The following is a 288,358-nucleotide window of genomic DNA, read 5'->3' as shown; positions in this document are numbered from 1 at the left end:
CAGTACTTAATTATTCTTCCTATATTTGCAAATGTTAGGTTGCTGTTTTCCAATTAGAGCATATAATCTCTGAAGAAGAGAATATGGTATATATTTAATCCAGGGTTCTCAATCTTAGCACTATTAACCTTTTGGGCCAGATAATTCTCTGTTGTGAGGGCAGTCCTGGACATCGTAGAGAGTCTAGCAGCATTCCTGACCTCTACCCACGAAATTCCCAAAGCACACTTCAAGTTGTGACAACTAAAAATGTCTCTAGACATTTCCAAATATCCCTTGAGAGAGAAAATTTCCCCTGGTTAAAAATCACTGCCTTAGCTCCTGTTTATAAGTCGAAATCTACTAGACGGCACCGGGTTCCCCCCTCCCGTCCCCAACAATCCTAGGAGTGTAGGATAGGTACAGTAATTTCCTGGTGAGTAATTGAAAGCTAATGTGAATTCTGGAGGCTTTTTAATAGAAATTGGTCAAAACATGAAGTTAAGTTGTAGGGAAAGGTCAAGGACTTTGACTTTTCAGCATTTTGAATAGTGCCTAACGATCTGGCGAAGACTGTGATAGTGACAATCCTTGGGCTGATTCGTAGAATAGTTTTATATCTACTTGGGAAGAGAAAGGCATAGTTTCCTTCAGTAATAGAGTTTTGCATTATTTTGCATCTATGTGCATGACAAAATAGTGGGTCTTGAATAGAACGCACACTCAGGTATATTTCATTTGTGTAGAAATCCCAGACACCAGGGAAGAGCTCATTAAACCAATGTGCAGAGAAGGAGCCCAGGACTGAGCACCTTGGGACTAGAGGCTATTTCTATTTCTGCTACTAACCGAGTAGTGAGGTCTTTGGCAGGTCACTGCACCCTCTGGACTCAAAGTCTTCATTCACAAAATGAGGAGGTTGGAATGTATTACCTCTTAGGTGCCTTCCAATTCAAAAATCTACTAATGATTTCGTGATACAGGCCTTCAATCCTTGGGATGGCTTGTATTACCAAATTCAAACTTTTCAGATTCTATTAAAGGTGGTAAAGTTGCACATGCTATTTTTTATATAACACTTCCAATGAGAGCTGGGTCAAACTTAAACACAATGATATTGTAATGTTTCTGGAGTAAAATATATAGCTGCTCACACTCGGTAAGATAAATAAAGATTGTTTACAGCCCTCCATCTGTTCAGGTCAGAATTTGCTGCCAAATGAGTTTGTCACATAAACAGAAAAATCAGCAAAAACTCTTACAGTTTTCACATCACTGAATTTCAAAATTGTGGATATACAATTGTGTATGTGTACTCAGTTTTGATTACCGATAACTGATTAATAAATCCGTTAAAATACGTAAAGTTGCTAAATAAGCCAAGGGTATATATATTTTTAACCCTTTGGGAAGGAGAGTTTCATTAAAAAATAAAAGATATTTTCTTATTTTTTGTTCTCTCAGTTCTTAAATTTTAAACTTGCCACAATAGGCATTCCTTTAGACTTTGATTTTCATTTTATTATGTCATGATTATGCAAAAAATTATCCCAGTTAATACATATGTATGGGAAAATGTAAGTGAAAATCACATTTTAGAAAATAATGAAAATTAAACTGCCTTTATCTTAATGTAAAAGTGTATGCTAAATTTCATGAAAATAGTACCAAAATGAAAATTTATCAAAATAAATCTAATGCAAAGCAATTTAGCAAACTTCACTTAGGGTCATATTAACCAGAAATTTGGTCAAAGGAAAAGGAAGAAAATCAGTAGGCATTGTTTGCAAATAACGCTACCAGAAAGCTTATCATTCCTGGTTATCACAGACACCAAGTTCTCAGGTTGGGCTTGAGTCTTATTACTATGGGTCTCGGTTCCCCAAATATCTATTAATAGTGCTGCCAACCATGGCACTTTTCTTCACTCACTCAGCTTTCTGTAGCACACTAATAATACTACACAGCAGGAAAACACCATTGAGCTGAATATGTTAAAGCACCAGCCCCTCCTTGGAAAACTTTTAGGGCAATTCTACTCTGTCCGGTAGGGTCCCTATAAACTCGAAGGCCGTTAACAACAACAACAACATGCTGAAAGGGAAATTGAGGGAGCCAGTGATCCAGCAGCTAGTCCAGGTCACAAAGTCTCTCAGTCAAGAAGTAAGAGCAGAATTCAAGCCTCATGTCTCACATCTCTGGGCGCACCAAAGTGTAAAGCTGAAGCTTTAGATTTTCAAGCCAAAGGGAAGTGGAGAGAGAAGAGCAGCTAGGGAAGGGAGAGGGAAAGAAGGAGAAAAGGGATGGAAGTGTTTGCAAAATGGCGTTGGTTAAGGCAATTTGCCATGAAATATCCAGTACTTAAGTTGCCTATTTTGTCTCATTCATTTATTACTCTAATAATAATAAAAATAATAATATATTGGTACCGGGCTAGCCAAGTAGGGGAAATACAATGAACAACCAAGGGCTAGTAATGAGAGGATGGGATATTAGCTATTAGTATCATCTTCCTCAAAGCCTGTGAGTTTTATAAGCTTTGCATACCTCTGTTTATATTTTCAACCTGCAACTTCTGTTTAGTTAAAAAATGTCATATGTTTTATTTCCTGGTGTGGATACTTTATTTATAATCTAGATAAAGACAAGATACCACATCAGGTAGAGACACAGGCATTCATACTTAAATCAGATGAACTATCTCTCTTTAAAGGCTTGTCCATACCCTGCAGAATTTTAAAGACTTAAATTGTGCTTCCTTTCAACTTTTATCTTCCTAGGTCAAAAAGTCTTAGTACCTGTAGTCAGTCCTCATATAGATGCCCCTTTTTTATTGTATTTATATATTGTATTTTTATATCCCCCTACCACTCTTTTTCCCTAGGTTGACTAGTGATTTCTTGAGATGTAGAATTAAAACAATATATGATAAACCAAGTAAGGACAATATTTGGACATAAATTCATTTTCTTTGAGGGAGGATTTTTTTGGTTTTTTTTTTAACAAAGATAGTATAATTGCAATTATATTGTACACTAGGGAATTTTCTTTTCAGTCAAATTATACCTTGTTTTATCCTGTGTACTATACGTAAATGGGTCAGCAATTTATTTCAGCAACAAACGATGGGAGGGCTAAGGGAACATCTTTTGTTTTTGTTTTTTGAACAAAACTGGTTTTAATTACCATATTGTTAAGTTCTTAATCAGGTTTTTATAAGCCTATGTCAATATTTGTCTGTTAAGAGTCTGTTTTCATGGCTGGCTGAGTGGTCTTAATGGTCTCATTAGTGAAAAAGAGCCAGGTACAGGATAGAATTAACTATCTATTGCTGCATAACAAATTTCCAAACTTAGCAACTTAGAATAATACCAAAAAACCAAACCCATTGCGATCAAGTGAATTCCAACTCATAGCGACCCTATAGGGCAGAGTAGAACCACCCATAGGGTTTTCAAGGCTGTAAATCTTTACAGAAGCAGACTGCCACATCTTTCTCCCGTGAAGCAGCTGGTGGGTTTGAATCGCCAACATTTCGCTTAGTGGCCCAGCACTTTAACCACTGCCCCAGACACCAGGGCTCCTCAAAACAACAACAGACACATAGTATTTCAGGAATTCAGGAGCAGCTTAGCTGACGGATTCTGGCTCAGGGTTTATCATGAAGTTGCAGTCAAGATGTCTGCCCTCAAGACTGGGGCTGAAAGATTTGCTTCCAAGGTAGTTCATTCATATGCCTGGCAAATTGATGCTGGTTCTTGCCTGGAAGCCTCGCCTCCTTCACAGGGCTGCTTGAGTATCCTTATGACATAGCAGCTAGCTTTCCCTAGAGTGAGGAATCCATGAGAGAGCGAGGATGTCTTGTCTAAAGCTGGACCATAAATAAAGCATCCACATCAGGAAATAAACTTTTTTTTTTTAACTAAACAGAAATTGCACGTTGAAAATATATCCTTGGTCACAATATCTTTTGTGACCCAGCCTCAGAAGTCATACTGTGTATATATTGGTCAGTTCTAATCGTTGTGGGAGAGGACTACACAAAACATGAATATCAGGAGGTGAGAATTATTGGGCACCATCTTGGAGGCTGCCTACCACACAATGTAAACGTGAATAGGAAGGGCAAATTGGGAAGGAGACAAACTGTTGCTCCTTCGGGGCCATCCCACCAACCAGATGTAGTATTTGGAGGGTGCAGCAACCAATGCCACAGCCAGAATGTAGAAAGCCAAGCACAGTGTTACAAGAATGTAGGCCAGTGGAATAAACATGGCATCAATTCTTGTCAGAACAGGATTCAGATGTTTCAGATAAGCACTTAGCCAACATCTGGGAAAACATAATCCATTTATTCATTCACTTATTGAGTAAATATTTACTGAACAGTACTCTCCCTGGCACTGAGGATACGATGGGAATATGAACGCCCTGCCATTGTGAAATGTAAAATCCAGGAGGGCCTCTGTGTAAGTAATGGAGCCCTGGTAGAACAGTGGTTAAAGTGCTCAGCTGCTACCTGAAAGGTTGGTGGATTGAAACCACCAGCCACTCCACAGGAGAAAGATGTGGCAATCTGCTTCTGTAAAGATTACAGTCTTGGAGACCCTGTGGTGGGAGTTCTGCTCTGCCCTAAAGGCTCCCTATGAGTTGAAATCGATTTGGTGACACACAACAACAACATGTAAGTAAAAAGGTAATTATACCATAATGTGATGAGGTCTATGGTAAGAGAAGTACAGGTTGGTGGGGATTTCACAGGAGGAACATTTGATCAACTGAGAGATCAAGGAGGTCTTAAGGAGGAAGAGACATTGGCATTATTATTTTAATGTTCAGTATTCAGAGATTAAGAAGGTGTCAGCCAAGTGAAAGACAGGAAAGATGGGAGTGCCCTAGACCAAGGGAATAGCACTCAGGAGCAAGAAAGAACAAGTCCCCCACAGAAACTAAAAGTATGTCTTGAATCAAGCATGTAACTTTAAGGATAGCAACAGTTGAGAATGATAAGGTAATTAAGTGCCAGAATTTCAGATGGGGTTAAGAGGCAAAACTACAATCCAGAAATGGAAGGAAAGCTCAGTGGGAAGAAAAGCAAGTCCTGCTCCTGGTTGCACAGGGATTCTGGGAGGTTGTCCAGACAGGAGCTGTGAGACTGGGACACAGGCTGGTGGCATACTGTGCCTGCTCAGACAATACCTAACACAGGATGTCTCCTGTGAGCGTTCATTTTGGAAATGGTCACTCTTAGAAAGCGTTGGGACAGGGAAGACATGGAGTGTACCAGGGAGGGAAACTGAAGTCAAAGAGGTGCAGGATGTCATCTGAGCCAAAAGGATGAGCCAGTGGAGGCCTCAGACAAGTGCAGCGAGAGAATAATGTAGAAATAGAAATGTGGGGCAGATAAGGAGAAGAGCCTGCAAACTCTGGACAGTCTTCTTGCCAGGACAAGAACAACTCCTTAGAAAGCTCCCTTAGTCCAGATAAAAGGAGTAAGAGGAATCAGTGTGCTGGGAATTAATGTCTCAGAAACAAAGCAGGAATCTACTTTTGAACCCTTAGCCCAAAGTGAGAGCAGGCCTACAGGAGTCACACTGGCGGCTGTTGCCTCAATTAATCAGAGATCTTCAGAACTGGCTCTGGAGACTGAATGGGCTGAGATTTTAGAAGCTGGGTGTTGAACTTCCAGGAGATGCTCACCAGTGGTCCTAGTTTTGGGAGGAAATAAGTAAGAGCTGGCATCCAACAATTCTTGACCAGTGACTAATTTGAGATTGGTTATTAGCACAATTCTTGAAGTTAGTACTTGAAGCACAGTCTTTGACGAAGATCAAAGACTACAACCTTCAGGACGGATTACACCTCAACATAAAGAAAACAAAAATCCTCACAGCTGGGCCAATAACCAACATCATGATAAGCAAAGAAAAGATTGAAGTTGTCTAGGATTTCATTTTACTTGAATTCATGAATAACATCCATGGAAGCAGTAGTCAAGAAATCAAATGATGTATTGCATTGGGCAAATCTGCTGCAAAAGACTTCTTTAAAGTATTAAAAAGTGTAAATATCACCTTGAGGACTAAGGTGCACCTGACACAAGCCATGGTATTTTCAATTGCCTCATATGCACGAGAAAGCTGGACAATGAATAAGGAAGACCAAAGAAGAACTGATGCTTTGGAATTATGGTGTTGGTGAGGAAATATTGAATATTCCATGGGCTGCTAAAAGAAAGAACAAATCCATCTCGGAAGAAGTACAGCCAGAATACTCCTTAGAAGCAAGGATGACGAGACTTCATCTCATGTACTTTGGTCATGTTATCAGGAGGGACCAGTCCCTGGAGAAGGACATCATCCTTGGTAAAGTAGAGGGTCAGAAAAAAAGAGGAAGACTCTCGGTGAGCTGCAATGATGGGCTCAAGCATAACAACGATTGTGCCAATGGTGCAGGACTAGGCAGTGTTTTGTTCTGTTGTACATGGTTCACTATGAGTCAAAACTGACTCATGGGCACCTAACAACAACAACATTAGTACAGTGGTTCTTAAACTTTAGTATGCAGGGACCCACATCTAGGTACTCTGATTTAGTAAGTAGGAGTGGAGCTCAGGAGTCTGCATTTTAAGAAGACTTTCAGGTGATTCCGAGGTCAAGAAGTTGGCAGAGCAAGCTTTGGAAAACACTTGAAACTTAAAAGTTAGCATAGTGATTAGGAGTGTGGGCTGTGCAGCCATGATGCATAGATATCAATGCCCAGCTCTGTCACTTCTCACAACCACCAATACTACAAGTCCGTGCTCAATTTTTCAGCTGTAAAAGGGGGTAATAGTACCCACCTCACTGGGTCACTGTAGACATTAGAGAAGTTAATAAATGCAAAGTGCATGTGATGGTTAAGATTGTGTGTCAACTTGACTGGGCCATGATTCTTAGTGTTTTGGCAGTTGTGTAATGTTGTGATCACTTCCCTGTTGAAATTTGATATGGAATCTGCTGAGTGGTACTGGCAGGGACAGGGCCTGTGGTGGCTCACCACCCCTCAGCCTTCATCTCTTCACCCTCCACCCACCTACTTCCTTCCTGCTCACCTTGCCAAGGTTTTGGCTTTTTCTGGTTCCAGCAGCTGCCCCTTGTCTGACCTCCAGTTCTTGGGCCTTGAGCTAATAGCAAACATGTTGATATTGGGATTTGTCGATCTTTATAGCCTGCAAGCAAGAGTCCTGCCCCCCAACCTACCGATCTTGGATTCTCCAGCCCCTGCAGCTGCATGAATCAGGAGAAACCTTGCGGCCTTGCCTGCTGACCTTGGGATTCCTCCACTTTCACAGCCTGTGAGAGGGAGCCCTGCTCTCCCACTTGTATATCTTGGGTTCACCAGCTTCTGTGGCTCCATGAATTGGGAGAGGCCTCTATCCTGATTCAAGGACTTGGGATGTTTCAACCCCTACAATTGCATGAGCTGTTTCCTTGATATAAATCCCTATATATATTTATACACTGCACTGGTTTTGCTTCTCTAGAGAAGCTAGCCTAAGACAGTACATTGCCTGGTATAATTTGAGTGCTCAACAAATATTAGCAATTATTATTAACTGAAAATAAATTCCAGTATTGCTGGAAAAAAGGTTAAAATTTGAGATTTCAATCCTTGTGGATTTTTATAGTGCCTAGTCCTATGTTATCCTCACAATCACCAGCATGTGTGAATTCATTGTTGCCATTCCATCCCAAGGAGGGCCTTCTCCCTTGTCTTTCCTGGCCCTCTACTTCACTAAACACAATGTCCTTCTTCAGCAATTGATCCCTCCTGATGAGGTGTCCAAAGCAAGTAAGTCAGGCATTGTTCTGTCGTAATCTATAGGTTTTCACTGGCTGTTTTTCAGAGGAGGATCACCAGGTCTTTCTTCCTAGTCTGATTTAGTCTGGAAGCTCCCTTGAAACTTGTCCATCATGGGTGATCCTGCTGGTATTTGAAATACTGGTGGCATAGATTCCAGCATCACAGCAATACGAAAGCCATCACAGTACAACAAACTGACAAACGAGTTAGTAAATCTGACAGGCAGATTTATAGTACAGTAAAAAGAAGAAAAAATACATCAATGTGTATTTCTGTCTTACTCTTTCAAATACTTTTCAAAGTATTTGCTTTTTGCTCTTTCTCTGTCTTTTAAAATCAACACAATTGTCTAAAAATGTTAAAATGGGAGGGAATTAGAAACAATATTTGAAAAGTTGACCAGATAATGATAAGGACCATTATCACTCATGTTACATGCCTCTTACCTGTCAGTACTCAAAGGACTATGTACATGAAGTCCACTGCTTGGACTCCAGCCAACCACCTGTCATGGGGTCAGTGGGCAACAACCGCAGTACACGCTCTGTACTGGGCACTTAGGCAGGGGGACACAATGATGAGGCCCTGGACCTTTGAGTTGCTGCTGAGAAGACAAGGACGATAGCAACTTACACCTCTATATGTTTGGCTGTTCTCCCCTTTGTGAGGGAGATAAGGCAGGTAACACTGTTCCCATTTATACGAACAAGAACAAAACCCATTGCCATCGAGTTGATTCTGACTCATAACAACCCTATAGGACAGAGTAAAACTGCCCTCATAGAGTTTTCAAGGCTGTAAATCTTTATAGAAGCAGATCGCCACATCTTTCTCATGGAGCAGCTGGTGGGTTCGAACTGCTGACCTTTTGGTTAGCAGCCGAGTGCTTAACCATTGTGCCACCAGGGCTCCTATATGAAAAAGAAAGAGCTCACAAAGTCTTTTTTAAAAAATTTTACCATACTTCGATTTTATATAATAAAAGGAGCCACTATTGAAAATAAAATTGTACTAGGATTAGATGAGGACTCCAAAACAAAACTAGAGAAGTGGTTCATTAGTTATGAGAAATAGCAAGATAGTGATATTCCAAGTCTAAATGTTTAGCTACCTTCACTTGGGGGATATTTACTTTATACAGTTAAAACATTAACCTGGCATATAGAATGATTTTAGGCCATGCAGGTATGCAGAAAATTTTATGGCAGTTGTGAAGTAAACAGAGTAACATGATACAAGAGGGGTTATTCAATGATTGTAAGGAGACAAAGACAGAAAGGATTTTCATGCCTGCTTTTGAGAATACGTTAGAGAACCATGCAAAGTACGATTTACTGAGCACCTACTGTGTACTAGGAATTTTAAATAGGTCATTTCATGTAACCCTCAGGACAAGCAGAAGAGATAGGAATTGACTTCTACATTTAGCAAAAGAATAACTGAGACTCAGAGCGGTTTGTCCAGTGCGACAGGACTTGTAAGTGATCCAGAGTTGCTGTTTGAACTCAGATCTGTCTGAATCCAGTTTTTATGCTCCACCTTCTTCGTTTTCACACCCTTCCCCTCATCTTCATGCACATAGGAAACACCTACTGCAATACATCATTACTTCTAGCTTGCTTGGTTGAAATAGCCCCCAAGATGGCCCCAGGAATCCTCACCTGTTGGTATTTACACCTTTGTATAATCCTCTCCAGGAGTGCAGAGTGTGCCTGGCAACTCGCTTCTAACAAATAACTTCCCAGATTAGGATACAAAAAGACTCTGTGTTCTGTCTCGCTTGCCTTTTCTTTTATTTATGTTTTTCTTTGTCTCCTTCCTTCCTTCCTTCCCCCCTTCCTCCCTTCCTCCCTTCCTTGTTTCTTCTCTTTCTTTCTTTCTTTCCTTCTTTCTTTCCTTCTTTCTTTCCTTCTTTCTTTCCTTCCTTCTTTTTTTCCTTCCTTCCTTCCTTCCTCCCTCCCTCCCTCCCTCCCTCCCTCCTTTCTTTCTTTCTTTCTTTCTTTCTTTCTTTCTTTCTTTCTTTCTTTCTTTCTTTCTTTCTTTCTTTCTTTCTTTCTTTCTTTCTTTCTTTCTTTTTCTCTTTCTCTCTTTCTCTCTGTCTCTCTTTCTCTCTCTCTTTCTCTTCTTTTTTTCTTTCTCTCTCTCTTTCCTTCCTTCCTTTCTTTCTTCCTTCCTTCCTTCTTTCTCTCTTTCTCTTTCTTTCTCTCTCTCTTTCCTTCCTTCCTCCCTCCCTTCCTCTCTCTCTCTTTCTTTCTTTCTCTCTCTCTTTCTTCCTTCCTTCCTTCCTTCCTTTCTGTCTTTCTCCTTCTCCCTCCCTCCCTCCCTCCCTCCCTCCCTCCCTCCCTTCCTTCCTTCCTTCCTTTCTCTCTCTCTCTTTCTTTCTTTTCTTTTCTTTTTTTTGTTTTAAAAAAGACCTTATCAGCAAGTTTATTTTTAGTAACTTTTATCTGTAGTTTTTAAACTACCCATCTGGAATGTAAATCCTTGAGGGTGGAAATTTTTGTCTCTTTTGTGCATAAATATTTACTGAATACATAAATGAAGAAATTAGACTCAGATACTGATGTTGAGGGATAACTGTTGACTATTTTTAGGTATTAAGGATGGAGTCTACACGCTTAAGAGTCTCTAGGTATTAGAAAATAACCTGGACACAGTGATTAACTTTTCATAATACATTGAATTTTGGGGAGACAGCATAGCTTAACACTTAAAAACATGTGGTCAGAGAATGAAATCGAATTTCAGCTCTGCCACTTATTAGCTATGTGATTTTGATCCAGTTATTTAGTCTCTCCCTATATCAGTATCCTCATGAGTAAAATGAAAATAAGGATGCTAACTACTCCATGGAGTTAAGGGGAAGTAAACAAAAGTATCTATGTAAAGCACTTTGCTTACTACCTGGTATGTATTGAAAGTGCTCCAAAATGTTCTTTATTATTGCCTCAGGCAATAATTTATTTATGATTTCAGTACTGTGATGACATTTTTTAGTTTACCTTCTGTTAATTTCAATTGCATTTTTATATGTAATTTGAGACATTTAAAACCCTCAATTCTACTGATTATTTTTATTCTGCTCCTTAAACAGCTGTGGGACCTTGGACTGGCCTTGTAAATCTCATTTTCCTCAGACATCAAATGAGGAGACTGAAATAAACAATCCTGGATTGAAGGTTCTGATAATGCTTACATTCTGTTTATCTGTGTATTGGTTTCTACACCCTCTCAACTGCCTCGCATCACCCCCCCACCCCTTCATCCCCTTCACACACAACATACTAATTCAAAAGAACAGCTCGCAGTTCTAAGAACATGTTTTCCATTCTGACCCATTCTCTCCCACCTGTGTGCCTTTGCTTTTGTATCCTATTATATTTCTAATAGAAACGCCTCTTCCTTAAGCAAGCTATCCTTGATTCCACTCTCCTGGATGCCATTTGTCTTTCCTCTGAAATTCATAACTCTGCACAGCGGTTAAGACCTGGGCTACTAAGGTCATCAGTTGGAATCCACCAGGTGCTCCTTGGAAACCTTATGGGACTGCTCTACTCTATCCTATAGGGTTGCTATGAGTCAGAATCAACTGGACAGCAACAGGTTTGGGTTTAATCTATACAGCTCTATGACAACTATCACTCTTCATTGTTTTTAGTTGTCATTGTTGCTACTTAGTTGCTGGGACTTACAGTGACCTTATGAATAAAAGAAGGAAACATTACCTGGTCCTGTGCCATCTCCATGATTGTTGGTATGTTTGAGTCCATTGTTTCGACCACTGTCTGTTTTAGAGTGCTTTCCAACCAAGAGGGCTCATCTTCCAGCACCATATCAGACAATATTCTGTTGTTTTCCATTGGTTACTTTTTGGAAGTAGATCTCCAAGCCTTTCCTCCTGGTATGTCTTAGTCTAGAGGCTCTGCAGAAACTGTCCATCATGGGTAACCCTGTTGGTATTTGAAATACTGGTGGCATAACTTCCAGCATCATAGCAACATGCAAGCCACCACCGTACAACAAACCTATTATTCTCTACCTTGTATTTTAGTTACTTGTTTACATTTTGTCTCTTATTCCAACCCTGAGCTGTTTGAGAGAAAGGTACTTGTGTTGCCTAAAGGCACTTTGCCCATCATGGACTCCTATCGAGAATTTGTGCAATTACAACTTGTTCGAGGCAAGATCATGGAAACTCCATAGACACATCCAAACTCCCTGAGGGACCGAATTGCTGGGCTGAAGGCTGTGGGACCAGGCTTTCAGGGAAAATCTAGCTCAACTGGCATAATATAGTTTATGAAGAATATGTTCTACATTCTTCTTTGGTGAGTAGCATCTGGGGTCTTAAAAGCCTGTGAGTGGCCATCTAGGATACTCCACTGGTCTCACCCCTTTGGGAGCAAGGAAGAATGAAGAAAACTGAAGGTACAAGGGAAAGATTAGTACAAAGGACTAATGGACCACATTACCACAGCCTCTACCAAACCGAGTCTGGAACAGTAAGATGGTGCCCGGCTACCACCACCAACTGCTCTGACAGGGATCACAATAGAGGGTCCCTGACAGAGCTGGAAAAAAATGTAGAACAAAATTTTAACTCATAAAGAAAGATCAGACTTGCTGGGCTGACAGAGACTGGAGAAACCCTGACAGTATGGTCCCCGGACACCTTTCAGCTCAGTAATGAGGTCATTCCTGAGGTTCACCCTGCAGCCAAGTATTGGACAGACCCTTAAAACCAAACGAGACTGAAGGGGTACACCAGCCCAGGGGCAGGTACTAGGAGGCAGAGGGGAACACGAAAGCTGGTAATAGGGAAGCTAAGGTAGAAAGGGAGAGTGTTGACATGCCTTGGGGTTGTCAACCAATGTCATAGAATGATGTGTGTACCTACTGTTTAACGAGAAACTAGTTTGTTCTGCAAATCTTCATCTAAAGTACAATAAAAAATAAAAAAAGAATTTGTGCAAATAATTTATTTAAGAATGTTAACGCTTTCTAGTCACCCTCTACAGTACAATGGAAATCTGATATAGGGATTTCTTTAAAACATCTGAAAGAAATGATCAAGACACCATCATTGTTTTATAACTCAATACGTTCCTGTGTCAAGGCTAGATATGGGACAACTAAAACAATTGAGTCTGGCAATTGCTATACTATGAGGCTGTAATGTACAGAGAACGACCATAAACATAAAACATGTGTTAGTGTCTGAGACTGAATTTAACTCCCTTCCTAAGTAGGGCAGCTGAGATACGGCAGAATAGCTGGCTCTATTTGCCTCATGTTGGTTTTCTTTCCTGCTCCGGCCTCCTGGGTGTAACAGATGCAAAAGAAAGGCTTTGCACAGTTATAGCTAAGCCAGGAGATCCATCCCCAGGGAGGGCTCAGTTAACCTTCGCTGGTTGCTAACTATCTTTCGCAGGTTGTTTCTAAATTAAGTTCAGTAGCTTAGTGGCTGTCAATCTTTCCATGCACGAAGCAGACTGTTCTTGCTCCTGTGAGTAATCCTAAGGAAGTGATAGCCGCGGTGACCCACGCGGGGGTGGGAGCTAATCCCAAGACCGGGGCGGGGGGGCTTCAGGGTAATGGGTTTTTTTGTTGTTGTTTTGTTACTGTGCCATTTTCAGTTAGGGATGCCACCTAATGACATAGAATGCTGGCCAACTGAAATGTAGGTGTCTTTCAAACTGGAGCCTTTGCAAATTGCTTTACAAAAAGACAGGCGTAACTGTTGCTTCAGTAATGAAATTGTGACAGGTGGCAATCGGTCATAAAGATGAGGGGGGTGCTGAGAATCTTCTTCCCCGCTTCTCTCAAATTTCACTGTGTCTGGAAAGGCAAATGTCAGACCTCTTGTCCCAGGTAAGTCTTCTTTGATTCATAGCAACTTTATCTTGTTGTGTTAAATTGTCAAGGATGATGAGGGATATGCAGTCAGACTCGTTTTGCTGAATTTGTTAAAAGGCACCTCAATTTTGAGTTGAGCCTTACTGGAGAGCGATCTGAAAATACGTGTTCAAAGTTCTAAAATACCTGTCCTTTGACCAAGAAATTTACTTCTGTAAACTTAACCTCATGAAACCATTAAGTATTTGTTTCAAATATTTGCATATAAGAATATGTATATCAGAACTCCTTATAACAATGAAAAATCAGGAATAACCTAAATGCCCAACAATAGAGGATTGGTTAAATCAATTATGGCGCTGTCATATGCTTGAATATTATTTGCCTCTTTAATAGAAAATCTATCTATTAAAATAAAAAGATTCCATAGGAATTCACGATATATACTTACCTAAAAAAAAAGGTATAAAATAATATATAAGTTATATCTCACTTAAAAAAAAGAAACCTAAACACCTGATAGGTGTTGAATGTTTGCTTTGTGCCATGTATACTACTAAGAATTTATACATATCTTTTTTTTTTGTATTCATCTTCTTATTTAATTCTTAAACAGTCCTATGAAGAGGTATAACTATTATGCTCATTTTACAAATGATTAATGTGTTTAAGGTCACATAAGTAATAAGTGGTAGAGCCACAGAAGGGAAAGAGGGAAAAGAAAAGAAGAGGATGATATCAACAAGGATCTGGAAACATATGTCGTAAGATGTTAAAAGCTGTCATCTCTAATTATATGATTAAGAGTATTATTGTTTTCTTCTTTTTTGTGAACACTGTTTCTTCTAAACTGAGCTGGAGTTGCTTTCATAATTATAATGACTTAGTCTGTCAAATGTACTTTCTTCTTGATCGTTTCCAAGATGGTCCTATATACAGAGGGATATTCTCACTCATATGGTGGGGAAGACATGAATCAATGCAGTGTCCTCTAGATCTTGCCAGTCCGTGCTGCAGCGTGACTGGTTTCAGCTGCTCCTTGGACTGGTGATTACTAAGCTGCAATGAATCCTATCTGACTTTTTTGAAAAACAGTATTCTATTGATATTGACTGCATCATATCTGGTCATTGAGCTCCCCAATCTGAGAGGGCTCTTCTTCTCAACACCAGCCTCTACAAGACCAATTAGTCTCTAAGAAGCTCTATGCTCCACTAAAGCAGCACTGGACATGTCTTCATCACATGAATGACATGCGTAAGCTGTGGTATTTCCTCTTTGGCTTGCTCCTGCTGGTATGTCTACATCATCCCTCTGAGTTTTGTTAGAAGTAGTCACATGTCTGGAGTCTCTTGGAGCCTCGCAGCCTTCCTCCAGCACAATGAGGCAAAAAGCTACAAAAAAAAAAAAAAAAAAAGCAGGAGTGACAACATTAATCTCAGAAAAAGTAGACTTTAAAAAATAAAATCCACCATAAAAAACAAAGAAGGGCATTATATAATGATTAAAGGGTTAGACCATCATGAAGGCATAACCATCATAAATATCTACACACCTAATGACAGGGCTCCAAAATACACAAATCAAACTCTAACAGCACTGAAAAGAAAAACTGACAGTTCCACAATAATAGTAGGGGACTTCAACACACCACTCTAAGTAAAGGACAGAACATCTAGAATAAAACTCAACAAAGATACAGAAGATCTAAAGGCCACAATCAGCCAACTTCAACCAATAGGCATACCTCAAATTCTCCACCCCACAGCTGCAAAGTACATGTTCTTTTCCAATGCACATGGAACATTCTCCAGAATAGATCACATCTTAGGCCAAAAAGCAACCCTCAACAAAATCCAAAACATTGAGATAATACAAAGTATCTTCTCTGACCACAACACTATCAAACTAGAAATTAACAATAGGAAGAGCAAGGAAAAAATATCAAATACATGGAAACTGAATAACATCCTGCTTAAAAACCACTGGGTAATAGAAGAAATCAAAAATGGAATAAAAAAAATTCCTAGAATCAAACAAGAATGAAAACATGTCATACCAGAAACCTTTGGGGCACAGCAAAGGCAGTCTTCAGAGGTCAATTTAAATCAATAGATACTCACATCAAAAAAGAAGAAAGGGAAAAAATCAAAACATTAGCTACACAAGTCAAAGAAATAGAAAGAGAACAGCAAAAGGAGTCCACAGCCACCAGAAGAAAGGAAATAACAAAAATCAGAGCAGAAATAAATGAAATAGAGAATAGAAAAACAACAGAAGGAATCAACAAAAGCAAAAGTAGGTTCTTTGAAAAGATTGACAAAATCAACAAACTATTAGGCAATTGGAAAAAGAAAAACAGGAGAGGACGCAAATAACCCAAATAAGAAATAAGATGAGGGACATTACAACAGACCCAGCTGAAATACAAAGGATCATAACAGAGTACTATGAAAAACTATGCTCCAACAGATTTGAAAACCTAGAGGAAATGGTCAAATTTCTAGAAACACACTATCTACACAAACTAACACAAACTGAAGTTGAAAATCTGAAGAGACCCATAACAAAAGATGAGATTGAAAAGGTGATTTAAAAAAAAAAACTCCCCTCCCCCACCCCCCAAAAAATCCCTGGCCCAGATGGCTTCACTGGAGAATTCTACCAAACATTCAGAAAAGAGCTAATACCATTACTACTCAAACTATTTCAGAACATAGAAAATGAAGGGATACTTCTGAATTCATTATATGAACCCATCATAACCCTGATAACAAAAGCAAAAACGCAAAAAATAAGAAAATTACAGACAAATATCGCTCACGAATATAGATGCAAAAATTCTCAACAAAATTCTAGCCAATAGAATTCAGCATCATATCAAAAAAGTAATATACCACAACCAAGTGGGATTCATTCCAGGTATAGGGTCGCTATGGGTCGGAATCGACTCGACGGCAATGGGCTTTATGCAAGGATGGCTCAACATTAGAAAATCAATCAATGTAATCCACCACATAAATAAATGAAAAGAATCACATGATCATTTTGATTGACACAGAAAAGGCGTTTGACAGAGTCCAACACCATTCCTGATAAAAACTCTAAATAAGATAGGAATACAAGGGAAATTCCTCAACATAATAAAGGACATCTATACAAAGCTCAGAAGCTATGGTAGCTTAGTGGTTAAGAGTTTGACTGCTAATCAAAAGGTTGGCAGTTTGAATCCACCAGGCACTCCTTGGAAACCCTATGGGCAGTTCTACTCTGTCAGGTAGGATCACTATGAGTTGGAATCTGCTTAAGGGCAATGGGCTTTTGGTTTTACGCAAAACCTACAGCCAATATCATTCTTAATGGAGAGAGGCTGAAAACATTCCCCTTGAGAACAGGAAAAAGGCAAGAATGCCATTTATCACCACTCGCATTTAACATTGTGCTAGAAAGCCTAATTAGTGCAATAAGGCAAGAAAAAGAAATAAAGGGCATCCAAATTGGTAATGAAGATGTAAACTGTCCCTATTTGTAGATGATATGATACTATACATAGAAAACCCAAAAGACTCCACAAGAAAACTACTGGAACTAATAGATCCAGCAGAATATCTGGGTATAAGATAAAAAAAAAAAAAAAAAAATCATTTGGATTCCTACACACCAATAAACAGAATGACAAAAAGAAAATCAGGAAAACAATAACATTTACAATAGCCCCTAAAAAAATAAATATTTAGGAATAAATCTAACCAAGGGTGTAAAATACCCATACAAAGAAAACTACAAAACACTACTGCAAGAACCCAAAAGATCTACATAAATGGAAAAACATGCTATCTTACTCATCTAGTGCTGCTATGACAGAAATACCGCAAGTGGATGGCTTTAGCAAAGAGAAATTTATTTTCTCACAATGTAGTAGGCTACAATTCCAAATGCAGGTTGTCAGCTCTCTCTGTTGGCTCTGGAGGAAGGTTCTTGTCATCAGTCTTCCCCTGGACTAAAAGTTTCTCCATGCAGGAACCCCAGGTCCAAAGGATGAGCTCTGCTCCCGGCACTGCTTTCTTAGTGGCATGAGGTACACCTCCCTCTGCTTGCTTCTCTTTCCTTCTATCTCTTGTAAGATAAAAGGTGGTGCAGGCCACACCCCAGGGAAACTCCCTTTATACTGATTGGATCAGGGATACGACCTGAGCAAGGGTGTTACAGCCCACCCTAATCCTCTTTAACCACAGGCAGAGATTATGATTTATAACACATATGAAAATCACAAAATTGAGAACAACCACACAATACTGGGATTCATGGCCTAAGCAAGTTGACACAAATTTTGCAGGGACACAATTCAATTCATGACACAAACCCTGCTTATGGATAGGTTGTCTCAACATTTTGAAAATGTAAATTCTACCCAAAGCAATCTACAAATACAATGCAATCTTGATCCAACACCAACAGCATTTTTCAAAGAGATGGAAAAACTAATCATTAACTTTATATGGAAAGGGAAGAGGTCCCAGGTAAGTAAAGCATTCCTGAAGAAGAGGAATAAAGTAGGAAGACTTGCACTACCTGACCTCAGAACCTACTATACAGCTATGGTAGTCAAAAGAGCCTGCTACTGGTACACCTACAGATACGTTGACCAGTGGAACAGAATTGAGAACCCAGATGTAAATCCATCCACCTACAGTCACCTGATCTTTGACAAAGGCCCAAGTTTCAGCAAATGGGGAAAAGACAGGTTTTTTTAAAGAAATGGTGCTGGCAAAAAAAAAAAGAAACAGGACCCATACCTCACACCATATACAAAAAGTAAGTCAAAATGGATCAAGACCAAAGTATAAAACCAAAAACTATAAAGATCATAGCAGAAGAAATAGGATCAACAGTAGAGACCCTAATACATGGCATTAAAAGAATGTAAACGATAACCAACAACACACAAACTTCAGAAGATAAGCTAGATAACTGGGATCTTCTAAAAATTAAACACTTAAGCCAATCAGAAGACTTCACCAAAAGAGAACCTACAGACTGGGAAAAAAATTTATGGCAATGACAAATCCGACAAAGGTCTAATCTCTAAAATCTACAGGAAAATCTAACACCTCTACAACAGAAAGGCAAATAATACAATTAAAAAATGGGCAAAGGAAATGAACAGACACTTCACCAAAGAAAACATTCAAGAAGCTTACAGACACATGTAGCCATTACAGAAATGCAAATCATAATCACAATGAAAAACCATCTAGCCCTGCACTACTGGCAAGAATCAAAAAAGCAGGAAATAAAAATATTGGAAAGGCTGCAGGGAGATTGGAACACTTATGCTTTGCTGGTGGGAATGCAAAACAGTACAGCCATTTTGGAAAATGATATGGCGCTTCCTTAGAAAGCTAGAAATAGAAATACCAAATTATCCAGCCATTCTACTCCTAGGAATATATACTAGAGAAATAAGAGCTGTCACACAAATAAGCACATGCACACCCAAATTCATTGCAGTATTGTTCACAATAGCAAAAAAAGGAAACAACCTAGATGCCCATCAATAGATGAACAGATAAACAAACTATGATACATACACATAATGGAGTACTGCACAATGATAAAGAACAATGGTGATTCTATAAAGCATCTCACAAAATGGATGAATCTGGAGGGCATTGTACTGAGTGAATAAGTTAGTCACAAAAGGACAAATATTGTATGAGACTACTACTGTAAAAACTCATGAAAAGATTTACACACAAAAAGAAATAACTTTTTAAAATTAATTTTTACTGTACTTTAAGTGAAAGTTTACCAATCAGGTCAATCTCTCATACAAAAATTTACATACACCTTGCCATATACTCCTAATTGCTCTCCCTCCAATGACACAGCACAGTTCTTCCCCCCACTCTCTCTCCTTGTGTCAATTTGGGTAAGCTTCTGGTCCCCTCTGGCCTCTCAACCCCTCTCCAGACAGGAAATGCCAAAATAGACTCAAGTGTCCACTTGATCCAAGAAGTTCCTTCTTCACCAGTATCATTTTCCATCCAATATTCCAGTCCAATCCCTGTCTGAAGAGTTAGCTTTGGGAATGGTTCCTATCTTGGGCTAACAGAAGGTCTGGGGACCATAGCCTCCAAGGTCCCTTCAGTCCCAGTCTGACCATTAAATCTGGTCTTTTTATGAGAATTTGGGGTCTGCATTTTTTTTTCCCCACTGCTCTCCTGCACCTCAGGGGTTCTCTGTTAAGTTCCCTATCAGGGCAGTCATCTGTTTGGGTGGGCACCATCTAGCTCTTCTGGTCCCAGGATGATGTAGTCTCTGGCTTATGTGGTCCTTTCTGCCTCTTAGGCTCATAATTCCCTTGTGTCTTTGGTGTTCTTCATTGTTCCTTGCTCCAGGTAGGTTGAGACAAATTGATGCATATTAGATGGCCGCTTTCTAGCGTTTAATACCCCATACACCACTCTCCAAGGTGGGATACAGAATGTTTTTTTAATAGATTTTATTACGTCAGTTGACTTAGATGTCCCCTGAAACCATGGTCCTCAAACCCCTGCCCCTGCTACACTGGCCTTTGAAGCATTCAGTTTATTCAGGAAACTTCTTTGCTTTTGGTTTGGTCCATTTGTGTTGACCTCTCCTGTATTGTGTATTGTCTTTCCCTTCGCCTAAAATAAACTTATTTTTTTTTTTTTTTTACTATCTAAATCGTGAATACTCCTCTCCCTCCCTCCCTCCCTCCCTCCACCCTCTTGTAACCATCAAAGAATATTTTCTTCTCTGTTTAAACTGTTTCTCCAGTTCTTATAATACTGGTTTTACATAATATCTGTTCTATTTTTTTGGAATTGACTAATTTCACTCAGCATAATGTCTTCCAGATTTCTCTATGTTATGAAATGTTTCATGTATTCAACATTGTTCTTTATCAATGCCTAGAATTCTTTTGTGTGAATATACCGTAATTTATTTATCCATTCATCTGTTGATGGGCACCTTGGTTGCTTCCAACTTTTTGCTATTGTAAACAGCGTTGCAATGAACATGGGTGTGCATATATCTGTTCATGTAAAGGCTCTTATTTCTCTAGGATATATCCCAAGGAGTGGGATTGCTGGATCATATGGTACTTCTCTTTCTAGTTTTTTAAGGAAGCACCAAATCTATTTCCAAAGTGCTTGTACCATTTTACATTCCCACCAGCAGTGTATAAGTGTTCCAATCTCTCTACAACCTCTCCAACATTTATTATTATGTGTTTTTTGGATTAATGCCAGCCTTGTTGGAGTGCAATGGAATCTCATTGTAGTTTAGATTTGCATTTCTCTAATGGCTGATGATCGTGAACATTTCCTCATATATCTGTTAGCAGCCTGAATGTCTTCTTTAGTGAAGTTCTTGTTCATATCCTTTGCCCATTTTTTAATTGGGTTATTCATCTTTTTGTGGTTAAGGTTTTGCAGTATCATGTAGATTTTAGAGATCAGAAGCTGATCGGAAATCTCACAGCTAAAACATTTTTCCCAGTCTGTAGGTAGTCTTTTTACTCTTTTGGTGAAGTCTTGGGATGAGCATAGAAGTCTGGTTTTTAGGAGCTCCCAGTTATCTAGTTTTTCTTCTGTATTCGTAATAATGTTTTATATGTTGTTTATGCCATGTATTAGGGCTCCTAACATTGTCCCTATTTTTTCTTCCATGATCTTTATCATTTTAGGTTTTATATTCAGGTCTTTGATCCATTTTGAGCTCGTTTTTGTGCATGGAGTGAGGTATGGGTCTTGTTTCATTTTTTTGCAGATGGATATCCAGTTATGCCAGCACCATTTGTTAAAAAGACTATCTTTTCCCTCATTTAACTGTTTTGGGGTCTTTGTCAAATATCAGCTGCTCATATGTGGATGGATTTATATCTGGATTCTCAATTCTGTTCCATTGGTCCATGTATCTGTTGTTGTACCAGTACCAGGCTGTTTTGACTACTGTGGCAGTATAATAGGTTCTAAAATCAGGTAAAGTAAGGCCTCCCACTTTGTTCTTCTTTTTCAGTAATGCTGTGCTTGTCCAGGGCCTCTTTCCCTTCCGTATGAAGTTGGTGATTTGTTTCTCCATCTCATTAAAGAATGTCATTGGAATTTGGATTGGAATTGCATTGAATCTATAAATCACTTTTTGTAGAATAGACATTTTTACAATGTTAAGTCTTCCTATCCATGAGCAAGGTATGTTTTTCCACTTAGGTAGGTCTCTTTTGGTTTCTTGCAGGAGTGTTCTGTAGTTCTCTTTGTATAAGTCTTTTAAATCTCTGGTAAGATTTATTCCTAAGTATTTTATCTTCTTGGGGACTACTGTAAATGGCATTGATTTGGTGATTTCCTCTTTGATGTTCTTTTTGTTGGTGTAGAGGAATCCAACTGATTTTGTACGTTTATCTTGTATCCCGATACTCTGCTGAACTCTTCTATTAGTTTCAGCAGTTTTTTTGAGGATTCTTTAGGGTTTTCTGTGTATAAGACCATGTCATCTGTAAATAGAGATATTTTTTACTTCTTTCTTACCAATCTGGATGCCCTTTATTTCTTTATCAAGCCTAATTGCTCTTGCTAGGACCTCCAGCACTATGTTGAATGAAAGTGGTGATAAAGGGCATCATTGTCTGGTTCCCATTCTCAAGGGGAAAGCTTTCAGGATCTCTCCATTTAGGGTGATGTTGGCTGTTGAATTTGCACAAATGCCCTTTATCAGGTTGAGGAATTTTCCTTTTTTATTCCTGTTTTGCTGAGAGTTTTTATCATGAATGGGTGTTGAACTTTGTCAAATGACTTTTCTGCATCAGTTGATAAAATCATGTGGTTCTTGTCTTTTGTTTTACTTATATGGTGGTCTTCGTCAACACCACAATTCAAAGGCTTCAACTCGTGTTTGGTTTTCCTTATTCATTGTCCAGCTTTTGCATGCACATGAGGCCACTGCAAACACCATGGCTTGGGTCAGGCGCACCTTAGTCCTCAAGGTGACACCTTTGCTTTTTAACACTTTAGAGAGATCTCTTGCAGCCGATTTCCCCAGTGCTATGCGTCTTTTAATTTCTTGACTATTGCTTCCATGGTTATTGATTGTGGATCCAAGTAAAATGACATCCTTGACAACCTCAATCTTTTCTCCGTTTATCATGATGTGGTCTTTGATTTCATTAGTAAGTGCTTCAAGTCCTCTTCACTTTCAGCAAGCAAGGTTGTGTCATCTGCATAACGCAGGTTGTTAATGAGTCTTCCTCCAATCCTGATGCCCCATTCTTCTTCATATAGTCTGGCTTCTCGGGTTTTTTGCTCAGCATACATATTGAATTTGTATGGTGAAAGGATACAACCCTGACACACACCATTCCTGACTTTAAGCCAATCGGCATCCCCTTGTTCTGCCCAAACAACTGCCACTTGGTCTCTGTAAAGATTCCTCATGAGCACGATGAAGTGTTCTGGGGATTCCCATTCTTCACAACGTTATCCATAATTTATCATGATCCACACAGTCGAATGCCTTTGCATAGTCAATAAAACACAAGTAAATATTCTTCTGGTATTCTCTGCTTTCAGCCGGGATCTAACTGACATCAGCAATGATATCCCTTGTTCCACGTCCTCTTCTGAAACCAGCCTGAATTTCTGGCAGTTCCCTGTCAATATACTGCTGCAGCCGTTTTTGAATGATCTTCAGCAAAATTTTGCTTGCCTATTTTTTTTTTTTATGGTATTAATGATATTGTCCTATAATTTCCACATTGGGTTGGATCACCTTTCTTGGGAATAGGCATAAATATGGATCATTTCCAGTCAGTTGGACAGAAAGCTGTCTTCCATATTTCTTGGCATAGACAAGTGAGCACCTCCAGCGCCACATCAGTTTGTTGAAACATCTCAGTTGATATTCCATCAATTCTTGGAGCCTTGTTTTTCGCCAGTGCCTTCGGAGCAGCTTCGACTTCTTCCTTCAATACCATCAGTTCCTGATCATATGCTACCTCTTGAAATGGTTGAACATCGACTAATTCTTTTTGGTATAATGACTCTGTATTCCTTCCATCTTATTTTGATGCTTCCTGCGTCGTTTAACATTTTCCCCATAGAATTCTTCACCATTGCAATTCGAAGCTTGAATTTTTTCTTCAGTTCTTTCAGCTTGAGAAACACTGAGCATGCTCTTCCCTTTTGGTTTTCTATCTCTAGCTCTTTGCACATGTCATAATACTTTACTTTGTCTTCTCAAGCCACCCTTTGAAATCTTCTGTTCGCTTCTTTTACTTCATCAATTCTTCCTTTTGCTTTAGCTGCTCGATGTTCATGAGCAAGTTTCAGAGTCTCCTCTGGCATCCATCTTGGTCTTTTCTTTCTTTCCCATCTTTTCAATGACCTCTTGCTTTCTTTATGTATGACGTCCTTGATGTCATTCCACAACTCATCTGGTCTTTGGTCACTAGTGTTCAATGTGTCAAATCTATTCTTCAGATGGTCTCTAAATTCAGGTGGGATATACTCAAGGTCATATTTTGGCTTTTGTGGACTTGCTTTGATTTTCTTCATTGTCAGCTTGAACTTGCATAAGAGCAACTGATGGTCTGTTTCATAGTCAGCCCCTGGTCTTGCTCTGAATGATGATACTGAGCTTTTCCATCATTTTTTTGCACAGATGTAGTCGATTTGATTCCTGTGTGGTCCATCTGGTGAGGTCCGTGTGTATAGTCGCCATTTATGTTGGTGAAAGAAGGTATTTAAAATGAAGAAGTCGTTGGTCTTGCAAAATTCTTTCATTTGATCTCTGGCATTGTTTCTATCACCAAGGCCATATTTTCCAACTACTGATCCTTCTTTGTTTCCAATTTTCACATTCCAGTCACCAGTAATTATCAATGCATCCTGATTGCGTGTTTGAGCAATTTCAGCCTTCAGCAGCTGATAAAAATCTTCTGTTTCTTCATCTTTGGCCTTAGTGGTTGGTGCGTAAATTTGAATAATAGTCATATTAACTGGTCTTACTTGTAGGCGTACAGACATTATCCTATCACTGACAGTGTTGTACTTCAGGGTAGACCTTGATATGTTCTTTTTGACGATGAATGCAACACTATTCCTCTTCAAGCTGTCATTCCCAGGATAGTAGCCTATATGATTGTCTGATTCATAATGGCCAATACCAGTCCTTTTCAGCTCACTATTTTTTTTTTTTTAATGCCTAGGATATCGATGTTTATGCATTCCATTTCATTTTTGACAATTTCCAACTTTCCCAGATTCATATTTTGTACATTCTAGGTTCTGATTATTAATAGGTGTTTGGAACTGTTTCTTCTCATTTTGAGTCTGCTGTGTGTCTGTCAGTTTGTTGTACTTGCCTGTTGCTGTGATACTGGAAGCTATGCCACCAGTATTCAGATACCAGCAGGGTCACCCATGAAGGACAGGTTTCAGCTGAGCTTCCAGACTAAGACAGACTAGCAGCCAGTCTACTTCTGAAAAGCATTAGCCAGTGAAAACCTTATGAATAGCAGTAGAACATTTTCACAGTACTATGGCACATAATGAGTGCTCAGTAAATGGTGGTTAAATGAGATATCATCATCATATCGCCACCACCATCATCATCATCAATATAAGAAGCAGAAAGCATATGAAAAGTAACTAGAAAAAGAAGAAAAACTTATGGTCAAAGCCTAGAAGGAGCCATTAGAAATCATTACTAAGAGTGATGGGTAAGAACTAAAAAGAAAATTGGGAATAAACTAGTCATTCAAGTGAAGATAAAAGGAAAATGAGGGTATAGATGGATTTCACATGAATATGGATCCAGGTAGGGTATTAAAATAAAACCAACTCAACTAAGTTTAGAAAGGTCACCTTGATTTCTTTGGATGGACCACACAACTCTGAAACAAGAGGAAGGAAGAAGAGGAGAAAAGCAGCATTCGCTATATTTCAATTTTACAAAGTTGATAGTAACAGCCATGAAATCCTATATACATCCTCCACATACATAGCTTCAATATCCAGGACATAAAACCCTTGCTGAGCACAGGAAATGTTTCAACCTTATATGATCAAGTAGCTTCTGCATAGGGTCTCGTTTTCCCATTCTTTATCTTCATTTCTCCCCTCTCCCTGTGCAAGAGCTTTTTAACCACAGAAAAGCCTTTACTGTGTAATTGTAATGTACCTAGCGTTGTGCTGGGACAAGGCTCCTGACACATATTGGTGAGCAATGTGGCTTAACAGTGATGATTGCCATTTAAAAGAAAGGGGACGATGCCACAATAAGACCTTCATCCTGAGAGTCCCCCATTTGACATGGCATCTAGGTGTTCAATATTTGCCTTATGTTTAAGCCTGCTGGTTTTTATTGTTTCTCCTCAGTTCACAGTTTGTGGAGTCGTCACCTGTTTCCACCCTACAATGTGGCTGTCCCTGGCCCCTGAGATGAATGTGCTGATGAGTTATAGCTGTTCTCGAAGAGCCGCACACAACTCTATGACCTGTTGGTAGACGTGATTGCAGGCTGGTTTGTTGTCCACATCTCAGCCAGGCAGGAGAGCTTTATTTGGCAACATTCTATCCTTGCATGCATAAAAGTTTGTTCATCTCCTCCAACAGTTGAATATATGTCTGTTTCTCACCACATATAGTTATGCAGCTGGGTAGCTATTATTATAACTATGACTGAGAATTATTTTTGGTCTAAAGTAATACTACTCTTTACCTACAATCTTCTCAGTATACTCACACACACACACATTTTGCTTAGCTAAAATATCTTATTTTCATCTGTACAGATCTTTGTACGAAGAAGAGTTTCAGGAAAAAGCATTTTACCACATTCAGAGATAAATGTTCACATTATTTACACTATAAAAATGCTTTTCTCTCACAATATGACTCCAAAAATCCTTTGCTCAAAACATTTAACCATGATATAAATATTGTGGCTAAAAGTATAAGCCATCAGTTCTCAAAGCTAACTGTCCATTTTATTAAGGCCTCATACCTCAAATCATGTTTATTAGTATATGAAAACACTGGCCAGGTTCAAATCTCTCAAAGGCTCCTGAAACTCAGACAAAGCTATGAAATCCAAAGCCAGCTTAATTTATTAGCGATCACTGTATGCCAAGAACCAGGGCACAACCTGGTAGTTTTGTCCATTTCATTTAGTTCATCTCAGCAAACTGAATCAAGACAAGCTAGGCAAAGGATGTCTTCAAACACCTAGGTCTCCTGGAGACAAGTGGAACGCAAGGAGATAATCCAATCATTTCAACCTGATGCCTAAAAACTATGCTTGTATTTTGCAGTGGCTGCTTTGGGAACACAGAGATGGAACATTTTACCCAGTCTGCAGGTTAGAGAAGATCTGGAGGAAATGTGCATCGTAAAACGTTGCTGACATTCCATGAGTTTTGACCTGCAAAACAGCAATTTCCGGTGGTTCTTCCTACTAAGTGGGGGTTAGTTATGGACAGCTTTGTATTTATTCCAGGTTTAGGAACTGGAGCTTTACCTTGAGTGTAATGGAAAAGTAATGAAGGATTTTAATCAGTTGTGTGTTTTGGATAGATCATTCTCACAGGCTAGTAGGGTGGCAGAGACCAGTTTATCCCTCCTCTCATCCCCAATTTCTCTCGCATTGTCTCTCCCTGGTAATAGTTCAGATGAGAGACAGTGGAGGCCTAACCTAGGATCGAGGTGCCAGGAATGCAGAGGAGGGAATGGCCTAGAACATGTCATCACAAAATAGAATCTGTCAAACCTGGTGACTGATTTTCAGGGGAGAAGAGAGGAGGCAGAGTAAGCCTCAGGCTTCTGGTTTGTGCAAGGAGATGGAAGCTGGAGCCATTTAGTCGGATGGTAACTAGAAAGGCAGCAGGTTTGGGGGTGAAAATAAAAATTTATATTTTGGACGGATTATGAGATCCCTTTTTTTTTTTTTTCTTTTATGGAATACTCAAAGACAGATATTCAGCCATAAGGAAAGGGAATATGGAACTCTAATCCAGAGAAAATTCTGAACTGGAAGTTGAGATATGGCAGTCATCCGATCATCACAGTGTGGGGGGAGTAGAGCGAGGGGAAGGTGGTCAAAGGCGTGAATGGTCGACACTACTAAGAAGCTTAAAAATTTTCAAGGAGACTTTAGAGAAACAATGTTTTTTTTAATGCTTTCAACAGAAGAACTTTAAGAAGTAATCTTACCCACAAGTACAAAATGTTAAAAATTGTCACTCTGGTTAAAATGGGGGTGAGAGCCATAGAACCTCCACCTCTTCGGCATCCCCCTACTCTCTTTTCTCTCCTTAAGGCAGCCCCAGAAATCTCTAAGGAACAGGTGGAAAAATGAATGCTGTAGACCAGGGATCAGCAAACTACATTCCATGGGCCAAATCTGGCTCACTGCTTGTTTTGTAAATAGTTTTATTGGAATACAGTTGTAAGCATTTGTTTTTGTATTCTCTATGTTTGCTTTAGGAGCCCTGGTGGTACAGTGGTTAAGCACTTGGCTGCTAACCAAAAGGTCAGCAGTTCGAACATACCAGCTGCTCCATGGGAGAAAGATGTTGTAGTCTACTTCTACAAAGATGACAGCCTTGGAAACCCTTATATAGCAAGCTCCTTAACAATGGGGAAGTTCTACTCTGTCCTACAGGGTCGCTATGAGTTGAAATTGACTCAACAGCAAGGTTTTTTTTTTTTTTTTTCATGTTTGCTTTTGAGCACTGGTGTCACAGTAGTTAACAGCAGAGATAAGTTAGACCACAGTCTAAAATGTTTACTATCTGGCTCTTTACAGAAAGAGTTTGCCAACCCCTGATCTATACAAAACCCTTTTCAGGGCAATGAGTTTCTTGTATATATGGCCTTTCTGGCCTTAGGTTTATAATTCTGCCAAAAATAATTGTTTAGGCTGAAGCCTTCCCTGTGATTGGTCTATTTTGTGCAGTCTGCAAGGAGGGGTCAATCTATTGTGCAAATAAGATATGTAAAACCCTTGCAGGGATTGGTTGATTACTATGTAAACTAGGTGACTTTTGATCTACTGAGGGCATTAGTTAGTTTGTGGTCTTGCTGGGGGTGGGGGGCATGCCTTGAAATTGATAAGGAGCTTGCTGTATAAGTAGCTTCTCCTACAGAGGTTTTTAAAGAGACACATGGAGGGAGAGAGAAGGAGCTGTAACACTGAAGACAGCAAGAAATAGCACAAGACAGCGAAAAGCAGCAGTGAGAAGCAGCTAACCTATGGCAGAGCCCAGAGGCAGCAGTAGCCCCAAGCAAAGGGCCTGGTGGCAGTAGGTGCTGAGAAGGGTCTTGGTCAGATGTCTTGATTGACGAACTGTATCCTGTCTCTTGAGTTGCTCCTGTTACTCCCAAGTTGATCCTGACCCAACATTGTACTCTGTTACTTCCCTAATAAACCACTTAGGTGTAAGCACAGTTCATAAGTTCTGTGGGACACTGCAGTGAATTACTGAACCCAAAGACAGGAGGGAGAGTACTGAGGGGAGGGGGACTAGTTGGCGTTAGAGATGATGGCATGGTACAGCAGCCTGAAGGAGTTGGACGTTTGGGGCATCTTTAAACTCCGCCTCATAGGAACCAGCGTTGCGCTGATCTTATTAAAGAAATCATTAGTTTACCTTTATTTCACACACGAGAACTGAAATCCAGAGAATCTAGAAAATGTGGAAAAAGTCATTCAGGCTAGAACGCAAGTCTTGAGACACAGACCCTCCTGTTCTTTTTTGAGGAAAAAGAGAATTAGCAATCAGCTTGACAAGGAGTGAACCAAATGCTTTGCCCACCCACAATAAATCTTGGAAGGACAGCAAAATAGTATCTCTGAACTTCCTTTTACTGTTAAAAAAATTTTAGCTTTTTGTAATTGCTATTGTCCCTGAAATAAAATGCCTTTACCCTAACTCTCTGAAGTGAAACATTGCACTATTTCTTACTAATTATTTTATTACTTATTTAGGCTTCCCTAATTTAATACAAAGACAATTTTATTTCCAAATATATAAAGTACTGTGTACCATTCTGCTCCCCACAGGAAGCCATTCCCCAAGGTAGAGTCAGTATTGGGGTTCCCAAAAATGAAACACCTGCTCCAGGTAAAACTGTACCTTCATTATTACCTCATCCATGCCAGGGTCCAGCCCAGCAAGTAGCTGCCATCTACCCCGTCATCTTGCTCTGTTCCTGAATCGCCACTTAACACACCCACCTCTCTCTTTTTTGTAAAGCATTAGTTTCATTTCATATTGTTAGTTGATTTCAAGTATGATAAAGAAAATCATATGGAAGATTAAATTCAGGTCTTGAGTAGGCAGCATGTAAGACTGGGGCCAGAAAAGAGAGAGGTAAGCCGAATGCAGGACCTTCAGCCCAGAGAACTAAAGATGTCAACGTGAGGAGTGAGAGGCTGGGAATGAAGCACAGAGACCTATTCCAACATGTGCAGGAATGCAGAGTCCCACCTTTGTGTCCTCTCCTTCCATTCAGTCTGACTCTTCCACATTTGGGCAAAGAGAAGAAACACAGGGTGAGAGGCATACACTATAGAGTTCTCAATGTAGTTCAGGGAGGCACCAATTGGGAAGTGAAAAATTTTCCACGGTTCAACAGAGGGGTTTTAATGCAGTCAATTAGAGATCTGGAGTTGAAGAAACACGAGTTTGTTCCTAGTTCATCTGCTGACAAAGTGATATTTAAAAATAGACTCCATATTCTACAATCAATACCCTGTATTTCTAAAGCAATAAATTGAATATAGAAACAGGACAAATAAGCTCTTACTCGTCAAGTTTCTTTTAAGGGTAACAAGGGGAAAATGTCAAAAATGAACAGGAAAGCGTTATTTTTATAAAGAGATACGAGCTTTCTGCTAAGATGTTTTAAAGTGCTAGGCTAATAGTCCCACTGTGTTTAGGTTAGACATTTTTATAGGTCACATGAAGTAGGGAAGAGAAGTGTGAAGGAGAAAAATAGAGTAAATTCATAACAAGATGAGGCATCTTACTATTTTCATAAATGTGTCATATCAACACACACCTATCGCTACTCTTGTTTTTGTAAATCATTAGTTTCATTTCATATTGCTAGCTATGTAGATTTTAAGTACAATTAAAAAAAATACAAAAGCTTAAACTCCGATCTTGGTACTGTTTATTTATTTATCAAACACTTATATAGTTGTTTACTATGTGCCAGGAACTTTTCCAAGAGCATTCTGAATATTCACTCTTTGAATAGCTACAGAATACATTTGAGAAATAAATGAACACCAACGAATTGGTGATACGGAAAACCTACAACATGTTGACAACTAGTACCTCTATTTTACTCATCTTATTTCTACAGAGCAGCTCCTGTCCTGAGCATTTTGCTGCTTTACTTACAGTATTTCTGTGAGAAAAAGAATCCAGTGCCCAATGGCTCGGCTTGGCACTTAATCTTACCGAGACGATGCTTGCATTAATGATTGATTTTCCTCGCTGTCAAGATTTAAAAGGAAAAGAATTGCTTACATGTATATCAGGCTTCTTAAATTCTTTTATGTATATCATCTCACAGATTTCTATTAAAACACATATTTGAATATGCAAAGTATATACAAAAATTCATTTAATTATAATATTTGTAAATCTCCCCATTACCAAAAACTTTTCCTAGGCATATGAGAGCCATATCCTATAACTATCAGTTACCAGTTTACCAGTTGTCATAGAATTGATCCCAACTCATGGCAACCCGATGTGTGTTAGCATGGAAAACTATGCTCCATAGGGTTTGCAGTGACTGATTTTTCTAAAGTAGATTGCCAGACCTTTCTTCCAAGGCATCTCTGGGTAGACTCAACCCTCCAACCTTTTGGTTAGCAGCTAAACACATTAACTGTTTGTACCACCTGGGGCCTCTCATCACCACAGTATCCTCGGTGTTTCATTATTCCCTTTTCATTGGTTAGAATCTTCTCTTTTCAACAATGTGTCCAGTTCTTCCACTTGGTTCCTCTTCTGGATCTTTTACACACCACTTGCATCTATATTTCCGTTAGATTGATGACTTCATCCACACAGTTGTGATTCTATCCTTTTCTTCTCCCTTCAATTTGCCCACATTCTAAACAACTTTTACTCAAAGCATTCATAGACCCAGTATTGTTGTCTTTCCTCCAGCTGGTCTCCACCTTTTGTTCAGAAGTTTGCTTTCAGCTCTGAATGCTTCCTTGGCTAGCAGTTAACAGCTAGCTATCTGTTGGCTAGGCGAACTTTCAGTCTGTTACTGCTATCTGAGCACAGGTATTCTCTGAGCTCATGTCTCATGCTCAAGTCTACTCATTTCCAAAGCACTTCTTCTTCATTTCTTTTCATTATATAAAACAGGTGGTAGATCTCCTTTAATTCATTCATCTGACAGATGCTGTTTGTTGAGCTTCTAGTAAGTGCCAAACACAGCTTTACATGGCTCTGCATATCCAATGATAAACAAAACAGTCATGATCCCAGTTCCCATGGAGCAATGAGAAAGTAAACAAATACTGTTTTAATTTTGTTAAGTGCCAGAAATAAACAAGGATCAGCAAGGGAGAAAAAAAGGAGGACCTACTTAGAGTTGGCCTGGAAAGGCTTCTTTTACAGCTGCGATCCTAAAAAGATGTTTTCTGCTACATTCCCCTAATTTTCTCTTTGAGACTTGTGATCATCAGTTTTATGTGCCAACTTGGCCAAGCTATGATTCCCAGCAGTTTGGACAAATACTAGAATAGTTGTTGCTCCGTAATGTCATGTTATGTCAAGTCATGTAATCATCTTCTATAATGTAATTTAATGTAATCAAGGAATCAGTTGAAAGGGGTGCTCCCTTAGAGTGTGATCTGCCTTCGGACTATACATAGATATTTCAGCATAACTCACTCTTTCGACTCTGCACTCTTCCTGTCACCTAACCTACAGATCTTGGGATATAAGCCTGCAGGAGTCTCCAGCCTGCCACGTGACCTATGGATTTGGGGCTTTCCAGCTCCCACAATTGTGTAAGCCAATCCATGATGGTGCAGTGGTTAAAACAATTGACTTCTAACCAAAATGTCGGCGGTTCAAAACCACCAGCATCTCTCAGGGAGAAAGATGTGGCAGTCTGCTTCGCAGAGGTTACAGCCTTGGAAACCCTATGGGGTCACTATGAGTTGGAATTGGCTTGACGGCAGTGGATTTGGTTTTATATATATATATATATATACACACACATGCATACACATATATAGTGATATACTTATATCACTAGTTCCTTTTCTCTAGAGAACCCTCAGGCTTCACCCAAGTTCCATTGTCCTTTTACAGATGTGCCTTTCTCTGTTAGCTAACTCCTAGATTATCACACTCTTCCTCTCATCCTTTTATAGAACTGGAAGAATAACTTGCTTCCTGTTGTTTTTTCTCTTCCTTTTTAAAATAGAGGCAAAAAAGCACTAACCCTAGTGGCTGGTATATGAGCCACTAATTGTTCTCTGCTACAAGGTCAAAATAAGATCTTTTCAATAACCCTCTCTCCCTGCTGCCCTCCCCTCCTCCAAATACAGTCATAGTGAGAGCAACTTGGTACCAGGGACAGCTTGAGCAATATTATCCTATTTCTCAAGGATTTTACTGCTCCAGTTGATTCCCATCCCAAGACTGATTTTTCCACATTTAATTTTTATTTCTCAATTTCCTTCATTGACTTGGTCTGGCCTGAATGGCATACCAAGATTCTCTAAACCATCTTACACCGGTACTAAAGGAGCTACAATTACATCTTTAATGCATTGTAGTTCCTTTATTTCCTGGGCCCCTACCTTGCAGGTGGGCATAGAGCACAGTAGATAAACACACATCAATGGCAGGAGACAACTGCATTTGAACACCAGCTTTACCACTTTGTAGTGGTGAGACCTTGAGCAAGTTACTGACTTGTGTAAAGAGAAGACAGTACATCTATATTATTTATTGCTGAATAGCAAGTTACCACAAACTTAGTATCTTAAAACAAAAGACATTTATTATCTCACAGTTTCTGTGAGTCAGAAGCCTGGGCCTGACTTAGCTGGGTCCTCTGCTCGGGGTCTCACAGGGCTGCAAATAAGGCATCAACCAGGTTGTACTGACATCTGGAGGCTTGACTGCGGAAGAACCTGTTTCCAAGCTTCCTTGAGTAGTTGACAGAATTCATTTCCTTGTAGCTCCAGCACACGGCTTCTCATTGTCTGTCAGCTGGAGGTCACCCTCAGCTCCTCGAGGCCACTGTCAATTCCTTGCCACATGGCCCCCTCCAACATGGCCACTTCACTAAGCCCAAAAAGAGTCTGTAGGAGTCTCTCAGTGGTACTAACAGTTTATGTGCTCAGCTGCTAACGAAAAGGTTAGAGGTTCAAATCCACTCAGAGGTACCTCAGAAAAAAAACCGTGTTATCTACCTCCAAAAAATCAGTCACTGAAAGCCCTATGGAGCACAGTTTTACTCCAACATCAACTTTGCCACATTCTGTTATTTCAGTCACAGTTTCCACTAACAGTCAAAAAACCAAAAAACCTGTTACAGTCGAGTCGATTCCAACCCATAGTGACCCTAAAGGACAGACAAGAACTTCCCCATAGGGTTTTCAAGGAGCACTTGGTGGATTTGAACTGCCAACCTTTTGTTTAGTAGACATAGCTCTTAACCACTATGCCACCAGGGTTTCCACTTAAAGGGAAGGTATAATATAATATGGGGCATAACATCACCAGTGGAGATCATGGAGATCACCATAGAATTCTGTCTACCACAATTTGCCTCACGGGGCTACTATAAATAGGTATAGTAAATGAAATTTTACATGGAAAGCACTTAACCTCAGTATCTGGCAAGTGGTAAATACTCAAAAACAATTAGCTATTATTACACTGCTTCTTTGTACTTTTTCTTTTATCTACTGCCAGAAAGATGTCAGCTAATTAAGTTATAACTGGGCATTGGCCACGTCTTACAATTGGCACTTTAGCTGCACAAGTCTGTCTTTTAAATATCTTTTCTGAGAGTCTTATCTCTCTCCTCTGGTCACTTGATTGCTTTCCCCACCAGCTGAGCACTAAGATGCTGATTGTACATATCATCGGTATATTCTCAGGTACATCATGCTATAGGTAATCTTAAGGAGAAAATTACATTTGCCTGATCAAATTTTTTCTGTAGTCCTGAACATAATAAATCTCTCTCCTGCTCCTCTGCCTTAGTCATCTAGTAGCTGCTATAACAGAAATACCACAAGCAGATAGCTTTAACAAAGAGTTTATTTTCTCCCAGTAAAGCAGACTAAAAGTCCAAATTCAGGCTGTCAGCTCCGGGGGAAGGCTTTCTCTCTCTGTTGGCTCTGGAGGAAGGTCCTTCTCGTCAATCTTCCCCTGGACTAGGAGCTTCTATGCACAGGAACCCCGGGTCTAAAAGAAGTACTCTTTCTTGGTAGTATAAGGTCCTCCTGCCTCTCTGCTCCCTTCTTTCTTTTATATCTCAAGAGATTATCTCAAGACACAATCCAATCTTTAGATTGAGTCCTGCCTTACTAACACAACTGCTGCCCATCCTCCCTGTTTAACATCATAGAGGCAGGATTTACAATATATGAGAAAATTGCACAATACCAGAAATCATTGCCCAGCCAAACTGATACACACATCTTTGGGGGACATAATTCAATCCATGACACCCTCCTATGGTACGTTTGTTATTTCCCCACTTGCTGTCTTGTACCTCTGTGTCATCATTTTCACGCCTTCTGCTGTTCTTGACAGATTTGCCCCAAGTTTATTTCAAAATCTCTTAAATATTTAAGTATATAAAAAAAGTATACCTCACACCATATATGAAAACTAATTCAAAATGGATGAAGAACCTAAATGTGAGAACTAAAACCGTAAAATTGTTAGAAGAAAACGTGAAGGTAATGCTTTGAGATCTAGTTTTAAACAGTGGATTCTTAGATGTGATACCAAAATCATAAGTAACGAAAGACAAAATAGAGAAATTGAACCTCATCAAAATCAAAAACTTTTGCACATCAAAGGACTTTATCAACAAAGTAAACAGGCAACCTACAGACTGAGTGAAAAATTTTGGGAACCATGTACCTAATAAGGGTTTCATATCTAGAATATATAAAGAACTCCTACAACTTAGCAACAAAAAGACAACCCAATCAAAAAATGGGCAAAGGAATTGAGTAGACATTTCACCAAAGAGGATATACAAATGATAAATAAGCACATAAAAAGATGCTTAACATAGTCTTTAAAAAAAAAAAATAGTCTTTAGGAAGCTGCAAATCAAAACCACAGTGAGATACTGCTTCACCCCCACTAGAATGTCTACGATAGAAAATAAATAAAATGTTGGAGAGGATGTGGACAAACTGGAATCCTCATCCATTGCTGGTCGGATTGTAAAATGGTACAGCCACTGTGGAAAACAGTTTGGCAGTTTCTCAAAAAGTTAAACAGAATTACCATACAACCTTGCACACCAATATTTACAATAGCTAAAAAGTGGAAACAACCTACATGTCCACCAACAGATGAATGGATAAACAAAATAGAGTACGTATATCTATTCCAAGACCAAACCCATTGCTGTGAAGTTGATTCTGACTCATAGTGAGCCTGTGGGACAGGGTAGAGCTTCCCCGTAGGGTTTTCCAAGGCTGAAATCTTTACAGAAGCAGACTGCCACATCTTTCTCGCATGGAGTGGCAGTTGTATTCAAACCACCAGCCTTTCATTTAGCAGCTGAGTGCTTAACCACCACACCACCAGGGCTCCTTAGTGGAGTATTACTTAGCCATAAGGAGAAAAGAAGTCTTGATACAAGCTACAACATAGATGAACCTTGAAAACACTGTACTGAGTGAAATAAATCAGTCATAAAAGGAAAAATATTGTATTATTCCACTTATAAAAAATAGGAGAATGTATAGAGACCAAAGTTTATTAGTGGTAACCAGAGGTGGGGAGGGAGCAGGGAAGGAAGAATCTTAGCTTAAAGGGTAATAAGCTTCTGTGGAATAATTTGGAAATGAATACTGGTGATGATTGTACAACATGATGAACAAGACCAATGTCACTGGATTGTACATGTAAAAAATTATTGAATTGGCAAATGTTTTGTTATATATATTTTTACCAGAATAAAACAATTAAAAATATTTAAATATTAGCAGCTTCCAATGTCTAAGTTCCCCTTGCTTACATGAAAATTACTGCCATAATCCATGTATCATTGGTCTGGTCATGTTTGTATCCAAGGCTTTTGGTATACCATGGGATTCTGAGCTCTGTGTGAAAAGGGACTTCGAATTTCATTGTCCAAAGGACAAATAAAATCTAAGGCTTCCAGAGATTCTGGTGTTATTGTCTGACCTGTCATAAGCCTGAGGAGTACATCTGGCCATGAAAAATGGTGGGTACTAGAAAGGGAATCTTCAGCTTTAAAGAGAAAAAAGAAAAGGCACCCTAAGAAAGGCATAATAGCTAGTAGACAGCTTAAAATCAGAGATAGACTCTTACAGACTGGTGTCCATGCTGAGATCAAGTCGTCTAAGAGACCTAAAAGAAGATTAAATCAAACAAAGAAAGAACCCCAGTGTGGTAAAAACATCATTGCACATGGGCCCAAAGGTGGAAATGGTGGGTGGTTTAGCAGGGGAATGGGGAGGACAATCACTGGCTGCTTTTTTCTTTGATTAGTAACTTAACCCTAAATAAAAAGAAAACCAGTTGCAGTCTAGTCGATTTCAAGTCATGGTAACTGCATGTGTGTCAGAGTAGAGCTGTGCTCCACGGGGTTTTCAATGACTGATTTCCAAGAAGTTAAATGGTAGGCCTTTTCTCCCCAGCACCTCTGGGTGGATTCAAATTTTCAATCTTTTGGTTGGTTATTTGCACCACCCAGGAACTCTAACTTAATCCTAGCCTGCATAATTTTCCTTCTCTCCTTACTTTTCCTCTTTCTTAAGCAATTTATTAATCAAAACCCTACAGTTATTCTTGTTGTTATTTTTACTTTATGTGTATTTTTAAATTTCTATATAATGAACATGGAAACCCTGGTGGCATAGTAATTAAGAGCTATGGCTACTAACCAAAAGGTTTGCAGTTTAAATCCACCACATGCTCCTTGGAAACCGTATGAGGCAGTTCTACTCTGTCCTTTAGGGTTGCTATGAGTCAGCATCGATGGCAAAGGGGTTTTTTTGGTATATAATGAACATGAATTACCTGTATAAATTAAAAAAAATCAACTTCCAAAATAATGTAACTCTCAGATCCATAATTTTTCAATGCCCCTCCTCTGATGCCACCATCACAACTACCGCCATCCTATCTTAAGGGGGAAAAAATCCTCTGAAATTTTCTACAGATGATTATTCTTAATTGACCATTTGCTTCTTTTAACAGCTCTATTATGTCTCTCCAAGGAGTCCTGGTAGCGCGGTGGTTAAAGTGATCAACTGTTAACCAAAAGGCTGAAAGTTCAAAACCATCAGTGGCTCCACGAGAGAAAGATGTAGCAGTCTGCTTCTGTAGAGATATACAGCCTTGGAAACCCTATAGGGTCACTATGAGTTGGAATGGACTCGATGGTAGCGGGTTTGGGGTTTGGGTATTATGTCTCTCCAATTATCTTTGACTTGCTCTTTGATTTTTCCTACTTCTTTTATTTCTGTGGTTGGGGGGGGAATTTTTTTTTTTTTTTCAAAATCTTCTCCATCATAGAGTTGCCATTGACTCTTTTACTTCAGAGTATTTTGACATATTTAAAACATATACTCTGATATTTAGGGGAAAAAGAAAAAAAAAAACCTGCTGCTGTCAAGTCGATTCCAACTTATGGCAACCCCACGTGTGTCAGAGTAGAACTGTGCTCCATAGAGTTTTCAATGGCTGTGATCTTTTGGATGCTAGTCTTTTCTTCCAAGGTACCTCTGGGTAGACTCAAAGCACCAAGTTTTTGGTTAGTAACTGAGTGGTTATCCATTTGTGCCATGCAGACGGTTTGATATTTAGAAAAGAGAATCAGGATTCTCTCCATTGACCTTGCCTCTTATAATAATAGCTTACACTTACATGTCTATTATGATGTTCCAGGCACTCTTTTAAATGCTTACTATATATATATATTTTTTTTTTATATATTAAATTAACTCATTTATTACACACAGCAATCCAATGAGATAGCTACTATGATCATAACCATTTTACTAATCAGAAAACTAAGAGAGATTAAGTAACTTGCCCAAGGTCACACAGCTAAGAAGTGGAGCTTGAATTCAAACTACAGAATATATCCTCTTAATGCCACTCTTATACTTGTATATCTCCATTCCAACATTTAGAAAATTTATGATAGTTCTTTTTCGTCTTTCATCCCCTCTGCCCAAAATACCATTTTATGAGAAAATAATTTCTTCTATCAGCATATGAGGATAAGAAAGTGAAGTACAGCATCTCTCATAATCTCTACTGTTATGGGGACATAAATACCTATAATTGTATTGCAGGATTGGTCTTTTTTGAAAGGATATTCCTAACCATTTACTCCTGTGTTCTGTAGTCTTCTATCCACAAAAGGTAGTTCTAGAGGGCGGAGCCAAGATGGCAGAATAGACAGATGCTTCCAGCAAACCCTCTTTACAACAAAGACCCGAAAAACAAGTGAAACTAGTATATTTGTGACAAGCTGGGAGCCCTGAGCATCAAAGGCAAGCTTAGACAATGAACTGAGGGGCAGGGGGAGGAAGAGTCTGTGCAGAAGTGGAGAGGAGTTACCAGACTTGAATTGTGGGGAGACCTCAGGCACCATTCCTGGAGCGGCAGCCGTGGGCTGGTATTAGCGTTCAGCCACAGTTTCCTCAGGGAGAAGCAGCCAGCCACGCAGCCCACTCACACCTCTAGAACCTGAGGAGAAAAGCACTCTCGGCAAAACTTAAGTACTTGCATACATTTTACCATGCCCCCCCACCCCCAAGCCGGCTTCAGCAGCTGAATCACTGGGCCTGAGATAGACCCTTGTGAGTACCTAGAGCCATCCTCCCCGCCTTGTGGAAGGAAAAAATTTGCAGCTGAGGGGAAAAGATAATTTGCTAGCTCTGTTAACCGGGGGAGTTCAGGACAGAAGTGGTCCCTGTCCAGGCATAAACCATCTGTGGACCTTGAGCACCTTTCCCTTCTGCGTGGACCTGGTTGGGCCTATTTTGGGAGAACAGGCCCTTGTTGGCAGATTCCAACCATTTCAGCGGTGTGGTGGAGAGGTGGGTGTTTGACGTTTGACATGGCTTTGCCTATTAAACAAGGTCCTCACCTACCCACATCAGGGACCTAAGGACTGGTAGCTCCACTCAGGTCACCAACCACCCGCAACAGGGGTCCAAAGATAAGTGGTACCTCCCAGTACTTACAACCAAAAACTTTGGGTGTCCGTGGTCCCTCTGCAGAACCAACCCACCAGCATGCTCTAGGGAACAGAGATGCGTTTTCCTCAGAAACACTTGAGCGTCGGTTCTCAGCCCCCTGCCTTGTTCAGAGCCTAACCCCCTGCTGCAATCAGATACCAGTATATACGCCAATCACCCCTGCCCCCTCTAAGACTGTAAGACAGAGCCTGTACCACACACTTGATGATCAGCTACCTGGAAACCTGAGCTGAATTCATACAAGAAAACTGAATGGACTCCTAGACTGATATACATGATAACAGCTCTAGCCAGCAGGGGGCAGGACACCAGACTCCAAAGGTGAAAATAATCAAGCTAGCTCACTGAAGCAACCCAAAGGGGTACACCAAAACAAAACAAAGCAAGCAGCTATGACACAGTAAGCAAGCATAAACTAATACAATAACTTACAGACGGCTCAGAGACAACAGTCAATATCAAGTCACATAAAGAAACAGACCATGATCACCTCAACAGGCTCTCAGAACAAAGAATCCAGGGATCTTCTAGATGAAAGTGCATCCCTGGAATTACCAGAGCCAGAATACAAAAGTTTAATATATAGAACACTTCAAGACATCAGGAAGGAAATGAGACAATATGCACAACAAGCCAAGGAACACACAGATAAAGCAACCGAAGAAATTAGAAAGATTTTTCAGGAACATATAATAAAAAGTTTAATAAGCTGGAAAAATCCATAGACAGACAGCAATCAGAAATTCAGAAGATTAACAATAAAATTACAGAATTAGACAACTCAATAGAAAGTCAGAGGAGCAGAAATGAGCAAGTAGAAGCTAAAATTTCTGAACTCGAAGATAAATCACTTGGCACTAATATATTTGAATAAAAATCAGATAAAAGAATTTTAAAAAATGAGGAAACCTTAAGAATCATTTGAGACTCTATCAAGAGAAATAACCTACGAGTGATTGGCATACCAGAACAGGGAGGGATAACAGAAAATACAGACAGAATTGTTGAAGATTTGTTGGCAGAAAACTTCCCTGATATAGTGAAAGATGAGAAGATATCTATTCAAGATGCTCATTGAACTCCACATAAGGTAGATCATAAAAGAAAGTCAGCAAGACATATTATAATCAAACTTGCCAAAACCAAAGATAAAGAGACAATTATAAGAGCAGCGAGGGATAAAAGAAAAGTTACCTACAGAGGAGAGCCAATAAGAACAAGCTCAAACTACTCGGCAGAAACCATGCAGACAAGAAGGCAATGGGATGATATATTTAAAAAATTGAAGGAAAAAAATTGCCTACTAAGAATCATATATCCATCAAAGCTGTCTCTTAGATACGAAGGTGAAATTAAGACATTTCCAGATAAACACAAGTTGAGGGAATTCATAAAAACCAAACCAAAACTACAAGAAATACTAAAGGGAGTTCTTTGGTTAGAAAATCAGTAATATCAGGTAACAACCCAAGACTAGAACACTGGGCAGAGCAACCAGAAGTCAACCCAGACAGGGAAATCCAAAAAAACACAAAGATGATGAAAAAAAAAAAGCCCAAAACAGGGTACCGGCGATGTTATTAGATAAAAGAAGACACTAAAAGAGGGACTAAGAAATGTAATCATACACCTTCCATATGGAGAGGAAGATACGGTGATACGAAGAAATAAAAGTTAGTTTTAAATTTAGAAAAATACGGGTAAATAATAAGGTAACCACAAAGGAGACAAACTATCCTACTCATCAAAATAAAATACAAGGGAAAAATACAGGCTCAGCAGAAACAAAATCAACAACAACAAATAGGAGGAAAGGACAATATATAAGGAAAATCTACTCAGCACATAAAATCAAGTAGGAAAAAGAAACTGTCCACACACAAAAAGAGACAACAAAATGATAGCACTAAATTCATACCTATCCGTACATTACCCTCAATGTAAATGGACTAAATGCACCAATAAAGAGACAGAGAGTGGCAAAATGAATTAAAAAAACAAGATCTGTCTATGTGCTGCCTACAAGAGACACACCTTAGGCTTAGAGACACAAACTAAAACTCAAAGGATGAAAAAAATATATTAAGCAAACAACAGTCAAAATGAGCAGGAGTGCCAATATTAATTTCTGACAAAATAGACTTTAGAGTTAAATCCATCAGAAAGGATAAGGAAGGACACTATATAATGACTAAAGGGACAATACACCAAGAAGATATAACCATATTAAATGTTTATGCACCCAATGACAGGGCTGCAAGATACATAAAACAAATTTTGCAGATGACATGATCTTATACACAGAAAACCCTAAGGAATACTCCAGAAAACTACAGAAACTAATAGAAGAGTTCAGCAGAGTATCAGGCTAAAAGATAAACATACAAAAATTGGTTAGATTTCTCTACATAACAAAAAGAACATCGAAGAGGAAATCACCAAATCAATGCAAAAAGACAAATAACCCAATTAAAAAATGGGTAAAAGATATGAATAGACACTACACTAAAGAAGACATTCAGGTAGCTAATAGATATATGAGGAAATGTTCATGATCATTAGCCATTAGAGAAATGCAGATCAAAATTACAATGAGATTTTATCTCACTCCAACAAGGCTGGCATTAATCCGAAAAACACAAAATAATAAATGCTGGAGAGGCTGTGGAGAGATTGGAACACTTATATACTGCTGGTGGGAATGTCAAATGGTACAACCACTTCGGAAATTGATTTGGCAATTCCTTAAAAAGCTAGAAATAGAACTACCATACGATCCAGTAATCCCACTCCTTGGAACATATCCTAGAGAAATAAGAGCCTTTACACGAACAGATATATGCACAACCATGTTTATTGCAGCACTGTTTACAATAGCAAAAAGATCGAAGCAACCAAGGTGTCTGTCCATCCATGGATGAATGGATAAGTAAATTGTGGTATATTCACACAATGGAATATTATGCATCAATAAAGAACAGTGAGGAATCTGTGAAACATTTCATAACATGGAGGAACATGGAAGACATTATGCTGAGTGAAATTAGTCAGTTGCAAAAGGACAAATATTGTATAAGACCACTGTTATAAGAACTTGAGGAATAGTTTGACCTGAGAAGAAAACGTTCTTTTGTTGTTACGAAAGGGGGGAGGGAGGAAGGGTGGGAGAGGGATATTCACTAATTAGACAGTAGATAAGAACTACTTTGGGTGAAGGGAAAGACAGCACACAATACAGGGGAGGTCAGCACAATTGGACTAAACCAAAAGCAAAGAAGTTTCCTGAATAAACTGAATGCTTTGAAGGCCAATGTAGCAGGGGCAGGGGTCTGGGGACCGTGGTTTTGGGGGACATCTAATCAATTGGCATAATAACATCTATTAAGAAAACATTCTGCATCCCACTTTGAAGAGTGGCATCTGGGGTCTTAAACGCTAGCAAGCAGCCATCTAAGATACATCAATTGCTCTCAAACCACTTGGATCAAAGGAAAATGAAGAACACCAAGGACACAAGGTGATCACGAGCCCAAGAAACAGAAAGGGCCACATGAACTAGCGACTACAGCATCCTGAGACCAGAAAAACTAGATGGTGTCCGACTGCAACTGATGACTGCCCTGACAGGGAACATAACAGAGAACCCCTGAGGGAGCAGGAGAGCAGTGGGGTGCAGACCCCAAATTCTCATAATACCAGACTTAATGGTCTGACTGAGACTAGAAAGACCCCGGTGGTCATGGCCCCCAGACCTTCTGTTGGCCCAGGACAGGAACCATTCCCAAAGCCAACTCTCCAGAGATGGATTGGACTGGACAATGGTTTGGAGAGGGATGCTGGTGAGGAGTGAGCTTCTTGGATCAGGTGGACACTTGAGACTATATTGGCATCTCCTGCTGGAGGGAGATGAGAAGGTGGAGGGGGTTAGAAGCTGGCGAAATGGACGTGAAAAGAGAGAGTGGAGGGAGAGAAAAGAGAGAGTGGAGGGAGAGAAAAGAGAGAGTGGAGGGAGAGAGCAGACTGCCTCATTAGGGGGAGAGTAATTGGGAGTGTGTAGCAATGTGTATATGGGTTTTTGTGTGTGAGACTGACTTAATTAGTAAACTTTCACTTAAAGCACAATAAAAATTATTTTAAAAAAGGTAATTGTAGTCCTTACTTTTCAGTCATTTCTTTGTTATTTCTTGTCCTATTTGAATACTTTTTGCAATATGTACAGTTAAATTCTGTTCTATTATAAGCTGGACAAATATTATATTGTAAAATCAGATTCTTTTTTATGTTTATTTTGGGAGAAGAAAGGAAACTAGCTCGTATTGATTAGCTCTTAAGCCAGGAAGAAGGAAGTGCTATTTCAAAAGTTATCTTATGTAACCTTCACAATAGAGCGGTCAGGCAGGTGGTACCATGGTTATTTCACAGTGGAGAAAAAAGACCTTAGAAAAAAAATTATGCCCACCATGTATTGAGGGCTTGCTTTGGGCTGTTTTCATACATTGTTCTTGTTATTGTTGTTCTTAGGTGCTATCCAGTCAGTTACAGCTCACAGTGACCCTCTGTACAATTGAACAAAATACTGCCCAGTCCTGTGCCATCCTCATAATCCTTGCTATGTTTGAGCCCATTGTTGAGGCTACTGTGTCAATCCGTCTCATAAAGGACCTTCCTCTTTTTTGTTGACCCTCTACCTTACCAAGCACAATGTCCTTCTCCAGGGACCGCTCCCTCCTGATAACATGTCCTAAGTTTATGAGAGGAAGTCTCCCCATCCTTGGTTCCAAAGAGCACTCTGACTGTACTCCCAAGACAGACTTGTTTGCTCTTCTAGTAGTCCATGGTGTATTCCCTGTTTTTTGCCAACACCATAATTCAAAGGCATCAATTCTTCTTCCGTTTTCCTTATTCATTGTCCACCACATGCTTGTGAGGTGATTAAAAATACTACAGCTTGGGTCAGGCAAACTTCAGTCCTCAGAGTGACATCTTTATTTTCGAACACTTTAAAAATGTCTTCTGCAGCAGATTTGCCCAATGCAATGCGTCTATTGATTTCTTGACTGTTGCTTCTACGGGCATTGATGGTGGATCGAAGTAGAATGAAATCCTTGACAACTTCAATACTATTTCCATTTATCGTGATATTGCTTACAGGTCCAGTTGTGAGGATTTTTGTTTTCTTTATGTTGAGGTGTAATCCGTACTGAAGGCTGCGGTCTTTGATCTTCATCAGTATATGCTTCAAGTCCTCTTCACTTTCAGCAAGCAAGGTTGTGTCATCTGCATAATGCAGGTTATTGATGAGTATTCCTCCAATCCTAATGCTGCACTCTTCTTCACATAGTCCAGGTTCTTGGATTATTTGTTCAGCATACAAATTGAATAAGTATGGTGAAAGGATACAACCCTAATGCATACTTTTCTTGATTTTAAACCACGCAGTATTTCCTTGCTCTGTTTAAAGGATAGCCTCTTGGTCTATGTACAAGGTTCTGCACAAGCTCAATTAAGTGTTCTGGAATTCCCATTCTTTGCAATGTTACCCATAATTTGTTATGGTTCACACAGTCAAAAGCCTCTGCATAGCCAGTAAAACACAGGTAAACATCTTTCTCGTATTCTCTGCTTTTAACTAAGATCCATCGACATCAGCAATGATTCCACATCCTCTTTTGAATCTGGTTTGAATTTCCGGCAATTCCCTGTCGTACTGCTGAACCGTTTTTGAATTATCTTCAGCAAAATTTTACTTGCCTTTGATATTAATGATATTGTTCGATAATTTCAGCATTTTGTTGACTCGCCTTTCTCTGAAATGGGTGCAAATATGAATCTCTTCCAGTTGGTTGGCCAGGTAGCTGTCTTCCAAATTTCTTGGCATAGCCGGGTTAGCACCTCCAGCTTTCACTGTTGTTGAAACACCTCAGTTGGTATTCCATCAGTTCCTGGAGTCTTGTTTTCACCCTTCCCTTCAGTGGAGCTTGGACTTCGTCCTTCAGCACCATCAGTTCCTGATCATATGCTACCTCCTGAAATGGTTGAATGTCGACTAATTCTTTTTAGGACAGTGACTCTGTGGATTCCTTATTCCATAGAAGGCAAGTACCATTGTTTGTTTAACCAGTTCCCAGGTAGTGTATGTGTAGGTTTTATCCAGCTTAGTTCTATTATAAACAATGTTGCAATAACATTTTTGTATACACTTTTTTGTTTTTATGTGGGATAAATACTTCAAAAGAGAATTGCTAGGTTGAAGATATATGCATGTATAATTTGCACAGCTACTGAAAGATAGCTTTAAAAATTCACATTTCTGCAAGGAATTTGCAAAATTATATGATTTTATTCTTTTAATTCTTGGCCAATCTGATGAATAAGGTAATGTTTTTCAATGTATTTTTTTTTTTAATTCCCCTGGATTACTATTCAGGTTGTGCATCTTTTCATGTCTATTAACTATTTATATTTTTTTCATTTTTGAATTGCCTGTTCATACTTTCATCTATTTTTACTGTTGAGGTGATTGTAAATTTTGGATATTAAAACTTTATCTCATTGATAGGTGATAAATATTGTCTATTCCTGTGTCATGTAGTTTTTAATATTGTTATTGATGTCTTTTGTGATTTATAAGTACCTATATTTTTTTTATACTTTATACACATACTATTCTTAGTCAAAGCTTTCGTTTTTTTTCTTGGTGACTTCTAGGATTGTTTCTTGATTAGGGAACCTTCTCCAGTCTAAAATAATACAAATATTCTTCTATATTTTTTGTCTAATGCTTTTATAGGCTTCCTCCCTTTCTTAATTCTCCCTGAAATGCACTCTTAATAAGCACCCCAGGTAATTAAATTTTAAAAAGCATGGTGTCTTTATCCTCTCACTGAGCCAGATAAGCACCTTCATGTGCTTCCACCTCCCTCACCCCTTCAGCCATCTTTCATGACGACCCCTATTTGGAATTTTAGCTCCATGATTTCACCTCGACTCCTTTTCTCTCATATCCCACTTTCAATCCGTTAGCAAATCCCGATGGCCTGATCTTCACCATATACCTAGAATCCTCTCTTTATTACTTTACCCACTGTGCCACCCTGGCCCAACCCCCACCATCTCACGTCTAAATTATTGTAATAGTCTCCGATCTGGTCTCCTGCTTCCACCTTTGCCCACCTTTACTGTATTTTCAACACAGCAGCCAGTGTAATTCCATTAAAACATAAGTCAAATCATATTTCTCCCTTGTTCAAATCCCCAAAAGGCTAAAAGCCAAAGTCCTTTCACAGACCAGCGATGATCTACTCTTCCATCTGATCTTCTCTGCCCCATGTCTTGTAATTCTCCCCTCACTTGTTCTCCTCCAGCCTCACTGTTGTTGTATGCCTCCAGTTGATTCCAACTCATAGCGACTGTATAGGACAGAGTAGAACTTCCCCATAGGGTTTCCTAGGCTGTAATCTTTATGGGAGCAGATCACCAGGTCTCTTCTCCTGTGGAGCAGCTGACAGGTTCAAACCTTTCCTTTAGCAGTTCCAACAGTTGACCACTGCAACCACCAGGGCTTCTTCTAGTCACACTGGCCTGTTGCTATTCCTCAATGACCAGGAGTTCCCTCCTGCCTCAGGGAGTTTACACTTGCTGTACTTTCTGCCCTGAGTGTTTCTCCCCAAGACAGTCACTTTGCTCTCTTCCCTTATTTCCTTCAGGCCTTGATACAATTAAGTCCAACTTCTTCAGTGAGGCCTTCTCTGGCCATTTTATCTAAAATTGCAGTCCTCCAACTCCCAACTTTCTGTTCCCTTTTCTGCTTTCTTATTCTCCTTAGTACCTGTTACTATTCAACATTCAAACCAAAAAACCAAACCCGTTGCCATCAAGTCGATGCCAACTCATAGTGACCCTATAGGACAGAGTAGAACTAGCCCAAAGAGTGTCCAAGGAGCACCTGGCGGATTTGAACTGCCAACTTTTGGGTGGCAGCTGTAGCTCTTAACCACTATGCCAGCAGAGTTTCCACTATTCAACACAGGGTATATTTTATTTATGGTTTTTATTTATGGTTTGTCACCCTACTAGAATGGAAGTTTCAATGAGCGCAGAGATTTTGGGATGTTTTATTCATTCCTATATCTCCAGTGCTTGGCACATAACTGATGCTCAATATATATATTTTTAATTAATTAAGAAACTCCTTGTATCAATCAGAACTCATCCTTCTTCGTACATGAAAAGCTTTAGTGATATCATTAACTTCATTCTCCTCTTAAAAACAAAAACAAACCCGCTGCCATCCAGTCGATTCTGACTCATAGCAACCCCATAGGACAGAGCAGAACTGCCCCATAGAGTTTCTGAGGAGCACCTGGTGGGTTTGAACTGCCGGCCTTTTGGTTAGTAGCCATAGCTCTTAACCACTACGCCACCAGCGTTTCCAATTCTCTTGTTTCAGGTTTATTAAAAAAAAAAAAAAAAAATTGCCATTGAGTCAATTTTAACTTGCAGCAACCCTACAGGACAATATAGAACTGCCTCCTAGGGTTTCCAAGGAGCAGCTGGTAGATTCAAACTGCCAACCTTTTGGTTAGCAGCCAAGCTCTTAATCACTGTGCCACCAGAGCTATAGCACATTGCAGTGTAAAACATGCCTGCCAGTTTTACTAGTGCCATTAACTCTTCATAACATATTTACCTACAACAAATCATTTTAAAATCTCTAACTAGTTTTGAAAGAGACTAGAGTCTTTCTTCTTCACAACTGCCAAAGAATCTTTTATCATTTTTTCCTTACAAAATAAATTTAATATAAATCTTTAAAAAAAAAATCTAATTTCTTTGCTGACCCAAAGATCCTGCAAACCCACTCTCAAGGTTTCTTTCAGCAATAAAATTCTATGATCTTATAAATCTATTCTTACTTTATAGAAGTTGAATTGCTACAATGATATTTCTTGGTTTTATTCCCATTGGATTGATAACCAAAGTTCTCATTGCTTTGCTGCATCAAATGTACAGTATCTGCTTTTCTAGGAAAGCTATGGGCTCATCCTTTTTATACTGAAAAGAAATTCCAAACAATACTAAAACTAGAACAGCCTTCATAAGACACTAAAGATTAAAAGTAATAGATTTCTAAATCTCTAAAAATTGAATCATATTCTAAAGCTTGACTAGAGAGAGTTAGAAACCATGTTTTTTAAAATATGACCTAGAAAAGTCTCAAAATATGATGTTAAGCATCCAATGGGACAAAGTGACTTCTAATCTGTTCTGTTTCAATATGTCCTTGATAAGTCCCTGAGCTAATAGTCTGTTCTTTTTGAAGAATTTTTCGGACAGCTACTTTCCTATCTACCATGTGACTAACATGATTAAAAAACATACTTAGGATCTCTTCCATTGTGAATATTACTCATGCTGGGTTAGTAGCGGCTCACAATTTTTTTTTTTTTTTTTTACAGTTGTCATTGGTGTACAATTCCTTCTTGGAATTTTTTTTTTCTTCACGGAAATATGCCTTTAAACAATAATCGGCCTGTTTTTTAGTTTTTAAAAAATTTATAAGAATAAGGGGTATCAATATGCTACTGTAGTAATCTAATCTTTGTTTATATTACATTTGTTGACTTAATTTTAATGGCTTCCAATCAGCCAAGAAGTACTTACCAAGTGGGGCCATGGCAGGAAGCAAAAAAGTTAATAATCCCAGTCCTAAAAATGTATGCTGTCTGGAAAGAGAGATCAAATTAACATCTTCAAAACAGTGTGAGGCAATATGAGACCACTATTATAAAAATTCATGGAAAGGTTTACTCATAGAAAGAAGCAATCTTTGATGGTTATGGGGGAGTGGGTGGGAGGGAAAAACACAAACTAGACAAAAGATAAATGGTAATTTTGGTGAAGGGTAAGACAGTACCCAATATTGGAGAAGTCAGCACAACTTGACCAAGTGAAGGTCATGGAAGCTTCATAGACACATTCAAACTCCCTGAGGGACCAAATTACTGGGCTGAGGGCTGGGGACATGGACTCAGGGACATTTAGATCGATTGACATAACATAGCTTATAAAGAACATCCTACTTTGGTGAGCAGCGTCTGGGGCCCTTAAAAAGCTTGTGAGTGGCCATCTAAAACACCACACTGGTCCCACCCCATCTGGAGCAAGGGAGAATGAAGCAAACCAAAGACACAGGGAAAGATTAGTCCCAAGGACTAATGGACCACAACTACCATAGCCTCCACAAGACTGAGTCCAGCAGAACTAGATGGTGCCCAGCTACCATCACCGACTGCTCTGACAGGGATCACAATAGAGGGTCCTGGACACAGCTGGAGAAAAATGTAGAACAAAATTCTAATTCACAAAAAAAGATCAGGTTTACTGGTCTGACAGAGACTGGAGAAACTCCGAGAGCATGGCCCCAGGACACCCTCTTAACTCAGCACGGAAGTCACTCCTGAGGTTCACCCTTCAGCTGAAGATTAGACAGACCCGTAAAACAAAATGAGACTAAATGGGCACGCCAGCCCAGGGGAAAGGACAGGGGAGACAGGAAAGCTGGTACTGGGGAACCCAAAGTCAAGAAGGGGAGAGTGTTGACAAATTGTGGAATTGGTAAGAATGTCACAAAACAATATGTGTATTAGTTGTTTAATGATAAACTAATTTGCTCTGTAAACCTCCATCTAAAACACAATGAAAAATAAAAACAGTGAGAGGCCCAAAAGTGCAAATTGCATGGTACTGATAGAAGTGAAGGAGAAGTTCGGAGAAAGAAGAGATAATGTGGCCTGCCTGCATAAATCAGGGACCACTGCATGGAAAGCGGGGTGATATCTTGGTCTGAAGCTTAGGGTGAATAGGATTAGGATAGAGAGGGTAGGAAGGAGATCATTGTACTCAAGAACACTAGCTTGTGCAAAAGCATGGACTTCTTTCTTGAGGAATTTTAAATGAAGGATGAAACATCTTCAAATGCTACCCTTCTTTCTTCCTCCATAATGCATGACTGCTTGGCCGCCACGGTGTTCTCAAAACATCTCAAGCCCCAAGCCTGTGTGTGCCAGATGAGAGGGAGTAAGGACGTCTATCTCTGGATCAGTAGTAAGCACTCTTGGTTTCTCCACTGCCTTTTGAAGAAAATAAATGAACAAATGTCAGATTCAAATAGATCCTTCAAGAAAGATAATTTTAGTTGACTGTTTGGGACTGGAAGCCTGTCTGGGCACGTACAAGCACACACATATCAGTTACCTTTGGTTACTGAAGAGGAGCAGGTGTTTAAACAAAGCTGCTGCTAGTCAAAGTGATTTAAAATGACACCGTTCTCCTCCATAGCCCCAGGGATTACTGAGCGTGCAGCAAGCCCACGATCGCCTTCTTTACAGATGGCTTTTGAGGACACCTGTACTTAATTAACTGTCATGGTCAATGGCTACATCTGAGCCTGATATTTTGTCCCGAAAGGGCCAGAAAGTTGTAATAGTATAAGACCACTGAGCTTAGAAACTGTGGAAAGTGACTCCCAGCCATTTGTTCCTGGGTTCTGGTGACTTGTGGCATGTTGCGGGGCCCGAGTTCCAATTTATCTCCCAGTAAATTAGACAACGGTATAATTTGTTACCCCTTCTTATTTATTTTACAGTTGCAGTTGAGTTGATTCCAACTCATGGCCACCTTCTGCGTATCAAAGTAGGACTGTGCTCCATAGGGTTTTCAATGACCATTTCTTCGGAAGATTGCCAGGCTTTTCTTCTGAGGCAACTCTGGTGGACTTGAACCTCCAGCCTTTCAGTTAGCAGCCGAGCATGTTAACCTTTACACCACCCAGGAAATTCTCTTATTTCTTCACTATTACTTGTTTTACACTGAAGCCAAATGCTGGTTTATTAACAAAGTTAATAAACTTAGTGACAGATGTATCATAAAAAATGTCAGAAATTACCAATACCTGTAAAGACAGAGGTGACATCACTACCTATTCAATGGATATTAGTAGAAAATGTTATGAACGTTTCATGCGATAAATTCAACAAATTAGATGATTCACTATTTTTCTATTTGCCAAAAATGTTTACTGAGCACTCACTCTGTGCAAGGCACTTTGCCAAGTGTTTGAGGGAAGAAGAGAGACACAGAGATGAATGAGGCAATTCATGCCTTCGAAATCCTCTCTGGTAGCTAAATATAAGAATGACAGCAATGCGGGGCAGAGCAAGGCTGAGGGGTACAGAAGATGCTAAGAGGATACATGGGGTGGGTGATTAATTTTGAACAAGGCTTCTGGGATGACTCCTCAGAGGAATCTTTTGACTTGTGTGTGAAAGGACAGTTAATAATCTGATTGACTGAGGAGAGGGACATTCCATGACAATGGAAGAGTATAAGTAAGGACACAAGAACATGTAAGGGCATCATGGATTTGGGAAATGGTGAGGAACCCAGTGTGACTGACCCATTGCCATCAAGTCAATTCTGACTCATAGTGAGCAGAACTGCCCCATACAGTTTCCAAGGAGTGGCTGGTGGATTTGAACTGCTGACCTTTTGGTTAGCAGCAGTGGCTCTTAACCACTGTACTACCAGAGCTGATGACTAGAGAGGATATAATAAAAAAGTATGTTTTAAAATGTTGGTTGAAGTTAGATTGTGGGGGAGGTTGAATGTCAGGGTAAGGAGATACATTTTTATTTATATATTTATTTTCTGTACACAAATAGTAAAGAGTTACTCAAAGTTTTGAGCAGGAGAATTTAGCATGATCATATGTTAGTATTTGTATGTTACCAAGACTGTGAATGAGGGACTGGAGAGAATAAAAAGCCAGTTGGGAGCAGCAAACCCATATTCCTAGAGTGAGATGATAGTGACCTTTCCTGGCCAGAGACAGTGAGTGAAAACAGCCAAAATAGACAGATTCAGTATGTGGGGCAATGTACTGGCAGGAGTAAGAGGCTCTGCCTGAGTTGATTCCATGTTATCTTCCAGCTTACACTTTTTTGCTTTTGTTTTCTTCTCTTTTTAAAAAAAATAATTTTTATTGTGCTTTAAGTGAAAGTTCACAAATCAAGCCAGTCTCTCACACAAAAACCCATATACACCCCGCTACACACTCCCAATTACCCTCCCCCTAATAAGACAGCCTGCTCTCTCCCCCGACTCTCTCTTTTCATGTCCTTTTTGCCAGCTTCTAACCCCCTCCACCCTCCCATCTGCCCTCCAGGCAGGAGATGCCAACATAGTCTAAAGTGTCCACCTGATCCAAGAAGCTCACTCCTCACCAGCATCCCTCTCCAACCCATTGTCTAGTCCAATCCATGTCTGAAGAGTGGGCTTCGGGAATGGTTCCTGTACTGGGCCAACAGAAGGTCTGGGGGCCATGATCACCGGGGTCCTTCTAGCCTCAGTCAGATCATTAAGTCTGGTCTTGTGAGAATTTGGGGTCTGCACCCCACTGCTCTCCTGCTCCCTCAGGGGTTCTCTGTTATGTTCCCTGTCAGGGCAGTCATCAGTTTTAGCCGGGCACCATCTAGTCCTTCTGGTCTCAGGATGATGTAGTCTCTGGTTCATGTGGCCCTTTCTGTCTCTTGGGCTCGTAATCACCTTGTGTCCTTGGTGGTCTTCATTCTCCTTTGATCCAGGTGGGTCAAGACCAATTGATGCATCTTAGATGGCTGCTTGCTAGCGTTTAAGGCCCCAGATGCCACTCTTCAAAGTGGGATGCAGAATGTTTTCTTCATAGATTTTATTATGCCAATTGACTTAGATGTCCCCTGAAACCACGGTCCCCAGACCCCTGCCCCTGCTATGCTGGCCTTCGAAGCATTCGGTTTATTCAGGAAACTTCTTTGCTTTTGGTTTAGTCCAATTGTGCTGACCCCGCCTGTATTGTGTGCTGTCTTTCCCTTCACCTAAAGTAGTTCTTATCTACTATCTAATTAGTGAGTACCCCTCTCCCACCCTCCCTCCCTCCCCCCTCTCGTAACCATGAAAGAATGTTTCCTTCTCAGTTTAAACTATTTCTCAAGTTCTTATAATAGTGGTCTTATACAATATTTGTCCTTTTGCAACTGACTAATTTCACTCAGCATAATGTCTTCCATGTTCCTCCATGTTATGAAATGTTTCACAGATTCCTCACTGTTCTTTATCGATGAGTATTATTCCATTGTGTGAATATACCATAATTTATTTATCCATTCATCCGTTGATGTGCACCTTGGTTGCTTCCATGTTTTTGCTATTGTAAACAGTCCAGCTTACACTTTTCATGAACATCTCATTTCAAGGACTAGAACCTCAACCTTCTCTTTTCACAAATAAACTGAGTCTTGAAGACCTCCTAGATATTCCCAGACATACAATTAGCTATTAGTTGGTTAAAACAGCAACAATAGGCTCAAACATACCAACAGTTGTGAGGATGGCCCAGGATCACTCATATTTTGTTCTGTTATACATAAAGGGGAATTAGCCGGAGCTGACTCGACAATAACTAACAACAGAATAGATATACTGCACTTTTCTGTGAGGAAGAGGAAGAAACAGTCTAAGAAAGAGGATATTTGAGGACATACTTTTTCTTAACCTCCCTGGTGGGCATCAACACAGAGAGCATCCAACAGTAATTAAAAGTACTTCCGTGATCTTCTCAAATAGCATTTGACGGAAGTGATGACTGTTATTTCACACATTTCAAAACTTTCATCAGCTTTTGGGTGCTTTTTGTTTACTTGTTTTTTTGGAAGGTTAACCATCCTGAAAAAAGTAAAGCTAGTCCAGTTCTGGTGAATCTTACAAAGTAGAGACCGGAAGAGAGAAAATAAATCTTCTCAGAGATCAAATCTCTTCTAGAAAGTTTCAGCAGAGCATTGAGACAAATGTGAAAAAATCTAGTAACAGATCTATAAAGGCCATATTTCTTTGTCTTTTTTAGAGGAGGATCAGGCTTTTGATCTGATGGCAGCAGATGAGGTTCATTTATTCTGATTTTATAACTAAGGTCCTTACTTGCATAAGCAATTGCCTTTGGTGCATTACATTGGGTTAGGCCTTCCCTGAATCCAGTCCTAGAATTTCCTCTTTCCCAACAATTCTGAAGAAAGGGAACTCACTTGTGGCCTTGGGGAGCTCCAAGTGCCTTATCTCAGGACCAGATCTTGTAGCCAGCCCTGTGACCACCTACCAAAAGTAAGTGGAAGTGAAACATTTAAATGGAAAATGTGCAGAATAATTTCAAATTCCTTTGAGAGTAAAGCTAATGTCCTCATGTAGTTTCCAAGTAATTATTAAGTCTGGGGGTGACTCGATGGCAGCTAACAATAACATTGATTAAGAACTAAAAAGATTCAGGTCATTGGAATGAATTCCTTTAAGTGATCTTGCTTAGCATCTAGATACCCACCTTGAACAATTTAGATAATAGCATTTGTTTTACTACATCTAAAATATTTTTGTAAAACATGATTTTGAAATCCCTTCAAAGTCAGCATGTTGACCCTATTGACATTTTATGATACTTGTTATCTACAAGGAGCCCTGGTAGCAAAGTGGCTAAGAGCTACAGCTGCTAACCAAAAGGTTGGCAGTTCAAATCCACCAGCTACTTCTTGAAAACACTATAGGGCAGTTCTACTCTGTTCTATAGGGTCACTATATGTCAGAAATCGCTCCATAGACTTGGTTTTTACGGTTTAGTAATCTACAAAAAGCATTCATAGTTTAGGATTCCTGAGCAGGTGAGTGTGTGTGTGTGTGTGTGTGTGTGTGTGTGTGTGTGTGTGTGTGTGTGTGACGTTTGCCTATCCTTACAGCAGACAGCTTGCATAAGTTTGCCATGCAGGAAATGACCTTTTTACAAAAAGAGTTCTCTATTCCTGTGTTATTTAATCACCTTACAGTTTGAGGAAGATGAAAAAGTCATCTGAAAGGAAAAGTACATTTAGGAAATTCACTACTCCCCTCTCTGACTTTTAGGTGGTTTCCACAAAGCTGATTTGAGTGTGTGTGTGTGTGTGTGTGTGTATGGCTATTTCTCCTACAAAAGAAATGAACAAATGTAAAACAAAGATGTTTTAAGAAGACAGTTTTAACCATGTTTGGTCCAAATATCAAATATTCTGAAGCTACAAACCTTCCAAATAAGGGAAACACATAACTGCATTCTTCATAAAAATTCAGTGCTATCCTTCTTGTGATTAATGGAAATGATTTGAGGTAATTATAGCAACCCAAGATACAAATCCCCATGATGCGAGGTTGGTGTGGAGTTAGTTGTTGAAAGCTGCCATCGAGTCGGCCCCTGACTTGTGGCGACCCCATGTGTTACAGAGTAGAACTGCTTCATATGGTTTTCTTGGCTGTAATCTTTATGAAAACAGTTCATCAAGCCTCTCTTCTGTGGAGCCACTGGGTGGGTTTGAACCATTAACCTTTAGGTTAACAGCCCATTGCAAACAACTTGCACCACCAAGAGAGGGGTGGAAAGTACAGACCCTTTCTGAGCCCCTTGGAGGCCATCTCAAACTAAGCCCTCTCTGCTCAGGCCCTTTCTGGCTCATTCTCAGCCTGTTCTCTCATGCTGAACCTTGTCTAAATCTGACAGCCGCCACGAGTTTCCACACTCAGTGGAAAAATACCATCTGCACATGTCGCTTCCCGTCCTCCTGAGGCTAGAAGACACGGGAGACATGTAGTACCCCATATTTCCAGAGTGGTTCCAGTAATTAACTATTTCTCATGGCAGGTGTCCATGTATCATTCCATTCTATAGATGGTCAGGCTGAGGCCCAGGGATTGAATGACTTGCCCTGTGAAAAGCCCTTACAGAGCAATGTTAGAGCCAGGTTCAGGAGGTCGGGCCCCCTAAGAAACTGGTCTCCCTGCATGCAAACTGAGGAAATGGAAATGTGGCCCTAGGCTCAATGGCAGGGGAGAACTTTTAGTCAGGCTAAACATAGCAACGCAAAGTGGAAGGCAGCCAGGGAGCAAGGTGTCAGCTTCACAGGGCTTACACAAGAGCACTCTAGGATCCCTAATTGCCACAGGTGGGATGCGTAGTTCTTTTAACTATCTTCTAAAAATAAACCTTTAATGAGTTCAATCCAAGTGTTGATTATACGGTCATTTTAAAGTTCAGGATGAAAAGCGGTAATGGTGAGCAGGGAGGGAGGGCAGGGGGGAGAGGTTTTCGTTCTTAGGAAATCAAAGGTAGATTCCAGGTATTGCTGAGAAGTGATTTTAAAAGTTTCTCTTTTCTCTTTTTTTGCAGGCACATATTTAAAGTGTTCTTTACAGTATCTGCTTTGTTATGTAAATACTTGAGAAATGTTTTTGACAAACTGTGCTTCCTCCTTCCCCCAGGTCTGGGAATGAGGCCACTCTGTCTACTTCATATTCAGAGTTCTCTGTTTGCAGGCTTCAGGGGCCCTGGGTGGCACAAATGGCTTGTACTCAGCTATCGAAGGAGTGGCTCAAACATAGCAACAATTGTTAGGATAGTGCAGGACCGGGCAGCATTCCATTCTGTTATGCATGAGATGGCTATGAGTTGGGATCAACTGGACAGCACCTGACAACAACAAGAACAATAACACTCACTGAAAGGTTGGTGTTCAATCCCCCCCACCCCCACCCTGAGGTATCTCAGAAGAGAAGCCTGGAAATCTGCTTCTGAAAGATCACAGCCATTGAAAATCCTGTGAATGACAGTTCTACTCTGACACGCATAGGGCCGCCCTGAGTTGGGATCAACTCCACCGCAACTGGTATTTCTGACATCAGATAAAAGAAAGCTTCATTATCCTGCTCTATACTTAGGAGCTGCCATACAATGTATATAGATGTGACAGTTGCCTAATTTAGCAATTCTGTTTGCAGCCTCGGGATATCAGTCCCATGCAGAGTGTATGGTTGTTGTTGTATGCCATGGAGTTGACTCTGACCCAAAGTGACCCTATATGACAGAGCAGAGCTGCCCCATATGTTTTCCTATTTTTTTTTTTTTTATAATCTTTATAGGAGAACATCACCTGATCTTTCCTCCCAAGCAGCCTCTGTGGGTTTGAACCACTAACCTTAAAGCAGTTAGCAGCCAGTGTTTAACCACGGCACTCTGACTCCTAGTGACCTTTGGTATAACACAAGACCTCACCCAGTAGTGTGCCATCTTCATGATCATTGCTGTGTTTGAGTTCATTGTTTTGGCTATTGAGTCACTCCATCTCACTGAGGGCCTCTCTTGCCTTTGCCAACCCTCCACTCTACCAACCATGATGTCCCTTTCTAGTAATTGATCTTTCCTGATGACATGTCCAAGGTAAGCGAGCTGAGGTCTTGCCATCCTTGCATCTAATGAGAGTTATGATTGTATTTCTTCTAAGACTGTTTGGTTCGTTGTTCTGGCAGTGCATCAGTTCTTCTGTTTTCTTTCTCACTGTCCAGTTTTCACATGCATATGAGACGATTAAAAGTCAGGCACTCTTTAGTCATCAAAGTGACATTTACTTTTTAGCACTTTAAAGAAGTCTTTCGCAGCAAATTTGTCCAATGCAATACATCATTTGATTTCTTGACGGCTGTTTTCATTCACGCTGATTGTTGATCCAAGTAGAATAAGACCACTGACAACTTTAATTTCTTCATTTATCATGATGTTATTTATTGATTCAGTTGTGAGAATTTCATTTTCCTTATATTCAGGTATAATCAACACTGAAGGCTTTGACCTTCATCGGTAAGTTCTTCACTTAAAGGTATACAAATGTTGAATGCCTTATGTTTTTCTGATCTTATCTTCACAGCTCTTCTGTATAAAGAAGGCTCAATATTGTTTTTCAGAGTTAGAAACAAATAGCCTGAAGCTTGCATATGGAAACAACAGTAAATTCTGGTCTGATTCAAATCCTGAATGAAAATCTGATCCAAATTCTGGTCTATCTGGTTTTGAAGACCTTGCTCACAACCACTTCCTCTGGCAGCCCTACAGTGCCTAAGGAGGTCGGTGGCTCCCTGGGGAGTGGAGAAGGGACCTTACTGGCCTACAGTTTGGACTCACTACACCTTGGAAATTCTATGGGGCAGCTCTACTCTGGCCTATGGGGTCGCTATGAGTCAGAATCTACTCGACGGCATTGGGTTTTTTTGTTTACACCGTACTTAGCAAAGTGGAGGGTCAGTGAAAAAGAGGAAGACCCTGAATGAGATGGATTGACACAGTGGCTGCAACAATGGGCTCAGACATAGCAACTAACAACAACAATATACCTTTAAGCGATATTGCTTAGCATCTAGGAAATGATCTTGAACAATTTAGATAATAAACATTTTGTAAAACATGATTTTTAATAATGTATGTTGTTGTTGTTAGTTGCCGCAGACTTAGCTCGAACTCATGATATCCTCATTCGTAACAGAACTAAATATTGCCCAGTCCTGTACCATTTTCACTATCATTGCTATGTTTGAGTCCATTGTTGCAGCCACTTTGCCATTCCATCTGAGGATTTCTCTCGCCTGTCTTGGCCCTCCACTTTACCAAATGTGATATCCTTCTCTAGTGGTTGGACCCTGCTGACGATGGGTCGGAAGTAAACAAGTCAGTCTCAGGCAATATTCTGTGATCCACAGAATTTTCATTAGCTAATTTTTGGAAATAGATTTCAAGCCTTTCTTCTCAGACTGTCTAGTCTAGAAGCTCCACTGAAACTTGTCCATCAGATATTTTAAATACTGGTGACATAGTTTCTAGCATCATAGCAACATGCAAGCCACCAGAGTATGACAAATTGACAGATGTGTGAGGGTTAAGATAGTACAGGGTATTGCATATAGGGTAGTGCTAGTTTTACAAATGGTAGCGATTCCATGGGATAACTCACAGGGAATAATTAATTTTATGACTGTCAAAAATATAGACGGAAGACTATTTTTAATTGGCATCCCAAATGTTTCCTGATTTTTTTATTTGACTCCAAATCTAAAGTCAAATGATTTTTTCCTCACTTTAAGGTGAATGTATTAAGGGCATTCTATTTCCTGAGCCCAGCTGTGATAAATTGAGTCTACTTATTTGTTCACCAGTACTGGGGTGATGGTGGGACTGGTCTTCCTGGTGGCACAGTAGTTAAGAGCTATGGCTGCGAACCAAAAGGTCAGCAGTTTGAATCCACCAGCTGCTTCTTGGAAACCTTATGGGGCAGTTCTACTCTGACCTATAGAGTCGTTATGAGCTGCAATCAACTTGACGGCAACAGGATTTTTTTTTTTTTTTGGTTTATGTTCTTCCATGTTTACTTGTATATTTTCTGCTTTCTCAAAAGCAGAAGCCATGTCTGCACCTGTCTTTTTACTTGCCTCTCAAATCTAGTAACTATTTAGTGTTCAGTTGGGCGCATGTGGAACCATCTACTCCTAAGGGACTTTTCCCAAGGCATCATCTACAAGACAGACACTCAGCTCGCCAAAGCCCTCAAAGGGGCTTTTCCAGCCACACGTTAAAGGAGGTCAAAGAAGACAGGGCAGGACCAAGGTAGTTCCCTGAGCTGCAGTTCACTCTTTCTAACTAAGTTCCTAAATTTAAACATAACCCTCAATAAACAGCTATTTTGACACCAGTTCACCCTTTTTTTGTTTGACTGTTTTATCTCAATCCAAGTCTGCTCCTTTGTGTTGTTCTCTCTACAATCTCTCTTCTAGAAAGACTTTTCTCTGAGACTTTTAGGTTTCCTGAGGCTGGGAGGGTAGACTTGAGTGGCTTTGATTTCGTTTACATGATTTTAAAATTCTAATTCTAACTCTCTGGGGAGCTGCTCTGCAAAAAAAGGGCTATGTAAAAACAACAACAAAAAAAAAACTGGGGCTTGGACTGACGTGCTGGCGGAGATTAAACCTACATGTCACTTTGAGGCTGGGGGCAGCTGCTGCAGCTAATGCCACAACAAATAACCTTGGAACAAAGGTTTGGCTACGTACATTTTCATATTTTATGGACTACTTAGGAGGAGGCCTCGTTAGGGGAAGTTGAACGCAGCAGCTCTGTTAATCATGGTGAAGTTGGCTGTGTAGCCACGCTGACTTAGGGGCATCAAAGAGTCCCCTGAAATAATGCTCCTACCTGCTCTCTGAATTTATAGCTTTTCCTCCTATATTTAAATGTCAAATTAGGAATCTAAAATCACTGCTAAGGTCATAGTGAACGACTTTACAAGGGGAGAATCATTGACTGCTCAGAGAATAATGCAAAGAGGAGACGACATGCAGTCAAGCCCCTTAGAAGGAAAAACTCTAGAGCAGGGATTTATTTACACAATGTATTACTTGGCCAGGCTAAAATAGATTTTCTGTTTAAGGGTATACATCGAGGAGCCTCAGGATTGCTACTCTACTCTGCCCATCCCCACTCATCCATATACGTGTGTCTTACCACCTTGCCTGCAACCACCATGAACAGTCAGACTTCTGGGTTAAGAACTGCCTCTTGCCCTGAGTGCCTGTCTTTGGTCGTTGTTTGCAAATATAGGGCAGGGGAAGAGCAAGGAGCACATCAGTTTGCTTACACGTTTGCTTTTCAAAATGTGGCCCATCAACCACCAGCATCAGCATCACTTGGGTAAACCAGAAGCCATTGAGTCAATCCGACTCACAGTAACCCCATGTGTGTCAGAGTAGAACTGTGCTCCATAGGATTTTCAGTGGCTGGTTTTTCAGAGGCAGGTTGCCAGGCCCTTCTTCTGAAGTGCCTCTGAGTGGACTCAACCTCCCTCCTTTTGGTTTAGCAACTGCGAAAGTTACCCGTTTACACCACCTGGGAACTCCATCGTTTGTGTACTTGTTCTAAACGAAGAATCACAGACCCCATCCAGACCTACTAAATCAGAAGCAGCATTTTACAAGATCTCCAGTTGATTTCTGTGCACATTAAAGTTCAAGAAGCACTGATTTACAGCTTGGAGCCCTGGTGTTACAGTGGATAAGAGATCGGCCACTAACCAACAGATCAGCAGTTCGAATCCACCACCCGCTCCTTGGAAACCGAATGGGGCAGCTCTACTCCATCCTGTAGGGTCACTATGAATTGGAATTGACTTGATGACAATGGGTTTGTTTGTTTTTGTCTGCAAACCACACTGAGAGAAGCCCTGCTCCAGGCCCTTGGCCTCTGGTTTTCCAGTGTATTAGCTCCAAGCATCCTACCCTCCAGGTTCTTATTGAGCATTTTTGCTCCTACATCATCTTGGGATCCTCACATTTCCTTCTGGGTAGGCTTTTCCCTTTTGCTCCTGGTATATTATCTTAATAGCCACCTATCTCAGCAACTTAGCCAGTGCCCTCTTCATTTGTGTCCCTGCCTCCTTCGCATTTTTTTTTTCTAGAAACCTCTTTTAGTTTCTCACAATTCTGCCCGCACTTCTGCTTCTCTCAACCCCCTCCTGGTTCCCCTAAACTATCAAAAAAAAATTTCTCCTTTGTCACAGTCCTCTCCAAAGAGACAAAACATATATTTACATTTTAAGGGAAACTCCTCTTTACCATCATCAAAATGTTTAAAATATTACATAAGAAACCTCAGAACTGGGGGCCAGCAAGAGGCAGTAACAAACTCAACCTACTTCAAAATTTTTGCTGTAGCTCAACCATGTTCCCTATAAACAAGGAACTGTTTTTGAATTGCCTTCATTGCAGTGCTGAGGGCCCAAAAGAAAATGTTTTAACTATTCCCAATCACCGTTACAATGACAGAATTCTACTAAAATATGTTCCTTATTTTAAATGTACAATGAACTGTTGGAAGATTTGTGTTTACCAATGTCTCTACTTCAGAAAACACTCAGAGGCCCCAACCAATGCAGTATGCCTGCCACCTAGTGGCCACATATCCTCATCACAGAAGTCCTGCCCAGTGGAGGTGGAGGAGAGGCAGTGCAGCAAACACCCCAGCTGCGGGGCTAATCCACAAACTTAAACCACTGGTAACCAGAATAAAGTTATATTTCCTATAATGTCACTTCTCATACCTTCCATTCCTGTTTTAATTTGTTGATGACATTTCAACAAAAGTCATATATGGACACCAAAGCCGTGGATTTCATTCTTAAGGAGTTTGCCTTTATCTCACATGCGCTCCAAATAGACACAGTGTTGGAGATAACATCTGAGGCTCAAGTTTCCTATTAATTTAATTCTAGCCCAGAAAACATTTTCTGATTAGAAAAAAAAAAAAAAAAGGCAGGAAAATTTGCTATTTTCATATATTGGATTCGTCAAGGAAAAAACAGTGGACTAAGTTGGAAGTGCTATGTCCAGTCTCTGCTTTGCCACTGACCAGCTGTGGGATCTTAAGCAACTACTTTAATATTTTCCAATCCCATTTGCCCACCCAGGTAAACAGTAGCGTTGAAGTAGATTCTTTTTAAGATGCTCTCCGTGGTAAGTTCTGAAATCAGTTGCCCTGGAATCGATTCCAACTCATGGGGAACCCAAGTGTGTCAGAGTAGAACTGTGCTCCATAGGTTTTCAGTGGATGATTTTTTTTCAGAAGTAAATCTCCAGGACTTTCTTTGGCGGCATCTCTGGGTAGGCTTGAACCTCCGATCTTTCCATTAGCAACTGAGTGGGTTAACCATTTATACCATCCTGAAAACCTCTAAGATCTCTCCTGTTTCTTAACTCTCACCCAGAAAGCGCCCTACAAGCAAGGACACATCACTTACTTTGGACACATCATCAGGCAAGAACAGTTGCTAGAAAAGGAAGTCATGTTTGGTAAAGTAAAAGGTCAGTGAAAACGAAGGAAACCCTCAATGAGACGGATTGACACAATGGACTCACACATGTCGATGATTATTCAAACGGTGCAGGATGCAGCAATGTTTCATTCTGTTTAACATAAAGTCCTCATGAGTTGGAGTCGACTTGAAGGCAACCGATAACAACAAGTTGGACCAAAACGTTTTGACATTTTAACTGAGCTGCTCCATCCACCCTGACTCCAGGCACTCACATTGTCACCAGTGTTTCTAGGCTGACCCACTTTCATAACCTGATTCTACCTCGGCGCCTCCTGGGAAGCTAGAGTATCTCAGAAATATCTCAGCGGGCCACTTGGTCAAATGATTTTTGTTGTTTGCCATTGACGCCTATTGGTTAGTACAGAATTTTTTTTTTTTTTCCAGTGAAGGCTGACCAAGAAGACAAAAAGGATTTAGATAAAGCCCTCAAGATTCAAACGTGTCTAACTAACATGACATGGTTTCATTTTGTTGAGTTAGCAGCTACTTCTGCAAACTTAAAAACAAAAGCTGGTGTGTTCAAGGTTTCATTTTAGTTCATGCTTTCATTATTCAGAAGTCAGTGCCAAGATGATTAAGCGTGACCTTTCCATACAGATGGTGCCTCACTTCAACGGCATAAACAGCACCTGTCACACTAACCCTCAAGTGCAGATGTTTGCATATTTTTAAGGCGCAGTGCCTTAAAATGGTAGCGAGTGCTGAAGAAAGGCCTTACAGAAGGGAGCATAATATCACTTCATCTGTTTGCATTACCTGATAAGAAAGCCATACTGCAGTTGTAGGAAATTAGGAGTCATGTACAACAAAGCACTCTTAAACCACAGGGCCATATGCTTTCTTAAAATGATTGAAACAATGTACAGCACTGTCCTGTGCGAAGGCGTGTTGAGTCACTTTGATAAGAGGTGTTTTGTTAAATACAAATGGTTCCTGGGTCCTTGGGTAGCACAAACGGTTAAGTGCTTGGCGACTAACTGAAAAGTTAGCAGTTTGAACCCACCCCGATGTGCCTCAGAAGAAAAGCCTGGCAATCTGCTTCCAAAAGGTCACAGCCATGAAAACCCTATGGAGTGCAGTTCTACTCTGAAACACATGAGTCACCCTGAGTCAGAATCAACTTGATGGCAATTGCTTTTTTTTTTTTTTTGGCTTCAATACAAAGCATAATGTGCTTCAAAAACCAAAAAAAAAAAAAAAAAACCCTATTGCCATCAAGTAGGTTCTAACTCACAGCGCTTCAGGAACCCTGAATGATTTTTTCAGAAGAGCCACAGTATCTCAAAGATAAAAGGAATCTTAAAAATTATTTAGAATAGCTTTCCTCTAAATATAAGAATCCTTTTCACCAGTGACATATCAGGTAGGTATAGAGGGTTGGGATTAGTTTACCCCAAACCACAAAAACCAAACCCGTTATAGCTGAGTCGATTACAACTAATAGCAACCCTATGCGACAGAGTAGAACTGCCCCATACGGTTTCCAAGGAGCAGCTAGTGGATTCAAACTGCTGACCTTTTGGTTAGCAGCCTGAGCCCTTAACCACTGTGCCACCAGGGAAGATGCACTTAGAAACAATAATAAAATCAACAAGAAGTCAGTCTGCTTTGTATGATCACCAGACAACAATTCTAAATACTGTCGGTGATAAAATATTCCTCCCAACTGGGACAGACCACTCCCCACTCCCTCCTCAACCCACTATTTGGCCTCTAACCTAATATTTAAGTGAAAGAACATGTTACTTCCTTTTTTTTTTTTAAATAGATTTTCCCCTTCTTATCTCCTGTTTATAAAGGGACATTTTCTAACTTGCAAGATACAGAAGTAATATAACAAAGCATTTTTTAAATTGCCCATAATTTCACTATTCAGAGCTGCTTCCAGCCTACGTTTTGGCATATTTTCTGCATGTCCTTCTATTATCAATTTTTTCTTTACATCATTGAGATAGTTAGTGTACTTACATTAAAAATCCATAACATTTTAAAGGCTAAATAATATTCCACTCTATGGATACGGCATACGTTTCTTAACCATTCCGTTGATGTGCATTTAGGTTTCTTTCAGTATGTTACTCTTAAAAAAATAATGTAACAATAAAGATTATTGTATTATTGCTGTCTTTGTCTAATTATTTTGGTAAAAACCCCCAGAAATGGAATGACTGGGTCAGAGATTAAATGCTCTTTGAAGACCTCAGAGACGTACTGTTAAGTGGCCAACTCACAGGGCCGAAGTAGTGTATGAAGATGCCAATCACCCCAAACCTCGTCAACACTGAGCATTATCAGGTGGCTGCTTTTGTATTTGTTTTGTTTTAATTTTTGCTAATTTGATAGGTAAAAAAATAAAGAACCCCACTGCTGTTACAATTTATTTTTCTTTCATTTCTAGTGGAATTTTCCATTTGCGTTTTCTCATTTATGAATTTCTCTTCAAATCCTTTGCCCATACAGATAGATATTCACCGTTTGAAATTTTTTTTTTACTAAAAACTGCATGAGAAAACTCATTATTTTTAGTGGATTTTATTTTTAGAGCAGTTTTAGATGTACAGAAAAATTGCCCTGCAACGGGAGTTCCCATAGTCCTCCCTCCCCTCTGCAATGTTTCTCCTATGGTTAAGCCTTGCATTCATGTGGTACACTACTTACAATTGATGAGACAATATTGATACCTTATTATTAACAGTTAACATTATTATTATTAAAGTCGATAGTTTATATTAAGGTTCACTGTGTCCTACCGCCCTACGGTTTTTGACGAATGTATGATGTCATTGTTACAGTATCACACAGAATAGTTTCACTGCTCTAAAAATATCCGTGCTCCGCCTCTTCCTCCCCTACCGCAGGACCCTTAGCAACCACTGATCTCTTGACTTTTGCCTTTTCCTGAGTGTCATATAGTTGGAATCATACTGTATGTAGCTTTTTCAGACTAACTCCTTTGCTATGAGTCGGAATCCACTCGACGGCACTGGGTTCCTTTTACTTAGCAGTATGCATTTAAGGCTCCTCTATGTCTTTCAATGGCTTGATAGCTTATTGCATTTTATTGCCAATAATACTCCATTGTATGAATGTACCACATACTTTATCCATTCCCCTATTGAAGGGCATCTTGGTTTATTCCCGTTTGAGGCAATTATGAATAAAGCTGATAGAAACATTTGTGTGCAGGTAAACTCACTATTTTTTTATGAGGTTCCACAATTGGGAAGCTCTTATATTAAAAATTTTCTTACATTGGTTCCAAATTTGCTGCTGTACAACTTCTACCCAGAAGACTGAGTCCTGCGTCGTCTCCTGAAGCTACACACACTAAGCCTACTTTCCACTCTACAGACCTTCAGACCCTTAGAGACAACCATCACATTCCCCTCTTTTTTTTTTCTTTCCAGATTTGTCAGCTATTCCACCATCCTAGTTGGACACAATTTAGTTTGTTAGAGTCCTCTAGAGTGGCAGACAAAAAAGAGATACAATAATCAAGATACCGTCTCGCCAGTAAAACGGCATAGGACTTGGACCTCCCTTGATATTGGACTTGGACCTCCCTTGATATTGGCACCATTTGCTCCTGTTAATGTTGCCTAAAATGTCCCTAATCTTTCTTTTTCAGTCATACCTCACAGGTGTCTCACAGTGAGTAAGAAAGCTACCAAAACCTACAACTGTTTTTCATATGAACTGCTCTTCAAGCCAGAGGTCTTTATTCTGTGCTTTAAAGATTGATTTGAGGGATGTAAAGCAGATCCTTACATTCCTGAGAGGTGTGGCAGACACCACTGACAGTACACAAAAATCCATTCTCTCCTTTTCTTGGAACACAGCTGGGTTACGTTTTCCAGGCTTTCTTGAAGTTAAGTATAGCCACAGGGCTAACTCACCTTCCGTGGAATGAGAGTGGTTTAGCGTGCCTCTTATTGCCGTGGCCCATAGTAAGTTCCCTCATCTGTTCCTCCGTGTTCGTTAACCCTTGTGGCTGACTGGGCTTGTAAAACTAAGGACAACCTTAAAACCCATGTGTTAAAGACAGTACAGCCACGTCAGCCTGATTTCCTACCCCCAGTCTATGAGCTAGAGGGCTGCCCCACTGCCCTGTCCACTCTGTGACTAAGAAATCTTCTCTGTTGAACTATGAAAATTTGGGTCTATCTTTAGCATGCCCTAACAAAAGAAAATGAGGTATAGTAGAAAGAACCCGAGATGAAGATATTGTGTGCCAGTCATTTATCTGTTGGCTCTCAGCTCCCTTACTGACCTTCTCTGTCCTCTTTTTATCATAGGGGGCTGGAAGCCCACAAACTACATTTCACTGATTTTCTTACCAGCTGACTTCCCGTTGGAGACTTTTTTTTTTTTTTTTTTGCTTCAGATAGTGCCTCCAATAGCAACAGCAGGGGCAGACAGCAGCAATGGGCAGCAACTACAAGTTCCAGGAGTGCTGGTACCAGTATTCAGCAACATCAGCAGGAGCACGTCCCCCTGGGTTCCCCATACCAGCAGTGGCAGCTATGACCGCAGCGTCAGTGTCTTTAACAATTTAGCAACCAGTGTGTAGCCTGGCTCGTGTAGCCTAGCTCAAAGATAGTTACAGTTTCATGATGCTCCTTTTACTCCTCTAGCTCTTCCAACATCCTTATAACAAGTTTTCTACATTATATCCCTCTCTGGGCAACATATCCGGAGTGGATATTCTTTTCTGAACTGAACACATACGAAGTCTCTTCCCAATGCTGCTAATTATTAGCAAGTTCCTTACATTTCTGAACCCCAATTTTCTCAAATATTAAAAATAAAAAGAATAATAATACCTGTTCTGACTAACATAGCATTGAAGATATTCAAATGAAAGTGATTATGGGAACTCAATTTATAGATACATTATTATATAATGTTTCTATGGACCCTTATTAAGTTTCTCCTTTTTGATCACATTTTTCTTTTTCTAGACCTTTAGAAACCTCATGAATCTTTCTAAATCTAATTAAATATCTAGTTAACTTGATCCTAAATATGTCCCTTATTTCCACCTTTGTAAAAGACCAATATCCCTGCCACTCGCAGGGGCGAGCAGTTTCATCATAACTACTAAGGTTGATTGTGTTTCTTATTCTAGGGCAAAGCTTCAGTTGTTTTGACATTATCTGTTAGAAAAATACCAGCGATGAACCAATTGGCCTGGCTTCCTACAACTACGCAGAACTGAATGATCACCAATTACGGGCTTGAGCACAAGATAGATACCAAAAAAACCAAACCCACTACGATTGAGTGGATTCTGACTCATAGCAACCCTATAGGACAGAGTAGATCTAACTCTCCCATAGGGTTTCCACGGCTGGAAGCAGCCTGACACATTGTTCTCCCATGGAGCTGCTAATGGGTTTGAACCACTAACCTTTTGGTTAGCAGCCAAGAACTTAGCCATTGAACCACCAGCCCTCCTGGTAGGTAAAAATGAAGAGTGACCTCAATATCCCAATTTAATTGACTTGTGCTTACTCATTCTCAGCCCCCTCTTAAAAGAGGCAGAACCTCAGCCACTCATCCACTCAGACCCGCCCCCCCAGTTATTTCTGAGTTCCCAGAGACTATGCTTCATGTGTGCTGAAAACCGAGCTCCTTTGTGTTCTCCTGGTCTGCACTTTGTATCAAGGCTCTTACGAAGGCCCCTTAGCCATGTCTTCTGTGAGGACACTTTGTGTAGTGTACAGTGTACAGGGCTTCACCTTGTGCCTGCAGCATAGCCCCCTTTTCCTGGGCTGCTTTTGCTCTTTGGAGACAGTTCGGTAAAAGTGCAGAGAAGCATATGAGAAGGCAAGGCTTCTGACTTCAATTCCACTCTTTCTTTAGATGGATGAATTTGCACAAATCTCTCTCCATGCCCAGTTTTCTCCTCTCTAACTAGGAATGATAATTCTTGCTCTTTCTACTTTAAGTGCTGCTATATGTGGCATAGTGATTAAGTGCTACAGCTGCTAATCAAAGGGTCAGCAGTTCGAATCCGCCAGACGCTTCTTGGAAACTCTATGGGGCAGTTCTACTCTGTCTATAGGGTCTTTATGAGTTGGAATCGACTCAACAGCACTGGGTTTAGTGTTTTTTGGGTATGTATCAAGGAAACCCTGGTAGTGTAGCGGTTTAGAGCTATGGCTGCTAGCCGAAAGGTTGGCAGTTCAAATCCACTAGGCAGTCCTTAGAAACTCTATGGGGCAGTACGACTCTGTCCTACAGGGTCACTATAAGTAGGAATCCACTCAATAGTATTTGGTTAGCTTTATATGTATCAAGCAAAAGAATATAATGGAAGAAAAAGCATTAGACTATAAGGAAAACTGAGTTCCAGTCCTATTAAGCTGCTAACTGACCTGACCATTTCAGACAAATTACTAAAATTTCTTCTGGCCTTCATTTTCTTCATTGGCGTGAGGATTTTGGACTAAAGGGGTAAATAATCCTTCCTGGCATCAAACTTCATGAATAAAAGATATATTCTGAAAGAGGTAAATATGTTATTACTGTATTTGAAGAGTTTCTTTCATTTTTCACCAGAACATCACAGTTACTCTTTATAGGGGGAAACCCTGGTGGAGTAGTGGTTAAGTGCTACAGCTGCTAACCAGGAGGTTGGCAATTCAAATCCACCAGGCACTCCCTGGAAACTCTATGGGGCAGTTCTACTTTGTTCTTTAAGGTCACTACGAGTCAGAATTGACTTGACGGCGGTCGGTGTGGTGGGTTATCTTTATAGGGGCAGTATGCTAAGCATTATAGAGACAAACAAGTATAAGCCAGTCCTTACCTCAGTGGACTTACGATCTCTAGCTTTTAGTGCCCTGTTGGAGTGAGAAAAAACTGTTTGAGGTAGACAAGAGTTTCCCAACCTCAGCACTATTGATGTTTTAGGCCAGATAATTCTTCATGGTGGGGGCTGTCCTGTGCATTACAGAACGTTTAGAAGCTTCCCTGACTTATATATACAAGATATCAGTCAGTAGCACCCCTCAAATTGTGACAGCTAAATAATGTTTACAGATATTGCTAAAAGTCCCCTGGGGAGCAAAATGTCTCCTGGTTAAGAACCTCTGTTCTAAGTTCTATAGGTACATAGCGATCAAAACACACAAAGTCCCTGCCTCATGGAGCTCACATTCTAGGAAGTGACCAAGATAATAAACAAATGTTTCAGTTATCTATTACTCTGCAAGAAACCATTCCAAGCTGTGTTGTACAAAAGAGCAACCATTTTATTGTGTGCATGTATTCTGTAGACCAAAAATTGCATCAGGGAATAGGGGGGATGACTTGCCTCTGCTCTTCAGTGTCTGGAGCCTCAGTCAGCAAGACTTGAACGACTGGGAGTGACTTGAAGGCTGGGGGCTGGAATAATCTAGAGGCTTCTTCAATCACATGCCCAGCTCCTGGACTGAGATAATGTGAGCTGGGCTCTTCTGGGATTGTCCCCTGGGGCATCTACACAGTACTTATTGGGCTTCTTTCAGCTTGACAGCTGGATTCCAAAAGGGAACATCCCTGGAGGGAATGTGTGAAGAGCCTTCCAAGAGACCAAGGTAGGAAAGAGCAGCAAGGCTTCTTCTGACCTAGCCTCAGTCACTCAATGTCATCTCCACTACATTCTATTGGTCACAAATGAGTCACTAAGGCCAGATCAGATTCAAGAGAGGAGAATTAGGCACCGCCTCTTGATGAACGAGTGCCAAAGTCACATTGCAGAAGAGCATATGGGATGGGACAAATATATAAAAATTATATCATTTGCCACAACAAGTAAAGCACCTATATAATTTCAGGTATAGCTAAACAGAAATGGTATTCAGAACATTTAGACTGCAAATGGGTTCAAAGGATCTTTTTTTGGGTGGTGAAAACATTCTAAACTTGGATTGTGGTGATGGTCACACAACTATGAATTTGCTAAAAATCATTTAAGTTGTACACTTAAAGGAACTTTATGGTATGTAAATTATACCTCAATAAACCTGTTTGAAAATGTGTTTAACGATCAATATACCACAAAGCACTGAATGATCAGAACAGACACAGATGCTGGCCATAGTACTGGAACAGGGTCCTGGAGGCCCCCTTCAGTCACTAAGTAGTAGAAAAGCCTCAGGTGTCTGGGGAGGCACACAGATGGCCAAGGTGACGGGGGACATTCAGGGGCTCAGGGCATGGCTACTGACTAACTGGTATGGATGTATTTCAGCATCTGAACAACCAAAGCTAAGGGACTAAGTGGTTAGCCAAAGAAAAGTTGACAAATGCAAGTAGAGTGGAAGGAGATCATTCCCAAGAAGAATGATGAGAATAGCAGCAAGAACAGCGGATGGCAAGGGAAACAGAGGCAGGAATTATATGAAACCAAACCTGATCCACAAGGATATCAATCTGTCTAGCTGACATCTCCACTTGGCTGTCTTTTGTTTCTCAGTGAACTAAAATTACCATCATGAAATATTTACTGAGCATCTTGAAGCTCATGCCACTGATTTTAAATTATCCAGGAAACCCTAACCTCTTGTATTGGGAAGGTAAAACAAAAGTTTCTTTCATTTCCCCTCCTGTGGACACTTCTTCTCTCTCTCTGTCTCTCTCTTTCTCTCTCTGCTTTTAAGTTTCTTATTCTTCTGGGAGGAGAAGGAATTAGGAAGAATTTTATACCTTGAAGTTGGTGAGTTACAGCTATATGCAGATGCCTTTATCCAACAAAGAAGCTAGGACTGCTTATATGGACAAGAGAAGAAAAAGAATTAGATTACCAGTTAATTCAAGACAATTACCTTAGCCTTTGACTACTATATTAAGTGATTACATAATTGTGGCAGAGAGCATAGAGGTGGTGGCTTGAATAAAAACTTCAGTTGACGTATTTTTAAGAAGCAATATGGCAGGCAGCTCTGAGCTTGCTACAGAATTAAGAGGAGAAACAAAAGCCCTCCCTTTGGTGAGTTACTTCTTTCACTGCTATTCCTCTGCTCCAATTTAATATATAACTATGGTTTCTTCTTTCTTCATGGATGGAGAGATTAGGGAGTGGGAAGTAGAGTGCGGGTCCCTCAACCATAAGCCATGGTAACCCAAAGCAATGGTTATCTGAAGTCATGGTAACCCCAAGTCATAGTAACCCCAAACTATGATTTCTTTTTCCACATATATCCTTTATCTCCCACTAACGTAATGGTGGCGAAGAAGAGATTATGCTTGGTTAACAGAAAACAGTTAACCGAGAATACTCAGAGGGTCATTTTCCTCCACTGAGGTATGAATAGGATTGCCATTTGCAGATGATCAGATGAAAAGCAGGCACTACGATATTTGGGATCTCTTCATACATAAATTAGGAAAAGATTGAAAAAAGTTCTTTAGCTTTATGGAAATGTAGATTCTTTTTAAAAAGTTCTCTTTAGAGGAGTGCCAAGTCTTATAAGCCCTTTCTTCTGATGAAGAAATTAAAACCTGGACAAAATAAGATCTCCTCCAAATTCTCTTACGTGTTTAAATATATATATATACCTTGCACTTGCTTACAGGTGTTGGGAACAAAAGTTGAGGGTTTTTTGTTTTGTTCTGAATAAAAAACATTATGACACCTGAAGAAGCTAATGTAAAATACATTGCCAAATACATTTTTATGGTTATCCAGCATTGTCTTGGACCTAGGTGGCAACACTGCAGCAACTGGAACCATTACAACACTGGAGGAGGGATCCTGGGAAAAATGGAATAAGTGACAAAATGGAAGAATTACATTAAAGGAAAGGGCAGCAGATGAAAAGGAACAAATGAGAAAGGGAGATGGATGGGAAGATTAAAAAGGAAGGAGGAGTCATTTTAGCAAATCCTGCTACTCCGCCTACCTCCTGCAAAAAGAAAGAAGTTAAAAAAAGAAAAGCCAGAATCTGCTAAAATAGAAATGAAATAGATAACAAAACTCTGAACAAAGGGACCCAGAAAGGGAACAGGAAGTCTGCCGCACAGACTATTCCCTTATCTCCTCTGTGTGCACATGCAGGCCCTCACTGGCCTGGATGGGCCCTCTCTGTCACAGAACCAACTGCAGCCAAAGAACTTAACGTGTGCATGTGCAATAAGTTATCCATCTATTATCAGAGCTTAATCTCCTCCGGACTGTCTCTAAAGCCTCAGGAATTTCTCCCTGGCCAAAAGAGTTTTCCAGAGTCCCCAAAATCACTGACAAGCAGTGGTAATAGGGAAGAATATTAAGGAAAGATGGAAAGACACCCAGAGAGAAGAACTCTTGTATGTTGGCCTGTAGCACTACAACAACCTGAGCCCTTGAGTAGAAGCACTGCCATCCTGGTATCCTGTAAGGCCGTCCCAAAGTTACTAACATTGGACTTAGGGACTACTCGTACTTGCACTTTAATGTTATGTCAGGTTGCCCTCCCTTTAAAAAGATCGAACCAACCTCTACCGGCAACAAATTATGCCTCACAGTCACCTTTACCTGCTGCATGTGCAGCTTTTAAATCACTGAAAAGACATCAAGCCTTTTCTTGCACTAAAACCCATTGCCATCAAGTCAATTCTGACTCATAGTGACACTATAGGACAGAAGAGAACTACCCCATAGGGTTTCCAAGAAGTGCCTGGTGGATTCAAACTGCCGACGTTTGGTTAGCAGCCATAGCTCTTAACCAGTACGCCACAGGGTTTCCTTTCTTGTACTAAAGTAAGGCTAAATAAGAACCTTATGCACCTGTTCCAAATTACCCACAAATTCGACTTAAAGGCCCATTTAGGAACGAATGTCGTTCGAACCTGGGGACTGCTTGTACAGCAGTCGTCCTCAGACCTCAATGTGTACAGGAATTACCTGGGGATCTTATTTAATGGTAGAGGCTGGTGCAAAAGAGCTGGGGTAGATCCTGAGATTCTGCATTCTAATAAACTCTTGTTGTTGTTGTCCTTGTGTGCTATTGAGTTAAATTATAGCGACACTATATGACAGAGTAGAACTGCCCCATTGGGTTTCCAAAGCTGTAACATTTACAGAAGGAGCCCTGGTGGCATAGTGGTTAAGCCCTCAGCTGCTGACCAAAAAGGTCAGTGGTTCAAACCCACCAGCTGCTCCACAGGAGAACGTTGTGGTAGTTCTACTTTGTCCCATAGGATCGCTATGGATTGGAATCAACTCAACGGCAAAAGGTTTGAGCTTTTTTTTTTTTTTCCATAATCTTACCAAAGCAGATTTCCAGGTCTTTTCTTATACAGAGCCACTGGGTAGGCTCAACTTCTGACCTTTGAGTTAGCAGCCTGGAGTGTAATCATTATGCTACTAAACCCCAAAACCAAACCTGCTGCCTTCAAGTTGATTCCAGTTCATAGCAACCCAATAGGACAGAGTAGAACTGCCCCGTAGTGTTTCCAAGGAGTGGCTGGTGGATTCAAACTGCCAACCTTTTGGTTAGCAGGCAAACGCTTAACCGCTGCACCACTAAGGCTCCTATTGTGTCACTAAGGGCTCCTTAAAAAGCTCCTCCTATTGCAGTCATAGTGACCCTACCCTAAATGACCCTAAACAGCCCCATAGGATTTCCTAGGCTGTAATCTTTATGGAGGAGCCCTAGTGGTACAGTGTTTAGGGCAATTGGATGCTAACCAAAAGGTTGGCAGTTGGAAACCACCAGTGGCTCTGAGGGAGAAAGATGTGGCAGTCTGCTTCCGTAGAGATTAACAGCCTTGGAAACCGTATGGGGTCTCTATGAGTTGAAATTGACTCCACAGCAGTGTGTTTGGTTTGGGTTAATCTTTACGGAAGCAGACTGCCACATCTTTCTCCTGCAGAGCAGCTTGATGGGTTCGAACTTCTGACGTTTTGGTTAGCAGCCCAGAGCTAAATCACTGCGCCACCAAACCAAGCCCATTGCCATTAAGTTGATTCAGACTCAGGGTGATGCTATAGGACAGAGTAGAACACCCCGTAGGGTTTCCAAGGCTGTAAATGTTTACAAAAGCAGACTGCCACATATTTCTCCTGCAGAGTGGCCAGTGGGCTAGAACCACGGATTTTTGGGTTAGCAGCCAAGCGCTTAACCACTGTACCGACAAGCCCCGCCTTTAACAAGCTCTTGGTGATACTAATTGTGCTAGATCACAGACACACTGTGAAGAGTAGGTTATAGACAACCCTGGTGAACACCGAGTGAGTCAGGGAGTGATGCAAGAGTGTGTGTGTGTGTGTGTCCAGAAGCACATTCTTCCCTTTGAGTGCATACAGAGAGACAGCAGAAGGCAGGAGCCCATCATTTGTTACTGAATGCTGTTCTGCTTCCCAAGGATTCAGCATTGCTGCAGTTTCTCCTCAGGACTTTGAGGCAAAGCCAGCTGTAGGTAATCCCAGTGAAGAGAGTGCAGCTCAAGGACTCCGGAAGTTCTAACGTGATGCATTAAGTGGCATCAGGATGGTCCCTTACAACCTTTTCCTACCTTCCTCTTATCTAATCCTTCTTCAACAAAGGAAACCGTAATTGTCTCTGAATCATCCTCAACCTGAACATCAAGGGATGTTGGAAAGCTTTGCTAGTTAAGCAGAAATATTGAGAAAGTACTAAAACACAGCTATAGGATCAAAGCTAGCAGTTTGACCCTAATTTTTTCACACACTCTAAAGATTTTCTGGATGCAGAAGGTTTCTTCGTGTTCCTTGTGTGAGGGTGAATGAGGCATGCGACCTCCACAAACCAGAGGCTAATAGCATTAGGGAAAAGACGTGGTGTGAGAAGATCTGAATTAATAGTCCAAACTTAGCTGGGGGCGGGGGTCTCATTCTTGTTTCTTTTGACAGAAACCACGTGTTGCCTGCCTTGGCGTGGGTGTCCTAGAGGTAGCACCTAAATTTGCATACTATTTGATTGACAGAACTCTTCTGCAAGAGCCTCAGGGCCAGGGTGGTGAGTGTCATTGGGAGGAGTAACCGAGTTTCACTTCCTTGCCTGCTGGAGGCTCACAACTACAGTAGGCTTCTCTCTCACTGAAAAGCGAGAGAGTGTGAGGAGCACTGGAGCCCAGCTCTCTCTGCATCTCCCCCATAGCACCTGGCAGGGGCTCTGTGGACGTGAGGTGGGTGAGGAGCGCGAATGGGCAGAGCAGAAACGCTAGAAGGGAAGATGAGCACCCAGGATCCCTCAGACCTGTGGAGCAGATCGGATGGAGACGCCGAGCTGCTCCAGGACCTGGGGTAAGAGAGCAAGTCCACTTTTCTAAGTGCTTCTTGGGTGAACACTAAGCCCCTACTCCTACCCAAACGCTTACTTCAGTCAATGGTTATTTTCAGCACCCCGTTCTTCACTGCCACTCCTGCTGTTCTATTTTTCCGCTTTACTGGTTTAAGTCTGTTAGGGATTTTCCTGTGTGGGACTAATTGCATTACAAAAACGTACATTGTTTTTCCAGATGTGAAAACAGATTGACAAATTGGAACAGAAATCAGCTGCTGGGCATTGTTTTGAGAATAGGGACAGAATTGGGATACATGAGTTGATATTGCTTAGTTTACTTGTTATTGCTCTGATTGATTAATAATTGTGTTGTTAAAGGGTTTTGATTGCTGAGCTATTGAGAGTAAGAGGGCTATATCAACGGTAAGATAAACAGAAAGCCTAGCCTACTGTAAGCCAAAGGGACTTTTTCAAAACGAAAGAATGAGGAAGTATCTGAAACAAACTCACATATGTATTTATTTCTCCTGACACTGTCTTTGTGAGCCCTTGTGTATGCCCACGTCTATAGGGGCAAATCTGAGCCTTTCAAATACCAACAATTCAGGAAGAGGATAAGTTAGTTCAAAACAGAAAACATTCTGCCTCAAACAGGTTATGAAGTTAGTAGGTGGAGTCATCCGAGTCCTGTCATTAAAAGGGACCCAGATGACACAACTTATCTGGATATTTAATAAAAGAAGTAAGTATTACACGAGAGAGGAGTAAATGACTTCCTAGAGAAACTAGACCAGTCTAAAACACATGGAATGCACTCACCAGGCTGGTTTTGACATCTGTGAGTCAGGAACGGTGAAGCCTGGCCTTTTTGTCTTGATTCATAGCTCTAAATCTTCGCAACAACCCAAGGACATAGAAACTCTTATCATTTTCATCTTAGGAACATAGAAAATGGGCACCACAGGGTTGAATAACTTGCCACACATCAATTGAATAGCAGAGCTGGAATTCCAACCCTTCAAAGCCTGTTTTCTTAACCATAGGAAAGATGAAATAAGAATGAAATCTATCTGCATTAAGAGTGCAAAAATTGCACATTTTAGTGTTTATTATCATGAAAGTTCTCAATACTTCCTGTCTTTTGGTTTAAAAGTTGAGGTCTTCCAATTGAACTATACCTTCATATGATACATCAGATAAAACAGCTAGAATTTTTGATAAATTAAAAAAAAAAATTTTGCTCTTGAGTTGATTCCGACACACAGTGACCTCATGTATGTCAAGCAGAACTGTGCTCCATAGAGTTTTCAATGGCTGTGAGCTTTGGAAGTAAATCACCAGGCTTTCTTCTAAGGCACCTACGGGTGAACTCCATCCTCCAACCTCCAACCTTTCAGTTAGCAGCCGAGTGTTTTAATTGTTTATGGCACCTGGGAACTCCTTTAGTAATCTTTTATTGGGAAATCAGTGTTCCTGGGTCTCTCTGCCCTTCTGAGCATCCAAAATAGGTGTCACAAAGTCAAGGCACTAAAGCCAGGCTCTTGGGCTATCACTCAGAGACTTATTGAATCATTAACCTGTAATTCTTATGTGCTTGGTAATCTATATTCCCAGGCTACTATAGGTGAGATGAGTTCTTGGGAGGTGAAACTCAATATAAATGAAACTCTTTTTCTTGGAATCGTTAACCTACTGGTGACATATAATCTGTACCAAAACTTCCGATTAATTCAGTTTTTTAAAAAAGTTCAATAAAAACAAAATGATTTGATGTGGTTAGTTAATAAAAGGTGGCTGGTTTTAATAACTTCATTTAAAAAAAAAAATAGGTTATCTGAATAGTTGGTAAATTCTTATGTGTATATATATTCCTGATAGATATAAACAGATAATTTAGTGGTTAAATTAGACAGGTATCCTAAGCTTGTCATTGTTCTTTGATCTCTAATTTCTTTCTTGGAATATGTATGTTCTGCAAATTGAACTCTGAATTGCAGCAAATCCCAACACTTGCTTTTCTAGGACATAGACAACTTGCTCAGAACACAGGTTTATTATTTTCTAAAGTATCTAAATCAAGCAACTCATATGCATTTCTATATCTCATTTTAGAATATCAGTCTAAAAATGTGTATTTTCTTTCATCTTAAATGTATCAATGTACTTAAGTACTGTGAAAAAAAAAAAAAAACAAAACCATTGCCTTCAAGTCGATTCCAACTCATAGCTAACCTATAGGTCAGAGTAGAACTCCCCCATAGAGTTTCCAAGGAGTGCCTAGTGGATTTGGACTGCCAACCTTTTTGTTAGCAGCTGTAGCTCTTCACCACTACGCCACCAGGGTTTCCATTTTTTAAGTACTTTATCAGTGTCTAAAAACATAGCAGAAATAAAATCGTCTTAAATTGTTGTTCAGCTTCAGTCATGCTTTGGCAGTGTGAGATTTTGGGGAGAAGGTGGCAAGTAGAGACAAGGCTAAGAGGCAAATGGAGTGTAGAGAATGGCAGGTGAGAAGCAAGAGTTGGAGGAACTGTGGTCAAGCTGTTGCTTTCAAAATGAAGAGACAGGGGAAATAAAACAAGTAATACACTAGAGACATCATCTAAGTAATAAACTGGCATAGAATTGCTAGCCAATTAAATATTTAAAATTCTAGTATTTCTTCACCTATAACAAATGTTCCTACAAGTTAAACTATGTAACTGCAGACACAAAAATAAAAATATTTTACAATTCTTTTAAGGTAGATATTCAAACGACCCTGTCAGACATATTCTTTAAAGTGATAAATATAACAAATATCCCGTTTGTTATATATATTTTCCTACATCTCAAAATCTATTAAAAAAAAAAGAACCAAAATGTTTGGCTTTGTCAGCCAGAGTCAAGAAACTGGATTCTAAGATCTGGATATTTAAAATAATAAATCAAAAAGTCTTTAATTCTTTGCTCCTTAATCTTCACAAATGAAAGAGGGTTAGAATAGATCAGGAGTCAGCAAACTTGTTCTGTAAGGGGCCAGATAATAGTTTAGGTTTTGCTTACGAACTCTATCGCAACCATTCACATCTGCCAATGCCATGTGAAAGACATCATGGACCAATAAAGAAACAAATGAGCACGACAGTGTTAAAAATAAAAAAATTAAAGAAAACTGTATTTATGGACACTGAAATTTTCATGAGTTGCAAAATTTTCTTGATTTTTTTTTCCAACCACTTAAAAATGTAAAACCATCTTTAGCTGGCAGTCCAAGTACAAACAGGTGGCAGGCGGGAACTGGCCCTCAGATGGTGGTTTGCTGATAGAAGATAATTACCAAAATAAGCCCCTATTATGAGGTAGAGATTTTGCATACACAATAAAACCTGCAAAAGCCAGAACCTGTGTAAGGCAGAAACCTGTCAGAGAAGGAAAACTCAAATATTTTCCACTAAAACGAGTGATAGAAAAGTGGTAAGACTGCACCCTGTCAAAGGCAGAAAACTCGGCAAGATCCGGAAAAACAAGGCAGTCCCATCAAGTTCTGGCTTTCACAGTGTTCACTATATTAGCTTCCATCTTCAACAGGCATTAGTTTTCTGCCTTTAAAGATGAGGAGAGTCTGTAAGAGCAGAGAAGTCAGGTTGCCTGAAGCCCCAGAGTATTTGGGTCTAAGTCCATGGTCATTCTACCAAATCTGGTTGCCTTCCTGTTGTGATAAAAAAAAAAAAAAAAAAAGAAAAAAATGAGTCAATATTTATTGGTCACCTACTGTGTGCCAGCACCATGCCTTTCGTGTACATTCCATCATTTAGCTTTCACGATAACACTTTATTATTATGTTCATTTAATAGATGCAGAGGTAACTTCAAACAAGTTAAGTGAATGTCGGGATCTTAGACCTGTTAAATGTTAGAACTGAGAGACACACCTAGACCTGACTTACCCCAAAGCTGATGCTCTCCCCACTGTGTGATGCTGCTTTACAGAACTCACCAAAGCAAAGATGACATGTTCTAATAATGACAATTAGTTATGTTGGATGCTTACCATGTGCCAGGCACTATTTTAATCCCTTTGCACGTATGAACTGATTTCATTCCCACAGCAGCGCATTGAGGTAAGTGCCATTACTAAGGTCATCCACATTTACAGATGACAAAGCTGAAGGACAGAGCTTTTATCATATGCCTAAGGTTATAATACTAGTAAACCGTCAAGCCCAGGAGTTTTGCTCCAAGTGTACATACTTAATCACTAATGTTTCTTTCAGTTTTTCATCGAACTTCTCTCTTCTTGGAGCCCCTGGGTAGTGCAAATGGTTAAAGCTCTAGGCTGCAGATTAAAGGTTTGCAGTTCAAGTCCACCCAGAGGCACCTCTGAAGAAAGACCTAGTGACCTGCTCCTGAAAAATCATCCATTGACAACTTTGTGGAGCATGGTTCTACTCTGACGCACATGGGGTTATTACAAGTGGAAAGCAACTCAACAGCAACTGGGTTTTTCTTTTGTTTTTGTTTCTGTCTTCTTATTACACAAGCACTACTTATTAATGCTAATGTGTACTAAGAGAAAAATAGAAGGTTCTGTGGTTACTACTACCAAAAACTTTATTCCTAAAAGATATTATTCTTTCTATTCTTCACATAATACGTATACACAAGCCCACAAAGCCAAGCCAATATCCTAATTGATCAAACCTTATTGAATTTTGTGTAGATTTCAGAGTTAGGGAAATTAAATAGGCTAAGAAAAATATAATAAATTCAAAACTTTAATGGAACCCATTTACCAGAGTAGCATGCCAACTAGAGCAATAAGGTTGGTTCCCTTTCTGCACACAATTCTGTAATCTTGGATTCTAAAAGAGGAAGGTGATTCTCCGGTGGCTGGATGATAGTGTGCAACTGTGTACAGTTTGGTCTCTCCTTGGCTTGAGTGAGTTTCCTCTTCAGTTGTCATGTTTTTCTGTTCCTCCTATGGGTGATGGTGGCTTCCTCCCACTTGCGTGTGGAAATCTGCCCACACAGGTTCTTCACATTTGGGCGGGGTCACTTTGTTTCATCCATTCATTTTTCCATTCATTCATAAATCAATCTGTTGAATGATGACATTATATAAGGCAGTGTAGGGGATACTGACATAAAGAAGAAATGGCTGCCCCCTCTAGAGGCCTGCAATACAGAGGACAGACAATACACTGCATGTATAGTTAGAATGCAGGGTGGTGTGAGCCGAGGGCCATCACAATGTATAGATGATAAAAAAACACTACAAATGGCAGGCAGGAAGGAGGATCACTGAAGTGAAGAAGATGGCATTTGAACCAGTACTATTTTTGTCAGTTGAAGGCAAAAAGATGACACTTCACAAAGAAAAAATAGCATGAGTAAATGTGTAAAAATGGCAAATCACAATGAGTATTTAGAAAATAAAAAGAGGCCAGGTTGACTCAGACCCTCCGGGCCTTGGACTCCATCGTGTACCTAATCAGGGGATGAAGAGACCCCACACTGGAGGTTTGAGTAATCAGTGTTCAGTCAACCTTGTTCTGGTCTCTACCTCCTGCCTTGCTCTGTGAGAAAGCTTTCACCTGGCTTTCCTACTCTAGTCTCTGGTTTCATAACCATGCTCTTAGCCTTTTTTTTTTTTTAAGCTCCCTTAAAGGATAAATTTCTATTCTAACCCCATGCATTTCTGGCTCCTACTCCCTGATACAAACCTGCCTGAAACCAACAACAGTCCACATAGCTGGGTCATAATACGTTGCTGGCTCACCTCCAGATTCTGTGGTCATGCTATGCCTAGCTCCTTGCTGCTAGGACCTGCCCCCATTATCTTTTGTTAGACCTTCTTTGTTTAAAAATATTTATAACTATATTTTACAATGTAGGCTGTATTACTTAGGACTAAAATGTCATGATAGCTGTAATTTTCTTTAAAACCGTTCACCTAAAAATATATAAAGAAAATACAGAAAAATGTTAGAAGTTATTCTACCTAAAATGAGTATGTGGGTACCATTTTCTACTTTCCTGTATGTGTGAAATTATTCATAATAAACAGTTAAAGTAGTATTAATGATAGTAATTATAGAAAATTTGGGAAATAAAGAAAAGCACCAAGAAAGTCAGGTATTTCCAACAGAAAGGACACTTTTATTTGACTTCTTTCTAGACTTTTATAAATATTTTCTGTAAACTCATACACACAGACAGAAAGAGAGGAAGATTGAATTGTGAACATACTGTACATATAATCTTACTTTTGCTTCCCGGTAGGATATTTTTCCATCATCTGGGTCTGGTCTTTCCTGGGTTAACCTGTTTCCCTACATTAAACCTGGGTCAGTCCAGATTCCAGAGGGCCTTAAATAGATTAGGAGATAGAACTTTGGTCAATTGTTGTTTTGGAATCCTAGGATGTTTGTAGGAATGGGAAATTACATGGCCATGATGTTTTGATTTTAGGAAGATTAGTCTGATAGCTTGAGCATGATGGTGGTGGTGGATCCAGAGCCAGGAAAACTCATTAGTGAACACATTTACAGGAGTAAATGACTAGTGAATGGGTAAGAGACTAGACCAGAGCCATGACCAGGGATGAGCAAGGAAGGAACAGGGTGAAAGCCAGTCATTCCATTGAGCTAAACCACAATAAGTGATTCTAATCCAAACAAGAACTAGTTCTACTGCTTTTGTGTATATTTCACAAAATGGTATCAAGGAAACTTTGAAAACCACAGTGTCTCTCAAATATCTTCTATTCCTTCTTTGCTTGCTTTATCACTATAATTTTCTGAAGTTGCCTGGGTTTCATGTTACTGCTCCTAAGGTTTTGATTCACTAATAGCTGAGCATATGTTTTGTGTTGATTCTCCAGGTAATCTTAGAAATATTTGCAGGTATCAGTCCTGAGGTGCTAAAGCTTTGGCCGCTTGCTCTAGACTAGAGCACAGTAAGCTCATTTTGACAGTGACCTCCTTGGCAGCAGGGCTGTAGATTATTCATATCTGTCTGCTTCATCCAAGCCCAGTGCTTGACACAGAGCAGATGTTTAAATGTGCTGAATTGCCCCAATTGGGGTCAAAGTCAAAACCAGAACTCAAGACTTCAGAGTTCTTTCAGCCAGTGGGCTCCCTGCTATACCAGCACTGGTGACATATTTGCACTAATCACCCTCAGACTCACTTAGGTCCCCTTATGCCCAAAGATTTTTGCTGGTGGGACAAATTGAAGTTGGTTAAGGTATCATCTGAGCCATGAACGGAGAAGAGATGATTCATGAAACAAGGATCTGCCTGTATTTTTTTACATTGGCCAAAGTTTAGAGCTCCTTCCTTTACCTGAAGTTTCCTGAAAGTGGCCATCAATATCGCCTGTACCACCCTTCAATGGTCAGTTGTCAATGGTAACCATAGCCTAAAGTCAATCACCCTGAAGCAGCACTTTTATGAGCTAACCAGAGAAACAGCAGAGTCAAGCTTGATTCTGCTGGGAGATGAGTCCTCCCAAGAGAACCTTTGGTTTTGAATCTCTGCCCAGCCATTCTAGGCCTCCTCAAGTTCCTATCCACAAAGTCTTTTTTCTAGATGATCTCCAAACTTTTGTTCCCATTCTGAAACAAACATCCCCTGAGCCCCAGCCACCTTGGGGGAGCAGTGATGCCCTTTTGGCCTTGTGCCCATTCCTGCACTGTTCAGACTGACCTGGGAACTGAATAGAAAGAACTCTGCTGGAATGAGATGCTATTTGCAATTCCTTCCCCCCACCCCTGCCCTCATCAGTGGCTCTGTCCCTTTTGTCTCTCCAAATCTGTCTCCAACTTCTATGGGTATGTTGCTCCATCTCCCAGTCTGGGTCTGTGGGTCTCTCTTTATATGCCTACATCTCTCTCCTGTTTCTCTGCTTCTGTCTCCTGGTTCTCTTTGAGCCTGTGTTTGTGTTGCCTAAATCACTGCCTCTATGTGCTTTTGGTTATCTATGTGAGGCCTGCTTGTCTGTCTGTTTCTCCCAGTTTTGAGTCTATCTCTATTCACAGCTCTTTGACATTTGTGCCTCTGACTCTTTGTGTCACTCCAAGTCTCTGCATCTCTGAGTCTCTGTCTCTGTCTGTCTCAGTCTGTCTCTGTGTTTTCATCCTTAGAACTTTTTGCCTCATTCCTCAGACTCCTTCAAGAACAAGTTTATCCTGGTCTCCAACTCCCACAAAATTCTCTTCTCCCTTCCAGTCCTGTTTTTCTTAGCAGAGCCTTGAAGCCCACCAGAAAAACTGGAACTGCCTTTCATTTATTGTTTGACGAGATCCTCACATTCTCTGCCTCTGCCATCACTCAGGCATGTTTCCAGAAACCTAGGGCAGCTGGCCTCAGCATTTTTCTTGGCTTGTTAGCATGCATAAATGCAGGCATTTAGAATGGTGATATGGAAAGCCACAGACAGTCCAGTTCTGTCACAGAAACCTTCCTGTTGGAAAGACAGTGGAAGGGGCCTTTCCTCGGCTTTACCTATACATCATGCTACTCCTGGCTGAGGCCTTATCCAAAAGGAAAAACAGTTGCTGTCAGAAGCAGATCACCAAGGCTTTCTCTTGAGGCACCTCTGGGTAGATTTGAACCATCAACCTTTTGGTTAATAGTCAAGTGTTTAACCATTTACATCATTCAGGGACCCCAAGAAGCCTTATCAAAATTTTCAAAATCCTCGGCAAGGCCTCTGCTTTGTCCTCTCTACTTGGACAGGGTCCATGACTGTGATTAGTGGAATGAGAAGCCCACATTTGTGAATATGGGTCTTAACATGCCTATATGGACAACATCATCTTGTTTTAAGGTTCTCTGGTGGCACAACAATTAAGCACTCAGCTGCTAACTGAAAACTTGGTGGTTCAAACCCACTCAACAGTGCCATGGAGAAAGACCTGGTGATCTGCTCCTGTAAAGATTACAGCCTAGGAAACCCCATGGGACAGACAGTTCTACTCTGTCACATGTAGTCCCTATAAATCAAAATCAACTCGACGGCACCTAACAACAACAACGTCTTGTTTTAGATATGCCACAACCTTACTTGAATACAGATTGCGGCACTGATAGCTATTGAGCTAAATAAGATATTTCCTTATCCTAAATCTATGATTTCTAAGAGTTAAGAGCTGTAATTTTCCACAAAATGGAAATATCTAGCACCAACTCTATGAAAAAATGAACAAAATGAAATCAGCAGCTAAGAAATCCCATGAACTGACTCAAGATAGATGAACCCAAGTAAAGACTGCTTAGAATGGGAATGCCTAACAGATTCGTCTTTTGTTCTGTCACTGTTGTGTTCAGAAGGATTCTGAGACCCAGTCTAGGTTCATCAAGAAAGAAGACATATCAATTAGTTATGTTGTCCATGGCTTTAGAAAAAGGAAGTGATATTGTATGTCATGCATTTCCCATGTTTGGTCTAGATAGTTCAGAAGGTCAGTCACTGTCACCCAAAACTGAGAGTAATTTTGAAAATCAAGAAAGAAAAGAGAAAATCTTCCGAAAAAAGAGCAGCTTTGGTTGACTGTTTTGCTACAGGGCTTTTTAGCTGTTTTCATACAATCTGGAGTTTCTGTTCTTGCACTGGGTCTGAGTGTATGTCCTCTTTATAACTCTGATACGACAGAGTCTAGGTTCTATGTCATTTCTTTTTCCTGTCAAGAATAAGAAAAATATGTCATCGAGAAACACCATCTAAATGGTCATGGGATTCATGCTTTAAAATGCAAGATTACTTTTGGTGCCCACCTGTTCCTCCAAAATTATGTTGCATTACTCTCCAACATGGACCGTTCTAGCTAGCCATTCATGCTTCAGCCTCACTGCCTTTGCTTATGCCATGCCTCACCTGGAAATTCCCTTTGTTCTCACTCTCTAATGAGAACTAGATTCATTTTTTAAGCCCCAGCTCATGAAGCTCTTCTTGATCATTCTAGTTCTCTGTGAGCTCCTTCTCCTAAACCGTGTACTGTTCATATCATTAAGATGGCAGCTATTTGCTGATTTTCTATATTAACTTGTAAATTCTTCCCTTGCCTTCCCCATGGTATTGTAAAGGCACTTAGTGCCTTGCTTTGCTCCCTGTGCCCTCAACTTCACATGCCAATCACTGAACTCAAACCATCAAGGTTATTGAAATGAATTAAAGTTTTTAGGACCAAGAGTCCTTCACATCTGTGCTTCTCAAACTTTAAACAGCATAATAATCACTCTGGGGTCTTGATAAATCCAGATTATAATTCAGCAGGGTCTAGGGTGGGCCCTGAGAATACATTTTTGACAAGATCCCAGATGATGCTGGTGCTGCCACTCCACACTTTGAGCTGCAAGGCTTGACTTGGTTCTTCAGACAGCAGCTACAGCTCTTCAGTGGTCTTAAAGTCAATTCAGTAGGCAACAATATTTTTAAAAAATAATAAAAAAGAAAATATTTAAGTACATTGCATATGGAAGGATAAATATCATTTCCTGTAACATTTTATGTGTGTGTTTGTGATGTATTTTTGTGCATATGTATGGAGAGTGACATAAAATGTATTTTATACTGTGGGGTGATCCAAAATGTTTGAAAGCTTCTCCTGTAAAGGACAGCAAGTTAAGACAATAAGGCCTAATGGGATAAGAAGCTATGAAGGCTCCAATATACCGGAGCAATTGCCCAGAGTATTCTAGCATGAAGAGGCACTGTAATGAAAGGAGAGGAGGAATGAGCTGAGGACCAGCTTTCTGGATCTACCTTTGTCCCCGTTCTCTGTAAATCAGACCAGTTGCCACTGAGTCAACTCCAACTCATAGTGACCCCCCATATGTGTCAGGATAGAACTATGCTCCATGGGGTTTTCAAAGGCTGATTTTTTGGAAGCGGCTCATTAGGCCTTTCTTCCGAGGTACCTCTGGGTGGATTCAAACTTCCAGCCTTTGGTTAGCAGCCGAGTGGTTTGTACCACCTAAGAACTCCTGCTTTCTCTGTGGTTGAGCTTATTTCCTGTACCTTTATTGAGAGGCAGCTACGAAAATTCTTTAGTGGGTGTGTGTCTCCTAATTTATTACTGTATCACGGAAAGGATAACACCACTCTTTCTTCCGAGGTCAACTGCTGGTTATGATAATCTCATTGTTTTTAAGCTTGATTAGTCTCTGCTCTTCTTGGAGACGTAATTACAGCAATGTGTTGGCCTTGGGGAAAAAGGAGAATATAGCATTGCTTCAAGAGTATTGTTATAAAGAATAGAGTCGCTTGCTCTTTTTTACTTCTTCAGGGAAAATGAGACCAAAAAGTTTCTTTTTTTCTTTTTTTAGTTTTAAGAAAAAGAGCCTTTCTCCATACCGCATGGGCATATATTCCTAGCACCCAGCACAATGACGGGAATATTCATAACATATTGGCTAATTCAGCAAAGTTCATAGTCTGTTACCTTCTATAAAGTTAATAGAATCATGTAAAATGTTTATAAAAGATGGCAGCATACCAATACATGAAAAAAAGGCTTTTTTTTTTTTTTTTTTTAGTTATTATTACTGTTGTTGTTAGGTGCTGTCAAGTTGGCTCCAGTTACAGTGGTTCTATGTATAACAGAATGAAATACTGGCATGTTCCTGTACCATCCTCACAATTGTTGCTATGCTTGAGCCCATTGTTGCAGCCACTGTGTCAATCCATCTCATTGAGGATCTTCCTCTCTTTCACTGACTCTCTACCAAGCATGATTTCTTTCTCCAGGGACTGGTCCCTCCTGATAATTTTCCAAAACCAAAATACCCAAACTCGTTGCCATCGTGTTAATTCTGACTCATAGCAACACTATAGGACAGAGTGGAACTGTCTCATAAGGTTTCCAAGGAGTGGCTGGTAGATTTGAACTGCCAACCTTCTGGTTGGCAGCAGAATGCTTAACCACTGTGCCTCCAGGGCTCCACAGGTCCAAAGTGTGTGTTATTATTACTGGTCACCATAAAAAATAACAAAAAAAGACTGTTACCATTGAGTCGATTCTGACTCATGGTGATCTCATGTGTTACAGAGTAGAATTGAGCTCCACAGGATCTTCTTGGCTGTAATCTTTACATAAACAGATTGCCAGGCCTTTCTTCCATGGCACCAAGGGCTGGATTCAAACCACCTTTCAATTAGCAGTTGAGCACAAGAAAACTGAGGTGGTTACTTGTGTGTGGAGGGAAAGGGGAGGTCACATAGCTAATAAATAACAGTCATCCACATTCTCACTGGCACCACAGTGATCTTTACGATTCAAGTTTACTGGTCATTAGCATGCCTATTCATTTGGCTTTTCCCAGTAATAAAGAAGTTTCTTATTGTAATTAATTCTACAAACATCAGCCTTCTAAGTGCAGCTGGAGGAGCCATGACAGAGCTGCAGAGGAAAATGACTTAATCGGGACTTTTCATCAACAGTGAAATCAGAATGATACAGCAGGGTGATGTAACTGTGAAGAAACGGACCGCAGCCTCAAGAGGCCTTAAGTGTGCCCAGTAGTAAGGGGGTGCTGCTTTGTTTTGTACGGGCCAGATCTGACCTTTAAGATCGATTTAAAAAACTGGGCAGTGTCAGAGGAGATAAGGTTCCTGGGTGACAAAGTCCTTGGGTGGTAAAGGGACTAAAAGCATGTTATAAAAGTGGAAGTTAAAGATGATACAAAGAGAAGAGAGTGCATGCTAAATGCTTTCAACTACTTGTATAGGTATTATTTATATAACTCCAAGAGGTAACTCTGGGACCCTCTGTTGAAAGATATACAGCAGGAAACGTCAATTCAATGTAAGCAAGAGTTTTCTGTCTATCAATCATGGAAGTTTGGAATAAGCTTGCCTGTACAAGTAGTGGGCTCCTCCTCATTATTAGCAAAATGTAGGCAAAATTGGACCAAGAGTCTTGAGAGGGTTTAGATGTGATTCAAACACTGGACAAAAATTAAAAAGAATATAAACCAAGCTAATGGCTGCAGTTTTCTCTAGAAGCGGTATTACAAGTGGCTTTTACATGTTAGGAGTCCTTGGGTGGTGCAAAAGGTTAAGACATTCAGCTGCTAACCAAAAGATTGGAGGCTCAAGTCCACCCAGAGGTACCTCAGAAGAAAGGCCTGGCAATCTATTTCTAAAAAATCAGCCATTGAAAACTTTATGGAGCACAGTACTACTCTGACACACATGGCGTTGCCAGGAGTTAAAGAGTCGACTCCATGACAACTGCCCTTTTTTTTTTTTTCACTTTCTAATTTAAACATTTGTTAATTGTTTAATTTTTTAAAAGTAAAAAAGCATTCGTGACTTTTGTAATCTTCAGAGGTGAGTACCGTGAAGCTATTGAAGCTTCAGCCTCAGGGACCCTTTTGCAAACTCTAGCAGACTCACTGGTCTGACAGAGACTGGAGAAACCCTGAGAGTATGGCCCCTGGACACCTTTTACCTCAGTAATAAAGTCACTCATTACATGAAAATGAGAGGCTCATAAAATGAAAAAACAGAAGTTGTCCCTCTTGAAAGCCAATTGCACCCCCACTGAGAAACTGAAGATGTTGTACACACACACGCACGCACACACACACATACATCAAAGTAGATAAATTTTAAGATATATTGTTAAGTCAGGAAAACTAGTTCCAACACAGTACGGTACAGTTTATTTTTCAAAATATCCCCCTGAATATTTATAATATATACACAATTACTAAAAATAAAATAAGAAAGGAATATTTATTTGGAAGGAGAAATGACAAAAAATATAAACATAAAAAGCTGGCATACATGACAAACATTGCAAAACCAGAAAATTATTTTCATTAATTAATTGTTTAACATACCCCTACTGCAATATTTTTTTCTCTGTATTTTTAGCTCATTTTCTTTGATGGACTCTTCATATAGTTTTATTTTCTCTATGGAAAATAGAACAATGACTCAGTCTTTTGTCTAGAATGCTTTTAAAAATTATTGATAGTGTAGAAAAGTTATCTTCAGCTTCACAACGTGATATTAATAATGAGGTTTCTAAGATTGGTGGCAAATTCAGGAAGGTCTCTTAAGCTTTTTCCATATATGAGCTGTAAGATTCAGGGAATTTTAAATTTTCGTGTGCAGAGACTAATCTTAAATACTATTTGAATTGATGACGTTCAGCAAACACGCTGCTAGGATCTGCAAAAAACCCCATTGCCCTTGAGTCAATTCTGATTCATAGCCACCCTATAGGACAGGGTAGAACTGCCCCATAGGGCTTCCCAGAAGAAGCTGGTAGGTTCAAACTGCCAACCTTTGGGTTAGCAGCCTGAGCTCTTAACCACTGCACCACCAGGGCTCCTCAGTTACACTAATTTTCTCCAACTTTTTTTGTTATCTTTTTTTTTTAATAATTTTTATTGTGCTTTAAGTGAAAGTTTACAAATCAAGTCAGTCTCATACAAAAATTTTTATACACCTTGCTATACACTCCTAGTTGCTCTCCCCCTAATGGGACAGCACACTCTTTTGTCCACCCTATATTTCTGTGTCCATTCAGCCAGCTTCTGCCCCGTTGTGCCTTCTCATTTCGCCTCCAGACAGGAGCTACCCACATAGTCTCATGTGTCTCCTTGACCCAAGGAGCTCACTCCTTACCAGTATCATTTTCTATCTTATACCCCAGTTCAATCCCTGTCTGAAGAGTTGGCTTTGGGAATGGTTCCTGTTTTGGGCTAACAGAAGGTCTGGGGACCATGACCACCAGGGTCCTTCTAGTCTCAGTCAGACCATTAAGTCTGGTCTTTTATGAGAAATTAAGGTCTGCATCCCACTGTCTCCTGCTCCTTCAGGGATTCTCTGTTGTGTTCCCTGTCAGGGCAGTCATCAGTGTTAGTAGGGCACCATCTAGTTCTTCTGCTCTCAGGCTGATGTAGTCTCTGATTTATGTGGCCCTTTCTGTCTCTTGGGCTCATAATCACCTTGTGTCCTTGGTGTTCTTCATTCTTCTTTGCTCCAGGTGGGCTGAGACCAATTGATGCATCTTAGATGGCTGCTTGCTAGCATTTAAGACCCCAGATGCCACTCTCCAAAGTGGGATGCAGTGTTTTCTTAGTAGATTTTATTATGCCAATTGACCTAGATGTCCCCTGAAACCATGGTCCCCAAACCCTTGCCGCTGCTATGCTGGCCTTTGAAGCATTTGGTTTATTCAGGGAACTTCTTTGCTTTTGGTTTAGTTCAGTTGTGCTGACCTCTCCTGTATTGTGTGTTGTCTTTCCCTTCACCTAAAGTAGTTCTTGTCTACTACCTAATTAGTGAATACCCCTCTCCCTCCCTCCCTCCCCACTCTCATAACCACCAAAGACTATTTTCTTCTCTCTTTAAACTATTTATTGAGCTCTTATAATAGTGGTCTTATATAATATTTGTCCTTTTGCAACCGACTAATTTCACTCAGCATAATGCCTTCCAGGTTCCTCCATATTATGAAACCTTTCATGGATTCACCATTATTCCTTATCGATGGGCAGTATTCCATTGTGTGAATATACCATAATTTATTTATCCATTTATCCATTGATGGGCACCTTGGTTGCTTCCATCTTTTTGCTATTGTAAACAGTGCTGCAGTGAACGTGTGCACCAAATTGATTTCCAATGTGGTTGTACCATTTTACATTCCCACCGGCAGTGTATCAGTGTTCCAGTCTCTCCAGAGCCTCTCCAACATTTATTATTTTGTGTTTTTTGGATTAATGCCAGCCTTGTTGGAGTGAGGAAACACTGGTGGCGTAGTGGTTAAGTGCTATGGCTGCTAACCAAAGGGTCGGCAGTTCAAATCCACCAGGCTCTCCTTGGAAACTCTACGGGGCAGTTCTACTCTGTCCTATAGGGTCGTTGTGAGTTGGAATTGACTCAATGGCACTGGGTTTGGTTTTGGTTTGGTTTGTTGGAGTGAGATGGAATCTCATTGTAGTTTTGATTTGCATTTCTCTAATGACTAATGATAGTGAGCATTTCCTCATGTATCTGTTAGCTACCTGGCTGTCTTAGTGAAGTGCTTGTTCATATCCTTTGCCTCTTGTTTAATTGGGTTGTCTTTTTGTTGTTGAGTTTTTGCACTATCATGTAGATTTTAGAGATCAGACGCTGATCGGTAATGTCAGAGCTAAAAACTCTTGCCCAGTGTGTAGCTAATCTTTTTACTCTTTTGGTGAAGTCTTTGCATGAGCGTAAGTTTTTGATTTTTAGGAGCTCCCAGTTATCTAGTTTCTCTTCTGGTGTTTGTGCGTTGTTAGTAATGTTTTATATACTGTTTATACCATGTATTAGGGCTCCTAACATTGTCCCTATTTTTCCTTCCATGATCTTTACCATATTAGATTTTATTTTTAGGTCTTTGATCCATTTTGAGTTTGCTTCTGTGCATGGTGCGAGGTATGGGTCTTGTTTCATTTTTTGCAGGTGGATATCCAGTTATGCCAGCACCATTTGTTAAAAAGACTGTCTTTCCCCATTTAACTGACTTTGTTCCTCTGTCAAATACAAGTTGTTCATATGTGGATAGATTTATGTCTGTATTCTCAACTCTGTTCCGTTGGTCCATGTATTTATTGTTATACCAGTACCAGGCTGTTATAACTACTGTGGCGGTATAATAGGCTCTAAAATCAGGTCGTGTGCAGCCTCCCACTTTGTTCTTCTTTTTCAGTAATGCTTTACTTATCCGGGGCTTCTTTCCCTTCCATATGAAGTTGGTGATTTGTTTTTCCATCTCGTTAAAAAATGTCATTAGAATTTGGATCAGAATTGCATTGTATCTATAGATTGCTTTTGGTAGAATAGACATTTTCACAATGTCGAGTCTTCCTATCCAAGAGCAAGGTATGTTTTTCCACTTAGGGAGGTCTCTTCGTTTCTTGCAGTAGTGTCTTGTAGTTTTCTTTGTATAGATCTTTTATGCCTCTGGTAAGATTTATTCCTAAGTATGTTATTGATTTGATGATTTTCTCTTAGATGTTCTTTTTGTTGGTGTAGAGGAATCCAACTGATTTTTGTATGTTTGCCTTGTATCCTGATACTCTGCTGAACTCTTCTGTTCATTCTATTCCCTCCAACTTTGACCCTACCAACAGTGGATGATAATATCCATTACCCCCAAATTTCTCCAGTACTTAACACTGTCTAAATTTTCAATCTTAGACAATCTGGTAGATAAAAAATATCACATTGTTGTATTAGTTTTCATCTCTGGTTCGTAATGAGACTGTTTATTTCCCCTTCTGTGAAAGACTTTCACTTTCTTTTCTTTATATGTATATATTTTAATTTTTACAACATATGTTTCATGATGCACGAAACATAATAAACACTTAAAACAATAATGTATGTGTTCTTCAAGGCCAACTCAGGTGTTGATGCCTTCAAGGAACCTGGTTTTAACCTTTCTATCTAGAATCTCCCAGCGGTATTACCTTATACTCTCTTGGATATAGTCTTCAGTGTACTTGCTCTATCCTGCTGCCTAGATTAATGGCTTCTTGAAGGCCAACCTGGGGCTTTTTCATTTTTGTTGCCGTTGACCTGCCTAGCCCAATGCTTTGTACAATGTTTTGCACATATTTGAAGCTTAATAAGTAAAGATTTATAAATCTGAACGGTTGGAGGTGGGGAAGCTTAGTTATGGGAAAACTACCAACTTAACCCTATATGTAACCTTTAGCTTTTTATGAAAGAGGGTCTTGAACCATCCTTTCCAAACGTGGATTTTTTCCTACAAAGGGTGCAGAATGTTATTGGATCTATATTCATTCTCCTGGAAGATATGCTCATTAAAAGAAGGCTAGGAGACAACTTGAAGAATATAATCAAGGTCACTGAGTTATGCATGTAGAAATTGTTGAATTGGTTTATGTTTTGTTGTGTATATTTTCACCATGATAAAAAAAAAAAAAGATACTAGGAAGGGAATATTTAACTCAATTAAAAGGAGGAGGTTAGGCTTTTGTGGAATAGTTATTGGGGAAATGAGGATTCTCATTGCATTGCAGCATTATAATATGTAGATGACTGTCTCCCAAGCTCTGTATTAGGCTTATCCAGGCCCAGAGCTGCTTAAAAACCTAGGAAACAGCAATATTGACTCAAGCGAAGCTGCCACTCAAAATTTAATACTGTCTGAGGATTTTCTAAATTAGGGCACAATGCAGGAGTCCTGGTAGTACAGCAGTTAAAAGCATGGCTGCTAACCAAAAGGTTGGCAGTTCAAACCCACCAGCTGCTCCTTGGAAACCCTATGGGGCAGTTATACTCTGTACTATAGGGTCACTATGAGTCAGAATTGACTCAACAGAAACCGGTTTTTTTTGGTTTAGAGCACAATACAATCTTCTTGCTTTATACTCAAGTATTTCTTAGGTACTTATGGTATGTGATCATTACTTAAGGGATTATTGTAAAAAAAATTCTTAGTAAAAAGAAAGTGCTATCAAACTGTAATTAAATATGAAGAGAATTCTGTAAATGGTTTAAACATAGGTCACATATCTCACTGAAAAAATTCAAAGAAATTTCCAAATCGTTTTGTTTTAGAATTTGTTGGATCAAATATTGCTTCAAATAAATGGTCTGCTGACTCTAACTGAATCTTATGCTGAAATGTTGATCCTGAAATTAAGTATTGACAAAAACTATTTTAGGAATCTTGTAGAGACTTCTTCTAGCAGAATCAGAATTTTGGCTTTAGCTGAACCTGAAATTTTTTATACCTACACTTTTAACTCCCCTAATTGTCCTTTGAAAGCCTTTTGCAGTACACAGACTTGAACTTGTTGGGAGTCAGTACAATGAATGGGGCTGTTCTGTGGATAGATAGATCACTCAGGGAGTGTTCTTAAAAAAATGTTTTTCCATGCCTTTGCTTTCAGCTAGCAAATATGTACAGAATGGAGGCATCTTTGCGCAAAAGAGGAAATATGCTAAAGAAACATACATCAGGAAATGCAGATTTAGAAAGCAGATAGATCAGAGGCATATGTAGAAACTTCCTTCCACAGATGGTCTTATGTTTATTCTTTATTGCTAAGGCTGATGCTTCATGTTTTAGGATCAATGCAGAGTAGGGTTCTTCGTCAAAGTTCTCATATACTCTACACACCTCTTTCACAGGACTTAATCCATCACATTGACGTTATTTGTGTAACTGTCTCCCCTTCCTTGCCATTGCCCAGGACTGTCAGTTCCTTGGGGTCAGCAACTATCTCCAGTACCCAGCTTTTTGTTATCTGAACCAAAATGAAAGTAATAAAAAATTTTACTTGAGCAACAAGGAAATCATGCCACAAAGGATAACTAGTAAATGATGCCATTGTGGATCTCATTGGCTCGACGATAACAACTAGCACTACCATTTGCCAGGCCTGTTGACCCACTCACCTGTGTTAACTCATGCAGTACTCATGATAGGCCTTCAGCGAGTTGAAGAAACTAAAGCTCAGATTGGTTAAGTATCTTTCCCAAAGTCATACAACTAGTAAGAATTATCACCTAGATTTGGATTCAGGAAAACTACCTCTAAGAAGCCCTGGTGGCACAGTGTTTAAGCACTCAGCTGCTAACCGAAAGGTCTGTAGTTCACTTCAAAGGAAAAAGATGTGGCAATTTGCTTCCGTAACGATTTACAGCCTTGGAAACCCTATGGGACGGTTCTATTCTGTCCTGTAGGGTCCCTATGAGTCAGAATCAACTCGACGGCAACAGGTTTGGTGATCTACTTCCATAAGATTACAGCCATTGAAAACCCTGTGGAGCATAATTTTACTCTGAAACATGTGGGGTCACCATGAGTTGGAACTGACTTGAACGCAGTGGGTTTGGTTTTTGGTTCTAAACAGCCTCTAGAGGCCACAAGCCTAATAACCACACTTGACTGTCTCTATGTTTTCATTAAAAAGAATGTGAAAGGTCTATCATCAAGGGACAGGAGCAAGGTACAGAGCAGAGTACCTAAAATGCTCTTATTTCCGTAGAATTAGGAGGGAAGACATACTTGAATGCCTCTAAACCAGTTGCTGTCAGCCCCAACCCGTGGCAACCCCACGTGCTTCAGAGTAAAACTGCTCCATAGGGTTTTCAAAGGCTGATTTTTCAGAAGTAAATGGCCAGGACTTTCTTCCGAGGCACCTCTGGGTGGACTTGAACCTTCAATCTTTCAATTAGCAGCCAAGCATGTTAACTGTTTGTACTACTCAGGGACTCCTGATTGTCTCTAGATGCATACATGGTCTTTTAGAAGGAAACACAGGAAAATAGGAAACATTGACATCCTCTGGGGAAAGGAGCTGCGGGACTTGAGAACCAAGAAAAAGGCTTTATTTTCACTATATGCCCTTTTGTATTATTTGGATTTTTTTTTTTTTTAACCACAAATGTTACCTTTTCTAAAAAAAAAAATTAAAAACGTATGGATCAATTTGAATCTCCTTGGGACTTTCCCTCACTCTTCAGATATTTGTCAGTTTGAAACAATATTTGATGAGGCTTGCATCTCATTATAAAAATCTTAATTCCTTATGCTCATGCCAGTGGATTCTAGTCTAATATTTCAGTGGTTCTTCCATGAAATGGTACTATGCTTGCAAAAGAGAATGTGAGGGAGAGACAAAAAAGAAAGAAAATAGGTCAAGGCCTACTCTGATGGTTATTTCTGTCTTGTACTTTGTTTAAAATTTCTGTTTACAAAGTGGCACCCTGGTGGCAGTGGTTAAGAGCTACAGCTGCTAACCAAAAGGTCAACAGCTCGAATCCACCAGCTGCTCCTTGGAAAGCCTATGAGGCAGTTCTACTCTGTCCTATAGGGTCACTACAAGTCTGAACCGACTCTAAGGCAATGGGTTATTTATGAAGAAACTCTGCTCTTTGCCAACTCTCTCTGCTCTGGCCTTCAACCTCACCCAGTGATTTCCTTGTCCTAATATTTTGTTTGAGAACTTGGCCTCTGGGCTACTCATATGGAGAGTATTGCTAAAGCATTCTTTGAGATGAAAAACCCAATAAGGGAGAAGTCACCGATGTCTTGCCCTGAGTGAAACGCTACTCTTTGCTTCCTAGATGGTATCATGGCAACCTCACCCGCCACGCCGCGGAAGCTCTTCTTCTCTCCAATGGACGTGATGGAAGCTATCTGCTGAGGGACAGTAATGAAAGGACTGGGCTGTACTCTCTCTCTGTGAGGTAGGTACCTCAGAACTGTGTGAATTCAGCATAGCCCGCTCTGGCTCTGTATGAGTATCTACATTATCATCAGACTCAAACTGCAAAACTTCAAAACTCTCCTGACTCTTACTGGAGCTCCAGGTTAAAGGATCCCAAATTCTGAATCATTAATTAGGCTATTAAAACATTCTTTCTCCACCCATTCACAAAAAAGAAAAAAAAATTACAGCTGGAGGAAATTTTATGAATTATTTAATCTAAATCTCTTGCCTTACTGATGAAGAAACTGAAACCCAGAGTGGTGGAGTGCCCTGAACAGAATAAATCAGGGATAGAAACAGCACCAGAGCCCAAACCCCTGAAACTGGCCCAGTGCCTTTTTTACTACCCATTGCTTTCTTTGGAAAATCAGAGTGATTTGTGGCTATACAACTTTCATAACCACAAAATCATGTAAGCATTAATATAAGCTTTTAATTTGTCCTATAAATGGACTTTCTTTCTTGAAGCTCTGTTTCACTCTCGTGGTAAGAAAATTAATCTAGTTCCTACCGGGTTGTTGTTGTTGTTGACTGCTATTGAGTGCCCCCCCACCACCCCATCCCAGCTCACAGCAACCCCATGCACAACCGAACCATATGGTGCCCAGTCCTGTGCCATCCCCATGATGGATTGCAGATTGTACCTTTATGATCCATACAGTTTTCACTGGCTGAATTTTGGAAGTAGATCACAGGCTTTTTGCCCTAGTCTGTCAAGTCTGAAAACTCCACTGAAACCTGTTCAGCAGCATAGCAACATGCAAGCCTCTACTGACAGGCGGGTGGTGGCTGTGCATGAGGGCATTGGCCGGGAACCCAGCCAAATGCAGCAATTGCCCCATCGGGGTTTTCCCTCCCCACCCCCTTCCTCCTATCCAGCCTCCTAGATGAGAGAGGCTGGGTAATCTCACCCAGTGGTAACCAGGGGTAGGGGGTGGGTCTAGGTCAGCATTATCTGGTTTCCACTCACATGTCAAAAGCTTTCCTGGCTTTGGGGCAGTTCCACCTGGCTTAGACAGAAGATGTGAAGGCTCCATGATATTGCCCGTGACTACCCACCCATTAAAGTCAAATTGCTATTGTGGCATTACCGTTCCCATCGGACCACCATCTGCTCTTGGAAGAAAGTCACAGGTTCCCTATGTTGCAATCCTTCAAGTTAACCTGGCATAAAAAGGTTTTTATCATTTCTTTCCTGCTCACCTTGGTGGGAAAATCATTAACCACAGATGGAGTTCTGTTTGGCTGGAAGCAGGGATCCATGTTTTCTCTTATCAGTAAAAAAAAAAAAAAAAAGTAGCAAATGGTAAATAAAGTTCACCGTGTGGTTAGACTGCAGATGCCTTATTGCATGAATCGTCCAAAGATCTCGAACAAACCTATGGCATTATTGAATTAAAGGATGTTAATTAACTTCTTACCTGTACATATGTCTCATCTGAACAACTAGGGCAAGCTCCTTAAGAATAGGTAGCATAGACATTACATCTATGTAAAAGTGTAAAATATAAATCACCGATCGCCATTGCAAGCACTTAGGAATGTGATCCAGTATCTAACACCCAGGGGTCATGGAGCATTTTCATGATATTTCTCTGGCCACAAAACAAAGCCTGAGGGGTTAGTAAAGTCTGTCTCGGTATTTTTAGATGAGCCTTCCCTGGATTGCCAGTGATCATTTGCCTTATTCCCCTACCTTGTTTTTCTATGAACCTCAAAGCTGTCTCAAAACCTTAACTGTAATACTTATAGAACCCAAGAGAATGAATGTTCATCGTTTAATTTAGTGCTCGTTGTTATTGTTGCTAGTTGTCGTTGAGTTGATTCTGACTCATGTGACCCCAAGTGTGCAGAGTACAATTGTTCCATAGGGTTCCCAAGGCTATAACCTTTCAGAAGTAGAGCTCTGGGACTGTCTTCTGAGGCATCTCTGGACGGGCTCGAACTGCCAAACTTTCTGCTAGTTAGTCAAGCGCTGATTACTTAGTATAAAACAAAGTATGCTAAGCATACACTTAATGAAGACATTTGAGTTGAATGAGAGGGTAAATATCATCAACTCAAAAGCATAAATGCTTTAAAAAAAAATAGCAGAGGTAACAGGACTCACAGACCAGTTCAGGAGAATGGTTGTTTTCATTCATTCATTTATTCCTTAATAATAAACATTTAGAAGGACCCACTCACTGCCAGCCACTTTGACAAGTATTATAGACGATTCCAAAGCTTTGTCCTCAGAGAGTATGGCTTCATGGGGGGCAATAAGACCATAAACAAATAACACAAAGTAGTTGCAGTAAATGACACAAAAGAGGGGCAGGTAAGTGTTTGAGTCATTGGGAAGAGAAAAAGTAATGAACTCAAGCTGGAGGTATCACCTATTTGACAGAGGAGGTGGCATTTGAACTGAAACTTAATGGATATCTGGGATTCAGAACAGCAGAAACAAGGTGGAAGAACGTTCCAGGTGAAAAGATCAGTAGAAGCTAAGACACAGGGGCAGCAGCTCCTTGGAGGGTAGTAGGTCCAGTTGGATCAGAGCAGCGGTTCCCAAAGTGTGGACCCCAGACCAGCAACATCAGCATCACCATCACCTGGGTTGAGAATGCAAATTCTCAGGCTCCACCCTAGACCTACTGAATCAGGAATTATGGCAATGGGGCCCTTTAATCTGGGTTTTAATAAGTCTTCCAGGTGATGCTGCTGCCAGCCCAAGTTGGAGTATGCATGTCATAGAGAGAAATGGTGGGAGGTAAGGCTAGAAAGATAGGGAGGGGTCAGATAAAGTGGGCCTAAGTATTTTTATTTATTTTTTTAATACTCTGCCACACTCCAAAAATGACACTGAAAATGACAATGTAGGGGATTTGATATTTTATTCTACAGGCAATGAAATGGGAATGGGAGGGCAAGGGTTGGGCACACAAATCTAAGTAAATGATAGAAGCGGGACTCCGACTGACTCTCACACAGGTAAGGGAGGAGGCCTAAGAAAAGAGGGAAATTTGGTAAGGGTGCTGCATGCCATTTCTGTCATCTTTAATACCTACCGTTCATATCATGCCCCTTAAGAAAGTTAATGTCCAAAGACTCTTTCAGTGGGTGTCACAAATGGTTTGTGCTTGCCTACTAACATAAAAGGTTAGTGGTTCAAGTCCAGCCAGCAGCACTGCAGAAGAAAGGCCTGGTCATCTGCTTCCATAAAGATTACAGCCAAGGAAACCCTATGGAGCAGTTCTACCCTGTAACACATCGGTTGCCATGAGTCAAAATTGACTCGACAGCAACTTTTTTTTTTTTAAGTGAGCTAATGTTCAAGGACATTTTCCATAGGTGGGGGAGTTGGTAGGGAGAATTATCTCTAGTCTTGCATTAGAGTGGAAAATTTAAAACAGCATTATCTGCCAAAAGAAAAAAGGGATACTCCATAACATTGCCGGTGATTTTGACGATTGTGTTGTAATTCTCAGTTCTTGGAAAGGGCTATCGAAGATGCTATTAACAAAGAGTATATGTCCTTTCAAAAAAGATATTCATTTTTCCGATAATGTTAAACACTTTTTTTTCCTTTCAGAGCCAAAGACTCTGTCAAACATTTTCATGTTGAATATACTGGATATTCATTTAAATTTGGCTTTAACGAATTCTCATCTTTGAAGGATTTTGTCAAGCATTTTGCAAACCAGCCTTTGATTGGAAGTGAGACAGGTAAGCTGCGAACAGACCTTATTTCAGGATGGGGTGGGAGACAAAGCAGATTTCAATTATAGAATTTCATAGCTGTCACTTTTAAATTTTGTGCATATAATATACAATTTGACATATTTTGAAACATTTTTTCCTGTTGCTGTGCCATATGCTGCATTAATAAATTGTGTGTGTATCTGTGTATATACATATTTTAGTATTTCAGCATGTTATGGGTTGAATTCTGTCCACCAAAAATGTGTGTCAGTTTTGCTAGGCCGTAATTCCCCATATCGTGTGATTGTCCACCATTTTGTCATCTGATGTGATTTTCCTATGCGTTGTAAATCCTACCTCTATGATGTTAATGAAGCAGGGTTAAAAGCAGTTATGTTAATGAGGCAGAACTCAATCTATAAGATTAGGTTGTATTTTGAGACAGTATCTTTCAAGATATAAAAGAGAGAAGCAAGCAGAAAGACAAGGGGACCTCATACCACCAAGAATGCAGCAAGGGAGCAGATGGAGTCCTTTGGACCCAGGGTTCCTGTGCTGAAAAGCTCCTAGACCAGGGGAAGATTGATAACAAGGAACTTCTCCTACAACAGACAGAGAGGGAAAGGCCTTCCCCTAGAGCTGGGCACCCTGAATTTGGATGTTTAGCCTCCTAAACTGTGAGAGAATAAATTTCTCTTTGTTAAAGCCATCCACTTCTGGTATTTCTGTTACGGCAGCACTAGATGACTAAGACACAGCATTATCTTTAGGAAAAAACAATGTGCTTTGTTCAAACTAGATTTTTTTCTCAGAATATCTTATTTTCTGAATTGATTAAAAGCACAAGGACAATAACAATGTGTGTATGGGTTTTTGTATGAGAAACTGACTTGAATTGTAAACTTTCACTTAAAGCACAACAAAAAAAGAAAAAAAGCATATAAAAAAAGCACATGGACAATTTCTTTAAAATGGCCTATCTTCCGTTTTATAGTAATTTGTACAAATAAATGAAGAAAGAATAAAGGCAAAACCAACTTTTTGGTTCCTCATAATTTTAGGTATGGACAGTTTGCATGTGGGTGAAGACAATTCTGAGCATTTCTACAAATGAAAGTCATACTTAAGGTTCCTCAGAGGTCACTGAGTATTGAATATATTGACTAGAAAACGCTTTCACGAGTTATAAAATTACTTTGTCTTGGTTTCTCATAAGTTTTTAAACTGGAGTTACGTATGTCAGGAAAAGTTGAAAATTTCCTATTTGAGTGGTTAGAAAATTTCAGCTTAAAAAGACAAATCAAAAACACTATCCTGGTACTTGAATTATCCAACTTGTTTGTCTCTACTATTTAAATAAATTAAGTAAAAGATCTCCTTTATATTTGTGATAGAGAATCACAACTTTATTTTTACTAAAAAATGATAAATCTCACAAAGACTGGGAAGTTCCACCAACCCGTGGAACAGAGAAACCCATGACTTAGTAACACAGCTGGTTTCCATGAATTCGTACATACTCATTTTTTTTGGTAAACTTTGTCATTAGGCTTTCTGTTAACTTCAACATGGTAGGAAGACAAGCCACCATTGGTTTCTGCCCTTTTTGCTATTTCTGTGGCTTGGATGGATGCTGATATAAGTCAGACAGTGTCAAAGATAGATAAAATGCACAATAGAAATCATAAAATAGTTGTCTTTCTTTACATTGATCATACCAGTCCCATAATAGTATATTCCAAACTACGAAATTGAAGCTATAGTCTTTTTTTTTTTTTTAATGGTGGAAATTCTCTCAATCACCATTTAACCAGCAGTAGTTCTTTGTTCTACTGTGATGGCTTGTGTATTGCTATGATGCTGGAAGCTATGCCACCAGTATTTCAAATACTGGCAGGGGTCACCCATGGTAGACAGATTTCAGTGGAGCTTCCAGACTAAGACAGACTAGGAAAAAAGGTCTGATGACCTACTTCCAAAAATTAGCCAATGAAACCTCCAAGGAGTACAGCAGAATATTTTGTTCAATATGGTGCCGGGAGATGAGCACCCTAAGTTGAAAGGTATTCAAAACACACAGTAGCCACAACAATGGCTCATGATCATACCAATGATTATAGAGATGGAGCAGGACTGGGCAAGATTTTGGACTGTTGTACGTGGTCATGAGGCAGAGCCGATTCAGTGTCAGCAAACAACAGTTCTAATAAAAAAAAATGGTAGGTGGGAATGTACTTATTTTCATTGCTATCTTGGCCTTGGAAAGCATTTCAGTGTCTCAGATACCTTCTCTTAAGACTTAATTCCCATTTGTGTCCAAACCAACCCTCAATTTTGTTCAATTTTTGGTCACTGGTAATGGAGAAGAGATTTTTGAAGACTGTGTTTGTTCATCTCTATTTTTGTTCTTCTCCATATCCCCCAATTCCTGGTACAGGACGTGGCACTTTGGGTGAATGAATAAATGAATGAATAGATGACTATGAGCAGGAACTATAGCCTTCAGAGCTATAGTAGTAATCTTTTAGCCTTCTCTTCAAGCAAAATTGCCTCCCTTCCTTAAAACTCTCCTCCTAGACCCTATTTGATCATTTTCTGTGCTTCTTCCTGGACTTTATCCAAGTTAGGGAAAGAGTAGATATTCTGTCTACTAACAGGTTTCAAGGAAGTTTCAGATCAGTGAATGCAGTGCCTTCTGATTGAAACTTTCTGGCAAGAGGATAACCTAAGACTGCTCCAAAGTAAACCAGTAACCACTTGCCCTCTGGTCGACTCTGATTCATGGAACCCTCATCTGTGTCGGAGTAGAACTGTGTTCCATAGGGTTTTTTAATGGCTGACTTTTTGGCAGTAGATCCTCAAGCCTTTCTTCTTAGTCCGTCTTATCCTGCAAGTATCATTAAACTTGTTCAGTATCATAGCAACACAGAGCCTTCACTGGCGCGTGGGTGGTGGCTGCACATGAGCTGCATTGAGCAGGAATAGAACCCAAGTCTCCTGCATGGAAAGCGAGAGTTCTACCACTGAGCCACAATGCCCACACGTTCCAAGGCAAAGTCTCCTCAGTATTGGATTTGGGACAATGCAAAGCTTTCTTGTGACTGCATTCAGCCACATAAAGAAGACTCATGATTAACGCATTAAGATTGCAAAGATTTGTAGTCTAGACTCCTACCACAGTTTTCTCCAAGACTAAAACTTGCTGTATTATTATTATTGCTATATTATTATTTCACTTCTTGGCAGTAAAACCCCGGAAACAGATTTTTATTCTTTCCACTGCTCTCCTCTGTTCTATTCACCGTCCAGTGGGGGATTTACTGCTGTTTGAACCCTTGCGACAGGACACTGGTGCTGATGGATATGTGACTCCATTTGCTGGCTTCAAGGCCTTGAATTAGAGTCCACTAACTCTGTGCAGCATTGCTCTTATCCGTCTCAGACAGACAAAGGCAAAGCCACGGAGGCTGGGAACAGGAGGCAAAACTCATGACAGATCAGTGTTTCAGTTTTTCCCCTCTGGGAGGAACAGGGCTCAGGAACCAAGATAACATGCTAGGTCATGATGACTCTTAAACCTGGAAGGGCATCAGAAGTCAGCACTGTGACCTGTGAAGATCGGTTCATGGAAACTGGGATGCTGCTTTTTAAAATACCCGTTTACTTTTTTTTTAATTGTGTTTTAGGTGAAGGTTTACAGCACAAATTAGTTTCTCATTCAAAAATTTATACACAAAATTTTTCTGACATTGGTTGTAACCCTGGCATTGTGTCAGCACTCTCTCCCTTTCCCTTTACATCCCAGGTTCCCATGTCCATTCCTCCAGGTTTACTGTTCCTTCCTGCCTTCTCGTTTTTTGCTTTTGGGCATGTGTTGCCCATTTGGTCTCATATACTTAATTAAACTAAGAAGCACATTCCTCACATGTGGTGTTGTTTTTTTATAGGCCTGTCTAAACTGGCTGAAATGTGGACTTTGGGAGTGGCTTCAGTCCTGAGTTAGCAGAGTTGCCTGGGACCATAGTCTCAGGGTTCCTCCAGTCTCTGTCAGACCAATGAGTCTTGTCTTTTTTTGTGAATTTGAATTTTATTCTTTATTTTTTTCCCGGCCTATCTGGAACTCTCTATTGTAATCCCTTTCAGAGTGGTCAGTGTTGGTAGCCAGTCACCATCTGGTTCTGCTGGGCTCAGGCTGGTGGAGGCTGTGGTTCATGTGGCCCATTAGTCCTTCGGACTAATATTTTCCCTGTGTCTTTGGTTTTCTTCATTCTCCTTTGCTCCAAACATGATTGCACCAATAGACGTATTTTAGATGATCACACATATGCTTTTAGGACCCTAGCCACTACTCACCAAAGTAGAATGTAGAACATTTTCTTTATGAACTATGCTATGCCAATTGACATAGATGTCCCCTGAAACCATAGTCTCCAGCCCTCAGCCCCAGTAACTTGGTCCCTCAAGGTGTTTGGATGAGTCTAGGAATTGTCATTGGCTTTGCCTTGGTCAAGTGGTGTTGACTCCCCTATCTTGTATGTTGTCTTTCCTTTCACCAAATTTAACACTTGTCTCCTATCTACTGACTGGTTTCCCCTCCCTATCCTCCCTTTCCTTGTAACCATCTTGTGAACAAGGTTGTTTTCTTCTACGTGTAGACATTTTCTTTTTCTAAATGTAAACATTTAGAAGAATAGTGGTTACATATAATATTTATCCTTTTGCGATTGACTTATTTCGCTCAGCATAATGCCCTCCAGATTCATCTATGCTGTGAAATGTTTCATGAATTCATTCTTGTCCTTTATTGTGTAGTATTCCACTCTGTGTTGTTGTTGTTGTTGTTGCCAACTGCCGTCGAATTGGTTCTAACTCATAACAACCCCATGTACAACTGAACGAAACACTACCCGGTCCTGTGCCATCCTCGCTATCGTTGTTATGCTTGAGCCCATTTTGCAGTCACTATGTCAATCCATCTCATTGAGTGTCTTCCTCTTTTTCACTGCCCTCTACTTTACCAAGCATGATGTCCTTCTCCAGGGACTGGTCCCTCCTGATTACATGTCCAAAGTATGTGAGATGATGTCTTGCCATCCTCTCTTCTAAGGACGACTCTAGCTTTACCTCTTCCGAGACAGATTTTTTCATTCTTCTGGCAGTCCGTAGTATATTCAGTACTCTTCACCAACACCATAACTAAAAGGCATCATCTCTTCTTCAGTCTTCCTTATTGATTGTCCAGCTTTTTGTATGCATATTAGGCAATTGAAAACGGCATGGCTTGGGTCAGGTGCACCTTAGTCCTTAAAGTGACATCTTCACTTTTTAACACCTCAAAGAGATCTTTTGCAGCAGATTACCCAATGGTATGCGTCATTTGATTTCTTGACTGCTGCTTCCATGGGCATTGATTGTGGACCCTTGACAATTTCAATCTTTTCTCTGTTTATCATGATGTTGCTTATTGGTCCAGTTGTGAGGATTTTTGTTTTCTTTATGCTGAGGTGCAGTCCATACTGAAGACTGTGGTCTTTGATCTTCATCAGTAAGTGCTTCAAGTCCTCTTCACTTTCAGCAAGCAAGGTTGTGCCATCTGCATGTCATAGGTTGTTAAGTCTTCTTCTAATCCTGATGCCACGTTCTTCATATAGTCCAGCTTCTTGGATTATTTGCTCAGAATACAGTCTTAAAAAATATGATGAAAGGATACCACCATGATGCACACCTTTCCTGACTTTAAACCACACAGTATCCCCTTGTTCTGTTTAAATGACTAGCTCTTGGTCTAAGTACAGCCTCTTCAGGAGCACAATAAAGAGTTCTGGAATGCCCATTCTTCGAAATGTTATCCATAATTTGTTATGATGTATGTGCCATAATTTGTTTATCCATTCATCTGTTGATGGGTGCTTAGGTTGTTTCCATCTTTTTGCTTTTGTGAAAATGTTGCAGTGAACAGGGGTGCGCATATGTCTATTTGTGTGACAGCTCTTATTTCTCTAGGATATATTCTTAGAAGTGAGATTGCTATTTCTAGCTTTTTAAGGAGGTGCCATGTCGTTTTCCATAGTGGTGGTATCATTTTACATTCCCAACACCAGTGCATAAGAGTTCCAATCTCCTAAAACTTCTCCAACATTTATTTTCTGTTTTTTTGATTCATGCTAGTAATGTTGGGGTAAGATGGTATCTCATCGTAGTTTTAATTTGCATTTATCTAATGGCTGATGATCGTGAGTATTTCCTCATGTGTCTGTTAGCTGCCTGAATGTCTTCTTTGGTGAAGTGTCTGTTCATATCTTTTGCCCATTTTTTAATTAGATTAGCTGTCTCTTTGTTATTGAGGCGTTGAAGTATTCTATACATTTTAGAGAGTAGACCCTTGTCAAATATGTCATAGCCAATATTTTGTTCCCAGTGCATAGGTTCTCTTTTGATGAAGTCTTTCATGGAGCATAAATGTTTAATTTTTAGGAGCTCCCAGTTATCTAGCTTTTTTTCTGGTGTTTGTACATTGCTAATTATGATTTGCATTGTATAAAAGAAATCTTTACTTTTTGTTCATTCAGTAATCGGCCCCTGGCATTTACTCCCTGTGATCAGGCAACTCCAAAGTTTATGATTTTCTGTTCATTATATGGTGAAGTGCAAATTCCTCTAATAATTTATGTTCAATTGAAGACTACCAGTGAAAGCATTTTCCTACATAATAGACAAGGCCCTATCTGGGCTGTCACTTACAGATTTTCAGAATGGGAAGAACTAGAATGGGATATTGTAGGTCACTCCTCTCAGTCCCAACCTGGTAGTCTCACTCTGCAGTAGCTAGAGAGTGAGTTTATTAAACAGGAACTTTCTTACACTCATCTCCTGGTACAGATAGGCGCTCTAGTCATAAAATGGTTAAGTACCCAGATGCTAATGGAAAGAAAGGCCTAGTGATCTGCTCCCAAAAAAAATCTTTTGGTTAGCAGCTGAGTGCTTAACCACTGTGCCACCAGGGCTCCTTCTGTAAAGATTACAGCCTAGAAAACCTTATGGGGCCTTTCTACTGTGTCACGTGGGGTCACTATGAGTAGAAAATTGACTCAACGGCACCTAACAACAACAACTAGCACAGATGGCATTACCACTAAGGGCAATGAGGAAGAGGGTTCAAATAACCACCAACCTTACACTTTTGCTTGATTGTTAGCTATAGTGTCTTCAATAGACAGAAGCCTAGAATACTTGTTTCTGGTTCGTAAGAAAATATTTGCACTCAAGATAGGTAAAATTGCTGGCCTAAAGCGATGAGTACTTTTTTTGAGATATCTTTTTTTTTAATTTTTTTCATAGTTTTCCTATTCTCTACTCTTTAAACTCTCAGGATTTCTGTTTCTTAATCTGAAAAATGAGAGTTTACTAAACAAATCAAAATCTGCCAACTTTAAGGTTCTATTATTATCGTTCCCTTTTTCCCTTGCCATAATTTGTATAATCTCTCTAACCTTCATTAAAGCTTCTATTTATTCTAATTTCTCATTATTAATATCCATAAATACTCTTAAAAAATGTCTAACTATCAGAAACACACCATTCCCCAGTTATATAACAGCAATATGCAGTGTACTCTCTTGCTTTATTTTTCTCAGTGGTCCCTTACCTTCTATACTGTATGAATATTGTATAATTCACTTTTTTTTTTTTAAATATCTTTCTTTCCCCACCAGAATGTAAAATCTTTGAGGGTTTTTGTCAGTTTTGTTCCTTGATATGTACCAGTACCTAAAAGAATAAACGCTCATCATTGTTCGCAACATTTCATGCTGGGTCTTGTATTACCAATGCCTTCATTGCAGGTTGCATGGTAACGTAGCAACTGGCAAGCTTCTGACAATTAATTATAACTTCTGAAGTTTACAGAACGCATAATTTGAAATGATGAACTTGCTTTGTGTTGTATGTATGCACAGTGATGCTTATATTCAGAATTTGCCCTTCAGAAGTAGGGAGTTAACACTTTTATTCATTTATAACTTACAATTATATTTGTACATTGCTTCTAAATTCAATTCAAATATACTTGGTGAAGGAGCCCTGGTGTCACAGTAGTTAAAGGCTCAGTTTTGGTCACTAACCAAAAGACTGGAGGTTCAAACCCACCAGCCACTCCACAGAAGAAAGACGTGGCATTCTGCTTCCATAAAGATTTATGGCCTTGGAAATGGGGCAGTTCTACTCTGGCCTGTAGGATTGTTATGGAGTCAGAATCGACTCGACAATAGTGGATTTGGTTTGGGAGATTTGAGAAATTTTTAATTAGTATGGATATGTTTGCTCCATTATTAATTTTATACTCTTGCAATTAGCTAAGTTTCATACATTACACTTGAAAATGTAGACAGCGTTTTTCTTTATACTTAAATGTCCAAATATTATTAGAATAAAAATTACCTTTACCCTTACAATTTGTTTATATTGCATGGATTTTGTATTTAAAATTGTCATGTACAGTTTTCTATAGGAATTACTGTTGTGGCTTTATTTACCCTAACCATCATGATACAAACCAAGTGTTGTACGTATTTGTACTTACCCTTTAAAATAATTGGTTTTTAGTTTTGAAGATTTTGTCTGATTAGTTCTTAAATGTCAAATTTCCACTTCTCTTTTTTGTTTAATGTAGGGATTCCCCCAACGTTTGATAACTCTACAGCTGTTATTATTTTGTTTTGTGAAAAGAGTTATATTTCCCATTTAAATTATTTTTAAACAAATCAAAATTAATTTGAATTTGAGAATTGTGTGATACTTGTGGAAATAATCAGTGGAAACTGGGAATTTTACCAAACCGCAACCAGGAATCCTTGTTTAGAAACTCCCTAGTTTGTAGATGAGGCATGTTTGAACAAGAAAAGGCAGGCAAGGAACCAATATTTGTTTATCATGTTCCAGTCAATTTGTTAGATGTTTTCACATACATCAAATTATTTAATCTTTTCAACCACTCACAATAATGCATATTGTGATCCCATTTTCAGATGAAAAAACCAAAACTTAGAGAATTTAAGTTATGTGCCCAAGATTGCACAACTAATAAGTGTCAAAGCTGAAATTGGAATCCAGGCTAACCTGATTCTAAAGTGTAGGTACTCTCCATCCACCCTGCTGTCTCCTGAGACCTGTCTAACAGTGACACCACAGTATTATATCACCACAGCATAGTATGATATTAAATAGATTTGGAGATGAAGAATCCCAGCCACAATTATCTGTTTGTAAGATATCAAAGGACTACATGTGCTTTAGCATTATCCCTCAGTAGCTCGTCTTTAAAGTTCATAAAGTTATTGTTCTAAAGAATGTGAATCAATTTGAACTTCTGCCTTTGTATTTATTGCTGTCCTTGTTTTATTTATATGAATTGCCATTTAAGAAATTATAGTAAAAGAAATCTTAAAATATTAAAATCCTGACTAGAAAACATCCTCAAAGTACTTAGGCCAATTTCATCCATGTCTCTCCAGAAAGGATATAAAACAGCCTATATAAATACAATAGTCCCCAGACCTGTGCAAAGGTTAAGCACTCGGCTGCTAACAGAAAGTCTGGTGTTTTGAACCACCCAGCGGCTCTGTGGGAGAAAGACTTGGTTATCTGCTCCAGTAAAGATTACAGCCAAGAGAGCTCTATGGGGCAGTTCTACTTTGTCACATGGGGTCACTATGAGTCAAAAATCAACTCGATGGCACCTAACAATGACCACCATGTAAAAGTAATACAGTAAAATATAAAGTTTGAATGAAGAAAGCAGAGGAAAAAGAAAATAAGAGGCAAAGATAAAATGACACAAAATATTGCAAGTGAATATTGTACCTTTACAGGAATCAGGACACACGTTTGGTTACTAAGTTTCATAACACTCAATAATTTTGTTCCCCCTCGATTGGATGTATATTCTTAACTAGATTTAAAGAATGTTACAACTGGAAGGCAGCTCAGGGAACATTTAATTTCTCCTTCACAACGAAAAAAAATGAGACCTAGAGAGATACATTGAGGCAAAACTCACATCTCCTGACCTTAAGCTGCTGCCTAAAGAATCTGCTTCTTCTTTGCATTTTGATTTATACATGTCATCTCTTGCCCACACTAAATAGAATACATCATTTCACAAGCCATAGAGAGTTTCTGTGTTGCTGATATACAGAGGCTAAGAATAATGTATGGTATAACGAGTGAACACGTGAACTCCAGGTTCAACTCTAGCCTCAGCTGTTTGCCAGTTCTGTGTCCTCAGGCAAGTTGTATAACTTCTCTGACCTTCAATTTCATCATCTTATAAAATTGAGCTGATGGTAAAATAGTTCATACCTTAATGACTTGCTGTGAAAATTTAATGAGATTAGACATAAAAAAAAAACCCAAAAAACCAAACCCATTGCCATCGAGCTGATTCCAACTCATAGAGACCCTACAGGAGAGAGTAGAACTGCCCCATAGGGTTTCCAAGGAGAGGCTGATGGATTCCAACTGCTGACCTTTTGGTTAGCAGTGGAATGCTTAACCTCTGCACCACCAGGGCTCCTTGCATGTAAATGATAGTGATAGTGTTTTTCACTAGTACCATTTTATAACGGGTCAACATGTAAACGATAGCGTTTTTACTAGCTTCATTTTATGATGGGTTAAAGTCCATTTGCAGAACAGGTAGCAAAAGAAGGAAAGAGAGAGGTCTTGAATATTCCTGTGGTGTTGCTGTGTGCCGCAAGTAGATTCTGACTCATAGTGACCCTATAGGACAGAATAGAAGCGTGCCATAGGATTTCCTAGGCTGTAATCATTATGAGAACAGGTGGTCAGGTCTTTTCTTCCACATAGCCGCTGATGGGTTGAACCACCAATCTTTCAGTTAGCAGCCACGTGCTTAACTATAGTGCCACCAAGGCTCCTTGAATATTCCTATAAAACCCCAAAAAGTCACTTCTCATTGGCAAAAGGAGGCAGAAAATCCCACAGTGTATAAGCAAGTTGCAAAACTCATTCTCAAAACCTGAAGGCAATAATAAAACATAAATTAATGTATCTTATTTTAATTTAATCAAAAAATATTAAGAGTGCCAACTATTATCTGGGCACTCTTAGCCCCTGATGAGCTAGCTAGATCAATCAGATTTGATCTTTGCCTTCAAACACCTTACAGTCTAACTGGGAAACCTGATGAGTAAACACTAGCTTTAGTGCATTAAAAAAATGTTGTAAATTAGCATTTTCCTTTTAGGCATTATGAGTGCACTGCACTATGCTGTATTTCAGATTAACAAACTAATGCCTGAGGCTTGAGACTGTTTTTACTCTTGTTCTGAATTCCCTACAGGAGTACATGATAAAGATTCTTTCAATAAAATCTAACAATCTAATCGTATTACATATATGATATCAAAACCATACCCGTTGCAGCCCAGTCAATATCAACTCATAGTGACCCTATAGGACAGAATAGAACTGTTCCATAGATTTTCCGAGGTTATACATCTTTACGGAAACAGATTGCAACATCTTTCTCCTGCGGAGCAGCTGGTGGGTTCCAACCACCAACATTTCAGTTAGCGGTCCAACACTTAACCACTGCGCCACCATGGTACATTAGTACATACGTAATAGGTATTCTGTAAGTTACTGTTCAGTCAAATCCATTTGGAATGTCTGCTCTGATTGTCTCAAACATATACCTCCACCGAGCATTTCTGAAACCAGGTTTCACATCAAAGTCAGGAAACAACAGCCTCCCTCATGTAGCTCAGAAAATGAAGTGAAACTTGCAGTCAAGTTTCCAAGGCCTGTGGTTGCTGATCTTCCTCCCTCTCCTTCCTCTACCACCCTTTGCCTCCTATTGCCTTTTATCTGAATCTTCCAACCATGTCCTGGAGTTAATTTGGTCTCGAGTATCACTAACCCAGAGTTCTTCTCCTATGGAGCTGAGGTACCATCTTTGATCTTTGGTGGAAATTATAATGAGCCTGAATTGGTGGCTATATTAGATAAGTTTCTTTTGATTGCAAATAACAGAAAGCAACTCTGGCTATCTGAAGATAAAAAAAAAAAAAAAAGTGGGAGGAGAGGAGAAGTGGAATTTTGGGGGAAAGATATTAGTATACCTTTCCAGAATTCAAGGGCAAACTGAACAACCCAGAAACAGTAAGGAATCAGCTCAATGATGGGACAGCTCTGAGGTTTTCAGCAACAGTAGTTGATGAAACTTCTCTTTAGAGAAGTAACTGAGTCCCAGGAAATGAGTCCAATTAGTTCTGCCCAGGCTAGGAGTTCATGGGAGAGGGGCCAGGGTAGTACTATATCACTGTTGGGTTCTATATTTGTATACTGGGATAGAACCTCTTTACAAGGGGAAATCATTGTAAGCCTGGAAGTTTCATCAAGAAGTCTATGTAGTGACCCTTCTTTGGGCAAGAATGATCAGCAAAGAAGACTTGTCTATTAAAACACCAGATTTTTTGCAGGGGAGAGGTCACCATTTTATAGGTAGTTTTTCATTTTCTTGATTCCACAATTCAGTCTACCCCCATTCATTGTCTTACTACTTCATATCAATCTATGGTTAATTCGATTTTCCTTATCGAATCTACCAGCTGCTCCTTGGAAGCCCTATGGGGCAGTTCTACTCTATCCTGTCGGGTAGCTATCAGTCAGAATTGACTCAACGGCAATGGATTTGATTCTTTTTTCGGTGGTTGACTCAATACCATTTCCCTCAGTTAACCTTTTGTGAGTTAAACTGTAGAAGAGGTTTTCAGAATAGAATTCGGGTCCTCCCAATGAAGGTTTGGAGAGCCATGGCTGAAGTTGGGGAGGGACTTGGGACATCTTGTACTGTCCTTACTCCAGGCCATGGTTGTTCTGCACCTAGGAGACTGGTTCATACCAGGCTATTCCCTGACTTGAACCTGATCTACCATGGCATTCGTTTATTCATTCATGCGTTTATTTATCCAGCCTTCATTATGTCATGAGCTCTATCGGGTGGTGGGGATACAAAGATAACTTTGGGATCAAAACTGCTCTAAAGAGGCTCATAGTGTTTGGAAATGTGCATGTTGAACAGGCAATGGTTTTATGATATAAGTAGCCGCAGTGCTACAGGCTTAGGCATCACCCCTGACCCGGAGACTCTTACACTACCACTCAACAGGCCTTTATGGCTATGTTTAAATCCCAAGGACTGGTACTGTAGCATGGCTTGTTAATGGCCCCCCAAATGTGCCCACATTAGTCCCCAGACCTGTGACTATGTTATGTTACATTACCAATTGCCCTTGAGTCGATGCTGACTCGTGGTGACCCTAAATGTGTCGGAGTAGAGCTGTGCTCCATAGGGTTTTCAATGACTGACTTTTCAAAAGTAATTCCCCAGGCCTTTCTTCTGAGGCACCTCTGGGTGACTCAAACCTCCAACCTTTCCATTAGCAGCCGAGTGTGTTAAATGCTTGTACCACCCCAGGGACTCTTATGTTACATGGCAAGGGGGAATTAAGGTTACTAATAAACTGACCTTGAGATAGGACGATTATCCCCTGGATTATCCAGGTGGGGCCATTGTAATCACAAGGATCCTTATAAGTAAAAGAGGGAGACAGAAGAGAACGAGAGGGCTGGTAACATGAGACGAACTTGACCTGCTGTTGCTGCCTCTGAAACCGGAGGAAGAAGACAATGAGAGAAGAAATGCAGGCAGCCTCTAGAAGCTGGAAAAGGCAAGGAAATAAATTCTCCTCTAGAGCCTCCAGAAAGAAATGTCGTCCTGCCAACACCTTGATTTTAGACCAGGGAGACCGTTTTCAGACTTCTGAGCTTGAGGACTGTAAGATAATAAATTTGTGTTGTTTTTAGCCACTAAGTTTGTGGCAATTTTTTACAGCAGCTAAAGGAAACGAACACCAGTACCAGGGTGTGCCTGGTTATGCACAAGGAGAGGATTAACCTGATGGGTCTTCCTTAAAGTTGACAAGGATTTCATTTTACTTGGATCCACAATCAAGGCCCTTGGAAGCAATAGTCAAGAAATCAAATGAGTGTTACATTAGGCAAATCTGCGGCAAAAATCTTCTTTAATGTGTTAAAAAGCAAAGGTGGCATTTTAAGGACTAAGGTGCACCTGATCCAAGTCATGGTGTTTTCGAACAGCTCATAGGCATGTGAAGCTGGGAAATGAATAAGGAAGACCAGAGAAGAATTGATACCTTTGAATTCTGGTGTTGGTGAAGAATATTGAATATGCCACGGGCTGTCAGAAGAACAAACAAATCTGTCTTGGAAGAAATATAGCCAGAATGCTCTTTAGAAGCGAGAATGGTAAGACTTTGTCTCGTGCACTTTGGACACCTTATCAAGAGGGACCAGTTCCTGGAGAAGGATGTTATGTTTGGTAAAGCAGAAGGATATAGAAAAAGAGGAACCTCCTCAATGAGATGGACTGACCCAGTGGCTTCAACAATGGGCTCAAGCTTAGCAACAAAAGTGAGGATGGTGCAGGCCTGGGCAGTGTTTCGTTCTGTTGTACACAGGGTCTCCTAACAACAACAAGCACAAATCTTCCCATAGCATCAATTAAACCATTATTTTCACATTAAGCACATGGAATAGGATGATAATTGAGCATTAACTTCGAAGACTATCTTCAAACACAACATTTTTCTAATTTGCAAGCTGCTTTGAGCCCTAGGCTACCAGTTGTCCTCTCCTCTACTCTCAGGCGGACATGTTTGAGAGTCCCTGAGCTGTCTTAGCATGATCGTCAGTGACGACTAGACTACTGCCATTTTTATTCTTACTATAATGTTGCATCTAGGACTCTTTTTTAACTTAACATTTTAAAATACATGTTCCCAAACATGCAAAGATTGGAATTTCATTTAATAATTTAAAAGTATTCTATAACAAAGAATAATGATACCTAACATTTGTATAATCCTTTCTCAAATACTTTTTTATTTGAATCTTAAGACAGCTTGCTAAATAAAATACAGTAAAATCTGTGAAAGCCAAAACCTGTGTAAGAAGACTGTCGGTGAAGAAAAAAACACAAATATTTTCCACTAATAGAGAGGGATAGAAAAGTAGTAAGACAGCACTCCGTCCACGAGGAAAACTTTCGAGACCTGGAAAAACAAGGCAGCCCCATCGAGTTCCACCCCTCACAGGTTTCACTGTATTCTGAGTTGTCAGAGGAGGAGCAGGGAACTTGAAATGGCTGTCAAAGGTCCCCAGGTTCCCAGCGGCAGCGGCAGCCAGGCCCTGCTCCATGCCTGCACACGCAGCATTCTTTGCTTCATGGCAGTGTGAGCACAGGCAGAGCCCTGGAGGTGCTTCTATCGGGTGGGTTGTAGGAGCTAGCCCGAAATCACAGAGCATCTGCAGTGTTATACTGCGTTCTCACAGCCCGTGTGTCTGTCTGCACAACGGCCGCTCTTGATTTAGGTGTCACTACTTTCATTATGACTGTAAAACTGTAACTGTCCCCCTCTTTTTATATGACTGGATCTGTTCTCATGAAAGGATCACATGGACAAAAGAACACAGACAATGCTACTGCAAGAGCAGGCCTGGGGCTCCCGATAACCACAAAAGCCATTTTTCATTGTGATCCCAATGCGACTGACATGAATTAGATGTAGAAAGAAGAGAAGGCTAGAGGCTCTCACTCTTCTCTGGGGCCGAGATCAGAGAACTGCTTTTGGTTTTTCTCAGTGCTCCTTCTTTTCATTTGACAGCAGTGCCTTATCCAGGCCCGGGTTTCAGAAGCCACAGTTGTTTTTGCAGTCAGAACATTATACATGTCAGGTACCGTAGGATGGTTTTGTCTTCTTTTTAGATTTATCATTATTACTAACGGGTTTTTAACTGCTGGGGAGGTATTTTCCTTTCCTCATTGTGCCTCTCTTATTCCAGTTTGAGGCCAGGACACCATACTTTTCTGTAATCCTTCAAATCTCCTTTTTAAGAGGCCTTTTCTGTCCATCCATATCAAATATCACCCACCCTGACCCTACTCTTTTTACTCTGTATCTGCTTTAACCTGCTTTCTGAGTTTCTTCATAATACGTCTCCCTACCTGATATATTCTATTTGTGTATTTTTTTTTTCAAATTTTTTGCCTGTCTTCTCCAACTAGAATGTGAGTTCCATAAGAATAGGCTCTGTGTCTCTTTTGTTTGCTATTGTATCCCCAGTGCCTAGACAAGTGCCTGGCACAGAGCAGAGTTCAATAGGTGGTTGTTGAATGAATTAATGAATTACTTACACCTACCCCAGTATCTAGTACTATCCCAGGCTTGCCGCATAAAAGACCCTAGTGAAATAAAAAGCAAGAGATCATAGCAAGAGGAGAAAAAGAAAAACCCTTCACTTATCTTTTTTACAGCCAAAGTTCCTAGTTTATGATTGACTGATGGATTGCGGGAAGGAAATGTTCAGAGGGGGGAAATGCCAGAAGTGTTCCAAATTCTCAGATCAAAAACTCCAAGCCCATAAGGACACATTTGGTCCTTTAGGGAGGGTCCTTCTTCTGCCTGGACCTCTCTTCCTCCAGACAGAATTCGAAGCAGTCTCACATGAGCACCGGCATGTTCATTTCATATTCACTTAAGGAAAGCTTTGTTTAGTTTATTGAGTTAATTTGGGTGGCAGGAGAGAGGGCGGAGTGCTGTTATTTCATTGTGTTCACTGAATTGTTACAAGTTGTTCTGGAACTGGTAAGAAATGAGGACAATGTAATAAATCCTCCTATACCACAGTGCATGTGCTTGGTTTTGTTTCCAAGACTTCTGTGAAGTCTACCTGCTAAATCTCGACCAACCAACTAACTGCCCTCAAGTCGATTCCAACAAAAGGCGACCCTGTGCATGTCAGAGTAAAACTGCCCCACAGGGTTTTCAGTGGCTGATTTTTCAGAAGTAGATCTCTAGGCCTTTCTTCCAAGGCCCCTCTGGATGGACTCAAACCTCCAACCTTTCGCTTAGCAGTGGAGCATTTTAACTGTCTACATCACTCAGGGACTGACTCCAAAAAACTTCTAGTCATTATTTAAGCTGTAGATCAAATATGGTCTCCTCTACGAAGCTTTCCTTAAACATTTCATAGAAGGGTTCTTCAGTCCCTCCTGGGTACCACCACTAGGACTTGATTACATTGCTAGTATTGGTCCCATCATCCTGTTTATTTAAATGACTATATCTCTTACTAGTTCTTATCTCTTACTAGTTCTGAGCACTAGGAGGCCAGAAATTGTCTCATGTTTCTTTATACCTCCAGTGTCCAGCTTATAAGTCAGAATCAACTTGATGGCAGTTACCTGGTTGGTAGAGATTTTCCAGGTAGACTTTTTGTTGGTCCAGCTAAGAAAATGAACAAGTGAATAAATGAGAAAATAAGAGATTGTACACTCTAGTCACAGTTACCCAGTTGTTAGCATTTGGACCTTCCTTCTGGTGATACTATTTGATCACTTTTTTTTTTGTTGTTGTTGTTGTCTACCTCAGGCACTCTGATTGTCCTGAAGCATCCCTATCCAAGGAAAGTGGAAGAGCCTTCCATTTATGAATCCGTGCGGGTTCACACCGCCATGCAGACAGGAAGAACAGAAAATGACCTCGTGCCCACTGCTCCTTCTGTAAGTGACCACCAGCTTGATCACAAGCTCCCTCTCGTCTAAAAGCCTTAAGTGCGATAAGAGCTGCATGCTTTTCTAACTACATTTTTTCACATAAAAATTCTAATTTGGGGTATAAAACTTGGACAAGAACATAAGTTTTGAAGCCCATGGCTCATTCATCTGGTCCAGGGTAAACGCATAAAAAATGCAACGCAATAGTCATAGGATTCTAAATACTTTAAAAATGACACTTGAATTCCCATCCTTAGCAAACAAGTTCATGATAGAATGGATTGGCTAAACTGTTATTCTTGGACAAGGTTCTTATATAATTTTTTTTGTTTGTTTGTTTTTACATTTCAACTGCCTAGGGTAGAAAAATATTCTCTAACTTTACAATAAAACTTTGAGATGTCATTTTTTCCCAGATGTTTTTCCTTCACTGACTGAAGTGAACAGACAGAAAACATCTGCACGCCCATGGAACTCGGGCCATTGTTCAGTTTCAGTGCAATTGGGGCACCCATTGTTCTTCTGAGATTCCATTTATGTTTGTTCTGTGAACTGTGACCCTACAATCAGTCCTCTCTGGCACACTCTTCCTTTCATTTTTCTCAAGGCTCCTCTGTTCTTCTTTTCTTCTTGTTTGTTGAATACTCCCGGTATAAATGACCTGGATTTGCACAAATGATAAAGAGGACAACATACAGATGAAATATCAAGGTAGCAATCATCACACTTGAAAAATAATCCCTCGAGGCTATTTAGCTACAAATTATATTAAAACATGTGGCCTCCCTATCTCTGCAGTACTTTTTCTGCTCTGCCACCCAAGAGCTCTTTCTTTAAAAGCAGATTTATCACATAACGTCCCAGATTCACAGCCTCCAGTGGTGCCCACAGTCCTTACGGCCCACCTGGATCCTGCTCACCTGTCTGGCGTCATCTTATGGCACTCCCACACTCATGACGTAGAACTTACCTCTCTCAATAACATGCATTCCTCCAAATGTGCTCCTTGTCCCCTCCTTACATCTGGAATGCTACCAACACTGCTGTTGTCCACTCATCCTTCAAGACAAGTGTCAGTGATCAACATCTTCCAAGAAGCCTTCCTTGACCCCACTAGTTTCTGCTTAAATGCTACTCTTCTGTGCTCCAGAGCACTCCTTGCTTACCTTTACCTGGAATTATCAGACTATAACATTAAAAAAAAGTTGCTATCGAGTCAATTCTGACTCATGGCGACCCCATGTGTTTCAGAGTAACACTGCACTCCGTAGGTTTTTCAGTGGCTGTGATCTTTTGGAAATAGATTACTAGGACTTTCTTCTGAGGTCCCTCTGGGTGTATATGAACCGCCAATCTTTCAGTTAATAGCAGAGCATTCAAATGTTTGGGCCACTTAGGGACTCCTTACAGTAGCATTTGTTGTTGTGTGTCATCAGGTTGATTCCTATTCAGGAATCCTATACAACATAGTAGAACTGCCCCATAACATTGCTTAGGCTGTAATCTTTATGAGGGAGACCTGGTGGCGCAGTGGTTAAAGTACTTGCCTGCTAACTAAAAGGTCAACAGTTCAAACCCACCAGCTGCTCCGCAGGGAAAAGATGTGGCAGTCTTCTTCCATGAAGGTTTACAGGCTTGCACCCTAGGGGACAGTTCCACTCTGTCCTGTAGGGCTGCTATAAGTTGGGGTCGACCGGACAGCAGCAGGTAGAACCTTTACAGGAGCAGATCAACAGATCTTTCCTCCTACAGAGCAGCTAGCTGGATTCAAACCACCGATCTTTTGGCTAGCAGCCGAGGGCTTAACCACTGTGCCACTAGGGCTCCTTTACTGTAGCATGTTGTTGTTAGGTACCCTGGAGTTGGCTCAGACTCATAGCAGAACGAAACGCTGCCTAGTCCTGCGCCATCCTCACGATCTTTGTTATGTTTGAGCCCATTGCTGTATCGACTGTGTCAATCCATTTCATTGAAGGCCTTCCTCTTTTTCACTGACCTTCTACTTTACCAAGCATGATGCCCTTCTCCAGGGACTGGTCCTTTCCGATACATGTCTAAAGTACGTGAGACAAAGTCTTGCCATCCTCACTTCTAAGGAGCATTCTGGCTGTACTTCTTCCAAGACAGAGTTGTTTGTTTTTCTCACAGTCTAAGGTATGTTCAATATTCTTCGCCAACACCGTAATTCAGAGGCATCAATTCTTCTTTGACCATCCTTATTCATTGTCTAACTTTTGCATGCAAATGCTGTGATTGAAAATACCCTGGCTCAGGCATACCTTAGTCCTCAAAGTGACGTCTTTGCTTTTTGTGATGGTAGCTGATAGCTTTTAAATTTTGTTGTATTAATTTCACAAGACAAAAAGTTAACTAAGTGATGTTTCACAAAGCTTTGAAATTTCCTACTTGATGTTTCATTCAGCCCAGAAGTTTGAGAACCACTGCATAATACCACCTCTCCCCTTATCCCAGAGCAGGTAACTTTGCCTCCACTCCCAGGAAAAGGAGTCATCAGTGGTTATTTCAGTCATTCTTCCAGCTCCCCAAACTATGACCTTATTGATAGTTTCAGCCATTCTTATATTCCTTCCTTCTGAAGAAGAGAGAGAGGAGGCCCAATAGGGACAATGGGCAATGAGAAGCTCATGAATTTCATTAATATAGACGGAAAACTATAAAGGCTTTCTAGTCAATTCTGAAATGTCTCTTGTTACTCCATACTAAGAAATCATTGACAACTTGACCAGTATGGATGGGGGAACTATTCTGGTCCAGTCAGTATGTTCTTGTTCCTTACTGACTACAAGCATTCTTAGCCTCCACCGGTTATCCTCAACAGCTACGTTGATTCTGTACCTCCATCTCCAGCCTGAGAGCTCTGTGGGCTTTCAGACTTGCCTTCCCTTTTGGGATGCAGTTTTTGCTTAAGCTCTGGCAGTGGAGAAAGAGAACTAAGTCCTATTTATAGGCAAAAGAACTTTCGAGTTGAAGTGAAAGTGAAAACAGAATGCCCTATCACCCAAAAATAAAGTACAGGATTGTGTAAAATTTAGTATCTTTTGGCAACTGCATGTTTGGGAAATCACTATCATATTACGAACAACATACAGTTGAGTCCTGAGATAGGATTAATTTTAATTAATTCATTTATTTAACAAACTTTTCTTAAGCATCTTATACGTCAGAACTGTTGTAAACACTGGGGATTTGGCAGTGAATTAGACAAAAGTACTGCCCTCGCTGAGCTTACATTCTAGTGAGGATCACAGACAATAAAGTAGGATAAAGTAAAGTAAAATAAAGTAGGGAAGAAGAGGGAAGTAAAGGAGGCCACTCTAAGGAGGTGACATTTAACAGAGACCTCACTGAAGGGAAAGAATGACTTATGTCGAGATTTGGAAAAGAATATTCCAGGCAGAGGGAACAGTACAAAATCCCTGAGGTGGGAACGAAATTGCAGTGTTTCAAAGACCAGTAAGAAGGTCAGAATGCCTGGCATGGAGTGAGCTAGAGGGAAGGTCGCAGGAGGTGAGATTAATGCGGTAACAAGAGGCCAGATCATGAAGGCAATAAAGTTCTTAAATGAGGGATACTTCCCAGCTGGGGTGTTTGGAAATTTGTGAGTGTTTTGGTTGTTGCAATGCTTCGGGTAACACTACGCTAGTAGCATTAATCAGTGTTACAAACTGTGAAAAGTCTGAGACCTTACCCTACTGGCAAACTAATAAGTTAGTCCGCTCCAGTTTCATGGACACTGATAGACAATGCAATCATCTGGGTTAGAGATGTAGCAGTTTGTTCTCATAGCAATAGCCACAGCCAGAATAGCCATGTCTGTGCTGGTTCCCTATGAAGGTCCCAATCCCCACAGGGTAACCTGAAGAGGGCCAGGTGACACACCACCAATGGGGGACAGTTCAAGAGGGAAACCCTGAATTTAAGGAACTCAAATCTTTCATAATTGGCAATAAGCTTGTCTGCCTTTTGCTTCAGAGAAATATACTATTTATAGCTTCCAAGGCTGTTTACTGTACCAACACCCTTTAAAGCTGGTCTGGAACAAAGGACCGTTAGCGCCTTGTTTGTAAGACTTGCAGAAATGTGAGAGAATTATGGAGAATTATTTTCCAACAGTGAGCAGGTGTTACGGAAGGTAAATATCCTGCAATATATACTGAAAAATTATCCTGCTCCAAAATGTCCATTATCCTTTCTATACATACTTCAGTTACACACTAAAGGCCTTGTAGGACGAGGTAAAGAATTTATTTCTCTTTTAAGTTAAGAGAAATTATGAAAGGGTTTTGAGGAACACAATTTAAGTGTTTAAATTTTTGAAAAGATCATTCTCACTGCTAAGTGAAAACTGGAGTGAGGACAAAGATGGAGGCAAGGACACCAGCTAAGAGGCTGGTGTAGCAGTCCAGGTAAGGGACGGTGTTAGTTTTAACAGGGGAGGGGAGCAGGGGAAGTAAAAACTGGTCAAATAAATGATGTGTTTTGAAGGTAGAAGGGACAAGACTTACTGAGGCATTGAATGTAGTATATGAAAGAAAGAGCAACAGAGTAAATAGTCCTTCCATGTACTGAAATGGCTAAGACTCTAGGAGGAGTGGGTGTGGTGCATAGGAAGGAAAGTGGAGTTCCGTTTTGGACACGTTTTGTATGAGATACCCATTAGAAATATTGGTAGAGATTGCATGAGATAATATACTTGAAGTGCCTGACACAGAATAGGTCCTATCTAAAATTTTGGTTTCCTTAGCTTTGCTTTTGTGGTATTTGACATTTTTAACAACTCCCTCTTTCTAAAATTTCTGTTTCCTTTACTTCTGCAACATGTTTCTTATTCTGTTATCTCTTTGACACATTTTATAATTTCTCTTTTTAGACACCTCTCTTGCATGTTGGCCTTCTCCAGTATTCTGTCCTTAAGTGCTTCTCACAGTTAACATTTTGGTGTCTACCCTTCCAGTCTTGTTCTTGAAGATAGATAGATAGACAGGTAGATAGGTAGGTAGGTAGGTAGGTAGGTAGGTAGGTAGGTAGGTAAGTAGATAGACAGATAGACAGATACACAGTTGATGGATACACAAACATATGTATTTTATAATGAGATCTTCACCATAAATAGTTATAAATACTTGAGAAACAATTATAAATTGTGACCATCTTTCACGTCATTAAATAGCCTTCTAAAACAGCATTAAAATAAATTTCTTAGTATTCTATTATTTGAACGTGCCATAGTTCATTTAGTGAATCTTTTCGTAAGCTTTAGCATGCTATTTTTTTATTTGAAATAAGTTCAAAGTTACAGAAAAATTGCAAGAATAGTATGAAGAATTTTGTTGTTGTCATTGAGCCATTTGAGAGAAAATTGTCCCGTCACCTCGAATACTTTAGCGTATATTTGCTATAAACAAGGTATTCACCTACATGACCACATACAGCCATTATAAATAGGAAATTAACATTGATACAGTATCACCATCTAATCCACAGATCTCATTGAGTTTCACCAGTTTTCCAGATAAGGTTCTTTAGAGCAAAGGGGTCTCATCTGGGATCACAAGTTGAATTTGGCAGTCCTGTGTCTTTAGGCTCCAATTGGGAACACTTCCTGAGTCTTTCCTTGATTTTGTGACTTTGACACTTCTGAAAATTAAAGGCCAATTATTTTGTAGACTGTTCTTCAATCTTGGTTTGTCTGACATTACCTCACGATTGGGCTGAGATTATGCACTTTTGGTAGAAATACCACAGAAGCCATGCTTTGCTGTTATCACTGCCTCATTTCAGGTGGCACAGAATTTCAGTTTGTCCCATTGGATGTGCCAGCTTTGATTACTTGATAAAGGTGGTGTTTGTCAGGTTTTTTTACTCTAAAATTACTTTATTACTTTTGTGACTAGTTAAGTATTTTGTGGGGAAGTTATTGAAACTATGTAAAAAGCCCGTTCCTCACTAAATTTTACCACCAATTCTAACATCTACTGATATCTCTTGGCAGCTTTACCTATCACTGTGATTGTTGCCACAGGGTGATTCTCTGACTTGTCATTCCTTTTACATTTATTAGTTGTCATTCTACTGAAGGAAATGCTTTTTATTCTCCTCACTTATCCAGTCATTTATTTTTTATGTCATTGGGTTATAATCATGGCTATCATTCATTTTGTTTCTTCAAATTTCTCCAAATTTGGCCAGTAGAAGGCCTTTCAAGGCAGCTTCTATGTCCCAAAGACATGGCCTCATTCTTTGAGGATTTTTATAATTTCTGCTATAGCGAGATGTCCCAGGCTTATCTTGAACTTGCTTTGTGCCCACCTCTGAAATCAGACATTTCTTCAAGAAGCGTTTTTTTTTTTTCCCCTAGAGAGTGGAACTTCAGAAACTAAGATCTGGGCGCTAGGTAATTATTGTTATTGGTACGTCACTCTCCCAGCCCTCTCAGATAGAACCACCGAAAATGTGTATATATATATGCTGTTATTAGATGCTGTCAAGTCAATTTTGACCTATAGCAACCCCATGTGACAGAGTAGAATTGCCCCATAGCATTTTCTAGGCTGTGATCTAGGCTGTGGGGAGAAGATCACCAGGCCTTTCCTTCTGCGGAGCTGCTGGGTGGGTTCAAACCACCAAGAGCTTAACTGTTGCACCACCAAGGCTCCTTATGTATGCGTGTATATATATATATATATATATGCACTTCTTTCTATCTATCTGTCTGTCTGTCTGTCTATCTGTCTGTCTATCTATCATCTACCTGTCCATGAGTTCACACTGATACCTCTAATCCAATACCACAAGCCTCATTCTAGTTTTCCCCTTTTCATATCTATAGCTCCTTTCTCCTGTTAGTGAGGAATGTGGCTCCCCTTATACTTAGTGTACCTACTTGTTTGATGACCAATTCAGTGTAACCAATCTCCAATTGCTACTGCCACTACCCCCCTCCCAGACACCCTAATCACCCAACTCAGTCTCCAATACCCCATTCCAGGCCACTGCTACCACTGCCCTCATCACAGATACCTAGCTAGTTAGCTCAACCCTGACACTGCGCACTGGGTCACCACCTCCACCCCTTTGGGTGGAAGCCCTCCTTGCCCTGCTCAAGCTTCACTGCCTCCCACCAAGCTGCTGCCACCACCATCACACACACTAGGCCACCATCATAAATGCCCTCCTCACTCCCTGCACCAGGCTGTAGCCCTCCTACCCACTCACATCTGTACCTACCTTGCTTCATGTCGCCTGATTGACTTTTTGACTGTATTATTAAGGAAGGCAAGCAAGCAAGTAATTAGGATAGCAGGTAGGCAGGGTGGCAAGAGCAGCAGGAAGTTAAAGCTAATCCTTTATTTTTAAGCATTTAGGTTGACTCCATTGTGGGGCTGTTGTAAACATCTATACTATTATAATCATACATTAAAACACACACCCACATAAATCTACAATATAATTATTTCTTTTCTTACCTCCTGAGACACTGAAGAAAATAAGTGTTCTCAGCAATTTCCTCTACAGCCATCTACGTATCTCTCAAGCCCTTGGAAAAACACTAGACTTAAAGCATATTATTTGGGTGGAGGGAGGATGGAGAGAGTTGCATAATCCCTCAGCTTGATTTCAATGAACAATTCTATCAGAGTCTTCTGTATAACAATTTGATTCCTTAATTATTTTGTTTCTATAAACATTAACCTGAAACAACTCAAAATATTAATTTTTGCCATTTCCATAATAAAATGCCTAAACTCTATTCAATCAGTTTAATTTCTTTCGTGCCAAAATAAATCACTGATTATGTGATATCAAATTCATCAATTTTGGTTTAACATTATTTAAATGGGAAGTTCACCATTACTTTTATGTCATGAAAAGTTTAAAAGAAATAGTTTTGATTTCTTGCTTTAACTCTTTTGCTGTGATGGTTTTTGTTCCTCTTCTTATTTGGTAGGGAGAATTTACCTCAGGAAAAAAAAGTACACTGGTAACTCCCACAAAAAGAACCTGGCCTTGAGCCAAGTCATTTCCCAGTTTTCATTCTTTTTTTTTTTTTTCTTACTAATACAAGATATACTGTGATAACATATTAGAAAAAAAAACTCTACTGGGAATTCAATTTCTTCAGAAATTTATGAAAAAAAACTGTTAAATGTCTTGATCTTAGGGTCCTTGTCTTATGCAAATTTCTATTCACACAGCTCCCCACTATTCCTTATATTACATAGGTACATGATATGTGTGATATTGTTACCCTTGAATTAATGAGATGGAGGTTAAAAACAAATGACTCATTCTTACTTCAAATTCCTTTCGGACAAAAAAGTCAGGTATAAATAAATCTGTACTCCTGAAAGTCTGCTCCATGGAACATGGGTCTCAAGAGATTATCTGTGAAAAATAAAAGAGTTCTATGATAAAATAAATATTGGAAATACACAAACAAAAAAAATTCACAGAGCACATTAGCATAATACAGACTCCATGAAGCCCTGAACTAAAGAAATTCCTTTACTTTCTTTAATCCAGAGTTTACCAAATGTATTGACCATGCATGGGTGTGTATGTGCGTGTGTGTGCGTCATACTGCACAATAATCTAAATAGTTGGGTTTCATGTAATACACTTTGCCAAAACTAATTTTTGTAAGTGAAATGGTGTGGTTTATTTGTTTGCAAATTGCTGGCTAGAGTTAGCTGAGAGTCCTTCTATTGTTACCTGTTGCTATAGAATTATGCCAGATGATCTAGTCTGAAGACAGTCAGTCTCTTACAACATGTGGAAGATTTTCAAACGCCTAGGTGCAGAATGAAAGGCGATCACTTAAAGGTCAAAGGCAAATTTGTTTTTCATTATAACATAGGACAGGAATATAAAGATAAAAATAATTTTGTGACAGATCTAGGCTTCACTCGATACTTCTTTCTTTTTCAGCTGGGCACCAAAGAAGGTTACCTCACAAAACAGGGGGGCTTGGTCAAGGTAAGGAAGCATGCCAGCCATGAAGAGAAAGAACATATCATGTGACTGAATTCTCTAATTTTGACACTGGTCTTTTTTTTTTTTTTTTTCAAGAAAATTGCCTACTCATTTATTAATATTTACCTATTTGGAGGGTTCATCTTCATGGATGATTCACCAAAATGCTGGAAAATTACCTGACTATTCTTTGGCAAATCCCTACATGATAACAGCCCACAGTTTAACTCAAGAAAACATACAATCCTTTTAATGGAATAATTTAAGATGAAAGTAGCAGGTTAACACTAGAACAATTGGTTTTTAACAAAAAAAGTCAAAATTTTATAAATTGTTTACCTAAGTATAGACTAAGAAGGTCACAAGTCCTAGTTAAACCATTTGATGAAATCCCAGAGAAAACTCAATTTAGGACTTTCATGGTCCAGGGTTTCCAACTGTCTACCATTTATATCGTTGTACCTTTAAAGTTACTTATTTCATTTCAGTGTGTTAAAAAGACCTTCATGGAATGTGTCCATTCTTTGCTATTTTAAGAGTCACAGTATGCACCCTCTCTCATAGTACTTATTTGGTAGAGTTCAACCTAAATATTTAGTTATTTGTGTCCTTGCTATAGTATATGCTCCTTGAGGGGAGGCAGTATTCATATTCATAGAATATTTTTTTTAAATCCTCTGTTACTTCTTTTACCTGGGCAGATTGCTCCTGGAATAAGATTAACCAGTTGTTGTTGAGTCAATTCTGGCTCATGGTGACCCTGTGTATTTTGAAGTAGAACTGTGTTCCATAGGGTTTTCAATGGCTGTGACATTTTGGAAGTAGATTTTCAGGCCTTTCTTCTGAGGTGCCCCTAGGTGGACTCGAACCTTCAACCTTTCAGTTAGCAGCCAAGTGTGTTTTAGAATTCTGGTAATATATAAAAAGAAGACAACAGATACTGAGAGGCAACTAGAAGTTTCTGCCACAAATGCCATAGAATTTTTAGGCAAGGTTTAGAAAATCAGGTGGTTTGGGGACCCTGAACCTCAACTTGCTTATTAGCAAAACAAAAACAATAATATTTGGCATTGTTGTGTGAGGAATGGCTAACATATAATAAACCTCAGAGGATAGTATGTAGCCCATAGTAGGTACTCAAAGAATGATACCTATTCTTGTTATAGTTAATAAGATGAACATTCTAGTCTTTTGTTATAAAACATCTTGAATATTTATATAGGCTATTTTCTTTTATTTAAATGCTATTTAATGATGTCTGCCTTTGTTATAAAATTAACAAATGAAATAATTTAAATTTTTTTAGATATCCTGAAATGTTTTTATCAGGAACAATTCTTACCACAAGAATGTTTTTAAGGCTTATTGTATTAATCTTATAGATATTTTTAAAAGGAAAGGAAATTGTCTAATTCAAATATTGCTTCCTTTATTCTATATCTGATGTGTTTTAATTAAATTTTTTTTTCCTCAGACATGGAAAACAAGGTGGTTCACGTTGCACAGGAATGAACTGAAGTATTTCAAAGACCAAATGGTGAGAAACATAGCACATTTTCCCTTTAAACATCAGCTCTTTAGAAGAAAGGAACATCTGGTTTAAAATCCCTGAAAATCTCCTATGCCCACCCCAAAACAAAACAAAATCCAATAAATAATGGGGAGTGTGAATCCCTGATTCCTCACATGAGCAGAGCTATTTTGCAAAGATGAGATGGATATTCCAGAAATTGCTCTCTTAGAGTGGCTAGGCTGTGGCTCCCAGAGAATATAATTCTGCCTGTCTAGGACAATGGAATCATTCTCTTGCCATAATTTATTGCCTCTGTGAAGCAATTTCCCTATTTATTAAACATTTGTTCATTTCCCGAAATGTGTGACTAATTGACTCCATGAACAACTGCCCTTTTTGCTATGAGGCCAGAAGAACTGGATGGTGCCCAACCACCATTACTGAACAATTTGATCAAAGATTCTATAGAAGAATCCTGATCAAAAGGAGGAAAATGCAGAAAAGAATTTCACAAATTCTCATGGAATCTAGACTTTCTGGAGCTATGGAGGCTGGATGAGCGCCTGAAACTATTGCCCTAAAATAATCCTTAAACCTTAAACAAAAGATGGCCCCTGAAGTCTTCTTAAAACCAAGCAATAGTTTAGCTTAACTAGTAAATGTCTGCCTTGGGCATTGTACTCTTTTAAGATCTACTACAGGGGATCAAACTGACAACAGTGACTCAAAAGATTAGGTAGGAAACTTAGGAGCAGTGAGTTTATGTTAGGGAAAGAGGAACAATTGATCACAGCTAGAAGAATGTGATCAATGTCACTGAATTGTACATGCAGAAATTATTGAATTGGTCTATGTTCTGATGTGTATATTCACAAAAACAAAAATAAAATAAATTTTTTAAAACATGCCTATTTCCCATATCCTTTTCGTTAAGCCTGAAATTATTTCTCTCACCTTCCCTATACAAAATTTCTGAGCAAGTAGAAGTTTAAGAAGATGGAAGAAAAACATAACCCCCATCCATGTGTTAAAATCCATCTCCCTTAAATGTAAATTGATAAAGGCAATCTCTTCTTAATACCCTGTGTTGTGGAAGGTTAATCCCCAAACCAGGTGTGTGTGACTTCCCTTATAAGGCTTCTCTAGTTTCAGTTCTCTCAGTGAAAGTAAAATTGTAAGTAGTGCAAAACCGTTAGGGGAATGGTAGTGGGCAGATGTGTGTGTGTGTGCATTTTATGCTGACATAGGCTGCTTTTTTTTTTTTTTTTTTAATGAAGTCACCAGAACCAATTCGGATCCTAGACTTAACAGAATGTTCAGCTGTACAATTCGATTACTCACAGGAAAAAGTAAACTGTTTTTGGTAAGTTGTTTTATAAATGAAATGTTTTTAAAAGTGTTCTTGCCAATGACTTATTTTAGCTAAGGAATAAGAAACGGTATGTCTTAATGCAGTAAAATGTTCTGACCTGAGGGATGTGGACTTAGCCATTGCATGAGACATCAGTTAGGAGCGCTTCTGGCTGCGTGTGACATAATACCTCATTTAAAGTGGTTTAAACAAGTAGGCAAGCCTGCTGGGTCCAACTGCTTAGGTTGTATACTGCACATGTACGACACACCTAAGAGGATGCCATTCACATTTCAGACAGCTTTATTCATTTGAGCTTTTTACTTAATTTTAATTACAACTTCATTGACTCCAAGGATGGGTGATTTGTATGTTTATGACAATTTCTGGCGGTGTTTTGTTCTAACATTATCAGTATATTATGACAATTTTCTAACTGGGAGAAGTAAAATGTCTTGAAAAAGGAGTGGATTATTTTCTACTAATTTTTGTTTTAAAGTGTTCAAAGTGTATAAAAAGTTGAAAGACTTATATATACAAATACCCCTTCATCTAGATGCATCAGTTGCTACTATACAGCCATATTTGCTTTATCTCTGTCCACTTTTTTTCCTCTGAACCAATTGAAAGTGAATTACAGACATCATGGAGCTATATCTCTAAATACTTGAGTATGCATTTCCTAAGAACTAGAATATTATCACAACTAAGAAAATCTGCACTAAAGTGCCATATGAGAGAGAAGCTGTATATTTTTCTCATATAACAAGAAATCTGGAGGCAGGCAGCCACCTTGACAAGGTCAGGACCAATATCTCTACATTCTCTTGGTCTTTTCCTCATGCTTGCTACTCAAGGTCTAAGATGGCTATGCCAGCTTCAGCCTTCATGTCTGTATATAGGACAGGAATAAAAGAGTGCATGATGGTATTGGCCATGTCTTTCTTTTTTTAATCAGGAAAGCAAAAGTTCTTCCAGAAATTCTCCTATTCAAAAAAAAAAAAAAAACTCATTGCCGTTGAGTTGATTCCAACTCATAGCAACCCCAGAGGACAGAGTAGAACTGTCCCACAGGGTTTCCAAGGAGCTGCCAGTAGATTCGAACTGGTGACTTTTTGGTTAGCAGCCATAGCTCTTAACCACTGTACCACCAGGGCTTTACTCCCCTATTAGATTTCCCTTCATATCTTATTGGCCAAGAGTCCCATGTCCCTCCCCAGCAGGAGGGCAGGTCAGAAAAGAGTAATAGAATGGTCATGATTGGCTTAAAGTAATTATGCTTATTGCTTGGGGGTTCTGCCAGCAAGGAGAAAGGAAAAAAAAAATATCTGTGTTAGTAGGCAATTATTAGCATCTCCCACAGGGAATTCCGAACAACAATCCCAGAGCCCAATTTTATACAGTGTATGCACGCTGTCACTCCTCTCCCCATCGCTCTCCAGTTATACTCCAGCTGGACCTCACATCAAGGACTGACCCTTTATACACAGGGACTTACCTCTTATCTGTATAATAATTACTGGTACAGGCAAAATTTGCTGCTTAGGCTTTTGTAGATAGAAATCCTTCTGAATTTCAATTCAAGGATTTCTTTTTTCCATGAGAGAGGAAAAAAAAAAGATTTTTAATGTTTTGTATAACAACTGGAAAGACAGGAATTATGGGCAGGATATAAACTATGACTGATCTTTTAGGTCAAATGATTTTGATTATATAGCCAAAGAGACAGTCAAATCAATTACCATATTCCTAGAAAAATTCTTCCTTGCCACTAGGTAGGAAAGTTCATTTTTCCTCCAGCAGAGGCTGATTTATGACCAATGGTGGCCAAAATGAATAGCTAACAAATTTTATTGTCTCTTTTTCCTGTCCTAAGTAGTTAAAATGTCTTCCATCCATGAAGGTCATAAATGAGTTCTTTCAACACCTCTCTTACTTGTCTCGCTTACTCTTTGAATCACAGCACAGGTTCTCTGAGTCCTTTGAGAGATCAGCTGAATAAATACATGAGTGGCGTATTCAGCTAAAAATGGAACAACAAAAGTTTCTAGGGAGTGTTGGGGTGTGCTGGACATGTTCTTTTTCTTCTTTGAAGTCTCAGTAGAGAATACAAACCTGGCCTGTGATATGAATCTATAATTTCCTCACCACTTCTGCAGTTTGCTAGCAGGGATATCATATGTAGCAGTTCATCAAGTTGCTTGCCCAGGCCCTTTACTGATTTCTTTTCTCTCTTGAAATACTCTAGATAATGTTCAACCAATTATATATAAGCAACCAGCCCTCTGGAATATCTGAACATTGTTTCTTTTGTCTTACTAGCTTAGTATTTCCATTCCGGACATTCTATCTCTGTGCAAAGACAGGAGTAGAAGCTGATGAGTGGATCAAGATATTACGCTGGAAATTGGTGAGTTATAACATCTTCTGGATGCCTGTTGTTAGCGACCTTCAAGCTGATTCCAACTCCTGGCGACCCAGAAATAACATGTTGATCATTTCTAACATGTTTCTGCTGATTTATACTATCCCTGAGAATCAACGGGATGTCTACTTGTAGGCCTCTGGAATAAACAGTCTATTCATTCTTCTGGGACGTGGGAAGAGATGGAGACAGAAGTAAGAAAGGAAGGATGGCGCCGCATTCGGGTCTTACCCAAGGGCATTAGCCCAGTGACCTGTCATCTGCCAGTCTTCCTTTAATGTGTTCAAGTTAACCTAGTTTTGTCTGTAGAAGAACATTTGGGACCAGAGGAAAACTGACATATTTCTATAGTTGAAAAGCTGCCTGCCTTTTAAGTAGCCAGAAAATGAAGCTCTACAGTGGAACTTAGCTTAGGTTACAGTGTAAGCGTTACTTTGTGGAGGTCAAGGACAAAAGAGGATTTATTTTATTTATTTTACCTGCTGTTATACGCACCGCAGGAGATATATACTTTCAGTACACATTTGCTAGTAGTGGGTTGTTAACAAAGAATTTCCTCTTGAAGCTTACTAAAATTTCCTCTAAGTGCCACCTTGAAACCCTTGATGTTTTCAAAAGTCAAACAATTTTCTCCTAATTATTTTTTATGAAATTATCTGATATATAGGTGCTCTCTCAATACTGAGAATCTGGATAAATATTCCTTTCTAGATGCTGGGACGTTTGCTTTTGGTTATCTTTCCAGTTGGAAATTCTAATACATATACCATTTATTTTGAGATTGTTCCAACGTATTTGATATTCAGCGAGGACGTACTTTGCCATATGAAACCTTTGCTCAAACAAACATGAATCAGTTTTTCTATTCTTTCCATTTTATGATTGTATAGTGATATATAATCTTTATAGAAAAATTAAAGAAATCTGAAATGTACACTTTCAGACATCTCCCCACGGAAATATTTATTTAGAAGCAAAATTTAATGATTCTCTAAATAGAGTTCTGTGAATATCTTCCCATATCAAAAATTTAGCTATATCTTTATTTTGATTCTTGGAATAGTACTGTATTTTATGGGTGTACTGTAACTTGTAGGTCATTTCTTAACTTGTGAATGTTTTAGCAACCACTTTACAATATTTCCGAGAAAAATACAGAAAACCAGAATAACTTGGGGAGAGGGCACATGATAATTAGTTTATAATTTTATGGTTTCTTTACTAATCAGCATGTCTTATTTGATATTTGTTAAAAGCCAGAGATAATTACTGCAAAGTCACTAAATAATAAATACGTATTTGTGTGTGCTTTCTTACAGTCACAAATAAGAAAACAGCTAGACCAAGGGGATGGCACCATCCGGTCTCGGTCGTTCGTCTTTAAATAGACCTTTCCTGACCAGGGATGCCCTGGTCCAGGCACAGAGTAGAATATTCCCTGATGCTGTGGTCAGTAGCAGACTTCAGAGGAAAGCCGACTAAGGAATTTCCTTTAAAAACAAAACTAAAGCTGATGCTGACCGGGACCTCTCAGAACATGTGACATTTGCTGACTCACGGAAAAGCACTGCCCTTCTGAGATGTGGCCATCTCCCTAAGAATTCCAAAGCAAACATCGTTCTGAAAGAAATGAATTAAACCACCACTTTCAGACTTGTTCAGTGTTACAGCGTACAGTATGTGGCCTCCAAGCTTTTGGACATTAGTTGCCTGGAGCTCCACTCTGTTATGGCCAATTCATCTAACGTCAAGGTTGTGCTATTAGTATACTTGAGGCTTAGACAGTTTCTTCAGAAAATACATTGAGAAGTAAACATCAAAGATTTTTTTGGGGTTGTGTTTTGCTTTTTTATCCATCTTACAAAAACAAAAGCAGTTTCCCAAAACTGGAAAATGTTTGCAGTATTTATTTTCTCTTTTTAAGAGGCTCAGTAATCTAGTGTGTCCTTCACTTCTAATGATTAGCCCATGGGAACCACACATATCCAAAAGCTATTATGTAGGAAAATAAAGATAAATGAAAGTACGATTTTCAAAAGGTCTCTTATAACCATCTTGGAGGAAATGTTTTACAGAGTGAGAATTGAAGGGAGGGTAATGAAGTAGTAGATAGCTTGTAATTTAATAGTAATAATAATAATGTTGTTAGCTGTCCTTGAGTCTGTCTCGACTCACGGCAGCCCCATGCACAATGGAACTAAATGCTGTCTGGTCTTTCACCATCCCTATGATTTGCTGTGAATTGGACCCTTGTGATCCATAGGGTTTTCAATGGCTGATTTTTGGAAGTGGATTGCCAGGCCTTTCTTCCTAGTCTGTCTTAGTCTGGAAGCCCTGCTGAAACGTGTTCAGCATCATAACAACACCCAAGCCTCCACTGACAGATGGGTGGTAGCTGTGCATGAGGCGCATTGGCCAGGAGTGGAACCCGGGTCTCCTGCGCAGAACGTGAGAATTCTACTACTGAATCTGAACCACCAGCATTTATCTGCATCTGACATTTCTCCAGACAGACTGCAAGAGACTTCTCAAGGAGAACATGTTACACCAGTCCCTTCCCCAGAGTTACCTGTAGTGTTGGCCCAAGAAATACAAGAATCACCTTGCCCTGAGATCGCTAAGCAGCCTGCACCTTGCAGAGCCACTTGTCACCAGTTGAGGGAGTAACACTAAGTAAAATATATAATAATGTGTTACACAACATTTTTCAAACTAGATTGATATTAGGTAAACGGTGTCCAAAGCTCATCATTATTCTAGCCTTTCTATTGCCTTTATTAAAATGGCTTATTTATATACAAGTTTGAAGAAAGACAAAGTGGAGTAAGAACTTGAAAATAAAAAGATTATGGTGCAACGCTTGGATATAACACCATTCTTTCAGTCCAAAGGGATACCATGTTAAAATAAGTTTCTTCGGTTATCTAAACATCTAATACTTAGAAATCACATTAAATATTTGCACATTATAAGAAAGTTTTTAATGTATTTTTTTGTATTATATGGCATAAAGCAAACATCAAGTTAAAATGCATGGTGTCAAGTGTGCAAAGCAAGGAGTTACAAATGAATCCTCATTGAGATGTAAGATTTTATGTTTTTTCTTAGAACAATGGTGTTTCCTTGTATAGGAAATATTGTTTCACTTTTTGTCAAATGTATCATGTTTATTTTATTTATATTCTTCAGTTCTGTTTGTTAAAAACAGCATGATTTTCCTGCACATGTACTATTTTGCTATTAAAATATATTTTAGTATCTGTAATTTAAAAGAATACAACTGATTAATATAATTGCAATGAAAAATCTGCTTTAGTTAGAGTATGAGACACAAAGGGTTTAAAGTTCAATTAATAGTCCCAGTCTTAAAGGAGTTTTTAGTAGAAAAGGAAAGAGACTACGAACAAATGTATGGCAATGTATAGAAGTAAATACAGTAAGAGAGAGGCACACAGAGCTATATGACAGAAAGTGTGCTTCAGCCGGGGTTACATCCATTTACTGGAGAATTTTCACGTCAACAGGAAGAGCAAATACACATAAGCTTGTAATTAGTACTAGTCCAGGTGCTTTTACCTTTGCAACCTACTGGATTCTCTCAGCACCACTGAGCAGTGGTTCTGATTTTACCTCCTGAAGTAGCCTGGTGAAGTAGCCCTCAGCTACTCCTCCAAGTCCAAGACAAGGGAGGAGTGGGGAGTTTGGGAGAAGAGCAAGTGAGGTGTGAAAGGCCTTATCTTTAACAGCTATGCGCTTATCATAAAACCAAATCAAAACCCACTGCTGTCGAATCGATACCAACTCATAGAGACCCTACAGGACAGAGTAGAACTGCCCCATCTGGTTTCCAAGAAGCAGCTGGTGGATCTGCACTGCTGATCTTTTAGTTAGTGCCAAGCTCTTAACCACTGTGCCACCAGGACTCCTTATAAAGGAAGTAAGTACCTTTTAAGACACAGCCAAAATGTTAGCAATTATTCCTCTTCTTAGAATTCCCACCCCGCCCCCCGCCCGGGAAATGTCTTGCCCCCAAAGAAGCACTGTTTCCTCTGGACCAGGGGAGTCACTACCATGGTGGGAATGGCTATGACTACCTCTGAGGCCACTGCACAGCAGCACACTCTGTGGGGCGGGATTCATCTTTCCCACCACGTGACATGCAAGAGAGTGGGCTCCTCGGGCCTTCCCACTCCCACACAGTGAGCGTGCAGGTCAGGAGTTACACTGTGTCCATTTCAGACAGAGAGCAAGAAAATGATTACTTGAGGCGGAACATTCTTCCAAGTGGCTCAATCCTACTTTCCTCCCCCTTTGCTACTTCACATCTGTTGCAGAAAACCCATATTTTCATCAAATTTTTTAAATCAAATGTATTACGTAGCAGAGTTCCCAGCCTGAACCTTGGCTCTATTTACCAAGGATTCAAGCTGTCAGGCACGATGTTGAGTAGAGTTCCTCAAACCATCTGTTGTGAAGGACTGGATTTTCTGATCTTCTAGAAAGGAATTATTTGACAAGTAAAAAAATACAGATACCATAATCCCCATTTTTTATTCTTAGATTCGACAAACATAAAGTCACTGTCAAATTGTTGTAAGATTTTAAAAGCTTTTTCTCAATTTCTGTCATGTACTGCTATCTCATCACGAACTGCTGACAGTTTGCGAAATGGTCCAGTCTGTGAACCATATTTTGAGTAGCACTGGTCTAGCACGTGGGCAGGTAAAAGGAATCATGAGATTTCTGTCCGAAAAATTCATGTTAAGAAAGAGTGTTGAGGTACAAATGTTTTATTCATGGATTATGGACGTTGCTAAGGGGAAAGGGTGATTCTGAGCACATCCTTGGGAGTTACTCAACCATCCTCGGCAAAACCTAAAAAGCGAAACACTGTTTCACTACAGTCTCAAGTGGACAGACAATGAGTGTAAACTGTAGTATCTACAGCTGTGGATGAAGATGGCATCATCGGTTGTCAGTGTAGACTCCAGCAGCCTCTAGGCACCTGGAACCCCAGTGAGCAGCATCAGCAATGGCTAGGCTTTGAGAAGCATAGCTCATTTAGCAAGAGTAAAGGAAATAAGCAGATGCCAGGTGGTGTCCAAAAGCTGGTTTCAGGAGCCCATGTGAAGGGCTTTATGGAGACTTTCAGGAATATCTCAAAGGCTTTTTTGAGAGGAAATGGATTTTCTACATACGAAGTACAATTTCACAACTTAAACATTATCTTGATGTTCCAAGATGGTGGAAAACAAGGGTGACAAATTCATTCGTCAAGTCACAGTCTTCTTTACTGCCACAGCCAGCTATATTTCGATGTACTTGTCCTAGGGATCATATATAACTGGACTGTGTGGTTTCTCTACCTTTTTTCCCCCCCCTTTTCCATTGGATTTCCTGCTTTCAGATGTTTTCTTACTTGGGCATCTTCTTAGTTGTACTTTCTGGTTAGCTCTTCCCTTCCTATTCCCCTCCTAACAACTTTTTTGCTGGCTATACCACTGTGTATCCCCTGTCCCCTCTATCCTTCAGGGGTTTTCATCTTAGAGAATTCCCCCAAAAGATAAAGGGAGTTGCCATACTTAGCCCAGCAACCTGAGAAGTGTCTGGCACATGGTAGATGTTCAATTAGTATTTGTTGAATGGATGAATTTAAAATTGTGATGACAGCTCAGCAATGCATCAAAATAATGTAACACTTAAAAAACAAATTTCAGAGTCCTGACATTTTGATAAATAAACTAGGGCTGCTAACATGTTATTAGCATAAGATTTTACCTTTGTACTTAATTTCCTTTATTTTACTACAAAGGATATAATGGTTCAGTTATTGTTGTCTTTGATCCACTTGAAATTTTGATATATGTTGTACATTAGGGGTTTAACTTGATTTTTTGATGGTTAATGTGTCAACTTGGCTAGGTTATGTTGCTGTGTGTATATATATATATATATATATATATATAAACTTTCTTTTTATACATAAACTGTAGCACATTACGCACACTGTTCCACACCTTGCTTTTTTCGACGAACATTATGTCTTGACGATTGTTCCATTTCAGTATTCTTTTTTCCACTTGATAATTGTAGTTACTTATTTAACTAGTCCTCAATGATTGGGGTGACTATATAACCTCCCATCTAAAGTGGGACACTTGAGAGTTAAAGGAACACTATGAATAATGACTCCAGCAACAGAGGGTATAAAATGGTACTGTCTGAAAAACCAGCACTTATGGTCACCCAACCTATGGTGGATATTTAAATTATTTCCAATGCTTTGTGGTTAAGAGTTGTAAAGAATATATTTAAAAATATGCAACTTTGCATGTGTCCACACGCATCGGTGGGATAAATTTCTAGAAGTGGTATTGCTGGGCCAAAAGTTATGTGCACTTGAAAGTTTGATCAAGATTGCCAAATTGCCCTAAACCAACCTACTGCTGTCAATTCTGATTCACAGGGACTCTGTACGACAGAGTAGAACTGCCCCATAGGGTTTCCAAGGAACACCTGGTAGATTCGAACTGCCAGTATTTGATTAGCAGTGGAACTCTTAACCACTGTGCCACCAGGGCTCCATATTGCCCCTAAAGCATTTAACAATTTGTTTCATCAGCAGGGTATAAAAACACTGCCCTACTTACTCAATGATCCTCTCCTCATTGACTTAGGATCTTTATGTTTTAAGTCCTCTTATGTATGTACTGAAGTCTGTTTCTGGTCTAGTCTGTTCCACTCATCTGTCTAGTTGTGCATTTAGTTAATTGCTTTTTAAACATAACTAGTTTTATATTGTTAGCTGCCACTGAGTCAATTTTGACTCAAAGCAACCCCATGTGACAGTATAGAACTGTCCCATAGCTTTTCTTGACTGTAAGCTTTACGGAAGCAGATTGCCAGGCCTTTCTCCCATGGAGCCCCTGGGTGGGTTCGAATCACCAAGCTTTCGGTTAGCAGTTGACTGCTTAACTGTTGCGCAACCAGGGCTCCTTAGTTTTATATTACCTTTTCAAAAATCCCTTAGCAGTTATCACCTGCTTATTTCTCCAGGTGAAACGTAGAATAATTTATTATACCCTCTCCCAAAACATGAATTTTAATAGTAGTAATATTCATCATGCAAAGGTCTCTCCATTTCCTAAGATTTCAAGGTATACAATTATTATTACAGACATATAAAAATTTGGCCTCTTTATTTCTAAAAGACCTTCTTGTTTCATGCTCTTTTGCATTGGCAAAAATCTCCTGGTCTTAAGTAATAATCCTAACAATGGAAATTTTAGATTATAATGGGAATGTCTAATGCTTCACTATTAGGTTTCAACAATTAACTTTAACTCCCTACAGGTAAAACGTTGTCTCGTCTCAATTCCTTTGTAAAAGCTGTTGTTCTTGCCCAATTTAAGTTCCCCTATTTTGTATTCTCATAGCAACTCGACAGCAGTTTTTTGTTTTTTTTTTTTAAACTCTATGTTCTATCGCATCCGGTGGGTAGCTTTATCACAGCACTATGTTCCCTTTACTGAACTGCGGGCTCTTCAAAGGAAGGTACCACAATTTCTCATTTTTACATCTCTTAAAAAAAAAAGGAAAAAATGCAGTGCCTGCCCAACTCCTTCAATGCACAATTCCAGGGATACCATTCACACACATTTCATGTGAAAGGCAACTCCCAGAGCATACAGGTATGATTTGAAGAGAGCCCGCTTAAAAATGTGCAACGTGGTGGCTCTGGTGCACGGCACACAGTAAGTGCTCAATAAATGTGTTCTAAACTACCAGTGACAAGCTCTGATCGTCAAAGCACCTAGGAGGACATTAACAACCTCAAATAATGGACTGAATTCCTGAATGTTACGCTCATGGATGAGGTGTATTTTCTAACTGACAGTTTACGCTAGGTAAAAAAGTCTCCAAATTAACACCGACAAGGCACACTTCCTACTTATTCATGTACCTGAAAAAGTAAATTAAGTTAATTATGTTCTGTAAACTTTTGGAAGAAAGAAGTCCGGGGAAAATAAAGACCTATGTAGTGCTCAAACTATACTTTTAAAAATACTATTTTATTTATACTCATGTATGAAAAAAGGCTGTATTATGTTTACATACATATCAATATTGTAAACAGCCTGATAATGAATCACATCCAGATTTTATAAAGAACACACAAACATTATAACACTGATTGACTGGTTATAGATAGCAGGGCGGAGGGGGCAATCATTAGCTATAACTTGAATTTTAGGTAAAGAACAGCACCCTCTGAGAAGAATCAATTAGTACTAGCCATCTATACTGTAAAATAATATATACATAGGAGAGTTAGTGATTGTACTGATTTTATTACTTTTGCTAAGCCATTTTATTTCCCTCACATTCAATGCAAAGAAATAAAACATAATATGAAGAAAAATATGTCCTCATTATTATTCACAATAAAAAGGGTCTGCTTCATTTTGCAGGCCTGGCATATTTTACAATAGGGAGCACTTAATGGTTCAAGTAGATCGATGTACCATTTTGATTCTGATCCACTGAAGAGAATCTCATCCCTATTTGTTGACTGAACTAACTTAACTCCATGGGAGCTGTGATAGACTGAACCATTTCTGTGGTATTCCTAGATCTCACTAAATAAGAAAAGACCATAAACAAGGAAATATAACAATCAATCTGTCCAGAAATTATACCTATAGGTTCTTTCTTTAGTATAAGATGGAAAAGCGGATACAAGAACTACTGTGGTCTAGAGATTGCTGAATTGATATTGTGTCTGGTATAATGAAGATACACATCGAGACCACTGGCAGATTATGAAACTTCCACAACTTGTCTCAATTCTTCAAATAATGGTGCAAGTTCCTTTTCTAGGCTGACAATTAGTCCTAAAACAAAGAGATTATCAAAATGAGAGTTAGAAAAGTGTTCCTGAAAAACTCTTCAAATTAAATTCCTTCTTGTCCAAAATTTAGTTACTAAAAAGTATATGAGACAGTTATTTTCCCATAACTAAAAAATACTGTAATTCTAAAAAAGTAATCAAGTCATATTTATTATGAAATTTATTTTTATCATTATTAGAGAGATGAAAAGTGTGCATTAGAAGATACAGAATGAATTATAGTCACTATGATTTTGTTAGTTTTGAAAAGAAAAGAAAAACCTTGATTTATACCTTACTGTTTCAAAATCTGTATTGATTCAGAAATACACATGATTTTTACTAAAGAAGGCATACTTTTTTTTTCCTGAGCAAATTTTAAAGAACTATCAAAAGCTAGAAAGATAGACTGCTTTGATTTTGAACACAAGAATAATCAGAAATTTATTATACCAATTCAACAAAGACAAGGCATAAATGGGTATTTTAAATGCAAAAAAATAACTTTAAAGATGAATGGTAGGAGCATAAGGAAGACAAATAATTTTTTAAATCAGAAGATCTAGCTTCTCTTTACCAGAGTGAAAGGCTATATACATCTTAGTGCCTTGCTTCATGCCCAAACAAATGAAGATTCTTCTGTCTCACAGGAAAATACTAAAAGTGCCTGGCATTCTCAGGGCCAGTTCTAAATACAACACTAAAATATCATTCTATATATATCACAATTTCTAACAATTGACAACCTAGAATGTTCAGTGATTTAGCACAACTGAATTTTAATACACTTACATAAAAATGTCACCACCACCGCTATCCTATGTAATTTACAAAGTGTTTTCACATACAGTATTTTAGATATTCAAAAAGTTTGAAAATGGAAGAGAACAGGTCATCACATCAAATCTAAACTCATTTTAAAGATGAGGAATCAGAGGACAGGCTTCAGTGATCTAGCTAGGATTAGAACTCTTCAAACTGCTTGGAAAGAAAAAAAAAGGTGTCACAATTCTAAATAGCTGTCAAATCTTAGGAGTTAACATAAATTCCACTAAAACCAATAAGGAGTAAACAATTACAACTCAGCTAAGTACTGTCATTATGTTACATATAAATATCCAGTGCTGGGTATTGTATATGATGGCACTTTACTGTCCTCCACATAAAGCTTCCTAGTGTTTGTTCTCAAATTCTTCAGCCCTCAAGAAGTGTGCGATCACCAAAAACACAATAAAATGTCATAAAAACAAAGTGAAATTAAAAAAAGAGAAGAGTGCTGATGTGTTCATCCTACATACACTCTTTAAAACTAAATTCTCAATCAATTCATCTTGTCTGCTGTCTTTCAAGATTTAAAAATTCTAAATTAAAGGACTGATCTACCTGAAGTCCCCAGGTTATGAACAGGATCCATTCCTAACTGTGCCTTTAAATCGAAGTTGTTAAGTCAGAACAGGTGCGCACAGTTCTTATCTGGCCTTACTTTAGAGCAAGAAAAGGCTCCAAGTCTTTTCAGTGATTTAAAAGCTGCACGTGCAGCAAGTAAAGGTGATTATGATGAAAAATTTGTCAAGTCAGGCGTTCATAACCTGGGGACATGCTGTCCAAGGAACTGAACTTGCCCTTGATAATTCTGTTTCCTTAACGTGGTAACCTGAGCAAGATGTAGCACTCAAGAGTTGAAGATTGCCATTGTTGTTGTTAGGTGCCACTGAGTCATTTCTGACTCACAGTGACTCCATGTACAACAGAACTAAACACAGTGGGGCCCTGTGCCATCCTCACAATTGTTGCTATGTTTCAGCCCACTGCTGCAGTCACTGTGTCAATTCATCTGGTTCAAAGTCTTCATCTTTTCCGCTGGCCCTCTTACTTTACCAAACACATGACGTCCTTCTTTAGGGACTGGCCCCTCCTGGTAACATGTCCAAAGTACATGAGATGAAGTCTCACCATGCTCCCTTCTAAGGAGCATTCAGGCTGTATTTCTTTCAAGACAGGTTTGTGCATTCTACTAGCACTCCATGGTATATTCAATATTCTTTGCCAACATAATTCAAAGGCATCAATTCTTCTCTGATCTTCCTTAGTCACTGTCCACTTTCACACGCGTATGAGGGAAACTAAAAATACCATGGCTTGGGTCAGGTGCACCTTAGTCCTCAAAGTGACATCTTTGCTTTTTAACACTTTAAGAGGCCTTTTTCAGCATTATTTGCCCAACGCAATAAAAAAAAAAAAAAACGCAATACAGCATTTAATTTCCTGACTGCTGCTTCCATGGAGGTTGACTGCAGATCCAAAATCCGCAAAATGAAATCCCTGACAACTTCAATCTTTTCTCCATTTATCACAATGTTGCTTATTGGTCTAGTTGTGAAGATTTTTGTTTTCTTGCCATTGAGGTGTAACCCATACTACAGGCTGCAGTCTTTGACTTTCATCAATAAATGCTCCAAGTCCTCTTAGCTTTCAACAAGCATGGGTTTGTCACTTGCATTTCACAGGTTGTTGATAGGTCTTCCTCCAATCCTGATGTCGCGATCTTCTTCATACAGTCCAGATTCTCAGGTTATTTGCTCAGCATAGAGACTGAATAAGGATGGTGAAAGAACACAACCCTGACACACACCTTTCCTGATTTTAAACCATGCAGCATCCCCTTGCAAAATTTTACTTGCGTGTGATATTAATGATGTTGTTCAATAATTTTCGCATTCTGCTGAATCATCTTTCTTTGGAGTGGGCATGAATATGGATCTCTTCCGGTCGGTTGGCCAGGTAGCTGTCTTCCAAATTTCTTGTCATATATGAGTGAGCACTTCCAGCTCTGCAGCACCCATTTGTTGAAACGTCTCAATTGGTATTCCACTGGTTCCTGGGGCCTTGTTTTTTGTCACTGCCTTCAGTGTAGTTTAGATTTCTTCCTTCAATAACCATTGGTTCTTGATCATATGCTACCTCCTGAAATGGTTGAACATCAACTAATTCCTTCTGGTACAGTGGTTCTGTATCTTCTTTCCATCTTATTTTGGTGCTTCCTGCATTGTTCAGTATTTTCCCCATAGAATCATTCAATATTACAATTCAAGGACTGAATTTTTTCTTCAGTTCTTTCAGCTTTATGTTGAGCATGTTCTTCCCTTTTGGTTTCCTAATTCCAGGTCTTTGAACACATCATTATTATACTTTATCTTGTGTTCTCGAACTGCCCTTTGAAATCTTCTGCTCAGCTCTTTTACTTCTTAACTTCTTCCTTTTGCTTTAGCTACTCCGTTCATAAGCAAGTTCAGAGTCTCTTCTGACATCCATTTTGGTCTTTTCTTTCTTTCCTGTTTTTTTAATTACTTTTTGCTTTCTTCACGATGTCTCTGATGTCATCTCACAACTCGTGTGGTTTTGGTCACTAATGTTAATGTGTCAAATCTATTCTTGAAATGGTCTTAAAATTCAGGTGGGATATACTCAAGCTCGTATTTTGGCTCTTGCAGACTTGCTCTAACTTTCTTCAGCTTCAACCTGCACTTGCATTTGAGCTACTGATGGTCTGTTCTGCAGTCGGCCCCTGACCTTGTCCTGCCTGATGATATTGAGTTTCTCCATCATCTCTTTCCACAGATATAATCAATTTGACTTTTGCGTATTCCATCTGGAGAGGTCCACATGTATAGTCAACATTTACGTTGTTGAAAAACGGTATCTGCAATGAAGAAGTTATTAGTCTTGCCAAATTCTATCATGCAATCTCCAGCACCGTTTCTATCACTAAGGCCATATTTTCCATATGATCCTTTTTTGTTTCCAACTTTCACATTCTAATCGCTAGTTAATTATCAATGTATCTTGGGTGCATTTTCCTCAATTTCAGACTGCAGAAGTTGGTAAAAATGTTCAATTTCTTCATCTTTGGTTGGTGCGTAATAGTCATATTAATTGGTCTTCCTTGTAGGCATGTGGGTATTATCCTATGATTGACCAGGCTGTACTTCAGGATAGATCTTGAAATGTTCTTTTTGACAATGAATGCAACCCCATTCAATCTGTCATTCCTGGCATAACAGACCATATGAGTATTTGACTGAAAATGGCCAATACCATTAATGAAGGACTAGCATATCGATCTTTATGAGTTTAATTTTTGGAATCTACCAATTTTCCTAGACTCATACTTCTTGTATTCCATGTTCTAACTATTAATGGATGTTTACAGCTGTTTCTTCTCATTTTTAGTTGTGCCACATCAGCAAATGAAGGTCCCAAAAGCTGTACGCCATTCACATCATTAAGGTCGACTCTACTCTGAGGAGGCAGCTCTTCCCCAGTCATATTTTGAGTGCCTTCCAACCTGAGGGGTTCATCTTCAAGCACTACATCAAACAATGTTCCGCTGCTACTCATAAGGTTTTCACTGGCCAAAGATGAGACAGCATTTAATTTTCTTTTGTATTAAAAAAAAAAAAAAATCACTTTCCCTTACTGTCGTCATTGAATATAAAATAACCCCATTACAAGGAGAAAGCACACATTTGCTCCAAAATACAGATAGCAAAACTAGGACTCAAACAAGTTAATTGGCTTTCCCTTTTCCTGAAAACAAGGAAAAAAGACAGTGGACCTTGTCGTGAATTCTGGTTTTGTGACTCTGAATCTACCATTCCTGTTGTATTAGACTGCTCAGATACAGTAATATTAAGAATTAAGAGCTGTATTTAAGGTAATTAAAACATACCTGTATTAGCATTGCTGCTGGCTATGAAACTCACCACCAAAGGTAAACGATTAAATTGAACCACCTAAAAAGTAAATAAAATCTACGTTATATGTTGTGTTTTAAAAAGGTTGTATAACTCAAATGAGTATCTTAATCTTTAAAGGTTTAAAAAGGTTGATGTGCAAGATACTAGCCTAACATGAAACATGAAAGAGATGAAAATAAGCATTTCCAAAAAACAGGACACTGATTATCTCTTTGTAAAATGGCAGTAGTAGTAGCATCAGAACCTAACTTTAGTAGGATAGTGAGAATCAACATCAGCTCAAAGCTGATTTCCATGAGGTGGAGATCGGGCATACCTCCATTCTCCAACCTTCTTATCAATTCTGACAGCAGCTGTCCTCCCCACAGCATCCCCTACTTCTCTGTTGGGTTCAATAATTCATTGCAAAGGCCACACAGAAACTCACAGCCATATTTAGAGTTCAGTGGTTTATTAAGAAAGTAACAGGGTACAACTCAGGATCAGGATCAACAGACCACAACTCAGGATGAGGATCAGGATGCATGTAGGTAAAGTCTGGAAAGTTCCGCTGAATGGAAAGCATATCCCTCCCTTCTTCAGTGCAGTACAGCTCTCAGCTCCTCTTAAGTCATGCAATCAAGCAGGTCCTTCTCTCTGCTGCATGCGCCACTACTCAGCTGTGCAGGCCTCCTGTCAGCTCCCGAGGGCAGGCCTCCTCTTGATCCCCCAAGGACAGGCCTCTCTGCCTTCAGCCCCCTACCTTCTGCCTCTCCACTGCTAACTGATGCTGCTCATAAACCAAGGTAGCAGTTTTGATCAGCTCTCCTGGCTACATTCCTAACAGCAAGTTTCTGCCATCACCACCAACTCTGCCGCATGGCCCCTTCTGGGCCTCTCACTCTCTTCAATGCTACAGCCCTTGACCCATGCTATAGCTCTTTTCTCTGTGCCTCTTCTCTTTTCTTGCCTCTCATAGTCTTTCTTCCTTCTTCTTCTGTCTGCCAGCCTCTGTGGGGCTGGGTGCATATATAAACAAACTCTTGATCAAGTTCAAGGCATGGCCCTCCCATCAGGGCCACGAACTGAGCAACCCCCTCTCAACAGGCCACAGATAATTCATTTCCATAAGTATATTGACCAATCCCTGCAAGGTGTGTAAAACAGATCAATCACAGGGGAAGCTGCAGTCCAGGGCCAGACAAAAAGTACTAAACCACAAGTTGTTTACAACTTACCCAGGAAATGTTAATCAATCTGGATTAAAGAAAGAAACCCTCTGGAGTAGAAAACTAGGGCAAGGTAACTCCTCAGAGCTGAGAGGAAAAATCTCTCAAGCTGTTTTTCCAAAGAACCAAGTCAAAAGGCCACATAAAGGAACTCATTTTACCACACTCTCACAGACATTAACACCACTGGAAGCCTGAAAGCTTTCTAAGGTAAGCCTAGTTTTCTTCTTTTTACCTCTAAAGCCCAGCAGAGTGCCAACTGCATAACAGGGGCTCAATTAATATTGACAACTAAACGGCTAAAAGCAATATATTTTAGTCACTCAAGAAGTTACATCTTTGTGATTTTGTCTGCCACATTTGTACCACTGTGCTAACAGTATATATATATTTTAAAATCAACTACTTTTTTAAAAAATTTAGCTTCAATGTAAGTAAGGTCTGGAAAATTAAAGACGTAGTGGTTATTTTTTTTTCCTAATACACTTTAAAATACGTAAGTATTAAAATTATTATTTGTATATCATCAGTGGTACATGAGTTACACTCTGGGAAACACTGCTCTAAAACAGAAGGGATTAATTTAAAGAAAATTCAGTTGGAGACCAAGAGATACGTAACATTTAATTTCTTCCCTATAACTAAACGGGGAAGAAAATTAGTATACGTACATTTCAAATCAAATGAAGGAATAAGCAGCAATAGCAAATTTAAAGCAATTATCATTTGACTTTCGATGAAAAAGTTTTATCTGTCACAAAAACAAGAAACTATGTCAGTTGAGAAATCACAATTGTTTAGCTAAGGGCACCACCTACTGGAGGTAAAAGTGACCTGACTTCCTTTTTAGGGTAAGATACACTTTATTATTAAATCTTTTAAAATACTTTTCCATATTATCACCTGCTGTAAATTCTGAAGACAATTACTACAGTTTAACATAACTGGTTTGACGGCTGTTGTGGTTATTGTTAGGTGTCATCAAGTTGGTTCCGACTCACAGTGACCCTATGCACAACACAACAAAAACACTGCCCGGTCCTGGACTACTGTCACAATTGTTGTTATGCTTGAGCCCACTGTTGCAGCCACTGTATCAAGCCATCTCATTGAGGGTCTTCCTCTTTTTTGCTGACCCTGTAGTTTATCAAGTATGATGTCCTTCCCCAGGGACTGATCCCTCCTGATAACATGTCCAAAGTAGGTAAGATGCAGTCTTGCCTTCCGTGCTTCTAAGGAGCATTCTGGCTGTACTTCTTCCAAGACAGATTTGTTCCTTCTTTTGGCAGTTCACTGCATATTCAATATTCTTCCCCAACATCACAATTCAAAGGCATCAATTCTTTGGTCTGAAGGCTAGGAATTAAAGTTCCATCCCCTCCAAAACTAAAATTTATAATTATAACACAAGCTATTTTATACAGAAGGTAAAACAAAGACAGTTAAAATCAGCAAGCAATTTAACATTCATGAACTTACCTGGTAGGTATTATAGTAACAGATAATACTTTTGTTTTTTGAGAGTCCAAGTTTGCTGCCTTGGTCCGTCGCAAGGGCAAAGGTAGATAAGAAGCCAGGTCTCAAAGCATGTTCTGGAGCATTATCATTGGCCACTGGAAAAACAAGTGATTTAAATAAAAATTAGGTGGAAGATATGGTAGGTGGAAGACTTAGAGACTTTTTTTTCATTTATTCCATAAACCCATAGAAAATTGAGCATGAATGTTTTGTGTCACAATACTAAAAATGTCATTAATTGGGTTTCCTCAATTTAGGTAGGAAAAATTGCTCCATCAGAAGTTCAGTAACCATAATTAAGGGAAGCAATGCTGCCTCTCACAAATTTTTTTTTAAAGAATACTAAATGTTTAAATTTTCTTGACATCTTTAATCATAGATTAATCAGTATATTTAACATACTGAGTATTCTGGTTAACTGAAAGCAAAGCTAGAATGAAATTATGAAAAACGGTACAGAGGTCTCTGCTCTCACGAAACTCACAGCAGTATTTCTCATAAAGATTTGAAAAATCCTGTGGCTGACTACCTGTTTTAAATTTCTCTCACTCATTGAAAGGGCTGAACGCAGTTGACTGTACAAACTAGTAAGTGCAGAGTTCAGGGTTTTAACACAGAGATTCTGAGAAAGAATGTTAAAAAAACAAAACTAAACCCATCGCCGTTGAGTTGATTCTGACCCATAGCGACCCTATTTGACAGAGCAGAACGGCCCCTTGGGGTTTCCAAGGCTGTCATCAAGGAGACTGTCACATCTTTCAGTTAGCAGCTGAGCCCTCAGCCACATACCAGCAGGGCTCCTTAGAAAAAATGTTAGAGCTGGAAAATCTCTTTGATATTATTTTGCTCAGACTCTCATTACAGAACCAAGAAAAGTCAAGTGACTTATCCAAAGTCACTTATGTTTTACAGTGGGTTAAAAAGCTCACTGGACCACATGACATGAGGAGATGATGAGCTCTAATATAGACATCTCACTGACTCATGCACAACTCTGGGCTGGCAGTGCAGGCCCTCTGCACTTGAACATCTTCACTTGTAAAGTTAAAAGCTAAGTTAGGTAACCTCTAAACTTCCTTTCAATTCTAAAGTCTAAAATTATCCAACTCATGTGATAGCCAGCTGGAAAATAAACTGTGAACAAAGGGTGCAGAGTATTACTTAATCTTCCTCTGGTGAAGTCATTACAGTGTGTCATATAACTGCCTTAAAACTACGAACATCCATTATGATCCTGCCATGTCATAGAAATAATTAGTAAAAATGGACTGAATCCATACTGACTGGCTCTGTGACATCACGTATACTTAAAAATTGTTGGAAATTAGGGTAATTAGTCTCGTTAGATTCTGATTAAAATTAATATTAAATGTGAAGTTAAAAGTTAAAAAGAGAACCTATTTTTAGTAAGGAAGCAGAAAATCAAGAGAGATTAAATAAATCAATATATGATGATTCAAACATATGCATTTATCCTGAAACTACTAGTAATTGATAAAAAATATAAATGAGGAGGTATGTCTGTGTATATATATATCTAGTTGCATACATGTACAGTCTCATCAGATTTATTAGTGTTTTATATTATATCGTAAATGTTATTAATGGGAAACTGGGCCTGTGATAAATCCGTGCTTAGACTCTCTATGTTAACATGACACTTGACATGTAATAAATTATAGGTTCCAATCCAGTCTTCAAATTACAAAAGTAAACACTAAAACTTAAGACTATGTACTGAACTTATTGAAATAGGTTTTATATGCTTCCTTCTTCATTACTCAAGATAGAATTACATACATTTTCAGTCAAAAGTAAATATGACATCTGTATTTAAGTGCTTATTTTTACCTTTAATAACAGGCACTCCATCTCTATCAGACACAACAATAGCATGGAGTCCTTCAACACTAGAAAGAAAAAAAAATTAAATTATAAAACATTTTATGTTCTCAAAATGTGCACCTGAAACTAGTAATGGAAATTTTCATTATATTTCGGGAGGGGGGGGAGAAGAACCCAAAGGAACTCAATTATTGGTATTATAAACTGTGTGTCTGCCAAAACTCTTCCTAAAATTGAATGAATGGCTATTATCAACATGTATGTACAGGTTATTGATGAAGACCTAAAATATAGCTGGTTTTTTTTCCCCCAAAGAGACTATTTTTAGAGCACAATTTTAGCTTTACAGAAAAATTTTGAGTTCCCATGTATCCCCTTCACCTGGATATTGTTTCTCCTATTAACATCCTGCATTTTTGTGGTGCATTTGTTATAACTGATGAACCAACATTGATAATATTATTAACTACAGTCCAAATTCACATTACGGTTTACTCTTTGTGATAGTGTCCTATAGATTTTGACAAACTCATGTCAGGTATCCACGATTACATACAGAATGGTTTTACTGACCTAAAAATGCCCTGCGTTTCATCTTCATTCCCTTCCCCGCCCCTCCAGAATCCCTGGCAACCCCTGATCTTTTCACTGTCTTTACAGTTTCGCCTTCTCTAAGATGCTATCTAGTTGGAGTCGTACCCGTGCAGTTTGTAGTTTTTTCAGAGTGCCTTATTTCACTAAGCAGTATGTATTTAAGATTCCTCCATTTCTTTTCATTGCTAAATAATACTCCAATGTACGGATGTGCCAGTCTGCCTATCCACTCACCTACTGAAGGACATCTTGGCTGCTTTCACTTTTTGGCAATTATGAATAAGAATGCATATAGTTCTTTTGCCTCCTTCTCTCCCAGTGATAAACTATGTGACATTTTACAAAAATGGATCATTGAAAGAGGGAACTGGCTAACAAAGATGAAAATGCAGGGCAGAAATGAAAAGTGATAATGCTGTATGTGAAATCTGAATTGCATATAAAGGGACTTAGAGAAAAAATGGCTGACTGAGGTAACACTGACACTGTCGCCATTAGACTCTAGATTTGTAGCCAGAGAAAGTTTTGTGAAGGCAAATTTACTACAGACATGAGGAATGTGGTTATGCTGAAAAGATGAAGATGGCTCAGGGGAAGTGACACCACCAAAACACCTCACTTTAACGGAAATCTCCATGATATTTCACGATATTAAGGGACAAAGGATAAAATGCTGTAAGCTGATCCAAACTTAAAAAAAAAAAAAAAACCCACTGCCATCGAGTTGATTCTGACTTATAGAGACACTATAAGGACAGAGTAGAACTGCCCCATGGGGTTTCCAAGGAGCGGATGGTGGATTCGAACTGCCAACGTTTTTGTTAGCAGCTGACCTATTAACCACTACACCACCAGGGCTCCAAACTTAAAAAGGAGTATGCCAATTTGTCAAAGCATAGAAAAGGTACTTGTTCCTTATCTTAGGCCTATGACAAGGAGGAGGCATTGTTCAAACTACTCTTGGTAAGTCTTTACAAAGAAATAAAACGCTTTAATTCTCAATGTTTTCAATGTTTTATAGTATACTAAATACACATTAGTTTTATAACTGAGAATAAGTGTTTTTAATATTTTGGAAAAATAATTTTAAAGATCATATGAAACAACTGTAATTTCTACTGTTGATCACTAAAACTGCTTTGCACATTTTCAACTTGCACAGTCATTTTTATGCCCTGCACTCCCATGCAGAACTAGAACTGACTGCACTGCTAACCACTAAGTTAAAAACAGAACCAGCAGCTTATCTTTGTGGTTTGCCAGTATTAGTAAAAATAAATTTATTGCATTAACAGAAAATCAATGGTAATAATTACTTAACATTTCAACAGTTTTCTCTCTGAATACAGAAGAAAAACATGGACAAATCAAAACTAGAAAATATTACTTATTTCTAGTGCTTTGTAATTAGGGTAGTTAAGGACACAAGTCAACATAGGCAACTTAACACCAAAAAAGACAAGCAAAATCCAAACAGTTTTCTATCTACAGGAATTAACTGATATCTAAAATCTTTTAAAAGTCAAACAGATTTGGGAGATAAGAATTAAAAAAAAAAATCTCACCACATATTCTCCTATATTAAATCAAAGATTATTACGTCAATTTTGAATCATCTTATTCTAGAATGTTAGAATGGATGTCTCAACTCACATCCCTCTCTCTCATTTTCCGCAACTGTCAGGAATTCTACATTATTTGTAAATGGATGTGGGTGTAAGGGAAAGTTTAACTGTCAGGGAAGGTACCGTCCTTACACAGGAAATTCAACAGAAGTGACAAAGTCCTTTGAAACAGTAAAATATCAAAAAGGAAGTTTTCTGACATTAACATAAAAGCGTAATGTATACAAAGGCGCAGCAAATGGATTATGCACAGGTTAAAAAAAAAAAAAAGGTCTCCTGATTTTTCGAGCATGAACTGTTACCCTAGTCTAGCATTCTCGGGTTACCTACACTTAGTAATTAGGTCTTAAAAGCAGTATTAAATGTAAAGGCAGGTTATTAGCTTTTTTTCTTCCCTTGAAATTACTGTAACTACTTCAAAGTATAATTCAATAAACTGTTATCATAGTATATTTGAAAGAACTCTAAAGCGACAAGAAATGTGAGTTCTAGCCCTCCAGCATCCACCAGCTGTTTAACCTCAGAAAAGCCAGGTGACTATTTCAGGCCTCATACCTGCAAACTCAAAGGACATCATTGGACTCACTTAAGGTTACAGTCAGGTATTTGAAAGTATGAAATAATAACACTTTATACATACATAGTGATATTAGTCTAAAATAGAAACAAAATATTACCTACATAAAAATATTCAGTAACAAATTAATTTTTTACCTTGGTAATTTTTTATACAGGAATCTCTTTAGGTCCTAAAAGAGAAAAATATTAAAAAGCCATATTATAATAATATATCTTCCAATGGTTTTCTGGATACTATCCTATCCACATTTCAGGAACTTGAAATCATATTCACAACAATTCCTGCTTGTACTTTATCCTTCTTTTTCTGATTTTGATACTTAATAACTGTGTGACTTGGAATAAGTTAAGTAACCTTTTCTCTAAGCCTAAATTTCATTACTTATAAAGTAAGAATACTCATAGAGCCTATTTAATAAGATTGCTGTTACAGTTTATTGAGAAGATGCATATAAAGTGATTAGCATACCTGGTAACAGAAAACAAAAATTACATTACACGTAAAATCAGATTATACTTTCCATACTATTGTATATCCTGTTGCTACTGTTGTGTTTGCTTGAGAATATATGATGACTATCTTGCTATATTTATAAATAAGATTTTCTAATATCACTTTTAATGATTCTCAGATGATTACAATGACAACACAAAGTGTGTTTAAGCATGAAACGTTAATTAAACCAAAATAACAAAACCAGTTGCCCTAGGGTCGACTGCGACTCATGGCAACCCCATGTGTATTACAGCAGAACTGTGCTCCATAAGGTTTTCAATGGCTGATTTTTCAGAAGTAGATCGCTAGACCTTTCTTCCGAGGTGCCTCTGGGTGGAAATGAACCACCGACCTTTCAGTGAACAGTGAGTGCATTAACCATTTGCACCACCCAGAGACGGCTAGATCATAATCAGAACTAAAGAAATGGAAGACTACTTTATTTTGCCTCCTCATATCTCTCATCTGGGGAAAATGACCATCTAGGCTTCAATTAAGACCTCTATGTAGATGAATCAGATACCATCTATTCTTCAGAACCTCTAATACCTACAATTGTCTAAACCTGAATGCATCGCTACCAGCTTACCTTGCTTTCATCTTAAATACACACACACACACACAAACACACACACAGAGAAATGAACTCATCCTGTTGCCCCCGAATCCAGATTTCCTCAATTTCTTCTTCTCTCCACTAATGGCACTACCAATCCCCTGGTTTTAGGTTTGAAACCAAGAGTTAACATTTAACTTTAATTCACGTTTGCCACTTTTAAATCACTTGTCAAATAAAATGTTTTTAAATTGATCTTTTCCTGTTTTTCCACAGACACTGTTATTTTTATTTCTTTTACTATTTATGACTTGCACTAGTCTCCCAACTGGTATTCTCGTCTCCGTTTCTATCCTATTCTACACTGCGCCAATCATATTATTCTCCTTCTCTAAAGCCTTATTGCAGTGGTTCTCAACCTTGCTATAGAAATTACTTGGGAAGCTTTAATAATATTGATGCCTGGGCTGGAGGTATTCCCTGGGTAGCCAAGGTTTGAATGGCCCTCCAGCTTTCACTGGATTACGTACAAACTCTTTAGACATTTGAGGTTCTCTACAACATAGTCTAGGTCTAATTTTACAGTTCTGTATCCTCATACATATCCACAGCTCCAACTAAGCTGGTCGACTCAGTTTCTCCACACACACCTCTCGCTTCTTAACTCTTGTACTTTGTTTATGCTATTCACGCTACTAGAAATACTTTGCTCTCGATTTTACTTTTCAAAAAAAAAAAAAAATACTACTCAGCTTTTAGAGCTAAATCTCAACCATCAAATATTCCAAATAGTCTTTTCTGATGGACAAAAACCAGATGTAATCCTTTCCTCAATTTTCACACTATTATGTATGCATATCTATGATCACTTACCTATTCCTCTATTAATCTTAAAAACCCTTAAAGAATCATCCCTTAGTCATCTTTATTTTACCCATAGCCCTTATCATAGCAACTTTTCCAAGGCAGATGCTCAATATTTAGTGATTTGACTACAGGTGAAGAATTAAGGTCTCAAAAATATAACCGATGGTACTAAAAAAATAAGCGGTGGGTAAAGGCATAAAAAGTTCCTAAATCTTTGAACCATATAATCTTGCAACCTAAAAGGAAAAACTGGATTTGTATTCATGTTGAATGACCATTCAGTGTGGTGGATAAGAATATAGCCTTTGGAGCCAGACTGTCAGCGTTGTTCTCTTGACTTCACCACTTACTAGCTGTGTAACCCCGGGTGAGTTACTTTATTTTTTTGTGGCTTTGCATCACCATCTATAAGACGAATAATAATCGTATGTACTTCTAAATGTTGTTATAAGAATAAATTAGTATATACTCAATGTTTGGAAGAATATTCGGCAAGATAACAGGATGTAAAATATAAACATTAGTATCAGTAATTCTCTGCACTTTTCAGTAACTAGTACAATTAAGTCCCCTAAGCTTGGAATTTGGGTCTTACTGCTGTGCTAAAGAGGAATTTCAAGTTGTCACAATAATCCCAAGTGAGACATCATGACTGGTTACTGGAAAGTAAAGCATTCAGTGCACATGTCCTACTAACCACACAGTGATTGGGAAGACTGCAGACCATCATTTAGAAGCTCAAATGGTAAACACACAGGGCTTCTTTGATGTTCACAGGATTGGGGTGTGAGAATACAATCTTCTCACCCTCAAGCATATCTTAAGAGTCTCTCCTCAAACCCCATACTGGACAGAAACTCAGAACCCCACAAATCCATTCTTATCAGTCTCCCACTCCAGACCCTAGGGGAAAAAAATCGGGAGGAACGCCTAAAAGAAAGGTCTGTACATGGGGAGTTCTACCTCTCCCCGCCCAGTATCCTTTCCAAACTCCCCACCCTCTCCTTTTTTCCTGTGTAAGAATGTCAACTCACATCCGCCATGATGAACCCCCTTCTCTCGCAGGATCAATCTCCACGCCTGGAAGAGAAACCTCTGGTGACTATTCCTTCGAAGCTTCCTCGCCTTCTCCACCCCCAGCCGACTCCGCGGCTCTAGGACCGTACCAAAGAGGCCGAAGGAGTAGGTGTTCCCCAAGACCTCGACGGGAATCCGGGATGTCTTACCTCAGCCCACTCCACCACCACCACCCCGAGATCTGGGCCCAAAGGCTAGGAAAAGTGGTGCCCTCTCCCCCTTCGTTTCCCCCACCAACAGCCCTCCCTCGCTATCCCCGGACACAAGTCCCTATGCCGGGCAAAGTGGCGCCAGTTACCTGGGTTTCCGCTCCCGGGAATGCCCGGGTTCTCTCTGCGGGCACTTCAGGGACACTAGGAGACAGGTTCCTCCCCAAGCGGCCCTCACATGATTTGTGACCTCGTCGGCCCCCAGGAAGCACTTCCTACGCCTCCGACGCCCGGTGACACTGGATTTCCGGGGACTGTAGGCGGAAACTGAGCGCTTTTTGGCTCGCGGTGCCCCGCCCCGGCCCGTTCTGCCTCGCCCCGCCCGCGCTACCCCGCCCCTCCCGCTTGCCTTGGGCCGGACGGATTTGAACTCTTAGGCGATTCTTAAAGAGATTGCTGGGCCCGAAAGCCCCCAGAAAATGTATGCATGTTCTTGTGCAAGAAGACATTTTTGTGCGGAGAACGTGCATAAATTTTATTAGTTTTTTAGGGCCAGTACCTTAAAAGTTATTCTTGTAAATGAGTGAAAGGGAGGGCGTTAACGAGCTGTATGAGATTGATTGCCCAGGGATTAGAAATTCCAGATCTACAGGTTTCTGGTCCCGATTTCCTAGTCTCTTTTTGGCTTTCCCATGGATGTCACCCTACATGCTCTTTGCTCAAGGTTTTGTCTAGATTGAATCGAGGAGCCATGGGCTTTCTGGAGCGCTCGGGGAGTCAAGCAGCACCCCAAGCCTCTGCTTCTTTTAAGGTACGCACTGAACTACGTTTTCTCATTGGTTCTTGACATGTGGGATTGCCTTCTAAGCATTGCCTAAAATATTTTTTGCTTGGTGCCTTGCTTGTTTTCACGTTTAACAAAAACCTACAGTAGGTAGTAGGAAGATTACGAAGTATGGTAAGGGGGAAACCCTCTCCGATCACCTCAGCCCAGGGTTTCTCAATCTCTGCACTCCTGATACTTTGGGCTAGATACATCTTTTTTGAAGGGGGTTGTCATGTGCATTTTAGGCTGTTTAGCAACATCCCTTGCCTATGCTCACTAGATGCTAGCAGTCTTCCCTCCTCCCTTCCCCCCATCACCCCCCCCCACTTTTGTAACAACCAAAAATCCCCTGGGGGGCAAAATCACACCCCAGTTGAGAACCACTGCCTTAGCCCCTCCTAGGAAAACTGAAGTTCATGGCTTTAGTTGCAGATTACCTCTGGTTTCATTTATTCAAAGCTGGGTAGTATGTCTTGGAAAAGAGATTTATGGAAACTTGTTTAAGACTGATCTTCATTTCCCGCCCCTAAAAGCAGGAATGCAAAAGGGATTAAGTCTAGCCTAAGACATGGTGAAAAGTCTTGGATACATATTTCCTACAACTATACCTGACAAGAGGCAATTGTAAACCATAGAGTTCCCAAATGTCACAAATGATCTACTGTAATATAATTTTCTTAAAATGCTGTCTTGACAGGGAACATAACAGAATCCCTAATGGAGCAGGAGAACAGTGGGATGCAGTACTCAAATTGTCATAAAAAAGACCAGACGTAATGGTCTGAGACTGGAGGGACCCTGAAAGTCATGGTCCCTGGACCCTCTATTAGCCCAAGACTGGAACCATCCCTGAAGCCAACTCTTCAGACAGGGCCTGAACTGGACTGTAAGACAGTATCATTTTCTGGTGAGGAGTGAGCTTCTTGGCTCAAATAGACACAGGAGACTATGTGGGCAGCTCCTCTCTGGAGGCGAGATGAGAAGGTAGAGGGGAACAGGAACTAGGTGAAAGGACACAGGAAATACAGGGTGGAGAGGAGGAGTGTGCTGTCTCATTAAGGGGAGAGCAGCTAGGAGTACATAGCAAGGTGGGTTTTTGTATGAAAGACTGACTTGATTTGTAAACTTTCACTTAAAGCACAATTAAAAAAAAAAAAAAAATGCTGTCTTGACTGCTTTGAGGCCCTGGCTGGAGGCTAGTCCGTTCACCTTCTTGAGCAGCTGATTAATTCCACTCTCCAACCACTCCCCTCATCAGGTTCTCACATTCCTGGGCCACTATGCACCCATCCTAATTGTCCCAGGGCCAGGTACCTAACAACTCAGGACAGCCCTCTATACCCCCTGAGCTTGCAGAGTTATTCAAGAATGCCTATTCCCCAGGAAACCAGAAAAACCTAGCTAACCCTGCCCTGCTTGCCACACATAAGCCTTTTCCTATAATTTGTTGTTACCTTCGCTGAGTCGGAATCGACTCGACGGCAGTGGGTTTGGTTTGGGTTTTTTCTCTGGGTGCAACCCCTGTGTGGCCCTGCATCATGGTGTGTTGTGCCTCCCTGCCTCTGGGAACTGTGAGCACAATAAACCTAGTTACTTTTCAGGGTTTCCCTGGCTCTTCTTTCCCTCCTCACACCAGACTTACCATCCAAAAAATCTGTTTGAGCACCTACAAATTTTTACAAGTGAACTTGACAGTTCCATAGCAGTTGACATCATTAAAGATTACTTCCTTTTCCTTATTTAAAATCTTTGATTTCTTAGTTTCTGGGACACCGCTTTATTTGTTTCAGGTCCCCACCCACTCAAGTCTCTAACTGTTCAGATGATGGCATTTCCCAAGCTTATCTTGGGTTCCTCTGCAATGTTCTCTTTCCCGTGTTCTGAGAATGTGAGTCTTTCCTCTGAGTTCTAGATTCACATTCTTAGCTGCTTGCTGGATGTTGGATATTTCTACCTACATACCTTACTGTCAGCTCTAACTCAAAAGCTCTAAAAAACTTGGGTCTAATAAACCTGTTTCTCCTATGTCTGTACCAGTACCATGATTCTACTAGTCAGGAATCATGTTTGGCTGCTCTCTTTCTTTCCTCATGATATGTCTTTTCTTCCCTAACAATGATTTTTGCATCTGTATTTTTTCAATTCTTGATTCAGACCGTATTTCTACTCAGCAAGACTATATCAATAGCCATTTAATAACTGGCAGATGAACCTTCTTAAAACACTCATTACTGCCTGCTAAGAAGATCTTTAGTGATGTACCATCACAGAAAAAGTTGACAGTCTTTAATCTGGCACTAATACTCTATTTTACTTCTGAGTACTTTTTTTTTTAATTGAACTTTAGATGAGGGTTTACAGAACAAACTAGTTTCTCATCAAACAGTACACACATTGTTCTATGACATTGGTTAACAACCCCATGACATGTCGACACTCTCCTTTCTCAACCCTGGGTTCCCTGTTACCAGCTTTCCTGTTCCCTCCTACCTTCCAGTCCCTACCCCAGGGCTGGTGCACACCTTTAGTCTTGTTTTGTTCCATGGGCCTGTTCAATCTTTGGGTGAAGGGTGAACCTCAGGAATGACTTCATTACTGAGCTGTAAGGGTGTCTGGGGGCCATACTCTCAGGGTTTCTCTAGTCTCTGTCAGGCCAGCAAATCTGGCCTTTCTTTTTGAGTTAGAATTTTGGTCAACATTTTTCTCCAGCTCTGTCTGTGACCCTCTATTGTGATCCCTGTGAGAGCAGTGACTTCCAAATACATTCTAGTGTGAATCTTCTACTCTAGCCAAATTGATTACTTCATCCTTTTGGTTAGCAGCCATCGTGCCACCAGGGCTCCTTCACAGCATACCAGTACCTGTATATATAGTTAGTAAAGACACTGCATATATTGTTAAAAAAACAGAATAAAAAAAGTTGAGATCTCTGTTGTATATAACAGGTAAGAGAACTTTAAGAGAATCAGAAACAAAGGCTCTGATATCACCAATAAAGTTAGAATGAAATGCATGATACTGTATTTCATCGATTCTGAGATGGATTTCCCCCTAACATTTTAACATCTCTGAAACTGAGATGTATCTTAAATTGATTGCTTATTAGATCCGATGAAATACAGTGATATTTTCCCTTCGATTTGACTGAAAATATGACAGAGTTTATTAACTTTCCATAGCCTATATTATATGGGATTACAGTAGAAGTGGTGCTGAACACAGGGTGGGAGATTGGGGTCAAAGACAGTGGGAGAGTATACAAGATCTAAAGAAAAGATCAGAGTGGTTGGTTTCTAGGCATAATGAAGCCAGGTTCTAGTTTCCTCTTCCAAATTTTATCCCATAAATTTTCTAGATATGCAATCATCGCTCAGGACAGAAAAAGTTAATGTTTTATTTGAGTAACAAGAGGCTCGTTAAATTATGTAAAACAGTAATACTTCTACCTAAAACTGAAACCAAACCCATTGCTATCAAGTTGATTCCGACTCATAGCAACCCTATAGGACACAGTAGAAATGCCCCATAAGGTTTCCAAGGAGCAACTGGTGGATACGAATTGCCGACCTTTTGGTTAGTAGCCGTAGCCCTTAACCACTGCGCCACCAGGGCTCCAAATTTTAAAAATCCTTAGTATTTTTGCAATAGCAACTTTAAAAGTAATTAATAAAATACTGAGATTTAACTCATAAGTCAACTATATCATAATAAATTCTACATTTGTTGGGTCCTTCTTCATTTTCAGTATGAAATATTGTTTGGAATAAAGAAGCCAGTTTAAGATTGTGTTTTAACACATCCATTTGAAATGGGGGCATATCTGTAATACTACCATAATTGTACAAAGAGAAAATATTGCCACTGAAGTATGAAGACTAAGAAACAAATTGTAATTCTAAACTGACAGATACCTAATTTGCAATACAAAATATGTTCTTTGAAATGTGTTTCAAAAGATGCTGTTATCTTTGTACATGGGATCAAACTAAGTAATTTATTAGTACATTAAAGAGCAATGTAACTACGAACTAGAAGCCCAGTTCCACTTTTTTCTTTAAAAGCAACCAACCTTTAAAACTACACATAGCTGTCAAAATAAAATAAAACAAAAGTAATTTTTTGGTTTTGGACACTCCATTGCCATCCATTTCCTCGGAGACCTGGTGGTGCAGTGGTTAAGCGTTCAGCTGCTATCCAGAAGACTGGCAGTTCAAATCCACCAGCTGCTCCTTAGAAACACTATGGGGCAGTTCTAATCTGTCCTATAGGGTCGCTATGAGTCGGAATCAACTTGACAGCAGTCCATTTCCTCTGTAATGTAATAATAATGGTGGCCTACAGCAAAAGGAAGGCCTGGTAGTGTAGCAGGTAAGTCCTTTGTTGGGCTGCTAACTAAAAGGTAGGCAGTTTAAACTCACCAGCCACTCTGAAGAAAGAAGATGTGACAGTCTGCTTCCATAAAGATTACATTCTTGGACCCTATGGAGCAGTTCTACTCTGTCCGTAGAGTCGCTACGAGTCAGAACCAACTGGTACAAGATGACAAATGCATGAAGCTAAGTAGGCTTTCTGGTGTTGTTGTTAGGTGCTGTCAAGTCAGTTCCAACTCATGGCCACCCTATGTACAACAGAACAAAACACCTCCCTGTCCTGCACCATCCTCACATTGTTATGCTTGAGCTTATTTTTGCAGCCACTGTGTCAATCCATCTCATTGAGGGTCTTCCTCTTTTTCACTGGCCCTCTACTTAGCGTGATGTCATTCTCCAGGGCCTGATCCCTCTGATAACATGTCCAAAATATGTGAGATGAAGTCTCATCATCCTTACTTCCAAGGAGCATTATGGTTGCACTTCCTCCAAGAAAAGATTTGTTCATTCTTTTGGCAGTCCATGGTATATTCAATATTCTTCGCCAACACCACAGTTCAAAGGTAACAGTTCTTTTTCAGTGTTCCTTATTCATTGTCCAGCTTTTGCATGCATATGAGGTGACTGAAAATACCATTACTTGGTCAGGAGCACCTTAGTTCTCGAGGTGACATCTTTTCTTTTTTAACACTTTAAAGAGGTCTTTTGCAGCAGATTTGCCCAATTTAATATGTCATTTGATTTCTTGACTGCTGCTTCCATGAGTGTTGATTGTGGATCCAGGTAAAATGAAATCCCTGACAACTTCAAAATTTTCTCCTTTTATCATATTTTCTTATTGGTATAGTTGTGAGGATTTTCATTTTCTTTAGGTTGAGGTGTAATCCATACCGAAGATTGTAGTCTTTGATCATCATCAGTAAGTGCTTCAACTCATCTTCACTTTCAGCAAGCAAGCTTGCATATCACAAATTGTTAATTAGTCTTCCTCTGATCCTGATACCTCATTTTTCATATAGTCCAGATTCTCAGATAATTTGCTCAGCATAGAGATTGAATAAGTATGGTGAAAGGACACAACCCTGACACACAGCTTTTCTGATTTTACATCACACGGTATCCCCTTGTTCTGTTGGAAAGACTGCCTCTTGATCTATGTACAGGTTCCTCATGAGCAAAATTAAGTGTTCTGGAGTTTTTATTCTTCGAAATGTTATCTGTAATTTGTTATGATGCACACAGTGAATGCTTCTGCATAGTCAGTAAAACACTGGTAAACATCTTTCTGGTATTCTCTGCTTTCAGCCAAGATCCACCTAACATCAGCAATGATAGTCCTCGTTTCATGTCCTTTTCTCAATCTGGCTTGAATTTCTGGCAGTTCACTGTCAATGTACTGCTGCAACCATTTTTTAATTATCTTCAGCAAAATCTTACTTGTGTGTGATATGATATTTTTTCAATAATTTCAGCATTTTGTTCTATCACCTCTCTTTGGAATGGGCACAAATATGGATTGCTTCCAGCTGTTTGGCCACATGGCTGTCTTCCAAATTTCTTAGCCTAGACGAGTAAGTGCTTCCAGTGTTGCATCCATTTGAAAAATCTCAACTGGTATTCCATCAATTCCTGTAGTCTTGGTTTTTGCCAATGCCCTCAGTGCAGCTTGGACTTCTTCCTTCATATCATCGGTTCTAGATCATATGCTACCTCCTGAAATGGTTGAATGTCGACCAATTCTTTTTGGTATAGTGACTGTGTATTCCTCCATCTTCTTTTTACGTTTCCTGTATTGTTCAATCTTTTGCCCATAGAATCCTTTAATACTGCAACTCGAGACTTGAAATTTTTCTTCAGTTGTTTCAGCTTGAGAAATGCCGAGCATGTTTTTCCCTTTTGGTTTTCTAACCCCAGGTCTTTGCATATTCTTCTTGAGCCACCCTTTGAAATCTTTTGTTCAGCTCTTTTATGTGATCATTTCCCCCCTCATTTTAGCTACTCTACATTCAAGAGCAAGTTTTAGAGTCTTATCTGACATCCTTTTTGGTCTTTTCTTTCTTTCCTATCTTTTTAATGACCTTTTGCTTTCTTTATGTATCATGTCCTTGATGTCATCTCACAACTTGTCTGGTCTTTGGTCATTATTGCTCAATGTGTCAAATCTATTGAGATGGTCTCTCAATTCAGGTGTGATATACTCAAGGTCATACTTTGGCTCTCATGGACTTGTTTTAATTTTCTTCAGCTTCAACTTGAACTTGCATATGAGCAATTGATGGTCTATTTTGAAGTCGGCCCTTGGCTTTGTTCAGACTGATGATATCAATCGAGCTTCTCCATCGTCTCTTTGCAAAGTCAATTTGATTCCTCTGTATTCCTTCCAGCAAGGTCCACGTGATAGTTGCCCTTTATGCTGTTGAAAAAAGGTATTTCCAATGAATAAGTCATTGGTCTTACAAAATTCTATCATTTGATCTCCAGTGCTGTTTCTGTCACCAAGCCCTATTTTCCAACTTTGAATCTTTGTTGTTTCCAACTTTCCAATCACCAGTAATTATCAAAACATCTTGATTGCATCTTTGATCAATTTCAGACTGCAGAAGTCGGTAAAAATATTCAGTTTCCTCATTTTTGGCATTAGTGGTTGGTGTGTAAATTTGAATAATAGTAGTATTAAGTGGTCTTCCTTTTAGGCGTATGGGTGTTATATTATCACTGACAGTATTGTACTTAAGGATAGATCTTGAAATGTTCTTTTTGATGATTAATACAATGACATTCCTCTTCAATTTGTCATTCCTGGCATAGTAGACCATATGACTGTCAATTCAAAATGGCCAATACCGGTCCATTTCAGCTCACTAATGCCTAGGATATTGATCTTCAAGCATTCCATTTTATTTATGATTTCTAATTTTCCTCCATTCATACTTTTACACTGCACATTTCAATTATTACCAGATTTTTTCAGCTGTTTTTTCTCATTGTGAGTCATGCCACATAGCCAATGAAGGTCCCAAAAGCTTGACTCCATCCACATCATTAAGGTTGACTCTACGTTGAGAAGGCAGCTCTTCCCCGTCATATTTTGAGTGCATTCCAACCCGAGGGGCTCATCTTCTGGCACTGTATCAGCCAATGTTCTATTTTTTGTATGTTTTTCACGGGCCAATTTTTTTTTTTTTTTTTTAGAAGCAGATAACCAGGTCCTTCTTCCTCGTCTGTTTTAGTCTGGAAGCACCACTGAAACCTGTCCACCATGGGTGACCCTGCTGGTATTTGAAATACTGGTGGCATAGCTCTGAGCATCATGTAAGCTACCACCATACAATAAACTGACAGAAGAGTGGTGGATATATACATATACTACTATATTAATATATTATGTACAGTATAAAAGATCCTAAATAGACATTTTAAAAGATTAAAAGATAAATATTAAATGTATAATGAGATAGAAGGAAGCCCTGGTGGCTCAGTGGTTAAAGCTCTTGGTTGGGCACTGAAAGGCTGGTCGTTCAAACCCATCAGTCACTCAATGGGAGAAAGATATAGCAGTCAGCTTACGCAGAGATTACAGCCTTAGAAAACCTATGAGGCAGCTCTATTGTGTCTTACAGGGTCGGTATGAGTTGGAATTGACTCAACGGCAATAGGTTTAGTTTTTTGTATTTTAGTGAGATAGAACCATTTTGTTTTCCAACATTTTAACTTAATCAGTTTCACTACTCTTAGAGGAAACTGAATACTCTTTTAATGACTGCATACTCTTCCAAAAGTGAGTATATCAGTTTCTCAAAATAAAATCCTAACGACTGCTATTTCCATTTTTTTGCTGGTACAAAGGTAGGTCTTTGTGGTAACAGTAAACATTACAAAAATTGTCTTCTGAGACTAAAATGAAATAGGTAAACTAAGCTGAGGGATGTGGGATGCTTAGAAAATCAGAGTTTAGGCTGCCTCTACTGTCCTGTGAAAATTCTAGCTGGTATTCAAACTCATATGGGGAGGGGAGTCTAACTGATTCTCCAATATACAAAAAAGCAAATTATTTTATCATTTAGACAGGCCACATTGAAAAATGCCTTGCTAAAGCTGATTCTGGCTATGATTAGGGATTTGGCCCATTGAGAACACAATTATAAGGTCATAGGTAATAAGAGTCTCTTCTATTCTATCACCCACTATCATCATACCCTAGATTTAGACTTTCACTTCAGAAATCGGTAATTTAAACATTCCCTGTATTCAATTTCCTAACTTGACAGCTCCCACAATAGTTCTTCAAACTTAAAAGTCCATTGATCTAACTACTCTCACTTTGTCCATTAGCCTCCACCTACCTTTACTTGCTCCAATCATTGGCCTACTTCCCACAGACAATCAGGGGGATCATTCACTTGCCAACATCTCAAATTCCTCGACCCAGTTTACTTTATTATATCTGCTTGACAGAACCCCAAATTTGGATAACTATATGAGTTATATTCTCCATGCCTACACCTAGGCTGCTGGGTCAGGCTGGAGAAATATTATACAGATTGTAAATTCTATCACAACCTTGGGATCTGTTGAAATCCTACTTTTTTTACTAGTCAGCTGACTCAACGAAAACAAATCCTTTAAATCTTCATTCTTTCTAAGCCTCTGCCTATCATTTCCTTTCCCCACTCTATATAGACAAATTGCCTATTTTATCAGGAAAATGGAAGCCATAATATCTTGCCACCAACACTACAAATCTACGTGCATCTGCACCCATCCTCTGTGCTTTCCTTTCTGTAAGAAAGCAGAGGGTGTCTCTCTTTTAGTGAAAGCCAATTCTTCCACCTTTGCCAAGAGAATGCCATACATTCTCTTTTTCTCTGCTTTCACTTTCTACATACCCTTGCCTATCAGAAACTAAAAATGGGGTGAGGTCTCTCATGTAATAAATCATAACTAAAAAAATTAAAGTTCTCTTAGAACCATATCATCTTCAAGCCACCACCCTTTTTCTCTACTCCCTTTCATACCCAAATTTTTAGAGAATTTTAGCCTTGTTTTTAACTGCACCCTTCACTCATCCCAAATAGAATCAATCAAAGAGTTTTCTTGATTTTACCTCTTGAATCTCTCTTAACATCATTCATTTATCTATATTCCCACTCTGGTCTGAGCCATGATCATCTTTCCCTTAACAATAACCTCCTATTCTGTCACAAAACAATATGTGCATTATTGTTTAACAAGAAACTAATTTGCTCTGTAAGCCTTCATCTAAAGCATAACAAAATGAAAAAAATAAACTCCTATCCTTCTTACATTTACTTTTTCCCTTCAGTCTTCACACAGCAACCAAAGTAATACTCTAAAAACCCAAATCTGATCATGTAACTCCCAAATTAAAAATATCAAAGGTTTTCCATTGACTTCGTATAAAATGCAGTAGCATCATCATGCTCTAAATGGTCTTATGAGACCTGGCTCCCATCCTAATTTGAATTCTGTCGCCTACCCGGCTTCCTTACGCCACAATCACACAAGTTTGTTTTTAGTCCCTTAAGGGTCCTACGAGCTTAGCAACTTGGCATACTCTGTGTGAAATATTTTTTTAGCATTCACCTCACTCTTACTTATCTTTTGGGTTTAAGCTTAAGTTCACTTTTTCAGAGAAACCTTCCCCAACCTTCCGAGAGCAGTTTAGGTCTTTCAGATGTAGGTTCTCATTGTAGCTTGTAATTTTCTTTGTAGCACTCATCATAATTATCATAACTTACTTATTTGACATTTATTTTCCTTGCCAGATATAAACTTCAGAAGGATTTTTGTCTTGTTCAGTGATAAATGCCCAGCACTTGGCTCACTGCATGGGATCTAGCAGGCATCCATCGATTCGTTGAACGGTTGAATGAATAAAGTAAGGACATATTATGAGTATAAAACATGATAAAAAGTTAAGTCTTTTACAGTGAGAACAGATTTTTTTATTTATATATTGAGATAAACTACAGACCGAAAGACAAAAATTCATCATAAATCATTCAGCAGAACACTCATTAAAAATCAAATGCCATTTTCTTTAAGTTCTCACACAGAAAATTTTATTTTTATATAAGTCTGATATAACATTAAATATATTACAAATCAGACATTTCATTTTTAAACCTAATTGTATAATCTTGAATGCACTATAGACAAATAAAGTAAGATCTTTACTGGTTTCACTTCATTTAACTTGTACAAGGCTTCCATTAAAATTGCATCTGCAGATTCTCAAAACAAATTAAAGTTTAAATGGAAAGAAATGTTCACGTTGCAATCCAAAAGTCAAAAACAAACCAAAAAGCAAAATTAGGTAAGAAGCATTTCTTAATATAAATAAATTACAAAATATCATCTAGGTGTGAGTTTCTTCCTTCTCATTGGCATCGTCATCCGACTCAAAATCAATTCATTTGGAAACTGATGATTAAAATATGCCAATACCATTGAAAATCTGTATTATTTTAATGGTGCTCTAAAATGGCAAAGTAGAATATCAGACTGGAATGTCCCAACTCTTGTGCTGAAGTAAATGACACTAGTTCACATTCATGTCAGGTGTCATATGCTATGCTGTTACTAGACCTCTTGGAAACAAGTAATCACAGTTTTTAATAACTTATTAAACTAAGACATCGAAAGAAACACTTCTTACCCCTACATATTTCCAGATTGCCAAATACTGGAAGGTCCAATTATCTTTGAAGTATGGGCCTTATAATAGGAATGCCTATACTAAAATACAAAAGAATTCATACCAATGAAATTCTGTGGACTGATTTTTCAAAGTCAGAAATAAGTATATCCACTGCTAATGGAAGCCCTGCCCTGTGCAAACATAGTATGATATATATTAAACAATCACACATTTGAGGTATTAGCTTGAAAAAAAAATACATATATATATACACACCTATACATGGACACATCCACAGAGTATTCACAAATCTATTGGCCCCAACACCAGCAGATAATCAAATTAAACAAAAAGCAATTTCCTACTAACAGGATATAGTTACACACAAGGAATTTACAAAAAATGTGGTTACATAATCCTTAATATAAGAAGTATGTTTCCACTTATATGAAAATATCTATTTAATAGTCATGAAACCAAAAAGGAAGCCTGAATCCTAGGACTGTGTCACCTGTTGGATTATTAAAGGGATGTGCAAGAATTACTTGAACAACCTCATTCTATCCACTTTTTCTTTGTAATTAAAAATTAGAATAAAAAAATGTTTGGAAGCCTTGGTGGAGCAATGGTTTAAGTGCTTGGCTGCTAATCAAGAGGTCAGTGGTTTGAACCCACCGTGGCTCCGCAGGAGAAATATGTGGCAGTCTGCTTCCATAGATTACAGCCTTGGAAACCCTATGGGGCAGTTCTACTCTGTCCTATAGGGTCACTATGAGTCACGACAGCAACTGGCTTTATTGCAAGACTACTCTTTTTGTTTTGTAGAGAATTTTATGGATTTTAACTAGCCAGTAGCCAAACTTGGCCAATAAACAAAAAAACCAAGGCTGTCTGGCTGGCTGTTGGGTTTGAATCGCCAACCTTTCAGTTAGCAGCTGAGCACTCAACCACTGCTCCACCAGGGCTCCTTAACTTAGCTAACAGCAAGGTTTTTCAGTTACTTAGAGAAAATGAAGACTTAGGCTGATTTTTCATTTTCAGAAGTTTTTCTGTTCGGGTATGGAAGAAAAAAATTATGAATCCCCTTTTGGTTTATCTCACTCAGTATAAAGATGGATAGCAGCAATATAGGTAGTACTGACCCCAAGCTTCACATAGGGAAGCTATATAAATGTATATATATTCTCATTTTAAAACATTAGATTCTTTCACATACTATTTGCTTAACTAGAAAGATGGCTCATTTGGTCCTCAGGCCCCAACCTCAAGAAATATTTCACTGCCTTCACATAGATTTATTTATTTTATAAAACTATGTAGGAATACATTATTAGGTAATATTAACATGTCTTTTTTTCAATAATAGGTGCATTTTAAAATATTACAGACTGAAGGAAAGAAACCCTGGTGGCGTAGTGGTTAAGAGCTATGGCTGCTAACCAAAAGGTTGACAGTTCAAATTCACCAGGCACTCCCTGGAAACTCTATGGGGCAGTTCTACTCTGTTCTATAGGGTCGCTATGAGCCGGAATTGACTCAATGGCAATGGGTTTGGTTTTTAGTTTTTGGAAGGAAAATCAAGAGGTTAATCATTTCTCTCAGTAACTATACATTAATGGAACTGAAGATTTGGTAGGAAAAAACATGAGCATAAAAGTGCAGTTAAAGTACAGGCCTGGCATTCCACATTCCTTTTCCTATGAACATCTGAGCTGACACAGATACAGAGTATTTTAATGCATTGGCATATCTATGCCTAAGGACTTACTTTCCTCTACCAGATCCCTGCAGTTCATAAATAAGCCTGTAATAATTGTGAAACAAATACTTACTTAAGTATTCAAATGTAGTCTGCTACAAAATGAATTATTTTCATTTATTAGGTGAATTATAACTGGAAACCTCTCATTGTCGAGAAATAAATTCTCATATTTGATCAAAATAAATTCTAAAAATTACAAATGATTAGCACCGTCTATTTGGGAACTAAATAATCAAGAGGAGGAGAAAAGGTGTTATTTCCTTTTTCCCTAAACATTCACAAAGACGATAACGTTTGTGTGTGTGTATGTGTGTGTGTGTATGCATGTGTGTGTAAAAAAAGGATGAAAATGTACATTAATAAAAATAATTGCTGCCAAACTTCTAAAACACCAGTTAGAGAAGCTAATAAAGTAATTCTCAAAAGATTTAGGGCTTTTAGGCAGTGATTAAAATGAACAGTACAAATTAATTAAAAGTGCAAAACTCGTATAGCTAAAAGATGAACAAAATCTTGGGATTTTTATTATAAAAGAGTGCAAATATGAAAATCTTACATCTCAAGATAGTTAAAGGCTTCTTACTTTGTAGAATTAACCCAAAATTCTAAGACACTTGGTTGGGCCTTTACACCATGATATAAACTTGTCGCTGTCGAGTCGATTCTGACTCATAGCGACTCTATAGGACAGAGTAGAACTGCCCCATAGGGTTTACAAGGAGCAGCTGGTGGATTTGAACTGCTGACCTTTTGGTTAGCAGCTGAGCTCTTAACCACTGGGCCACCAGGGTTCCACAATGTGATATAGGTGACCTTGAGGACCCAATCTTTACCTCTATACTTTGTATGTGGCTTAAATTACAGGGCATTTGATCAGTCATTTCCCACAGCTGTTTGAGAATTTTATTTTATCAAACACATTTTCTCTAACATTTGATGAAATGCAATGGGATGCAGCAATGCAACTGAAATATAATATTGTCTAAAAGCCGTGTGTGAGTTCATGATACATAACTTTACTTAACTTGTTAACTCTGTGTATCCCCTTAAAGCCAGGGTTAAGGGGAAAAGAATCAGTAAACAAGTAGGTTCAGATCAACAAAGTATCTATCAACAACAATAGTGTAAACTTCCTACTGAAACTGAAAAAATAAATGGAAGAAAATTTTTATAAATTTTCTAATGCATATGAACTTTCAAAGATAATTATAAGTTATTTTTTAAAAACACATTTTATAGTCTCAAGTGAATATTTAAAATTATAATTTTCTTTTAAGCATTGCTGTTTCTTCTAAGGAAACCTTGGTGGCATAGTGGTCACATCTCTAGAATAAAACTGGTTAGGATGTCCAGTTTTCCTAGGATAATATATTGTTTAGTTTAACTTAATTCAATCAGACGTTTCTACTGATTCACCTGGGAAAAGGGATACAAGAGGACACTTTTTAAAGGAGAAAATAGTCATTTTAGCAGTTTTATTCAATAGATGCCATCAATTAACTACATTCAGAAATAATCTTTAAATCAAAAGAACACTGCCACTATATCTAGCATTCACACACACACACAAACTACTAAACACTTGTTCCATTAACTGAGTATGATGCAAAATAATTAAAATATTTTAACTGTTAAACACAGAAGACTAGAAATCAAAGTTTCATTCTCAATATACAGGCACCAAAAACTGCCATTTCCAGCTGATTTGGGAGCTTATTCCTACAGGAGTAACTGAATTACCCAATGGTGAACAGATTTTAGCTCAGAATTTTATAAGAATGACTTTCTATAAATGACTATTCTACCTGCTGCTATATTTTGCTCACTGTTACATGTGACTAAACAGATCGTGCTCTGATCAAACAAGTTTGCTGAAATCTACTCATGTGGTTAGGAGTGGGCAATAGGGTTAAAAGGCACAAAGCTTGATTGTAGTAGTAATTTTTCTTACTATTTATTTGTATAAGAATCCATTTACTTTTTGATCCTGCTTAAATGATCACTAAGAACTTGCAAATTTTCATAGCAGGAAAGTTTAGGTGGGTCCTTTTCTTCATAAATTTTAGCAGCCTTCAAAGACATACAAATAAACAGTTTGGGGCCTTTTAACTATTGGAATTGCAAAAGACATATCTACAAGTTATTGTTGAAGACCCTCTTGATTTAATACCTATACACCCAGTTCCTTATATTTTCTTTAAAATCTATCAGTATAGCATTTCATTTCTATGCATGGCTTAGCAATTCATAAAACTAAATAGCAAACTGATACTCTGTACCAGTTCATTTATCTCAATATATATTTTAGATATAATGGCATATTGAAAATATCAGTTCCCTCTAAGCTGATAATACTAAAAGATTTTACAAAGTTAAACAGTTTTTGTTTTTTCATTTCTTTTTGAAAAAGTTTCATTGTTTAAACTCCATACATCCAACACCTGACAAGGAAAACATAATTGTCATATAATATTTATTCCAACAATTTAAGCAGAAGTGTCTCATGGAGCTAAACACTTAAAGAATTTAAATAAAAAAGGCAATAACTTTTATGTACACAAAATGATCATTCCAAAAATATTTACAGGACAAGAAAAAAAAAATAGAGAATCACTAAAACGGGAAATTGCTACAGGTATGCTAATCCTTTCTGAGATATTTTTAGTTAGGAATCATACAAGCTTTTAACATGAAAACAACTGTAGAAGCATAACTAAAATATTCATTTTAGTTTTTAGTTGCTTACTATTTAAAGGACCCAGTAGGTCATAAACAGTCCAAGATTTCAGGGAGCAACTACTCAGTTTAGTTTTTTATATCAAACCTTTTTCTTCACCTCTCATGATGAAGCTAAATTTACTTACAGAAAAAAAAGAAACAGTACGCTAAAAGGTGTAAACAAAAATTCCAGTTCATTCTCCTCTGTAGATACTGGTCAGCCGCTCCAATTCTTTACAGTTGTCCATGCTCAACGCATCTGCCTTCTTTCGAAGTCTATCATCACGATATACTTTTGCTGCATATTGCATATCTGTTTCTGTTAACAACAAATTTTTTTTTTACTTATTAAATAATTCATATCCAGTTGTTAATCTCTAATGATGCTTCATCAAAGCCCTTCACTATATTTCTATTAACTGACTTTTGAAAAAAATATAAAGAAATCTAAGTACTTCTAAAAGCCATTCTCATGGAAAAATCTTTCTTTAAATGAAAACGTTATCTGGAGCCTACACGTAAAACACAGAGTTGCTCTGGAAAAGAATTAAGGATAGGATCCTAGCAACTTACATCAAACACTTTTTCTTTACCCCTCTTCCAATGGTTTAAAAACCACTGCTCAGAAGCATCATCTCAGTCTCTTGTTCTAAGGATATCATGTGCCATTTAATATTGCCAGTGGTTGTTTTTGCTGTGACATTTTGTTAAGGTTTCAAGTTAATTATCTAAAGGTTTAAATATAAAAATTAAAATCCTGTTATCACTTTACTTAAATTTAAAAAAGTAATAATAACCTTATTAAAGGAACACAATAGAGGGAAAATGCTTGTTAGACTCATAACAGTGGTACTCAGTAAATAAGTGCTTCTGAGCTTCCTTTGTGGAAACCCTGGTGGCATAACGGTTAAGTGCTACAGCTGCTAACCATAAGGGTCGGCAGTTCGAATCCACCAAGCGCTCCTTGGAAACTCTATGGGGCAGTTCCACTCTGTCTTATAGGGTCGCTATGAGTCGGAATCGACTCGACGGCACTGGGTTTGGTTTGGTTGGTTTGAGCTTCCTTTAGTACATGGATAGCATTATTAATAATAAATTGACAATAAACCAAACATACTTCAGGGAAATATCCCTTGTTTTTTCCTGTTACTCTCAGCCATTTCACCGTCCATTAACATTTTTGAAGGGTGGGAACAGTTAGAGAAGATATAATAAAAATCAGTTCCTTAGAAAACGATGGCCAAAGTAGAAGACCTCTGGTTTATGTGCATCAGGCAGGACCACATTCAAAATATATTTACAAGTGTACTCCATTAGTCAAGATCTCCAGAAATGATTCTTAGTTAATCAGTTAGGCTAGGATTTAACAATTCTATCAAAAAATTTTATGTAGTCAAATAAATACATCTTTATTTATAAATGAGGCACTTGTAAAATCCATTTGTAGATGACTATTCCCAAATGAGGAACCTGAGAGACCGATAAAGTTCACACTAATAGTAGTGGCAGTCTTGTTTCCAATTCAAATCTAACTCCCAGCCTAATATTCTTTCCATTATCTCAAATTATTGTTTGTATTTTATAAACCACCTATATCAATCTGGACATTAAAAATCTAGACATTACATATTAGAAAAGAATTAACTCTAAAACAGAAAAAGACTGACAAAAGAATATTTATCAGCCAACAATCTTTCTCACATTAAGTTATAAAATAAGATACATATTTATTTTATAAATTAATATATATTTTTTATAAATTAATAAATATATATATAAGTAAATCTATCTTCATTCAAAAGTCCTATGGATGTGCTGAATTTGAATTTGAAAAATTTCAAACCTACACAAAAGTTAAAAGATTAGTACTACCGTAATGTAGCAAAAGGAATAGTTTAAATTCTCGAGGGATTAGAATCAGGATCAGCACAAAGCTAGTTCCTGTGAGGTGGAGGTCATTCCCTCCTTCCCCCACGGCAGTCTCTACTTCTCAGTTGGGTTCAATAATTCAATGCAATGGACACAGAACTCACAAGCCATACTCAAAGTTATGTGGTTTATTAGATAAGTAACAGGCTACAACCTGGGATCAGGATCAACTTGGAATTAATGGGAACAACTCAGGATCAGGATCAAAAAGTACACTGGCGAGATCTGGAAAGCTCCCCAGGTATGGAGAGCACATCCCTCCTTTCAGTGCGGGATGGCTTCTAACAAGAACAGGTCTCTTAGCCACTCTGTCATGCAAGCAAACAGGCCCTTCTCTTGGCTGTACAAGCTTCTCAGCTGTGCTGTCTGCCTTTGGCCTCCCCACCATCAACTTTTCTGCTGTTAATTGGCCCAGCTCGTGGCCAGTGTAGCACCTTGCTTTGCGGCTGCTCTCCTAGCAGCACCTTTCTGCCATCACCGCCAACTCTGCTGCAGGGCCCCTTCAGGGCCTGTCACTGCTGGCTGTGCCGCAGGGCCTCTTTATGGCCTTTTGCCATCTTCAATGTTATGGCCCTTGATCCATATTACAGCTCTTTTAACAGGTTCCTTACCTTCCCTCTTTCTCTACTTTTTCTCTCTTTGAAAAACTTTTGTAGGGTTGGCCGCTTATATAAGCAAACTCCTTGTCAATTTCAAGGCTTGGCCTTCCCAGCAGGACCACAAACTGACTGATCCCCTCTATGAACAGCAAGTCACTCAATCCTATTGGGTAGATCTTCAAGCCACTATTTGAATAGCAAATCGACCAATCCCTGCAAGGTGTATAAAACAGATCAACCACAGTGCAGACTGAAGCCCTGGCCAGGTAAAAAGAACCATAAAGTTGTTTACAGCTTACCCAGGAAATGTCAATCAACCTGGAGAATTCCCGGTAACAAACAGAAAACAACTTGGGACCCCCCAACCCCAACACACACACAAGTTGCTTCTTCAAAGAACTAGGGCAAAGGTAAATCTTCAGGTCTTGGCGGGGGTGGGTGGGGGGGTGGGGGGTGGGGAAGGACTCTCTCAAGCTGTTTTTCCAAAGAATTAAGTCAAAAAAAAAAAAAAGGCCACATAAAAGAACTCATTTCACCACCACAATGAACACTCTAAAACCCTTTACTTGATTGACTAATTCTTCACATTTGGTCAAATTTGCTTTAGATCTATCTACAATAAAGGTGGTTGTTATTAGTGTGATTGTGGTTATTGTTATTATTTTGTGGAACAATCTCAGAGTAAACTGTAGACATCATGACCTTTCATCCCTAATCAGCATGCCTTTTCTAAGAACAAGGGCGTTCTCTTATATAACTACAATACAATTACCTAATTCAGGAAATCTAATGACAATAATAATACCATTATTTTAATACACAGTCCGTATTCAAATTCCACCAATTTTTCCAAATCATGTCTTTTACAGCAATTTCCCCCCCATCCAGGATCTAATTCAGGATTATACATTACATTTAATTGTCATGTCTCTTTAATCTCGAACAGTTTTGTCTCTTGTTTCTTTGATATTATAGACAATTACAAACAAGTTGTTTTACAGATGAATGATGTTAAAAACAGAATTGGCTAAAACTTCTGCCTGGAACTTTAAAAGACATACATATAAATGTATACAATATAGCTGTAGGCAGCTTGGTATAGTGGACAGAAAACAAGGGTTGAAGAGTCCATGAACCTATTAATATCTATGTTGCTAGACTGATAAAAGATTAAACTTGATTGTGCCAGGCAAAAACACTTAGTTCATGGTAGGTATGCAATAAAAACTAATTATAACTATAATAAATAATAATATTGAACACTTACTGGTGCTAGGCATTATACTAAGTGCTATTATTGTCCATATTTTAATGATAAGAAAACTGATTTAAAGAAGTTACATAACTTGCCCTCGGTCATGCATTGGTGGAGCCAGGATCTTATTATATGAGGCAGTCCGAAAGCCTACACTTAACCATTACATTACCTTCAATAAACATTAATATCTTTTCCTTTCTTCTTCCCATTTATACAGTCAATTCCCAATTATTCAAGTTAATAAAGTGTAAGTAGGCGTAATCCAAAAACTACTCATATTTGGCTGAGGCTAGAATTTGTATTTTAAAATATATATATTTAATGTGCTAGCCATTCCTTTTAAACAAAATAATCAGGTGTTCCATATATTCATTTATATGAATTTAATAATGTCATTCAGTCAAATGTTCATTATATATATCAAATATTTACTATATGCCCATGATGGGCCAAAGTTGTTAGCTGCCATCAAGTTTTTCTAAACTCATGGTGACCCCATAACAATGGAACTAAATGCTGCCAAGTCCTGTGCCATCCCCATGATTGCTGCAGACTGGATCATTGTGATCCACAGTTTTCACTGGCTGTTTGGAAGTAGATTGCCAGGCCTTTCTTCCTAGTTCCTTAGTCTGAAAGCTCTGCTGAAATCTATCCAGCATCACAGCAACAAGCAACCCTCCAATGACAGATGGTGGTGGCTGCACATGAGGTGGACTGGCTGGGAATCTAATTCAGTCTCCTGCATAATAGGAGGTGAGAATTCTACCACTGAAACACCAATGCCCTTACTGTGTATAACAATAGAGATAAAAAAAAAAATGAAATCTGGTGTTTACCGTTCTTAAGATCTTTGTCTAGTGTATGGTTTCTCAACCTTACCACTACTGGCATTTTGAGTTGGATAATTCTTTGTTGGGGGTGGAGAGAGACTGTCCTGTGCATTGTAGGATGCTTCATAGCAGTCCTGGCCTCTTTCCGCTAGATACTAGTAACAAACACTACCCTCCTCTTGTGCTGACAAACAAAAATGTCTTTTGCAGGGGGAAAATCACTCCAGGTTGAAAACCATTCCGGTAATGTAACCCTCTCGTTATAGAGAACAGACTGATTTCATAGACTCAGAGAGTCAGAAGCCAAGAAGGTCACATCTCCTCTAACTGCCATTATATAAATGAAGAAACCAAGACCAGAGAGGTTAAGAACTCTCTTTGAAGTATACAAAGGTTATGTTTTATCAAATTTTCCCTAGAGAAGGAGAGACGAAGAGGATGATTGCTACCATTTTCTGAGCATTACTATGTATGAAGCACTTTAATTTTATTACCTAATTTAATTTTCACAAAAAATCCATAAAGTTAGGTATTATTGAGAAGACTGTAGGGTACAGTGGTTAGGAGCCAGGATTCTGGAGACAAACTGTCTGTTTGAATCACAGACTATCTCTATGACCTCGGGCAAGTTACTAAGCTTTCTTTGTTTCTTCAACTGTGAAATAGATATAATAATCTCACAGAGTTGTTATGAAGACTGAATGAATTAATACATATAAAGTGCTTGGGACAGTGACTGGAACAAGAGGCATTATATAATACCAAAAACCAAACCCCTTGCTGTCAAGTTGATTTGAACTGCCGGCCTTTTTGTTTAGCAGCTGAGGTCTTAACCAATGTGCCACCTGGGCATCATATAAATGACAGTTACTATTTTTTCCTCCCACTCATTAACATTACTCATTTTATATATCAGGAAATAAACCCACAGAGGTTAGAGTATTTGGCCCAAATCACTTAGAGATGGGATTCAGAGCTAGGATTCAACTTTAGTCTCTCTAATTCCAAAGTCAGTGCTCCTAACCATTACACTATGTGGTCTACATTATTATTCATAGCACCAAACACAAAAACAAGAACCATGGCAAACTCTGTTCATATACATCATCTCAGCAGGTTCTTATGGTCAACCTTTTTATAGAATCTGAGTTTTTAAAAGCTTTTAAAGAAACTGAGGCTGGAAAAAGTTAAGTGAATTGATTAAATGTTCCCAAATGCTTCTCTATGTACAATGTAAATATAGAAAAAGGAAATGTCAACAAAACTCATAGTACATTAAGTGTAAATGTTAAAGCTAAGTAATAAATAGCCTCAAACTTAGTAATATTATTAACTGAGGGAAATACCAGATTAGATATGAGACAAAAGCAGATTATTCACCAGTAGATAACCAAGAGAAAAAAGACGAAAAATTAATTTCAAAATATTCTATTTCATTGAGGCACATTTTCCCACAACTATGAAACAGAATGTATATCTTAAACTTTATGACATATCAGAATTCACGTGCCAGCCTTTCTTCCTTTCTTAGTGGTATATAAAATAATGTTATCTTACAATTGACATCTTAAATACAATGGAATTTGGTATTATTCACTTATCATTCAACCAAATATTTATTGATAGCAACAACAATAACACAACCAAATACTATGTTAGGCCATATGTGTATAAAACGTAATTACCTCATTGAATGCTATTGAACGCTATTATGTGCCAGGGAATTCCAAATCATTTCCTGAGCAGGGAAATCTATAATAAGCAATTCCAAGACACTAAGTTTTAAAATGTTAAACACTTGATAGACTTACTTTGTTGGCGTTCTTTCCAGCAATTGTTTCGAATATTAGTCACATAATCTTCTTCGACATTCTTTTCTACTTTTTGTAACAACACTCCTTTATATTCATTTTTAAAGTCCTTGTTGACATAATAAATGACACCCAAGTTTTCTGTCTTCATTTTAATGGTCTGTCCTGACCCACTATAAAAGAGATACATGATCATTATTTTTTAATTAAAATTGGACATTCTGATACGTTACTTACTATAAACCAAGCTAAAAAGGTAGTAAAAAGTTAATATTTATGGTAATATATTTGTTGTTGTTGTGCGTCGTTGAGTCGATTCTGACTCATAACGACCCTACAGGACAGAGTAGAACTGCCCCATAGGGTATCCAAGGCTGTAATCTTTACAGGAGCACATCATCAGGTATTTTCTCCCGAGAAGTCGCTGGTGGGTTCAAACTGATGACCTTTTGGTTAGCAGCCAAGCTCTTAACCATTGTGCCACTAGGGTTCCTTAGTAATTTATTTACACTATCTCAATTACCTAAAGCCACCATATCATGTCATACAAGAGCAATAATGTTACATTTTAATACACTATGTTCTTATAAAGCTATCTCAATTGTCATTTACTAAAAATCTTACCTGGAAGTTATTTCTTATTTTTAGATCAATGTGTTTTTACTACTGTAAAATTACCAGCAATATGACAAAGCTTTGTAATGTTCACTGTATTACACTAAAGTTGTCTAGAATAGATGCTAAGATTACATTTACTTTATATCTTGATCTCTTATATAAAATATATTGTGAAAACAATACTTCATATAACAAAGAAATAACACCGGCTTTGATTTAATCAATATTTTACAAGCAGAAGAGTAAAGCCATTTCTCCTTTAATGATGCAAACCTATGTAAATTCAATCGTTATTCTAGTTCTACTTTTAAAATACTTTTGTCTTTTAAAGTATTTTTTTGTCTTCAATGTCAACACACTACCTATCATGTTAAATTGCTATGGAGTTTGAATATAGCACCTCTGTCCTTACCCACAGTAGAAATGTAAATTAACAACACAATCCAAATTTATCACTTGAATAACTATTTTAAAAATTAGAGTGAGATTTTTAAATCAGTTTGTTAACCTGGTACACTTACAGGAACAAGAGATTTCATACTTAAAAGTGTAAAACAGCACTAGGCCCTTTAAAGGAAGCGAGGTAAGAAACAGCAACAACTCATTTTTATAAAGGTTTTTTCTTAGCTACTTACGATCTGGGATATAAGGAATAAGGAGGGTTGGAGACCATCAGCTGGCTTAACAGTGACACGAGGATCAGTACAATAATAGGCATCAGCTGGATAAACACAGAAAAACCACCCTATAAAAATAATCAAAAAATAACAAATTGTAATATAATTATAGTTGTCAATAATTCAAAAGTTGTTACAGGTTTTGAGAGGCAGAAAGGACATTAGAGATCATCTGATTTAGTGCTTTCAAACCTGCCTGAAAGAACCAATCTCCTCAAGATCCTTCTTAAAAATACAGCTCTCCAGGATCTTCATCTGGAGATTCTGATTCGGAAAACACGGATATAATTTGATCTCACTTTACAAATAAGGAAACTTTCTTTCTTGCACACAGACTATTGATATGAAGAAGGTCGCACAATTAATTTTCCTTGGATGTGGTGGTGGGTCATAAGAACTGGTGAGTGGCAGGGCTAGGGCCCAGGCCTTTTAATTTCTAGTCTAAGGCTCTTTTCATTTACCTTGACACTTCAAGTAGTTTAGTTGCTATATACAATTAGGTATAACTGCATTAAAACAAGAGAAGTTACTTCTAATTTAAGTTTTTCATTAAACCATTACCCATTAGGGACCCTATAAAACAGAGTTTTTCATTATTAAGTCTAAATTCTTTAGAACTAAAAAGAGAGCCTTTAAACATGCATGCTGCAGGTGTATCTTCATTAGAATCACACATACCAAATTTGAAGGGGTCATATTGTCTAACCAACCCCCACTCTTATCTCTACCCCCGCTCCCACATAATCCTAAGGGATTTTTTAGTCTCTATTAAATACCTCTGATAACAAAAAAACATTACTTCCTAAAACAATTTAGTCTATTGTCAGACAACTCTAATTGCTTTTCCTGAACTGAAATACGCCATTTTACAATTTCTAATTGTATTATAAACATACATCTCCTCTTTCTTCTTCTCTTTCATGTCCACTGTGTCGATGCTGATGTTGATGGCTATAAGCAGCTCGTCCATTTGAAAATGAATGTACACTACCTATAAAATTAAAAGTAATATTACAGAGATTATGATCAGAGAACTATATTTTATCATGTTTCTTTAATTTTTTTAATTACAAAAATCATGTCTGTTAATTTTGAGTAGTGAGTGTTATTTCCCTCTTTTTATTTGAGGGAAGGACAGACAGAAACAGAAATAATTCTTCCACGACTTTCTCTTACTTAAAATAAGGTAGACATTCCTTTTCCTTTATGAAAACATGAATAAGAGTTCCTCCCTAATGCTGCATACTTAGAGGGACTTTGTTTTGGTTGATTTTTTCACCAATGTCAGATCATCGATCTGAAATTTTGCTTTTTGCACTTAACAACGCATCACAAACATCCCTATAAATCAAAGATAAGAGCTTCAGCTCATTTTTTAAAAATAGCTGTACAATACACTATGGTACGGGTGTGCCTGAAAGCTTTACCACCGCTTGTTTGTCAGTTTGTGTACTGTGGTGGCATGCATGTTGCTTTGATGCTGGAAGCTATGCCACCAGTATTTCATATACCAGCAGGATCAACCATGGTGGACAGGATTCAGTGGAGCTTCCAGACTGAGACAGACTGGGAATAAGGACCTGGTGATCTACTTCTGAAAATACAGGCCAGTGAAAACATTATGGATAGCAGCGGAATACTGATACAGCGCCAGAAGGTGAGCTCCACAGGTTGGCACGTACTCAAAACATGTAAAGCTTTTGGGACTTTCATTAGCTGATGTGGCGTCACTCAGAATTAGAAGAAACAGCTGCAAACATCCATTAATAATCAAAATGAGGAATAACTAAGTATGAATCAAGAAAAATTGGAAGTTGTCAAAAATGAAATGGAACGCTTGAAGATCAATATCCTAGGCAGTAGTGAGCTGAAATGGGCTGGTACTGGCCATTTTGACTTGGACAATCATATGGTATAGTAGGCCAGGAATGACAAACTGACCAGGAATGGCGTCACATACATCACCAAAAAGAACATCTCAAGATCTATTCAGAATTACAATGCTGCCAGTGATAGGTTAATATCCATATGCCTACAAGGAAGGCCAGTTAATATGACTATTATTCAAATTTATGCACCAACCACTAATGCCAAAGATGAAGAAACTGAAGATTTTTACCAACTTCTGCAGTCTGAAATTGATCAAACGTGCAATCAAGATGCATTGCTAATTACTAGTGACTGGAATGCCGAAGTCTGAAACAAAGGAGAAGGCTCAGTAGTTTAAAAACATGGTCTTGGTGATAGAAATAACACAGGGAATCGCATGATAGAATTTTGCAAGACCAACGACTCATCTACCGGAAATACCTTTGCGTGGGAACTGACTTGACAGCACCTAACAACAACAACAATAAGGGGTATACCACCCTTTATTCAAACTTTCTTTTACTGATGAACATTCAAGTTGTTTTCAGACACTGCGACCAAGCAGCAATGGCTACCACTGACAAGATAAACTGTTATAACTAACATAAGAACTGCAAATCAACTGCTTGTTGTTGTTCTTGTTAGTTGCCACTGAGCCGACTCTGACTTATGGTGACCCCCAGTGTACAGAATAGAACTGCTCCCTAGGGTTTTCAGAGCTGTGACCTTTTGAAAGCAGACTGCCAGGCCTGTCTTCCCAGGCACTTTTAGGTGGGTTTGAGCCACTGACTCTTTGGCTAGTAGTGGAGCACTTAACTGTGAAAAGGAGCCCATAAATCAACCTTTAGAAGCCAAATTCACTATTACCTGAAAGATTTGATTGTTGCTAGAATATTTTCAGGCAAAACTACTAGTTTTAATAAGTTTTCTGAGCAGAAATTATGTATTCTAATATGTCAAAATACAGTTTATATTTTTAGTCATTGATTTGTATCTACACATCCCCCTTCCATTAAGAATGTTTTACTAAATGCCCTATCAATGCCCACATTCCTTCTCAGTAATATTAAGAGACGCCTACCAGGCCAAATTCTATTACTGCATTCATTAAGATTCTTCTACTTTTGAATAAAGTGTTTAATTTAGTACCTTAAATAAATATAAACAAGATTACAGTTACAAGTTTAATTAGAGAAAATTAATTTCCATCCAAATAAACATAATAGAGTTCAATAATACTTATGCTGCTACTATAAAATCTTTTCATTTAGCTACAGTGTTTCCTCTTGGTTATTGTTTTGCTGTTAGGTGCCATCTAGTTGGTTCTGACTCATAGCAACCCTATGTACAACATAACAAAACCCTGCCTGGTCAGGCACCATCCTCACAATTGTTGCTGTGCTTGAGCCCATCGGTGCAGCCACTGTGTCAATCCATCTCGTTGAGGGTCTTCCTCTCATTTGCAGACCCCGTACTTGGCCAAGCATGAAGTCCTTCAGGTCCCTCCTGATAACATGTCCAAAGTATAAGAGACCAAGTCTTGCCATCCTTCCTTCTAAGGAGCATTCTGGCTGTACTTCTTCTAAGACAAATTTGTTGAATATTGGTATATTCAATATTCTTTGCCAACATTATAATTCAAAGGTATCACTTCTTTGGTCTTCCATATTCACTGTCTAGTTTTCACATGCATATGAGACAAATGAAAATACCATGGCTTGGGTCAGGTGTACCGTAGTTCTCAAAGTGACATCTTTGCTTTTCAACACTTTAAAGAGGTCTTTTGCAGCAGATCTGCCCAGTGAAATAAGTCCTTAGATTTCTTGACTGCTGTTTCCATGGGTGCTTACTGTTGATCTAAGTAAAATGAAATCCTTGACAACTTCAATCTTTTCTGTTTATCATGATGTTGCTTATTGGTCCAGTTTTTTGCTTTATGTTTAGGTGTAATCCATACTGAAGGCTGTGGTCTTCAATCTTCATCAGTTAAGTGCTCTTTGGTTTCAGCAAGCAACTCTATGTCATCTGCATATTGCAGGTTGCAGGTTGTCAATGAATCTTCTCCAATCCTGATGCCCCACTTCGACCCACTCCTCTTCATATAGTCCAGGTTCTCAAATTATTTGATCAGCATACAAACTAAAAAGGTACAGAGGAAGGATACAACCCTGACACATGCATTTCCTGATTTTAAAACAAGCACTATCCCTTTGTTCTGTTCAAATGACTGAAACTTGGACTATGTACAGGTTCTGTACAAGCACAATTAAGTGTTCTGGAATTACCATTCTTCACAATGTTATCCATAAACTGTTATAATCCACACAGTTGAATGCTTTTGCATAGTCAATAAAACACAGGTAAACATCTTTCTGGTATTCTCTGCTTTCAGTCAAGATCCATGGCATCAGCAATGATATCCCTGGTTCCACATCTTGTTCTGAATCTGGCTTGAATTTCTGGCAGTTCCCTGTGGATGTACTGCTGCAACCACATTTGAATTATCTTCAGCAAAATTTTACCTGTACGTGATATTAATGATATTGTTTAATAATTTCTGCATTCTTTTGGATCACTTTCTTTGGAATGGGCAAAATATGGCCCCTTGTTCACTTGGTAGCCTAATTCAAATAATTATTTCTGTCTTATAAGTAATAAAGAGGCGAGGCCAAGATGGCGGAGTAGTCAGACATTTCTGATGATCCCTCTTACAATGAAGACCCGAAAAAACAAGTGAAACGAATATATATATGACAAGCTAGGAGCCCTGAACATCAAAAGCAAAGTTAGGAAATCGGACTGAGTGGCATAGGGAGGGAGTGATGGTTCCGAAGCAGCGAGGAGTTGCCAGATCTGACTCGGCAAGAACCAGTGCCCCTCAGGCACAATCCCCTGAAGTGACCATGGCGGGGCTGGCGGTAGCATTTGGGACGTGGTTTCCTCAGGGAGATACAGCAAGCCGCACAGTCTACTCACACCTCCGGAACCAGGGAAAAACAGCACTCTCGACAAAAGCTAAGTACTTGTGTTTATTTTACCATGCCCACAACCCCCAAGCTGGCTTCAGTGGCTGTTGATTTCCCGCTATGGCTGCTAACCAAAGGGTCGGCAGTTCAAATCCACCAGGCACTGCTTGGAAACTCCGTGGGGCAGTTTTACTCTGTCCTATAGGGTCACTACAAGTCAGACCTGACTCGACGGCAATGCGTTTTTGTTTTTTTTTTTTGACATAGCTCCCGCTGTGCACCTTGAGCCATTCTCCCAGCCTTGGAAACAAATAAATTCACAATTGGGGGAAAAGATAATCTGCCAGCTCCACTAAGCGGGGGAGCTCAGGACAGAAGTGGCTCATGTCCAACACAAACGGTCCACAGACTTTGAATACCTTTCGCCCCTGTATGGACCTCTGTGGGCCCATTTCAGGAGAATAGGAGCTTGTTGGCACTCTGCAACTGTTTCAGCTGTGCAGTGGAGAGGTGGGTTTTTGATGTTTGACACCGCTTTGCCTATTAAACAAGGACCTCACCTATCCACATCAGGGACTTAAGGACTGGTGGCTCTGCACATGACACCTAGCCACCCACAGCAGAGGTACAAGGATAAGTGGTACCTCCAAGTCCTTAAAACAAAAGCACTGGGTTCCCATAATCCAGATGCAGAACCCACCCAACTGTGCGTTCTAGGGAACAAGGGCGTGCTTTCCTCACAGACACTTGAGGGATGGTTGTTAGCCCCCCGCCTTGTTCACAGTGTGACACCCCTGCTGCAACCAGATATCTGTACCTACACCAATCACCCCTGCTCCTCTAAGACTATAGGACAGAGCCTGTACCACACACTTGATGACCAATTACCTGCACATCTGAGCTGAATCCATATGAGAAAAGTGAATGGATTCCTAGGCTAATATACCTGGTAACAGCTCTAGCCATCTGGTGACAGGATGTGAGAGCTTCAAAGTCACAAATAATCAAGCTAGCTCACTCAAGTAGCCTATTTGGGCATATCAACACAAAACAAAGCAAGAAACTAGGATACAGAAAGCAAACATTAAATAAACCAACACAATAACTTATAGTTTGCTCAGAGAAACAGTCGCACCACATAAAGAAACAGACCATGATCATGTCAACAAACTCTCAAAACAAAGATTGAAGGAATCTTCCAGATGAAAATGATTTCCTGGAAATACCAGATGCAGAATACAAAAGATTAATATACAGAACTCTTCAAGACATCAGGAATGAGATCAGGCAAAATGCAGAACAAGCCAGGGAACACACACATAAAGCAGCTGAAAACATTAAAAAGGTTATTCAAGAACATACTGAAAAATTTAATAAGCTGCAAGAATCCAGAGAGAGACAGCAGTAGGAAATTCGGAAGATTGACAATAAAATTACAGAATAAGACAACCTAATACAAAGTCAGAGGAGCAGAACTGAGGAAGTGGAAGGCAGAATTAGTGACACTGGAAATAAAACACTTGGCACCAATGTATGTGAAGAAAAATCAGACAATTTTAAAAAAGGAAGAATCATGTGGGCCTTTATCAAGAGAAATAACCTATGAGCGATTGCCGTACCAGAACAGGGAGGGATATCAGAAAATACAGAGAGAATTGTTGAAGGTTTGTTGGCAGAAAACTTCCCTGTATCATGAAAAATGGGAAGATATTTATCCAAGATGCTCATCGAACTCCATATAAGGTAGATCTCTAAAGAAAGTCACCAAGGCGTATTATAATTAAACGTGTGAAAATCAAAGCTAAAGACAGAATTTTAAGAGTGGCTAGGGATAAATGAAAAGTCACTTACAAAGGACAATCAATAAGAATAAACTCAGACTACTCAGCAGAAACCACGCAGGCAATAAGGCAATGTGATGACTTATATAAAGCACTGAAAGAAAAAAATTACCAATCAAGAATAATATATCCAGCAAAACTGTCTCTGAAATATGAAGGCGAAGTTAGGACATTTCCAGATGAACAGAAGTCTAGGGAATTTGTAAAAACCAAATGAAAACTACAAGAAATACTAAAGGGAGTATTCTGGTTAGAAAATCAGTAATATCAAATATCAACCCAAGAGGGGTTGCCGTTATGTAAAAGAAGACAACATTAAAACAATATAGAGGGACAAAGAAATGTCATTGATCTTTCATACGGAGAGGAAGTCAAGACGATATAAAGAAATAAAAGTTAGGTTTAAACTTAGAAAAATCAGAGTAAATATTAAGGTAATCAGAAAGAAGACTAACAATTCTACTCATCAAAATAGAATACAAGAATGAAACAGACTCAGCAAAAAGAAAATCAACAACAACGAATAAGAGAAAAAAGACAATAAACTACTCAGCACAAAAAATTAAGTGGGAAAAAGAAACTCAAAACACACACAAAAAAGTCATCAAAATGACACACTAATAGGTATGAGTTTTTAAAAAAAAAAAAAAACTCATACCTATTCATAATTACTCTGAATGTAAATGGACTAAATGCAGCAATAAAGAAGCAGAGAGTGACAGAATGGATTAAAAAACAATCTGTCTATATGCTGTCTACAAGAGACACACCTTAGACTTAGAGACACAATCAAACTAAAACTCAAAAGATGGAAAAAAATTTATGAAGCAAACAACAATCAAAAAGAGCAGAGGTGGCAATATTAATTTCTGACAAAACAGACTTTAAAGCTAAATCTACCACAAAGGATAAGTAAGGACAGCATATAATGATTAAAGGGTCAATACACCAGGCGGATATAACCATATTATATATTTATGCACCCAATGACAGGGCTGCAAGATACATAAAACAAAGTCTAGCAGCACGGAAAAGTGGGATACAGCTCCACAGTAATAGTAGGAGACTTCAACATACCACTTTTGGTGAAGGACAGAACAACCAGAAAGAAGCTCAATAAAGACACAGAAGATCTAAATGCCAAAATCAGTCAACTCGATCTCATAGATATATACAGAACACTCCACCCAACAGCAGCCAAGTACACTTTCTTTTCCAGCACACATGGAACATTCTCTAGAATAGACCACGTATTAGGTCATAAAGCAAGCCTTAACAGAGTCCAAAACATCAAAATATTACATAGTTTCTTCTCTGAACGTAAGGCCATAAAAGTAGAAATCAGTAACAGAAAAAGCAGGGAAAAGAAATCAAACACATAGAAATTGAATAATACCCTGCTCAAAAATGAATGCGCTGTAGAAGACAATAAGGATGGAATAAAGAAATTCATAGAATCCAATGAGAATGAAAACACTTCCTATCAGAACCTTTGGAACACAGAGAAAGCAGTGCTCAACGGTCAATTTACATTAATAAATGCACACATCCAAAAAGAAGGGCCAAAATGAAAGAATTATCCCTACAACTTGAACAAATAGAAAGTGAGCAACAAAAGAAACCCTCAGGCACTAGAAAAAAGCAAATAATAAAAATTAGAGAAGAATTAAATGAAATAGACAACAGAAAAACAATTGAAAGAGTTAACAAGATCAAAAACTGGTTCTTTGAAAAAATTAACAAAATTGATGAACCACTGGCCAAACTGAAAAAAGAAAAACAGGAGAGGAAGCAAATAACCCAAATAAGAAATGAGACTGGCAATATCACAACAAACCCAATGGAAATAAAAAGAATCATGTCAAATTACTACAAAAAATTATATTCTAATAAATCTGAAAACCTAGAAGAAATGGATAAATTTCTAGAAATTCACTACCTACCTAAACTAACACAGAGGTAAAACAACTAAATAGACCCACAACAAAAGAAGAGATTGAAAAGGTAATCAAAAAACTCCCAACAAAAGAAAGTCTTGGCCCAGAGAGTTTCACTGCAGAGTTCTACCAAGCATTCAGAGAAGAGTTCACACCACTACTACTAAAGGTACTTGAGAACATAGAAAAGGATGGAATTAAGAATCCAGACATATGTCCATCCACATATGAGCAGCTGATATTTGACAAAGGCCCAAAGTCAGTTAAATGGGGAAAAGACAGTCTCTTTAACAAATGGTGCTACCATAACTGGATATCCATCTGTAAAAAAATGAAACAAGACCCATACCTCACACCATGCACAAAAACAAATTCAAAATGGATCAAAGACCTAAATATAAAATCTAAAACGATAAAGGTCATGGAAGAAAAAATAGGGACAATGCTAGTGGCCATAATACATCACATAAACAGTTTACAAAACATCACTAAGAATGCACAAACGCCAGAAGAGAAACCAGATAACTGGGAGCTCCTAAAAATCAAACACCTATGCTCATCCAAAGACTTCGCCAAAAGAGTAAAAAGATTATGTACAGAATGGGAAAAGGTTTTAGTTATGACATTTCTGACCAGCGTCTGATCTCTAAAATCTACATGATACTGCAAAAACTCAACAACAAATAACCTAATTAAAAAATGGGCAAAAGATTATGAACAGGCACTTCATTAAAGAAGACATTCAGGTAGCTAACAGATACACGAAGAAACTCATTAGCCGTTACAGAAATGCAAATCAAAACTACAATGATTCCATCTCACTCCAACATGGCTGGCATTAATCCAAAAAACACAAAATAATAAATGTTGGAGAGGCTGTGGAGAGACTGGAACACTTATACACTGCTGCTGGGAATGTAAATTGGTACAACCACTTTGGAAATTGCTTTGGCACATCCTTAAAAAGCTAGAAATAGAACTACTATATGATCCAGCAATCCCACTCCTTGGAATATATCCTAGAGAAATAAGAGCCTTTACACAAACAGATATATGCACACCCATGTTCACTGTAGCACTGTTTATAATAGCAAAAAGATGGAAGCAACCGAGGTGCCCATCAGAGGATGAATGGATAGATAAATTATGGTATATTCGCACAACTGAATACTATGCATCAACAAAGAACAATGATGAATATGTGAAACATTTCATAACATGCAGAAATCTGGAAGGCATTATGCTGAGTGAAATTAGTCAATTGCAAAAGGACAAATATTGTATGAGAACAGTATTATAAGAACTCAAAAAATATTTTAAACAGGGAAGAAAATATTCTTCGATGGTTAGGAGAGTGGGCAGGAGGGAGGGTGACGGGTATTCACTAGATAGTGGTGAAGATAGTAGACAGGAACTATTGGAGGTGAAGAGAAAGACAGCACACAGTACAGGAGAGGTCAGCACAACTGGATTAAACCAAAAGCAAAGGAGTTTCCTGAATAAACTGAATGCTTCAAAGGCCAGCATAGCAGGGGCAGGGGTTTGGGGACAATGGTTTCAGGGGATATCTAGGTCAATTGGCATAATAAAATCTATTAAGAAAACATTCTGCATCACACTTTGGAGAGTGGCACCTGGGGTCTTAAATGCCAGCAAGCAGCCATTGAAGATGCATCAATTGTTCTCAACCCACCTGGATCAAAGGAGAATGAAGAACACTAAAGACACAAGGTAATTATGAGCCCAAGAGACAAAAAAGGGCCACATAAATCAGAAACTACATCAGCCTGAGACCAGAAGAACTAGATGGTGCCCGGCTACAGCCAATGACTGCCCTGACAGGGAACACAACAGAGAATCCCTGATAGAGCAGGAGAACAGTGGGATGCAGACCTCAATTTCTCATAAAAAGACCAGGCTTAAGGGTCTGACTGAGACTAGAAGGACCCCAGAGGTCGTGGTCCCCAGAACTTCTATTAGTCCAAGACAGGAACCACTCCCAAAGCCAACTCTTCAGAGAGAGATTAGACTGGACTATAACACAGAAAATGATACTAGTGAGGAATGAGCTTCTTGGATCAAGTAGACACATGAGACGATTTGGGCAGCTGGTGTCCGGAGGGGAGATGAGAAGGCAGAGGGGGACAGAAGCTGGCTGAATGGACACGGAAATACAAGGTGGAGAGAAGGAGTGTGCTGTCTCATTAGGAGTATAAAAAAAAAAAAAAAGCAAGGAGTATATAAATATTTGTATGAGAGATTGACTTGATTTGTAAACTTTCACTTAAAGCACAATAAATTTTTTTTTAAATTAATAAAAAGCTTACTCTATAGGTAACCTGTGACTCAAACTTTTTACTATTTCAATAGACAGAAGACCCTCCAAAAACATCCAAATTAATAATCTATAATTAACTGTGCTCATGAGAAACCTGTACATAGATCAAGAGGCAGTGTTTTGAGAATAAGGGGATACTACATGGTTGAAAGTCAGGAAAGGCATGTGTCAAGGTTGTATCCTTTCACCGTACGTATTCCATCTGTATGCTAAGGAAATAATACAAGAAGCTAGACTATGTGAAGAAGAACGTGACATCAGGATTGGAGGAAGACTCAATAACGACCTGCATTATGCAGATAACATAACCTTGCTTGCTGAAAGTGAAGAGGACTTGAAGCGCTTACTGATGAAGATCAAAGATCACAGCCTTCTGTATGGATTATACCTCAACATAAAGGAAACAAAAATCCTCACAAACGGGACAATAAGCAACACCATGATAAATGGAGAAAAGACTGACGTTGTGAAGGATTTCATTTTACTTGGATCCATAACCAACACCCATGGAAGCAGCAGTCAAGAAATCAAGAGACACACTGCACTGGAATGTCAAGACTATGTCTCATATACTTTGGACATGTTTTCAGGAGGGTTTGGTCCCTCTAGAATGACATCATGCTTGGTAAAGTAGAGAGTCAGCGAAAAAGAGGAAGACCCTCAATGAGATGGATTGATACAGTGGCTGCAACAACGGGCTCAAGCATAACAATGACTGTGTGGATGGTGCAGGACCGGGCAGTGTTTCATTCTGTTGTATGTGGGGTCACTATGAGTCAGAACTGATTCGAAGGCACCTAAGAACAACAACAACGTCGTTAACAAAATATATGCAAAAATCTCTTCAGAAGCCATGTAAAATAGTCTTCCAGGATATAGGATACTTCTCACAATTGTAATAACCAAAAAAAAAAAAAACCAAACCCATTGCTGTCGAGTCAATTCCGACTCATAACGACCCTATAGGACAGAGTAGAACTGCCCTGTAGAGTTTCCAAGGAGCACCTGGTGGATTTGAACTTCTGACCTTTTGGCTAGTAGCCCTAGCACTTAAGCAGTACACCACCAGGGTCTCCATAATTGTAATAGCACTTACCTAAGACAGCGTTATTGGATTTCCCACTTACATGCCCTGTCTTCAGGCTTATATAAAATACAGAATAGCTGTACCCTTTTTTTTATTTTTAATTAAAAATTGTTCTAGGAAAAGAGGAGGCTATAGTAAAGGTAATGACCATAACACCTTTCTCCTATCTTCACGAAAAATCATCACAGGATCGTAACACTAGAAAAAATATAGGGAAAAAATAGATCAATCTCTGAATACCCTAATTGGATATGAGAATCTCTAGCTTCATAAAATTTAATACTAAAGTAAAAAAAAAAAAAAAAAAAATACTAAAGTACCTGGAGGAAACCCACCACCGAAGAATATATTAAACAAGTCTTCTGGAGTTATATCAGCTTCACAGCCTCTGTGGAAATTAAATCTGCCATTGTTTTGGTGATTACATCCTTGTTCTTCATTGCCTGTGAGGTCATACTGTTTTCGTTTTTCTGGATTGCTTAAAACAGCATAAGCATTTCCAATCTCTGAAAAAGTAATGAATAAAAGTTGATAAGCAAAGTTTTTATATTATAAAAGAACGGCCCATATAAAAGCTATGTCATGTTAATTAGTAAAACAGTAATAATTTCTTATAAGAATATTATGCATTTCTTTCAATTTCACTTATTATTACCTCCTAGTAGAATTTTTTTTTAATATATATACTAGATGGGCAAGTATCCCTACTGCCTTGATAACAAAGTAATGTCAATTTTGTCTTTCTTAATATTGTGCTTCATCCCCTAAAATCCTGCTTCCTCCTTTGTTGAGTACCCTAATCTAGCCATTCGTCAAGGTCATTAAAAACAACAGTAAGAGTAGTATCAATCATTTATTGAGTACTTATTTTTTTTATTAACTGCCAATCTCTGTGCCCAAGACCTTATTATATTATCCATTATTACCTCCACTTTACAGATAAAAGTTACTGAAGGCAAAAAGGTTAAATTATTTGTTCAGAGTCAAATTCTTTTAAGCACAATTTCTTCTCACTACTCTATGAAACATATACCAAAAATCCTTTTTTTTTTTTTTCCCACTTACTTCAGTCCACACTAATTATTCTTTCATTCTACTCCTGAAAAATTTATTCCCTTTAAAACTATAAACTCCATTGAGAGTAGGGACTGGGTATATGTTTTAATGGCAATACCCTGAGCAACCAGCATAAAGTCTGAATTCATTGTTGAATGAATACAGATAGTCCCTAATTTTCCTGTATTATTTTGCTACTTCCTTGATAATCACTCATAAGAAACTATAGTTCCCATCTCATAGCCCCACAGCCAAGAGGCAATGATACACAGTTACCAGGATATCTCCTTAGGCAGTTTACAACAGTAGTAATGCTTTGAAACTCAAAGGAAGAACTGCCCTATCCTCATCTCACACTTCCAAATCATTAATCCTTTCAGAAGTACAGCTTGCTTCTTAAACTAGATTGTAAATTTCTTGCAATATGGGATATTTTTAAATGCTTTTTGGATTTCATGTGGTGGCTGCCATAGGTACTGTGCAAACGAAGAGATGCTCATTAGATAAGTGTATTTAGATGATTAAGTATTACACTGGAATTAATTATATGCAGATACTTTGGAACTTTTCTTCTGATCACCACACCACCACCAGTTGAGTCGGTTCCAACTCATGGAGACCCCATGTGTGTCAGAGTAGAACTGTGCTCCACAGGGTTTTCAATGCTTGATTTTTTGGAAGTACATCACCAGGCCTTTCTGGAGAGGCATCTCTGGGTGAACTAGAACCTTCAACTTTTCAGTTAGCAAGGAGTGTATTAACCATTTTGCATCACCCAGGGACTCCTTTCTTCTGATCCCATTAAAAACCCACTGCCGTTGGGTCGATTCTGACTCATGGTAACCGCCTATAGGCAACCTCAATTCTATTTTCCTTTTTCAAAAGTAATTTCTCAACATTAAGATATTTCAGAAGATATTTGTGAAATACTAGTCATATTCCAAAATTGTGTACGTAAGACTATTTTATAAACTGTGACTAGAATAATTCTCTACTCACGTACTTTGTCCTACTGCCATAATTAAGAACTTTTGTCAGTTCTTTTTTATCTAAAGAATTAAGTCTTAAATTTATTTTGATATTCAAAGTCTTACCTACCTCATTCTCACTTATTTCATCAAAAGGTACTTTCCACTTCATTTATTTTTCATTTGTTTTTAAATTTTGAGAGGGTTGTAGAGTCACATGCAGTTGTTTAAGAAATAATACAGAAGATCCCCGTACCCTTTACTCAATCTCCCTCAGGATTAACATCTTGCAAAATCATAATGCAATATCAGAACCAAGACATTGACATCCGTACATTCAAGATGCAGACTATTCCTATCACCACCACAAACATCCCTCATGTTGCCCTTTTATAACCAAAAAAAAAAAAAACCAAACCCAGCACCGTCAAGTCGATTCCGACTCATAGCAACCCTATAGAACAGAGTACAACTGCCCCATAGAGTTTCCAAGGAGCACCTGGCGGATTTGAACGGTCCAACCCTTTGGTTAGCAGCCGTAGCACTTAACCACTATGCCACCAGGGTTTCCATCCCCTTTTATAGCCATATCCAATTCTTTTTCCTTTACCCTCCTTAGCCTCTGACAACCATGAATCTATTCTCCATTTCTGTAACACTGTCATTTCAAAGATGTTATATAAACAGAATCAAACCCTTTAGGGCTGGCTTTCTTCAATCAGTGTATTTGTCTGGGTATTGTTACAGGTTGTTACCTATGCTAAAGTTCATTCCTTAATATTGCTGAGTCTTATTCCATGGTATAGATATATCACTGTTTAACCATTCATCCTTTGAAAGATACCTAGCTTGTTTCTAGTTTTGGGTTATTATGAATAAAATTGCTATACACATCCATGTATGGGCTTCTGTGTAAACATAAATTTTAATTTCTCCGGGAGTGTAATTTCATACTTTTTTTTTTTTAAAGAAACTACCACACTGTTTTATTAAAGTGGCTGTGTCATTTTACATTCCCTCAGCAATGTATGAGAAATCCAGTTTCTCTGCGTCCACACCAGTATTTGGTGTTGTCACTATTTTTAGTTTACTTACTCTGATAGGTATGTAGTGATACCTCATTTTAGTTTTACTTTGGATTTCTATAATAGCTAATGATGTTAATATTTTCATGTATTTACTTACCATCTGTATATTGTCTTCAGTGGAATGTCTTTTGCCTATGTTCTAATTAGATTTTTTTCTGGTACGTTTTGGGTATTCTTTATATCTTCCAAATGCCAGTCCTTAGTCAGATATGTATCTGTAAATATTTTCTCCCACCTTGTAGCTTGTCTTTTCATCCTCATAATAGGGTCTTTCACAGAGCAAACTTGTAATTTTAATGAAATTTATCAGCTTTTCCTTTTATGAATCATGCTTTTGGTGTTAAGTCTACAAAATCTTTGCCTAGCCCTAGGATTTGCTCCTATGATTTTTACTAAAGGTTAAAAAGTTACATTTTACATTTACATCCATGATACACTGAGTTAATTTTTGTATAAAGTGTGAGATTTAGGTCAAAGTTATATTTTTGTCTAAGAATGTCCACCTACTACAACACCACTTGTTGAAAAGGCTATCTTTCTTCCACCAAACTGCTTCTGCACTTTCATCAGAAACCAGTTGGACATGTTCATATAGGTTTTTTTCTGAGTTCTCTATTCTGTTCCATTGATCCATGTATCTATCCCTCCATCAATACCATGCAGTCTTGATTACTGTAACTGTATAGTAACTCCATTATTTTTATAAATTGTTTTAACTAACTAGAAAATAGATAAGTGGTAACTTTGGTAGAGGGTAAGATAGTACACAATACTGGGGAGGTCAGCACAACTTGACCAAGACAAAGTCATAGAAGCTTTATAGATACATCCAAACTCCCTGAGAGATCAAATTACTGAGCTGAGGGCTGGGGACCACGGTCTCAGAGGACATCTAGTTCAACTGGCATAACAAAGTTTATAAAGAAAATGTTCTACATTATACTTTGGAAAATGTTCTACATCCTACCAGCCATCTAAGATACTCTACTGGTTCCCACCCATCTAGAGCAAAGGAGAATGAAAAAAACCAAAGACATAAGGAAAAATTAGTCCAAAGGACTAATGGACCACAAGTACCACAGCCTCCATCAGACTGAGTCCAGCATAACTAGACGGTGCTCGGCTACCATCACCAACTGCTCTGACAAGGAACACAACAAAAGGTCCTGGATACAGCTGGAGAAAAATGTAGAACAAAATTCAAACTCACAAAAAAAAAAAAAAAAGACCAGACTTACTGGTCTGACAGAGGCTGGAGAAACCCCGAGAGTATAGCCCTGGACACCTTTTTAACTCAGTACTGAAGTCATTCCTGAGGTTCACTCTTCAGCCAAAGATTAGACAGGCCTATAAAACAAACAATAATACATGTAGTTCATTCGTGTACATACAAGACTAAATGGGCACACCAGCCTAGGGGCAAGGACGAGAAGGCAGGAAAGCTGGACCAATGGAAATGGAGAACCCAAGCTTGAGAAGGGGAGTGTTGACATGTCACAGGGTTGGCAACTAATATCACAAAACAATATCTGTATTAATTGTTTAATGAGAAACTAATTTGCTCTGTAAACCTTCACCTAAAGCACAACAAAAATAAAAAAATTGTTTTAGTTATTCATGTTCCTTTGCCTTTATATGGAAACCCTGGTGGCGTACTGGTTAAGTGCTACGGCTGCTAACCAAGAGGTCGGCAGTTCAAATCTGCCAGGCGCTCCTTGGAAACTCTATCAGGCAATTCTACTCTTTTTTTTTTTTTCCTATAGGGTTGCTATGAGTCGGATCGACTCGACGGCAGTGGGTTTTTTGCATTTTGCCTTTACAGATTAACTTTTAGAATAAGCTTGTTTCTATCTACAAAAAAATCTGGCTGGGTTTTTGATAGAACTTTTGTAAAACTTGTGTATCAATTTGGGGAGACTTGATATCTTTATTACGCTGAGTCTTCCAATTCATAAACATGGCATGTCTCTCCATTTATTTAGATCTTCTCTGATTTCTTTCATCAATATTGTATGGTTTTCAGCATACAAATCCTATGTAACTTCTGTTAGACTTGTATCTAAGTTTTTTTTTTTTTTTTTAGTGATCATAAATAGTAATATATTTTTAACTTTGGGATCTAAAAGTTTTTTGCTATTACAGAGAAATATAAGTGATTTATACATGTTTATCTTGTATCCTGAAACTTTATAGAACTCAGGGAAATTTCAACCTTTATTTCTTTGAGTACTTTTTCAGCTCTGCCTTCTTTTTCTTCTCTTTCTAAGACTCCAATGACAAGAATGTTATAACTTTTGTTACGGTCCCATTGGATCCTGAGTCTCTGTTTTTTTTTTTGGTCTGTTTTCTCTGTTGTTTAGATTGAGTATGTCTATTAGTCTATCTTCCAGTTCACTGATTCTTTCCTTTGTCCATTCTGCTGTTTACCCCATCCATTGATAGTTTTTTTGTTTTAGTTCTAAAATTTCACTTCAGCTCTTCTTTTTATCTTCTATTTCTTTGCTCATACTTTCTATTTTTCTGCAATTCGTTTTTTCTTTTGTTTTGAGGATAGTTGTAATTGCTTATCAAAGCACGTTGCTTTTGTGAAGCCCAACTGCAGGGATGGGATTTCCAACCCCCAACAAAGCCTCCGCTGATATCTTCCTGGCTGACAGGAACAGCAGTGCCTCATTACTGTTCCCCATGTGGTTTCACTGACATGATAGGGATCTGACTTTGCTGCCTCTGGATGGTGGTGAAAGTCCTGACTCGCCACTAGGCCTCCTCTGACACCATCCCAGCAGAGAGGGAGAGGGGCACCTTGCTACTGTTAGGTGAGAGTGGAAGTCCAGGGTCCCTACATGGTTTCAACTGACATCCTGGGGAGCCATTCTTAATGCCCAACAATAATAAAATCCCAGTTCCCTAACTGAATAGCTTTGTCATCACCCTGAAGGCACATCTGTTATAGCCTGGTGAGGGTAGCAGTCTATGCTCTCCACTCAGCCTTTGTTGGTACAGATGGCAGTGGGACCAGTCTTTTCTGTGGTGTTTGGCTGCAGTAGAGCAGTTTTTATTTAAAAGTTTTCTGTCTTGCTAGGCTGCCCCTTTCCTGGCTCTTTGGTTATGAGACCAGGCTTTCATTGAGGATTTTTGCCTGTGCCCACTGGTTTTTCCTGTTGCCTGCTCCTCCAGCATTCAGTCTGAGAAATACAAGGCAAAAAGAACACTCAAGGAACTCACTGCCACGTCATTCGTACATCCCAAGGTCCAGAGCCAGTCTGCCTACTTCTCTTTACCTTTCAGAGTCTTCCTATGTTTGTTTTACTTATTTTATATATAATGTTCAGGGTTCTCAGGAATACATAGTGGGAAGAATAGGGGAAAATATGTCTATTCCATTTTCCAGAAAATCTTCATTATTTTTAAATTGCTCACCTTGTTTTCACTTCCAAGCCTTTGCCATCCCCCCTCTTCTCTAACCATACAAATCATCTCTTGAAACTCTGAATCCTTACCTACTATATGAAGGCTTCTTCAATTATTTTGATCACAATGCTACTTTATCTTATTGATTTTTCATCAGACATCTTATTCAATATTTTAGTACTTAATTATAATCAGTCTTCTGGGAGATCCTGGGTAAATCACTTATCTCTCTGAGCCTCAATTTTCTCATTTGTGAAAGGAGTGTGATGGTGGTCTCCTGACAATTTCACAAGGTTTTTAATAAAAAAAAAAACAAAAACTATGAGATGCATTAAGTGTTAAGCATTGCCATTACTGTAAATGTTCTGTGTAAGACTACTCTCCTTTATGAATTATAAATTCTTTGAGGAAGACAGTATCTCATATCGTTTTTTTGTATTTCTCTACAATAACTAGCCCACATGGTGGAAACAACTTTTTTGTTCTTTGTTCTGCCCTGGTGGCACACAAAGGCAGATCACCCAATATGCAAGGCATGCACAGGCTTAAATGTGCTTATTAACTCATCAGTAGCACAAAATCTCACCTGTTTTTCACCACATCAAAGATGCAGTGAAACCCACGTGAAATTGTACACTATGCATTAGTAAGTAAACACAATTAAGCCTGTGTGTACCTTGCTTACTGTATGCTGGTATGTACTGTGCTTACTGGTTAATTCTTCCTGGTGGTGCAATATTGAAGAGCTCAGCTGCTAACTGAAAGGTTGGCGGTTTGAACCTACCCAGCTCCTCTGCAGGAGAAAGATCTGGCAGTCTGTTCTCTTAAAGATTACAGCCCAGAAAGCTCTATTGGGCAGTTCTACTCTGTCACATGAGGTTGCCATGAGTCAAAATCAACTCGATGGCACCTAACAACATACATACATATATATACCTATTTTTTATCTACCTATCTGTCTGTCTGTCTATCTATCTTACTGGTTCTGGTTTTCTATAGGACCCTAAGACACATACAGACAAAAATACTTCTTCTATCTAATACCCTAAACCAATTTCCTCTTCTTTTTGTATTCTTGGAGAAAATGAAAAGCAAGTGGTTTCCATCTTTGGTAAAAAGTGTTTCATTAATTACAGAATAATCAATACATACTTCAGCTTTTATGTAAAAGACAAAACTATATAAACAGGTTACAGATAAACAGCTTGGTATTCCAAAAATGGAAGTTAAGATTGATTGGTTAGAAATAATAAGATAATTCAAAGGTGAAGGAAAATATCCTGTGTATTGAATGAAAGAAACCTACCACTAGCTGTAATAGCTTCTAATTAACTACCTTTACTCATTAAGCATCCATGGATTACAAATTGGGTTTTCTATGTAGTTGCCACTCAATGAAAAATTGGGCTCATCAACCAACTCCCTATTCTGAACCTCTTTGGGATTAATAAATTAGCATTCTGATTTACAGATAACCTCCTGTGTATTGAATAATGTGAGCCTCTCCTCTACAGAGAACCACTTCCAGGCATGCTGATAAATATTAAGTTTTGAGATTTGCAAAGCAGAGTATCAAACTCTGAAATGTACCATACCAAAGTATAACTACCTTGTAAAACTCCTTCTGAGTGTCTAGCTGGCTTCCTGGGATTACATACTGCTCACCTCTTCAAAATGCAACACAGGCTGTAGAAATATAGGTACATACATTAATGCACCAATAATGCTAACAGGAGTCCAACACAGAAGTGGGAGAAAGAAGTGATTTAATGTTAATAATGAAGGATTAATACTGAAATCAGAAACCCTGGTGGCATAGTGGTTAAGTGCTACGGCTGCTAACCAAAGGGCCGGCAGTTCGAATCTACCAGGCGCTCCTTGGAAACTCCATGGGGCAGTTCTACTCTCTCCTACAGGGTCGCTATGAGTTGGAATCGACTTGATGGCACTGGGTTTTTGAATACTGAAATCACCTAGCCGATTACAAACATGTAAATGACTCACTGCCAAAATATTTTTAAACATTTTAAAAACATCAAAAATTTTAAATTAAATGCTTTTAGTTCAAAAGTGATTTTTTTTTTTTTTTTTTTAACACTGGGAGAAACATAGGCTAAGAAATTTCCTGTTTAAAGATTTCAATTACTTTGTGTAGTAACTCTGTGACTGCATGTATGAAAAGCATTTTGTATTTATGGAAGTTTAAAACTCTTTGTAGAACTCGGGCTCCAGAAATGAAACAAATTAAATATTTATTCTATCTGAATAATTTCATCAGAAATTTTCCAACTTTAGAAATTAACCTAAGTGCTGTCAGTTGTGTTATTTTTGTTTAATAATGGAAGGCATGTATTTGTAGGTACACAAGATAATGGCACTTTTTCTATACACACTCTTGAGTCACTGAACTGGCAGAAATGTGATCTGCAAATTGTGTTTTTGAATGAAGAGACTTTCCCTGTACTTTCAACATGCAACTTTTAATTTAAGAAAACAGGAATTGACGAAGGCCCTCACTGTCACAGCAGTATTTTACTGTCACCAGCAACGCTCTGGTAGCTGCTTTTCTTGAAGTATATTAGTAATTCTCAAATGTATTTTCCTTGGCAATGTCCTTCAAGAAATAAATCCGTTTTAAAACAATTTAACAGTATTTTTATGAAAGACCAATACAGTCAGCTTTTTGGAACATTTTAAAAATGAGTATCCCCTTTCTGTTTTTTGAAGGCCTTCTGCTTTAAGTATTATATGTTGACTCTATGAATGCTAAATTTACAAGAATGAACAATCACAAATTTAAACATTTTACTATGAATTGGAAGTTACGAATAAATTGTAACAAGATATGGAATTACAAAATCAATTCTCTGCCATTTATTTACTAAAGTGGCAAAAAATTGAAAGAATACTGAGAAAAAAGGAAAAAGATGAATAGTAGGCAAAAGGAAAGAAACTAATTCTTAACAAGAAAAAAAAGCACATTAGTTAGAATTACACGTAAATAATGGAAAATAATGCAAAAAAAAGTATGAGAACACTGGGCAAGACAATCTGTAATAACTTGAAAACTCACAAAAACTATATTTTGCTTTTAGTTCACTTAGAACAGATGGCAATAGGCTAGAAGCTCATGCATAATCATTACACTACTTACGTTTGGTAAACTAGAAGGCATGCAGGGATAACATTTAGAAAGGTACTTAGGACTTTGTTAAAATTGACATGTTGCTTTTGTGAAGCCAAACTGTATTTATTTGGCTCCTGCTGTAACAAGTTAATACTGAAGTTTTATAGGATTTGTGGACTTTTACTTATGCTGGTTTCTAAATGCACCAGTCTAAAAACAGAATTTAACATTCTGAAACACTACAAAGTAGATTCTAAAAAGAGCTTAGTAAAATTACTTTAAAAGGTTTACTTTACTTTTAAAAGCATCTGTTGCTCCAGGTGCATGATTTTTGTCTGGATGAAACTTCAAAGCAAGCTTTCTATATGCTTTTTTCAAATCTTCATCACCAGCATCTTTTGTAACTCCAAGTACTTCATAGTAATTTTTACATTTGTTTATGCTGTGAACAAGAGAGTATGTTATATAATGTAAATACCACGGCAGAACTTCATGTAATATTTCTAATTTTTAATTTATTAGAATAGAATAAAGAACTGTCTGTGGATTATTTTCTCAGTATCAAATGAGAGCTTATCCCTTTAAGGGTTAGTGTGCTTTATTTTCTTTCTCAACCATAGACCATTCCTCCAATCTCTTCCCAGTCTAAGGGGAGTTGGCCATGACAATGTCCTTGGTGCAATTTATCACAACTGCAAAGAAGCAAAGCCATGCCCATAATAATTGTGCATGAAGGACACAGCACATACTATAACTAAAGTTAGAGAATGAAAGCAGTTTTATAGTTCTCTTAAGTGCAAAAAAAATTCTAAAACTTCACAAATAAGTCACAGCGAAGGATTAATACGCATTACATTCCAAGACTTTCGTTCTCACATAATGTAAACAAGTATCAAAGCAACAGGTTAGTGCATATAATTGCAGTAGCCTATGGTTTTAATGTCAAGGAAAGTTAATTCAGCTCAACTAAAAATTCAACTGTGTCACTTTTTTAAAAAGATAAAATCTCATTATAAAATATATCATGCAACTCAAAAATGTTTATTACACCTGCTTTTCATTATAGTGAGCACATTCTTAAAGATTACTTACATAGTTTGTCACCTTAGAGATGTAACAGATTTAAGCTGGAAGTGTTTACAGTAGAAATAGAAAAGACATACTCTGAATGGAGCAGAGAACATTAAGTACTTTTGGATGCCAACATTCTCCTACAACCTAATAATTTCCATTCATTAAACTCCACCAGGCATTTACAAAATTTTTTGTGGCGTACTTGTGATTTTAGATGTATTCCATGCAGGGTTGCCTTGATGACAGAAGTAATAATTGGGGAAAGGATCCGAGGCATACTTGTTCACTAGTAGCAAAAGAATTACAAAAACTAACTCAAAGCTTTCGAAGAACAGAGACAAGGCCTATCTTTTTTCACTATCAAATCTATTAGCCACTACAATGCTTGGCACATGGTAGGTTCTCAGTAAATTTTTTTTTGGAATAAATTAGACTTAGCTCTCCTTTTATAATGCAAGTCATTAGTCATTTGTTATATGAACGGGAGAGCGGGGAAGAGAAGACATTATATAAGATTATAGGAATTTTCTTATAACCACATCAAAAAAAATCTGTTATGTAGCATTTTTACAGTAAAAATAATTAAAATTGGGTTTTATCTCCTTAAAAAAAAAGAAAAAAAAACCCGTTGCCATCGTGCTGATTCTGACTCATAGAGACCCTACTTTAGACACTTAAATAATATTGACCTAAGTCCATTTTATTTCATGAACATGACATTTCTTAATATTTAATCAGTAATATTTACTTAGTACCAACTATGTCCCAGACAATGTTCTGGGCAGCTGGGATACATCAGTGAACAAAACGGAGAAGGATCCCTGCCTTTGAAGAGAGGCCCATTCTCCTAGACAGGTTTAGAGACAATGTGATAGAAAAAAAGGGGGCGGGGGGCATTTATAGAACACCTACTGTGTGTCAGGCACAGGTCCACAATCTCACATCCATGTTCCAAAATCCAAAAGTTCTAAAAAATTAAAGTTATTCTATAGCTATTTTACTGCAAAAACCTGACTTGAACTCTTAGAGGCAAAACCTGACCTGAATAGATGTGAAGCTACTAGAGTCTTCAGTTATCCCATTTAAGTGTGAATATTTGTATATTTTAAGAAATGTTACTGTTTGACTACAGGCTGCTGCCTCAGACCCTGCTAAGATGTTATGTAATGTATAATATGCTCCTTATTACCTTTCTAAAATATAAAAAAATTGTGAATTCCAAAATACATCTGCTCCCAAAGATTTCATAGGAAGAATTATGAAGCTGTGTTATCCTGATTATTTTACACAAATTGTTTCGATTACTCCTCACTGGGTAGATAATATTCTTATTTAAGCAATGAGGAAACAGAGGTTCTGAGTGGTTAATTGCCAAACATCACATAACTAATAGATGGCAACAAGGATTTAATTATTCAACAAAAACTTACTGAGTACTCTCTGCTATGTGCTATTTCAGATGCTACAGCAGTGAATAAAACAGATAACTATCCCTGTTCACTTTAAATGTACAATTGGGGTAGGAACAGGCAATAAGCAAATACACAAGCAAAATATAAAGTACTTCATATCGTGTTCACTATTCCGAGAAAAATAAAGTGGCAAAGTGGAATAGGGGATGAAAGTGGAGGCCTGCTATTTTAAATAGGGTGATCATGAAAGGGCTCACAAGGAAGGATTTAAACCTCAGTTTGTCTGACCTGAAAATTCTGCTGTTTCAGAACTAAAATAAAGTAAGAAAGGAGCTCCTTCAGACTCCAGAAGGACCATCCTCTCTCTATTTGCTTCTTACAACCACAGTTTAAACAGACTCTCTTCACTCCTAGATATTTGCAAATACTGTTTTTGATGGCCAGAACATTCCTTTTCTACCTCCCTTCCTGCTTAGCCAGTTTCTATAAGTTCTTTAGGCCTCAGCTTAACTCTTTCTTTTCACAACAACCCAAATTCCTCAAGGCTAGGTTTGATGTTTCTCTTATATGGAGCTAAAGCCCTTTGAGCTCAAGCTCTATTCCAACAATCACCATAATGTACTTCAGTTGCCTATTTACTTGTCTGACTTCTCTTTTAAGCTTGTTTATCATGCGTGTTGGATGGATGGATGGATGGACGGACGGACAGACGGACGGACGGGTGGGTGGATTGATGGATGGATCGATGGACGCTGGATGGATAGATGCTAGATAGATGGATGATTGGCTCAATTTGAAGGAGAAAATTGTGGATATCTGAAAGTCATAATGGGGCCAAAGATGATGAATCCCGTCATGAAACGTAGTTAGCAACAAAAATCAAGTTGGGATAGAGAAGACCTAATTAAAAGAAGTGGAAGAGACTTTGGGACAAAGAATAGAGCTAAAAATATGGCAGACACTGCCTGAATGGAGAAAACAAGAGACAGTGATAAACTAAACATTGAATAAACCTAAAATTATCTTTGGTTTGAATGCATAAGATGGTTAATTATGCACGAGACTAATCCTCTAATATTATGCTTTGTTGATACTTCCAGAACACAAAAAGCTGGGCAAGAGAAAAAGAGAGCCCAGGAGAGGGTTTCTGGACATTGTAGAGTAGGTAGGCTGGAATCCAGTCCTGTAGAGATGGGTCATAGAGCTAAGAATTGCCACAGAGAGACAAAAGGCTAGACAGGAGAAGCAATTATTTCAATAATTCTTACCACTGTCTAGCTCTACCATATTTTCCCTGAACTAAATTTTTGGTCATACACTAGAGAAGAAATTCTTTGAGAAGTCATCATCACTAGTGGACATCTTAAAGACTATATATTTCAAGTATTGCCCCAAATATAATTCATTTACCTTATTTTTCATACTTGAATAAGAAATTACCTTTCATACCGACCATGTAAGAGTCCTGTTTACCAAGTACATGTGTTTGTCACATTTTTACAGTGGGCTCCTTTCTGAAAGGTCAAACCCTCTTCTCTAGCCTCACCAAAGGATAAAAAAAAAAAAGAAAGAAAGAAAAGCAATGGAACAGAGGTAGCCCATTCACTATCCTGAAAGGAAATATTGTGCAAGAATGCCAAGAACATCTGTCTGAAGAAGATCAACAATGGAAAAAGTATGTCCAGTTCATTCTTTATTTCTTCCTTTAAGTGCATGAAAACATACTGAGGGTGGGGGGTCATTTTCCAATTCTTTCTTTCATACGTTATAGTTGATTATTTGAACAGACTCCAGATTCAATCAGTGTGCATGTTTATTTCTGTTTAAGTTTGGCAAATGATTTCTTTTTATTTACAGGACTAGAGTTTAAACCAAATCCCAATCTCAAATTCACATAATTCAAATGACTCAGCAGTTGTACAGAAGTATACCTAATTGATAAGTAAAATGGTGGTCCAGGAAATGATTTCACACTGATCTTCTATATGTTTTAAAATAAAAGATGGTCCTTTTCCAAACGAGGTATTAAAAACTTCCTCAAATTAGGTCTACAACATATTTTTCTCAAATATTTTCCAACATATTTCAACTCAAAGAAAACAAACAGTGCTTAGTTTCACAGAATGTTAATTTTACAAAGTTACACACTTTTTTCTTCAGTCTTCACTGTAAGCTAGCTCTCACTTATGCAATGAATGCAGTATTATTGCATGGCTTCTCCCCATTGAGCCAAATTGTCACTGAGCAACTTGTTTGTATAATCGTGCTAACCAACAAGATAACATGGGTTTCTTCAGAAAAATCCCCTGTGTGTAGGTAAAACAAAAAACAAAAACATTCGGTATGCGTTAGCTAGTGACCTGCTACCTCACTAAAGCAACACTGACATAAGCTAATATAACAAATATTACATGATTCAGCTAAACAACTCTTCTGTAAGGTACTGACTGAAGTATTTTACACGACTCAGAGATTCTATAAAAGAACATTCCAATCATACCTAATCCTCAAAGGAAAAAAATACTATTTGTTTGAATAAAAAAAAATAGTATAAACAAATTACTGACCAGAGAATCAATCTCTAGTATAGGTATGCTACTAAACTAATTCTTCTATCCATAAAGAATTCAACTAATTCTCCTACGCATAAAGTCTCAAACTTGCCTGGGCCCTCAAAGCTAACTAGGAATCCTTTCATTCCCTCTGCCTTTCATCTCTGCAAATACTTCATACTTTTGCCACTTTCCTCAACCTTTCAACCTTATCTCTTTTTTCCTAACTCTTAGAGAATAACCTTATCACCAATTTAACAGAAAAAATAGAAGCCAACAGACAGGAACTCCCTAAGTGTTTCGTTTCTCCATCTGCTTCACTCTGGCCACATATAAAGCATATCTGCACCCGCCATCATCTTCATTCTTCCAGTTTCAAGATGTCCCTCTAACTAAAGCTAACTCCCGTGGGCTTTGGAGAACCAAGTGTATTCTATACACATTACCAAGACTAAAACAAAGATATCACTGCTCTCTATTTCTTACTTCTATTACACCTTGGGCTGCTTCTTTTTTCCTTTCAAGGCAAGCCTTGAGGGTAGAAATGGAAAAAAAAAAAAAAAAAAGATTAAAACACACACACACACACAAAACCCCACCAGATTCAGGAGACTGTTATTCTCCAAAACTCCTAACTATAGTCTTTTTCTGGTATGTTCAAATTACAGGTGATTCTATAGCCTTTCTTAAAAAAAAAAAAAATCACAAGATGATTCTAAATAAAAATCGTATATAATACAATTAATTTTATCTTGAGTCATAATCAGATAAAATGTTACAATCAAGCTTTAGTATTTATATATATAGGGACAATATAAAATATAAATGTATTGATACTTGATTTAAAAATTAAGACTGGGTGATAGATCACTTTCCTCAATAAATAAAACCTTTATCTTAAAATATACTTCAATACAAATTATGGTAAGTAAAAAAGAACGAACTAAGAAGCTAGGATGAGGAAAATTATTCTGCTTCACTGTTTTAGTTCTGATAAAGGGAGGGGGACAAAAGAAAGAAAATAATAAGAGAAATAGACAAGAAAGGCCAGAAGAAAATGAGGGCCTTAATCTGCAGCCACTTTTACCTACTCTTCACTTCAGCTAGTTCACTGTACTACATATAATTCACTCTTATGAATTACCTGATTAATCCCTGTTCAGAGCCCTTCATCCTTAAACTTCAGTTTCCCTAGGAAAGTAACATCAGAGGCCACATTTTTCTTAAGCTATTGCAGGAAACAAAAGAGTTTTTTTTTTCTCTAGAGTTTCATAGTCAGAGGCTCATTTTATTTACAGAAAAGTTTTTCTTATTTATAAAATTAGTAAAGCCAGAGCCCCAAAACTCAGTTAATTATTCTTCAGTGCTGCCTAATTCTTCTGCTTTAAGTAGAAGTATATCATGAGGTAAAACTAAAACACTGAGGCACAGTAAGAAAGATATTAAAAAGGAGAGAGAACATTATGGTTTTTGCATATATATATATATACACACACACACACACACACAAAGACAACCATGAAGAAAGAATATCAGTAGAAAATAGTAACCATCCGTCATTAATATAAATGGGGAATTAAAAATGTGGTGCGATTGCCCTCAACTTTCCTCTCATCTGTAATTTTCCCACTTGCATCTCTGTATAAGACATAACCATTCTTTACCTTCTTTCAATGTCACTATCTAAGCATTGTACTGTGCCAAAAACTTGAAACAATTTTCCTTTTAAAAAACATATTTGGAAGTAGCTTTTGTATCTTATAGTTGCTTCCAAAGATTGAACCTGGGTTGGTATAAGTTATAGATTGATTTCATAAAGAATATTAAGTATAAGCCAACCAAAGTTCAATTCCTCAATGTCTGTTCTTCTACTGAATTACAATTCAAGCACATTTTTTTCCAAGTTTTACAACATAAAAAACTACATTAGTATCAATTATAGTTGAAATACAAATCATATTAACTCCTACCTGAGAACTCCATCTACTTGGTCTCTAGTGTAGCCTTTTCCGCTTTCACCACTACTGGATGTGCTGTCCTTTGTGCAGTTAGGCTTGTTCTGAACACCACTACCTGATGGCTTTCGGCAGTGAGGGCTATTTCCAGCCGTGCTTCCATTTTTCATAATTATTTCCAATAGTGCTGTAGAAAGACACAGAAAATATACTATGCCTGTTTATATCAAAGTACATTATGTACCATCTAGAGAAGAAAGTTATAAAGCAGACAAGTTAAGAATTACATTCTCCAAAAAAATTTGTAACAGGGTCTTTGTCAATAGCAAGCATTCTTTTATGTACTTAATTGCTTACTGACTACTAATCACCATTTAGAAGTAGATGTTAAGAAATTTAAAGCTAATAACTTGAAATTACTATCACCGAATTATTGATTACTTTTGTCACACTGCATTGAAACTGCAGAATATCAAAGAAAAAGAGATAGTCTTAAAATTAGCCAATGAGATCATCTGTAAAGAAACAGAAATCAGACTTTCTGCTTGTTTCTGAACTATAATGGTGGCCAGAAGATGCTAGAATAATATCTTCAAAATGTTCAGAGAAAGTAACTGTCAACTTGAACTTATACTTCTTTTTAGGAAGTGTGCAAAATAGAAACAAACAAAAACTAAGACTAAAAGACTTTTGCTAGAGGGTACTATAATCTCTATATTTCAGGCAGAAGAAAAATGCTTCCAGGTAGGCTGAAATGTAAAAAGGAATGGTAAACAAATATTGTGGTAAATGTGTAAGCAAATCTAAAGTAACACTGAGTACATAAAACAATAACAGTATGTCTGGGATTTCCTTTAAAATAATCTGAGGAGCATAAGGAAGTGGGGGTAGAAGGGATGTTTGAAATAAAATTGGTCAAATATTGATAATGGCTAAAATGGGTGACTTGACGGCACTGGGTTTAGTTTTTTTTTTTTTGGTTTTAAAATGGGTGATAAGGACTATACTATTCTTTCTCCTCTTGTATATGCTTGAAACTTTCCATAACAAAGTTTAAAACTAAACATAATAGAGGAATCCACCATCATGGTAGGAGATATTAACATATTTCAATCAATAGCTGACATCAGGCATACACAAAAACTGTAAGGCTACAGATGACATAAACATTTAATTTAGCAAGCTTCATCTAAGAGACATAAACAACATGATACCCAATAATTTGTGAATATCTATTCTTTACAAACTCACAAGGAATGAAAATTGACCTCATCATATCTAGACCATAAAATTACACCCTTCAAATCTCAAAAAATTAGGATATTTACTACATTCTGAGTACAATGCATTTAAGTTCGAAACCTACTACAAAAATGTAACTAGAAAAATCACAAATGGAAAAAAGAAAATATCTAAACAACTAATGGATCAAAGAATAATCATAACAGGAATGAGAAAATACTTAGGAGTGAATGAAAATGAAAATAGCACACATCAAAACTTGCGAGTCACCAAATGGTGCTGGGACATCTGGATCTCCACATGTAAAAAAAAATTATGTTGAGCCCTTTCCTCACAGGCACTGCTCTCATTTAACAAATAAGATACCTTGAACAACTTTATGACAATAAATTTGAAAAATTATATATACTTCTAGAAGAAAACAGCTTACCCAAACTGATTAATTACTGGCCCAAACAGGCCTATAACCATTAAAATAAATGAATAGTTAAAAATCTCCACAAGAGGAAAAAAAAAAAAACACAGGCCCTGGTGACTTCCCAGATAAAATTCTACCAAGAAACCTGTAATACAATCTTGCCTGAAATCTGATTAAAGAAACTCACTAGGTTAAGAATATTGAACAAACAATCTGAGAACCTGGACTATAAGAACAACTCAGCATCAGGATTGGAGGAAGACTCATTAACAACCTGCAATATGCAGATGTCATAACCTTGCTTGCTGACAGTGAAGAGGAGTTGAAGCACTTACCGATGAAGATCAAAGGCTACAGCCTTCGGTATGGACTACACCTTAACATAAAAAAAAAAAAAAAAATCCTCACAACTAGTCCAATAAGTAACATGATAAAGAGAGAAGAGATTGAAGTTGTCAAGGATTTCATTTTACTTGGTCCACAATCAACACCCACGGAAGCAGCAGTCAAGAAATCAAATGATTAGACAAATATGCAGCAAAAGTCCTCTTTAAAGTGTTAAAAAGCAAAAACATCACTTTGGTGACTAGGGTGCACCTAACCCAAGCCTCTGGTGCGTTCGGCCAGCCGACAGAGTAGAACTGGCCCATAGAGTTTCCAAGGAGCGCCTAGCAGATTTGAACTGCCAACCCTTCGGTTAGCAGACGTAGCACTTAACCACTACACCACCAGGGTTTCCAAGAGGAAGGTAAGAGACTGGAATTTAGGGAAGCCAACGTAGCTGAACTCTCCAGCGTACAGTGCCAGAGAGGAAGGAGATACACACAGAAAGAATACAAAAATCTGCATGAGATTCCCTTGAGTCTTTGGCTGAACACTAAACTGGGCATATATGGGCTGAAACTCCATGAGACTGGGTAAATAGCAACTACAACTACAGGGGTGTTGTAAACTGAACAATTTCTAGAGCTCAAACACGGCTAGGAGATGTTGAATTTCCATCTAGCCAGGGTATAGAGACCTTGTTGAACACTCTGAGCATTCAGCAGAAATCCCCAGAAAGGTCTCACCTCAGCAGGAAAGCTAAACCATCTACAAAGACTAGACTTAACAAGTTATTAAAAAACAAAGTCTCCAAAGGGTCAAGCTGACCCGCAAGCAATTTAACTGACTGCCAAATCAAACTTCAACATTCTTTAAAGGAAAATGTTCATCGGTAAATTTCTATAATTTATCCTTATTGACTCAACTACAAAAGGGATAGCTCCTACAGCCAGTATCTTTCAGTTTTCACTTGAGGAAGCAGATGATTTTTTATGCAAGTCTGTATCTATAGGGACTTTATAACCCACCTCTAAACGTCCATAGTTCATTAGATTCAATCAGTGGTTGATGGTACCATAGATGATGGGGTTTTTTGTTTTTTTTTTTAACTCTTCTGGTTTTTTTACTTCAAATTTTCTGTATTAATATATGTTACCTTATATAGAAAAACTGATCCTACTTTAAAATAATACTTTTCTTAATAGCAGGCTATTATAGAAACGATATACCACCAACTTAGATTAAATAACAAGGAAGTGGCCATTGACCATTTTGAGTGAAAGCCTTTCAGTTATACTGGGAGGGTTATACTCTAATCTTCTCAAACAAGGAAAGTGAGTAGAGTTACTAGGATCAGGGAATCTGTCTGTCACCTTACTATCGCAAAGATTACTCTCTGAATTCCCTTTCTTGGCTGAGGCCTGGATGTTTGACTGTCAAAGTCAAAGGCAGCAATGGCAAGAAAAGGGCTGCATCAGTGAAATGTGGCCTTTCATAAGTATCTCAAATTGGGACTTTATTAATATATATATAAGAATTTCTGGATAATAAGCATCCTTTGGTTAAGAGCCATATACAACAGGATAGCACAGCATTTAGAAGGAGAGTTCAGAGCCACACTACCCAAGTCTGAGTCCCAACTTTGTTATTTCCTAGCTGTGTGCCCTGGGGCAAGTTTCTTAACCTTGTCCTGTTTCCGTTTCCACATCTGTAAAATTGGGATAACAATGGTTTTACTATAAAGATGAAATCAGGTAAACCTAAAGCACTTACGGCAGTTCCTAACACATGTTGTTGTTAGGTGCCGTTGAGGCGATTCTGTCTCATAGCGACCCTATATACAACACAACGAAACACTGCCTGGTCCTGCGCCATCCTACAATTGTTATGCTTGATCCCACTCTTGCAGCTACTGTGTCAACCCATCCTAACACATACTAAGTGATTAATTGATATTAGTTATTATTATTTAGTTGAGGGAAAAATATATAATATTGGTTCAATGCTTGCAGCAACAAAGAACTACTATAAGGTTTGTATCCTCAAAGATACCAATCAGATCACAGTTTCTGCTAATTCAACAAAGGCTACCAAAAAACAGTCTCTCAAAAAGATGACTGTAAATTAATGAAGGGGGGATAAAAGAAAAACACGGATAAAAGGCCATTTATTACAATTCATCTCAAAACTAAAGGTTATGCAGGGCTATATAAACTAATATAAATTCATCTAAGTAAACTGCCAAGAAATGTCTCCAGAAGCAAGAATTTAGAGTTTAAGTAAACAGAGTCTGAAGGTACCATGAGACTATCCCTTTTAAGGCAGGAAGTAAGTTCTTAACTTAGAATCTCCATAAGAACTATGGAGTTCACATGAAGAACTCCCTGACATTATATGCAAAATGTCAAGTACGTTTATGTGCGTTTTTCTAGAATGAGAGTCCAAAACTTTTACCATCTCTCACATGGGTCTTGACCTTAAAAAGGAAACTACTATTCTAGAGTGATGCTGTTTTACAAATTTGAAAACTGAAGCCATCGGGATAACTTTTCCACAAATTACAATGAATCTATCTTTCTTGGAATAACAGAATCTAAGCAAAATGCACTTCTGGTGAACCTATTTGTTAATAAATATAACAAGTGCAGAAAAATAGGTGTTACACCATAGAAAAATGCACTTCTGGTGAACTTATTTGTTAATAAATATAACAAGTGCAGAAAAATAGGTGTTACACCATAATGGTGGTTATTAGATAAATTCAAGTGGAGAGGCGCCTCAGTGGTGCAGTGTTTAAGCGCTAGGCTGCTAACTAAAAGGTCAGTGGTTTGAACCCACCAGCCGCTCCATGGGAGAACAATGTGGAGGTCTCCTTCTGTAAATATTTACAGCCTTGGAAACCTTATGGGGCAGTTCTCCTCTGTTCTACAGGGTCACTACGAGTCCAAATCAATTTGACGGCAGTAGGTTTGGGGTTTGGTATTCAAGTGGAGTTTAACTGTAAAACCTGTAGAGGGATCAAATGAAATCTACATAGGTAAGGGAGAAAATGTAGCAAATATTATTATTTTAGACAATTTAAAGAAAGAGATTTGAGAACCCAGTCAACAACAGATCCTGTTATCATTCGTGAATGTTAAATATAATTTTCAGTCATGGTGACTCTTCTCCCCAAAATTAAAAGTTCATAACAATGTTAACTACAACACCACCACTTACTTGCACATCTACAATATGACATGCATGGTGCTAGGGGCATCGTTATATCTCACTGAATCTTCATATATCTCCCATAAGATACTATAATTATCCCCATTTTAACAGATGAGGAAACTGGGGCTTAAAGAGGATTGGTAACTTGATCAAGGTCATATAGGCAGAAACTGGTGGTAGGTCTTGATTCATGAAAACTCTCAAGCATGATCCTTTATGTTCTTTCCCAATCTTCATGCAGAGGACTGCAAAACCTAAGAGGAGGCCAGAGCAACCAGCTGAAACAAGCCTTTTCCTTGAATCAAAGGCTGCCAACCAACAGAACACATGCACTGTACTACTCCTTGAGCAAGAAATAAATGTTTAGTGTGTTAAGTTACTGTTTGCTACAACAGCCTGTGTTACCCTAACTAAACAGAAAGAATGAATTACTCAATAAACAATGCTAGAAGAAACAGCTAATTAACCATTTGGCAAAAAGGAAACAACCTGAACCATGTCACACACCTAGAATAATGTACACGTCATATAGAATTGGCGGTGCAGTGGTTAAGTGCTCGGGTGCTTACCCAAAGTTCGGCCATTCAAACCCACCAGCGGCTCTGAGGGAGAAAAGACCTGGCAATCTGCTCCCATAAAGGTTATAGCCCAAGAAACCCTACGGGGAGTTCTGCTCTGTCATACGGGGTCACTACCAGTTGGAATCAATTCAATAGCATATAACAACAAAAAAGAAATAGAAAGGAATATTTAAGGTAGTTTTGGAAGCCCTTTACAAAGCCAAAAATCTATAAAGAAAAAATAATTACGACAGCAATATAAAATTAAAAAGTTATTTAAGTTAAAAAAAAAGCTTTAAAATTAAAAGGTCAACTGTAAACAGCACAGCAACTTCAACTCACAATAAAAAAGTTTATTAGCAACTTTGCTCAGCATAGCAAGCAAGATGTCATCCAGAAAAAGAAAATTACTTAAAGATAAGAATAAGGACAGTTTCAAGCACATGGGGATAAAAAGGTCTAAGGCAAAAATGCTATTTTCACTATACACGAGATATAAAAGGCTATCTGGTTATTCATTTTGGAAACAAGAGGCCAGACTGCTCTAGAAATAAACAAGATAATTCTGAAGGTCAAAAAAATAAAAATAAAAAAAGGCTATATGATTAGAAAATTTTCCTGAACAAAGAAAACTGCTCGGGCATATATCACAGCTTTTTTTTTTTTTTTCTTGCAACTTTGATTGTTATAACTTTAAGGATTTCTAAATCTTCCACAGCTTAAAATAAGCACAATTGCACAAAATATTTAACTTCCAGGTTGTCATGCAGTATCACATATAGAAAAAAGTCAGAATTTTTTTTTCTTCAAAATCACAATCGCTATGCCATCATAGCATACTGCTCTCTTGCACCAAAAACAAAAACCAAACCTGTTGCTGTCGAGTTGATTCCGACTTACAGAGACCCTATAGGACAGAGCAGAACTGCCCCATAGGGTTTCCAAGCAGTGCCTGGTGGATTCAAACTGCTGATCTTTTGGTTAGCAACCAAACTCTTAACAACTACGCCACCATACAGAAGGGACAAAATAAGTAACGAGGTTTTGTTTTTGGTTGGTTGGTTGTTTTTTAAAGATAAAGGAGAGTTAGTCTATGAATTAACAAACGCAGACAGATTTCAAGGCACATGTGTTCAAATTATTACCCTAGGTAAGTTCCAGCAACCAAATGCGTTTGAGTAAACGTTCACTACTAGGACAATGTTGAAAGAACAACTTTCAGAAAAATGCAGAGAAAATTTCTTATTAAATTTCTAGCAAACAAGGAAGAACAGTCTTTTCATCAAATGGTGCTCGGGCAGTTAGACATCCACATGCAAAAGAATGAAACTGGACCCTTTCCTCACAACAAATTAACTCAAAATGGGCCAGTCACAAAAATTAACTCAAAATGGGCCATGCACCTAAATGTAAGAGCTAAAACTATACAACTCTTAAAACTAAATACAGGAGTAAACCTTTGTGACCTTGGTTCAGGCAAAACATTCTCAGCTATGACACCAAAAGCACAAGCAGCAACAACAACAAAAACAATGGAGAAATTGGACTTCATCAAAGTTATTATCTTTTGCAGTGTCAATGATCCCATCAAGAAAGTAAAAAGACCATCTACGGAATGGGAGCAAATATTTGCAAATGATTTATCTGAAAAGGGACATGTATCCACAGTATATTAAAAACTCTTACAACTCAACAATAAAGGGAAATAACTCAGTTAAAAATGGGCAAAGGATCTGAGTAGCATTTCTCCAAAAAGATACACAAATAGCCAACAGACACATGAAAAAATGCTCAACATGATTAGCCATTAGGGAAATACAAATCAAAGCCACAGTGAGATACTACTATACAACCACTAAGACGGCTGTGATTAAAAAGATGCAGAATAACAAGTGTTGAAAGGATGTGGAGAAATTGGGACCCTCATACACTGCTGTTGGGAATGTAAAATGGTGTTGCTGCTTTGGAAAAAGGCTGGTAGTTCTTGAAAAGGTTAAATACAGTTACCATATGACCCAGCAATCTCATTCCCAGGTATTATACCCAGGAGAAATAAAAACATACATCCACACAAAAAAAGTACATGAATGTTCATAGCAGCATTATTTATAATAGCCAAAAAGTAGAATCAATCCAAATCTCCAGTAAGTGATGAAAAATAGTGATATATTCCTACAAAGGAATATTATTTGACAATAAAAAGAATTTAAGTACTGACACACATATGCTACAATGAACCTTGAAAGCTTTATGCTAACAGAAAGAAACTAGTCAGAAAAAAACATGTGTTGTGTGATCTCATTTGGGTGAAATGTAACAAACAGGCAAATCTACAGAGACGCAAAGTACATTAGTGGTTACCTGGAGCTGCAGAGGGAGTAAATGGATGGAAATGAGGAATAAGTACTGATGGGTATTCGATTTCTTTCTGGGGTAAGGAAAATGTTCTAAAATTGATTGTGATAGTTGCACAACTGTGAATATACTAAAAACCCGCTGAGCTGTGTACTTTAAATGAGTGAATTATATAATATGTGAATTATGCTTCAATAAAGATGATATTTATATATATTTAAATCCCAGCAAAGTTGCTGGAAAATTTTCAGATATGTAGATATTTATCGTTATATTTCATGTATGCAAGAGGACTTCTTTCTACCATGTCTTTCCCGGCTAATGCATTCAAGAGGTCACCAATGACATAAAAAATTCAATTTTTATGAAAATTTAATTGTGGATGGTACAGAAAGGCACTCAATTAGACAGCAATCTATTAGTTATTAACAAGAGAACTATAACATCTAATACATAGACAATTTTCAACTGTAGTTCAGTTCTTATTTAATGCAATCACAATGTTAATTTTGAAAGAAAAGTCCAGCATGGTCTAGGGTAGTGGTTCACAACTTTTAAATATGAAAAATTTTGTGAAACTTCTGGAAGGAAGGCAGTAGCAGCAACATGCCAAATTCCCTCAAAAAATTATACACAGCAACTAGATAGCAAAATCAAAACTTCATGGACAAGAACCTAAAACACAAGAAGGTGGGAACAAATCACTAACAACTACAAAATCTCTCGGGGTATTAGTATTTGTGTGGGAAGAAGCACAGGACAGTAATGGGGCATTTGCCATCTCAGGGAACAGAAGAATCCCATAATAACCAAAAGTGACTCTTTATATAGGATAGCAGGCAAAACTGAGAAAAGAATGTTAAAAAGGAATGGATTTTGCTCACTTAATAATAACAGGTGAGTACAAAAATCCACAATAAGGTCTTAAGGGAATAGAACACTCTAGGTACTACAAACTCGCAAAAACTAAAACTCCCTTCCAGAACAATGTCACAAGGAGAAACTGCTGGGAACAGAACCCAAAATGGGGAGGACAAGAACAATAGGGTAAAAAAAAATAGAGAGCGAGAGAAGACCCAAATAAAACTAGGAAAGGAGAAAGGTGCAAGGAGATCTCATATAGCAAGGTAACATATTTTCTAACATTACACAAAAAATAAAAGAAAGACAGCTGTGCATTTAGAAAAGCTAACTAAACTTCACGTAAAAATGAGTCGAAGAAATTGACAAGTAAAATCCTATACAAAGTTACTATAAGAAAAAGGGAAACCCTGGTGGTGTAGTAGTTAAGAGCTACAGTTGCTAACCAAAAGGTTGGCAGTTCAAATCCACCAGGCACTCCTTAGAAACTCTATGGGGCAGTTCTACTCTGTCCTATATGGTCGCTATGAGTTGCAATCACCTCGACGGCAATGGGAAAAATAAGAAAAAGAGATGACTAAACGAAAACAAATCTCTGAAGACAGTGAACGCAGAAAGACCCACCGACAGATAAACACTATAACCAACTATTTCTAAACAAGCTGGAAAGACTTTAAGATAATGATAAAAAACCGACTGCCACTGAGTCAATTCCGACTCACAGCAACCCTATACAACAAGGCAGAACTGCCCGCATAGGGTTTCCAAGGCTGTAAATCTTTACGGAAGCAGACTGCCACATCTTTCTCCCAGAGCTGTTGGCTTTGAACCACTAACCTTTCCACTATCACTTGTGTGCTTTAACTATTGTGCCACCAGGACTCTGGTTTACTTCTAAGTAAAAAGTACATTATAACTTTTTACCTTCCTTAACCTTTTTTTTTCTAGTAAGCCTCTTGAATTTAGCATTCCAATAGTTCACTGGGATAAACTTATTACTTGCAAATATTATCTTTTTCTACCTAATACTTACACTTTTTTTTTTTCTTGCATTAACCCAATATAATGTAGACTAGGAGATACACAGCAAACACTGTGTTTTTCTCACTTTAAAGGGAAGGCTTCACTTGCCAAAAAAAAGAAAACTGAACCTGAATCTAATCTCAGCTCTAGATCTAACTCCACTGAACAGGAAATGTGGGAGACAGAAGTGGTTCAGATGAAAGAACAACATAAATCAGAATTAGAAAAACCCCAAAATTATCCATAACATAGGTGATAGAACTCAGGAAAGAATAAATGAAATAAAAAATCCATTCAGAAATAAAGAAGAAACAAAAAGTGAATAAATGCAACAGACAATGCCTTAAGAGAAAGACAAGATAAAGAGGACACTTTTTTTTTCTTTTTTTTTTTTTTAATTAAAAGAGAAGTTGAGAGAAAGTGACAAATATTGAAGAGAAAGAAGATCCAACATACATACAACAGAACCGTGGGAATCATAGTAAGCAGTAATTGGAGAAATCTCTTTCTGACATAAAACAAAAAGAAACTACATACTGAATGGGCAAATCGCATATCTAAGAATACTGACCTAGAAAAACCAAGACATAGTCTAGTAAAATTAACTGGGCACTAATAAAGAAAAGAAAATTAGACTGTTGTCAGACTTTTCACATCACTGGTACTTGATGAACAAAAAAATAAATGGAGTAACATATTTAGATATTCAAAGAAAGAAAATGTGAGCCAAGGTCTTAGTAACCACCAAACTAACTTCAAGCATAAGGTCACATATGCACTGTTTTCAACATTCTAGAACTTAGTAATTGTTCCCAAGGCCCTTCCTGGGAATCTACTAGAGAACAGGCCTCAGGAACACAAAATAATCAGAGCTACACTGATATAACGACTGGTGGCAAGCATTAAATGTATAGTTACTTATAGAACTAAGAACTAAGACTAAATGACAGCTAAGAGAGAGAGGACATAGTATGTAATAATAGTGTGTTCTGACACTGTGCAGACAGTTCAACTACTTAAGAAATGGTAGGCTTCCTCTTTCCTTTAATTAAGGGAAAAAAACTTAAATTATTGATTAATAATTCCCTTTCCCTCCCTTCCCTTTGGCAGTGGACTCCCAGGGCCTGCGAAGCCAGGACCAAGGAAGCTATTAGGACCAAGGAGGCAGTCATAGCCAAAAACATAGCTGGCATTGATAAAGCCTGTTCAAATGGGGTCAAGGAGGCAACTGATTATATACAGGGGAAAATTAACAAATAAGTAAACTGAAAATAATGGGAGCCATGTTTCTCGGTGTTACAGAATGGAATTACAAATATGGAAATAGTGAAGGCTAGAACGACCCCTACGGTACTGAACTGAAAATGGAGTCACTGTGAATATGAATATAAATATGTATGCATATATATCGCCAACTAAACTAACTTCACATAACATACATTTATATTCACACATACATGTATCTGTACTTACACATCACAGATATCAAAATTAATATAGATGTATATATGCCCACAGAAGCCCTGGTGCCATCGTGGTTAAGGGCTACAGTTGCTAACCAAAAGGTTGGCAGTTCAAATCCACCAGGCACTCCTTGGAAACTCTATGGGGCAGTTCTACTCTGTCCTAGAGGGTCGCTATGAGTCAGAACTGACACGATGACAATGGGTTTGGTTTTTGGTTTATATATGCTCACACGCAAATATATATAATATGCACACACATACACATATACGCATACATACATATATTTCCTAGCTCTGTCCACTGGAACTAGAAGCAATGATATCGCTGTAGCAACGGGCATATCTAGTGTCTAAAGTTTCTAATTACCATCGTCCACTAAAAGGAATTAGAGCTCCTTGAAGAAATAGGTGATTCCAGGGCGGAAAAAGCAAAAAATGAGCCTGTCAACATTTTTTCTTGCAGAAAGTAAGGCAGTTCAGAGAATAAAATGTCAAAAGGACACATAAAGCAGCATGAAGGGGGTTCCAATGGCTAAATCTGGGGCAATCTGACAATCTAAATACATAATGATGGTAATGGAGTAAACAGGAATCCATGAAACCAAACTGACAAATACTAATAAATGTAGAAAGAATGAAACAATTAGATAACTATCATTTGGCAACCATCAGAGTAATTATTTTTTCAGGAAAGAGTCATCAATGGATGCTAAAAGGCATTGGTGCAAGTCTGTTGAGGAACAGGACAAAATATTTCTCCACAAATGGTTTGCTAATTACAAGGGGGAAAACAGTAACTTTACAGTGGAGAAACCTGACAGTCACCAGCTTAGCCAAGTGATCAATGTTAACTTCACAAGTAAAGACCAAATCAATCCCATGTGACTCCAGATATGTACACTAAAAAAAAAAAAAAAGATGCTATCTGCAGAATAATCATGACAAATACAACATGACACCTTTTTGCCATAATTGACATAACTGGAAAAATGTGAATGAGGTTTGTGCATTCGTTTCCTAAATTTTATGGTTATACAACAGTTATGTAAGCGTCTTTGTCTTAGAAAATATACACTGAATTATTCAGGGGTAATAGGGCATTATGTCCACAACTTAATTTGTTCAGAAAAAAATAACAATAGTAAAAAAAAGAAAAAAAAATTGTGTGTGTGTGTATAGACAGATGCGTGATGGGCAGTGAGAGAGGCAGAGAAGAGGTAAGGAAATAATAAAGCAAATGTAGTAAAATTTTAACAGATGGGAGCCTGAGTGAAATATATATTGGAAGTGTGAACTATTATTGTGACTTTTCTATAACTTTAAAATTTTTCTGAAATTAAAATGAGTTGAGAATGGATAAAGTATATGCAAAAAAATGTTTACTTTCAATAATTATATCGGTGGGATAACAGTATTGGTAATATTAATCTGAAACTATTATGCATATTATGTAGGATAAAGCAAATAAGTAATCATGACAGTATCATTCCCTGTGCCCTTGAGAACCAAAATTACTGGAAGAAAGAAGACAAAGATATAAAGCTAGAAATTCTTAACTAAAAACCTTGAAGTTAAAATTAGAAATAACACTAAATACTCACAAGCTGTTTTATCTTCTTAAAAAATCATGTATTTCCTAGTCCCGTGCACTGAAAAGGCCCAGAATCAATGAACCTAACTAGGAGCCACAGCATCCCTAAAGCCCAGATTGTGATCCTGAAACATCATTTTCCACCAAAATAAACGAAGAAAAGTAGATACAGAAGTATTTCAGCTAATAGAAAGAAATGATTTTTTAAAAATTCTAGAACCAGGTATGAAAGTAGTTATTCATATTTAGTATTTACAGATGACCACAAAATCCTTATTATATATACTGCTTACAAGTTATCTGTATGTATCCCTCCATTCTTAGTATAAATATTAATTTTTCCCAATGTTCTGGGTGTTAGTCTTAAAGTAGGATCATACATCTGTTTGGGATTCTCAACTGTTGTTATGATACTGAAAATTTTTCTCCTTCACAATTTCATGCATAGGAGCTCTACCTAACGATAGCTGTGTGTGCACATTGCTCACACCAAACACTCTTTGGCTCTGTAGTGTCAAAGTCTGGACACGTCTCATTATCCAGTTTCATCATCTTAAAAATGGAATCAGCAAGGTTTTCTGTATTAACCATTACTAGAATCAATTCCTGAGAATGTAATATGATTTAGTTCAAGTACTGCTAGAATTTAGAACACGTTGGATTTTTCTAATATATTAAATGTCTCAGCTATCACATGAGATCTGATTTCTAGCAATGTGCAGTATTAAAGCATTAGTCAGGCAGAATGTAGTTTTTCTAAACAAGAGTACATTTACTTTTGATTTTAAAATTATGCAATCTTAGTTCATGCACTCTTCTTCCAGACATACTGTTTTGCTTGGGGTTTTAATGTAATATGCATTTAATAAAATATAATCCATATCAAGAATCAGTAAAAAGGTAACAGTATTAAAAATGTTTATGTAGACAATTCAAAAGAACTGTGGTCTGTTCTTATTTCATAAATTTCTCAAAATGAGATTAATTCTAGTTTACAAGCAACTGTTTTGTGCTCAAACAAGTACATAAAAAATGACATAAAAAAAAAACTTACGACAATGACCGAAAAAAAAAAAGAAAGTAGCTGCTGAGGCTGACGATGTACACCCAAACACCTCATGGGATTTGGTTCCATGGTTTGGAGGTTTAGTCCTTGGTTTGGTCATGATTTCATGGGGCATCCCAGTTAATTGGCCAAATAACATGTTCAGTGCCTCTGTTCTATCTCCTAGTTTAAGACTGCCTGGGTTCTTAAAAGCATGCAAGTGGCTATCCAAGTCACAACAATTGGTCTCTGTTCACCCAAGACAACAGAAGGAGAAGAGAGTCAGGAATAGGAGGCTATGGAATGTGTGGCTAATTGCCTTCATGAACAACTGCCTCCTTTGCCATGAGATCAGAAGAACTGGATGGTGTCCAGCTACCATTACTGAACATTTTGATCAGATATTCCATAGAAGAATCCTTATCAAAAGGGGGAAAAATGCAGAACAGAATTTCAGATTTCTCATGGACTCCAGACTTCATGGAGCCATAAAGGTTGGATGAACCCCTGAAACAACTGCCCTGACATAATTTTTAAACCTTAAACCAAAAATATTCTCTGAAGTCTTCTTTAAACCAAACAAGTTTAGCTTAACTAGTAAAAAAAGTCTGCCTTGAGCATTATGATCTTTTAAGAACTATCTATATAGGATCAAATTGACAACAGCAACTCGAAAGATGAGACAGGAACGTTAGGGGGCAGGGAGTTTATGTTAATGGAGAAGAAGCAACTTAGATAAGGAGGGTGAGAATGATTGCACAACTCGAAGAATGTAATCAATGTCACTAAATGGTACACGTAGAAACTATTGAACTGGTGTATGTTTTGCTGTGTACATTCTCAACAACAAAATATATGAAATTATATATATATATATATGGCAGAAAAGAGATAAATATGATATTGTCAACTCCAAGGCATCATCCAAATTCTTCTGCCATAGTAAAAAAATGCATGACATTCTTACAGCATTTAAGCTAATAAAAATATTCTCATAATTAACTCTGTGGGGATTACAGATGAGAAATTTGAGATTCAGAAAAGGTAGGGGGAATGACAGAAACTGAGTCATCATTATGACCACCAGCACTTCATATTCCCTCTAGAATGTAGCTCCATAAGGCATGGACTTTGTCTCATTATCCATTGAATCCCTAGCTCCTAGAACAGTGTCTGGCACTCAAAAATGTATTAAAAAAAACAAACCAAACCCACTGCTATTGTGTCAATTCCAACTCACAGTGATCCTATAGGACAGAGTAGAACTGCCCCACAGGGCTTCTCAGGAGCAACTGGTAGACTGAAACTGCTGGCCTTTTGGTTAGCAGTCGAGCTCTTAACCAGGGCTGCCATAATGTATACTCAGTAAATATTTGTTGGATAAATAAATTCCCATTCTACATATGAGGAAACTGATGTTCGGAAAGACTGTTACATGCTCAAGGTCGTACAGCTATTAAATTAAGGTTTAAACCCAAATTCAGTATTCTCTTTTTCAACTATGATATCTAAAATAGTTTGGCTATTAGCTGAAACTTGGAAATCATTTTATAACACTTAACTTGGTACTATAGAAGTAATTGTTGCAGATGTATAATTTGTAGTTATTACTGAATTTAATTAAGTCAGAAATAGAAGATGGAATCACCTTAAAAGAAATACTTTATATAATATTCCAGAAGCATAATGACAGTTTAAAACCTTTATTTTACCATTTGAAGACAAAAGGGAACAGAACTCTTAACTTTTTATTAGATTTAAATTTCAAAACAATGCAGCAAAAAAAAGAGAAGAAAAAGCAGCTAGAAATGTTTGGGGTGCATAATTAAACCTTTTGAGGTCAATCATCTGTCCTTCCCACCCCACCCCAAAAAAAATTATAGCACCAAGGTACTACTAAAGAATCTAATGCTAGATTTGAAAGCAAGTCCAAAACAGCAGTTAACTGTATCACTTGAATATACTGCTTTTTCTACATGACGACTTTCATATAAACACAGAATTTTTATGTTAGGAAAAATGGGGGAAGGGATGTTATCTGTACACATATCTCTTAATGAGGGCAAAAATTAAAAGAGGACTATTATAATTGCTAACGTGCTAATTTAAAAAAAAAGTCCAGTTGCTGTGGAGTCAGTTCTGACTCATGGTGACCCCATGTCAGAGTAGAACTGTGCTCCACAGGGTTTTCAATAGTTGATTTTTTGGAAATAGATTGCCAGGTCTTTCTTCTGAGGTTCCTGAGTGGATTCGAACCTCCAATCTTTTGATTAAAAATACTAGCAGCAGGTATTTTAACAGCTTGTACCATCCAGGGACTACAAATGTGCAGATAAATGATGCAAATTATACGTGAGTTATCTATTCATTAAAGTAGACCCAGAACAACCTTTTTTGAAGCTGTTGGTCACTATTTGATTCGAATTACTCTGATATATTCTTGAAAACAGTAAAATTTTATTTCTCTGTAAATAAAAATCTATACTTAAGGCTGCCAGTTCCTCAACAAGTCTGAAACACTAAAGTATTAAAATAGCAATGTACTGCATTAAAACAATGAGACTGTATCCTTCTGTAAAAATCTAAAACATATCAATAATAACTGTATAGTTTGAAAAATGAAAATGTAATTTACTTTCTGACTGCTGACATTATTTTCCCAGCTGAAACTCATAGGTATGAAAATACTTGAAAAGCTGCAAAACTGAACTCAATTATAAGTCTCCTGCAATATAATAAACTGTAAAATAAGATTCTTAACTAAAAACATAGAAAGCAACAATGTCCTAGATTCATTTAGAGATCAAAGTTTTGGCTCAAGGAAAACCTGCCAATTTTTTAAGTGTTCTATCAATCAGATTTTCTACCTCACAAGTATAAAATTATGAATATAAGAATCCTAAAATTAAGCTAGAATTTAGCCTCAAGTTTTTCCAGAATAACTGAAATCAAAATGCAATGTTTTCTTTGTCTATCTTAATATGAAAACACACCAACAGGAACATTCAATCAACTTTCGGATTTAAAAGGGTTTGGTGATAGTTTATAACAGGTAATTTTCAGAGACGAAATTTTACAATCTTACTGTAACCAACAGCTTCAATTTCCTTCTACACCAAACCTTTTATTGGGATCTTACACAAATGTTCTAGATCTTTCCATCCCCTGAATTCTTAAATTATTTCAGTAAACATCTTCTGAGATTATTCTCTGTAAAATATACATTGCTAAGCATTTGCACGTACTTTGTTTCAGCTAAGGCTCACATCAACTATGCAATGAAATCTTCATTTTACATATAACTAAACAATGCTGACAAAAGCTAAGTAACTTGTCCCTGTTGAAAAATTTGTTTAGAATCAAAGACTGCATTTGAACTAAGGCTTTCAGACTACACAACTGTACCCTATTACTTTATTTGGTAATCACATACTGCCTTACAATACATTTGTACTACTGACTTTAACTCCTGTATTTTTAAAATTTTCCTCTGTATGAACAGTCCTGTGTATGCTATTTAAGTACAATTCTATTATTCTTTGATATCTTAGTGTCCATCAGCAAATTGATTCAAGTTGCATGTATGCTAGAAAAAATGACGGACTGTGTAAGTTTGGGCAGGTTTTAAAAATTCTCAGTCTCGTTACTGTAAAAAAAAAAAAAAAAAAGAAAGCAAAATTAATTTGCTTACTTTTAATGCTTTACATGTATAGTAAAACCTGCAAAAGCCAGAACTTGTGTAAGGCTGAAAACTGTCAGAGAAGGAAAGCTCAAATATTTTCTACTAATAGTGATAGAAAAGTGGTAAGGTTATACCCTGTCAAAGGCAGAAAACTTTCGAGACCCAGAAAAGCAAGACAGTCCCAATGAGTTCTGGCTCTCACAGGTTTCCCTGTATTAACCCATTTAGTCCTCATAACAGCCCTATGAGATTGGTATATTATTGTCCCCATTTTATAGATGAAAAAGCCAAAGGATAAAGAGGTTCTTTAACTTGCCTAAAACTATAAAGGTTACAAACTAGTAAGTGGAAGAACCAGGGTTCAAAAGCCAGGCATTCTAAAGTGTCTTCTTGGCTTAATGTCAAAACTGTCCCTCTAAGATTAGATAATGACTCTATGACATAATGTATTCAGACAGTTAAAATTAAAAAAAAAAAAAAAAAAACAGTTGTTGTCCAGTCAATACCCACGCATGGTGACACCATGTGTTTCAGAGTAGAACTGTGCTCTACTCAATGGCTGTGACCTTTGGGAAGTAGATCATAAAGCTTTCTTCTGAGGCGCCTCTGGGTAGATCTGAACTGTCAACCTTTTGGTCAGTAGCAGAGCTCAACTGTTTGCACCACCCAGGGACTCAATTCATACAGTAGGGAGATTCAAACATTATTAATTCCTTTTTCTTCACTTCCTTTCCTGTTTTCTCTGGTGACCAAAGGCAATGTAACAGGAAAGAGAAAAGCAAAAACACAAAGGCTTCAATAATGCCGGAAAAAAATTAAGCAAACAATAAAACAGATAGCTCCACATTATTAATATGTTAATAATTTTCTTCTTAACCTGTTAATACTTCGAAACTCAAGCAAAACTTTGAAACTCATGTTCTATTGGGAAGGCAATAGAGTGTAAGGGGCTAAGAGCCTATCGGAGTGTGATAGTCTGACAGCTCAATTATTATTCTGACTTTCCCACTAATTACTGTGTGACCTTGGGTAAGATATTTTCATTAATTCATTCATTCACTCATTCATCAAAAAGTCTGTTTCCCTATTGGTAACCCACTGCCAACGAGTCATTCCAACTCATAGTGACCCTATAGGACAGAGCAGAACTGCCCCACAGCGTTTCCAAGGAGCAGTTTGGTGGATTTGAGCTGGGTTAGTAGCCACTGCATCACCAGGGCTCCTTGGGTAAGATATTTTCATTCATTCACTCATTCATCAAAAAGTCTGTTTCCATACAGGTTAACCTGGTCAAATGAATCCTGTACACAGGACTGTTGGGAGAAATAAATGAATTCATATAAAAAGCTTGGCACAACTCTTGGCACTTGTAAGTGCTCAATAAATGTTGGCTATTAGTACTTTGAAGACCAGAGGGTAGGACAATGAACACAGTTAATTCAACTAAAAGAAGTCCAGCACTCTATTCCTTGCAGATTTACCTAGCTTGCCCATAATTATGGTGTTATCAAATCAGATACTACTATTTACCAAATCAACAGACTTTTGATCATTCCTGTCAAATGTGTGCTCCTCTCTTCTAAAAGAACTCTCTCTCTCTCCCCCAGGGAAAAGCAATGTCATCACAAGTATTTGAAAATGTTTGCTTTGGGAACTGTTTTCGACCCCAGAAGCTACAGTACCTGAGATCTGTAAATTAGCCAATAGAGTTCCCCGTTCCTCTCACTTCATTAGGGGTCTAGGCCTAATTTGGGAGCGAGGATGGGGAGAAGGGGGACTGGCAACCAAACACCTAGATATAAAGCACCACTCTGGTAAGACGAGATCAGGGAGCTCTCCTCCTAGAAGGATGAGAGCTGGACACTTAGGAAAACAGATCCCGGAGCTGGCAACCCCCGCCTGTCAGCGGAGAGCCTAGCAACCCGCAGGAAGGTTGATGCAGAGGCAGTCTCGGGTCGCCCATCCAAACCCAGGCCCAGGGACAGCCGGGCCCTGGGTCGGGACGAGGGGTGGGGTGTGTGTGTGTGTCGGGATGTTCCGCCCTTGGGCCCAACGGCGGGGTCCGGCGGACCCGGGGCCCCGCCAGCTCCCCGGAGGGACGATGATGGGGGCGGGGACGGGCTACGCCGCGGTCAGGGGAAGAGGCAGGGAGGGAAGGGCCGCTGAGGTCCTCACCGCGGGCCGAGGGCAGTGGGTAGAGCTTCTCGGCCTTCTGCAGGAATCGCTGGGCCTTCTCGCGGTTGCCGGCGTTCAGGGCCTCCCGGGCGATCTCGACACATTTCTCCGCCTCATCCCGGTTCCCCTCCATAGCTTGCGCCTTCTTCCGTTTCCTCTGGCAGCGCAGCTACGAGGGGCGGAAGCCGCCGCCGCTGAGAAGGCGAGGCCAGACCCCGGCGGGGGCGTGCAGTGGAGAGCAGGGAGGAGCGCAAGGGACCACGGCGGTGGCGGCGGCGGCTGTCCGGGTGGCGGACTGGCGGGCCTCACAGCTCCGCCTCCTCACGGCGGCTTCCCCCGCCCCCAGCGGGCCGCTGGGGCGCGAGCCGCGTCCCTCCTGGCGCGGGGACCCGGCTCCTAGGCCAGGGCTTCCGAGTTGCGTCGGCGGCCGCCGGTACCCGACACCTCTAGGCTCCCGGCCGTCCCAAGCCGACCAACCTGGGGCGGCGGTGTGGAGGGAAGAGAAGAGCGGGCGATACCAGCTCGACTGCCGGGCAAGGGGGTTCCGCCACAGTGGGGATCCGGCCGCCGGCATTGGAAGCCCGGGTCCCCTGACTTCCGGACACAGCCAGCGCAAACCAGAGTCCGCCTTCTGGGCGACCAGAACGGTAACATAGGAGGGGGCACTTGTCAAGAAAATTCCCAGGACTCCAAGTCCCCGCCTCTGAGCCCCCTTAACCGGAGGCGGATTCGGTCAGGTGAGGCCTGCGCGTCAGTCCCTACAGGGCGCTTCCGGAACAGGTGTTCGTAAACACGTTAAAGCGTCGTTTGACCCTAACCCCAGTGCTTTTAATTGCCTTTTTTTCTTCAGTTACACATCATCCTTTTGATCCAGACTCCATTAGATTGTCCGGCCAATCAGAAAGAAAAAAGTGGTTTAGTAATTTGTTTTGGAATTTTTCTGGTGAAAAGTAGCTGTGACCCTAATCCTGTATGACCAAAACAAGGCAGGATCCAGCCCTTTCAGAACGTGTATAATAAACACCACCTAGGTGGCCTTGGTTTTCTTTTTCCATTTTTGATAGTTACCACCCGTTGATTACGGTACCATGTCATGTTGGTTTTCTCAGTGAGGAAGGGGAGAGGAAATGCTATTGTTTGGTAATGTCTGCTTCCAATTTTTAACATTTTTGGAGATGAACTTGCCAGAAGCTAAGTGTCAGAATGGTCCTCCACTCAACCCAACAAGATAGCCATTTGTACACAATGTTGTCAAACCATGCTAACTACCAGAGAACATCCAGATTCTCTCCTATAAAATACAGATAGTACATCCCCCCAAATGTTCTTGACTACTGAACAATTTCATGTAGATTTAAAAACAGTCCCTGGCACGGAAGGTACTTCTAGCTATCATCTTCAAAGTCTAAATTGTAAATTCGTTCTGTAGAAGTAGGGTATGCTCCTGAGAAGGGAGCGTGGCAAGACTCCATCTCATATACTTTGAACATGTTATCAGCACACACCAGTCCCTGGAGAAGGACATCATGCTTGGTAAAAACAGGATCACTGAAAAAGTCGAAGACCCTCAATGAGATGGAATGACACAGTGCCTGCAACATGGGCTCAAACATAGCAACGATTGCCCAGCACAGGGCTGGGCAATGTTTTGTTCTGTTGTACAAAGAGTCACTGTGAGTCAGAACCAACTCAATGGGCAGCTAACAGAGGCAGGTTATATATATACCCTACCTGCCCTCTCCCTCCCAGTATTATAGTACACTGGTATGATACCATCACACAGAGCAAGCACAGCAAATGTACAAACTGGTATAGCCACACCTTGGCCTAAAGGAAGTTTCTCCCACCGCAATTCCTGCCAAAGCTTTAAAATCTTTAAGAGCTCATTATATAATATCAGGGGAAAAAATCATATTAGGGCCATCTAACTTCACTGATCAATAGAAGTAACAGTTTAATTCCCAGGTAAGAACCCTGTTTAGTCACTGCTGGATTCAAACAGATAAATTCCTATTACAGTCAAGCAAATTTAAAACACAGCTAAGTTTGGGATATGACCTTTATTGAGCTTATCCACCAGAGTGGAAATAATGTCTGTACAAAACCAAATGTTTGTTACTATAACTTCTGCATCACAATTAAAATCCAAACAGTTTTTTAAAAACAGTCAACTCAATCAAAACCCACTACTTCAGAATCAATAGCTTCTTTGAAGCCACAGTAACACTTAAATATGGTTAAGACTCGAATGCAGAAATTTGGTTGGTTGGAAAGCTAATTAAACTTCCAACTTGCTCAAATAGAATTACAAAAAGGCAAAATTGTGTTTGTCACAGAGATACAGTCCACTGGAATCACCAACACTGGACAGCTGTTAGAGTATTTAGAGTCCTGAGATAATAAGGAATCCAGGCATCCTTTAGACAGTCTTCTGTTGTCCTTTCTTCCCAATCAGAGATTTGTGGATGTGGGGAATGACGCCTAGAAGAGTGACAGGGATTAACTTGACATATATAAAATTTAAAGTCACATAGTATATAACCCAGGTAACTTATTGTTCAACTTGAAAGGTTTTTTAAAAAATATTAAGCTTAAATATGCAAAATAAAAATTCATTGAGTTAATTTACGTAAATCAAACGTCACAAATCTGCAACCATGCTGCATCAGTGAAAATATATGTATTCTTTTAGACTATAAAAGTAACAGAAATTAAAGATGCAAATAATTCTTTTCTCTAGTTACATACCACCACCAGCAATTGTAGCCTTGATAAGAGAGTCCAATTCTTCATCTCCTCGAATAGCAAGTTGCAAGTGACGAGGGGTAATACGCTTCACCTTTAAGTCTTTTGATGCATTTCCTGCCAGTTCAAGTACCTAGACAACAGAATCTATTTAATCTCCTTCCAACTTTCCTCAGGCCAAGATCCAGAGCACAAACAAGTCTTCATGAGGGTAAATCTACCCATTGTCGCTGCCCCCCCCCCAACTTAATGGCCAGATATGCAAAAGCTATAAAGGGGACACGCAATTATTTACAGCAGCAGCAAACTCAAACTCAATAGGATGCCTTGTTGAACACCAGCTCCCTCTAGCGTTCTTCGAGGCTTCTCGCCGCGTTTAGGGCCTGGGAGTTTTCTTGCATCACTTTCCTCCTTCCCTCTCACCTCCCTCCCCCCGCTCCAGCCTTTTCCAGATTATAGGCGTACACCCATTTACCTCTGCGGTGAGGTACTCCAGGATGGCTGCGCTGTACACAGCGGCAGTGGCGCCCACACGTCCATGGCTGGTCGTCCTAGATTTCAGGTGTCGATGAATACGGCCCACCGGAAACTTAATTTTAAGCACACATAAACATAAATGCACAAACATATAAGTCAAAGATAGGAAAATCATACGCGCGCCAAAGCAAGGAGCATGGGCGACGCTGGTGCAGCAACACGCTCCAGTATCAACACACGTGATCTCCTCCCCTTCCCGACATTTATCGTTATCGACAACCCAAGTCGCGACACCGCGTCGCCCACGAAAAGACCAAACGCCAGTCAAGAGCGATGATAAACAAGAAAGGACGGCAAAGAAAAACGCCACGACTCCAAGGCTGCACAAACAACTACTGACCTGCAAGCCGGCTCTCTGCGAGCGGGAAACCGCCTTTGTCTTGGCCTTTCCGGAGTCCTTCCCAGCCTTACCGCCAGCCTGCAGCGCGCACACGCCCGCGAGCGGAGGAGGAACGGAGAATATAGGATTACCAGGGCGGCGCGCCCCTCCCCCAACGCGGCGCGGCCCGGGCGCGAGCGCGGCCCCGCTGGGGTCTCCGGACCGCCGCGCGCCGCAGGGGCGACCCCGCCCGCCGCCGCGGCCGCGCGCCTTCACCAGCCCGCCCGCCCCCAGGGGCGTTGCGCGCGCGACCCAACCGTCGCCGCCCGCCACGAGACCGGAGGTGGCTACGCTCGCCGACGACAAAACACCTCCCCCCGCTCTTCCAAATCCTGTCTCCGCGCGTTCTCAACCGCCGCCACTCCACCCCCCCATCCCCGTGTGTAACGGGTTTTTCTCCCGCCGGCAAAAACCCACGAAGTCGTCGAGCGCCTCTGCTAAGTTTACCATTTCGAATTCTGCTGAAGCTCAAACAAGCAAGGCAGAGAAAGGGCTAGTCAAACACCCAGCGAGATCCCGGCAGCTACTCCGTCGCACCGCGATTCAAACTGCGCTGTCTCCCGCCTTCCCCGCTCCCTTTATACTGCAGAATGTTCCCTCATCCGGGAACTCCGATTGCTCATCGCACCAATGGCTGCCACCCGCCCTCGGGACGCGTCCTTGAGGCCTCAGCCAATGAGCAGGCGAAGGAAATAGTGGAGGGGCGGGCGCTTCGCACTTCGAGCCGCGATTGGAGTTTAGGGAGGGAGGTGGGGGAGGGCGGAGGGACAGGAACGGGTAGAAGAAGGGCACGGCAGCAGGAGGGAAGAAACACAGCGAGCTACCCTGCGAGAGCGAGGAGACCGGCCGGTTGCGGTCACGTGTCTGGGAGGAGGAGCTGAGAGGCTCTGGGGAGGAGCACACAGTAGCGCCCCTTCTCCTAGTTTCCCTGAGGATCTCGAAAGACCACGTGTTGGGGTCTAGCGCTCCCTCCTGCCCCCTCCCACCGTGCCCTACCCGCAGAGACCTGCTGGGCTCTCCCGCTTTCCTCCGGGGGCCCTGGGCGCCCTCCTCTCCCACCCCTCCCCATCCCGGGAGTCTCCTCCTGTCTGACAGGTAGCGCGAACGGTTCGAGAGAGGGGAGCCGCGAAGTCAGCCCCGCGCACCCGCGACCCCAAGACTTGATAGAGCTGCCCGGTCTGTGTCCTAGAAGAGTCTTCAGCCACCGACTGATCACGACCCGCTGCTCCCACTACGTTTTCGGCGATGTCGTCCACACCCTCTTTCCTCACCACTTTTGAAACAGGATAGTTCGACGAGGAACAAACAGTGGAGCAAAGTCACTTTACCGGTCACAAAAGACTTGTCTGCCTTGCAGGGGGCTTGAGGTGAGGCAGTATTCTCTAACCAAGAAGTATTATTCTCGAAACTACACATCAGTGGGTTACACCAATAGCCTGGTGCCTGAAGTTGATTTACTGAAACCTCGGAATTATTATGTGTCAAGTTTTCTACACTGAAATTTTTGCTACATGACAAATGTTCAGTAAATGCCAGTAGGGTAACTCGAACATGATTCACAGGCAGTTACAGATGGTCCATGTAATCAATTGCAAATGGTAGGCTTAAAATATAGTACTGTACCCACAGTCCTATCATAATGCCAGCTACTTAGCCTTCCAACTAATAGATTAATAACACCTGTGTACATCTCCAGCTGCTTGGGATAGTAATGATATAAATCTTCAATACTTACACTGTTTAATAGCATATTGCACTTTTTAACATAATTGAATAATTCTGATGTAAATAAAGATTTGAGATATATAAGCTAAAGTGCTTTCGATTCGGTTTCAATTTGAAAGAAGAATTCTGGAGAAGCGGTTCCCGACAATTTTGACACAAAAAAAAAAAAAAAAAAAAACCACTGCGGTGGAGTTCATTCTGACTCATAGTGACAGAGTAGAACTGCCCTATAGAGCTTCCAAAGAGCGCCTGGCGATTCAAACTGCCAACCTTTTGCTTAGCAGCCGTAGCACTTAACCACTACGCCACCAGGGTTTCCAGAGGGCCGTTTTATTATTTCTCCTATTTGGAACTGACGTGTTCTTATGATGTAACCAATAAGCAAGAGTTAATCACCCCCCAATGAATTGATATAAGGGCAATTAAAAGCTAAGAAACCTGGCATAACAGATAATCTAAGCTCCACTGAGAATTTGTGAAATATAACCCACAAACCAGCATTAGTACCCTCTCCAGGTTAGAGAATACAAACATGTGATCTCTGTTACAAGACCAGGTAAAGGAATTTACTGTTGCCTCACCGAATAGTGGTTAAACGAGAATGAGCTGAGGAGCAGGTAACCTGAATTCTGCTCTGTCTCTACCTCACTGTTTGATCCTATTGCTAATCTTTTGCAGCCTTGACTTCCTCTTCCGTGAAGAGTATAGTAACACCTGTTTTCAGGTGGTTGTTGGAAGATTGGAAACCCTGGTGGCATAGTGGTTAAGTGCTATGGCTGCTAACCAAGAGGTTGGCAGTTTGAATCTGCCGGGTGCTCCTTGGAAACTCTTATGGGGCAGTTCTACTCCGTTCTATAGGGTCACTATGAGTCGGAATTGACTCGACGGCAGTGGGTAGTAGTAGTAGTAGCAGTTGGAAGATTGCAGCCCTGGTGGTGCAGTGATTAAAAGCTTGGTAGCCAGTTGGAATCCACCATCCGCTCCTTGGAAGCCCTATGGGGCAGTTCTCCTCTGCCCTGTAGGGTCACTGTGATCAGAATCAAGTTGTTGGCAAAGGGTTTGATTTGGTTTTGGTTGAAAGATTAAGGAAGAAGGTATATAAACTATAGCATGTGTTTGGCACACAACAACTGGAAGAAGCAGTACTCAATAAATATCTTCTACATTGGATGCCGGGGAGAAGTGAAATCAATATTTAAAGAATTTTAATTCCTAAATCTTTTTTCCTGTCTAGTATACTGTCTTCCTTGGGTACAGAACCATCAAGCTTGAAACCTGCCCAAAGTGTTATGAGTCAGAATTAACTCCACGGCAATGGGTTTTTGTTAAGGTGAACAGGACAGTTACAGTTTCTCAACTTTTCAGAGCACTTACGTGATGATTTTCTACTCTCCTGTCCTGGGGTAAAAAAAAAAAAAAAAACCCGTTGCCATGGAGTAGTGACCCCATAGCGACCCTACAGGACAGGGTAGAACTGCCCCATAGGGTTTCCAAGGAGCAGATAGTAGATTCGAACTGCTGTCCTTCTGGTTAGCAGCCAAGCTCTAAACCACTGCGCCACCAGGGCTCCATCCTGGAAAAGGCAAGTTGCAGATACATTAATATTCTTGGCTTTTCTTTCTTGTTCTTGCCTTCACGCTACTGTTTATGTATAGCCATTCTTTTTATTTAATGTCACATGCAATTTTTTTTATTTAATGTCATGTCAACTTAGCTACTTAATAAATGCCCTCTAGTCATTAAAAATAAACTGAAATGAAGTAGATATTCCTGGTATTATTGACTCTTTCCTTAATAGCCGTTTCCTAACTCTAAGACCAATTATTATTTCCTCTCAAACACTAGCACGTACTTTAACTGTTGTTTCTCTTGACTTTTTATGTAGAAAATTTGATAGTCCCACACTTGAGAATCTCAAATTTTTCAAATACATCTTGTTTTAAACACCTATTTTTCTGTTATTTCAAAGGCTAGTAGTCTCAGTAGATAACAGGAACTTAGCGTCAGAATCTTGGTTCTCTCTACATAGGGCATTCAGGAAAGAACATGCCTTAAAAAACTCAGTTGTCAATACCTGGTTTCCAATTATTAATTTTAAAGTAATCTTGTTATTTTAAAAATATTAATTTTTAATAATTATTTAGTTTTAATAGTTTTATATTTAAATTTAATATTTTAAATTACTTAAAGTTATTATTTTAAAATTAATTTTTTCAATAACCAACATATCTCAGAAATTTTGAAGGAAATTTGATGGTTGTTTTAATGTTAAGAATCAAGTATCTTTATGTGTTAATAATCGTTTTCCCAAATAAAATTTCATATATATTTATATTCCCTATATTTTGTAACTCTGATCTCCTCAGCTGAATTGTAAATCCACAGGCAGGATGAAGCCTCCACCACCACAAGTTTCTAACACAATGGCAAGAAGATTGTTGTAGACATTTGTTGTTGTTGTTAGTAGCTGTCCAGTCGATTCCAACTCACAGTAACCACACGTGTACTGAGTAGAACTGCTTCCTAGGGATTTCAAGGCTGTGACCTTTGGAAGCAGATTGCCAGGCCTGTCTCCCAAGGTAATTTTGGGTGGGTTTGACCACCAACCTTCAGGCTGGGAGTTGAGCACTTAACTGTTTGTACCACCCAGGGACTCCTAACACATTTTTATTATTGTATTGTCTTCTTTTATCTGTATATACGCAACTGAGATGGAACGCAATACCACACATCATACATAACCCCTGCCAAATAATGGAATACACATGATACATTCCAAGTTGGTCCTGTCAACCTCTTAGGTAAAATAGAGCACATTCAATTGTATTACATGCCAGGTGTCTTAGTCATCTAGTGCTGCTATAACAGAAATACCACAAGTGGATGGCTTTAACAAAAATTTTTTCTCTGACAGTCTAGGAGGCTAGAAGTTCAAATTTAGGGTGGCAGCTCCAGGGGATGGCTTTCTCTCTCCATCGCTGTGGGGGAAGGTCCTTGTCAACAGTCTTCCCTGGTTGAGGAGCTTCTCAGCATAGGGACCCCGGATCCAAAGGACACACTATTCTCCTGGCTCTGGTTTCTTGTTGGTATAAGGTCTCATGTCTCTCTGCTTGCTTCTCTCTTTTATGTCTCAAAAGAGATTTACACAAAACACAAACTAATCTTGTAGACTGAGTCCTGTCTCATTAATATAAATATAACTGCCACAAATTCCTCCTCATTAACATCGTAGAGATAGGACTTACAACACATAGAAAAATCACATCAGATGACAAAATGGTGGACAGTCACACAATACTGGGAATCATGGCCTAGCCAAGTTGACAGATATTTTGGCGGGACACTATTCAAACCGTAACACCAGGCGATATGCAAAGAACTAGCAGTTGGAAGAGAGTCCCCAGGTGGTGCAAACAGTTAAAGTACTTCACTGCTGATCAAAAGGTTGGTGGTTTAAGTTCACTCAGAGGTACCTGAGAAGAAAGGCCAAGTGACCTACTTCCAAAAAATCAGCCATTGAAAACCCTATGGTGCGCAGTTGTACTCTGATACCCGTGGGATCACTGTGAGTTAGAATCGATTGAACTCAATGACAGTTGGTAACTACCTGGTAGGAGTTGGGAAATAGAGGGTATATATAGGGCTTAGGTATTTCCTCAACCTAGCTCAGAGGATTGGACAAGAAGGAAAATTTTAAAAATGCTTTAATCATTAAGATCACATCAGTAAGGCTGTTACAAAACAAGTATCTGATTGCCATTGCAACAGTTTGTAGTTTTGTGCGCCATCCAGTCGATTCCAACTCACAGCAACCCTATATGACAGGTAGAACTGCCCCATAGGGTACCTCTATTTTAAAGGGCAGAGAGAACTGCCGGCTACAGTGTATTGAAGAGTTTATATTTAAATGGATTAAGAAACTTTGACTGGAATGGCAGTTGGTGTAAGGAAGCAGCAGTTACAGGGTAGGTGTGGCAGAAATTGCTGATTATAATCCTATATCCATTTTCCCATCTCCCTTAGTAATAGACCCCATTACTGTTGAGTCAATTCCTGTTCATGGCAACCCTATAGGACAGAGAAGAACTGCCCCATAGGGTTTTCAGGGAGCAGCTGGTGGATTCGAACTGCTGACGTTATGTAGCAGCCTAACTCTTAACCACCGTGCCACTAGAGCTTCTCCCTCAGTAAGAAAATCTCCAAATTTTTGCTGGGCAGAAGGTAGTCAGAATAAAACAACATTTGTCCAGGAGAGTTAGTTTTGATCAAAACGTGTAAGCAGCAGTGGTAGGTGCAACATCTAGGAAGTTTCCTTAAAGGAATGGACAAGTCCTTTTTTTCTTCTTGCTAACTAGAATGGAGACAGAGTTAGAGAGCCATCTCGGATCATGAAATTAACTTGGGAATGTAGGCCACACGTGAAGGAATAATAAGGTAGAAAGAAAAAGAGTCTTTGACTCTATGGAGTATCAAACCTGTCCTGGATCTCTTCAGACTTTTACATCTATTTTGTTTGAGCGACTGTTATTTGGGTTTATTTATCACTTGCAGCGGAACCCAGTCCTAACCATTACATTAAGTCAACACCTGATACATTTAGAGAAAGACAGCAGACCCTGAGACACTGAGAAACTAATATTTGTGAGAATGGGAGAATATAATGTTCCTCATTTTTAGGATAGTAATCTAGCCACACATACAGGAGGAGGATCATAAAAGGGAAATTTTTTGTTAGAAGGCTGGTAAAGATGTTATTATTTAGGCATAAGGCCTAAAACCAGTGTTATACTAAAACCAAGTGAAGGATGTGAAACATCTTGAAGGATTAATAAGATTTAGACGAAGGCAGGGCCAAGATGATGGGGTAGTCAGATGCTTCTGGTGAGCCCTCTTACAACAAAGACCTGAAAAAACAAGTGAAACAATTATATATATGACAAGCTAGGAGCCCTGAACATCAAAGGCAAGGCTAGGAAATTGGTCTGAGTGGCAGGGGGAGGAAGAGACGGTTCCAAAGCAACAAGGAGTTGCCGGACCTGATTTGGCAGGAACCAGCGCCCCTCAGGCACAATCCCCTGGAACGACTGTGGTGGGGTTGGCAGTGGCGTTCGGGACACGGTTTTCTCAGGGAGAGACAGCAAGCCACACAGTCTACTCACACCTCTGGAACGAGAGAAGAACAGCGCTCTCTGCAAAAGCTAAGTACTTGCATTTATTTTACCGTGCCCCCAATCCCCAAGCCAGCTTCACTGGCTGTCAATTTCTCTGGGCCTGAGATAGGTGCCACTGCATGTACTGAGCCATTTTCCCAGCCTTGGACAAGGAATAAATTAACAACTGGGGGAAAAAATAACCTGCCAGCTCCACTAAATGGGGGAGCTCAGGACAGAAGTGGCTCCTGTCCAGGGACAAATGGTTTGTGGACTTTGAATATCTTTCACCCCTGTCTGGACCTGTGTGGGCCCATTTCAGGAGATTAGAACCTTTTTACTGCAATGGTTTAGGGGGCTTGAGGTATGACTTCAACTGTTTCAGCTGTGCCATGGAGCGGTGGGTTTTTAATGTTTGACACTGCTTTGCCTATTAAACAGGGTCCTCACCTTTTTTTTTTTTTCCACCTACCCACTTCAGGGGCCTGAGGACTGGTGACTCCACCGACATCACCTAGCCACCCATGACAGGGCCCAAGGATAAGTGGTGCCTCCCAGTCCTTGCAACCAAAAGCATTGGGTGCCCATGGCCCAGCCGCAGAACCCACCCACCTGTGTGCTGTAGGGAACAGGGACACGCTTTCCTCACAGATACTCGGGATGGTTGTTGGCCCCCTACCTTTTTCAGAGTGTGACCCCCTGCTGCAACCAGATACCTGTGCCTACACCAATCAATTCTGCCCGCCCCCCCCCAAGACTGTAGGACAGAGCCTGTACCACATACTTGGTGATCAACTACTTGGACATCTGAGCTGAATCCATACAAGAAAAGTAAATGGACTCTTAACCTTATATACCTGGCAACAACTCTAGCCAACTGGTGACAGGACGTTAGAGCTTCAACGGTGCAAATAATCAAGATAGTTTACTCAAGCAGCCTATCTGGGCATATTAAAACAAAACAAAGCAAGAAGCTAGGATACAGTAAGCAAACATAAATCAATACAATAACATAGATGGTCTGGAGACGAGAGTCAATATCAAAGCACGTAAAGAAGCAGGTCATGATTGCTTCAACAAGCTCTCAAAACAAAGAATCAAGGAATCTTCTAGATGAAGATGTATTGCTGGAATTACAAGAGGTAGAATACAAAAGATTAATATACAGAACTCTTCAAGAGATCAGGAAGGAGATCAGGCAAAACACCGAGCAATCCAAAGAACATACATATAAAGCAGTTGAGGAAGTTAAAAAGACTATTCAAGAACATTATGAAAAATTTAATAGGCTGCAAGAATCCTTAGAGAGACAAAAATCAAATTCAGATTAACAATAAAATTACAGAATTAGACAACTCAATAGAAAAAGGAGCAGAATTGAAAAACTGGAAGGCAGAATTAGTGAGATTGAAAATAAAACACTTGGCACCAATATATTTGAAGAAAAATCAGATAAAAGAATTAAAAAAAATGAAGAAACCCTAAAAATTATGTGGGACCCTATCAAGAGAAATAACCTACAAGTGACTGGAGTACCAGAACAGGGAGGGATAACAGAAAATACAGACAGAATTGTTGAAGATTTGTTGGCAGAAAACTTCCCAGATATCATGAAAGATGAGAAGATATCTATCCAAGATGCTCATTGAACTCCACATAAGGTAGATGTTAAAAGAAAGTCACCAGGACATTATAATCAAATTTGCCAAAACCAAAGATAAAGAGAGAATTTTAAGAGCAGCTGGGGATAAATGCAAAGTCACCTACAAAGGAGAGCCAATAAGAATAAGCTCAGACTACTCCACAGAAACCATGCAGGCAAGAAGGCAATGGCATGACTTATATAAAGCACTGAAGGAAAAAAAATTGCCAGGCAAGAATCATACATCCAGCAAAACTGTCTCTCAAATATGAAGGCAGATTTAGGACATTTCCAGATAAACAGAAGTTTAGGGAATTTGTAAAAACCAAACCAAAACTACAAGAAATACTAAAGGGAGCCCTCTGGTTAGAAAATTAATAATATTAGTATCAACCCAAGACTAGAACACATGACAAAGCAACCAGATATCAACCCAGGTAGGGAAATCACAAAAATAAATCAAGATAAAAAAACACTCGAAACAGTGATGTCATTATGTAAAAGATGACAACATTAAAACAATAAAGAGGGACTAAAAAATGTAGTCATAGATCTTTCATATGGTGAGGAAGTCAAGGCAATATAAAGAAATAAAAGTTTGGTTTAAACTTAGAAAAATAGGGGTAGATATGAAGGTAACCACAAAGAAGACTAACAATCTTACACATCAAAATAAAATACAAGAAAGTAAAAAAGACTAGATTTACTGGTCTAATGGCGACTGAGACTATGGCTCCTAGATACCCTGCTAATTCTGAACTGAAACCACTCCCAAAATCCACCTTTTGGTCAAAGATTAAACAGGCCTACAAAACAAAAAATAACACACGTGAGGAACGTGCTTCTTAGTTCAATCAAGTATGCGAGGCAAAGTGAGCAATACCTGCCCCAAAGCAAAGATGACAAGGCAAGAAAGGACAGGAAAACTGGATGGATGGACACTGAGAACCGACGGTGGAAAGGGAAAGGGGGAGAGTGCTGACACATTGCAGGGGTTGCAATTAATATCACAAAATAATTTTTGCCTAAATTTTGAATGAAAACCTAATTTGAACTGTAAGCTTTCATCTAGAACATCATAAAATTGTTTTTCAAAGAATAAAAAAAGTACACAAGAACAAGGGATGTTTTTGGTAAACGCTATAACATACACAATTTTTCAACAACGGCAGTATCAACCAAAAATATATGCGTTGTTATATAGTTAGATAAATATGAATATATGTGTATAGGAAGGTATATGCATGTACATATGTGTTCACGTGTAGGTGTATCTGTAGGCATAGCTATATACATGTTTGTGCTGCATATATATTCATATATATTATGAAGCACAAAGGGGCACAGTTACAGATACTTACTGGATATAACCAAACACCTCATGACATTGGTTTACTGAGTTTGAAAGTTTAAGACCATAGTCTTGTGGGACAACTTGGTCAATTGGCATAACGTAGTTCATAAAATTTATGTTCTACATCCTAGTCTAGTGAGTAGCGCCTGGGGTCGTAAAAGCTTGCAAGTGGCCATCTAAGTTACAATTATTGGTCTCTACTCGCCTGGAGCAAAAGAGAAAGAAGGAAACCAAAGACTCAAAGAAGAAAGTACAAGAATGACAGCCAACATGAACCATGGCCTCATCTCTCCTGAGACCAGAAGAACTAAATGGTACTCGGCTACCACTGCCAACCAGTCTGACCAGAGACACAATAGATGGTCCCAGGTAGAACAGGAGGAAAATGTAGAACAAAAGTAAAATTCTTAGAAAAAGGCCAGACTTACTAGCCCAGTAGAGACCAGAGGAATCCCCAGACTGTCATCCTGAGACACCCTTCAAACCTGGAACTGAAACCACTCCCGGAGGTCACCTTTCAGTTAAATAACAGATTAAACAAACAAACAAAAAAAAACCAAACCCGTTGCTGTCAAGTTGTTTTCGACTCATAGCCACCCTGTGAGACAGACTAGAACTGCCTCATGGGGTTTCCAGGGAGTGGCTGGTGGATTTGAATTGCTCATCTTTTGATCAGCAGTCAAACTCTTAACCACTGAGCCAACAGGGCTCTAAATTACAGATTAGCTGATAAAATAAACAACATCACCTGTGACTGCTGTGCTTTAAAAAAAAAAAAAAATTGGGACCAAACAGTCAACATCTACCCTAAAGCAAAAATGAGGAGGTAAGGGGCGGGAGGTAGTGAAACAATTAGATTAATGAAAATGGAACGACCAGAATGGAAATAATGTGAATGTTGACACATTGTGAAAAATGTAACCAATGTCACTGAACAATATGCATAGAAATTATTAAATGAGAACCTAATTTGCTGTGTAAACTTTCACCAAAATCACAATGTTATTAAAAAAAGAAAGAAGTATAAAACCAACAGAATTCATAGATTTAAGTTTTCAATGTGTTTCAAATGATTAGGTCTTTGTTCCTTTGCTATTTTTCCAAAATCAGGAAGTTTGAGATTCACAAAGCACGTGGTAATTGAAAAATAAAACAGGCATTGTTTCCTAAAGGGGGGGAAAAAAAGATTTAGTGACTGACAAGGTGTCTTAGTTTTCTAGGGCTGCTATAACAGAAATAAACACAAGTGGATGGCTTTAACAAAGAGAAAGTTATTCTCTCACAGTCTAGGAGGCTAGAAGTCCTAATTCAGGATGCCAGCTTCAGAGGAAGGCTTTCTCTCTCTGTCTTTCTGGGGGAAGCTCTTTGTCATCAATCTTTCCTGGCTGAGGAACATCTCAGTGCAGGGACCCCAGATCCAAAGGACGCACTATTCTCCTGGCTCTTGTTTTTTTGGTGGTAATGAGGTGACGTCCCCCTTGCTTGTCTCTTTTATATCTCAAAAGAGGTTGATTTATGACCCAACCTAATCTTGTAGATTGAGTTTTCCCACATTAACATAACTGCCTCTAATCCTGCCTCATTAACATCATAGAGGTAGGATTTACAACACATAGAAAAATCACATCAGATCACAAAATGTTGTACAAACACACAACACTGGGTATCATGGCCTAGCCAAGTTTACACACATTTGGGGGGGACACAAATCAATCCATGACACTAGGTATAATATTTAGGAAGACATGGGGGTAGAGACAGGCGCTAAGGAAATGAGACAGAAACATTTGGGAATAGGTTGTCTTTGTTATGTTCATGAAGCAGGATTAGTTTAGACTGTGTTTTGAGTCAGTCTCTTTTGAGATATAAAAGAGAGTAAACAATCAAACGAGCTAGCAGAAGTGGGGGAAGAGAGATGCTGAGCCACATGAAGATTGCCCAGGTGCAGAAGCTCAAATAGATAAGGACCTTGCTCCAGAGCTAGCAGAGAGAAAAAGCCTTTCCCTAAAAGTCAGCAAAAGTCTTCTAAATTGTGAGAAAATAAATTTCTATTTGTTAAAGCAACTCATTTGTGATATTTCTGTTATAGCAACGGTAGATAACTAAGACACAGGATATTTTTAGATTGGTTGTCTAGGATATAAAATAGCAAAACCATATATAGAAATAGGGAAGCCGAAAGGGTAGATGTGGATGGAGAGAGGGGAGGAGTTAAGTCAGGAAAGTTAAGAAATACTAACTTTAAGTTGACATTAAGGGAATCCAAGTAGAATTTTTCTAGTAGATGTATCGGCAATAGGGGAAGAAGCTTGTGAAAGGAATCAGGTTCAAAGATTTATCCCAAGGAGTGTTCATCACAAAGAAGTTTGATGATGATACCACCAGAGATAAGAAGACCAAAGGAAAAGAGTGAATACAACTGAAAGCTGAAGAGTAGACAAAGAAAAAGGCTCAAAGAAATATAGTGTCACGATGGACATAACGATTCTATTCTAAACTAGAAAATTCCTCGTAGTTGTAACACCTAACAAGGTGATGCCTAGAAAATCTCTGCATGTTGGACATTAATCTGCTTGCGATCTTTAATACTTTTCTCTGTTTATCAAAGATGATGATATTGCCATAGATTCTGTGACTACCGTCACCAAAACTCTTGGCTGTTACGTAAATCTGTTTTGCCCAATGTTATAAAAGAATGATAACTGAGAAAAGCTCACTGGTTAAATTCTAGTAAGTTTTAAATTTCACACAACTTTCTTAGTATTAGAGGGAACCCAAATGCCACCTTAAGTCTAATGAGGAAAGGGACATACCATGAAAAAGACGAGAGTCTAAAACCAGACAACATATACTTCACACCTCACCATAGATTCATTCCCTGGGCAAAAACCATACAAAAGGTATGGCCATCACACTGTTTATTAAAACCCATGAACTCATAAAGGTGATTACCAATCCTTTCAATTGAATGAAATGGCTCAGAGAAAGTCTTAAGCCTTTTCTAACTCTGAGACTCTCCCAATTCTATTTTTGTGGATGTTTTGGAGTTAGCACAGCACAACCTAGTGAAAGCTAATACAGCTATCGATATACATACTGAATTTTCTCAGAGCCATCTTCTTAGATACCATGGCTGCTTTAAGTAGTTTTCCCAGTTTGTTATAGATTTGCTTATTGGGACATAATATTGTCAGGGCCCAGGCACAGGATGAAAATGTGGTGCATTTGGTCACAGTAGGTACATGGTGATCAGATGAGTAGTGAGTCAGCAGGCTTAGAATATTCGAGATATGCTTTATTATAGAAAATCAACTACTCTAGAAACACTTCTAATGGTTCTTTGGAGTCCTTGGGTGGCATAAATGGTTAAGAGCTCAGCTACTAACAGAAAGGTTGGCAATTTGAATCCACCCAGAAGTGCCTTGGAAGAAAGGCCTGATGATCTACTTCCAAAAGCCTGCAGCCATCACAAATCCTATGGAACACAGTTCTACTCTGAAAGACATGGGATTGCCACGAATTAGAATCAACTCAAGGGCAACTGGTTTGTTTTTTGTTTTTCATACTACTTTTCAGTTATATGGCATTGTACAGGTTTTCAGTGGACTTCCACAGAGTCCCATTTCAAACTAAATACATGTGAGGTGGATGTGAACACAACTTATCTTCATTTTAAAAAATGAAGAAATCGACTAAGGGGACATTCACGGATGAAACAGCACATACACGTCCTTCATCCTCTTTCTACAGCTTTGTACTTCTGTGTGAAAACCTTCACTCAGAAAAGGATTTAATGAACACCTATGCCCATACATACTTGTGATTTTCTTTGTCTTAAACAAAATATGTAAAAGCTGTAACTGAACAACATATAAGACCTGAACGTCATTCCTTCTAGATGATAACTGTTTTCATTGTCTTCTAGTGTCCTGAAGTCTCATGAAATAGTCATTAATTTCTTCAATAAGCCTCCTCCACTGCTCAAAGTCTCAAAAGGAAATGGTCTGATAATTCTTTTCCTTCATTAATAGATAAGTTCAAGTCTAGGCAAAAGCTGTCTGGGCCATTTATCATATTTCACCACAGGATATGGAAATTTACAAGGTGTCTCTTTGTTTAGATTTTTTATTTCCTGTTTCAAAATAAAGTGATTGTACTCATCTTAATTCTCAAAAATGAAAGAAATCACTTTTTTCCTCCAAATTAAGCTGACAATTCAGGAATTTTACAGACTCTGTAGACAAAGAGAGAAAAGCCTGGAAAAATCAATGTTATTATATCTTTTCATAGTCTAGAAGTAATTGTTTCATATCATTGATTTTTGCAATATAGTAAAACTTATTAATTTGTAGAAAGTTTGCTTAAAATAATGAAGATTTTAAATTACAGGCACTTAAAAATAGTCTTTACATACATGTAAAATATGCACAAATATAAATATACAACAAAATTTTTAATAATTTTACAAATGTATATAAAGAGAGAGAGAGACAGAACTCCAAGTGACTGCTAACAAATGTTGACAAGAACACTTACTAACAGATTTGCTTTAGATAGAAAAAAGGGATTTGTAATAGCATTAATCATTAGGAAACGTACCGAAGCTCAAGAACTTTTTTTTTTTATTGTGCTTTAAGTGAAAGTTTACAAATAAAGTCAGTCTCTCACACAAAAACTTATATACACCTTGCTACATACTCCCAATTGCTCTCCCCCAGATAAGACAGCCCACTGCCTCCCTCTACTCTCTCTTTGTGTCCATTTTGTCAGCTTCTAACCCCCTCTACCCACTCAACTCTCCTCAAGGCAGGAAGTGCCAACATAGTTTCAAGTGTCTACCTAATCCAAGAAGCTAACCCCTCACCAGCATCCCTCTCCAAACCAATGTCCAGTCCAATCCATGTCTGAAGAGTTGGCCCCAGGAATGGTTCCTGTACTGGGCCAACAGAAGGTCTGGGGGCCATGACCACTGGGGTCCCTCTAGTCTCAGTCAGACCATTAAGTCTGGTCTTTTTATGAGAATTTGGGGTCTGCATCCCACTGCTCTCCTGCTCCCTCAGGGGTTCTCTGTTGTGCTCCCTGTCAGGGCTGTCATCAGTTGTAGCTGGGCACCATCTAGCTCTTCTGGTCTCAGGCTGATGTAGTCTCTGGTTTATGTGCCCTTTCTGTCTCTTGGGCTCGTAATTACCTTGTGTCCTTGGTGTTTTTCATCCTCCTTTCATCCAGGTGGGTTGATACCAATTGATGCATCTTAGATGGCCACTTGCTAGCATTAAGACCCCAGACACCTCTCTCCAAGGTGGAATGCAGAATGTTTTCCTAATAGATTTTATTATGCCAATTGACTTAGATGTCCCCTGAAACCATGGTCCCCAAATGCCTGCCCCTGCTATGCTGGCCTTTGAAGCATTCAGTTTATTCAGGAAACTGCTTTTGGTTTAGTCCAGTTGTGCTGGCCTCTCCTGTATTGTGTGTTGTCTTTCTCATCACCTAAAGTAGTTCTTATCTACTATCTAATTAGTGAGTACCCCCTCCCATGCTCCCTCCCTCTCCCCTCTGATAACCATCAAAGAATATTTTCTTCTGTTTAAACTATTTCTTGAGTTCTTATAATAGTGGTCTTATACAATATTTGTCCTTTTGCAACTGACTAATTTCACTCAGCACAATGCCTTCCAGATTCCTCCATGTTATGAAATTTTTCACAGATTCATCATTGTTCTTTATTGATGTATTCCATTGTGTGAATATACCATAATTTATTTATCCATTCATCCATTGATGGGCACCTTGGTTGCTTCCATCTTTTTGGTATTGTAAACAGTGCTGCAATGAACGTGGGTATGTAAAGCTCTTATTTCTCTAGGATATATTCCAAGGAATGGGATTGCTGGATCATATGGTAGTTCTATTTCTAGCTTTTTAAGGAAGTGCCAAATCAATTTCCAAAGTGGTTGGACCATTTTACATTCCCACCAGCAGTGTATAAGTGTTCCAATCTCTCCACAGCCTCTCCAACATTTATTCTTTTGTGTTTTTTGGATTAATGCCAGCCTTGTTGGAGTGAGATGGAATCTCATTGTAGTTTTGATGTATTTCTCTAATGGCTAAAGACTGTGAGCCTTTCCTCATGTATCTGTTAGCTACCTGAATGTCTTCTTTAGTGAAGTGTCTGTTCATATCTTTTGCCCATTTCTTAATTGGGTTATTTGTCTTTTTGCAGTTGAGTTTTTGCAGTATCATGTACATTTTAGAGATCAGGTGCTGATCAGAAATATCATAGCTAAAAATTTTTTCCCAGTCTATAGGTAACCTTTTTACTATTTTGGTGAACTCTTTGGATGAGCATAGGTATTTGATTTTTAGGAGCTCCCAGTTATCTAGTTTTTCTTCTGCATTGTTAGTAATGTTTTGTATACTGTTTATGCCATGTATTAGGGCTCCTAACATTTTCCCTATTTTTTCTTCCATGATCTTTATCATTTTAGATTTTATATTTAGGTCTTTGATCCATTTTGAGCTTGTTTTTGTGCATGGAGTGAGGTATGGGTCTTGTTTCATTTTTTTGCAGATGGATATCCAGTTATGCCAGCACCATTTGTTAAAAAGACTGTCTTTTCCCCATTTAACTGTTTTGGGGCCTTTGTCAAATATCAACTGCTCATATGTGGATGGATTTATGTCTGGGTTGTCAATCCTGTTCCATTGGTTTATATATCTGTTATTGTACAAGTACCAGGCTGTTTTGACTACTGTGGCTGTATAATAGGTTCTAAAATCAGATAGAGTTCACTTTGTTCTTCTTTTTCAGTAATGCTTTACTTATCTGGGGCCTCTTTCCCTTCCATATGAAGTTAGTGATTTGTTTCTCCATCTCATTAAAGAATATCGTTGGGATTTGGATTGGAATTGCATTAAATGTATAGATTGCTTTTGGTAGAATAGACATTTTTATAATGTTAAGTCTTCCTATCCATGAGCAAGACTTATGTATGTTTTTCCACTTATGTAGGTCTCTTTTGATTTCTTGCAGAAGTATATTGTAGTTTTCTTTGTATGAGTCTTTTACATCCCTGGTAACATTTACTCCTAAGTATTTTATGTTCTTGGGGGCTACCATAAATGGTATTAATTTGGTAATTTCCTTTTCAATGTTCTTTTTGTCGGTGTAGAGGAATCCAACTGATTTTTGTATGTTTATCTTGTCTCCTGATAATCTGCTGAACTCTTCTATTAGTTTCCGTAGTTTTCTTGAGGATTCCTTAGGGTTTCCTGTGTATAATATCATGTCGTCTGCAAATAGAGATTTTACTTCTTCCTTGCCAATCTAGATGCCCTTTACTTCTTTGTCTAGCCTAATTGCTCTGGCCAGCACCTACAGCACAATGTTGAATAAGAGTGGTGATAAAGGGCATCCCTGTCTGGTTCCTGTTCTCAGGGGGAATGCTTTGAGGCTCTCTCCATTTAGGATGATGTTGGCTGTTGGCTTTGTATAAATGCCCTTTATTATGTTGAGGAATTTTCCTTCTATTCCTATTTTGCTGAGAGTTTTTATCATGAATGGGTGTTGAACTTTGTCAAATATCTTTTCTGCATCAATTGATAAAATCGTGTGATTCTTTTGTTTTATTTATGTGATGGGTTATATTAATTGTTTTTCTACTGTTGAACCATCCCTGCATATCTGGTATGAATCCCACTTGGTCGTGGTGAATTATTTTTTTGATACGTTGTTGAATTCTATTGGCTAGAATTTTGTTGAGGATATTTGCATCTAAGTTCATGAGAGATGTAGGTCTATAATTTTCTTTTTTTTGTGGTGTCTTTACCTGGTTTTGGTATCAGGGATATGCTGGCTTCATAGAATGAGTTTGGGAGTATTCCGTCATTTTCTATGCTCTGAAATACGTTTAGTAGTAGTGGTGTTAGCTCTTCTCTGAAAATTTGGTAGAACTCTGCAGTGAAGCTGTCCAGGCCAGGGTTTTTTTTTTGTTGGGAGTTTTTTGATTACCTTTTCAATCTCTTCTTTTGTTATGGGTCTATTTAGTTATTCTACCTCTGTGTTAGTTTAGGTAGGTGGTGTGTTTCTAGGAAATCGTCCATTTCTTCTAGGTTTTCAAATTTGTTAGGGTACAATTTTTCATAGCAATCTGATATGATTCTTTTAATTTCAGTTGGGTCTGTTGTAATATTGCCCATCTCATTTCTTATTCTGGTTATTTGCTTCTTCTCCTGTTTTTCTTTTGTCAGTTTGGCCAATGGTTTATCAATTTTGTTGATTTTTTTCAAAGAACCAGCTTTTGGTCTTGTTAATTCTTTCTATTGTTTTTCTGTTTTCTATTTCATTTAGTTCTGCTCTAATTTTTATTATGTGTTTTCTTCTGGTGCCTGAGGGTTTCTTTTGTTGTTCTCTTTCTATTTGTTTGAGTTGTAAGGATAATTCTCTGATTTTGGCCCTTCTTTTTGGATGTGTGCATTTATTGATATAAATTGACCTCTGAGCACTGCTTTCGCTGTGTCCCAAAGGTTCTGATAGGAAGTGTTCTCATTTTCATTGGGTTCTATGAATTTCTTTATTCCATCCTTAATGTCTTCTATAATCCAGCCTTTTTTGAGCAGGGTATTGTTCAGTTTCCAAGTGTTTGATTTCTTTTCCCTGCTTTTTCTGTTATTAATTTCCACTTTTACCTCCTTATGGTCAGAGAAGATGCCTTGTAATATTTCAATGTTTTGGATTCTGCTAAGGCTTGCTTTATGACCTAATAAGTGGTCTATTCTAGAGAATGTTCCATGTGCACTAGAAAAGAAAGTATACTTGGTTGCTGTTGGGTGGAGTGTTCTGTATATGTCTATGAGGTCAAGTTGGTTGATTGTGGCATTTAGGTCTTCCGTGTCTTTATTGAGCTTCTTTCTGGATGTCCTGTCCTTCACCAAAAGTGATGTGTTGAAGTCTCCTACTATTATTGTGGAGCTGTGTGTCTCAGTTTTTAGTGCTGATAGAGTTTGTTTTATGTATCTTGCAGTCCTGTCATTGGGTGCATAAATATTTAATATGGTTATATCTTCTCGGTATATTGTCCTTTTAATCATTACATAGTGTCCTTCCTTATCCTTTATGATGGATTTAACTTTAAAGTCTATTTTGTCAGAAATTAATATTGCCGTTTCTGCTCTTTTTCATCATTGTTTGCTTGATATATTTTTTTCCATCCTTTGAGTTTTAGTTTGTGTCTCTAAGTCTAAGGTGTGTCTCTTGTAGGCAGCATATAGATGGATCATGTTTTTTAATCCATTCTGCCACTCTCTGCTTCTTTATTGCTGCATTTAGTCCATTTATATTCAGCGTAATTATGGATAGGTATGAATTTAGTGGTATCATTTTGATGTCTTTTTAGGTGTGTTGTTGACAGTTTCTTTTTCCTACTTGATTTTATGTGCTGAGTAGATTGTATTTGTATATTGTCCTTTCCTCATATTCATTGTTGTTGATTTTGTTTCTGCTGAGTCTCAATTTTTTTCTTCCATTTTATTTTGATGAGTAGAGTAGTTTGTCCCCTTGTGGTTACCTTATTTTTTACCCCTATTTTTCTAAATTTAAACCTAACTTTTATTTCTTTGTATTGCCGTATCTTCCTCTCCATATTGAAGGTCTATGATTACATTTCTTAGTCCTTCTTTTTTGTTTTAATGTTGTCTTCTTTTATGAAATAACATCACTGTTACCCTGTTTTGAGCTTTTTTTTTTTTTTTTTTTTAATCTTGTTTTGTTTTTTTGATTTCCCTGTCTGGGTTGACTTCTGATTGCTCTGCTCAGTGTTCTAGTCTTGGGTTGATACCCGATATTATTGATTTTCTAACCAAAGAACTCCCTTTAGTATTTCTTGTAGTTTTGGTTTGGTTTTTACAATTTCCCTAAACTTCTGTTTATCTGGAAATGTCCTAATTTCACTTTCATATTTAAGAGACAGTTTTGATGGATATATAATTCTTGGCTGGCAATTTTTTTCCTTCAGTTTTTTAAATAAATCATCCCATTGCCTTCTTGCCTGCATGGTTTCTGTGGAGCAGTCCGAGCTTATTCTTATTGGCTCTCCTTTGTAGGTGACTTTTCATTTATCCCTAGCTGCTCTTAAAATTCTCTCTTTATCTTTGGTTTTGGCAAGTTTGATTATAATATGTCCTGGTGACTTTCTTTTAACATCTACCTTATGTGGAGTTCAATGAGCATCTTGGATAGATATCTTCTCATTTTCACGATATCAGGGAAGTTTTCTGCCAACAAATCTTCAACAATTCTGTCTGTATTTTCTGTTATCCCTCCCTGTTCTGGTTCTCTAATCACTCGTAGGTTATTTCTCTTGATAGAGTCTCACATGATTCTTAAGGTTTCTTCATTTTTTAAAATTCTTTTATCTGATTTTTCTTCAAAGATATTAGTGCCAAGTGATTTATCTTCAAGTTCAGAAATTCTGGTTTCTACTTCCTCAATTCTGCTCCTCTGACTTTCTATTTAGTTGTGTATTTCTGTAATTTTATTGTTAATCTCCTGAATTTCTGATTGCTGTCTGTCTATGAATTTTTCCAGCTTACTGAATTTTTCATTATGTTCCTGAATAATCTTTCTAATTTCTTCAGTTGCTTTATCTGTGTGTTCCTTTGCTTGTTTGGCATATTGCCTCTTTTCCTTCCTGATGTCTTGAAAGATTCTGTATGTTAAACTTTTGTATTCTGCCTCTGGTAATTCCAGGAATGCACTTTCATCTAGAAGATCCCTGGATTCTTTGTTTTGAGAGCTTGTTGAGGTGATCATGGTCTGTTTCTTTATGTGACTTGATATTGACTGTTGTCTCTGAGCCATCTATAAGTTATTGTATCAGTTTATGTTTGCTTACTGTGTCATTGCTTCTTGCCTTGTTTTGTTTTGATATGCCCAGATGGGTTGCTTGAGTGAGCTAGATTGATTATTTTCACCTTCGGAGCTCTGACGTCCTGTTCCCAGATGGCTAGAGCTGTTTTCAGGTATATCAGTCTAGGAGTCCATTCAATTTTCTTGTATGAATTCAGCTTAGGTGTCCAGGTAGCTGATCATCAAGTATGTGGTACAGGCTCTGTCCTACAGTCTTAAAGGGGCAGGGGTGATTGTTGTAGGTACCGGTATGTGGTTGCAGCAGGGGTTCATGCTCTGAACAAAGCAGGGGGTTGAGAACCGACCCTCTAGTGTCTCTGAGGAAAGCATGTCCCTGTTCCCTAGAGCGTGCAGGTGTGTGGGTTCTGCAGACAGGCCATGGGCACCCAATGTTTTTGGTTGTAAGGACTGGGAAGTACCAGTTATCCTTGGACTCCTGTCACAGGCAGCTGGGCGACCTGAGTGGAGGAACCAGTCCTTAGGCTTCTGAGGTGGGTAGGTGAGGACCCTGTTTAATTGGCAAAGCAATGTCAAACATCAAACACCCACCTCTCCACCGCATAGCTGAAATGGTTGGAGTCTGCCAGCAAGGGCCTATTCTTCTGAAATAGGCCCACAGAGGTCCATGCAAGGGGAAAGGTGCTCAATGTCCACAGACGGTTTATGCCTGGACAGGAGCTGCTTCTGTCCTGAGCTCCCCCGGTTAGTGGGTGTGGCAAATTATCTTTTCCCCCAAATGCAAATTTTTTCCTTCTCCAAGGCCAGGGGAATGGCTCTAGGCGCTCAACAGTGCCTATCTTAGGCCCAGGGAATTCAGCCACTGAAGCCGACTTGGGGGGGGGGGGGCGCATTAAAATATACGGAAGTACTTAGCTTTTGCCGAGAGCACTGTTCTTCTCTGATTCTGGAGGAGTAAGTACGCTGTGTGGCTGGCTGCTTCTCCCTGAGGAAACTGCGGCCGATCGCTAGTACCAGCCCACCTCCACCACTCCAGCAATGGTGCCTGAGGACTCCCCACGATTCAGGTCTGGTAACTCCTCTCTGCTTCTGAACCATCTCTTCCTTCCCCTGTCTCTCTGTTCATTTTCTAAGCTTGCCTTTGATGCTTAGGGCTCCTAGCTTGTCATAAATATACTCATTTCACTTGTTTTATCGGGTCTTTGTTGTAAAGAGGGCTCTCCGGAAGTGTCTGTCCCACCATCTTGGCTCTGCATCCTCAAGAACTTTTAAAATACATTTTTGAAAACATTTACATTTTGGGTTCTTTATTAAGTTGGCTTATAAAGTTTCTTTATGGATAGTTCAAACTGTAGTTCAATTTCCAATGACATATTGAACATTCCAAATGACTAGGATCTGAAATATTGAGGTTCTACTCTTGCTTGGCTGTAGCAATCTGATTGGCCTCATAATCTGGGGGGCATGACTTGAACTTGCATTTATAAAGCAAACACAACATTTTTGAATTGCATATTTTGGAGGTGGACAAAGTCTTCCCAAACCACCTCTAGATGAAAGTAAAAATATAAATATTTAAAAGATTGTACTGTCATAAATCCCCTCACTCTATTTGCCTCACATAGTCCAAAGGCTGTTTTGGAAGAAGGATAAAGCACCTCTTCCCTTATAGGATCTCATATATGTGCAGAACATGAAGTAGGTAATCAGGGCCTTGAATGGCCAAGACTGGCTCACTGTTCACCGAAGTCATTTCTTCTTCAAGAGCATTCCACCACAATTATTGCTCCGTTGTGGTGAGGTGTGGCCACGTGAACAGTTCTTATCAAGGTATATGGAAATGACATGTCCTTTCTACATCAAGGCTTTTAAAAAGTAGACGTGCCTTCTCCACCCTCTTTTCTGTATTTGAGAATTGTATGCATACAACTCCAAAGCAGTAAGGAAGTTAGAATCACAAGATTGATTCTATGGAAGGCCACCTGCCAACCAGGAACACTGACAATTTTATTGGGTTAAACTACTACAATTTTGGTGTTTGTTTGTTATAGTAATTAGCCTTTGCTATGAGTCAGAATCAACTCCATTGGAAATTTTTTTTTTTTTTTAAACTGGTATACCTAGTTTACAGCCATAGAACAATCAATGAGAAGGTGTTTTTGAAAGACCTATTTCTACGTAATCCATTCTTATTGCTAGGGCACTAGCCTAATTTGCTAATACTGTACAAGAGAATGAGAAGTTTTGGCAAACATTCTCTACTAAAGAACCCTTGTTTTCAACATTACCTACTTTTTAAAAGACTGTAAAAATACAATATAAAGTATGCAGAAGGTTATTCATTGTGGCATCACCCATAATTACAAAATATTGGGAAAAAAACAATTATTAATAAGAAACTTGTTGAATAAGTTCTGGTACACCAACACAATGAAGTAAGATGGATCTGTAAAAAGGAATAAGGACACACTAACACAGAGTGATCTTCAGAATATATTCTAAGTGAAAGAAATGGAGTAGAGAATAGGGTATGTAGTATGCTATGTTTTTGTAAGAAGTTGTGCATTTGCTTATAACTGCAGAAATAAACAATAATAGATGGATAAGCCAAATTAATAACAATTAATATAGCAAGAGAGGGAGGGTAGAGAATATACAGATGGAAGCAAAACTTCTTGTTTTACAGTTTTTACACTGGTATGTTGTAAATTTTTATGTTGTAAATATTTTTGTATAATTTAAAAAACTCAAAAATTTAACAATCTAAATACTGAAAGCAAACTGAATTAAATAAATTTTAATCCAATTTGATGACATATTCATGCAGAGAAAAAAATTATCCTAAGTAAACTTAGAACACTAATTTCACTCTCATTCTTCAGTGAGATCTACTATAAAGACAAGGAGGACTACCAATAAATCTTAGACTTCATTCAAAAATGTTAACATTAGGAATAATATTGGTATTGTTATTTTGTAAAACTATTGTATTTCTATTGCAGGATAAAGAAAATTATTAAGTATGTTTGTTTTCTTAATTATCAATATTATAGCATAAGAAAAAATATAAAAAATGTTAACTAAAGACACCATGATCTTATATTTAAGTAGGAATATCAGTGAGAACATAGTATGGGTTTTTCCCCTTCTCTTAAAAATATATATATCCTCACATGTACACCAATGTTCATTGCAGCACTATTCACAAGAGCCAAAAGGTGGAAACAACCCAAACGTCCATCAATAGGTAAATGGATAAACATACATACAATGAACTATCACTCTACCATAGAGAAATGAAGTCCTGATACATGCCACAACATGGATGAAGCTATTGCTAATTTTATTACATATAATAATGGCATTTAGTTATGTAAGAAAACATCCTTTATTTTATCCTTTTTTAAGATGCACACTAAATTATTTAGGGTAAAAATGAAATGCTTTCTAGAATTTGTTTTAAAGTTCTCCAATCAAAAAGTTTTTTTTTTTCAAGTGCAGAATAGTGGAACAATATGGTTAAATATCAATGACTGTTAAAATTGGGTATTCATGTTTTAAAAATTTCAGAAAAAAAAGTTAAGAGACTGTGCTGCAGACAGTATCTCTGTGTAGGGGAAATGGGAACAATTATGAAGTTTGCTTTGTGGTCACACAGTTTGCCTCTGTTTGGCACCTGTCTTTTTGTGTTATAGTTTGCCTTTTTTAAAAATAAACAGCAAGGCCAATATCTGATTTCAACAAACCAGGCTGGCTTCTCGGCCAATCTGGTTTCACCATGTGTGGGATACTTTATTGTTTGAAGTTGTGCTTCAGTGTATCTTCAACTTATCTGTTGCAAGTTTTTGCTGTTAGTTTTTCTTTGCTTGGGCTATAATAAAGTAACATGAAGAAAATTTGTACAAGCACTCACAGGGTACCAACCAATAGAGACCACAAAGGAAAGGAACAATGATGTCGTAGTGGAAAAAAAAGAGGAAATTTTAATTCAGAACATTTGGATTTGACATTGATACTTTCTACTAAGACACGTTGGTCAAATCAACCTCTTCTCTTGGGCAAATTGATGATGGTTACAGGGCCATTGTGAAGACTACATGAGCGAAGTGAGGTGTTTTTTCAACTGTAAAGCATCATTCCAAGTGTCTGAGGCTGGGTTCTCTAGAAAAGCAAAACCAGTAAAGAGTATAAATATATTTAAAGAGAGATATAACAAGGGGATGGCTCACACAGTTGTAAAGGCTGCAATGTCCTAAGTCTGTGGGTCAGGATGGAAGCTTCTCCTGACTCAAATAGCTGCAGGGGCTGGTGGACCCAAGATTGGCAAATCAGACAGCAGGCCTCTGGCTCATAGGCTGTGAAGACCAACAAATCTAAAGACTGGCAGGCAAGACAGCAGGCAAGCTGCTAGCTCAAGTCCCAGGAACCAGGGGTCAGATGAACAGGGGACAGCTGCAGGATCCAGAGAGAGCAAAAGCCCACGAGCCTTGTCAGAAAGTCCACCTATATTGGATGCAGGCCACACCCCCAAGGAAACTCCCTTTCAACTGATTGGCTACTCACAGCAGATCCCATCATGGAGGTGATCACATTATATCTCACCATGGAAGTGATTACATCATTATATGACTGCTAAACTACATAATAACTGCCAAATCACTGAGAATCATGACCCAGTCAAGTTGACACACAACTTTAACTATTACACCAAGATAAAACATTATTAACATGAAGACTGAAATCGGCAATACTTCATAAAAGCGAAAATTATCTAAACTGATTTTTAAAAAATAAATCAATTAAATACACTGAAATTTTCCTTTAGAAAAGATGCCAGACTAAAGAAACAACAATTTTATAAGACACATAATCACTTCAGTTTTATTGTTTTTAGCATATCAAGTTTTTTTGTTTAATTTCAGCAGGTAATGCAGTTTAAAGTCTTTAAAAATGTTATAGATTGAGTACCATACTGAGGAGCAACAGGCAACACTAACTGTGACTTAAATTGTTCTTTGAATAATTTATACTTTTACTTTACAGTTAATGCAGTTATTATGCACTTGAACTCAACTCTTTAAATTGTTCAAGGCACTTAAACATCGTGCATTAATGAAAAGTAATTCTTACTATATAGTTGTGAGTCATGAAGAAAGAACCAAAGAAAACAACTTTTTTCCCCCCATCTTCAGAAAAAAAAAGCCACATGAAAGAATATGAATATCTCTTTAAAGTAATGAATGACTTAAGGGCTACGAAGTACTTTGAAAACAGAAACAAACTTTTTTCTTGATAAACAGCAATAAGACACACACCTCATTTGTTGTTGCTGTTAGGTACCATCGAGTTGGCTCAGACTCACAGCAAACCCATGTAAAACAGCAATGTGCCCATGTACCCAACAATGCATTTTCCCCATATTTTCCTTGATTATCTACTTTTGCTCACATTGCTGTCCCTATCTGAAATGCCGTTTCCATCTTTTTTCTTTTTTTGGTCCATCGCTTCTTTAAAATACAGCTTAACTCACCATTAATAAGCTTTTCCTGAGTATCCATCCCCAACATTGATCTCTTATTTGCCTTCTTCCGTATAGTTGAATATGGTTTATGCTGTACTTTCCTTAATATTCTTAAAATTGCCACTGTTCCTAAGATAGTTTCACATTTCCTGACCAGACTTTAGATATCTGAATACTTACAAATTTGTAGGCTCCCTGAAAGCAAGGAATGACTCCTATGTCTTCTATTCCCCCCATACCAGATAGTCTGGACTTCTGCAAATAGTTGGTGCCTAATACATGTGTCTGTCAGTTTTTCGTACTGTGGGGGCTTGTCTGTTGCCGTGATGCTGGAAGCTACGCCACTGGTATTCAGATACCAGCAGGGTCAACCATGGAGGATAGGTTTCAGCTGAGCTTACAGGCTAAGACAGACTAGGAAGAAGGACCTGGCAGTCTGCTCCTGAAAAGCATTAGCCTGTGAAAACATTATGAATAGAAGTGGAACATTGTCTGATATAGTGCTGGAAGATGAGCCTCCCAGGTTGGAAGGCACTCGAAAGATGACTGGGAAAGAGCTGCCTCCTCAAAGTGGAGTTGACCTTAATGATGTGGATGGAGTAAAGCTTTCGGGACCTTCATTTGCAGATGTGGCACAACTCAAAATGAGTAGACACAGCTGCAAACATCCATTAATAATCAGAACCTGGAATGTACGAAGTATGAATCAAGGAAAATTGGAAATTGTCGAAAATGAAATGGAATGCATAAACATTGATACCCTAGGCATTAGTGAGCTGAAATGGACTGGTATTGGCCATTTTGAATCGGACAATCATGTAGTCTACTATGCTGGGAATGACAACTCGAAGAGGAATGGTGTTGCATTCATCGTCAAAAAGAACGTTTCAAGATGTATCCTGAAGTACAACCCTGTCAGTGGTAGGATAATATCCATACGCCTACAATGAAGACCAGTTAATATGACTATTATTCAAATTTATGCACCAACCACTAGGGCCAAAGATGAAGAAATAGAAGATTTTTATCAGCTGCTGCAGTCTGAAACTGATCGAACATGCAATCAAGATGCATTGATAATTACTGGTGATAGGAAAGCAAAATTTGGAAACAAAGAAGAAGGATCAGTAGTTGGAAAATATGGCCTTGGTGATAGAAACAATGCCAGAGATCGAATGATAGAATTTTGCAAGACCAACGACTTCTTCATTGCAAATACCTTCTTTCACCAACATAAACAGTGACTATTTATACACATGGACCTTGCCGGATAGAACACACAGAAATCAAATTGACTACATCTGTGGAAAGAGACGATGGAAAAGCTCAATATCATCAGTCAGAACAAGGCCAGGGGCCGACTGTGGAACAGACCATCAATTGCTCATATGCAAGTTCAAGCTGAAACTGAAGAAAATCAGAGCAAGTCCATAAGAGCCAAAATATGACCTTGAATATATCCCACCTGAATTTAGAGACCATCTGAAGAATAGATTTGATGCATTGAACACTAGTGACCGAAGACCAGATGAGTTGTGGAATGACATCAAGGACATCATCCATGAAGAAAGCAAGAGGTCACTGAAAAGACATGAAAGAAAGAAAAGACCAAGATGGATGTCAGAGGAGACTCTGAAACTTGATCTTGAGCATCGAGCAGCTAAAGCAAAAGGAAGAATTGATGAAGTAAAAGAACTTAACAGAAGATTTCAAAGGGCCTCTAGAGAGGACAAAATAAAGTATTATAATGACATGCGCAAACAGCTGGAGATGGAAAACCAAAAGGGAAGAACATGCCTGGTGTTTCTCAAGCTGAAAGAACTGAAGCCTCGAGTTGCAATAGTGAAGGATTCCATGGGGAAAATATTAAATGATGCAGAAATAATCAAAAGAAGATGGAAGGAATATACAGAGTCATTATACCAAAAAGAATTAGTCGATATTCAACCATTTCAAGAGGTGGCATATGATCAGGAACCGATGGTACTGAAGAAAGAAGTCCAAGCTGCTCTGAAGGCATTGGCGAAAAACAAGGCTCCAGGAATTGATGGAATATCAGTTGAGATGTTTCAACAAACAGACTCAGTGCTGGAGGTGCTTGCTCACTCGTCTATGCCAAGAAATATGGAAAACAGCTTCCTGGCCAACGGATAGGAAGAGATCCGTATTTATGCCTACTCCCAGGAAAGGTGATCCAACCGAATGTGGAAATTATAGAACAATATCATTAACATCACACGCAAGCAAGATTCTGCTGAAGATCATTCAAAAACGGCTGCAGCAGTATATTGACAGGGAACTCCCAGAAATTCAGGCTGGTTTCAGAAGAGCATGTGGAACCAGGTATATCATTGCTGATGTCAGATGGATCCTGGCTGAAAGCAGAGAATACCAGAAGGATGTTCACCTGTGTTTTATTGACTATGCAAAGGCATTCGACTATGTGGATCATAACAAACTATGGATAACACTGCGAAGGATGGGAATTCCAGAACACTTAATTGTGCTCATGAGGAACCTTTACATAGACCAAGAGGCAGTTGTTCAGACAGAACAAGTGGATACTGATTGGTTTAAAGTCAGGAAAGGTGTGCATCAGGGTTGTATTTTTTCACCATACCTATTTAATCTGTATTCTGAACAAATAATCCGAGAAGCTGGACTATATGAAGAAGAATGGGGCATCAAGATTGGAGGAAGACTCATTTACAACCTGCGTTATGCAGATGACACAACCTTGCTTGCTGAAAGTGAAGAGGACTTGAAGCACTTACTAATGAAGATCAAAGACCACAGCCTTCAGTATGGATTACGCCTCAACATAAAGGAAACAAAAATCCTCACAACTGGACCAATGAACAACATCATGAAAAATGGAGAAAAGATTGAAGTTGTCAAGGATTTCATTTTACTTGGATCCACAATCAACAGCCACGGAAGCAGCAGTCAAGAAATCAAAAGATGCATTGCATTGGGTCAATTTGCTGCAAAGGACCTTTTCAAAGTGTTGAAGAGCAAAGATGTCACCCTGAAGACCAAGGTGGGCCTGACCCAAGCCATGGTATTTTCAATTACATCATATGCATGTGAAAACTGAACAATGAATAAGGAAGCCCGAAGAAGAGTTGACGCCTTTGAATTGGGGTGTTGGCGAAGAATATTGAATTTACTGTGGACTGCCAAAAGAACGAACAAACCTATTTTGGAAGAAGTACAACCAGAATGCTCCTTAGAAGCAAGGATGGCGAGACCATGTCTTATATACTTTGGACATTTTGTCAGGAGGGATCAGTCCCTGGAGAAGGACATCATGCTTGGCAGAGTACAGGGTCAGCGGAAAAGAAGAAGACCCTTAACGAGGTGGATTGACACAGTGGCTGCCACAATGAGCTCAAGCATAACAACGATTTTAAGGATGGTGCAGGATCAGGCAGTGTTTCGTTCTGTTTTGCATAAGGGTCGCTATGAGTCGGAACTGACTCGATGGCACCTAACAAAAACAAGAATACCTTCTCTAAGGAGCCGTGGTGGTGTGGTGGTTAAGTGCTTGGCTGCTAACCAGAAGATCAGTGGTTCGAACCCACTAGCTGCTCCATGGGAGAAAGATGTGGCAGTCAGCTTCTATAAAGATATACAGTCTTGGAAACACTATGGGGCAGTTCTACTCTATCCTATAGTGTCCCTATGAGTGTGAATCGATTCAACAACAGAGAAAATACCTTCTCTATCCTCAAACAACCTTAAAATACTGATTCTCAAAATTTGCTGCATATTAGAATCACCTGGGAAGCCTGTGAAACTCTTAATGCTTTAGCTTCACCCCATACCAATTAAATCAGAATATCTGGGGGTGAGAATGAAGCATCATCACTATGTAAAATTCACCCCATCTTCACTCCCTCAGTATCAATTTATGACCTCAGTTTATGAAAGTGTGCTTTTACTTCCAATGTCAAATGTGCAACTTTCTGCATATGCACCCACCTTTTCCTGCTTTGCCCCCATTCCAGCTAAGAAAGGGTTCCTCTTCCTCCTCAAGGTTCACTTCAAGCTGCCACAGTTTCTTTGCTCCACTTCACTGAAAACCTTGACATAAGGCTTTTCTATGCATGTGGTAGTCATTTTTTTCACCTCCAATTCTCTATTCAACACACTTTCATTCCCATCAAGTCTCCAAAAATATTCTTGTCAATGTTACTGAAGACTTTCATGTTGCCAAATCCAAGGGTCTACCTTCTTCTTACGTCTCAGCAGTGTGACCACTCACTCTTTCCTAACATGTCTTCTTTTGAGTTCCAGGATACCATGTGGTTACTCCCTCTCCTTTTCTTTCCCGCCTTCTGCCCTACTATTGCCTTCTTCAGTACCTGACTTCAAGATGGTAATTTTCCAAGGCTTGGTTGTCTAAGTCCTCTTCTCTACACATTTCCCTGGACAACTTGTATATAGAGATGACTAGACAGTAAATGGTCACAATTTTTTTTTACCTCAACAGGTAAATTTTTATTTTTGTTGATATTAGGAAAGACTACGACCTGCAAATAAAACTAACTTTAAGGTTTTAAAGTGAAGGAGGATGAGTTTAAACAGCAAATCATATGGCAAACTCTATAACATCTCCTTGACACATCTCTTTTCTTTCCCTGAATTTCCGCAGCAGTTGGCAGCTACCTCAACTCTTTCCAAAATCCCCTATCTACTGCCAACTACTGGTTCTCGCTTTTCCTCTAGCCCCACCCCAATCATACCCTCCAGCTTCCTGGTTCTATTCTTCCCCTCCCCACACATCTCTAAGAGAAACAACATCTTGCTGATGAACTTCTGCATACCTTGCATTGAGGCTGCATGTAGTATTGCGAAGACAGAGTTCACCTAACAGGGATGTCTTCAATTAGAGAATAAATACACTTCAAGGATAGCACAGAAAATTTGCTTGTAAAGAAGAGATACTCTGGGGAAGATAGAAGTGGTAATAAAACCATATAAAATATATTTCAATAATAAAGTTTGTCTGAAATATGTTTTTATTATGTAGGAATCTTGCAAATACCAATAACTTAATGTGTAACCAATTTCTATTATCATCCTATTACTCTACTTTGGCTTTGTTTTTGTTATCTTCAATGATGTTCTTTAGTATAGGGAGCAACCAGTCATCTCTCTTCAGAGCCACAAACTGTATTATCAGATAAGCTATAGATGAGCCAGGTAAATGACACATAAATCCTCTGTTCTTTGAGAATAAAACAATACTGACTTTATACTTTCATGTAATAACTTTTAACAAATCAGCTCTAACATTTCTGGTGGATCACATATAAATACTCTTAAAATATAAATATTCCTGAATTTTATGATGATAAGAAAATTTTTAATGTGAACAGCTATAATATTTTTATATGACTTCAAGTTAAAAAATTTAAAGGGTGACTGATTTTAATTATTGTTGGTATATCTAGGCCTTCTATTGATGGATCAATGATGATATAAAGTAAAGCCACATGTTATTGTTGTTGCTGGGTGCCATCGAGTCAGTTCCGACTCATAGCGACCCCATGTACAACAGAACGAAACACTGCCCGGTCCTGTGCCATCCTTACAATCGTTGTTATGCTTGAGCTTATTGTGGCAGCCACTGTGTCAATCCACCTCGTTGAGGGTCTTCCTCTTTTCTACTGACCCTGTACTTTGCCAAGCATGATGTCCTTCTCCAGGGACTGATTCCTCCTGACAACAATGTCCAAAGTAGGTAAGACCCAGTCTTACCACCCTTGTACGTATAACTAATAAATTATTATTTATTTATTCATAAGAATTATTTTTCTTATTTTCATTTCAGAAAAATCACTAAGTATGTTATGATCAAGATTTTTGTGTAATTTGTTGCCAGTGTGCCAAATTAGAAAAAATTTCCTGATTAGTTAGAACTTTTAGATAATTTTTTAAAATTAGTTTTAATTGACCAAAACTTCACTCTGCTGAGGCAATAACATCTGTAATTATCAATAAAATTCTTAAAGCAGTACTTAGATTTGTTAATGAATTGTAAATTTTACTATGATGTTCAAGAATTATGAGTTACACAAGATTTTATGAAATATTTAAAGTTTAATTGCTATCACTTACATTGCAATTTAGACAGTCTCTTAAAGCATTACATATATGTATAGTAATATAAATAATTGATATCACATTTAAATAGAATTATATTTTTAAACTTAATATGAATCATATAATATTGAAAAATATTCCCGAGCCACCATGTACAACTATGGTGATTACCACACAAATTTCTGAGTGTCTCTGGGACCACAGTTGGAACAGCAAAAAAGTAGATAATCAGCGCTACTGGCAAACAGTACTTTATTATGCAAGAAACTATTATATTGCCCTGGTTTCCAAATTACATTGTAGATATGCATTGCCATCAGTAACAAGTAGTGATTTCTAAACAAAGAAGTATATTTTTAGAGTATAAGAAAGAAAGCAAAACCTCCATTTTGTTAGTTATATTATAGGGAGAAAATGGAGATGCTTTAAAATGTAACAGGTATTTGAGATAATTAGTTGAAAATAAATATTCACCCATCAGTAAGTTTGAAAGTTGCTATAAATGATTGCTATTAATCCTTAGTTAAGTGACGATTTTTAGAACAACTTTACTAAAAATAGACTTAAATAAAAAAGCCTTTAAATGTAGCATAATAGGCTTAAAATGCAGTATAATAATGCTACATTTCTATGACTCAAAATATATTCAACACATATTTTCAATACGAGTAAAATCCATAAGTCATTTGTTGTTGCTGTTAGCTGCCATTGAGTGGACCCCGACTCATAGCGACCCCATGTACAACAGAATTGGACCACCATGATCCATAGGGTCGATGACACTGGCTGATTTTTTAGGATTAGATTGCCAGGCCTTTCTTCCTAGCCTATCTTAGTTGGAAGCTCCCCTAAAACTTGTGCAGCATTGTGGTAAAACACAAGCCTCCCCGATAGACAAGTTGTGGCTGCACTGAAGTGCGCTGGCTGGAATTTGAACCAGGGTCTCCTGCATGGAAGGTGAGAATTCTACTACCAAACCACCATTGTACCTCCACCCCATCCCAATAAATCATTAGAATAGCACAATTTTGATTTAATGAAGAGCAGTCTGTGGAATATTAAGAAATGATTGATATTCAGGAAGTAATTACCTGCAACTTTGTGACAAGATCTGAATATAAGCAAGATATGGATGATTTTAAATGAAGCACGTATAAATATGTGAGATGTGGCAATATATTTGGTTATTACAAGTTTGTGAGACCTATTTTTAATGCTTTATTGTTTATTGATATCTATTCATATACTCACTTTTGGAATTTTTTTTTTTAGGAGTTGGTAGAAAGGAATTAAATGCTAAGGATCCTCAACCCCTACCTTATTTAATGTCCTTAGACCTAAACTTATTGGGGCCCCCAATTCATGGAGACGTATGTGTTACAGAGCAGAACTGCTCCATAGGGTTTTATTGGCTGTAATCGTTCCAGAAGCAGATTGCCAGGTCTTTCTTCCACAGAGAAACCCTGGTGGCGTAGTGGTTAAGTGCTACGGCTGCTAACCAAAGGGTCAGCAGTTTGAATCCACCAGGTGCTCCTTGGAAACTCTATGGGGCAGTTCTACTCTATCCTATAGGGTCGCTATGAGTCAGAATCGACTTGACGGCACTGGGTTTGGTTTGTTTTTTTTTCTTTCACAGAGACTCTGGGTGCGTTCAAATTGCCAACCTTTAGGTTAGCAGCATATTACAAACCACTTGTGCCGCACAGTTTTTATTGCCTCTTACTACAAAGCTTGAAAATGCCTGATGTTGCTCTCTCATAGAATTGCAATGGGGTTGCATAACATTTTATAAAATATTTAAAGTTTAATTGCTATCACCTATCACAAAAAATGGGAACCCTGGTGGTGTAGGGGTTAAGAGTTTGGCTGCTAACCAAAAGGTTGGCACTTTGAATCTACCAGCCGCTCCTTGGAAACTCAATGGGGCAGTTTTACTCTGTCCTATAGGGTCATTACGAGTCAGGATCCACTGGAGGTCAACGGGTTTGGCTTTTTTTTTTTTTAATCACAAAATGGAGGACAACCACACAATACTGGGAATCATGGCCTAGCCCAGTTGACACACATTTCTGGGGGACACCATTCAATCCATAGCAAATGCTGAGCATGTTCTTCCCTGTTGGTTTTCTATCTCTAAGTCTTTGCACATTTCATTATAATACTTTATTTTTTCTTCTGGAGCTGCCCTTTGAAATCTCCTGCTCAGTTCTTTTACTTTACCATTTCTTCTGATCTCTTTATTCCATCAAAGTCATTAAGGCTGACTCTACTCTGAGGAGGCAGCTCTTCTCTAGAAGTATTTTGAGTGCCTTCCAACCTGAGGGTCTCGTCTTCTAGTACTGTATCAGACAATATTCTGCTGCTATCATAAGGTTTTCACTGGTCATATATTTTTAAAACTAGGTCACCGGTAGTCTGTAGTAGCCTGTTCTAGTCTGGAAGCTCTGCTCAAACCTGTCCACCATGGATGAGTCTGCTGGTATTTGAAATACTGGTGGCATAGCTTCTAGCATCACAGCAACATGCAAGCTGCTACAGTACGACAAACTCATAGAGCAGTAGTAGAATTATTAGTATAATATCCATTTAATATCTGGTCATTCATATTTTTTTATTTTTTATTGCAGTTTTCTTTCCATGGAGCCCTGGTGGTGCAGTGGTTAAGAGCTTGGCTGTTAACCAAAAGGTCAGCAATTCAAATTCACCAGCCACTCCTTGGAAATCCTATGGGGATGTTCTGCTCTGTCCTATAGGGTCACTATGAGTTGGAATCAACTTGATGGGAATGGTTTTTTTAATATTGTAATGTATACTATCCCTTAAAGCATGATCGATACCTTTATAATAAAGAATTGATGTCACATTTGGATAGACTTACGTACTCAAATTTAATATGAATTATACACTGTAATATTAAAAAAAAAAAGTTCCTCAGCCACCATGTACAACTGTGGTTATTACCATGTTAACTTATGAGAATCTCTGGAACCACAATTGAAACACATTTAAAAGCCCTCCTCATCCTGCCCTGGCTCTGGCACCAGACAACAGGTTGCTCTCTCCCTGACGTCATTCTCACCCCTCTTGGGCTCCCAATTCCCATGCTGGCGTCTGCTCTGTGTAAAGGCCTTCCTCACTTCACTTGGGCTCTGACACATAACTCAGGGCCACTTTCCTTCCTCACATTTCTCATACTCTGACATTCCAAACAAATCCTCTGCCTCTCCAATGGGAATACCCTTCTCATTCCTCGTGGGCTCTGACACCGCATTCAAGTCAGCCTTTTGATATAGATTTTTGCCTTTCTCTGCTCTACCCAATGTCTTTAAAAAAAAAAAAAGTCTTTAGGACTGAATTATTCTGAAAGAGGGAGGGCAATGGAAGGGAAAGGGCAAGGTTAAGGGAAAAGGATAGGGAAGAGAAAGTCAAGGAATTTTTTTTTTTCCAAGAAAAGTTTGTTAAATACTGCACATGCACAAACACAAAATATACACAAAATGCCTTGTTTGCGTTATGGTTACAATAAGGATTACATTGTATATACATGGCAAACTGAGGGCAATGGAAATCTTCTTAATCTTGATTTTTCCAATCCATGAACGTGACATATCTTTCCATTTATTTGGTTCTTCATATGGCCTTCAATTATATCTTGTAATTTTCACATAGAAGTTTCACATATAGTTCATTAGATTTATATATAAATACTTACAGTACTTAGAGGTCCCTGGGTGTTGCAAATGGTTAAGCACTCAACTACTTGCTGAAATATCTGTGGTTTGGATTCACCCAGATGGGCCTTGGAAGATAGGCCTGGTGACCTGCTTCCAAAAGGCCACAGCCTTGAAAGCCCTATGGAGCAGTTCTACTTTGCACACATGGGGTTGCCATGAGTTAGAAATGACTAAACAGCAACTAACAACAACATCACTTATAGTACTTACTGCTCTGGAGAATGGAATATTTTAAATTATATTTTTAACAAATGTAACAAAACATCTGCCATTTCATCGATCTTCACATGTACAGTCCAGTGAACATGGCGGTAGTCATTCTATCTCTTAGGACATTCAGTTTTCTTCACCTATAAAATGATTAAAAAAAAAAGCATTGCCATTGAATCAATTTCAACTCATAGCGACCTTATAGGGCAGAGTAGAACTGCCCTACAGAGCTTTCAAGGAGCACCTGGTGGATTTGAACTGCTGACCTTTTGGTTAGCAGCTATAGCACTTAACCACTATGCCACTAGGGTTTCCTATAAAAAAAATGATGGAATTGGTAAAAATTAACTCAAAGATAATTTCCAATTCTAAAATTCTGTGTATTTAGGCAGATTAAGACATGAGCTCTTTACCTCCTAAAAAAAGCTTAAAAAGTGTACAAATCATTAAAAGATAAAGTATTTATTTTTATTGCAAACTGCCCAATCGGGGCAAAAAGGAATGAATAAAAATGAAATCTTCACTCACAAGACACCCACACAAGTCTAAGAATAAAGTGTGGTTTTCACCCCACTGGCAGAAAATTTGAATAATGGTACATGGAATCCATAACAAACTAGTTTACCATTTGAGACAGATTCAAGATCAGCTGTTGGGATTCCCCAGGTGGTAATTTCCCACTGCTGTTTTTTTTTTGCCAGTGTAAGGTCCATTAGAAGGCACCTCATCTAGGAATCAAAAGAATAGTAACTAGTGCTTCTACTCTCAGTACCTGTAAACCCAATTTCCCCCTTCTTGCTTACAGTCCATTCCCTTAGACTGGCTGCATAAGGACATAGGTTTAAGGTCTTTGTGAGAGTGTATTTTTTCCTAACCTAGACCAATAATATTTCCTCACTTGGGATGCTGTGAATACTGAAACTGATCTAGATAGAAGTAGAAATTGAATGAGAAAGATTACACCAAGGGATCCCAAGAAGTAGAGCTGGGATGTGACAGGCCACTTGCAACCTCAGATTAATGGGTGCAGATAAGTTGAAAAATCGAAGAGAGAGGAGAAAGGAGATGAGTATGGAGGAGCAGAGACACAGACCTTATCTCAAGTCACTTTCACAGTTACTGTGAATTACTAAAAAAAACCCAAACCCGTTGCCATGAAGTTGATTCCAACTCGTAGCAACCCCATAAGACAGAGTAGAACTGCCCCATAGGGTTTACAAGGAGCACCTGGTGGATTTGAACTGCTGACTTTTTGGTTAGTAGCTATAGCACTTAACCATTATGCCTCTGTGAGCTAGTGTCTTATTATTATTACTAACAATCTCTTACAAATTACTCAGAGAGGTAAACAACTGTTTTCCAAAGATTACATGGCTGATTCCTACTACCATTATTTTGGAACCTAAGTCTTTTGATCTCTAAACTAGTTCTCTTTCTATCACACTGTACTGATAATACTGGCTTGTGAACTCTGGAAAGCCAGTCTCTCTGGGTCTCAGTTTCTAGGCCTGCAAAATGGTATTGAAACATACCGTATTTATAGGAAGCCCTCGGTGGTGAACTACTTGCTGAAAGATTGGCAGCTTAAACCCATCCAGAGGCACCTTGAAAAACAGTCCTGGCAATCTGCTTCATAAAGGTCACAGCCTTGAGAACCACGCAGAGCAGTTCTACTCTGCACTCATAGGATTGCCATGAGTCAGAATGAACTAAAGAGCAATTAACAACAACATCACCACCCTATTTTCTAGGGTTGTTTAATCCTACGTAAGTAAATATCTTATTTCTTATTATGTTTTATAGTTTATAAAAGGACAATCATACGTGAGTTCATACAATTTGATTCTTACAAAAGTGCTATAAGAATCAAATGAGAATGTCTGTAAAAGCAGATGTACTTCATCTCATGCCTTCCCTTTCTCATACTCCTCCCTGTCTCTTTAGTTAAGATTCTCCAGTGAGAATTTTCTGACAGACGCCATAGTCTCTGATAATACTTACAAGGAAATAGAGGCTCAATAAGAATTACATAACCTTTTTTTTTTTGAAGTTCAAATTCTTCAGATCATCTTTCAGGAACATTAGTAATCTGTCCTTATCCACAACCACTAGAACATCTAAACATTCAACTTTATTATCCCCAGGCCAAAGTGAATCTTTCCTCTGTAGAGGCTTGTTTTGGGGTTCAATTAAAATGCCATATGGTCAGTTCTACGCCTGTGTCTTGGCACAGGCGGTTTCCCCTGCCTGGAGTTCATTTCCTGCGCTGCCTACCCTTCCAGATGTAGCTCAGATCACACCACAAGATTTCTAACTAAAGGAGTCTACATTTATGGTTTTTGTTCTCTAATCTCCTTTAGTTCTTATTGTTTATATCATGGTGTCATGGACTGAATTGTGTCCATCAAAAATATCTGTCAGCTTGGCTCAGTCATGAGTCCCAGTACTGTACGATTGTCTACCATTTTGTCATCTGATGTGATTTCCCTGTGTGTTGTAAATCCTATCACGATGATGTAATGAGATGGATTAGTGACAGCTATACTGGTGATATCTACAAGATTAGATGGTGTCTTAAGCCAATCTCTTTTGAGATATAAAAGAGAGAAGCGAGCAGAGAGACCTCATACCACCAGTAAAGCAGTGCCGAGAGCAGAGCACATCCTTTGGACCTGGGCTCCTGAGCTGACATGCTCCCAGCCCAAGGGAAGACTGATGCATCACAAGGACCTCCTTTCAGAGCCAACAGAGAAAGCCTTCCCCTAGAGCTGATGCCCTGAATTTGGACTTGCAGCCTACTAGACTGTGAGAGAACAAACTTCTCTTTGTTAAAGGCATCCACTTGTGATATTTCTGTTATAGCAGCACTAGACGACTAAGACACAGGGCTTGACAAACTATGACCCAGAGCCTGTTTTTGTAAAGTTTCATTGGAACTCAGCCTATGCCTGCTTTCATGCTACAAACGCAGAGATAAATAATTGCAACGGAGGCTGTATGATATGCAAAGTCTAAAATATTTACTGTCTGGCCCTTTACAGAAAGTATTTGCCAACCCTTGGTCTATAGCAAATTTCACTTTTCACTCATCGGGCCTTTAAAAGACCTGGATCTGGCAGGATGGAAACAGCACTTTTTTTCTTAAAGTATTTTTTTTTTTTACAGTAAGCTTTAAGACATTGTCTTTGATAGTTAATGTTGCTGTAACACAAATGTCACAAGTAGGTGCCTTTAAAAAGCGGAAATTAATTTTCTCGGTGTTCTGGAGGCTAAAAGATTAAATCAAGGTCTGGACTGGGCCAGTTTCTTCCTTGTTGGTAGCCCTGGCGTTCCTTGGTTCCTTGGCTTGTGGCGGATTGTGACATCACATCTGCCTTCTCCAGTATGTGCCTACATCTATGTCTAGTCTGCTCTTTTTATAACTCAAAAGTGATTAGGTTTAGGACACTTCCTAGGCTTACATGGCTTCATTAACATAACAAATAAAATCTTATTTCCAAACAGGATTACATCCACAGGTGTAAGGGTTAGGATTCCAACATATATTTTGTGTATATGTGTGTGGGTGGCACAATTCAATTCATAATAGACATTAAAATTATAGTAGTATGTTGAGTGCATATTTTATTGTTATGGCTTTAAAACACAATTTAGAAATTCTATTAAAAGATGAAAATGATTAAGAAATATTTTAGTGCTATGGCAATGATCCAAAAAAACCAAACTAAACCTATTGCCACTGAGACAACTCCGACTCAGCGACCCTATAGGACAGAGTGGAACTGCCCCACAGGGTTTCCATGGCTGTAATCTTTACGGAAGCAGACTTCCTGCCACATCTTTCTCCTGCAGAGCAGCTGGCGAGTCAGAACCGATGACATTTCAGTTAGCACTCAAGTGTTAACCACTGTACCACCAGGGCTCCTGTTACGGCAACGATAGAGCACCAAAAACAAATAATATTATATATGCATTATGAGCCATAATAACAATAAGTGGCTAAGGTAATGGGAAAGGTCAAACAGCAAAAGATAATCCTCAGCAGGAAGCTTTGGCTGGGAGGGACACAACAAAGATACCTACCGGACAGAGAAAGCAACCTAGGTGCTTGTTGTTGCTAGTAACTCGTTACTGCAAGTACACCTGCAAGTGAGGAGTGGATAAAAAATTGATGGCTGGTAGGGTCTGTAGAAAATGGCACATTTCATTTGTTGTGAACATGGATGTTAAGGAGAAATCTCTGACTAATTGTTAGGAAAGCCCTGCATTGGTGGAGAGCACCTCTGTATCCCACTGAGTGGCACCAGCTCAGAAGCACTGGTCTATGTACTACTTTTTCTACATAATGTTCTTCTGTACATTGCTGTTGTATATTCCCAACTATAGCAATCTATGTAACGCTAGGAGCAATGCCGCATTGTTCCACCATTCACATTGCTATAAAGTACAGTGTTACTTTATTGTATGTTAAGGCTGAGCTTACATTTGGTTTGTCCTTCTACATAGCTTTCTTTTTCCTTCTTCAGAATAATTTCAAGGACATTGTTTTCCATGTAATTAAATATGGCCCAAGTCTATTATTTGAGAAAAACTTTCAAGTGTTACTAAATAATATAACTTTTCAAAGTGAAGTATCTTTTTAGAATTTTTTCATGAGTTGTGGTAAAAAAACTTTTACTCTCCCCCCATCCTGCCACAAATATACATTAAAATGTAACTCTTCGTAATTATAAAAATGCTAAATGAATTAAACATTTATATTTATGAGAATTTAATTTTTAGTTTTAGTAAATGACAATCATTTCCTTCATGTTTGACAGGCAGGTCTTCCTACTTATTAACTTAAAAAACCATAAAACCAAACCCATCGTCATAAGTCGATTCCGACTCACAGTAACCCTATAGGACTGAGTAGAGCTGCCACATAGGGTTTCCAAGGAGCAGCTGGTAGATTTGAACTGTCAATCTTCTGGTTATCAGCCAAGCTCTTAATCACTGTGCCACCAGGGCTCTACTTATGTTATTTCAAATTCAACTGATTTTTTTAAAGAAAAAAAAATTACTTAAAAACTAAAGATACATTAAATTTGAAAGAAACAACCATGGAGTTGCAGTATGACTTCTAATTAAATAATGTTAAAGGTAAATGATTGATGTAAGTTTTTTGAGAAAAGGCTGTCTTATTTAACAAACATTTATAAAGTGCCTAATATTTGCCAGGTGCTGTGGTAGGTGCCTGTACACCCGGGCAATATCAACTTCAAGTCCATCATTATGGATCTTTATTTCTTGGATTTAGAGACCAGCTGTTTTCTGGTCAATTAAAACACAACAACAGCTGGTTATGTCATAGCTACTCAGCAGTCCAAATGCAAAGCATCAATATATTTGGGGATTATGAGTAAAATATTGAAAAACTGATAATATTGCCAAGATTAATTTCACATGTTAATAATATACATGTAGTCCCCAACCTACAGTGCCTTCAAGTTACCACAACCCACAACTGCACTTACAAACATCATTTTTGTTTTTTTTAGTTTATCTTATCATTTTTTTTATCATTAGTAATATGTTGCAGCCCATAACTTGCTGATGTTATCATCCTCAGATGTTCATTCGCAGATGTTAGATTTCATGATTTACTGTTCAAAACACTCCTGGATTTATAAAGATACTGATAAAAACAATAATAATGACAACTAAAAAAAAAGTGAGATATTCGACTTATGTCAGAACTGACTTAGGACAGAGTCGCCTGAATGGAACTCTGTTATAAGTAGGGAACTATCTGTGTTTTATAAAAGCAGTACCTTCCTTTGTAGATATACAGAGTATGTTTCATTCACTTCAACAAATATGTTCTGATCTGAAAATTCTCTTGGGCGTGGAAAAAGCATATATATATCTACTTTGTGATGCAGTGGTTGGTTGCTTTTCAGCTTCATACTAAACATAGTAATATTGTGTTGTTGTTAGGTGCCGTCTAGTCGATTTCTACTCATAAAGACCCTATGTAACAGAACAGCCTGACAGGGTTTCCTAGGGTGTAATTTCAATGGAAATTTGTCCTTGTGGTGCAATGATTAAGTGCACAGCTGCTAATCGAAAGGTTAGGAATTAGAATCCACGCAGCAGCTCTGCAGGAGAGAAGACCTGATGATCTGCTTCCATAAAGATTATGGTCTAGAAAACCATATGGTGCAGTTCTATTCTATCCTATGGGGTCACTGTGAGTCAAAAATAGACTTAATGGCACCTAATAACAACAACAATCTTAATGGAAGCAGATCGCCAAGTCTTTCTTGCACGGAGCTATTGGGTGGGTTTGAACTGGCAACCTTTCATTTAGCAGCTAAGCATTTCCCACTTGTGCCACCATGCCTCCTTAGACATAATGATAAGGAGGAGGAAAAGTATTCAGGGCAACCACCTTGATTAATAAAGTTTGCCTCAAATGGAAAGAACTAAGTCTTGCTTGAACATTATCCTCATTTTCTAGGATCTCTGAAAAGTCTTTTTTTTTTTTCTCTAAGCCTCAGTTTCCCAGGGATAGAAATGTCTACTTTGCAGAGGTGTTTCAAGACTAAAATGAGATAATTCATTTTGTGAACTCAAGCACTATATCAATATAAAGGGTAAAAATGTTATTTTGCAAACATGTCCAGATATTAACATTTTAGTGGCTACATAGAAGTGCCAAAATCTCTCAACATTCTTCTTTAGCAAAAGGCATGTAATTTAAGTGGTAAAACTTCTTCCCTAGTGGGATTCAAGAAAGCTATTCTGAGTTTGAAAAAAATGAGCTCTATAAATATTTTTTTTCCAGGATTGGGCTATGTGCTGAAAAAACTCTTCACCATGCAACAAAGCACATGGATCCACACCACAGTCCACACCTGACCCTGCGCGTGATGCTGAATGTCACCCAACATATACTATTCCATTTCCACAATTTCCACTCATCCATCCTAGCTCTATTTCCATAGTCACACAGAATAAGCCTATCTCCATGCTCCTCAAACATTTGAAGAGAGTAATCAAGTCCTCTTGAGGGTTTCTTCTAGATTATGTTTTCAAAATTTTTACTGATCAAACTACTGCCTCTTGCATATCTTTATTTTTTGTTTCTTTCGTGGTGTCTAGAATGGAGGGCCCCACATGTCTGTCAGTTTGTCGTACTGTGGGGGCTTGTATGTTTCTGTGATGCTGGAAGATATGCTACCAGTATTCAGATACCAAGAGGATCACCCATGGAGGACAGGTTTTAGCTGAGCTTCCAGACTAAGACAGACGAGGAAGAAGGACCCGCAGTCTACTTCTGAAAAGAATTAGCCAGTGAAAGCCTTATGAATAGCAGCGGAACATTGTCTGATATTCTGCCAGAAGATGAGCTCCCCAGGTTGGAAGGCACTCAAAAGACAACTGGGGAAGAGCTACCTCCTCAGAGTAGAGTTGATCTTAATGATGTGGATGGAGTAAAGCTTTCAGGACCTTCACTTCCTGATGTGGTATGACTCAAAATGAGAAGAAAACAGCTGCAAACATCCATTAATAATTGGAACATGGAATGTACAAAGTATGAATCTAGGAAAATTGGAAATCATCACAAATGAAATGGTATGCATAAACATCGGTATCCTAGGCATTAGTGAGCTGAAACGGACTGGTATTGGCCATTTTGAATCAGACAATCATATAGTCTACTATGCTGGGAATGACAACTTGAAGAGGAATGGTGCTGCATTCATCATCAAAATGAACACTTCAAGATCTATCCTGAAGTACAACAGTGATAGGATAATGTCTGTAAACCTACAAGGAAGGCCAGTTAATATGACTTATGTACCAACCACTAAGGGCAAAGATGAAACTGAAGATTTTTATCAGGTTCTGCAGTCTGAAGTTGATTGAACATGCAATCAGGATACATTGATAATTACTGGTGATTGGAATGCAAAAGTTGGAAACAAAGAAGAAGGATCGGTAGTTGGAAAATACGGCCTTGGTGGTAGAAACAACGCCGGAGATCGAATGATAGAATTTTGCAAGACCAAAGACTCCATCATACCTTTTTTCACCAGCATAAATGGTGACTATACCCATGGACCTCACCAGATGGAACGCACGGGAATCAAATTGACTACATCTGTGGAAAAGAGACGATGGCAAAGCTCAATATTGTCAGTCAGAACAAGGCCAGGCGCTGACTGTGGAACAGACCATCAGTTGCTCATATGCAGGTTCAAACTGAAACTGAAAATCAGAGCAAGTCCACGAAAGCCAAAATACGACCTTGAGTATATCCCACCTGAATTTAGAGACCATCTCAAGAATAGATTTGACACATTGAACACTAATGACCGAAGACCAGATGAGTTGTGCAAGAACATCATACATGAAGAAAGCAAGAAGTCATTGAAAAGACAGGAAAGAAAGAAAAGACCAAGATGGAAGTCAGAGGAGACCCTGAAACTTGCTCTCAACTGTCGAGCAGCTAAAGCAGAAGGAAGAAATGATAAAGTAACAGAACTGAACAGAAGATTTCAAAGGGCAGCTCGAGAAGACAAAGTAAAGTATTATAATGACATGTGCAAACAGCTGGAGATAGAAAACCAAAAGGGAAGAACACGCTTGGCATTTCTCAAGCTGAAAGAACTGAAGAAGAAATTCAAGCCTCAAGTTGCAATAGTGAAGAATTCTATGGGGAAAATATTAAATGACTCAGAAAGCATCAAAAGAAGATGGAAGGAATACACAGTCATTATACCAAAAAGAATTAGTCGACATTCAACCATTTCAAGAGGTGGCATATGATCAGGAACTGATGGTGCTGGAGGAAGAAGTCCAAGCTGCACTGAAAGCATTGTCGAAAAACAAGGCTTCAGGAATTGACAGAATATCAATTGAGATGTTTCAACAAACTGATGTAGTGCTGGAAGTGCTCACTCATCTATGCCAAGAAATATGGAAGACAACTTCCTGGCCAACTGACTGGAAGAGATTCATATTGGTGTTAATTCCCAAGAAAGGTAATCCAACCAAATGTGGAAATTATAGAATAATAGCATTAATATCACACATAAGCAAAATTTTGCTGAAGATAATTCAAAAGCAGCTGCAGCAGTATATTGACAGAGAACTGCCAGAAATTCAGACTGGATTCAGAAGAGGATGTGGAACCAGGGATATCATTGCTGATGTCAGATGGATCCTGGCTGATAGCAGAGAATACCAGAAGGATGTTTACCTGTGTTTTATTGACTATGCAAAGGCATTTGACTATGTGGCTCATAACGAATTATGGATAACATTGCAAAGAATGGGAATTCTGGAACACTTAATTGTGCTTATGAGGAACCTTTACATAGATCAAGAGGCAATTGTTTGGACAGAACAAGGGGATGTTGAGTGGTTTAAAGTCAGGAAAGATGTGCATCAGGGTTGTATCCTTCACCATACCTATTCAATCTGTATGCTGAAAAAATAATCCAAGATGCTGGACTATTTGAAGAACAGAGCATCTGATTGGAGGAAGACTCATTAACAACCTGCGTTATGCAGATGACACAATCTTGCTTGCTGAAAGTGAAGAGAACTTGAAGCACTTACCAATAAAGATCAAAGACCACAGCTTTCAGTATGGATTGCACCTCAACATAAAGAAAACAGAAATCCTCACAACTGCAACAATAAGCAACATCATGATAAATAGAGAAAAGTTTGAAGTTGTCAAGGATTTCACTTTACTTGGATCCACAATCAACACCTATTGAAACAGCAGTCAAGAAATCAAAAGACGCATTGCACTGGGCGAATCTGCTGCAAAGGACCTCTTAAAAGCGTAGAAAAGCCAAGATGTTACCTTGAAGACTAAGAAGTTCCGGACCCAAGCCATGGTGTTTTCAATCGCATCATATGCATGTGAAAGCTGCACAATGAATAAGGAAGACCGAAGGATTGACGCCTTGGAATTGTGTTGGTGAAGAATATTGAACATACCATGGACTGCCAAAAGAATGAACAAATCTGTCTTGGAGGAAGCACAATCAGAATGCTCCTTAAAAACAAGGATGGCGAGACTGTGTCTTACATACTTTGGGCATGTTATCAGGAGGGATCAGTCACTGCACAAGGACATCATGCTTGGCAAAGTATAGGGTCATCAGAAAAGAAGAAGACCCTCAGTGAGGTGGGCTGACACAGTGGCGGCAACAATGGGCTCTAGCATAACAAAGATTGTAAGGATGGTGCAGGACTGGGCAGTGTTTCGTTCTGTTGTGCATAGGGTCACTATGAGTCAGAACCAACTCGACAGCACCTACCAACAACAGTAGAATGGAGCACAATATTCCAAATATGGTGTGAATAATACAGAAAAAAATAACTCTCTTGTCCTGGACTCTATACTTCTATTAGTATGTCTTAAGTTCCTGTTAATATTTTTAGCCAAAAATCTTGACTTTTTTTTTTTTTTAACAAGAGCTGATGGTTGAGCCATGTCTTACCCATTCTGTTTTCCTTTAAGAGGTTTTTTTTTTTTTTTTTTTAAGTTTCACTTCAGGAATTCAAATTATTCCTTTTAGATTTTGTCCTATCCCTTACAAAATAAAGTATAGACAACTTTTTGGTTCCCAACTTTCCATTTCATATGCAGGCTGTCCATACTTCTTTCCCGTCCTTGGATTCTGTGAGAGCCAAAAACAGTACTCTATCCTCAGTATTGGCTCCGCTGTTAATTAAACTAATTGATTATGTTTCTGATCTTTGCACTCAAAAGAGCCTTGACTAGAACACAGCATTAACTCCGTTAGGACTCACTTCACTAATCTTACAGTCTTGCTAAGGAGTGGTATCAAACTGACAGATCAAGAATGGTAGCAGCCTAGACTGCTCAACTACCAGTGTGTGTGTGTGAGAAACACTCCTCTTGACTATATTTCATCTGGGAATATATTTCTTCTGGGAGTAAACCTGTAAAACTAACTGTGTGAAAGAATCATTCCCGTGGAGGAAGGGGATGAAAGTGGTATATTAGAAAAAAAACACTACACTGGGAGTTGGCGGACATTGGTTATTATCCTAATCCTGTGACATTCAGGTTGTATGACCAGGCAAGTCACAGCTGCCGTAGGCTTTGGTTTCCTCATATGTAAAAATTAAATAATCAGTTGGATTCTATATAATATTTAAGGACCCTTGAAACCTCAGCTTTGGGTGCACCTCTTGCAGCCACGCCAAAACACCACTGGATATTTCCCGTAGCAGCATCTCTACCCTTGCTTTGCTTTCTGTTTGAAAGACATTTGTACCAAGGTTCTGGAGACAGCTGGGGACTATCATAGCTGTGTAACCATGGCTTGTGGATTCAAGACCCTTCTTCTCCCTCTATAATCTGTATCCCTTTCTTTTCCTTCCCTGACCACATACAAGCCTCCTTCCTCCTTGTTCTTGCACTTTTGACAAGCCCACTTGCCTAAGGTGAAATCTTAGGGTCAGAGGGAAAGATGCATGAAAGGAGCTTTACCTGCCACACTGGATCAGCAACAAACAACAGATGGGTTATTTAACTAGAAACAAGTTTATGAATATTTTCTGCAGGAACCCAAATCCTGATAAAGTGCTTCTTTTGTGTATTTTTAAATTTGTTTTTATGGTTTTGAAGAGTCTTTTATATTATAGTTTCTTTATAGTTAAATAAAAATAATGCAATATATCCTTAAGTACAAATATGTGAATTAGTGTACTTTAGTACTTTTTTGTTTTTAAAATAGATAATACTGAAACATGTTGTAAAATTCAAAAGGTCATATATACAGTCTAATCTACCTCTGCACCCTATTTCCCAAATGTCCGATTCCCTTTCTCAGAAGCAATACTGCCTGTATTATCATTTTTTATAAGACCTTCCAGGGATGTTCTATGAATACGTATGTATATACTCACAAATATAATCATAAATATAAAGATAGCTATGATTATTGTTTTCTCCTAATGTAACATACAGCATAATTAAGTTTTTTTTTTTTTTAACCGCTTACCAATAAGTCTTGGCCATGATTGCCATATCAGTATTTGAAGAGCTCCCTGGTTTACTATTAAAAAAAAAAAAAAACCTGGGGACTGTGGTTTCAGGAGACATCTAGGTCAATTGGCATAAGAAAATGTATTAACAAAACGTTCTGCATCCCACCTTGGTGAGTGGCGACTGGAGTCTTCAATGCTAGCAAGCAGCCATCTAAGATGCATCAGTTGGTCTCAACTCACCTGAAGCAAAGGAGAATGAAGAACACCAAAGACTTAAGGTAAAGATGACCCCAGGAGACAGAAAGGGCCGCATAAACCAGAGCCTACATCAGCCTGAGACAGGAAGAACTAGATGGTGCCGTGCTACCACCGATGACTACCCTGAAAGGGAACAAAACAGTGAATCCCTGATGGCGCAGAAGAACGGTGGGATGCAGGTCCTAAATTCTTGCAAAAAGGCCAGATTTCATCGTCTGAACGAGACTGGAGGGACCCGGGAGGTCATGGTCCCTGGACGCCAGCCCAAGGCTGAAACCATTCCTGAAGCCAACTCTTCAGACAGGGATTGGACTGGACTATAAGACAGAAAATGATACTGGTGAGTAGTGAGCTCCTTGGCTCAAGTAGACACGTGAGACTGTGGGCAGCTCCTGTCTGGAGGCGAGATGAGAAGGTAGAGGGGGACAGGAGCTGGCTGAATGGACACGGGGAATACAGGATGGAGGGAAGGAGTGTGCTGTCTTATTAGGGGGAGAGCAGCTAGGAGTACACAGCAAGGTGTGTATAAGTTTTTGTAGGAGAGACTGACTTGATTTGTAAACTGGCGCTTAAAGCACAATTAAAAAAAAAAAAAAACCTGTTGCCATCGTGTCAATTCTGACTCATAGAGACCCCATGGTTTACTGTAGCTTCACGGTATTTTATTGTTTGTACATTCCAGAATTGACTTAATTGGTTCCCTATTGAAGTTGCAATTAATATCCTTTTACTTTTGTAGCTTTGCGCTTTGTATGTATCCATCTGTAAGATCAATTTCTAGAAATAGAATTGCCAGGTTCAAGGCTAGATACATGTGTAATCTTAATGGATACTTCTAGTTTCCCTCTAAAAAAATGGTTGTCGCAACTTATATTCCCACCAGCAACATATAAAACGGCTTGTTTCCCCAACTCAGTCTACAACAGTGTATTATCAAGTTTTTTGGTTACTATCAATTTTACAGGTAAAAAAAATAGCATTTCACTGTTATTTTGATTGCATTCTCTTATTTTGAGTGAGGTTGACCATCTTTTCACGTGTTTATGAGCTATTTATTTTTCCATTTTTGTTAACTATCTATTAATATCATTTGCCAATATTTTTACTTAGATATTTTAAGAAGTTTGACACAGACATTTTTAGTTATGTAAAAGTAAGGGCTAAGTAATGGCCATCAATCAGACAGAAGTTCTTTAATCTTAAATTAAAAAAAAGAAGTTGGAGGCATTTTTAACAGAAGTCATTTTCTTTTTTATGTCTAATTACCTTACTTTTCCTATTTACCTGCCTCTTCTCTCTTAAATATTCATGAGGAATTTAAATGTACATTTAATATTTTTATCTATTGAATAGAATTTTGAGACCACTTTTCCTATTGTAAAAAGCCAAATGATTAGAGATGTCTGTATTCCTTAAAACATAGTCAGCGCTCTCAGTTGGAAGCATCAGAAACTATGGCTGATTTAAACACAAATGGAAATCTTGGCAGGGTGGGTAACCAGGCTACTGAGCTACAAACAGTGTTCAGGATCATGTTGCAGCACCATGAAGCCATCACCATGGTTGAGGACTATCCTCTGTGGCTTAATCACTACTGATAATAGATCCCGGCTGCTGCTGCTAGCGCAGTGGTTGCTGCTAGCCAACCCAGAAACTGGATGTGACTTCTGTCTGCTTTTCCAGGATGGATTTGGGGCAGCTTCTGCTTCTTTGGATCCACAACATCAGATTTGGTTAGTCTGGGCCATGTCTGGTCTGTGACCTGGGACAGGTGTCCAGGTTCTACCTAAAAGGAAGACCATGGAATCCAGTATCAGGCATTTTCAGGTTCTATAGTTGGAAACAGGCTTTGTGTTATAAGGTGGAGAGACCCTGTAGCTGGAAGGGTGTTTAGATTCTGGATGGTGAAAAAGATTGTCATCAGCAATTCTCAATCAATTTTCTCTGGGCCCATCAATTGCCTTCGAGTCAGTTCTGACTCATGGGAGTGGTAGAGTAGAACTGTGCTCCACAGAGTTTTCAAAGGCTGATTTTTTGGAAGTAGATTGTCAGATCTTCCTTCTAAGGCATGTCTGGGTGGACTTGAACCACCAACCTTGAGGTTAGCAGCTGAGTGAATTAACAATTTGCACAGGATTTTTAAAAGACTGCTACTCTGGAATCACAAAGACTAATATTCTATATCTTCTCTGGCCCTGAACTATTGAGGGCTAAAGAGGAAAACAATCGGTCTTCTCTTTGCACAGCTGGATCAGAATTTGTCTGGGACAGGGAAAGAGGGGGATATGGTTAGAGAAATAACGGCCAAAATCAAATTTTATTTCTAGGAGTACCCATTTTTAACCCTCTAGTGGGTTTTTTTTTTTTTTTGTGGGTAGTGGGTTGGGTTATTCTGATTGGAGCCCTGGTGGCACTGTGGTTAAGAGCTCGGCTGCTAACCAAAAGGTCGGCAGTTCAAATCCACCAGCCGCTCTTCGGAAACCCTTTGGGGCAGTTCCACTCTGTCCTATAGGGTTGCAATGAGTTGGAATCGACTCGACAGCAACAGGTTTTTTATTCCAGTTATTAAATTATGATCTTTTTTCCATCTGTTCATTTTTTCTCAAAAATTATTTAACACACTAATATTTTCTGGATGAAAATAACAATTATGGTTTTTGTATTTTTCTAGAATTATAATAGTTAAGATAGAGCTAGTCACAAAGGTATACATGGTGCAAAAGACAGTTAATATAACCCTCTTTTCCCCATCTAATCTTGTTGCTGATCTTAATAAAATTTGTCTCTAGGGAAGGAGGAAAGGAGATTTCAAAAGACTCTATTAGTTGTATCAGCTTCTGATTTAGGAAGAAAGTAGTGCTGAGGGCCAGAAGTCTGAGATCATGGCATTCACAAATGTCGGCAGACTGGAAAAGAGTTCTCTGTAAGCAATTTATGGTTGTAATATTCTCAAAGAATAATTTACGGGCATGGTCTATGAGATTAAATATAAGCAGAATGTGCTAAGTAAGTATTGGCCCTGTACCCAGTACTAAAAGCATGTTTTTTTGTTTTTTTATTTTTGTAATTTAAAAATGTACTATGTCCCCAATTCTCTTTCTAGGTGCTAAAATTTATTCTGGAAACATTTTGGCAGTTAGTATTACAATAGAGTTAATCCTACTAATTTTCCTGGAATTTTTTTTATTATTATAGGAAATGACAGAAAATTTCAAAACTCATGGGTATTTTCACATGGACTTATCTAATTAAATTAAACCTCAGCTTTTGAGCGCTTGTGCATAAAGCCAGATGCAGTAAAGAAATGTACTGGAGTCAGAAAATGTTGATAGGCTTTTTTCTAACCCACCCGCCTCTGTGGCCTGATAAAAGAATAATGTTAAAAGAATGTAAGAAAAAGGAGCAATGTGAACTATATGTTATTAACTGCCATCTAGCTGATGCCAGGCGCTCCTTGGAAACTCTGTGGGGCAGTTCTAATCTGTCCTATAGGGTTGCTATGTGTCGGAATCGACTAGATGGCACGGGGTTTGGTTTTGGTTTTTGAGCTGACTCCAACTCAAGGTGACCTTATGTACAACAGAATGAAATGTTGCCAGGTCCTGTATCATCCTTACAATCACCAGCATGTATGAGTCCACTGTTGCAGCTACTGGGTCAGTCCATCTCATTGAGGATCACTCTTGCCCTCAGTGGCCCTCTCCTTCACCAAACATGACATCCTCCGCTAGCGATCTCTCCTGATGATGTGACCAAAGCTAGTGAGTCGGACAATGTTCTATTATGATCCGTAAGATTTTCATTGGCAACTTTTCAGAACCAGATTACCAGATCCTTCTTCCTCGACTATCTTAGTGTAAAAGCTCTGCTGAAACCTGTCCACTGTAGGTGATCCTGCTGGCGTTTGAAATACCGGCGGCCTAGCTTCCAGCATCCCCCCCATAGCAAGCCATCGTAGTACAACAAGCCAACAGATGGGTGGTGGGTAAACTATAGAAAGCTCTACAAATCCAAGGTATTTTTTATTATATCTAACTCTGACCAAAAAGCCTCACTTTTGATTTTTAACTTACTGAGACATTTGGCAAATTCTGTTGGGCTCAAGCACCTCAGAATTAAAATGAGGATGGTTGCTGAGATTTTGCAAGGAAAGAATAGCTTGAGTAAATAATATCAACTTTTATGAAGTATGTTTTCTGGAATTTCAGCCTTAAAAGTTTTGAAATAGATTGGCCTCTAAGACGTTTGACTCTTTCCTCCGAGCCTCCTTTGCACTGTCCCTTTTTAGATTCCTACTGCATTCCACCGTGTGTGTTGCATTGTCATTACTTACACATATGTTTCTACCCTATGGCATACTAGAATTAAGAAAAGGACATATCCTACTCGCCTTCATTTTCTTTGGGGATTTCCTTGCTCGCCCCTTACTGGGAAAGGGGTCATTGTAGACATTGTTGACTTTAGGACATTTGAATGTGAATGAGCAAAGTAACCACATGATGGCAGCATGTTAAAGGAATAAAGAATTGCTCACTTGGAGCCATCCTTTTAATTTTTAAAAGCCTGTAGGAACAAAGAGGAAAACCTCATATCTACCTACTTAGTGAATCCTTTATTCTAGTCAGCTCATACAGATGCGAGAATTGAGGTTAAACTACTCCCTTTCAGATCTCAGAAACAATAAAGGAGTAAGAGAACAGAGAGTTCCACATTTTGGGATCTCAAGCTGGAGCCAGACAACCTGACTGTGACTCATCTTTCAAGCCGGGTGCTTTTTGCTAACAACTATAGGAACTATTTGGTGGTGAATTATATGGAGAAGAATGGTAATTTATAGATAGTGTTTACATTTAATGTCTAATAGTTATACAAGATGTTTTTGGTTGCTCTGCTAATTGAAAAGATCTCAGTTATATACGTGTGTGTTATGTATTTCTGAATGAAGCACCAAAACATTGCAATAATGAATTTAAAACCCCCCTTGCCTTGTCACCTGTGACTAAGGGCTTTTTTTTCCCCCGTATAATTTTTTTTTTTTTACTAGTGAAACAAATTAGTCAATATTTGTTGAAAACTTCCTACGCATAGTAATTGCTTAGCAGGGAGAGAGAGAAAGACAGTCAGAGAGGTTCTTGTAATAGAAAAGTTTAGTTTCAGTTGTGATCCGTCGTTATTAACTCAGGGCCCCAAACA

At 38.8% G+C, this 288,358-nt stretch overlaps 4 protein-coding genes and 1 long non-coding RNA gene across 16 annotated transcripts; 1 reads left to right on the top strand and 4 right to left on the bottom strand.

Annotated features, from left to right (window-relative positions):
- The first annotated feature begins 76,963 nt into the window (after positions 1-76,963).
- DAPP1 (dual adaptor of phosphotyrosine and 3-phosphoinositides 1) lies at positions 76,964-143,986 on the top strand. The gene is made up of 9 exons (XM_003410468.4): positions 76,964-77,223; positions 98,281-98,403; positions 102,001-102,134; positions 119,645-119,775; positions 128,719-128,766; positions 130,238-130,300; positions 131,554-131,639; positions 133,950-134,037; positions 135,372-143,986. The coding sequence occupies exons 1-9, from the start codon at positions 77,123-77,125 to the stop codon at positions 135,438-135,440; spliced, it is 843 nt and encodes a 280-aa protein (XP_003410516.1). The 5' UTR covers positions 76,964-77,122; the 3' UTR covers positions 135,441-143,986.
- On the bottom strand, positions 111,288-134,033 carry LOC135231430 (uncharacterized). The gene is made up of 3 exons (XR_010322048.1): positions 129,457-134,033; positions 128,086-128,175; positions 111,288-120,430 (listed from the first exon to the last, which is right to left on the bottom strand). It is a non-coding gene; the product is annotated as an uncharacterized LOC135231430 (long non-coding RNA).
- LAMTOR3 (late endosomal/lysosomal adaptor, MAPK and MTOR activator 3) lies at positions 142,384-158,498 on the bottom strand. Of its 3 annotated transcripts, none has more exons than XM_003410471.4 (7): positions 158,363-158,495; positions 158,022-158,067; positions 155,204-155,238; positions 152,277-152,335; positions 150,387-150,520; positions 147,672-147,735; positions 142,384-142,946 (listed from the first exon to the last, which is right to left on the bottom strand). In XM_003410471.4, the coding sequence occupies exons 2-7, from the start codon at positions 158,028-158,030 to the stop codon at positions 142,873-142,875; spliced, it is 375 nt and encodes a 124-aa protein (XP_003410519.1). In that variant the 5' UTR covers positions 158,031-158,067; positions 158,363-158,495; the 3' UTR covers positions 142,384-142,872. The 3 variants fall into 3 exon arrangements, with proteins under 3 accessions (XP_003410519.1, XP_064141590.1, XP_064141589.1); XM_064285520.1 differs by lacking the exon at positions 142,384-142,946 and adding an exon at positions 143,810-143,920 and having other exon boundaries at positions 158,363-158,497; XM_064285519.1 differs by lacking the exon at positions 142,384-142,946 and adding an exon at positions 143,811-143,923 and having other exon boundaries at positions 158,363-158,498.
- Positions 158,499-160,213: 1,715 nt separating this feature from the next.
- Positions 160,214-231,169, bottom strand: DNAJB14 (DnaJ heat shock protein family (Hsp40) member B14). Of its 9 annotated transcripts, XM_064285509.1 has the most exons (8): positions 230,909-231,169; positions 210,969-211,140; positions 204,257-204,402; positions 194,631-194,816; positions 183,169-183,263; positions 182,231-182,340; positions 180,978-181,150; positions 160,217-174,869 (listed from the first exon to the last, which is right to left on the bottom strand). In XM_064285509.1, the coding sequence occupies exons 1-8, from the start codon at positions 231,039-231,041 to the stop codon at positions 174,745-174,747; spliced, it is 1,140 nt and encodes a 379-aa protein (XP_064141579.1). In that variant the 5' UTR covers positions 231,042-231,169; the 3' UTR covers positions 160,217-174,744. The 9 variants fall into 9 exon arrangements, 7 of the variants coding, with proteins under 7 accessions (XP_064141580.1, XP_064141579.1, XP_064141581.1 ...); XM_064285510.1 differs by lacking the exon at positions 210,969-211,140 and having other exon boundaries at positions 160,214-174,869; positions 230,909-231,132; XM_064285511.1 differs by lacking the exons at positions 160,217-174,869; positions 180,978-181,150; positions 182,231-182,340 and adding an exon at positions 184,392-184,468 and having other exon boundaries at positions 183,170-183,263.
- A 1,742-nt stretch (positions 231,170-232,911) lies between these two features.
- Positions 232,912-235,150, bottom strand: LOC100660481 (histone H2A.Z). 2 transcript variants are annotated; one of them, XM_064285518.1, is made up of 5 exons: positions 235,017-235,150; positions 234,531-234,608; positions 234,129-234,242; positions 233,657-233,786; positions 232,912-233,389 (listed from the first exon to the last, which is right to left on the bottom strand). In XM_064285518.1, exons 1-5 carry the CDS (start codon positions 235,017-235,019, stop codon positions 233,328-233,330), a joined length of 387 nt encoding a protein of 128 aa, XP_064141588.1. In that variant the 5' UTR covers positions 235,020-235,150; the 3' UTR covers positions 232,912-233,327. The 2 variants fall into 2 exon arrangements, with proteins under 2 accessions (XP_064141588.1, XP_064141587.1); XM_064285517.1 differs by having other exon boundaries at positions 234,129-234,608.
- Between the last annotated feature and the right edge of the window lie 53,208 nt (positions 235,151-288,358).

Source organism: Loxodonta africana, chromosome 5 (assembly GCF_030014295.1).
Source record: "Loxodonta africana isolate mLoxAfr1 chromosome 5, mLoxAfr1.hap2, whole genome shotgun sequence".
Lineage (NCBI taxonomy): Eukaryota > Metazoa > Chordata > Mammalia > Proboscidea > Elephantidae > Loxodonta > Loxodonta africana.
Note: the sequence above shows the minus strand (reverse complement) of the source record. Positions and strands in the feature narration are given on the sequence as shown.

Bases quoted from the DNA above. Each gene is read 5' to 3' on its own strand.
- DNAJB14 (XM_064285509.1), bottom strand. From the start codon at position 231,041: ATGGAGGGGAACCGGGATGAGGCGGAGAAATGTGTCGAGATCGCCCGG. The intron at 204,403-210,968 runs GTAGGAGTTAAT...TCTTGTTCACAG, and splicing joins CAAGTAGATGGAGTTCTCAG to CATAAACAAATGTAAAAATT. The intron at 174,870-180,977 runs GTAAGTCTATCA...TGTTGTTAACAG, and splicing joins CTGGAAAGAACGCCAACAAA to AAACAGATATGCAATATGCA.
- DAPP1 (XM_003410468.4), top strand. From the start codon at position 77,123: ATGGGCAGAGCAGAAACGCTAGAAGGGAAGATGAGCACCCAGGATCCC. The intron at 119,776-128,718 runs GTAAGTGACCAC...TTTCTTTTTCAG, and splicing joins TCGTGCCCACTGCTCCTTCT to CTGGGCACCAAAGAAGGTTA. The intron at 134,038-135,371 runs GTGAGTTATAAC...GCTTTCTTACAG, and splicing joins AGATATTACGCTGGAAATTG to TCACAAATAAGAAAACAGCT.
- LAMTOR3 (XM_003410471.4), bottom strand. The intron at 150,521-152,276 runs GTAAAAATAAGC...TTGTTTTTCCAG, and splicing joins TGGAGTGCCTGTTATTAAAG to TGGCCAATGATAATGCTCCA. The intron at 142,947-147,671 runs GTATGTTTTAAT...TCTTTGTTTTAG, and splicing joins CAGCAGCAATGCTAATACAG to GACTAATTGTCAGCCTAGAA.
- LOC100660481 (XM_064285517.1), bottom strand. The intron at 233,787-234,128 runs GTAAATGGGTGT...TCTGTTGTCTAG, and splicing joins TGGAGTACCTCACCGCAGAG to GTACTTGAACTGGCAGGAAA. The intron at 233,390-233,656 runs GTATGTAACTAG...TCACTCTTCTAG, and splicing joins GGCTACAATTGCTGGTGGTG to GCGTCATTCCCCACATCCAC.